Here is a 288358-nt window from a genome sequence, read left to right on the forward strand (position 1 = left end):
TGCCGCCATCTTTGTTGATGGCACACGTGCATGCTACACATGCACATCTCTGCCATCAACTAAGATGGCGGCAGCTGCTTAAGTACCTTAGGGAAACTGCGGCCGCCATCTTAATTAAGGGCAATGGTAAAGACTACTGTAGACAGGTAGGGGGGCCATGTGGGGGTGCGGGGGGTGCGTGGATTGTGGAAGTGGAGCGGAGGGCCCCTCAGGGGCTCCTGTAGCTCCGGGGCCCTCAGGCCAGTGCCCTGGCTGTCCTTTAAAACCAGCCTTGGTGGTGGGCACTGCCAGCAAAAGGAGAGCTAGGGGCGGCTCTGGGTGTCACCCCCCTCTCGGTGTCACCCGGGTGCAGTCCGCACCCCCCGCACCTGCGTAGTGATGCCCCTGCAAACACATTTTTTGAGCAACTGAAAAGACGACTGTACATGTAGACATTACCAAATGGTCAATATAGAAATCAAATTGATTATATAATTGATAGCAGAAGATGGAGAAGTTCCATACTTTCTGCAAAAACAAGACCAGGAGCAGATTGTGGTACAGATCATGAACTGGTCGTATCGAAAATCAGAGTAAAGCTAAAGAAGAGCAACAAAGCGATCAGAATGCCAAAATAGAATTTAAATAACATCCCAGAAGAATATAAAGATCAAATAAGGAACAAGTTTGAGGCTTTAAACTTAGTTGACAGAGAACCAAAAGAACTATGGAGTGAAGTCAGAGACATTATCAGAGAAGAATGCAAAAAGACAATACCTCTCGTTAAAAAGAGAGAAAGATCTCAATGGATCTGAAGAAACTCTTAAAATGCTTAAAGAGAGAAGGAAAGCAAAAGCAAAAGGAGATAGAAACACAGCCAGAACCCTAAATGTAACAATACAGCGACTAGTACGTAGGGACAAACAGAACTATTACAATAGTTATTGTCTAGAAATAGAAGAGGACAACAAAAAGGGAAGAACAAGAGCCCTATTCCAACAGATTAGAGAAATTAAAGGGAAATTTAAACCAAGTGTAAGGATGTTGAATAATCAACAGGGGAACACACTGACTGATCAAAATGAAATAAAAGGAAGATGGAAGCAATACACTGAAGAACTCTATAAAAGAGATGCCAGGATGACAGATTCATTCATGGAGGAACCGTATGATGAAGAACCGGAAATTTTAGAATGTGAAGTGAAAGCTGCTCTTAAAATACTTGGAAGAAACAAATCACCAGGAACAGATGGCATACCAATAGAGTTGCTACAAGCTACTGAGACTGAATCTATCCAAATTTTGAAAAAAACTGTCAAGAAATATGGAAAACTAAACAATGGCCCACAGACTGGAAGCGTTCCATATACATCCCAATTCCAAAGAAAGGGGATCCCAGGGAATACAGTAATTATTGAACCATTCCCTTAATATCCCATGCAAGTAAAGTAATGCTCAAGATTCTACAACAAAGGCTCTTACCATATATGGAGCAAGAAATGCCAGATGTCCAAGCTGGATTTAGAAAGGGAAGAGGTACCAGAGATCATATTGCAAACATACATTGGATAATGGAACGAACCAAGGAATTTCAGAAGAAAATCACCCTGTGCTTTTATAGATTACAGCAAAGCCTTTGACTGTGTAGATCATGAAAAACTATGGAATGCTTTAAAAGAAATGGGGGTGCCACAGCATCTGATTGTCCTTATGTGCAACCTATACTCTGCACAAGAGGCTACTGTAAGCACAGAATATGAAGAAACCAGTTGGTTCCCCATCAGAAAGGGTGTGTGACAGGGGTGTATTTTATCACCCTATTTGTTTAATCTATACGCTGAACATATATGGAAAGCGGAATTGGACCAAGATGAAGGAGGTGTGAATATTGGAGGGAGAAATATCAATAATTTAAGATATGCAGGCTATACCATACCACTAGCAGAAACCAGTAATGATTTGAAATGAATGCTGATGAAAGTTAAAGAGGAAAGCACAAAAGCAGGACTACAGCTGAATGTCAAAAAGACTAAAGTAATGACAACAGAAGATTTATGTAACTTTACAGTTGACAATGAGGACATTGAACTTGTCAATACCTTGGCACAGTCATTAACCAAAATGGAGACAATAGTCAAGAAATCAGAAGAAGGCTAGGACTGGGGAGGGCCGCTATGAGAGAACTAGAAAAGGTTCTCAAATGCAAATATGTAGCACTGAACACTAAAGTCAGGATCATTCCGACCATGGTATTCCCGATCTCTATGGATGTGAAAGCTGGACAGTGAAAAAGGCGGATAAGAGAAAAATCAACTCATTTGAAATGTGGTGTTGGAGGAGAGCTTTGTGCATATCATGGACTGTGAAAAAGAGAAATAATTGGGTGTTAGAACAAATTAAACCAGAACTGTCACTAGAAGCTAAAATGATGAAACTGAGGTTATCATACTTTGCACACATAATGAGAAGATGATTCACTAGAAAAGACAGTAATGCCGGGAAAAACAGAGGGGAGTAGAAAAAGAGGAAAGCCAAACAAGAGATGGATTGATTCCATAAAGGAAGCCACAGACCTGAACTTACAAGATCTGAACAGGGTGGTTCATGAGAGATGCTTTTGGAGGTCACTGATTCATAGGGTCGCCATAAGTTGTGATCAACTTGAAGACACATAACAACAACAATAATTCACATCATCGCTGACATTAGCTATGGTGGCTGGGGCTGATGAAAGTTCAATAAGCAAAGGGAAAAGGCAAGTTTCATGGTGGATGCACCATTTCAGTGGAAATAAAACATGCAACCAGGCTAACTTGTGAAAAAAAGTGTGCCCTGCTCTGCCTACTTGTCTGCATCTGAAAACATTCAGCCAGGGTTCAGTTGGGGGGGGGAATCAGTAGTTTCTGTGATTATTATTTTTTTCATACTTTATAGCAGGTGTGAGGAACCTTTGAACCTCCAGATGTTGCTGAACTACAACTCCCATTGGCCATGCTTGCTGGGGTTGATGGGAGTGGTAGTTCTGCAACACCTGGAGGGCCAAAGGTTCGCCACACCTATATAGGAACCAGTAGTAATAATAAGAGCTCCGTTTAGGGTCAAAGAACACTTATGCAGAAAGTCCATGGTTGGATTTCCAGGTGGTTTCATTTTAACTTCAATACAGTTGGAGGAGGAATCTGCATTTTATCAATGCAGCAATATAAGGGAGTAGATATTTAACTCTCTCCCCCCACTAATTTCCAGATCTAAATGGTTATTTTCACCAGAGGAGGAGGAAGATAGGCAGCTGTATCCTTACCTACACAATTAGCAGCAGCTCCTAAATGGTAATGCACAGAGCTAATAATCCCCCCACCACTGCTTGCATTGCTTTCAAAGGTCTCCTCCATGGCATATAAAAATAAAACCACTGACTTGATCCAGCAGGCTCGTCTTCTGTTCTTATGTTAACATTAAGATGAGCAGTTAATGGATCTCATGCCCAGAATGTAGTGTGGTTCTTGGGCTAGATTGCCTTGCTATTCACACTGGAGTGCTACAGGAGTATGAAAGTTAAACAGAGAATGTTCATGGGACAGGGTCTCCAAAACATTTTGGCTTGGGACCAGTATGCCAGAAGGACCATTTTTCCCCATATGAAACTGTCCAGCAGTTTAGATCAACATCAGGACCTTCTCCATGTTCCTCTGCCTTGAGAGGTGAGGTGAATTATATCCAGGGAAAGAGTTTTCTCAGTGGTGGCACCCACCTTATGGAATACCTGCCACACGGTCATTTGCATGGCACCCTCACTTTTTCAATTCTTTTTTTCAATTTTCTTTTTTATTGGTTTCATAGATGGTGTCCAGTTTTGTTCTTAATTGTTTTTCTCAATATGTTTTTAAGCATTGACCTTTATTCTGTTTTATTTTTATTTTTGCCAATCTTTTGCCTTGCTGTTTGTATGGGTTTTGCTTTAACTTCTTTTATATAATTTCCTTTTATTCTGATGTTGCCCACCCTGAAATCATGTTTTAAAGCTGAAACGTGGACTATAAAAAAAATTAACAAACTATGATCCCACTGACATTCTCCCAGATTTCATTTGTGCTTTATTTGAACACGAGCAGCAGGGATGCTTGCCTTCTTCTGAATCAACAACACACACACACATCAGGTTCTGAGGTGGGGTAAAGAAGTGAAAAACAATTGGATATAGGAATATTTGGGAGAGAGGAAGTGGACCTAGAGAAGTGAAGTGGGTGAGTCTTTGGCTAATTAATAGTAGAAATGAAGGGGACATGAAGGATAAGTGATTTTGCAAGTCTTGTTAAAAGAATGGCCTCACGGTTTCCCTTAACATTTCTCAGATTTCAGCAGCAAGTCCTGATCTTGAAAGGATCCATTTGAAGTGCATTGAGAGCTAGTTGTTAGAATGTTGGACTACGACCTGGGAGGCCAGGGTTCAAATCCCCACTCCGCCATGGAGTTCACTGGGTGACCTTGGGCAAAGAGGCTGCTCTGCTTGCGTAAGCTGCCCATGCAATCTAGAAACCTGGAAGGTCAGTGTTCTAAATTGTACAGGGAGTCTACAGCAGTAGCTCATGGCAGGGTGGGGCAGGGGCACTCACCTGACCTCCCTGCCACCTCACCCCTCACTCTGTCCATACTGGTATGCAGCAGCGACACGGGTGATCAGAGATCAGATGAACACCAACACCTTGCTGTGCCATCTTCTACTATTCTAGTGCCTGGGGACCCTATACTGTAGGGGTGAAGAACCTGTGGCCTCCAGATGCTGTTGGACTCCAGCTCCCATCAGTCCCAGCCAGCACTGCCAATGATCGAGGATGACAGCAGCATCTGAAAGGTCACAGGTTCTCCACCCCTGCTTTACTGCCTTGAGAGATACTGCACAGAAATCTATAGTCTTGGTGGCTTACCACATTGGGCCTGGGTCAGCTGTTTCTATTTTTGTCAGTTTCTGGAAGTCTGACATGCTTGTAGACACCACAGCCAGCCTAGCACATTTTTCTGCCTGAGGCGATACATTGGCAGTTCTCCAGCCCACCCAGATGGCATCTACAGATGCTGATCAGACTGGCAGCTGAACCTTACTGTCACACTGTAACTAGGACAACATCCTCGATCATATCAAAGTCTTGCAGACTAGCTTGGGGTGGGGGCGCAGGGTGCAACAGGGAAGGCTACATGGCATGCACAGCTCTGTCCTTCAGCAGTTCATCACTGCCCTCCACAGTACCCTCCACCTGAGGCAGCTGCTTCACTCTACCTAATGGTAGGGCCAGCCTTATACTGATGCATATGGCTGCATGTATGAATTGAGCCTTATCTTTGTAAAATGTCCATAAAGGAGGTAGAACATTACTCTGTAGTCATAACTAATTGAGGAAATGTTTTACATATATAATAATTCACACTGTTCCAGTGGGGCATGGGAGAGGAGACGACAATGACATATTTCAAAGGATCTCAGAGATCAATTCTTCCTTATTGTGCAGTCACACCTGACACTATGGTTTTATAACCTTTAAAAGTAAGCTACAAGTAAGAAGTTACATTTTGAGAGTAAAACAAAGTAGAACATAAAAAATGGCAAAGCTTATTGCTGGCTTAAAAGAAAAATAATAAAAAATGCCCAAGAGCCAAAAACTGCTGATGCAGTTTTTGTAAGTGCCAGGGAAGTATCTGCCTTGCAAGAATGCAGTTTCTATTATTCTAGTTCAGATCAATTTAAGTACTAAATTGTAACTCTGGACACATATGAGCAAAACAGGACAACCGAATCCTAGTCCTGAGATGACCAGGAACTGATGCATCAAGTTACTAAACACTACCTACTAATTATATCAAGTTTAAATTACTGCCCTATACACAGAATCTGCAGGGAAAGAAGATGGCAGAGTTCACCAGCTGGTGTCACTGGAAAATGCTGAAAGGAAATATTGGTGCCTTAAGTAATTTTGTTTGGATAAGGAGCTCAACCTTCAAAGTTTAGACTTGCCAGTTGAAACACTCAGCCTTACTCCAGTCAAGTGGTACAAGAGAAGATATGTTTTGTACACATGTTGGATTTTTGTAAAAAAAAAAAAAAAAGGAAATATATCTTGGTTTCTGCTTTCCAGGAGTCAGTTAACAATATGTGGAATCTTACAGTAACTGTAGGATGGGCTGGGATAGCTCTGATGCATATAGAAATGATTCATGCCATCTTTTGTTAAGTACTGGAATTATCTGCTTAAGATACTATATTTATAATTTCACTTGCATACAATTCTTGACATGATGGAGGACACTTTCAGATCCATGATTACTGCTCCTTGCCAGGAAGATCAGCATTCATTGCTGAAAATGTATTGGGACATGGGGGACTACAAGTACTGGTTATGAAATGTTTGAAGGAATTTCGTGATAGTTTTCACAGCACACCGGAATCAACATACTGCTTGAGCTTTGCACATTGGAGGAATAAGCGCTGAAGCCGTAAGCTCATTTCTCAGTGCTACCGTTACATCAAGTATTATTGCTGATATTCTATGCAGTACCAAAACAATGATAAATAAGTCTCATGGTAAATATAACACTATGAAAAATAGGACTGCACAGCTCATCAGTTATACCACTTTGCTATTTTTAAAGTTCAGTATGCTGCTATATAATGGGGAAGAAAACTACTACAGCTGATTTTTTTTAAGGTGAGGGTAGGTGAATTTATTTTCAATAAATGTCACATTGTATTCCACAGGAAACACATGAGGATGATCAAATCTTATGCTTTGGGGAGCAATTGAACCACTTGAAAAGTCAGAAATTAATTTATCCAAGCAGATGTTTCTTTGATTGTATTTGCATGAGGATCTAGTATTTACTCACCTATTCATTCATTTTAATTTTTTAACTGTGATACATAAAGGAATACGGTAAATAACAGTGACCAGGAGAAGAGATGTAAGGCCACATGTATTTGACTAGGGCCTGTTCATTAGAGCTCCTTGGAATATGGTGCTTTCCAGATGTTGTGGCCTACAATGCCCATCATTCCGGACCACTGACCATGCTGCCCAGGGCTGATGAGAATGAGTTCAACAACATCTGGAGGGCACCATGTTGGCTATCCCTGTCCTAAAGGATCTCAACATGTTTCTTGTTGAATCTATACACTTAGGATATGGTCCGTCCAAAGTTAGGGACTTGACTTTTATGTAGGAATGGATGAAACAAACCAGTTCTACTGAGGACCAAAGTAAATGTCATGCTGATTGTGTGAAATGCATTAGCATGCATATGGCTGTGTATGTGTGGGTTATGTTTATGCATGTACAATGCATCTGTTAATTTTTATTAAATATCAAAATCATGCATCCCCAAAGAAAATACAGGTGATGGCTCTTGTGGTTATTCCAGTACATAATAAATAGGATCCATATCAGTGGCTATTCATTACAGCTCTTACTGCCATTCCATCACCATAGTAGTCTGATGATTAATTTGTCAGTTTCAGCTACATAAAAGGCCTTCCTAAACCAGCCCATAGGAGAAGGGGGGCAAGCAGGATTGGGATTGCCGCAAATGGGGAAAGATTCTATTAGTTCTCCATTGCTGCTTGCCCTCCAAAGGCAACTTCAGAAGGACCAGATTTTCATCAGGACTGTGATATGGGTCCAAGAGTTAAATCCTGCGGCCTGCCTATCATACTCCTAATCCTGCCCAGCTCGCTTTACATTAGAAAAGACATACATCTTAACAATGAATGCCACATTTAGGCCACATTCACACCTTACCTTTATTCCATTGTTATTCCACTTTAAACTGTAATGTCTTCTCCTGAGGAATCATGGGAGATGTAGTTTTAGAAGGGTGCTGAGAGTTGTTAGGAGACCCTTATTCCCGTCATAGAACTATAATTCCCAGAGTTATCTAGGAAGAGGTACTGACTGTTAAGCACTCTGTCCATTGGAGCTCTGTAAGAGGAATAGAAGTCTCTTAATAGCTCTCAGCACCCTTCACAAACTACACTTCCCGGGATTTTGGGAGGGAGTGCTGATAGTTGTGAGGAGACCTCTATCCCCCTCACAGAGCTACAATTCCCAGATTGGCTTAACAGTCTGTCAGGATGCAGGATTGGGGCCCTGGCACTTCAGAGGATGAGGAGGAGATCATTTTCCCAGAGTTGTGTGAAGAGGGGGAGGGAGAACTCTCAGAGATAGTGTTGCCCAGCAGCCATGGCCTTGGAACTCCATCAGACATAGCTACAGACTCCTCTCAGGAATTTTTCACGCCAGCCCCCCTTCTCAAGTCAGAGCAGTTAGAACAAGAAGGAGGGGGGATTCCACTCCCTCAACAGCCAGAGAAAAGCCCGCCTGATGGGCATGACGTTCACCCCCCTCTGTCTCCAATACCAGAGGTAACATCATCAGAAGGGGAGGGGGCAGAGCCTCCACCTTCACCAAGAACCCGGAGAAAACAAAAACGAGCAAAGAGGAGGGGTGGGGAAGAGAGCACTCTAAGGCGGAGTGAGAGAATTTGTGCCAGAAAGTCCCCTTTATAAGGATGAGGGGGGCAGGAATTCCTTGTTCTGTCAACTCTCTTGCATGTCACTGGACATGTGTATTGTGTTCCTTCATGAGAAGGCGCAGCCTCTGTTTGGATATTACTCTAATAAAGACTGAATTGCTTTCACAACCTGGTCTGGTTACTGAGTCCAGTCCCGGACACGACAGATTGACAGAACCACTTACTTCACCCTCAACGCTCCCACCGCTTGAACGTGACAAGATGGAGAAGGGAGCAGGGGGAACAAATCCCACTTCTGAGACGGAAGAAGTGAGACGGCTGAGGACTAATGTGGCAGATCTACAAGCAGATGTTCAAACCTTGTTAGCGGCTGTCAGAACTCTGAAGACTGACAATCAGACCTTGAGAACCACGGTAGATCAGATGCAAGCAGCCCCTCCGGCCGCTGTGGTGAAGATTCCTATAGGATTGCCACCAAAATATGCGGGACAGAGTGAGCAGCTCTCTACTTTCATGGCTCAATGTGAATTGTATTTGGACATCAGAAAAGCAGAGATTCCTAGTGATGTGGCCAAAGTGGCCTTCATGATCAGCCTCTTAGAAGGAGAAGCTGCCAAATGGGTGACTCCATACCTGGTCAGAAAGGATGGCCTTCTGGGAAGATATAGAGAATTTATGCGAGCCATGACTGAGATGTTCCAGGACCCTCAAAGGGCAGAGATGGTGGCCAGGCAGTTGGGCGCCTTGAAACAAGGGAAAGGCTCTGTGTCTGAGTACACTAACGCCTTTAAAATTCTGTCCCAGGAAACTGGTTATAATGATGCAGCCTTGAAGTTCATGTATAGGAGTGGACTGAGTTCTGAAGTCCTGGATGACTTGGCTAGAATGACCCCCCCAAGTGACTTGCCTGGACTGATTCGGCTATGCCTGCAGATCGATCATCGGTTGGAGGGAAGGTGCCTGGAAAAGAAACAGGAGATCCAGAGATACTCAGTTTCAGCATCTCGCAGCAAGACCCCTTCAACCCTGGGAACATCAGGCAACGCGACCGAAGGACGGGGGGGGCTAGGCCGAAGCTGTCCGAAGAAGAAAAGGAGAGGCGTCGTAAAGAACGTTTATGCTTCTATTGTTCAAAGCCGGGCCACGTGGCTAGAGATTGTGGACTAAAAGGGGGAAAAACAGAGCCGGCAGGAATCTAACGAACCCAGTCCATGCACAGGCCGGTGGACTGGGGCTACGTTGTACAAAGGGCCTCCGCTGACCAATCCTCCTTCAAAAGGAGTCTTGGTATTACCAATTTGGATTACAACTTCCAAAGGAGTGATGTTTAATTCCACAGCCTTGATTGACAGTGGAGCAACCACAAATTTCATTGATGCAGAGTTAGCAAAGCGTTATGGAATTTCCCAATGGAAATTAGATACCCCCTTGCCGGTGAAGACCATAGACGGGAGGCCCCTGAAAGGAGGGGGGATAACGCGAGCCACAGAGGAATTGAAACTGCAAATCCTGGGGCACGAAGAGTTCATTTCGCTGTATGTAACAAACCTTTCGATCTTTGATGTGATCCTAGGAATGCCCTGGCTAGTCAAGCATGACCCAAAGATAAGGTGGAAAGACGCTGTGGTATGGTTCACTTCTCAGTATTGCCAGGAAAACTGTCAGGCAGAAGAAACCTCTGGCACGCTGGCAGGAGCAGTGCAGGAAGCCAAGCAAGTAACCCTTCCCTCGAAGTATGGGGAATTTAGAGATGTGTTCGATGAAAAAGAGGCAGAGCTGATACCCCCCCACCGTCCTTATGACTGTGCCATTGATTTAATACCGGGGGCCAGCATCTCATCGGGAAGAATCTACTCTCTCACAGAGAAAGAGAGAGAGGCCCTGAAAGGATTTCTGGAAAAAAACCTGAAGCGAGGATTTATACGTCCCTCGCAGTCCCCCGCTGGAGCGCCCTTGTTGTTCGTGAAGAAGAAGGGGGGGGGAGTTGAGGCCCTGTAATGACTACCGTGCTTTAAATCAAATCACTATTTCCAACAGCTATCCGCTGCCTCTGATTTCGGAATTGTTAGACCGACTGCGCTCTGCAAAGATCTTCACTAAACTGGACTTAAGAGGAGCATACAATTTGATCAGAATGAAGGAGGGACATGAATGGAAAACAGGGTTTTTGACCTCCTACGGTCAATTTGAATATCTGGTGATGCCATTCGGACTTTGTGGAAGTCCAGGAGTGTTTCAGAAGTTCATGAACGAAGTGTTTAGAGACCTCCTGGATAAGTATGTGATTTGTTACTTAGATGATATTTTGGTTTTTTCAAAGAACCAAGAAGACCATGATCAGCATGTGAAAACTGTGTTGGAAAGACTGAGAAAGAACCATTTGTATGCTAAGTTAGAGAAATGTGGGTTTGACCTATCGTCTTTGGACTTTCTTGGATATCGCATCTCAGCAGAAGGAGTGGAAATGGACCCAGAAAAAGTGAGTTGTATATTGGATTGGGGGCAACCCACCACTAAAAAGGATGTACAATGTTTTTTGGGATTTGCCAACTACTACAGAAAGTTCATTCCAGGCTTTTCCAAATTAACAGCCCCTCTCACTGACTGTTTAAGGGGAAAGGGGAAATTTCAATGGACAGAGGGAGCTGCAAGCACCTTCGAAGAGCTGAAGAGAAAGTTTTCATCGGAGCCCATCTTGCGTTTTGCCGACCCCACCCGTCCTTTTGTCGTGGAAGCGGATGCTTCGGATTTTGCCATCGGGGGGGTTCTCTTGCAGATGAATGAGGAAGGAATGGAGCTACACCCCTGTGCCTATTTTTCCAGAAAGCTGAGGGACGCTGAAAGGCACTACACAGTGTGGGAAAAGGAGCTACTAGCCATCAAGGATTCTTTTGAGAACTGGAGACAATACCTGGAGGGAGCTCAACACCAAATAGAAGTGCGTTCAAACCACAAGAACCTGGAGAGTCTACAGACGGCCAGGAAGCTGAATCAGAGACAGATACGCTGGTCACAGTTCTTTACCAGGTTTAACTTCAAGATTACTTACCATGCCCACGCAAAAAACCAGAGAGCAGATGCCTTATCCAGGCAACCGCAATACAAAGAAGGTGAAATTGACAACCAACCCCAGTATGTTGTTCCGCCAGAGAAGCTGATGTTGGGATCGTGTCAACCTTCTTGGGAAGAGGAGCTCAGAAAGGCACAAAAGGAGGATCCATGCATGCAACAGAATCTCCAGGAGATGGAACAGAGCCAGGGCCCAGAGGTAAACTTCCATTGGAAAAATGGGCTGTTGTGGTTTAAAGCCGCCAGATATGTGCCGAAGGGGGACCTAAGACTCAGGATCCTGCGTCAATGTCATGACTCTATCACAGCGGGGCACTTTGGCATCTTTAAGACCATACAGAATGTAGCCAAGGACTTTTGGTGGCCTCAAATGCGCAGAGACATTGAGAACTATGTAAAATCCTGTGCTGTTTGTATGCAGGCGAAGACAGACATGGGAAGACCCGCAGGACTATTGGAGCCCCTCCCTACTCCGAACGAACCCTGGCAGGATTTATCCATGGATTTTATAACTGATTTGCCGAAGTCACAAGGCATGATGGCCATATTGGTCATAGTGGATTCTCTTACCAAGATGGCACATTTCCTCCCTTGCCCAATGGCCTTAGAGGCTAAAGAAACAGCCAAGTTGTTCATAAAAGAAATTTACTGGTTACATGGATTGCCAAACAGCTTAGTCTCAGATCGGGGAACCCAGTTCACAGCTAAGTTTTGGAGAGCAGTTTGGAAGCAGTTGCAGACGGAGCTAAAACTTTCTTCTGCTCATCATCCCCAGACGGACGGGCAGACGGAGAGACTGAACGCCGTGTTAGAGAGGTATTTACGTTGTTATGTTTCTTATCAACAGAATGACTGGGTTTCCTATTTGCATTTTGCAGAGTTCGCCTATAATAATTCCGTGCATACCAGCACTGGGCAGACGCCCTTGTTTGCTAATTATGGGTTCCATCCCAAAGTCTTCCCTAGTAGTGCAGCAAGTGGTCTTGTGCCAGCAGCAGGGGAATTTCTGCAGGAATTACAGGCCGTGCAGCAGGTGCTTAAACAGCAACTAAACGATGCCAAACTGGGATACAAACGAATTGCTGATCAACACCAAAGGGAGGGGGCCTCCCTCCAACCAGGAGACCAGGTGTGGTTGTCCACTCGCTTCCTCCAGATGCCGGGCAAGTGTAGAAAGCTGCAGGATAAGAGATCGGGGCCTTTCCAAGTGGAGGCACAAATCAATCCCGTGGCTTATAGACTGAAGTTGCCAGCTACCTTCAAAATACAACCTGTGTTTCACCGCTCCTTGCTAACGAAAGCAGCCCCTCCCTGCGATTTACGACCAGTGGAAGTCCCGGGACCACCCATTCTAGTAAATGGGCAACCAGAATTTGAGGTGGAACAGATTCTTGATTCCAGAAGGAGGCACAATCGATTACAGTACTTAATTCACTGGAAGGGGTATGGGCCAGCTGACAGATCTTGGGAAAATGAGAGGGATGTGCATGTCCCAGATTTAGTGAAAGAATTCCATCAACGGTGTCCCCATCGCCCTAAGCCGACAAGTGGGGGGGCACAGCATGGGAGAGGGGATGGTGTCAGGATGCAGGATTGGGGCCCTGGCACTTCAGAGGATGAGGAGGAGATCATTTTCCCAGAGTTGTGTGAAGAGGGGGAGGGAGAACTCTCAGAGATAGTGTTGCCCAGCAGCTGTGGCCTTGGAACTCCATCAGACATAGCTACAGACTCCTCTCAGGAATTTCTCACGCCAGCCCCCCTTCTCAAGTCAGAGCAGTTAGAACAAGAAGGAGGGGGGATTCCACTCCCTCAACAGCCAGAGAAAAGCCTGCCCGATGGGCATGACGTTCACCCCCCTCTGTCTCCAATACCAGAGGTAACATCATCAGAAGGGGAGGGGGCAGAGCCTCCACCTTCACCAAGAACCCGGAGAAAACAAAAACGAGCAAAGAGGAGGGGTGGAGAAGAGAGCACTCTAAGGCGGAGTGAGAGAATTCGTGCCAGAAAGCCCCCTTTATAAGGAAGAGGGGGGCAGGAATCCCTTGTTCTGTCAACTCTCTTGCATGTCGCTGGACACGTGTATTGTGTTCCTTCATGAGAAGGCACAGCCTCTGTTTGGATATTACTCTAATAAAGACTGAATTGCTTTCACAACCTGGTCTGGTTACTGAGTCCAGTCCCGGACACGACACAGTCAGTCTCTCCATATATATATGGCTCTGTAAGGGGAACAGGGGGTTTCCTAACAACTCTCAGCACCCTTCACAAACTATACTTCCCAGGATTCTTTGAGGGAAGCCATGACTGTTTAAAGTGGAATAATAGTGGGATAAATGTATGGTGTGAATGTGGCCTTAGTTTGCCCCTTAGTTTTGGCAGTAGGAATTACTTCATTCATCCATGATTCACTCCACAACATCCCCCTGCCTGCATCTGAGGCCATCAGATGTGGAAGGTTAAGGTCTAGCACTGCTGGGAGGATGTTAGTAGAAACCTTCATCTAACAGTCTAGGGTTGTAGTCCTATACCCGGTTATCTTGGAGTAAGTCCTATTGAACTCCATGGACCTGAGTAATTGTTGGTTTATTTTATATATATATGGAGAGATTTATTAACCACCTTTCCTGATAAGTTGCCCTCACAAAGCAGTACGCAGAATAATTATAAACAACAAACTTAGCAATTTGTTTAGACTGTCAATTTAAAATCCACATTATACCCCTTAAAACAAGCAGTAACACTTCTTTAAGAAGTTATGCAGGTGTTACCAAAAGTGAAATGTAAATGTGTGAGGGGGGGCAGCATGAGTGCACTAGCTTTCCCCACCCTTACAACTTGTGCAAAGTGTCTGCCTGAAGCAGGGAGCCTGTGCATTTTAGAATCCTGATTCCCCAGGGAATCCATGGAGCCTCCATGGATACAAAAGGCTTCCCACTTCAGACAGAAACCTGACTTGTGGGAAGGCAACAAAAAAGTCAAACAGAGGCAGAGCTAGCCTGCCAATCCCCACTGGTTTACCTCATGGTGTTTCCTTATAAGTAACACCTACACAGGGCTTAATATAACACAGAGTGGAATAAAAGCATTGTAAAGAGTTAAAAAATCAACAGTGATGGGACACACATATTTTCCAGGTGAATGGGGAGGGCATTCCACAAGTGTGGGGCAACCACATGTACATATTGCATATATTGTACATATACAAGCACATGTATAGGACTTCACTGTAAGATGGAGGCAATGTGGTTTTTAAAAAAACAAAAACAAACTTTGCCCCTATTGGCTGTTTCTCTATGGTTGTTTCTCCTCAGAAACTTTTTCCAGTTCTGCTTAAAAAGTAAATAAATTCCTCAAATATTCCAAGGCAGGGAATCATTGACCAGACACCACTCCACTTCTTGCTGTGAAGATCTGCCTATGTCTAATTTGCCCAGCAGCCATCAGAAAGCAGCAGGCCTTGATTCCATTCTGAAATCGGTGGACTGTCTATAGAGTATCTGATGCTACACTGAAACAAAGTTAAGCATGTACTTCAGTATCTGTTACTTGAATCATTTGCACTTAAAAGTATTTCACTTTGGCAGAATGTTGTCCATTGTAATAGAAATTCCTGTAAAATCGTGATTATCCGTTTTTATGCTAATATCAAAATTAACTAAAGCAACATTCTCTTCTCCCATGGTGACCAATTAGCAATGATGCCACTAATCATCCATTTACCTAGGTTTACCCCTCACCTTCAGTCCCACATGGACTTAACACACACATCTTCATATATATTGTTTCCACTGCAGCATTAAATTTTTCTGCAATCTCTAACAGTGATATTATTATCCATCCTTGCAAATAGATATGGTATCCTGTGCCATGCTGGCCCAACTTGTTGCTCACCAAGTTGAATGCAGTCATCAGCTACATATTGTGACCTACATATTGTATCTATGACTAGGCATTTGACACTAGAGTTGGGGGAGAAATTCAGTTCTGTTTGCATTATAATGCCAGCCCACCTAACTCACATTTTCCGATGCCATACATAAACCGAAATTGCAGCATGCACAGTTTGCTACAGTTTCCCATTGTTTTAGTTCAGTTTCATCTGTTTAAACCTCTACATTACCAATGTTAACATATACATTGACAAAACACTAAAAGAATCAATCTTAATGAGATCACATACATTATTGCATAAAGTTTCTATTGATGCAATGTTTTACCAATGAACACTTCCACTCCTGTGCACCAATACCGCACTATACAAAAAGATACGATACATACACACTCATATCAACATTACTTTGTGGTGGTGGTTTTAACAATGGGCACAAATGCATATGAGCCTCAGTAAAGCACTGCCCCAAAAGACTCTTAATGCAATTGTAGATATAATTGCATCAATATTGCAGTTTTATCAGTGAGTGTGTTGGTAATACAGAGGCAGGAAGACACAAATAAACTGTAGCCTTCTGTGCAAAAGTCAGAAATAAAAGAAACAGCACCATGCTGAATTCCTAATGTATCTGTTTCATTCAGAAACAAACCTAATTCAGAACTCAAAAATCCAGTAGAATTTTGGAAACATTCCAAACACATCCATCTATCCATCCATCCTTACCTAAGAACATAAGAAGAGCCTGCTGGATCAGGCCAGTGGCCCATCTAATCCAGCATCCTGTTCTCACAGTGGCCAACCAGGTGCCTGGGGGACGCCCGCAAGCAGGACCCGAGTGCAAGAACACTCTCCCCTCCTGAGGCTTCCAGCAACTGGTGTTCAGAAGCATACTGCCTCTGACTAGGGTGGCACAGCACAGCCATCATGGCTAGTAGCCATTGATAGCCCTGTCCTCCATGAATCTGTCTAATCTTCTTTTAAAGCCACCCAAGCTGGTTGCCATTACTGCATCTTGTGGGAGCAAATTCCATAGTTTAACTATGCGCTGAGTAAAGAACAACTTCCTTTTGTCTGTCCTGAATCTTCCAACATTCAGCTTCTTTGAATGTCCACGAGTTCTAGTATTATGAGAGAGGGAGAAGAACTTTTCTCTATCCACTTTCTCAGTGCCATGCATAATTTTATACACTTCTATCATGTCTCCTCTGACCCGCCTTTTCTCTAAACTAAAAAGCCCCAAATGCTGCAACCTTTCCTCATAAGGGAGTCGCTCCATCCTACCTAATTACTTAGGATGGGTTGCATCCAACTGTATTGCTCAGCCAATGGTAATGCTACTGTCAGCAGAACAAGGAAAGCAATGTTTAAAGATTCCCTCTCCCTCTCCCCCTCCCCCTACAATGCTCCATGCTCCCCCTAAATCTGCTCTGGAGGGTCTTCCAACCATCTGGAACAGATTTAGGGTGGGTGGGTGAAGCTGCTGAAGGCAGGAGGAATTGCCCAGAATAGCTTCCCTACCCATTCCTCTTACAGGAGCCTTACTCTCAGCCAAGCAACACCATTGTATATAGCCCAATAGCTATATCTCACCTTTCACTCAAGGAGCACAGTGTGATATGCATTGTTCCCTTTGCCCTCTACTTTATCCTCACAACAGTCCTGTGAGGTGGTTTAGGATGAGAGACAGTGACTGGTCCAAAGTCACCCAGTGAATTTCATGGCTGAGTGGGGATTTCTACCTGGTATCCCAGATCTCATACCAGCTATAGAGATATACAGGTAGATATGCAGACAGTAATAGATATATAGATATATTGAAATATGGCAGTGCTACCCAAACATACACAGAGATGCAAGCTTTCAGAGAATAAAACTTTCAGAAAGGACATTGGGGAAGGAGGGGAACCCCAGATTTTCTGGATTTCAGAGTGTTCTGCTACTTGAAAATGCTGGCTCTTTGGATGCTGAACAGCCAGAACTAGCTAGACTTCGGGTGGTTCCAGGAAAAGACAAAGATGTATTATAATTAGGTTTTGAAATACCATGTCTTGGGAATGTGAGGGGATTAAAGATTGCCTACATTCTAACAGAGATAGAAAGATCTGTTCAGTCCTCTTTACTCTGCCTTTCTCATATTTCCAAACTTACAATGAGCCCTATTAGCATGGCCAATGCTAAGAGATGGTGTGAGTTGTAATCCAAAACATCTGGATTATACCAGGTTAGGGAAGGCTGCTCCAGAGTATCCAGAAGCAAAGTGAGAGACAGACAGAGCACTGGACTAGATAATCCTTATCCTGATCCAGCAGGCTCTTATGTTTTTATGTATGGACCCTGTGGACAACAAAGTAGGAAAATACAGACTTATGCAATATGTTTTATGTACGCTCTACTTCTTTTTCTTGGCCATTCTAATGTTAAATTATCTCTGAAAATGTACTTTACAAGTCTATTTTTCCCCCTCCAGTATATTACAATGAATGTTTTCTCTTGCTCACATAGGTGCTACCCATTACTTCAGTGGGAAGGTGAAGAAAGGAATGAACTACAAAATGCAGCACTGAGTTCTCCAAACAACTACGTTCATAAATTTGATGAACTAAATGCCATGAACACACATATACGCACACTAGGGATGGAGGATCTGTCAGTTTTGGTTCTCTCTGTTTCTCATTTTGTCAGTCTTAAATTCAGTTCTCTGCATTTCTGTGGAAATTTGTGAACTTTTTTTTAAAAAATCCTCATGAAACTTCTTCAGCATTTTAGCATGTCTCCTAATAAACACATTTTGTATGCAGTTTTCACTAATGCACACATTTCCGTAAGCAGTTTCTCCTAATATAATGCCTTTTTAATGTTATTTTCACTCATATATTGATTCTAAGCACATTTTCCCGGAATATATGTATTTTTGTAAACGTTGGTTGGAGAACTGCATCGCAAGATTCGGATAAGTGCAAATTTCGAAGTAGGTGTGTTTTGGTTCTCATGTTGTTTCAAAAAATATGAATTTGATAAATTTGACTTTAAATGTGAACTAAATCGAATTTCTCCCCATCCCTAACACACACACATTAACACACCTGTCCTGTAAACAAAGTGGAAACATGATTCTCTTCCTGTGTGATTCAAGTATGGATGCATTCATAAAGGTCTATTGAGGAGGGAAAGTGATCAACACCTACAAGGCTTTTGGAGCTCTGACTCCCTCTCCCCCTACCCCTGGCCCAGGACACTCCCAATCCAAATTTAGGGATGGAATACTGTACTTCTAGTGCTGCACCAGGATAACACAAATCTCACAGTAAGAATACCTATCTAGAAAAGGACAAAGTTTCCATTTGCTCACTATCTTCTAGTGGAAACTCATGACAATGGATTGTATTGGGATGCCGCAGCAGCAGCAACCTTCTGGAGATTCTTTCATAAGAATTGTATTTAACAATACTATCTTCAATATCTGTATAAGTCAAGGTGCCTGAAATACCTTTTAAGAAAAGAAAAGAAGCACGTTTATACATTCTGAAAAAGGAAACTTCTCAATGTAGTAAACCCTGAAAAGAAACCTCCCCTAAAATCAAATCGCTTCTTAAGAATCTTTATTCAATAATGCAAGTAATGCCTGAGCCAGCCCGGGGATGCAGTATCACTTTCAGCACTAATGGCGCTGAATGCAACTCAGATATACTCAAATGTAGCAAGGGCTTGCACTCACACTCACTGTGAGTATCCTGATTCCAAACAGACAGTGAGCACAGAGCCCAGTCAAGCAAGGTGCACTTATACCACAGATCTGAATCCAGTGTTTTCTCCAACAGAGCACCTTTTTGCATGTATTCACAGTACTGTTAAGGGTTTCGTCCCAGGTCTTTTGTGCCAAGTGCCAGATTTCCTGACCTTTTCTGACCTGTATTAAAGTTTTAAAAAATAAAAGGCTTTGCTTATAGCTTGGGGCAGCTATAATTTCCCAACTTAACATGCCCAGAAGCATCTGTACATATAAAATAGAATATGCAAATGTGCATACTTGTGTCATGGGCCTGTGCCTTGTCTTTTAAGCATCTAGCAATGCTTCTGGCATGTGCAGTTCCTAATCTGGAAATATGAAGTGCGATCTGAGTGCAAAAGACTGGGCCATCCTCCCTCTATAACGGCCACTATTCTCACAATCCAAGGCTACTATAGCAGTTTTTGAAGAAGAAATATTTGAAGTGATGATATAAATGCAAGCACATACCTTTAAAATGTTGTTGTCCATCGTGTTTAGAAGTCTACTCCTCTCATCCGGACCTCATGGTTTTTCAGCTATTGCTCAGCCTCTCCACTGGCAGGATCTGTCCCAGCACCTGTAGGAAGATTCTGGTATGCCTAACTCTGCACTTTGGTATGTTCTAGAGTTGGGGAAGGCCTGTAGCTCAGTGGCAGAGCATTTGCCTTGCATGCAGAAAGTTTTATGTTTAAACCCCAGTATCTCCAGGTAGGGAGAACCCTGTCTGAAACTCCTGGAGAGCCTCTGCCAGTCAGTGCAGACAATACCTACATAGATGGCCCAATAGTGTCATTGTATAAGGCACCTTCTTATGTTCTTATGTTGTTTATAGAGCCAGATTTTAGTTTGACCTGACCACATCTCTGCATATTGTTGCATATGAATGAAGTATTTTACATTGACAACTTGTAGATTCAATGCTTATTTATTAACATATTTAGATCACTAAATCACACATCCCAAGGGCATAGCGTGAATAACTGAACTGTGCAAATATAGCAACAGACAGTTCACTGTCACAAAGGCTAGCACTGTCACGAAGGCTAGCCATGTTTGGCATTGTTAAATAGGTTAATTTGGTCACCTTAGGTGAGTATGTGCAGCAGTTGCATATGTTAGGATTTTAGTGCGCACCCTTAGGTACCTTTAAGATGATAGGTGCCACCTTAGACTTGCCTTCTGGGTTTGTGGGACCTGTTAGTTAGTTAGCGTTCACCTTTTGGGGGCTAACCTGTGACACCCACTCAGAGTTGTGGAGCACTGGGAGGGTTTGAGTCAGGAAGGCCTACCTACCTACCCTTAGGTAAGGTGGGACTCACCTAAAGGTTTTAGCATGAGGGTTTTAGCATTTAGGCTCCCACACAGTAATACTGCAGATAATTTGCACAATTGGTATACATTTTAATAAAGTTTTAAAAGCTTAATAAAACATGGCCCAAGTTTATACCAAGCTTCACCTGTGTCATGCCTCTTTATTTCATGGTTGCAGTCACAATTAAAGAGATCATTAAAACTCCATGCACCTCAGGTGCTTCTGCATGCACATGGAGGAGTTGTTGACTTTTCCCTTCTATCATGTGTCATTGAATGATGCTGTTGATTTCCAGGACCAGCTTGTGTGGGTGGGTGGTTTACTCCAGAGAGAATAGGGGAAGGGGGAATCCCAGTACACATGTGATCCTTTGCATCCCAGATGAGGGTTATAACTAAGTAAATAATTTATGCACTATTTATTTAAATAGGGCAGTATTCGACTAATGTGTCCCATTAGTGCATGGATTTCCATTGGTGCAATGGGACTTCCCACCTCTTCTGTTCCTGCATGTACCCTGCGCCCTCACCAGAACTGCTTTGGAGGGTTGGGGGAACCCCTAGAACAGATTTAGGGGATGTGCAGGGGGAGAGAGGGAGAGAACATTTCATTGTTTGTTTTTTTTACAATAATTTTTATTCAAATTTTCATAAAACAAACAAAACAAAATCATAAAACATTCAAAGACAAAAAACAAAACAAAACAAAAATGATTAAACAAAAAAATAAAATGTTGACTTCCCATTTGTCGCAGATCAGTTATAGGTCTACAATATATAACAATCCTGTCTCTTAAATTATATTATAAAATCACTTTCCTCCAGTAGTTATCTTAATTAATCATCAAATCTCATAAACATTACTTTATTCTTTCCACAAAAAGTCAAAGAGAGGTTTCAATTCTTTAAGAAATATATCTATCAATTTTTCTCCAAATAAACATGTCGATTAACCCATCTCGTTAATAATAATAATAATAATCTTATTGTCATAACCATAGTCCAAATAAACATATCGATTAATCCATCTCATCAAAATCTGTTAGGTCCAATAATTTCAATAGCCATTATTCCATTATCCATATTAATTCCATCTTCCATCTTCAATAGTCCTGTTAAGTCCAGTAATTTCAGTGTCCAATCTTCCATTATCAGTATTCCATAATAATCTTGCTGTCATAGCCATAGTCATATAATAAGAGTCTGATGGGAATTTCCTCTATCCCAAATATTTTCTTGCCATCGATTCTGAATAAGTTGCTGAAATATTGTTGTAAAGTCATATCTGTGTTCTTCTTTTTTACAAAATGCACTGGCTCATCTCTTGAGAGTTTTTCCATTGTCACATGGCTGCAGTTAATTCCATAGATTTTCTCTATATCAAGCTCCATCACTTCATTCCAGTCCAGAAAATTATCCAAGCCATTGATAACTTTATCTCTAATATCTTCATTAATTTCTTCAGAGATAACGTTAAATTCCAAACAGTAGATTTTATTTCTAATATCCATAAACTCCAGATCTTTTTCCAATTCCACATTTGTTCCAATCTCCAGGGCTTGTATCTTCCCTTTATTTTTTCTTTTCTCATCTCTGATCTCATTCTCCTCTCTCACAGGATCCCCTATTTCTTTAAGCTCCTGCATCATTTTGCTCAGTTCAATTTTCAGCTCCTTACTGCCCTGTCGCAGGGTTTGTTTCATTATCTCAATCTCATCCATTATTTTCTGAAATATAATTACTTCCAGATTCTCAGCCACTTTCTTGATTGCCATTTTTAAAACCACGAAAACAAAACAAAACAAAAATAAAGAAGAACCACTTCTTATTTCAGCAACAATTGGGTTAATATTCCAGGCTTGATGACATCACAGTATAAACAGAGCAGCCTGCCTTATCTCTCTATGTTCAAGAATACAAAACAAATTTAGTTCCCAGCATCAAAACAGTTAGTGGCGTCGTGAAGAAGCAGATTCGTCAAAATAAAATAGACCAAAAAGAGAATAGTCCCAGACAATATAATGTTCCAAAGTTCATATTTTTTTATTTTTTTCTCCTCGGAATAGAAATCCCTCTTCTGTTTATATCTTTAGAATGCACTTCCAGGACAGCTTTTTGCAATAGAAGCAGAGATAAGCTGTTAATTTCGTGAATAACAGAGAAGAGTTATAGCTCACCCAGAAGTTCTTTAAAGCTGATTCATTTGACAAATCTCTTTTTGCTGCAACAATTTAAACCAAGTTAAAAAAAAAGATAGAAAGAAGGGTGCTTGCCTGTTAGTCCGTTTTCTCTTTGAAGAAAAGATAAACGTGTCGGATTAATCAGATAGAGCTTGTTCGGAAGTCCGTCCGGCATTGCTGGCTGGACCTTTTCTCATAAATTAATGAAATCCAGTCCTCTCAACAAAAACAGGCTTTTGAGGTTGATCTCTACGTTTCTCCCTGCCCGGGAGAAATTTCATCAGTCAAAAAAAAAAAATGTTCTGACTGATTTATATCTGAATAAGCTTCTTCTGAGGCGGGAGCCCGTCTCAAAAGCAAGCACAAGAGAAGTCACCCTTCCCGGAAGTCATTGTGCAAGCAGAAATCCTCGCACTAACAGAATGTTCAGGTAGTGCTACATTAGAAACAACCCATAATCATTTTTACACCATCCTTCTATTGCAATTGTATTACTCCAAGTGACTTACAATAGTTAAAATTACAATGTCAGAATAAAACAATATCAAACCAAACACAACAGAGGCAAGTACTGCAGATAAAACAAAGTTTTTAGTTAAAACATTATCTACTGGGCAAGTCAAAACCTTGCCATCATCATCACCATCACTAACTGGTGGAAGGCAATCAGAGGAGGGGCAAGCTTAATATGGCAAGGTCTTCCATAATATTGATGCAGCCAACAAGAAGGCCTTACCTCTTGTTTCAACTAACCATACTTTTTCCATAGATGGGACACAGAGAAGAGCCTTTCGACTTAATCTTAATGAGCAGGCAGACTGGTGCAGTGGGAGTAGGTCCCTCTGGGTAAATTATTGTTAATAATAAGTCATTTGTGTCTAAGGAATCATGTTCTAGAGATATTTCTTCCATGTTTCCATAATCTCATGTAATATTGGTGATTATCTAGTTCAGAGTTCTGTGCCGCTTACTGTTCCATTGCAATTCCATTGCTTTGGAATGCCCTCCCAATTCCAAAGGCCATCCATGGCCCTATTACAGTTAGTGTGTTGCTGCTATTATTGTTCAAAGAGACTTTTAGGATGGGCAACTGCTAATATACTATTATTTGTGCTGCTGCTGTTGCCGATTGCTGCTTTTGTGTAATCATATTTTAGGAATTGCTGTTTTAGGATTGTTTTTAATGTTTGCATTATAAGTAGTCATGACTTTTTATTTGTTTGTGTGAATGAAATGCAAGATATAAATATTTAAAAGAAAGAAGAAATTGCACTGAGTCTCAGAAATCAAGAGCGAGTTTCAGCCATCATGTTTTTCCTTGTGTAATTGGTGACTGTGACCTCTGAAATTTTTAAATACCATTGTCATATGTGTACATGCATCATCCTTCAAGGTAATAATAATAATAATAATAACTTTTATTTCTAAGTCGCCTATCTGGCCGAATCAACGGCCACTCTAGGCGACGTACAATTTCATCAATAAATACAATAAAACCACAAGAATCATAATAATAATTAATAATATCAGTATTAAAACTAAAACACCCCAGAGGTCCCGTAGGCCTGCCTGAACAGCCAAGTTTTCAAGGCCCGGTGGAAACCTATTAGGGAGGGGGCATGGCGAAGATCGAAAGGAAGGGAATTCCAGAGGGTGGGGGCCACAGTCGAAAATGCCCTCTCTCTGGTCCGCACCAGCGGTGGGACCGAGAGAAGGTCTTGCGCGGCTGATCTCGTCAGGTGGCATAATTGGTGATGCTGGAGGCGCTCCTTCAGATAAACTGGGCCGAAACCATATAGGGCTTTAAAGGTCAATACCAACACCTTGAATTGGGCCCGGTAAACAACTGGTAGCCAGTGTAGATCTATCAACACCGGAGTGATATGATCACGGCGGCGGCTGTTCTTAATCAAACGTGCCACTGCATTCTGTATCAGTTGCAATTTCCAGACTGTTTTCAAGGGTAACCCCACATAGAGCGCATTACAGTAGTCTAGGTGAGAGAAGACCAGGGCCTGTATTACCCCCGGGAGCAGATGGGCAGGCAGGTAGGGTTGCAACCTCCTAATCAGATGTAATTGATACCAAGCTGCCCGGCTCACTGCCTAGACCTGAGCCTCCATGGACAGCTGGGAGTCAAGAATGACCCCGAGGCTGCGGACCTGGTCTTTTAGGGGCAATCTTACCCCATTGAACACCAGGTCTATATTCCCCAGCCTGCCCCTGTCTCCCACAAGCAACACCTCGGTCTTGTCGGGATTTAGTTTCAGCCTATTCCTTCCCATCCATCCACTTACGGATTCCAGGCACCTGGAGATGGTATCCACAGCCAACTCTGGTGAGGACTTAAATGAGAGATAGAGCTGGGTGTCATCCGCATATTGGTGGCACCGCAGCCCAAATCTCCTGATGATGGCCCCCAGCGGCTTTACATAGTTGTTGAATAACATGGGGGAGAGGATAGAACCATGTGGCACTCCACAATTGAGAGGCCAAGGGTCTGAAACCTCCTTCCCCAATGCCACCCGTTGATGCCTGTCTGAGAGATACGAACGGAGCCACCGTAAAACAGTGCCCCCTATTCCTAATCCCTCCAGGTGTTCTAAAAGGATACCGTAGTCAACGGTATCAAAAGCCACTGAGAGATTCAGGAGGACGAGGAAGGTGGATTCTCCCCTATCCAACGCCCTCCTCATATCATCTACCAGAGCGACCAAGGCTGTTTCAGTTCCATGTCCAGTCCTGAAGCCCGATTGGAATGGATCCAGATAATCTGTTTCCTCCAAGTGTGTCTGTAACTGTTTGGCCACCACTCGCTCAATCACCTTGCCCAGAAATGGTAAATTAGAGACTGGGCAGAAGTTATTTAACTCTTGGGGATCCAAGGAGGACTTTTTTAAGATGGGTTTTATAACTGCCTCATTGAGGGCTAATGGTAGTGCACCCTCTTCCAAGGATGCATTTACTATAGCCTTGATCCCTTCACCCAGTCTCTCTTTGCAGCTCATAATGAGCCACGAGGGGCAAGGATCCAGTAGACAGGTGGTTGGCTTCACAGTAGAGAGCACCTGTCCACTTCCTCAGAGGGAAGAGGCTGAAACCGATCCCACCGGACCAGAATGCAACTGGCCGGCTCTGGCTCACTTCCTGTATCCATGGTGTACGGAATCAAGCTCTTCAGGCGCTCGATTTTATCGGCAAAGTGTTTAGCAAACGTGTCACAGGAGGCTTTAGACTGCTCCATGGGTTCCTGAACAACTGGACCGACCAGATTCCGGACCACTTGGAACAACCTCCTGGGACAGCACTCTGCGGACGCAATAGAGGCAGCAAAGAATTACTTCTTTGTTGCCTTTGTTGCCACCTGGTAGGCAGCTATAGCTGCTCTAACCAGTGTCCGATCGTCTTCAGAGCAAGATTACCGCCACCGGCGCTCTAGTCGTCTCACCTCCTGTTTCAGACCCCGGAGGTGTGGTGTATACCAGGGTGCTATCTGAGCTCTATTCAGGGGGAGAGGACGTTTCAGAGCCAACCGGTCTATTGCCCTAGCAATCTCCCTATTCCACTCTGTCACCAGGGTTTCGACCGGGTGGCCTTCAACCGGCTCCAAATCTCCCAGCGCATTCAGGAATCCTTTTGGATCCATCAGGCGTCTGGGGCGGACCATCTTAATAGGTCCTTGTCCCCTGCGGAGGGAGTGTGGCATTGAGAGGTCCATATTTACCAGGTAGTGATCTGACCATGACACGGGGTTAGAAGAAACAGCCCCCATTCTCAGAGCACTTCCCTCCCCTCCCGAGACAAACACAAGGTCAAGAGCATGACCGGCTACATGGGTGGGCCCTATATTACTAAGGTGCAGTTCCCAGGAAGTCATGGTTTCCATGAAATCCCGAGGGGCTCCAGTGAGGATGGTCTCGGCGTGCATGTTGAAGTCCCCCAGAACCAGCAGGTTGGGGGAGAGCACTCGTACACCCGAGACCACCTCAAGCACCTCGGTCAGGGAGTCTGCTGTGTTGCGGGGTGGGCGGTACACAAGTAGAATCCCTAAACTGCCCTTTGGGCCCAACCTCCAGTACATGCAGTCAACAAACTTGGTCTCATGGAGAGGGGGCCTGGCAAAAACCAAGGACCCTTGATAGATGACTGCCACCCCCCCTCCCCGCCTACCAACCCTTGGCTGCTGTGTGTATTGGAAACCGGCCAGGCACATGGCCTCCAGCGTAGGAGCTGAGGCCTCGTCCAGCCAGGTCTCCGTAATACACACCAGGTCTGCGTTCTCATCCAAGATCATATCGTGGATGAGCGTTGTTTTCTGCACCACAGACCTGGTGTTGCGCAACAGCAGTCTAAGGTTGGATGGAGTCCTGCGTCCCCCAGTCGTCTTCTGGTTATGTACAGGCCTGGAACAGGGGATGGATATTATGCATCTATCCCTTGTTCCCCTAAACTGGCATGGCCTGCCACTCGCACCTTTCCAGGATCTGCCGCCTAGCCTTTTAATATGATGGCTCTCCATCCCCCCCATGGTACCCCCCTCTGGTCTGCACATGCCCTCTCCTTATCCGCCAGTCAGGCAGGCCCCTTACTCCTAAAACTGCGATCCTCTGGGTGGAAGATGTGATGTTCAAAGGAGACCCACTAAAACAAGGCTCCCAGTCTGTCTTCTTAACCGTAGACCGCTTGCTCAGGGGCATAGGGCAAGCCACAACACAGTTCTCCCACAGTCAGACGGCAGCGCCGTAAGATCTTCTTCAAAAAGCCCTCCACAGAAGGGAGGCGGTGCTGCTTTCGCTAGAGTAAGCTCACTGGCATTAGGCCAGGATCACTGGGGGCGGCAGCTCTGTGCCTGGCTCAGTGGCCGTGCTAAGGCGATCGTAGCGTGTGGCCTCCGCCAGCTTCCTCCTCCTCCTCCAGCTTGGAGAGGCCCTGGCAGCGGTGGTGGCGAGGGTTTTCCCAGAGGCAACGCCAGCGAATGGAAGAAGAGACGCTCAGGCCTCATCGGCTGGCTGGCTGGGCTAGGCGGAGGGGTCGGCAGGCAGTATGACGGGCGCTGCAAGTTAGTTGGGGGTCCGCGGGGTAAAAGGAGGGCAGTAACGGCGGCGTCCCCTGGCCCAGTAAAAAGCAGCTGCCAAGGAGAGCACAGTACCGTTGCTCCTGCCGCCACTGCCCCAGCCTCCGCGCCCCACCCCCCGCCGACAAAACTCGACCGCCGCCCGAGAAAAACAGACCAATGCCTTCCAGCCGCCCCCACCACTCCTCGGGCATCCTGCAGACTCCTCTTTGCTCCTTGCCTCTTCTCTCTCCGCGCCGTCACAGGTCGCCCGGCTCATTGGCATTTCTTCGCTGGTAAGTCCACAGCAGAGCCCACAGTGGAGAGCGTTGAGAGCGTTTTTCTCTCCATACAGCTCCAAGGAAGGATGTTTAAGGAATTTGCTGCAGAGCTCCGAACGCTGCATCCTCGTACGTCGCCATCTTTCCCCGTGTGTACAAGCCATGGAAATCACACTGGAATGTGAGGTCATCAAACCTTTGCATATAGAAATATACGATAAAGAGGAAAATATACATGAGCCATGTTTAAAGGAGTCCAAAAGGAGTCTGGTCCAGATTAAGCTGTATCACATTTTTAAAAATTTAACTTTCTATTGAATGCTATAATCACATTTACAATGGCATATTACCTTTATGTTAGAGGTGGTGTAAAGTTAGAGGCTCCCTGCCTGGTGCATACATGGCGGGAATGTGAGCAAGCACACAAAAAATGGGCTGCAGTCTTCAGAGAAGTATCAGACACCATCCTGTAACATTTGGATCCATATTATCCTTGGCAGTATCATCTCTTTTTGATGGGTATGTACGTATCATTCATCTTCCACAAGGACTTGATAGTTCCGCTACTTGCTGTGGTGTAGATGGAACTGTCAAAGCACTGGAAGGCTAATGGGTTTACAATAAAAGGCTATGAGCACTAATATGGCTACTTGGGACTGACTCTACAAGATCAATTCAATGAAATTTGGTATCCATTTCTGGCCTTCTTTCACAATAAGGGGACTTCCATTATGCCACCCTTATCCCAGGCTTCCTTTTAGATTGGACTGCATTGCGTATCTGGATTAAAATTAATGGGGCAAGTAACAAAAGGAATGTAGTGCTTGGAGTCTACTACCGACCACCCAATCAAGGAGAAGATGAGAATGTAACTTTTGAAAAGCAAATTGTCAATGTTTCGAGGAGGCATGATGTAGTAGTAATGGGGGATTTCAATTATCCCGATATCTGTTGGGAGACAAATTCTGCCAAACACGGCCCCTCCGAGAAATTTCTGACTTGAGTTGCAGACATCTTCCTCCTACAGAAAGTGGAGGAAGCAACCAGAGGATCTGCTATCCTGGACTTGATTCTAATCAATAGAGATGATTTGGTGGATGAAGTGGCAGTTACGGGAACTCTGGGGGAAAGTGACCACACCATACTTGAATTCTTGCTTTTAACAGAAGCGAAAGCTGAGAGTAGCCATACGCGCACCCTGGACTTCAGGAAAGCTGATTTTAATGAACTCAGAACAATTGTAAGTACAGTTCCATGGCAAGCCACCCTAATGAGAAAAGGAGTCAAAGATGGGTGGGAGTTTCTAAAACAGGAAATTCTAAAAGTGCAATGGCAAGCAATTCCAACAAGGAAAAAAGGGGGGAAACAGCAGAAGAAGCCAATGTGGCTTCACAAAAAGCTTACAGATGACCTGAAAACAAAAAAGGACACATACAGGAAGTGGAAAAAAGGCCAGGCCACAAAGGAAGAGTACAGGCAGGTATCACGTAATTGCAGCAATGGCATCAGGAAGGCTAAAGCTGAGAATGAGCTGAGGTTAGTGCGGGATGCTAAAAGCAACAAAAAAAGCTTTCTTCAGGTATGTCCATAGTAAAAGACAGAGAAAAGAAATGGTGGCACAGCTACTCAATGAAGATGGCAAAATGATAACAGATGACAAAGAAAAGGCAGAAGTACTGAATTCCTATATTGGCTCAGTCTTCTCCCAAAAAAGGGCCTATGACCCTTCCGGAAAACATGAAGTAGAAGGAGCAGGATTGGAGCTTGAGATTGATAGACAAATGATCAAGGACTACCTAATCACTTTGAATGAATTCAAATCTCCAGGGCCCGATAAACTGCATGCTAGAGTATTGAAGGAACTGGCTGAAGAACTCTCAGAACGGCTGTCTATTATCTTTGCAAAATCATGGAGGACTGGTGAAGTGCCAGATGACTGGAGGAGAGCTAATGTTGTCCCTATCTCAAAAAGGGCAAGAAGGAGGAACCGGGGAACTACAGATCAGTTAGCCTAACATCAATCCCTGGAAAAATTCTGGAGCAGATTATAGTCAATCTGTAAGCACCTTGAAAGCAATGCAGTGATTACTAGGAGCCAACATGGATTTATGAAGAACAAATCCTGCTAAACTAATCTCATCTCATTTTTTGATCGGGTAATCTCCTTTGTAGACTGTGGGAATGCTGTGGAGATAATATATCTTGACTTCAGCAAAGCTTTTGACAAAGTGCCCCATGATATTCTGATTAGCAAACTAGCTAAATGTGGGCTGGATGGAACAACTATCAGGTGGATCCACAGTTGGCTCCAGAATCGTACTCAAAGAGTGCTTATCAATGGTTCCTTCTCAAACTGGGCAGAAGTAACGAGTGGGGTACCACAGGGCTCGGTCCTGGGCCCAGTCTCTTTAACATTTTTATTAACGACTTGGATGAGGAGGTACAAAGCACACTTATCAAATTTGCAGATGATACAAAATTGGGGGGCAGAGCTAATACCATGGAAGACAGAAACAAAATTCAAAGGGACCCTCTATTCAGCACTGGTTAGGCTTCATCTTGAATATTACGTCCAGTTCTGGTCTCCGCACTTCAAGAAGGATGCAGACAAACTGGAACGGGTTCAGAGTGTTACAAAAAGAACCAGGCCTGGATGGATGGCCTGACTTATGAAAGGCACTCAATTCCTTGAGATGCCAATAAGGAATGGAGACGAGACCAGCCAAAGTGCAAAAGCTTGCCTTTATTGAAACCTTTGCAAAGGGAGAGCATCGCATGGGTGGAGCTCTGCCTTCAGACTGACGACCATCATATTTATAGGCTATTAATGCATAGGCAATCGATACGTCACATACATACTCATTAAGGCATCACAAGATCAAAGTACATAGCTTAATCAAGAATACATCATGCGGTGCTTTCCTAAAATTGTTTAATGTCTAGCATTTGTTCCCCAAGGTCTACTTCCCTGTTCTTCCCAAGTTCCTCTATCCTTGACCTTTGGTCCTACAAGCTCGGAATAGCATCTTTAATTGCAAAATAAGCAGATAAGCCGAAATTCCCGTACTTTTGCACAAGGCAAGCATATGTTTCATTTTGTCTTAATTGATTGCATTTTATTTCAGTTTAACATTTCAATTTTAACTCATTGTAACATTTCCCCCTCAGATACTTTCTTAATTTTCAAAAAAGAAAGTATCTTTTTAGTCTTCAATACTGGCATAAACATTTTCCTCTCGGACAGGAATTACTTGGGGGCCTTGGGGGGCATAGACCGTCTGGTTCCATACTTCTTCACGAGATGGTGACATTTCAGTGTATTCTCCCTGCATTTCATTGCAACAAAAGGAGGGCAACAAAGATGACCAGGGGACTGGAAACAAAACCCTATGAGGAGAGACTGAAAGAACTGGGCAGGTTTAGCCTGGAGAAGAGAAGACTGAGGGGAGATATGATAGCACTCTTCAAGTACATGAAAGGTTGTCACACACAGGAGGGCCAGGATCTCTTCTCGATCGTCCCAGAGTGCAGGATACGGAATAATGGGCTCAAGTTGCAGGAAGCCAGATTTCGACTGGACATCAGGAAAAACGTCGTATGGCTCTAACAGTTAGGACAATGGAACCAATTACCTCTCTAGCAGAGCTTGGAAAAGTTACTTTTTTGAACTACAACTCCCATCAGCCCCAGCCAGCATGGCGCTGGCTGGGGCTGATGGGAGTTGTAGTTCAAAAAAGTAACTTTTCCAAGCTCTGCTAGAGAGGTAGTGGGCTCTCCAACACTGGAGGCATTCAAGAGGCAGCTGGACAGCCATCTGTCAGGAATGCTTTGATTTGGATTCCTGCATTGAGCAGGGGGTTGGACTCGATGGCCTTGTAGGCCCCTTCCAACTCTAATATTCTGTGATTCTATGATTATAGCATTGTGCATGGAGAAATGAGGTTGTAGCCAATGTTAGTCCTACTTAGACTAAACCCACTGGATTGCAATACTGAGCAAACCTCATTTGGCTACAAGCCATGGCATTATTTTGTTGTCAGATGTAATAAGCATTGTGATAGATGTGAGAAACTGCATACTGGTGGAGTTTGTTGTTTGTCATTTGGTTCACTGAAAAAATAAATATAGAAGAGAAGGAAAATACATCCATGATCACCCTATTGAAATCAATGAGGACTTCAGCACATGATTGATTGGCATATAGATTCTATTGATCTAAATATCTAGAACATTATCTGCGCTGTGCCCTCTATTTAATGACCTTGGATCTATGAGAGAAGCCTGAAAAGTTCAATTTCAAGCAACATTGTAGGGCTCAAGATTGTGCAATCATATTACGGGGGGGGATAAATTCTTACCTTTTCCTCTCTCTCCTCCTTCACCTTGCTTGCCAGATATCTACTGGATTCTCTCAACCAAGCCATTTCTTTCATAATGTCAGCATTGTTACACTTTATTTATTTATTTATTACATTTATATACCGTCCGTAGCCGAAGCTATTTACAGTTTACAGTTATTGTTCAAGCATTTCTATTTACTGCTTAATGCTTTTCAAATTAAATCTAAACTAATCCTAGTATATTAAAAAAAAGAGTAAACCTCTGGTTTACATAAAACTAAACATTTCTGAGTGCACTTTCCCCCCCTAGTGTTTTCCGTCTTTTTTCCTGACCCCTCTGTCTTTCTGAAATATTTTGGCAACTGAACAAGAGTAATGTAGGAAATGTCTTATTTGGGAAATTTGGGAGTAATCACTTTCTCTGGTACATAAATCATGGAAACTTAATTTTCAAGAGACCATCCTCAGATCTCAAATTCAGCAAGAAAAAAAGCTCCCAAATCGACCATATTAGAGTACCAGATCAATTAATAATTCAGTAACATTCTGTCACTTTCACATGTCACTTTCACTTTTAATGGGGGGCATTCCCCATTCCACAATGCTCAGAATAACAGAGAAGGGAATGGATTTTACTTTGATTCCTGAATGATTTCCAAGCCTTCCAGCTCCTTTGCTTTTATTATAGTATAGTGCATTTAATAGTTGATTCAATTGTATAATCAGTAACTACAACAGATACAATAGCAGAGTGTTGTTGGTTTTTCTTTTTCCCCATTGTTTAGTCTCATTGTCTTGATCTCAGGACAAGATTGTGATGTGCGACTCCCATTTCCCTTGAGCTCAGCATTAAGGTAATTGCATAATAAACTATAATCAATGAGAACCTTTAAATATTGCCACTTTATTTTCAGATGTTATTGTTTTTAAACACAGATCCTGACATTCAATTTTGGCTAATACATATAAAGTGGCATTCAGAGTGAAAAGCCCATTTGTCTGGAGGCCCGAAAAACCTAAAAGCTGGTTTATCTTGGTTATTAGATGTCTTATATGGGAAATATTTATGTTTTCTATAAACAGGAGGTGAACATTCCGGAGGTTCTGTTTTTAATTCCATAAAATAAGTAAACAATTTCTCATTAGCTCATATTTCAACATTTCAGTTCTTTTTATTTATTTTTGTATGTGACTATTTTCTCATCAGCTCGCTGAGGCTTGCTGGCAGAAAATATGCTGCATGGGTAAGCCAAACCACAGTAAATGATTCGGTCTAAACCAGAGAGGCTCCACCATTTCTTTTTAGAATTCATAATAAGATGTGACATGTCAATTTAAACAAAATACACAATATTTGCTGATGGCAGTGAAAACTTTATATTAAAATAATGTGTTTCTGTTAAGAACAGATAATTGAGCATACCAAACTGGTAGGTCCTGTCTAGGAAAGTAAATGCAGTAACAATAATGTCTCCTTTAAAAAGGATAACAATAATGCAGATAGAGCTTTGTATCTAGAAATGTGATACACTTTCCAAGTCTGAACACTTGGGAACAATTATCTGGGATAATATTTATTGTTTAAAGGTGAAAGACAACACATTTCAATTGAAATGGACATTTCATTTTCAAAAGAATGGGAAAATATTATCACCACCACCACCACCACCACCATCATCACTAGTAGATGCCAGTACTGAATATATTTTCTTTTAATCATCTTGTTTCTTGAGTTAGCAATTCTCCTCCCCCTGGCAGACAACTATCTTCCATCATCTTTTGTCACACAAATATACCCAAAGGATAAGACAAGCTGTAAGGCTTTTATATTGTCAGTTGTTTTTGACATTTTGTTTTCATGTTGCTGAGATTTACATGCTCATCTTCAAAACCACCTGCACTAGGAAAACCCCCATTGATTTTTTAGGATTAAAGCCTTAAAATGTCTCAAACTCTAGAGCAAGGGACCCCAAAGCTCCTATCTCTTTACAAACAGCAAAACCTTCATGTGCTTATGATCTATACGAAAACATCACTTTATATATACAGACTCTGATGATCTACTGGAGTGTCTGCAGAGCAGCTAGAGTATAGCTTTTTTTAAAAAAAAAAGTTGAAACCCTGCCAATCAGCTGTTTAATAGGAAAACTGGATTCAGTTCCCAACAGCTGCCCTTGAACAGCTAATTGGCAGAATTTCAGCTTTTTTAAAGGACTGTGCTCACAGAGCTTAGATCCGGCTAGGGAACTGTATACACTCTGACCTTTTATGTGTGTAATGCTCTAGCCAGCCAGAGATAGACATGTGAAAACCTGACTCCTCATATCTATAGCTCCTAGCTCAGGGGTGGGGGAAATCTATGGTTCTCCATATGTTATTGGACTCCAGCTCCAATCAGACCCAGCCAGCAGAGACAGGTATGACAAACACTGGAGTACAGCAATAACTGGAGGAGTCTGGGTTCTAACTGCAGTAGGGTGACATTGTCCTGCCTGAGTTTTTCAAAAAGAAATAGGAACCTGCAGGTTACCTGATATCAGGGCAAGAGTGGGGGGGGGAGGGGAATCTCATCTCCAAAACTGTGATCAGCACAAAATGCTTCTGTACTTACTGAAATTGAAACTTTATTTTTACCCCGCCCTTTTTCCAAACTGGAACTCAGGGCGGCTTACAAATAGAACTACATGTAGTTAAAAACATAGAAAAACATACAATTAAAATACAATTAAACTATGCACAACCTTAAAACCGTAAAAGGCACTTAAAAATCTAAAAACAATTTAAAATAATACAAATAATAATATAAAACAATAAAGCAAGCCTTGTAAAGCCCAATCCTAAACACCTTCTATCCCAAAAGCCTGTCGGAATAAAAAAGTCTTTACTTGCCGACGGAAAGATGGCAAGGAGGGGGGCATTCATGCCTCCCTAGGAAGGGAGTTCCAGAACCTAGAAGCAGCCACCTAGAAGGCCCTATCTCGCGTCCCCACCAATTGCACTTGCGAGGGTGTTGGGACTGAGAGAAGGGCCTCTCCTGAAGATCTCAGGGCCTGGGCAGGCTCGTATAGGGAGATCCGGTCTGACAAATAGCCTGGACCTGGGCCATATAGGGCTTTAAAGGTCAAAACCAGCACTTTGAATTGTGACCGGAAACAAACTGGCAGCCAGTGGAGCTGTTGTAACAAGGGAGTTGTATGGTCCCTGTAACCAGCCCCTGTTAATACTCTGGCTGCAGCCCTTTGTACCAATTTAAGTTTCCGAACAGTCTTCAAAGGCAGCCCCACATAGAGCGCATTACAGAGCTGGCTTATAAAGACAATCTGTATTTGTTTAACAGCCAGGATACTCAGCATGGGAAGCGTCCTATACAATTCATCCAGATTCATTCTGCTTTCACTGCCCCTCTTATTAATGGAGTTGTGGCAATCATATAGCTGAAACTACATCATATGGAAACATACTTGTTTTGCAAACATGTTCCATAAGGTACGTCATCCGTGCCATTATTACCCATTGTGAATAGCTGATTGTTCAGTCAGACCTGCTATATTACTATATTTGGCTGACCATATGTTTTCCATGTTTTCTCCTCAACAGTCAGGCTGTAAACGTCGTAAAAAGATAAAAACTGAGATACTGATGAGATTCTTAACATACACTGTTTCACAAGGAATTTTGGAAGACAAGAATAACCAAACAAAAGTGGAAATTGCATAAACCAATGGAAGTGATTAATGAAAGTTGAAATTAATATAGGCGATGTAAGAGCAAGGAATAGTACAAGGTTATCTACAGCACTGGGCTCTATGAATGGCATTTTTACAATGGGATTTAAACAGAGTGAACTGATTCTGAAGTACAGGAGCTTGAACAGAACAGAGAATCATTTTTAAAAAGTATACACTATAAGATGATGGGTAAAAAGGCTGTCTCAAAAAATTACATCTTTTCAAAAGCTCAAATCTCTGCAAGTTCTAAAGACACTCTTGTCAAATGGATCTTTGTGTTTCACTCAAAAGTTTCATTTCTGTTCTCCCGCTTGTCCCAAATAATCTGTTGGTATTAGATTAAATCAAGGATTATCAGATCTCTTCTCTTCTCTTCTCTTCCCCTCTATGTCTTTATGCAATACTTCTACGACTTGTTCTACCACAGTTTCCTGTTACATCCAAACTGGGGAGCTCTGATTTAAACTCTGGCTACAAACCATGATTGCAACCATATTTTATCAGACTGAGACATCAGCACATTTACTTGGAAATAAGCCCCATTGTGATTTGAGTAAACACGCCCATTTATTTATGGTGGTGTAAAAAATTCTATACCACCATTCTTTGAAACTTGATTCCGGAGCTATTTACAAAAATAAAATAAAAATGCAGTCACAATACAAACAACCTGCAAAGAAAGGGGTAGTCAACAGACATAAAATATAATATAAAGTAATCTTAAAATGCTTCAAAACAAGTTAAAATGCTTCAAAACAAGTTAAAATGCTTCAAAACAAGTTAAAATACTTAAAATGCTGTGGTCTGTCAAAATTTTGTCTCCACCTCAAGGATTCATATCCATTTGAGTGCCAATCTGGAGCATCTGTATCTTGTGTTGGAAGCTTTGGACAGATTAGGGATTCAGTTGGTGTTCCACAAAATCAGATGCCTTTCAGTCTCCCTGCCTGAGCAGATGGAGGCAATCTCATATTTGGTGTTGGGAATACTCATGATGATTGTTCTGGGAGATCTGAACATCCATGCTGAGGCTACCATATCTGGGGCAACTCTGGACTTCATGGCCCCCATAGGCGTGTCCCAACTTGTCATCAGCCCAACACAGGTAACAGGACACACTATTGAATTGGTTTTTCATTGACTGGGCAAAAGGGTGAGTGGGGAGTCACATTTACTCCCTTTATATGGTCAGATCATTTCCAGTTGATGTTTAGGCTTATGACAACTGTTCCTTTCTGTCATGCCTGAACTCGAAGAACTCAGACTCAGACTTGGCTGTTTTTTTCTTTTATTAAAGTAAGAGAAAGTTTCCATTCGGTGCACTTCATGAATCCACCTACAGCTTACTCGGAACTCAGCATCTCTCTAGGTCTAACTAGGCACAACTTTGCTGCGCTAAGACATTGACTCAGCAACTACTCCCCCTTCTCTCTTGGCTTAAGTAAGACTGGGCATGAACCCTACTTGCATGTGCTAACTGTCACTGTTGGGAGCACGTGCACAGGCGAAGACTCTGCCTCAACTGTGCCTATTGAATTTACCACCGCATTCGCCTCCTGGTGCAAGGTGAAGGTGGAGCCCCTGTCACCATCCTGTCTTCCCCCTCAGAAAGAGGAGGACTGCCTGCGCACGATGCAAGCACAAGGAGAGGGGAAGCATCAGGCTGGGAAACAACTGACTGGTCAGGTTAACTCTCCACAGGGGTATCTGGAGCTGCTGGGGTTGAGCTGTCAAAGTCTAGAGCTGGGGTGCCTTCTGACTCCAAATACCCACTCGGCCCCTCACCAGCTCGACCATCCCACTCTAAGTCCTTCTCCTCCTCCACTTCATTCTCATCAGTCCACCGCCCTCCAACAGGGTTCATAACACTTTCAGCAAGTGTGAGGGAATTATTAAAATGGTCTGTTCCATAAGGAAATGGATTCTGATTCTAGATTTTCTGACTGGTACGGTTGGTACTCCTGTTGGGTCTCTTCATGGAGAGTTTGGATGACCTGGGAGGTTAACAAAATCATTCCTGGTTATCTTCACCTACTGAGCAGAGTGTGTCTGATTTCTTAGTATACATCTGCGTATAGGGTAATATAACAGGTTGGGAGATGGCTTGAACACAACTTGAGAAATGTTTGTGATGAACATAGGTGAATTATTAAGTCTACGCTGTGGCAGCGATAGTAACAAAGACGTTTCCCCACCATCACCACCACCACCACCATTGTGTCCTCATTGTGTCCTGCAGAGATTCTCCAAATTGTTTGAGATCTTCTACAATCTGACCCAGTAGAAGATATGGTGGAACCTTCAGTAGCACACAGTGAAAGGTTTGTGAGACATTTTGAAGACAAAGATTGGATGGGGGAAGGAATAAAAGAAATAGCATTTCTCCTAATCTGTTCATTTGTATAAAGAAACAATAAACAAAAAAAGCAAATAAGCAGAAAAATCCAAAACACCATCAGGAACCTTAAATATCAGAATTGGCATTAACAGGGCAGTTTTGGGAATATCTGTTCTTTCCCCAAGAACCCTAAAGAAATTAATATTTGTAGAAGTTAAATAAGATTGGATGGAACAAGAATTTTGTATGCTGATTTACTTGTGAGTAGACCCTGTTTATTTCACTGGGATATACTTCCAATTCCAAGGAAATATGTTTTGGATTAGAATTGATACCTGCAACAAATAATGTGCACTCAGTGGATCCAGGTTGGGATGGAGGGGACAGGGGAGATAACTGGCTGCAGGTCCCTCCAGTCCTGTAATGAGTCTAGCACCTGTTAATCTGCAAAAATATCAGATGTTAAATGAGAAATTAACAGGACACTGACTGTAAAGTATTGATCTACTTCAGTTATTTTCTATGCTAGTCATTATATTCCAACTTAGCATCCAAATGCTGTCTGAAAGTAAAGGTGAAGTGAAGGTGTTTTTCACCCTTTAGACAATTTCAAATAGAATTCACTAACAAATCCTTTAGACAATTTGAATGGACTGGTAGGCAGTGAGGGTAGGAGGATATCCATTGTGTGGAATCCCTCAGTGACCATGGTAGCAGCCCCATTCCCTTGATGCTGAATAGTAAATGCAGCTGACACTAGGATTGGGGGAGAAATTTGATTGAGTTCATATTTAAAGTCAAATCAATTAAATTCACACTTTCCAAAACAATACAAGAACTGAAACACAACCATCCTTCAAAATTCACACTTCCCTGAATTTTGTGATTCAGTTCTCTAACCACACAGCATGCACCAAAATGTATATGTCAGGGGAAAGTGCATAAAAATGAATATATTCATGAAAGTAGCATACAAATTCATTGTAATAGGAGAAATTGCTTGCAAAAAGATGTAGCAAAACCTCCATACAAAATTGTGTTTATTAGGAGAAATGTGCACTACAAAATTGTCATGAGGGGGTTTTGTAAGTCACAAATTCCTGCAGAAATGTGGAAAACCTAATTTAAGATTGGAAAAATTAGAAATTGACTGATCTTTCTATCCCTAGAAGAATCAAGTCCTGTTCAGGTGTTATTCACATGAAGGGGCAAGACAAGTATAACGGGTCTGCAATGCCATGACTTTGACCCTGTCCCACTTTTGTGAAACTCCTTCCAACTTCCCACACATTCAGGGCAAACATCTGCTGCAGAAAAGCCTGTTGTAGTTCTACAGGCTCCCCACGGAATTTAGAACCCTGGTTTCTCAGGACTCTAGATTGCACAGGAAACTTGCACATTCAGAGGGCTCCCTGCTGCAGATGTAAGCCAGAAGGACCCATGCAACAATGGGGTCCCACAGACCCTTCGTAGTGTCATTGTGCAAGTAATGACTGAACAGAACTATGTGTGAAAAGCAAATGAGATGAATTGGACAGTTTCCACTCATTGCCCTGGTTGGAATGCTGCTTTAGCAGTCGTGATTCTATTGATCCATTTAGTTATTATGCTGCAACCAAAGAAATCACAATGAGTGATATCCCTTGGCTCAATTTACGATTATCTCAGTATTTATGAGTGTTCAGGAAAAAATAATAATTTGCTTTCTTAGTTTTCTCCTACTTCATAGTGCTCGTGCATCCACATTGATGGTGCCACACAAACACATGTACTTGTATTATCTTATACCCACTGTAGTTTGAGCTTACTTGTTCCTTCTTCCACCACATAGGATCAGCAACAGCAGAGAGTCATCTGGAAATTCAAGTAACCCTCTATCCTAATCACATACACTCAAGATCAAGAGGGTTTTGTTTTGTTTTTGTTTTAGATTTGGATAGTAGACAACAACTAAGAAACATTAAAGAGAATTAATCAACTGAGGATGAGAGCACAGCTTAGTGGCAGAGCATATGCTTTGCATGCAGAAGGTTCCAAGATCAGTCCCTGACATCTTTGGTTAAAGAGCATTCAGTAGCAGGTGATGTGAAAGACCTCTATCTAAGACCCTGGAGACTCTCAGAGTAGATAATATTGAGCTACAGATGAATGGTCTGATTTAGTATAAGACAGCAATTTAGTCAAGTCACTCAATTCAGAGCAAACTATACGACTTTAATCAAAAGTTAAGTGGTTAACTTTTTTAAAAAAGAGAACATGTAAAAAGAATGTTCTGTGCAGGCACCAACAAAGCAGCTGAGTTTGGGTGCCTGGTCTGCTGAACACACTTATGCAGAATCTTATGTAGCATTTTGAGCTGGAATATAATGTACTGGGGAAATGATACTCAAAATATAGCCAAACATTACAATCTGGACAAATGCATATAGCAAACCTGCTAATTGCAAATCTCAGCAAAATCAGTAGTAGGACCTTTAAAAGTGATATACGTTACCTGGATTGGATCCTAAATAACAATCTTTACTGCAAACATACAGTGCATGTTTAAGTAAGCTTTAGATTCTTTGTCAATTGGAGCAGGTATTATACATTAGTGACCTTATGGAAACAGGAAATATTTCACTTAATCATTCCTGTTAGTAATGGATATGATTTAAACACTCCCACTGATGCTTTTTGAATGATCACTAACAATTTTGACATTGCTGAAGCATTGGCAAAGATTAATGAGAGGCACTTTAGTGGCTCTATTCATTTTTGTCACAAAAGTCCCCCAAAAGTATCATTTTATGAAAATTGTTTTTGTCCCTATGGTGCTTATCTTTGTAACGTATATAAAAGCCTGAATATTTCCTCGTCAGTATTTTAAGGTATTTGAAAGATTCAAGAACAAGAACTGGTTCATATGTTATCCACATCATTACAGGCATTGTGGCCTTTCTTATACAATGCTGCTCCTGGTAATGTATGAAACAATGTTATAAGTGGTCAATGCCAAGTTTCTTCCAACCATCCTGGAGGCTGAAGGTTCTAGCACCAGAAGAAAGCACACCTCTGGCCCTGCCCCCATGAGTCAGCTCCTTCAAATGTATGAGAAGCATAAGATAGGGCCCAGTATGGTGATGTCACAGAATTCTATCTCAGCATTTAATCAGTAAATTAACTCACTTAGATGTATTTATTTTTTAGGTGTAGACAAGACTAAGAAATGGGTGAAAGTCCAGGCAGTGTTACTGTGAATTTTGATAATGCATCTGGGGTCAAACTCCTAAGTAGTAAGTAAATAACTACTTTACAGAATTGTTAAGAATTTTAATAAAGATATATTTGTCTGTCCTGAGACTGGGATATAAGTTGGGGGAGACTAAATATGAAAAATGCAATACTTTGTGTAACAATATGAAGAAATAATAATAATGCACTTATTGATAGGAGAACGTGGAGGACAGAGATGAACTGATACTCCTCCTCAAGCTAAGGTTTGCCTAGGGTTTTCAAATAAGTAGTACAGTTTTAAGTGTCTTTTTGAATACCTAGTTAGATGGAGTTGGTGAAATATCAGCAGCCACCCCCCTCTAGATCTAGTAATGAGACTGCAACCTTTCCTTTGGGATATAAACCTCACCACAGTCATCCCTTTGTCACTTCAAGATTGGATTACCGCTGTGTGCACTAATAGAAGCTTCAGTTTAACCTTCAACTAGCATGGAGTGCTTTCCAAATGATTTTTGAGAATTAGAAGTTGAAAGTGCCATGTCTGAGATCATTATAGTGAGGATTGCAGCAAGTTTGGAAATGCCCTCTTTCTCCCAATAACCTCCAAAAATTGGTACAACTCAAGCAGCTGAAGCTAACAGCCCTTGGATATGAACAAGAGGAACTTGTAAGGCAACTTTCTAATTTAAAGCAAGTTGCATCAACTGTTAACTTGAAACATCAAGTGAGGACTTTTCATAAGAGAAACAACCATCACAGACCAAATACCTCATTGATGCTTTTATATTTATGCTGCTTGACATAACTTTCATTGCAGTATGTTACAATGGAAGTAGTTCACATTTTTACAGGGCAAGATTAAGTACATTTATTTGGATAAAAATGCCACTGAGTTCAACAGCACTCACACTCTGGTCTTGGGGACTCCAATGTGGCACCCATGAGTATCATGGTACCCTCAAACACCTGCCAAGGCTTCTTCCATTTTTTAAAAATTGAGGGGGATTGTTACTTGGTTGGGATGGTTGCCTCTTTGGGGGGAGTTGTTGCCTTCTTTTTTGTCTGTCTTTTATTTGTTTTGGACATGTGTGCAGGTGTTCTGCCTTTTGGAAGGTGGTGGTTCTGGGCATTATCAGTTTTTGCTCTGTGAAATGTATATTTTGTAGTGCCCACAACAGTTTCTTAGATTTCTCAATGTGCCTTGGGCCCCCCAAAAAAGTTGAAGACTCTTGCCCTAGTACATAAGAACACAAGAAGTGCCCTGCTAGATCTCACCAAACAGCTATCTAGTCCAGGATCTTGTTTCCCACAGATGAGAAGTCCATAAGCAGAGCTTGAGCACAGAACCTATTCGCACTGCTGTTCTCCAGTAACTGGTATTGCTTGGTACTGGTAGTGCTTGGAAAGATGTCTGGATCTATGGATTAAAGAAAGATCTACATATCCTCTCTGAACCCAGAGGTAGCATATAGCTATCCAGAGCTTGGAAAAGTTACTTTTTTAAACTACAACTCCCATCAGCCCAAACTCCCATGGCCACTGTATTGGGCTGATGAGAGTTGTAGTTCAAAAAAGTAACTTTTCCAAGCTCTGTAGCTATCGTTGGAGAATTATGGATCTGTCCCATAGCGTTTCCACATGGAGATGGTTTAAAGCCTGTCCCATTCCATTCCTGTGCTTTTTTTTTTTTAAAGGATAATTCCAGGAAAATAATTTCTAGGAATACTTAAAAGGTAGTTCTAGGACTGCTTTCCATTTTTTTCTTTCTTTAACAGTGCAAAGCTGCTGGGAGCAGCTTCAACTTGTGGCACTTCATTGCACTGGGGAAAACTGCTTTAAAAAGGGGTGCAGTCAGTGGCTGAATGCCACTTCATGTGTAATTGTATATACAATGGTATATTCAGAGACCCACTGCATGGAGAACAAAAGATAACTATCTTCATGTATTGATGGGGTAGCCATATTTTTTCCTATAGAATGGTATGTATAATGTAAATGTACTGCCTTCAAGTCAATTCCGACTTATGGTGACCCTATGAATAGGGTTTTCATGAGGCTAAGAGGCATTAACTGTCCCAAGGTCACCCAATGCGCTTCATGGCTATGTGGGGATTTGAACCCTGGTCTCCCAGGTCATAGTCCAACACCTTAACCACTACACCACACTGGCTCTTCCAGAATGGTATGGTATGTACAAGGTCATTATATGAAAAAACATCAGCACATGGAGGCCCCCATCAGTACATTGAGGCATGTACCTCATACAATGGCCTTTTGGGTGTACCATTGTTTATTCAACCTGGAAATGACATCCAAGTACTTTCTGTATCCTTTTTAGATTTTTTTTTCCTGGCGTGGTGGAGGTGCCATGCTTTGATGTTGCTCCAAGCAGCTTTAGATTATTAAAGCTACCTCCACAGAGAGAGAGAGAGAACCCACAAGTTAAAGTGAAAAACAAGAGTAAAAAAATCAAGAAGTCTCTTGGACTTTTTTCTGCAGAAGGTCTCATAATTTTTTGAAATTCATTAAAAGTCGTAAATGATAGTAGAGTATCTCTAATCAAATCCCCAAGATTGCCCCAAACTCAGAGCTGAATCTTCAGGAGTTTTAAAGTAAAAAACCCTGCATCATTGATTTTTAATTTATGAAAAATAATATTAGAGTCTATGATAATGTCCCATATGCATAGATAAGAGAGTTCTTTTCCTTCCTCCTCCTCCTCCCCCTCTCATTAGCTGCTTTGATGCATTTGCAATGTTTTAACTTTTTTGCACCCCAAGAGAAAATGTTTGCTTGGGTGGTTATACCTTAGTTGGTGACAGGGCAGTGTCCAGGAGAAGGTTGAGTGAGAGAGTTAACACTTGCTGGCTGAGTGTGTGTGTGTGTGGGGGGGGTTGCACTAGGTTTGCCATGCAAAGCTCTGAGCAGTGGCCTCTGCCTCCCCCCCTCCTCCCTTACCAGTGGAGAAACCACCACTGCTAGTTAGGTATGTTTTTAATGTCGTTTTAGACTATTTAGGTGTATAGCAGCCAAGGACAACAATTAATAGACACTTTAGATTTATTTTCAAAGTAGCTTAAGTGTAATTGTACTGATTACATTTGAGAAAGGTAAAGAAATCAATTCCTTTCAGAACAATTGTAATTGTAATAGTAATTTATTTTCTTTTGGAGCCATGCAACAGTAATTGTAATTTATTCCTTTTGAAAAGTAATTTTGCAAGCCTGGGTCATGAGGAAGGTTGGGGGGAAAGCCAGCATATGTGTGGGCTACTATTCATTCTGTCTCCTGTACTGCATGTAGAGATTAAAGGAAAAGAAGATGAGTTGACTTTGATTAATGCCAAGGAATAGAGATGCCCATTTCTGCTGCAGAATTCATTACTGACTGAACAGCACTTTGCACAAGGAAGTTGTGTAACTAAATTTCTGCTTCATATGGACTGAGTGCCAAAAATATAACCAGTCTCTTTTCTTTAAAAGAACTAAAAATAAGGCAGTGGAAACCCTAGATCGGGAATTGCCTGTGGTTTCTGCCACGTAACACATCATACCATTTTCATGAGTCCTTGTATTGCAGATACAGCAGTTTCTACATTATCAGAGAAAAGGTCAGCAGGACAGAAGAACAGGTCTGCATATCATGTAAAAATGTTTTTGGCGAAATCTAAAGCTTCAATCCTAAGATTGCACTGTAGGAAATCCCACTGAACTCAATAACCACGCCAAGGATCACACATTCCATTCTCCGAAAACTTGCAAAGGAACCACCCTCCATTGTAAAAAGCAGAGAAGTTCACTAATAGCTAAAAACATTGCAGTTTAAGTATGTAGCTATATCCACAGATGTTTCTATCCAACTTTAAAAAGCAGAGAAATTGGGCGGCTATAGTGAATGCACCAGGGGAGTAGGAGACCTGATCTCCAACTAAGCCACTTTGTTAGGTTCTAATGTTATGAGAGAGTGAGAAAAACATTGCTGACACATTTTGTATACCAAGTATAATTATAGACTCAGCTCTAAGTATAATTTTAGACATAACCTTAGATTCCATTTATAGAGGTGATATTCACATAGTTGCAACAGAAAACTGATGGTTGGATCCAGTGTTAGTTTTACTCAGAGCATACCCACTGAAATTAATGGACATGACCACTTAGTCTGTTAATTTCAACAGGTCTACTTTAAGAAGAATTTAGCTGGATACAACCCTGAGAGGGTAATATTCAGGTCTTTCCCTAACATGCAACAGGGTGAACCGACCTGCTTCAAGGAGCACCGTGATGAAGGAAAGATAAGAACATAAGAAGAGCCTGCTAGATCAGCCCACTGGCCCATCTAGTACAGCATCCTGTTCTCACAGTGGCCAACCAGAAGGAAAGCATTGGAGTTTGAATGTATCAGGACTGGTCTGAAGTGAACCAGCAGCCAGGCAGTAGCAGTGGGTGGGGCAGCATGGGTGGGGCTGCATGGGTGGGGCTGCATTGCTCTCCCAGCTTCCCAACACCACACACCGCTGCCAGTTACAGAGAAGGAGAGGGGCAAGGCAATGGGAAGCTCAGGGTGGTGCAGGATTGGCTGCACTACTGTATAACACTGTCTGTGCCAAGCTTCCTGCTGTTTTTCTCCTTCCTCTCTCCTTCTCTGTAACCAGGAGGAACTCATGATGTTGGGAAGCCAAGAGATCAACAGAGCCCCATCCGTGCAGTCTCATGGCTGCTACTAGAACCAAGAGCTACAAGGCAAGTCAGTAGTGAGGACCTAAGAGAAAACCAGAAGTTGGGAACAAAGGATAAACCAGAAAGCAGGACCAAGGAGCAGACCAACAGACAGGACCAAAAATGCAGGGCCGCATCAGAGCTATGGAAAATCTTGTTGCTCAAGCAATGCTTAGCTGGAAGCCCCTTATACTCCTTCCCATACAGAAGGAACCAGTGGCCAGTCTAGGTGGGTGGAATCAGTCCAGAAGGTTCACACTGAGAAGGCTGCCAGCTACAGTTCAGTGTTTCACCACATGGGGAAGGTGCATACAGATCCCGACAGAATGGTACCACAAGTCTTTTTAAAAAGTCAGCTTAAGCAAGGGTGGGGGCACTATTTGGTCTCCTCTCCACTTGAGGAAGCAAATCTTTCAGGCCAGCATGTGCACCATTCTGGATGCCAAACCATTCATGTGATGTGATACCCATACAGTTCCAGGTAGATATTAATCATGCCAACTAATCTCCTATGGTTAGGGCACAAACTGTATAGGCCGCACATCACATAATGGCTTATCCAAATGACCTCATAGACATAGAACATAGACATAGGAAGCTGCCTTATATCAAATCAGACCATTGATCCATCTAGCCCAATACTGTCAACACTGACTGGTAGTGGCTCTCCAGGCTCTCTCTTCAGGCAGGGAAATGCTGGGAATTGAACCTGGGGCCTTTTGCATGCCAATTAGGTGCTCTACAACTGAGCTACAGACTTTTACCAACTATTAGGAACATGCCCTGCTTAGACAAAGTCACACCATTGGTCTATCTAGCTCAGCATTGTCTGCATTAATTCTCCAAGGTTTGAAACAGGGAGTCTTTTCCAGTTCTGCATGGAGATGCTGGGGATTCAACCTGCAACCTTCTGCATGCAAAGCAGATGCTCTACCACTGAGCTACATCAACTTCCATAAAATGTATATCTTCAGTGACAACCACATGGCTGCCAAACCATACTGCTACTATAAGTGTATGAACTGAGACTGAGCTGTGAGTCATCAAGAAGTGCTAAGATACCAATATCAAAATATCAAGAGGTGTGCAAGTAGGAATCAGTTCTTAAGGGGCCTCAGATGTGGAACTGTAAATATTTAGGCCACCAAACCACACAGGTTCTGTACTATTTTGGCATCAGCAAAGCACATGTGTCTTCAGAAATAGATGACACATGAATGACCATCAACCTTTTTAACATTTAATGTGGCTGCCTTTTGATTACAACCAGCAACCCATTGTTTTTATCATTTCTGCTACATCAGCTTACATAGCACTTTATAGAGTTACATAAGCAAACGAAAAAGAGCTGCTATTGCTTGCATATTAACAAAAAAGTCAGCCAAAAACAAAACTAGAAGATATAATTTTTCACTCTCTTAATGACTGTATTCTATTCAACTTTGGTTTAGTTAAATAAATCATTACTGTACAACTCAACCCTTGTACTTAAGGAGGGTGTAAGTAAGATGAAGGCCCCAAGAAATGTCTGTGTTTGTATCCTGCAAAGAACTGCTTTAAAGTGTAAACTTCCAGTTTGCCAATTAATTATACTTCCAAAATTCCCTTTCAAAAGATGTATAAAAATGAGCAGAAGCCCCAATTCAATGATAACATTGATTAATTTCATAGCTCAGTTAAAAGCTAGAGACATGTTTGAGTATTCTGTTCTGCCATCATTACTTGGAGAAATAATCCCTTGCAGCTGTGGCAATTCACGATAACACAATATATATACCCATCAAGATATCTCATGACAGGAATGAAATTTACTTGTGTCATCCTCGTGTCTAACCAACTTATGGTCACAGGGCCCCTCCCCCCTGCCACTGCCCTCATAGCATGCTGTTTCATATATGAATAAGCTGATATGCTGAGAAAATGCAACCATTAGAAACAACCTCATGTACCATCAAGAGATTTCATTTTCACTGTCCAGCTTTGATCATTCAAGTAAGCAGTAAATAGAAAAAGATCCTATTTGATACCCCTGCCTTCTAATTCCTCACTCTGTCTGAATATAAATGAAATATGTGCTTACTGCACGTTGAATGCTGTTGCTGTCTCTAACACAAGGTTATACCAAACCAGGACATTCACATGCACAAGTAATAGGCATTTTAAATGCATAACGCAGAACTGGAAGCTACCCTAATGCTCAGCAGCTCATCTTGTTCATCCACCAGTTTTTCCCTTGCTTTTTCCCAAAGCTTTTTCCCCCTGAACTTATCCTGTTCCTGAGAAGATTCAGCAGGCAAGACTTGGATCAGATGCAAACCATCTGTTTCTTTATTCATCTTTTGCTTCCTAACTGAACAACCAATACTGGACTCTGAAATTTAGGTACTTCAGAGCCCACACAATAAAGATTTGCTATTGATCTAATCACTAGACTCGACAGCCTCTGTCCCTTGCTGCTCCATACTTTTTTTTTATCATTAATTTTTATTCAAATTTTCAAAGACGAAAAAACAAAACAAAACAAAAACAATTAAACAATAAAATAAAATGTCGACTTCCGATTTGTCGCAGATCAGTTATAGGTCTAGAATATATAACAATCCTATCTCTAAAATTATATTATAAAATCACTTTCCTCCAGTAATTATCTTAATTAATCATCAAATCTCATAAACATTATTTTATTCTTTCCACAAAAAGTCAAAGAGAGGTTTCAATTTCTTGAAAGACATATCTTTCAATTTTTCTCCAAATAAACATGTCGCTTAATCCATCTAATTCAAATCTGTTAGGCCCAATAATTTCAATAGCCATTCTTCCATTATCTATATTAACTCCATCTTCCATCTTCAATAATCCTGTTAAGTCCAGTAATTTCAGTAGCCATTCTTCCGTTATCAATATCCCATAATAATCTTGTTGTCATAGCCATAGTCCAAGTAAACATATCAATTAATCCATCTCGTCAAATCTGTTAAGTCCAATAATTTCCATAACCGTTCTTCCATTATCAATATTAATTCCATCTTCCATCTTCAATAGTCCTGTTAAATCCAGTGGTTTCAGTATCCATTCATCCATTATCAGTATCCCATGATGATCTTGCTGTCATAGCCATAGTCATATAACAAGAGTCTGATGGGAATTTCCCCCATCACAAATACGTCTTTGCCATCAATTCTGAATATGTTGTTGAAATATTGTTGTAAAGTCACATCTCTGTTCTGGGTGCATCTCTGCTCTGTCACATATTTGTAGTTAATTCCATAATTTTTTTCCATGTCAGGCCCCATCACATCATTCCAGTCAAGAATTCTGAATATGTTACTGAAGTATTGCTGCAAAGTCATATCTCTGTTCTTCTTTTTTACAAAATGCACTGGCTCATCTCTTAAGAGTTTCTCCACTGTCACATATCTGTAGCCAACTCCATAGATTTTTTCTATGTCAAACTCCATCACATCATTCCAGTCCAGAAAATTATCCAAGACATTGATAACTTTACCACCAAAATCTTCATTAATTTCTTCAGAGACAACGTTGAATTCCAAACAGTCAACTTTATTTCTAACATCCATAAAATCCAAATCTTTTTCAAATTTCACATTTGTTCCAATTTCCAGGGCTTGTAGCTTCCCTATCCCATCCAACTCCTCTCTCACAGAATCCACTATTTCTTTAAGCTCCTGCGTCATTTTGTTAAGTTCAATTTTCATCTCCTGTCTACCCTGTCTCAGGGTTTGTTTCGTTATCTCAATCTCACCCATTATTTTCTGAAACATAATTTCTTCCATGGTCTCATTCACTTTCCTGGTTGTCATTCTTAAAACCACAGAGACAAAAATTATTTCAGCCACAATTGGGTTAATATTTCAGGCTTGCTTGTATCAGTGTAGACAATACAGCCTGCCTTATCTCTATGTGTTCAGGAATACAAAACAAACTTAGTTCCCAACATCAAAACAATTAGTGGCGTCGTGAACAACCAGATTCGTCAAAATGAAATAGACCAAAAAGAATTCCCCCCCCCTCCTCGAAATAGAAATCCCTCTTCCGTTGATATCTTTAGAATGCACCTCCAGGACAGCTTTTTGCGATAAAAACAAAGATAAGCTTTTTCGATTTCTTTCCTCCTTAATTTCGTTAGTGAAAGAGAAAAGCCAAAACTCACCTAAGAGTTCTTCACAGCTGATTCATTGACAAATCTCTTTTTTGCTGCACCAATTTAAGCCAAATAAAAAAGAAGATAGAAAGAAGGATGCTTATCTGCCTGTTAGAGTCTGTTTTCTTTAAAGAAAAGATAAACGTGTCGCTATAATCAGCTAGAGCTTGATGAAAGTCCGTCCGGCATTGCAGTTTGAACTTTCTCTCATAAATAAATGAAATCCAGTCCTCCCCACAAAAACAGGCTTTGGGGTTGATCTCTACGTTTCTCCCTGCCCAGGAGAAAGTCTTTATCAGTCAAAAAGAACGTTGTGACTGATTTTAGAGCTGAAAAAGCTTCTTCTGAGACGAGAGCTCGCTCAGAGGCAGCACAGGCAAAGCAACCCTTCCCGGAAGTCACCATACTTTGGATTTTGCTAAGTACAACACCTGATCCAGTAGATTCCAGTCTACTCCACTGTGGCCCTGCCAGGTGGGGATTTTTTAAAAAATCAACACTTGCCAACTTGCTTTATATTGTATGCGTCTTTTCCAGACAAAGCCCATTTGAAGCAGCTTACAAACAATACAAGTTTGTGTATATTAGAGGCTGCTGTCCCTGCATGCTTCATGTACTAGCCCCACCACCTAACCCCAGGAATGGCACACCCAGGTAACTCCACCCCCTTGTCAAACCCACCAGTGCCACCAGGCATTTACGTGCAGCCATCGCCATCACCTTGCTTGCCTGATGCCTGGACACTCACGCTGGTTTGTTGGTCACATGCACACACACCAGCCTGCCTGCCTCACTTGCCTCATGCTGGCCTCTCTCACTTGCTCAGCACCTTGCCAGACCAACACCATCAAGTCTCATCATGCTGTAGTTCACAGCACCACCACCTGTTTGTGGCCAAGCAAACTACAGCTTCATGACTTTTTACATTTTTATGTATATAGGAAGAAAAAAATCAATATTCCTAAAACCAAGGATAAAACAGATTCACAAAGTTGAAAACAAACTCAGAACTCCAATAACATAAAAATATTCAGACTCCATCCAATGACCAGGAGAGTGAAGGCTAATCATCATCATCATCAACAACAACAATAATGCATTTCATTTGTGGTCACCTCATACCCAACAGACCCTAGTCAACTTACAACAGATTTCAAAATATACAATATAAAACAGATTTTAAAACATACAATATAACACAAATTTAAAAACATACAAAAACATACAATGTATGTTATTTCATTAAAACCCAAATGAAAGAAACTAAGGGTACAATCTAACTTGTGTATAGGCTGGGCTGAGGGGACAGCCACCTGTCAGGTATGCTTTAATATGGATTCCTACACTGAGCAGGGGGTTGGAGTCAGGGGCCTTATATGCGGCAGATGCAGCAGATCTCCAGCTGAGCCAGCTGGGTCCTGGCTCAGCCAGGCTACACTAGCGTAAGTCCCTCAGCCCGGCTGAGCCGAGACCCAGCCAACTCAGCTGAGACCGGCACAAGTAGAGCTGGTGTAAGGCCTGAAAAAGGGGCATGTCAGGATATGTCTGGGGAAGGGCCAAGGGGAGGGGACTTAGGCCACATCCAACTCATGTTTGGAGTGTTCCTGCAGGTCCAAATCCAGGCAAAAGTTACACCAGGGAAAAGGTCAGTCTAAGAAAATAATTGCAATAGAATCAATGGAGAGGGCTTACTCCCTAGTAGGGGTATTTGGGAGAACAGGCTTTTACTTTCTTGTCCATATGTGCAGCTCCCAGCTGAGCTGGCATTCAGCCAACCTAGAGGCTCTTGAATGGCAACCGCAGGATGCCTCGAGTATGTGTCTTGGAAGCCCTCATTGTGTCCTTTATTTGTTTCCCCTCCTCTTTTGTTGTCCTCATTGTATTAGATTGTATGCCTTTTGGGGCAGAGACTTGTTTTTATACTATTTTTATAAATGATATAAAAAACCATTTATATGACACTATATAAATGAATGATAATAATAGCAACAACAATAACAATTGGCTGCGGTGGAACTTTACGCCTGCTTCTCTTGGTCCAGCATGACTTGTGCCAGCTTCCCTTGAGTTGGATTGCTCAGTAAGACAGCACACCTCCAGGACCAAGGGCCTGAATAAAAGGGAAGGTCTTTGCCTGGTGCCAATTGAAACAACGGAGTCTTCAAGGCCTTCCATACAGCCTGATGTGTTGCCCACTGCAGCTCTACTGGGATGGAGATCCAAAGGTGTGGAGTCAACACAATAAAGTCTTCTCTGATGGTTGCCCACCTCACAGACCAAAGAGGTGGACACAGCCTCACACATCAAGGACCAAGGTGGCCTTTGAGATTTGCTCAACATTAAACAGTAACAAACCAGTTGAAACTAGCTCATCAGTTCAGTTGGATCTCAAGCACAGCTAGCACCAAATAGATTAATTTGTTCAACACTTACAGTGCAGTCCTATGCATCTGTAGTTAGAAGTTCAATATGACTTACTCCCAGGTAAATGTGTATAGACTGCAGCCTTTAAGAGGCTTGATTAACATGATAAAGTTTACGTTAATCAAACTTTCTGCCTCTGTTAATATAATATTTTCTCTATTCTTCTAGTGTTGCGGTGCACAGACCACAAAAATGTGCAGCACAACTTTTGACTAGAAGTCTCCCTCTAAATGCATGTCACTTTAGAAAAAATTGATTTATGATAGAACTGAAAAAGCTACTCTGTGTGTGTGTGTGTGTGTGAGAGAGAGAGAGAGAGAGAGAGAGAGAGAGAGAGAGGATCCTTGTTGCTTCTCTCCAAGCCCATGTACACATTCAAAATGCTTCTTTAGATAATAACTTTAGCATCCATTATTAAAGTTCTTCTTCAGTTGGAATGAACTATTTGGTTTTATTATGATTTTATTGTTTTATTGTTTATTTTATGTATGGCTTGTTTTTATGTACACCACATAGAAATGCAAATGATTAAGCAGTATTAAAATGTTTTAAATAAATAAATAAAAATAAATTCTGTAGACAGCAATTTGGAGTGCCATCGCAGAAACGAATCATTATTTGATGATAATATAATTTCCCTACTTGCTACTAGACAAAAAAAAAGGCAGGGATATAACAATTGGATAACTTTCATAACTGTTATTTTCTACAAACAGGGCAAGAATCTTGATATTATTTCTGTCTTAAAGGGGAAAGATAAATCAGAGAGGTGCTAATCAATCTGTTTTTGGTCCATGTCACTTTTGCATTTGTCATAACTCTGTTCCTTCCTGTTTCTGCATTAGTCTCTGATTTAAAAAAAAAAGTCTGCATGAAAATTTGTGTTTAAATGTGTATTTTTACAGTGCAATCCTATGGGCTAGCATTCTCAGCTCTCTGGATTTTACTGGTTTTGGGGGTCCTCCCATGGTCTCCAGGAGATTCACCCCAATCTCCAGGCAAGTGAGGGGTCACAAGAGGTCATGCAACCTCTCACAATTTCACTACCTTGACCCCTTGCTTGCCTGTCTCAATAGCAGCAGAAACAAGTGAACCCAGGCCTCCCCAAAGGTTGAGCAGGAGGGAGGCCTGTAAGAGCCCAACACAGGGTGCTGATGAAAAGTGGTGAGAGGGGGTAGAAAGGAAAGTGCCTGGGGAAAGATGGAGGGAGGGGGGTGCATGGGTGGGTGAGTCAGTGAGTGAGTGGGGTGGAGATGGGGTGGGTCGGTGGGTGGGTGAGTGAGGGGACGGGTGGGGTGGGGTGGATAGGAAGGTACCAGGGGGAATGAGTGGAGTGGGTGTGGATAGGAAGGTGCCAGGGGGAGTGCCATCACTGGGGTCCCACCCCATGATATCACTGAGACCCCACCCCTGAAATCTCAGGGTTTGGAATGCTCATGACCTGGCAACCCTGCTATGGGCCCTAGGAGGCTGTTCCATGGACACTTCCCATGGAAATATTTGCACTTCCTCACTGATTCAGGAAGAGAGGGTTTTGTCCTGTGAAGTCATTCCATTAGTGCAAGAACCCACACACCCACCAAATCTGTTCTGGGGTTTCCCAGAGCAGATTTGGAGGGGCACAGCACAATCATAGGGAGGAGAGTGTCCATCAAATGACAAAGCAGCACTGGCATAGCTATTTTCCCAAACCATTAACCAAACATCACCAAACAATTCCTTCAAACTTACAAGATATTTCAATAACCCAAAACTTTTCAGATGGGCCTTTCATAGTTGTCTTATGGCCAAATAGAGATTGCAAAGTACGTTGGCCCATCATATTCATAAGCCACTTACCAATTGAATAGACTTGGCTATATGGAGAAATTCTATCAAGTATCCATCATGAAATGAGAATTGCTAATTGCTTTCCATGGAATCAGGCTGAGCCACAGGGTAAATTGGTTGCAAGTCTTATGATACTCATAATACCCTGCATGAGGAAAAAAATTAGAAGCATTTCAAGCAGCCTCTGACATAGGCTATAATATAAGACGGGATCCTTATACTCCAAACTAGTCCTTATGCACTCTGGCAATGGAGTACAGTATATAGAACAGGTGTGGGGAACCTTCTCCAGATGTTGCTGAACTATAACTCCCATCAGCCCCATCAAGCATGTCCAATGGCAGGGATGATGGGAACTGTAGTTCAGCTACATTGGGGGGGGCAAAGGTTCCCCACACCTGATATAGAACTATTAAGTGTATTCAGCATAGTGGAACTTTCTCCCAATTGAGATTAGACAGGAACCCTCCTTGCTGAACTTCAGATGCATGACTAAGTCTTTCTTGTTCCAGCAGGCATTTTAAGGTAGCTTGATCTTATGATGATGTTATTGTTTCATTTTATGTATGATTTGTTTTAATGGACACTGCTTAAAAATGTAATTGATCAAGCAATATATAAATGCCTTAAATGAATAAAAAAATCCTAGTATGATTCTAAAAGAACTAGCTCATATATCATATTAGGACTGGGAGGACCTCCTCCCCTGCCCCCCCTCCCCCGGTATGAAGCTTACTGTGTGATCTTGGGCCACTCGCTATTGTAACCTCACAGGGCTGTTGTGAGGATAAAATGGAGAAGGGGAAAACATGCATGCTGTTTTGAGCTCCTTGGAGGAAAGACAGGGTAAATAATAACTGTTAACAATGGCGGAATTTAAAAGAATAAAAATAAAGGAATCTTTCAAGTAGCTTTTAAAAGATTGTTTTGTTTCAAATATGAATACTTCAAAATAGGAAACGAGTGAATAGGTATCTTGGGTTTAGATCGATACCTGTTCACAGACAACTCACACACCAGCCCGTCTCCCATATGCACATGTAAGCACAGATGACACTTCCCCTCTCTCCAGTGAGGAGTGTTTGGACCTCTGAATCTGTTTTGATAATGAAAGGCTTCTCATTCACGCTGCCAACATTTTGCCCAATACTTTGTAGTCCCAGCACAGTAGGAGGTTGTGGCTCGGTGCTGATTTCAGAGCATCTTTCCCCATGAATAGACCACTTCTGACTTTCAATCAAAACTGGAGTCATGAAATACTCTCAATTTAGTCCCTTAAAAATGGTAAAGTTAAAAGCATCTGAATCACAAGGGGGAAGAGGAACTGAAAGCTAAACCTCAGCCATCAGCATTATTGAAATAAAAGCTGCCTTTAAAATAGAGGCTACGGCCTTCGCTACTGCTGCTTTGAAGCTTCCCCTGTGGCAGGGCTGCTTTTAACTTTAAGATTTTATTTAAAAAGGCCAAATCAGACACTGGTTTTGGACACTTGTAGCTTGTCAAAGCCAAGGTCAACAAGTATAAAGATGTATTGTTGAATAAACAAAGTATTTCATAAGTAAAAATTAAAGGTACATTGAAGCAGCATTTCGCAATGCAATCCATTTTCAGCCGTTTCCAAACCGGTGCCTCGGGTCTGTGTGTGTGTGTAGATTTCTTACAATGTTCAGACATTTTCATGTGTGTTCACCAGGTATCAAATTCCACACCACCTGGAGCTAGCTGCTATTATGTAATGACACCTAGAAACATATCCAGGGCTAGGAAATACTGGCACTATTTCTTCATGCTGTAATTTAGATAAGCATTTCCCTAATCTCCTAATGTGAACCTCCTGTTTCAGTTGCTGTTTTAACTCTTGTAATTACTGTGCTGTTTTAATGGGCTTGTTTTATTGTACATTTTAACTGAAGATGTTTATTTTAATGTTTTGATGAAACTGTTTTATTGTGTATTCTAAATAATGTGAGGCTTTTTGTTGTTTTTGTTTGTTTGTAAACCACTTAGAAGCCATCTTGGCAACTGAACTATAGACTGTGTGAGAGAAAACAAACGGAGGCAGCAATTGACCCAATGCTAGTGACAGTCACTGCCGGTATTCTGAATCTACTTCATTTCAGAATCTCAGCCCCACCTATTCTCTGCTGAGCACTGTAGCCTGATTGGCTGCTGGGACTATTTAGGAAGCCTCCTGGGAAATCCAGGCAGGCTTTGGGTCGGAAGGCAAAGGTAGTTCAGTGAGAATAACTGTATAGCTCAACTAGTGTACCCAGGTACACAGACTGTAACATTGCTGAATGTAACATGCGAACAGGGCCATAGTGAGAGGCAAAGGCTTAGGGAAAAAACCAGTTTGGGAAAACGATTGAGCTATCTATGACTACACAACAACACCCTTTTGAGGCTTCTTACACAGCTCTCAGCAATTAGCACTTTATAACACATAAGAAGAACCCTGCTGGATCAGACCAACATTGTTATCTTTTCGGTGCCAGGTCAAGACTTCCTCTTCTCCCAGGCATTTTAGCATGTTTTTTAAATTGTTTTTATATTGTTTTGAATTTTAAAATTGTGTTTTAAATTGTTTTTAAAATATGTTTTTAAATTGTGTATTTGTTTTAATGTTTTTCATTGCTGTAAACCGCCCAGAGAGCTTCGGCTATGGGGTGGTATACAAGTGCAATAAATAAATAAATAAAGGCCTATCTACTCTAGCTTTCTATTTGTTTGTTTGTTTGTTTATTACATTTATATCCCACTTTTCTTCCAAGGACTCAAAGTGGTCTGCATTGTTCTCCCCTCCCCATTTTATCCTCACAACAACCCTGTAAGGTAGGTTATGCTGAGAGACATTGACTGGCCCAATGGATCGGTATTGGGACCTGTACTTTTCCACTTGTTCATTAATGACCTAGAATTAGGAGTGAGCAGTGAAGTGGCCAAGTTTGCTGACGACACTAAATTGTTCAGGGTTGTTAAAACAAAAAGGGATTGTGAAGAGCTCCAGAAAGACCTCTCCAAACTGAGTGAATGGGCGGAAAAATGGCAAATGCAATTCAATATAAACAAGTGTAAAATTAGGCATATTGGAGCAAAAAATCTTAGTTTCACATATACGCTCATGGGGTCTGAACCGGCGGTGACCAACCAGGAGAGAGACCTCGGGGTTGTAGTGGACAGCACGATGAAAATGTCGACCCAGTGTGCGGCAGCTGTGAAAAAGGCAAATTCCATGCTAGCGATAATTAGGAAAGGTATTGAAAATAAAACAGCCAATATCATGCCATTGTATAAATCTATGGTGCGACCGCATTTGGAATACTGTGTACAGTTCTGGTCGCCTCATCTCAAAAAGGATATTATAGAGTTGGAAAAGGTTCAGAAGAGGGCAACCAGAATGATCAAGGGGATGGAGCGACTCCCTTATGAGGAAAGGTTGCAGCATTTGGGGCTTTTTAGTTTAGAGAAAAGGCGGGTCAGAGGAGACATGATAGAAGTGTATAAAATTATGCATGGCATTGAGAAAGTGGATAGAGAAAAGTTCTTCTCCCTCTCTCATAATACTAGAACTCATGGACATTCAAAGAAGCTGAATGTTGGAAGATTCAGGACAGACAAAAGGAAGTTCTTTACTCAGCGCATAGTTAAACTATGGAATTAGCTCCCACAAAATGCAGTAATGGCCACCAGCTTGGATGGCTTTAAAGGAAGATTAGACAAATTCATGGAGGACAGGGCTATCAATGGCTACTAGCCGTGATGGCTGTGCTGTGCCACCCTAGTCAGAGGCAGCATGCTTCTGAAGACCAGTTGCCGGAAACCTCAGGAGGGACGTGTGTTCTTGCACTCGGGTCCTGCTTGCGGGCTTCCCCCAGGCACCTGGTTGGCCACTGTGAGAACAGGATGCTGGACTAGATGGGCCACTGGCCTGATCCAGCAGGCTGTTCTTATGTTCTTATGTCACCCAATGAACTTCATGACTGAGGGGAGATTTGAACCCTAGTCTTCCGGGTCATAGTCCAGCTCCCTAACCATTACAATCATATGCTTATGAGAAGTGCACAAGTAGGTCATGAGCAAAACAGCACTCTTCCCACTTTTAATTCCCAGTAGCTATTATTCTAAGGCATATCATCTCTGACATTAGAGGCAGTATATAGCTTTCATGGCTAGCAGCCAGCTTGAGCCTTATTCTCCATTTAAAGCCTAAACATTTAAAGGCATCCAAGTTGTGGACATGACTGTGGTAGGTAACAGTGTAAACTGTTTTACTTGTTTTTATGATTGTATGATTATATTGTTGTAGCCTGTAAAGGGTGGGTAAGAAATCTTATAGATGGATAAACAGTGAATTCCATAGTTCGACTATGTGCTATGTGAAGAAGCAGGCCTGGTGCCAAATGGCAGCCAGGTTGGGCCCTGGTTGAGGGCCCCTGAAGAGCCCCTCCTTAGGGTGGGAGGGTGACACTTCCATTCTATGGTTCACAGCAGCATCAGGTCCTACAATCCAATGCTGCTACAAATTGGGGAGAGGGAGCTGTCAGGCATCCCTAGAGGCAGCACGGGCTTCAGTAAACCTGCCACACACCCCACCTACCTCTCTGTGCTGCATGTGCATGCCTAGCATCACCCAAGATGGTGGTGGTGGGGTTTCCCTAAAGGGCTGACTCCCCTGCCACCAACTTAGTTGATGGCAGGCATGTGTACAATATGTGCACGTCATTCACAAACACAAGAGATAGGTGGGGACACAGGCAGGCTTATTAGCCCTGTGCCACTTGTATCAGGAGGGTGTATTGGCCTATGGTGCTGCGGGCCTGGGGCAGGCTGGTGCCCAAGGGCCCAGTCATGCCTGGCGCCATCCCTGTGAAGGAGTATTTTCTTTTGTCTGTACTGAATCTTCCAATGTTCAGTTTCACTGAATAACCGCAAATTCTAGTATTATGTTATAGCATTATAAGAGAGAGAGAGTTATATTCAGGAACTAGATAAAAAGAGAACTAAAAGATTTGATTTGCATACCTGTTCAGTGAAAAAAAAATTCCCTCTGTCATATATGCAAAACAGAAAACTGTGTCTCAGTTTTAATTCATTGGGCAGTTGGCAAAGAAACCCTTTCATGCTATGAAATGTTGGTCCATTTTGCCTAGTAGCAGCTTTTTTGCTTGGACAACATGTAGAAGATTGAAATGAGTAAAGTTACATTAATGTTCATAGTAATGAAAATGTCATTGTGAGTTGTGTTTTTAAAACACACTTAAGCTGAATGCAATGGTCATTTGTGAAAACAAGTGTGGTTCTTACAAGAAGAATTCTGTATTTGAGTCTTCAAAGTGGTGTGTGTGCTTTTCAGCTGCACGTCTCCTGAGTGGCAAAAATCTGTTACAACACTTTGAAAGTGTAGGGATAAATGTTTAACAGCCTCAGGTCACTAAGGTAAAGGTATGTTAGCTTGAGTGCTTGGTGCAGTAAGAGTTTTCATTACACAGCCTTGGGATTACTTTCTGGATCTTGCCTTCAGAACCTCCAGGTACCTCGGCCCTCCTAGACACTGAACATCTTAACCAACACAATGATTTAACGTGGCTCAAAGACCTCAGCCGGGATGTCTGGACCTCTCTACAAAAAGGCAAGTTGAGTAAATATACTTGCTGCATGAAAACAGCTCCCTCCTATATATATATTTTTGCCTCACTTTCTCTCTTCCTATCTTGGCTAAGGTATGTCTGTCAATCAATTCCCTTGCCTGACTCCCTCTCTAGTACCCCTGCACCTAGAGGAAAGATTTTGATATCTGTGCAGGATAAATGCACTCCTCTTGTAGCTAAAATGTCTTGACACATAAGGACCAAACTAACTTGCTGATCTTTTGCAGGCTCCTCTGCTCTGTTGTACTGTGCTTTGGTGTGTTGTTGTTCACTTCCTTCCACAGCTTATTCTGCGGCTTTTCTGGGCATGCTTTTGTGTTGGTTTGTCGGTATATTTATTTATTTGATGTTTGAGAAGAAATACAGCAAGAAAGCAATTTACAGGCATTTATTTAAATATATATATTTAAAACATTTCTATACCACTTAGTCATTTGCATTTCTAAGCACTTCTACAGCATGTTGAAATACATGCACTAAAACAGGTGTGAGGAACCTTTGACCCTCCAGATGTTGCTGAACTACATCATTCCTGGGCATTGGCCATGCTTGTTGGGGCTGATGAGAGTTGTAGTTCAACAACATTTGGAGGGCCACAGGTGCACTAAAACAACATAAAAGCGGTGTGTGGCCTGCTCAAGATGGGGTCACACTCCCTCTGAAGGAGTGGGTTCATAGTTTAGGGGCTCTCCTGGATCTATTGCTGTCACTTGAGGCACAGGTGGACTCAGCGGCACGGCGTGCCTTCCATCATTTATACTGGTGGCCCAGCTGCAACCCTATGTGAACAGGGATAACCTGGCTACAATATGTTCTGGTAACCTCAAGACTGGATTATTGCAATGCAGTTGAGGTTGGGCTGCCTTTGAAAGCAATTCAGAGGCTTCAGTTAGCACAGAATGCAGCTGCCCAATTGTTGCCAGGTGCATGGCAAATAGATCATAAAACACCAATTCTGTTCCAATTACACTGGCTGCCTGTGTGTTTCTGATCCCAATTTAAAATGCTGGTTTTGACCTATGAAGTTCTTTATGGCTCAGAACCCCAATATCTTCAGGAACACCTCTCTCGATATGAACCTACTGGGAAACTTAGATCTTCTACTGAGGCCCTTCACCAGGTCCCCCCTCTGAGGGAGGCTTGAAGGGAGAGGGCCTTTTCAGTTGTGGCTCCCCATCTGTCGAATATACTCGGCAGTGAGGTTTGCCTGGTGCCTTCATTGACACCTTATCATTGCCAGATAAAGACTTATGTTTTTTCCCAGGGATTTGATAGACTGAGATGATGCTGTTTGTATTGATGTGCTGCCAAAGCTTCTGTGGCTACATGAGGTTGGTTATTGTTTTATTATTATTATTTATGGAATGGTACATTTAGTTTTGTTTTTAACAATGTTGTAAGTTGCTTGGAGACCTTCAAGTAACATGTGACTAATAAATCTAATATACAGTAACAACAACATAAAAAACAAATAACCAAAACAACAAATAAGAGTTACCAGAAGGTTTCGGCTATTAGCTCAACCCCTTTACCTGCTGTAGTATAGAGATTGTCACATGACCCACCCAGCCCAACCTGCATTCCATGGCCCTACTTATATGCCAGATTTAAACAGAAAAGCTAACATCCACACTGCAAGGTTCTGTTTATAATCATCTTCTATCTTGGGTAAGAAAACTAAGTGGAGAGATTTAGGATCTATGGATAATTAAGAAAAGTAACCAGTAGCAGCTTGCTCATATTTCTCTGAGCACAATCAGAACTCAGTAGATCAGGGATGGAGAACCTGTAGTCCTATAAATGTTCTTGGGCTACAGTTCCCATCATCCCTGACCTCTGGCTATGCTGGCTGGGTCTGATCAGAGCTGGAGCTGTTGGAGAATTCCACTGAAAATGATATGGGAGCAGAAAATGACAATGTTTACTTATTCATCCCATGTCTGGAATGTAAATTCCAGTTCAGCAAATATGATTGGTATTCACTGTTGTTGCTTTCAGTCTGCAAGCGTACATAAGTGATTTCCCCCCCCCATCTGCATTGTGTTTCTTTTGCATTGAGATGAATGGGGTGGAATAATGTAACGTCTTTTTAATTACATAATGAATTATGTAAATTGCACTATAGCAGACAACAACATTATTATTTATTAAATGTCTGTCCCACCCTTCCTTCCAAAAGGAGGTTTTGGGGAAATGAACTACAGCAGAAGGGAAACAGTGCTGCATGTGACAAATACGTTTGATTAAGAACAGCCGCCGCTGTGATCATATCACTCTGGTGTTGATAGATCTACACTGGCTACCAGTTGTTTACCGGGCCCAATTCAAGGTGTTGGTACTGACCTTTAAAGCCCTATACGGTTTCGGCCCAGTTTATCTGAAGGAGCGCCTCCAGCATCACCAATTATGCCACCTGACGTGATCAGCCGCGCAAGACCTTCTCTCGGTCCCACCAGTTAGGACAGTGAGGCTGGTGCGGACCAGAGAGAGGGCATTTTCAACTGTGGCCCCCACCCTCTGGAATTCCCTTCCTTTCGATCTTCGCCATGCCCCTTCCCTGATAGGTTTCCGCTGGGCCTTGAAAACTTGGCTGTTCAGGCAGGCCTACGGGACCTCTGGGGTGGTTTAGTTTTAATACTGATATTATTAATTATTATTATGATTTTTGTGGTTTTATTGTATTTATTGATGAAATTGTACGTCGCCTAGAGTGGCCATTGATTCGGCCAGATAGGCGACTTAGAAATAAAATTTATTATTATTATTATTTATTATTATTATTATTATTATTAAATACAGGACAATGGAAAACGATGCATTCTTACATCCCTGATCAAAGTCCAACAACATCTAGAGAGACACGGGTTCCCCATCCCTGCAGTACAGGATCTTGCCTCCATCCTAAAGTGGGCAAATGTCTTACATGATATAAAACATATCAATCCCCAGAAAGAAAGAAAGAAAGAAAGAAAGAAAGAAAGAAAGAAAGAACATGTGTGATAACAGCCTGTAGCCCTTGTTTGCATTGCTGTCTCTCAAGAGAGGTGAAGTCCCTAGTAAGTGCTGCAAGGACTGGGGCCCCCTGCCTGACCCTGTCTCCCGGGAGAGGCTGCAGTTAATCTTGCAACCTCTTGCATCAGCTGCTGGCTGGGTCAGGAGGTATAAAAGCCTAGTTTATTTATTTTATTTATTTTATTTATTTATTTTATTTCATTTTTAAACCGCCCATAGCGAATAGCTCTCTGGGCGGTGTACAAAAGATTAAAAGTACAGAAATACAAAATATCACAATAAATAAACTGAAACAAAGAGATTTAAAATTGTAACATTAAACGCTTTAAAATGCCTGGGAGCATAGCCAGGTCTTAACCTGGCGCCGAAAAGATAGAAGCGTCGGCGCCAGGCGTATTTCTTCGGGGAGGCTATTCCACAATTCGGGGGCCACTACAGAAAAGGCCCTAGATCGAGTAACTGTCCTCCGGGCTTCCCGATGGGTTGGTACCCGGAGGAGGGCCTTAGATGCTGAGTGAAGTGACCGGGTCGGTTCATAGCGGGAGAGGCGTTCCACAAGATACCGGTCCCACGCCGTGTAAGGCTTTATAGGTCAAAACCAGCACCCTGAATCTGGCTCGGAAGCAAATAGGTAGCCAGTGCAAACGGGCCAGAACAGGTGTTATATGCGCTGACCGGCTGGTCCTCGTCAGCAGTCTGGCTGCTGCGTTTTGCACTAGCTGAAGCTTCCGAACTGTCTTCAAGGGCAGCCCTACGTAGAGCGCATTACAGTAATCCAACCTAGAAGTTACCAGAGCATAAACAACTGAGGCGAGGTCATCCCTGTCCAGATAGGGGCATAGCTGGGCTACCAACCGAAGGTGGTAGAATGCATTCCTTGCCACCGTGGCCACTTGTGCCTCCAGAGACAAGGAAGGATCGAAAAGAACCCCAAGACTACGAACCTGTTCCTTCAAGGGGAGTGTAACCCCATCTAGAACAGGGTAAGCATCCACCATCTGGGCAGAGAAGGCATTCACCAACAGTGTCTCAGTCTTGTCTGGATTGAGTCTCAGTTTATTAGCTCTCATCCAGTCCATTATCGCGGTCAGGCAGTGATTCAGCACATCCACAGACTCACCTGTAGAAGATGAAAAGGAGAAATAGAGCTGCGTGTCATCAGCGTACTGGTGGCAACGCACTCCAAAACTCCTGATGACGGCACCCAGAGGCTGCATGTAGATGTTAAAAAGCATGGGGGACAAAACCGACCCCTGAGGGACTCCACAATGGAGAGTCCAAGGAGTCGAACAATGTTCCCCAAGTACTACCTTCTGGTGACGATCCGCCAAGTAGGAGCAGAACCACTGCCAAGCAGTGCCTCCAACTCCCAACTCCGCGAGTCTCCCCAGAAGGATACCATGGTCGATGGTATCAAACGCCGCTGAGAGATCAAGGAGAATCAACAGAGTCACACTGCCTCTGTCCCTCTCCCGACAAAGGTCATCATACAGGGCGACCAAGGCTGTTTCAGTGCCAAGACCAGGCCTAAAACCGGATTGAAACGGATCCAGATAATCGGTCTCATCCAAGAGCACCTGGAGCTGACCGGCAACCACCCGCTCCAGAACCTTGCCCAAAAAGGGGACATCTGCCACAGGTCTATAGTTGTTCAGGTCATCTGGGTCTAAGGAAGGTTTCTTTAAGAGAGGTCTTACTACTGCCTCCTTGAGGCTACTAGGGACTACTCCCTCACTCAAGGAGGCATTTATCACTTCCTTGGCCCAGCCGGTGGTAGTAGTCCTGCTAGCCTTCACTAGCCAAGATGGACAAGGATCTAGAGCAGACGTGGTCGCCCGCACCAATCCAAGTACCTTGTCCACTTCCTCAAGCTGCACCAACTGAAACTCATCCAATAATGAAAGACAAGACCGTGTTCTGGACACTTCAATGGATTCGTCTGTCATAACATCGGAGTCTAGGTCCCTATGGATGCATGCGATTTTATTTTGGAAGTGCCCTGCGATGTCATTACAGCGAGCTTCAGATGTTTCAATAGTATCTCGAGGATCAGAATGTAAGAGTCCTCGTACAACCCTAAAAAGCTCTGCAGGGCGGCAGAGAGATGTCCTGATAGAGGCAGCGAAGTGAAACTTCTTCACCGCCCTTACCGCTTTTATATACGACTTAGTAGAGGCACTTACCAAAGCATAACTGCATCCGTCTGGAGTTCGTCTCCATCTGCACTCCAGCCTCCTTCTCTCTTGCTTCATCACTCTCAGCTCCGGGGTATACCATGGAGCTGTATGAGCTCTGCATCGAAGAGGGCGCACGGGAGCAATCGTGTCAATAGCCCGGGCCATCTCCGTATTCCACAGTTCGACCAAGGCCTCGACAGGAGCGCCAGTACTATCAGCTGGAAAAACTCCCAGAGCTGTCTGAAAACCAATAGGATCCATAAGCCTCCGAGAGCGGACCAACTTAATAGGTCCCCCACCCTTGCAGAGGGAAAGAGTCGTCGTAAGTCTAAAACTCAGCAGGCGGTGATCTGTCCATGACAATGGAGTAGATGAAAAACACCCCACCTCCAGATCACCATTTCCATGACCAGTGGCGAAGATCAAATCAAGAGTGTGACCCGATACATGCGTTGGGCCAGTAACAAATTGAGACAGCCCCATGGTTGTCATGGAGGCCATGAAGTCCTGAGCCGCCCCAGATAAAACAGTCTCGGCATGAATGTTGATGTCCCCCAACACCACAAGTTTGGGGGACCTCAGCAATACCTCTGAGACTCTCTCTGTCAGCTCAGCTAGGGAAGCTGTTGGGCAGCAAGGTGGGCGGTACACCAACAGGATTCCCAGTCTGTCTCCTTGACCCAGCACAAGGTGGAGGCACTCTAGACCAGTCGCCATCTGGACAGGATGCCTGGTGAGAGAGAAAGTACTCCTATAGACCACAGCGACCCCGCCTCCCCGACCCTCAGGTCTACCATAGTGCTGCACCGTATACCCAGGTGGACAAAGCTGAGAGAGAGCAACTCCTCCCTGCTCACCCACCCAGGTCTCGGTTAGACATGCCAGGTCGGCACCCTCATCCACAATTAAGTCGTGGACAAGGGAGGTTTTATTATATACCGACCTGGCATTCAAAAGCAGCACCTGGAGATCTAAGGGCTGGCTGATAGAACAACCAGCAGTTCTGCGGCCTTGAGGAGAACCGGAACAAGGCACAGACACAACTTGTCTGGGGCGAGTTCCCCTTACCTGGCACGTTCTCCTCCTAGCGCCATACCTCCCATAACCCGTCACTACGCTAATTGGGGCCCCCGAAAGCCTCCCCGTTAAATGCAAAATATGCTCTCCCAGGCACATATTTAAAAATACTAAAACACAACAGGCACATTCACACAACAACACATAAAATACACATAAACGCACACAAACACATCCACACAATCTCATTCACACGCACAAACAAACAAACTAACTAACAAGTTAAAATACACCCAAACATCAACACTAGCAGCCGGTATTAAGAATACTCCTCCGCATCAAACTTCGTCCATAAATAATATCTGCAAATAAAGTTGTAAAATATCTGCCCACGACCCAATAAACAAACAAACAAGTAAGCAAGCCAAAAGGGTAAAACACGCCCCAAGCAGCGAACTTGAATGGAGTGGCGGCAAGCAGGCAGAAAGCCATGATGAAACAAAGACATGGGAGCAGGCAGAAGCAACGGAGCCCAGCAGCAACGATCCAGCGATGAAACAACAACAAGGAGCAGGCAGAAGCAGCCGAAAGAATGTCCGAGCAACAGCGGCACGAAGGCCCCGGCAGCAGTGGAAAAGCAATGGGCCCGGCTGCTACGATGATGTTCCAGCCCTTGGGGTTGCCACTGAAGGGGAAACACCAAAGGGGGTTGCCCCTTGGGGAGTCCTGAGGGTGAGGGCACTACCCCCCTTCTATTACCTTTTCTATTACTTTCTGTTAAACCAATCTAGGGGAGATTGGTGGTGGGGAGAGCATGTGGTGCATGTGTAGTTCCTGCACAGGGTGAGAGCCTGTGCAGTGAACTGAATGGTAGGAGAAAGTTGCCAGATGCCTTCAGAGTGAGAGTCTGTAACAGGCAGAAGGCTGGCCCTTCCTGGGTGTGAGACAGGAGTGGGAGTGAAAAAGTTTGAATGGGTATGACTGTTCTCAATTCTCGCAGAGGCCTTCTGGGATAATTGGCTCCGGCAGGCTTTGTTGGTGAGCTCGTGCTGGGTCCATAGCAGGTGTTTAGGAGGAGTTTGGTATGGAGAAACATGGGTGATGCCACCCCAATTTCAGTGATCATGGGTAGAGGGAAATATAGCCATGGGGATGTGGTGAATTACCATAGAAGACGAGAGCAAGACTATCTGCGCCTTGTTCCTTGCTGCCACTCCTCTCATGGATGGGCTCCTCGTTGCTCATCTGCTGTACCCACTGGCCTGTGTTTAACGCCAGATCAGTACACAATACGACCACTCTCATCCATAATTTGATTGTGGATGAAGGTGCCGATTTGGTGGGCATTCCTGAGACCTGGGTGGGTGAGCTGGGAGGGGTTGATCTGACCCAGCTTTACCCACCTGGATACTCGGTGCAACACCAGCACATGCTGCAGGGACTGAGGGGAGGAGTTGTTGTGGTCTACAGAACCTCCATCTCTGTCACTAGGAAACCACTCTGTCTTGGAGCTGGTTGTGAGGGCCTGTACCTGGTGTTGGGCTGAGGAGACAGTAAACTAGGGTTGCTGGTGGTGTACGGTCCACCCTGCTGCCTGGCAGCTTCTCTGACTGAGCTGGCAGAGGCCGTCTCAGATGTGGTGTTGGAGAAGCCCAGAATGATAGTGCTGGGTGATTTCAATGTCCATGCTGAGGCTGTCTCTAGTGCTGAGGCCTCCATAACGACGATAGGGTTGTCTCAAGTTGTCACTGGCCTGACGCATAGGGCAGGGCATGCCCTCAACTTGGTTTTTGCTCCAGATGGAGGAAGGGGTGGTCTGGAGATGGGGGGTGGATGTCACCCCATTGTCATGGTCAGACCACTTCCTAATGAAGTTTAGACTTATGGCTCTGATCCTTCCCTGCAGAGGCGGTGGACAGATTAAGATGGTCTGCCCCTGGAGCCCAGTGCAATCCACTGGATTCCTGAATGCTCTGGGGGAGTTCCCAGTAGATAGAGCAGGTGACCCTGTTGAAGCCCTTGTCACACTGTGGAACAGCAAGGCACATCAGGCTCTTGACACGGTTGCCCATGAGCACCCTCTCCAGCATTGTGGAGCCCGGTTTGCACCTTGGTACACCAGTGAGCTAAGGGCAGTGAAACAGGCTGGACGACGGCTAGAGCGCAAGTGGCGAAAGACATGCTATGAGGCTGATCAGGCACAAGTAAAACATCATAACTGTGCCTACTGTGTAGTGGTGAGGGCGGCGAAGAAGGCCCACTTCTCTGCCTCCATCGCATCCTCAAGTCCAGTGGAGATTTTCCTTTTTGTCAGGAGTCTGTTGACATCAACTCCAGGAAATGGAGTTTTAGACCCTTCAGAGGCCCACTGTGAATTGTTTGCAAGACACTTTGAGGGTAAAGTTGCTCGCCTTCATAGCAGTCTTGATGCCCCCTCGACATCTACTGTAATCCCCAATGAGGTGTCCAGTGCAACATCTGCTGCAACTTCTTGGGAATGATTTCAGTTGATGAGGCCTGATGACGTAGACAAGGTGCTTGCAATGATGTGGCCAGCAACATGTCCTTTTGACCCTTGCCCTTCTTAGCTTATTAAAGCTTGCTGAGGGGGTTTTACTAAGTGGATCCAGAGTGTGGACAACGCATCATTATGGGAGGGAGTGGTTCCAGCTGCCTTGAAAGAGGTGGTGATCCTACAACTCCTGAAAAAGCCCACCCTGGACCCATTGGTTTGTGACACCTACGGACTGGTTGCAAATACCCTCGTTTTAAGGAAGGTGATTGAGAAGGTTGTGGCGCAGCAATTGCAAGTACTCTTGGATGAAACAGATTATCTTGACCCATCCCAGTCTGGGTTCAGGCCTGGTTATGGGACTGAATTGGCCTAGGTTGCCCTGATGGATGGCCTTTATTGAGAGAAGGACAGGGGGAATGCGACCCTGTTATTCTTACTTGATCTCTCAGCAGCTTTTGATACCATTGACCATGGTATCCTTCTGGGCTGACTTGTTGAGATGGGTATTGGAGGAATTGTTTTACAGTGGTTCCGATCCTATCTCCAAGGTCACTCGCAGAGAATAGCATTGGGTGACTGTCTTTCGGCCTCCTGGCAGTCGTGCTGTGGAGTGCCACAGGGTATCATCTTGTCCTCCATGCTGTTTAACATCTATATGAAGCCCTTCGGAGCGGACATCAGGAGCTTTGGGGTGAGGTGTCAGCAGTATGCTGACGATACCCAGCTCTATTTCTCCATAACATCTGAATCGGGAGAGGCCGTGCAAGCCGTGGACCGGTGCCTGGATTCGGTGGTGGGCTGGATGAGGGCCAATAAACTGAGTCTGAATCCTAGCAAGACGGAGGCACTGTGGGTTGGTGGTTCACGAGTTCGGATGATTGGTCGGTTGCCTGCTTTGGATGGCAAGTTCGTAGTCTGGGGGTGCTCCTGGATCCATCTTTGTTGCTAGAGGCCAAGGTGACCTCTGTGGCTAGGAGTGCCTTTTACCAGCTTTGGCTGGTAAGACAGCTGCGGCCATTTCTGGACTGGGATAGCCTGACCACTGTTGTCCATGCACTGGTAACCTCCAGGCTGGATTACTGTAATGCACTCTATGTGGGGCTGCCCTTGAGGTTCGTCCGGAAGTTGCAGGTGGTGCAAAATGTGACGGCAAGACTGCTCACTGGGGCAGGGCATCGCCAACATGTCACCCCACTGCTGAAAGAATTGCACTGGCTGCCCATTTGCTACCGAGCCAAGTTCAAGGTTCTAGTGCTGGTGTACAAAGCCCTATACAGCTTGGGACCAGGATACTGCTGCTGCAGGGGTGAGACTGTGCTGGGACCATCAAGGGGCAAGCTTTTCCACCTGTCTTGCCCCGCCTGCTCTTAGTGACATTTTTCTGGGGACTGCCCCCAGGAAGATGAATGCTTTTGGTTTGCTGTTCTTGTTTTTTTAGAAATGTTATAATTTTGTTAGTTTGATTTTTTCTTTTTGTAAATTGTATTGTCTTTATTTTTATTTTGTATTTGTATTTTTATTTGTGTGTAAGCCGCCTTGGGGGCCTATTTGGCCGAAAGGCGACCTAGAAATAAAACGTAACATAACATACCTTAAAGACCGTCTTACCCCTTATATACCCAATTGATCACTGCGCTCTGCGGGTGAGGGCCTCCTGCAGATACCATCTTATCAGGAGGTTCATTCTGCACAATATAGGAAGCAGACCTTTAGTGTGGCGGCACCTACCCTGTGGAATTTCCTTCACTTGAATATTAGGCAGGCGCCATCTCTGCTACCTTTTCGGCACCTTTTGAAGACTTTCCTCTTTCAACAAGCCCTTTAAGTTGAGACCTATCCCAGTCTGCGTCTGTGTTAGAATTGCTTTTAATGTTTTTTAAAATGTTTTTTAAACAATATGTTTTTAACCCTTTTTATGTAAGATGTTTTTAAAGCTTTTTTAAAGAATGTTTTTAAAGTTGTTTTGTTTTATTGTATTTTAAGGTCTGTTTTTATGATGTTTTAAAGTGTTTTTACTGCTTTTGTTTGCCGCCCTCGGCTCCTGTTGGGAGGAAGGGCGGGATATAAATTAAATAATAAATAAATCAATAAATAAACCAGAGTAGTAGCAGAGCTTACTGCTTTTCACTTTTCCTTCTGGCATGTGCTTTAGTACATGGAAATCAGTTCATGGTGTTGTCTCAAGCAATTGTGGCACCCACTTTTCTTTCTTTTTTTTATGAATATGCACAGACTACAGAACTATCTCAGCAAAATGACATGCTGATTCCTCCCTTTCCGTCTTGACACAGCCTTAAACCACATGTTGTTTTCCCCTAGCCCCCATCCATTGTGTAGTTTTATTCCCACACTGACCTTTGAATGACCCTGCTGGCTCATTCAGAACTTGTGTTGATCTGGTTAACACCATACAATTAATTTCATTTGAAGCTATTTTTCCTGGGATCTATTCTAATGTATTATTTTGAATGACTTTTTTTCTCCCTCCATGTACACTAATCTCCATGCTAGCGTTTATTCATGTCTTCAAGCAAGCACAAAACTTGCACCTTTTCTTTCACTTTCCCCTTTTCTTTCTTTGTGACTGGTCTTTTCCAGTGTTCTCCCACCAAAACTTTGCTGCACTCTTATTTTTATGGTATTGTGTTACATGTTGCCAAAGAATCCACAAAATCAGGTACATAGTTCTTAAATACATTTCACAAATAGAGCATCATCCACATTTTCTCCAATGTTTCACAGACAGAAATAGTACTACTCTTGTGCAGTTGCATATTCTGACATCAATAATCCCTGCCTGAGGTTCCCCTACCCTTTTATTCTCTAGCCTCTGCCACTGGCCAAAGACACTGGATCAAAGACACTGGGAGACTGCACTCTCTGCCTCCCAGGAAGAATACCATGGCAAGGAAGTGACCAACTTGGCCTCTTCCATCTACCCAGACTGGGGAATCTGAGGCCTGGGGGTCAAATGCAGCCCTCTAGGACTTTCTTGATGGCCCTCAGAACTCTCCACAGGTCAAGCCCCTCACACGCCTTTTTGTGTGGCTGGATGGGTTATTGCATTCTGATCATATGTCTGGCTTGTCTGAATGGAGGATAGAGAAGGGCATGTGTGTGCAGAAAGTAGCCTACTGTAGAAAGATAAATCATTTGCATTCTTGGCTCCGCCCACTTTTGTCTCTGCTGCCACCCACCATTGGCATGTTGCCCAGAAGGAAATGTGATCCAAGCCCTACATCAGCCGGAGAAGGAGCAGCTGAAGATATTTGCTCTCCCCTCCCTCCTTTCCTTGCCAGAAGAAACACTTGGCTGTAATTTCCAGTTGCCCTACAACTGCAGAAGGGAGTCAAAGGGCAGGGGACTGGTATAAATCTTTAAAACGCTTGAAGCTGTTAATATTATTGCTATCATTGATTATTATTATTTTATTTTTGTTTATTTATTATTTGATTTATATCTCGCCCTTCCTTCCAGAGGGAGCATTATGATGATATAGGCTGCCTTTTGGGGTATAACCCACATAAGGTGGCTTATTGCATGATAATAAAATATAAAATACAATAAAACAAAAAATAAAGTCAGTTATAACACAGCAGCACAAACATTTGCGGGGGTTTGTTCTGGCTGCCAATCTCAAGGTGTTGGTAGTAACGTACAGTAGGGCCCCGCTTTACGGCGCTTTGTTTTACAGCGCTTCGCTAATGCAGCGGTCTCAATTAGACACAATTAGACTAAAGCCCCACTCATACGGCACTTGCTCCACTTTTACGCTCGTTTTCGGGAATCACGCACCATCCTATTCAATGAGTTCTTCTTTTCGGTGGTTTTTGCTTTTTAGCAGGGGTCTGGAATGTAACCCGCTATATGAGTGGGGCCCTACTGTATAAGGCCCAACACAGCTCAGCACCAGCTCTTACTTGAGAGACTGCCTTATATACCCAGTAGGTCAGAAGTCTACTCTGCAATACACAAAGCCCCCACTACCTGCCCTGAGGGAATGGGTCTCTGCCATGGATGTCTATTTTGTGTTTTTAACTGTTTTCAGTTGTTTTTATTGTAACTTGAGACATGTGGAAGATGATTGATAAATAAATAAACTGCAACTAGGCCAGTTGAACTACAACATTAATAAAAACAGAGACTTAGATTGCAGTAACTAAGACCTACTACTAAACCATTTTTGAAGGCAGCTCAATCGGTAAAAGCAGCAGTAACATACTTTAAGAAAAGGCTGCCCTGCCCCCAAACAGATGTCTTTAATGCCCATTTAAAGACCAATAATAGTGGGGACAGTTTCAATACCCACTTGTAAAAGCTTTTGCCTATTTGCTGAATACAGTATTCATTTTCTCGTCAGTGGCCTGACTCATACTTGCTTCCAAAACATGGCATGTTGGTATTGAATTTTTTTAACAGTTTTGTAACTCAAGAACATTTAATGGAAGGCTCTGTGCTCCAGTGTGAGAGTCAGTGTGGCATAGTGGTTAAAGTGTTGGATTACAACCTGGGAGACCAGGGTTCGAATCCCCACACAGCCATGAAGCTCACTGGGTGACCTTGGGCCAGTCACTGCCTCTCAGCCTCATGAAAACCCTATTCATAGGGTTGCCATAAGTCGGATTCGACATGAAGACAGTACACATACATACATATTGTGCTCCAGTGAAGGTTTCCATGTATTGAAGGGAGAGGAGACAATTTTTCCAAATTCTTCCTTTTTACTGCAGCCCCCACACCACTTCCCATGCTATTCCAAAGGGCCCTTCAATCCCCTGGAGCAGAGAGAGAGAATGTAGAGGGTTGCAAAGAGAAGGTAAGGATCTGCTTAAATCACTTGACATTCATGGAAGCTTCTGCTAGACTGAAGATTCTTCCATGAGTGGAGAACACAATTTGATACAACCCAATGTTTCTGGTGCTGTTCCCTGAGGTGGCCATAGTATTTTGTTCAGTTTTTAGTATTGCCTGTTTAAATACTTTAATTCTGGAGACCATCCTAAGAACATAAGAACATAAGAAGAGCCTGCTGGATCAGGCCAGTGGCCCATCTAGTCCAGCATCCTGTTCTCACAGTGGCCAACCAGGTGCCTGGGGGAAGCCCGCAAGCAGGACCCGAGTGCAAGAACACTCTCCCCTCCTGAGGCTTCCGGCAACTTCCTAAAAGTCTACTGGCTCATCCACTCCCCCCATCCCCCCCATTTGCCCTTCCTTATGGAATAATTACTGATGGGTATCCCATCATAAAAGTATGTTTTTATTACAGAATGAGGACTGAACAGGTAAAAATTCTAGACTTACTCATCTTAAATTAAAAATCCTCCGGCTTGTGATTCTATTGGCAAGCATAGCTGTTGATCTAGTGACTGGATTACTAACAATCACACCCTTTGCTAAGAAGCATGATACTTCAGATCTTTCCAAATGAATGAGATTAATCCAGTTACACCAGAATGATTCAACCATTGTTATTACAGTTAAGTAGTTCCCTAACATTAGGAGTGTACAGCTTTTTTCAGAAAAATCAGATACAAAGGATAGAAAGTCCTGTGTCATTAATACTTATTGCTGCAGCACATGAGATTTGGACAGGTACAGCCAGGAGCAGCTTGCAAGGTGCGGTGGAGTTGCTAAGCTAGCTTCCTGAGAGGTGAGTTGCTGTTGCTCACCAGGAGGGGTGAGGCAGCTAGGAGGTCAAAATGGTGCAAATGCACTGGTGGAGCCAATCTGGTGTTCTTGTAGTGCATTTGCACCGTGTCAACCTCCCAGCTTCCTCGCCCCCTCCCAGTAAGCATCAGCAACCCACCTGCCAGGAAGCTCGTTTAGCAGCTCTGTCCCATCCAATGAGCTGCTTCTGGGTGCAATTTGCCACACTGGGGTAAGAAAAGCTGCATATGTTAGCATTTTCTGCTCTATACAAGAATTAAAGGTATAGGAGCCCTGTTACTAGAAGCTGCTTCAATCAGTCAGAGCTTTGCTCTGTTTGGCTCAGACTATCCTAATTTGCAGCAGTTCTCAAGACAAAGGTCTTTCCCAGTCCAATCTGGAAATCCCAGCCTCACACTCATAAGCATGGGGCACCGTTGTGGAGCAGCAGGGGGATTTACCTCATGCCAGCTGTCACAGGACCACTTGTCATCCTGGGCAATCCCATGAGAGTGCTATGAGGGGCAGGCCCAGGCCCTTACAAAGCCTCAGCCCTGCTGCAGCCGGTCTCTTTCTTCACATGCTGGATTCTCCACCTACTCACCCTCCTTTATCTCTAGGGCTTCACTGAGCTTTTCTTAAAAGGGTCACTGGTTGACTGGGCTAGATAGGAATTTCCCTCTCAATCATGCTGGCTCTTGGTTGCGTAAGTTGCTTATACCTCAGTGGTTGCTTTCAATTGTTAGGTGTACATATGCTTCTGTAACAACTTAAGACAGAAATGCCATTGGGCAGGATTAAGCATAAGGGAGACCCCATAAGAGGTCTAGGGGAGATACAGATTGGGCCACACCAGTAGCTTGGGAGGGGCTGGGCCTCATCCAGTTAGCACCCCTATTAGTTTACCAATGGGATCACAAGTGCATTGGCTTGTGACCCACTTGGAGTCTAATGTTTCTTCCTCATTTGACCGGATTAGGATTTGCCTCCAAGAAAAACACATATACATAGCCTTCGGTTGTACAGCTTCAACCCTATTCATGCTGACTTGGGAGTAAGCTCGTTCGGGCTTACTTAGGACTCCCTTCCAAGTAAGAATGCAAAAGACCGGGCTGTTTATGAGGGATAAAACGTGTAAAGTACCTGATGAGGTACACCTGGCGCCAACGTTACTATCTTTTTGACGCCAGGTAAAAACCTTCCTCTTCTCCCAGGCATTTTAACATTTTAACATTTAATATATAATTATTTTAATATTTAACATCTTAACCAGTTTAATACTTTTTTAACAGTTAATATTTTAGTATTGAGTTTTGTACTCGTCTATGTGTTTAATTATGTTTTGGTTTTTGGTATAATTTTTCTGCATTTTTAGTTGTTTAATAATGTTTTAATTGTATTGGATGTTTATATGTTGTGAACCACCCAGAGAGCTTTGGCTATGGGGCGGTATAAAAATCTAATAAATAAATAAATAAAGCACTTTGTACCCTGAAATGGAAATCCTAAATGTACAGATTAGAATATTAATTTGTATTCTATCATCATCATCATCCCCTCTTTCCTTGAAAGAGCTCAAGGCAGCAAGCATGCTTCTCCTCTTCCCCCATTTTATCCTCACAACAACCCTGTGAGGTAGGTGAGGCTGAGAGATAGTGACTGGCCCAAGGACACCCAGTGAGCTTCATGGTTGAGTGAGGATTTGAACCCTGGTCTCCTACATCCTAGCCCAACACTCTAACCACTACACTACACTGGCTGTCCAAGTGTGGCTCTTCAATTAGCCACACAATTCAATTATTCTGCTGTATCAGTTTCTTTTCCAATCTGTTTATGTTCAAGGAAAGCAAAAGAAAGAAAACCTATCAAAGGGTGCTCATCCTTTGTCATTCGTTTGTATTCTACAAGACTTTCCAGGGCTTTTCTGAATTTGATCTCTCCATGTTCACTGTTTTAACAAAAAATCCAGCTGCTGTTGCTTTACCTTGAGGGTTTCAGGAGGAAAAATGGGAAATCTTTTAAACCTAATTCTTCAGGCTGCCCCTAGATGAGCCCTTTCCCTTCAGATATCTTCTGTTGCTACGCTAACACTTCAGGAACCCCTTGAACATGACCCAAAATTGCTGTCCTCTAGCATGGAGCCATGCTATGTTTTGTGCAGGGAGAATAAGTCTTTGAAACTCATGCAGCACTGCTAAGCAGGCAAAGGGAAGGCAACTTGCTGGGATACACAACTAATTTACTTAAACTTTACTGGATTTTTCACTGTTTAGTTAGGTAGGTAGGTGTGGACATGCGTCGAAGCATCACTGTATTCCAAGAGACTGTGTAGCCAGAGAGATCAGTTTCAAGGGCTTGCTCTCTCTATGCTAAGCTGCTGCAACAGCAGCCTTTTGAGTGGACAAAAAAAGAACTGGTAAAAGAAACCAGTGGGATGGCTTGGCAGCTCAAGGCATGTTTATGTAGCCACACAATGCTGGGAAGGGGCAGAAGACTTCTAAAGATGGGCTGGAAAGAGAACTAAACGTCAAGACTTGCTGAAAATAGTGGTCTAATTAAAAGAAGATCACCCCATTTTTTTTTGCAGCCCGGTACACAAGTCTCGTGAATCCCAACTTGCCTGAATATCTCTACTTTTTTAGGCATTAAGTTAACATCAAAACAACTCTTCCACCCCAATTCTATGAATGTCTATTTGTCTATGAGACTCATTGAGTTCAGTTGAGGTTACCCCAGGTAAGCAGGCATAGGTTTGCATCCTTAATGGGATATTCTGGGCATTGTATCTTATATGACAATTGTAGCCCATTGAGCAAGATGAGAAAAACAGCTTGAGGCTGTGATGGCCTTTTGGATAGATTGCATCTTTAGAATCCACATGCATCTATGAGCATCATGCTCAGATATGTTATGATTTACCAAGCTGAACTCAACAGCACAACAATCTATGACTGCAAGCTGGTGCCTTGTGTTCCAGAAACAGGGCCAGAAAGGCAACTCCCTCCGACACACACACTTAAAAAAAAAATCAATTTCAAATGGTGGTTCTGGTTACATTGTAAAAGGGGGAATCTAACAGCTGTTTCACTGTTCTTGCTCTTTTAAGTGCAATTAAGTCAGATTAGAAACTAATTAGAAACAGCTCAGCATACTGAAGCAGAAAGCTGCTCCCAATTTAGGATCAGCTGGATGGGAAAAGTGCATCAAGGCATAACTAGATATCCTTTTAGACATCTAAAGACTGATTGGTAGTTTTTCAACTTTGCAACCGACTCCAACTGCAATTCAAAAATATTTAGTACTAATGAAGAGTATCAGATGCATTCCAGTTAATTTGTATTCATCCTTCTTCCTTCAGCAATTTCCACTATCCTGTTTCATTCAGCATTAAACCTGAAAGCCTATTATTAGGAATTAAATTGAGACTCAGCTAAGCTATATTCTCGAAGAGTGCCAGTAGCTGAACAGCATCTCTCCACTTTTACTTGTTGACAGGAGCGAAGTATCCACTTTACAGGGTCATGTACAATATATAGACTGCTTCCTGGTTGGAATAATGATTCCTTAAATTCAGAGTGAAGTTTCTAGTGGGTATAGCCAACATAGGAGGCAAAAGCTGCCTACAAATGAAATAGTTGGTACCCTTTATAACAACTGAACTAACAATAGGGGTAATTTGGCATTCCTTGCAGACAAATTCCATTTACAGTTCCTGCCTATTTGTAATATGTTGATTAACTTATGTAGAATACCTAAGACAATTCATTTTAAACATGTCTGTGAGTAATTGGACTGTGTGTAGGTAGACACTTGGCATCAATCAAAACAGAAATAAGTTCCACATGAATGACAAAAAGCACACACAAAAGAGCCTTGTGATCCGCCATATCTTTGTCACAGAAAACATGGAATGCCTCTGAGACTTGAGAGTATATTCCTCTAGGAATCTCTCCATCACAAGGACCTTCTTTGGGATAAAAGAGGGGGTTTCAGTGAGTTGTAGAATTATTAGCATTATTGTACAATTATGAGAATTATTGCTATTGCACTTTTACATATCAATAGTATGCACCTTTATTCAGATGTGTCCCAATGACTTCAAGTACTATGCAGAAGATATTTGCCCCCAAAGTACTGTCTTTATTTTGCCTTCAAAATAAAAGTAGCAGTGCTAAGCTCACTTCTTTTTTAAAAAAGCATAATTAATATAACATGTGACTTGACTACTCTCCTCCAAGGAATATTCACTAATAGGCAAAAAACCTTGCAGTTTAAGAATGTACCTATAGCCAACAGATATTTTTTATCAAACTTTAAAAGCAGGAAAATTGAGCAGCTATAGTGAATGAACCAGGGGAGCAGGAGACCTGACCTCCTCTCTGAGATATTGTACTGCCCTACAAATTTGTCAAAATACAAACACAATTTGGGTTGGTCGTTCAACAAATAACAAATAAAGAAATCTTTGAGGTCTCTTGAGCAGAGAAGTGGCCTATAAATGTAAAAATAACAATTAAATAAATAAATCTTTTGTGATAGTGAAATTATGAGCCAAAACAGGCATGATATGGCTAGGGATGGATGGATCTGTCAGTTTAGATTATCTTGTTTTCTTATTTTCCTAATCTTAAATTCAGTTCTCCACAGTTCTATATCAATTTGTGACTGCAAATTTCTCCTAATAGTCACATTTTATATGCAATTTTGCCTAACGTACATTTTTGCAAAGCAAATTACCCCTTATACATTTTTGTATGTCATTTTCACCAATACATGCATTTTTATGCAAATTTTACCTGAGTATATGCATATATATATATATATATATATATATATATGTTACATGGCTGGAGAACTGCATTACAAGATTTGGAGTAGTGTGAATTTCAAAGGATGGCTGTGTTTCAGTTTGCATATTGATTTGGAAAGTATCTGGTAGGTTCACCTTTAAATGTGAAGTTTTTTTAAAAAAACTTATTTTTTTATTTCTAATTCAGACAATACAAACTAAAAATACTCTTGAATATATAACAATCTTACTAACATCCAGTATAAAATTTAGGAATGATTAGTTAGAGTTATGGACTGCCTTCAAGTCAATCCCAATTTATGGTGACCCTATGAATAGGGTTTTCAAGGTGAGTGGTATTCAGAAGATGAGAGGCAGTGACTGGCCCAAGGTCACCCAGTGAGCTTCATGGCTGTGTGGGGATTTGAACCCTGGTCTCACAGGTTATAGTCCCAGGATAGGTAAAACTTTGCTTTGATTTGGATTCCTGCATTGAGCAGGGGGTTGAACTCGATGGCCTTGTAGGCCCCTTCCAACTCTACTATTCTATGATTCTATGAACTGATCATGGGGGAGGGGGGAAGGCAGAGGTGAGGAGAAGGAGGAGGAGAGGGAAGGAGGGGATTGGAAGAGGATGGGGGAGGGTAAGGGAGGGGTGAAGGAGGTGAGAGAGGGGGGAGGGGAGGAGATAGGGTGGGTGGGCACTGGGCAGAAGGGAAGCCCCTTTCCTTACCAAAAAGAAAATATTGTGAACAGTATCATTCTTTTTCAGGGTTTCCCCCATCTTTTTATTCTACAGCAGGCACATGTAGCCCCCCACCCAATTTAAATCAAAGCTGTCCCTGGCCACCAGACCTTTATTTCACTTTAGGCAGTCATGGCTTCTCCCAAAGAATCCTGGGAAATGTAGTTAGTGAAGGGTGCTGAGAGTTGCTAGGAGATGCCCTGTGCCACTCACAGACCTTCAATCAGAGCGTCTGACTGTTAAACCACTCTGGCCACTGGAGCTCTATCAGAGGAATTTGAATCTCTTCTCAGCACCCTTCACAAACTACACTTCCCAGGATTCTCTGGGGGAAGCCATGTCTGTCTCACGTGAAATCAAAGTCTGGTGTGGGTATAGCCCCCTGATTAGGCAAGCCCAGCAGCTGGGAGATAGGCTTTTAGAACACTGTTGGTTCTTACTGAGCATGCCTGACATTATCATTGAGTTCAAGCCAACATTTCTTAAATTAATTAAAAATCAGCGAGGCATTTTTTTAACCTTTAAACTGCAGAAGATGAAGGTCAGAGTATGGGGCAAGGTCAGTAATAGGATTACAGGTACTCTGTGAACATGGCTGATTTTTAATGAATTTCAACAGATTATGAGAACTCTGACAGAAAAATGTCCAAAAGGAGTCTGGTTTCTCTCTCTCTCTTTTTACTTTGAACTCTCTATTCTCTCTGACTGTTTTGTGTATCACCATGAAAACTGAGAGGGTTGTTAAGCAAGCGTTTCTGAGTTCAGGACTATAAGTTTTGTAAGGTTTTGTTTTGAAATGAGCTTATGGGAAGGATCAGAATGGCATGGGGGTATTTTCAATTTAACAGTGCGGAATGCAAAAAAGCCATGCTGACTATAGTATACAGCCACTCTCGTGGCTATGTAATTTCTAGTAGGATGACTATGGAATCTTTACCCACTGCTTTCATTATATCTATGTTTTTAACATCCTAATTGCAAAATGGCACAATTTTATCAGACAGCATTGGGCCTGGGCAAAGGATGAGTGTTTAAGGGCAAAAATGGGCTAGAATACTGGACAAGATCCAAATTATCACATTGTGGATACTTATGAACTCTGCCTTTTCAAGCAGCTCCACCCCTTGAAAAGATCCTCCAAAGCTGGAGAGCCTTCTAGAGTAGAATCCTATAAGATGCAATAGGTTACCATGAGGAGAAAAAGATGGCCATCTCATGCGTGTCTGTGGGAGCTCTTTCTATATGCAAGCAAGCTTTTCTGAATCCAAACCATTGGCAATTGGAGCAGGAGGACAGGAAGCTGAAGCAAGGATGAATAGGGAGATGGCATATATAGGATACAGATGTTCCAACCCCCAAAATCTGTAATTCCCCTATAGTACTTCTGTTTCTATACATTTGGGTGTGCACACAGTTCCAAAATATGAATACACTGACAATATCTAAAGTGGTGGTGTCTATTTATGGTATATATGGCACTGATTTGCTAATATATTTTCTCATTCAGGAAAATACCTTCTGTTTACATACATATGCTATTTATAAGCAACAGAAGCCGTTCTTAGAAAACCACATAACCACATACTAATACACCATATAAAACTTTGATTTTTTTTTAAATAAAAAATAGTGATTTCAGAAAACACATGTAATAGTCAAGGCACACCCTTTTCTAATTTACCAATTAGTTCTGTTATTGTTTAGATGTTGTAAAAACTGCATTTGATAAAGAGATGGAGCGGCAATAATCATGGAAGATTAGTCAGGCAGGTTTGATCTTTCCCATTTTTTAAATCTGTTGATGTTATTCTTGAAAGCCTAAAATAGTCTTTTAGATGCCTCTCCATTAAAAAAAACTTCTGGTAAACTGGATGGCTACTTTGTTTCAATTGTAAGCAGATATTAATTTCTGTAAGATCTTACTGGTTTCACCAAAAATATTGAGAGGTACATGCTTTGATAGTTTTCAGTGGGGGGCAGGGAGGAAGTGAGATGGTTCATTAAGCAAAACTATCAGGAGTCAAGATCAGAAACCACCAGGATCAAGAAAGGTCAGCGGGAAAGGATCAGGAAGGACCAAGAAGATAACAATGTGGTTGACAAGCAAAATAAAGGAAGCTATTTGAGGCAAGAAGGCTTCCTTCAGAAACTGGAAGTCTTCCCAAATGAGGAGAACAAAAAGGAGCTTAAACAATGGCCAAATAAATGTGAGCAGACAATGGAGGAAGTATTATTTATTTATTTACTTACTTGCTTACTTACTTACATAGGCAGTATTTAAAGTTTGTTTCATTGTTCTCAGTTTCATACTGGCTGGAGCTGATGGGAGTTGTAGTCCAAAACATCTGGAGGGCCCTGGGTTGGGGAAGGCTAGGAGAAAACTATGCCTCCCACGAGGGCTAGTTTTTTTTTTTAATGAATTGGTTGGCCTGTCTGGTTGCTGCGCTATATGCATAGCTGAATACAAAAAGTAACCAAAAATTAGCATTTCTGAGTAAATATATGTGGTATAAGGCTTCAAATGTGTACAGTAATTTTCAAGAGGAAAACACTATATGGAAGTCATGTATTGGAAATATCAAAACAATATGATCTTGTTGTGTAGACATTTTTTTTCTTTTGGCCTGCAAAATGCTTATTACTATTACGTTTAAGCTATGTGTACCATTTGCAGTAGCTGTTTGAGCTGACCCTCACTTGCCAGTGGTGACCAATAGCAGGACCGAAATCAATCTTTGTCAAGCTCGTAATTGAGCACTTCCCTAATTTATGGGACAGTTTTTCTATTAACAACAAAATCTCGAGAATTAAATAAAAACAGACCTTCACAAGTGCCGCTGCATAGGTGACTAAGGTAAAAACATTGATAAATGTACACCCCTTCTCCCAGGCTGACTTTGAAAAATTCCGTGTCACAGTTTCAGGTCACATTCTGACAAGAATTAGGAACACTGAAATAAATAGTTGCAATTCTTCTTTGCTATGACATGGCCTACAAAGGGGTGGTTTTTTTGTTTGCAACACACAGAAGATTTTTAGGAATATGAATTATAACATACATTCTCACAAGAGTCTAGAATCAAATGCACCTCCACTTAATCTATATTGAAAAGAGAGGCTGTATATCAAGGCCTATGTGTGAAATCGTAACTGGGCCTTTGAGCTCCAGTTTTGTTTAGATGTATCTGTGTTGGAAGCAGGATGAGCCTATTATAAGAAGATTTTACTTATGCAGATCAAATCCTACTTTTGTATTCTACTTTCCTGATACCCACCATGATGACTGGATGCTCAGCTTAATTATTTCAACCAAAAACTGGAGATTAAAATTCTCTCAACACATGCCTGGTTCATACTTTTGAAATGGAAGTCACCATAACTTTCCCCACTCTCTGTTCTTCTCAAAATGGTTCAAATTAATGATAACCCTTCCCCCTCCCCAACGGAAACTAGCTTGGTTTATTCTGAGTCAGTTCAAGTCAAATTCACATCTATCATGACAGATTCTAACCCTTTGACTGCCCCGCCCTGTGAGACTCCAAACCTACCCTTCCATAGCACACCTCCTTCTCATCTCCCTCACACACAATGATCCTCCAGTCACCATCTCCTCAGTCACCATTCCACCCCAGCATACATATGCCCACCCAATTATCTTGATATTGCTCTACTACCACTGGTGCTAAGGAAGTCTTTTTCTTCCTTTTGGACCTGACATTTGGCTAGATGTTAACAGTGCCAAGAAACTACATTTCTCACTTGTTGTAACAGCACACTAGGTGAAAGATATGCCCTCCTTGCCATCCACTAGTGAGGCAACAGCAAGGTAAGCAGTTTGGCATGTGGGAATGAGTCATTGAAGACTCACAAGTGAAAGAGTATGGTTGAAGGCTTACCTGTGTGAGGACCTAAGTTCTTCTGTAGCTTGGATTAAAATCCAGTCCAGAGAAGAACTCAGGAGATCTTAATGTTCACCTCATATTTGAGGTGAGCTTTATGAGCCACCAAGTAATATGATCTTCAGGTGACATGCCCATTTTTCCAGTTGGCCCTAGATCTGGGTTTTTGGGCCTCCTTTATGGACAGGAGCATATTAGCACAATTAAAATTGGTGTGCCAGTTGAATTCTCTTTCTGGAACCTCCTAAACTGGCTACTGTTGTCCATGCCTCCCTAATCTCTCATCTTGGTTATTGCAACATGCTATACATAGGGCTGTTTTTGAAGACTGTTCGGGAATTTCATTTGGTAGATTGCTGAAGCCAGGCTTCTTACAGGGGCTGGATACAGGGCTCATGTTACTCCCCTTTTGTACCAACTGCACTAGCTTCCAATTTGTTTTTGACCCCAATTAGCTTGAGACCAGTTTACCTGAATGTTTGCCTTCTTCCATATAATCCTGCCTGAGAAGACCTTGCACAGAGGACCTTTCAGGAATTCATGACAACAAGCAGCAAGAGGACCTTTTCTGTAGCAGCTCCCCTCCTCTGAAACTCTTCCCCAGGAAACTTGTTTGACACCTTCACTGCTTGAGTTTAGAAGGACAGATATTTTCAATCAGGAATTGAACCCTAGTAGATATTTTGGCTGCTATGATTTTGTTCATATTATTTTTACTGTTTTTAATATACACCACTCTGACCTTCTTAGGAAGGAAGAGTGGGATATACATGACTTTAAGCTGCAGTCTTTGTGGGACTAGGTTGCTCCATACCCAGAATGAAGATTCAACAACAGGATTTGGTGAAAGAAAAAGTTAAATTTATTAATATATAACAATAAAGAACTTGCAATGGTCAAAAATCACAAGCGTAGGCAGGTATAACATGCACCGATAGGTACAAAACCTGCTGCCTGTTGCTGAAGGCATCCCGGAGCAACTCCGCTAGCATGATGAGAGGAAAATAGCATCTTCCCATAATGGGAAGGAGTGAGAGTGTGACTGGTACCAGCCCCCAGCTGTTCAGTGTATAGCAAGAGTCACCTGCCAAGCTTCAAGAGCACCAAACCAAGCAGCCCCCCACAAAGCTGGGCAACAATAGGAGTGGTTAGAGAAGTGCCCTCCACCCAACATTTGCAGCATTTGGGGCTTTTTAGTTTAGAGAAAAGGCGGGTCAGAGGAGACATGATAGAAGTGTATAAAATTATGCATGGCATTGAGAAAGTGGAGAGAGAAAAGTTCTTCTCCCTCTCTCATAATACTAGAACTCGTGGACATTCAAAGAAGCTGAATGTTGGAAGATTCAGGACAGACAAAAGGAAGTACTTCTTTACTCAGTGCATAGTTAAACTATGGAATTTGCTCCCACAAGATGCAGTAATGGCCACCAGCTTGGATGGCTTTCAAAGAAGATTAGACAAATTCATGGAGGACAGGGCTATCAATGGCTACTAGCCATGATGGCTGTGCTCTGCCACCCTAGTCAGAGGCAGCATGCTTCTGAAAACCAGTTGCCAGAAGCCTCAGGAGGGGAGAGTGTTCTTGCACTCGGGTCCTGCTTGCGGGCTTCCCCCAGGCACCTGGTTGGCCACTGTGAGAACAGGATGCTGGACTAGATGGGCCACTGGCCTGATCCAGCAGGCTCTTCTTATGTTCTTATGTTTAGGATCCTAACTATACTCTAAGTTACTTACCTGCCCAGCCAAATGAACCAAACAGCCAAATCAAACCCAAGCCCACCATAAGCCAATCAAATTAAGAGCAGTGTGAAGTAGGCAAAATAAGTGCACTCAAAGGCCAATCAGGCCTACACTGCTCAAAAGGTAGGAGGACAGGATGCTGCAAGAGAAAAGAAGGAAGCAGTAACCCAAGCCCATTGGTCATTACAGACACCTCTTCCCATTGGGAGAAAGCAAGGTGAGGCTTCCTCCTTCATTGGAACAAACCCACCTCTAACTAAAGTTTGGGTGTGATATTATCTGAAGCACCAGATGTATGATTGTCAACTAGGATTAGAAAAGAGCTTTCAGATCCACTAGTTCTGACGGCCTAACAAATGTTGAATTTTCTCTGCCTTTCCTCTGCTGGTTCAAGAATTTCCCAGGGTAGCTCAGAATACTGAAGGTTACATCTTGTGGGTTGCAACCTTGGAAATGAACATTTTAATTTGTATATCATGATATGGTACAGTAAAATGTTGTAGTTATATTTAGGCTGTACTAATACACAAATGCCTCCCAATTTTCCCAGTGTCTTTTCCATGTAAATGGGCAGCTGTCATTGCTTTTGTAACAGCGAGACTGCATGAATGTGTTTAGAACTTCAGCCTTTTCTTGAAACATTCAATTTTTAAAACAAGAAAGAAAAGAAATATGGTTATAAAAACTACCTTGAAAGAATAGAAAAAATTCACAGGCTAAAAAATTCAGGCTAAAAAAAAGAGAGAAATTAAATAAATGTGCAGTTTTGCATTCTTAAAAAGGTCTAAGACTAGTGATTTAAATATGTGTTAATAATAAAGACGTATTAAATCCAGGCAGACAATGACTCTGCCAAGTTTTAGTTTGATAGAAATTAAAATAGCTAAGGTACAAACCTCTGAAAAATGGGGTTTCTAATGGAAATGGCAACTGACCCTTAACTATAGCACAGCCACCGGATGCTGTTATAATAAGCTTCCCTAGATGCCATGGTGTAAATGTATTAGCTGTACTAAGAGACCCACTCCTGCTATAATTATGTTAGGAACCAATAAGACAGCTCAGAAATCAATATGCTAAGACAGATAGAGTAAAGGACCATGGCCAGCAAACTGGGAATAGATTAGTCTGGCAGGTCCCTAGCTGAGCCATGAAGAAGGGGGATATCTCTGCTGTTGTAAGAAAGCTATTAATTGTAAATTTTCTCAAACAAGGAACTTGAAGGGAGAGCTTATGTGGTTGTTCATAGCACTCAGTACAGGCAGCACCTAATATTGATCAACAGTTAAGCATTATATTCTTATTTCAAAATCCTGCTATGATAAAAAAAAACTTTTTTTCAAAAAGAAAAAAAACACTCCTTTTTGCAAAGTGCCAACTTCCCTTTTTAATTAGATTTAATACTTCTGAAGTTAATGGGCCATTGTAAAAGCTCACTAAGCCATCTTCCCCCAAACTAGCTCCTACTGTAGTGACATGCCAATTATCTAGTCAATAAATTCTACAAGTGTGATATGATGTGATGAAATAGGGAGCAGTTCTTAACTTCATTTTTTTCACGAAGTGTCCCAGCGAATTAACCTGTACTATTAAATATTATCAGGTACTATAATAATTAAATCCACGACAAGGAGAAATTTTCAGTTGCTAATTTTAACTGGGGTGGACTGAGACCTCCCCCTCTCCCTCCCTCCCTCCTTCCCACCTCCAATGCTGTTAGCTTTAGAAGAATAATTTGCTTAATAAACAGAAACACAGTGTAATTTAGTGACAATCCTAGAAAAAAATAATAAAAGAAATAGATGGAAAACAAAGGCCAACCTTTTGTGGTTACAGTATGGCACATCTGCTCATGTCCAATCAAGCTTTCAAAAGCATAGGAGGTAAACAAAAGCAGCCATCAAACCGCGACAAAGTCAGAGACATAAGTGGTTTGAATGAGTGTGCAATTTCTGCACATATGACCATCCTGACACAATTGCTCTAATTTTCTTTCCAGAAATGACTGATAAAAGATTTAGGTAATTGCTATGGAGACAGACTTCCTTCCATCATGGAAGTATCTTGAATAATACAGCCTCGGGGTCATAAGATGGAGTGTCAGTTTCTTCAGAGTCCTCAATTAATACTTGTCCCTGTTTCAGCTATACTGCCTCTACATCTAATGAAGTGAATGTCATTTATTTTGATAATGTATTGAAAAATCACTTGATCAAATGACTATTCCATAATGAACACAAAAAATGCCACAGAGCGTTGAAAATGACGCCTAAAAATAGAAAGGGACAAATGCAACTCTCTTGCTGAAAGCACATACTCCTTTCTTCCTATGTTTGGCAAGAGATAAAAAAAGAGAAACTAGTTCCTAAAACCAGAGAGAGAGAGAGAGAGAGAGAGAGAGAGAGAGAGAGTTTTAAAAAGCAAACACTTGCAGTGATGTCTCTAGTTCGACCTGTGACCATTCAGCTCATGACCTTGTTCCCTATAATCAAACTTAATTTATTGAGGTGATCTCTGTATTCCCAAGTATTGAGCAGCACTCAGGATAACATTCAGAGAGCCAGCAACAAGCTAATGATTAGTAGAGAGCTCTACAATCACACTAGATTGGCAGTGACACACATTAGGGGCTTTGCATGTGAACAGTCCATCTGTTTATAGGAAATCTTAAACTCCCCCCACTACAAAAAAAAACCCTCCTAATTTCAGGCAGACTGCTGTCCTACTGCCTCTGGAATGCCATATAAATGCGGTTACATTCTGATGGGCTGAACAATGAAATCAACATGGCACTACAGTCAAAAGCTGTGACAGTCAAAATATTTATTATTATTATTATTATTAAAGGTATCAGAATCACCTGAATTTGTAGTGCATCTAATTAAGCAATATTCATTTAAAAAAATTAGACATCAATGTGAATACATTTGGACACCAATAGAAGGAAGAATGAATTTTGCTAGTGATTTCCTTGTGCCTTTTAATAGGCATCTGTGGTGTTGTCCAGTATCAAGGTTCTATCTGAAATCTACCATGAGCGACTCAAGATATTCTGAAAGCCAAAAACCTGTGGGGAACTTGGCAAGTCTGCCAAAGTCAAAGCGAACAGCTGTGCAAATGGCAGCATGAAAGGCAGTGTGTTGTGTTTAAATACAGTCAGGCAAAAGCCAGTGGATAATGCTCAGTAATGGGTTAATCAATACTTATTATGGTTTTATTGGTTCACTAAAGAGAGAACAGAACCCAGTGAGCACAGAGTCGGGGGAAAAATCACTGCATCTGATCTAGATAACATCTACTCTCCCTTAGGGATTTCCCTATTCAAGAATCCAATTTACCATGCCTGATTGACAAGGATTGGATCCTAGGGAATCACATAACTCTTTTTAGGACCCAATAAAATCCTAATGTATTTGTCTGACTGGTCAGGAGGCTTCAAGTTTTACTAAACTGAGGTGGTGGTTTGTTGTAATTAGCTTGTATTCCACTCTCAGCTGAAAACAAAAGCTATTAGGAATCATTCCTCTCAATAAATGCTGGAGACATACTGAGATGGACTGCCAGAGAGAGTTAGCCATAGTTTACAAAATCGACCATAATAGATAGATAGATGTAGATGTATATATAGATACTGAAACATAATTTAATTAATGAGAAACATTTTAGGAAGCCAGGAACCATCAAGTCCAACACAAGATTTCTGCCTTTGCATCCTTGTCTTCTTTAAAAGGTGCACTTTCAAGAAGATCAGCCCATCTGGTCTGAGTTGGTGAACTACATATAAGAGGGATGGATCCAGAGCTTGGAAGATTACTTTTAAAAAGTAATAAATTACAGTTACAATTACTTGGCCCAAAAAAGTAGTAATTACCATTACAATTACAATTGCTCTGAAAGTAACTGATTACTTTACTTTTTCTCAAAAGTAATCACTACAATTACATTTCAGTTACTTTTTAAAAAAACTCCTACAAGGTGCTGGCCTTGGCTGCTGCACATCTAGGAAGCCTAAAATAATATTAAAAATAAACACACACACACAGGGGGTAGTAGAATAAAAAAAATTATCCATAAGATTAACATAATGGCATAACAGAATCTCACATCCCCCCAAGCAATGAAGATACCCCAACTCTTGAAATCAAATTTTACACTTGAAATGCTTTTATAATATGTTTCTGTTATGTCTCAAAAGAACAAGATGCTCAAAGAGCATGTCAGACAAGGAATGTCTTTTTACAGTCATTACGTTGCCACCAGTACTGAACAGGCGTTCTACTGCGGCGCTTGAAGGCATGCCTGTGTTGTGCTGCAAAAAACACCGCAGCACACGTGGAAAGCCATGGAGTGATGACACTTCCCTGCTGGGAGACCTCAGGTACCTCACCAGTTCCTCCTCAGCAGTGTCCACTGCTGACTTCTTGCCCTGGGGCAGAAAGTTAAAGAAGTCATCTTCTAAGTCATCTCTTTCCTGGTCTTTATCTGAAGACTGATCACTGTCCTCATTAAGTACACCCATCTTTATTTCAGCTTTCAACAAGGCTTCCATTGTGTATCTAAGAAAGAGAGAGGATATGTTAACACATATATGTTAGGAAACCATCATCTGCTCTTCATTTCCTGATGCTTGTCATGTCCCCTGGTTCAGGGTCCAGCCTGAGCCTGTGGATGATGACATGGAAGGTAGGAAGGTGACCAAGTCACCACACTCATGGGGCAGCACAGCAGACCCTTAAGGATTACCTGCAGCAACCCAAGGTTGTGATGAGGAGCCCCAGAAAGAAAAGGCCCAGTCCCTGCCTACCACCTTAAGCCCTCTGATGCCTCCCTTGAGACAACATTTCCCTTGGAGTAATCCACCCAAAGGGCTTCCCTAATGTTCTTACTTGTTGGTATGGGTGGCGGCCTGACACGATTCCAGCCAATCTAGGTTGAAGCGAGGGTGTAGGCAGGCTGCCAGAAGAAGCCTCTTGTCCTCCCAGATAGCTGCAAACCACTTTCTTAGGGCTTCGCGCACACCTCTCAGCAGCTGAAAACAGTATGTGTACCTCTCAGGTTTGTTTTCCAGTCCTTCTAACTTGCGGTCCAGATTGCAGAGCGTTGGTAGCAAATACCCCATGAACATGCCGTTCTCCCGTTGCAGGATATCTAGGGACTGGGCTAGTGGCTCCATAATCTCTGTGTATTCCTGTACCACTTCAATCTCAGCAGCTGTGATCCTGGACAAGGAGCAGCAGTCCATTATGGCATGCATTTTTAGTGGCACAGTTGACAGGAGCTCATGTAGTTGCTTCAACGCATCAAAGGTGGAATTCCACCTGGTCTTATTCGGTACCTTCAGATACACACCACATTGCGCATGGATATACTCAGCAATCTGTGCTGACTGGTTCTGCTTGGACCACAACTTGCTGCACTTTCCCATCAAGGAACGAAACTGTTTCTTGAAAGGACCAAGAAGACTACTTTTGGAGGAGACAGAAAGCATGGCCTCTATGTCTTGTGTTGCCACAAGGTTGAGGGTGTGGCTAGCACATCTCTGGTGTGGTGGTAAAACAAAATCCTCTCCTGAGTCTGCAGCTTCTTCCTCTGCCTCAGGTCCTGTGTCCAGGATCTCACAGATAGGCACAAACTCCACCTCAGCCTCCTCCTCCTCCTGGTTATCACCATCATCGTCACTGGTGCCTGCAGCTTCCACTGGTTCTTTGGCCATGAAAACTCTGAACGCTTTCACAAAGTTGGAGCCATTGTCTGTAGTAGTGCACATAACTTTGTTGTGGAGCCTGTACTGCACATGTACATCATGCAGTGCTTTTGAAAGGACATTGTATGTATGGCGCCCCTTCAGACGCTTACAAGCCAAGGCCCCGACCTCACGTTTCAGGGTAGTTGGGTTGATCCAGTGGACTGTTACCCCAAAGTAACTCTTCTTGCCATTGGTCCAACAATCTGCAGTGGTTGCTATATATGCCACAGCACCCATTCGGTTTGCAAGAGTTTCTCTCATGTGGCATGCTCTCTTCTCAATTCTGTCTCTCAGAGTCTTGGCACATATGATGGTGAGATCTTTGGGGAGTCCAATGCGAACCAGATTAATGAATGATGGTTTGTCCACAGTCTGAAGTGGTAATGTCTCCTCTACAATGAAATCAATGATTCTCCTGTCGAGATTGCTCTGGGTGACAGGCTCCCTGCCAGATCCCCACCTCTCAAGGGTTGTCTGCTGCTGCTTCAGCATTTTGGGAGGAGGGGTGTCATGCATTGGTTCAGGAAGGCCACGTCTCCTTGCCTTTATTGCTTCTTCAATTGCTCTCAACTTCTCAGGGTGTGCCCTCTGAGGAAGAAGAACAAAGCATGAATCCAAGAAAAAATGGAAGAGGAACTTCACAATTTAAACATAAATAGACAATGGACACTCTTTGAGGACCAGCATGACAAAGGCTTACCTCAAAATGTTTCTTCACATTGGATGAGGAGGAAACAGCTGATCTCAGATTTTTGATCCTTGGAAGGCAGTAATTGCATTGTACAACAACATTTTCCCCACTGTGGCTCACAAATGTACAAGCTTTCTCAAAGCCAAACCATGGTACTTGCTGTTCTGCAGATGTGGCTGTGGGCAACTGGCACTGCTTCATGCCCTCCTCCTCCTCGTGCACAGGGCCTCCTTTCTGAACCTCACTTTCTAGTTTTGCCTCCTCAGGATCAACAAGCTGTGACTCAAGTGGCCGCACTAACTGACTGCTGCTGTCAGCAGCAAAACCTGCAACAGGCGTCTCTGTAATAAACAAGAGATAATGCTCCTATATGGGTGAACTTCAGCTGTGATGTGCCCCCATCTCTTCCCCATGCTGCAAGATGCCCCAGTCAGAGTGGAAGTAAGCAGGTCGATAGCACAATTAAAAGAGATCCTATTTGCATCATTTTTGCTCACTAAATAACCCTGCCTGGGCCAGTCTAACCTACTATCTCACAGGGTTGTTGTGAGAACAAAATGAGACTAGGGTTCAAATCCCCACATAGCCATGAAGCTCACTGGGTGACCTTGGGCCAGTCACTGCCTCTCAGCCTCATGAAAACCCTATTCATAGGGTCACCATAAGTTGGAATCAACTTGAAGGCGGTACATATATTTTTTATTTTGAATATGATGATTATGATAATAAATATGCAGCATTTCAAATTAATTCTGTATGAGAAGCATTCCATGCCAAGCTTGGAAAACCAAGGATGAGGTATAAAATGTAGACAAAAATACTTTTGACAAAATGCCGTTTATCTTTTATATCTATATCTATAATTAGCAATACAGCTGAATGATGTATGTAAAGTATTTTTTTCTTTCCCTTTTCTTTTTTATTAATATTTTAGTACTACTGCTAAAGTTCTGATGAAAGAATAAAGCATTCATTAGCCAAATTCAAATGATTAGAACACATCACATCAATTCCACTGAAGTTGGAGTTTTTGCCATAGAAAATGAAAAAAACATATAACCTATGATAGCCCAATAGACAATCAGAACTAATATAAAACCCTATTGCTTCTCATTTGCAAATCTTGCAAGATCTAAGGTAACTCTAGATCATGTGAGTTCAGGTGATGCATGTTATGTACATTTGTATAGATATTAGCAGAGATTGTCAACAGTCTATCTCTCTCTGGGACTGGGAATCTCTCTCTTTCTCACAGAACATGAGTTTGAGAGCTGGGGGACTGAGAGGAGGAGCTGCAAGGACCCTACTTCTCACCTCATCTCTGCCAAGAACAAAAAAATCAGCCTTAGGCCATTTATTATACGCCTAATGATTTTATTATTATTATTATTATTATTATTATTATTATTATTATTATTACTGAGACAGTTTTTGTCCCACATACAATTCAGTCTTGTGATTAAACAGGACAAAAGTACAAATAAAAAGAAAGATGGAGTTCAAATAAATATACAATAAAAAGCTAGCCGGCATTTTAAAAGGCAGGAGTGCTCTGTCTGGATAAATACAGCACACAGGTATGTATGCATGGGAACAAGGGGGAGAGTTCAAAAAGGGGAGGAAGGAAGAGAAGTAGGCCAGAGCTTGGAAAAGTTACTTTTTTGAACTACAGCTCCCATCAGCCTAATCCAGTGGCCATGTTGCCTAGGGCTGATGGGAGTTGTAGTTCAAAAAAAGTAACTTTTCCAAGCTCTGAGTAGGCTGAAGTTTCGGAAGTGCCTTGTGATTGATGGAGGGGCGGCAGAGGCAAGGAGAGGCAGGGGGGCAGAACAGTGCCGTGGGGGGCGGGGGGGCAGAACTGTGCCGCGGGGAGCACACACACACACACACACACACACACAAATCATCATCACTCACCTCCACAGCTCTTTGCCATTCTGCTGCTGCCTTTTCTCCTCCGTTGTCCTTGCCCTGGCTTTTTCCTCCAGCGTCCATTTTGTCCTCTCAGATGCTAGCAGGCCCTACCTATTCACCTCTTCCCTAATGCATCCTAACACAGATCACGAGGGAAGAGAGAGTCTGCGCAGAGGTCCAGTCAGTGTGAGGCACATGTCTTGTGTTAACCAATCACAGCCAGGAGCTGTCTTCCCCTTGTTCCCGCCCCCAAGTAACATGCAACCTAACGTGGAAACGTTAAAGTTGCAGCTGAAAAGTAGGGAAATTACTAGTCGTCCTGTTACTTGCCAAATGTAATGGAATTACCCACTCGTTATTTAAAATTGTAACGAATTACAAGTAACTCGTTAAAAATAACGAGTTACTTCCAAGCTCTGGATGGATCTGTTCAAAATAACATTTTGGTATGTAGTATTCATGATTCAGTAATTTACAATTTGGGGTGGGGGGATTCATTTCACTTTGCATTGAAAGGCAAAGTTAATTCACACTTTCCAAAACAATATGCGAACCAAAACATACCCATCCTTCAAAATTCACACTTCTCTGAATTTTGCAATGTAGTCCTCAAGCCAAGTAATGTGTGCAAAAATACATATGCTAGTGTAACGTTTGCATTAAAATCCATATATTAGTGAAAATAGCATACAAAATGCATTAAATTAGGGGAAATTGCTTTGTAAATGCGTATATTAGGCAAAAATATGTAAAATGTGTGTATTAGGAGAAAGAAAATGCTGATGAATTTTCATGGACTTTTTAAAAACAATTTGCAGACTGATATGGAAATGTGGAGAGGTGAACTTAAGACTGGACAAATGAGAAACTGAAACGAACAGATTCACCCCATCCCTAGTTTCAATATGATCCTGAGTGTGGCTATGTAGAAGCAGAGCTTGGAAAATTTACTTTTTTTGAACTGCAACTCCCATCAGCCCCAGCCAGCATGGCCATTGGATTGGGCTGATGGGAGTTGTAGTTCAAAAAAGTAACTTTTCCAAGCTCTGTAAGTAGAAGTTAGTCCCTCTGCATTTAATGGGACTTCGGCATTCACACCATACATTTATTCCTCCATAAGTCCACTTTAAACAGTCATAGTTTCCTCCAAAGAATCCTGGGAAGTGTAGTTTGTGAAGGGTGCTGAGAGTTGTTGGAAGATTCCTATTCCTCTCACACAGCTACAATTCCCCGAGTGGCTGAACAGTCAGTCCATCTCCCCAGAGAACTCTGGGAATTGTAAGTCTCTGAGGTAAATAAAAGTCTTCTAACAACCCTCAGCAACTCTTCACAAACTACACTTTCCAGGACACTTCGGAGGAAGCCATGGCTGCTTAAAGTGGAATAATAGTGGAATAAATGTACAGTGTGAATGTACCCTTCCTCTCTAGGAAGAATGTTCAGGATTGCAGCTTTATGACCCCAGTTTTGTAGAAAGAACATCCTTGCTATAGGGCCTGAATGCATGAAAAAGACAGCCATCACATATGTGTGCAAACCCTACCATTGCCAGAGACCTTTGCACATTGAGCAGGGAGGTCTGAATCAAGACAACCCTCTTCAGACCTTCTAAATCATCATGTAAGATTGGGAATGGAGCAGGCTTGGATTCGTATGTTGCAGAATAGCACTTGCAGTCCTGAACCACCAGCACATATTTGTATTTCCTTGTTTAGGCATAATGCATAATGGTCTCCTTGTGACTATTATGCATTATGCATCTTTTTCTGATAGGGATCCCATATGCATGACATGCAGAAATTCATAAGGTGAAGATTTTTCTAAACAGGGAGATTTTCATACGGAAAACATCACATCTTGAACTTCTGCCAAAGAGATGTTTAAAAGACAGAAGAGCCAGAAAAAAGTGGCAATTCTGATATACAAGACTATATACACATACATTCACACCTTCTTCACTTCCTCTGTATTTATAAAACTGTAAGCTTAATCACATGCAATGAATAACATAATTGACACTCACTGTTTCCCCGAAATACACACATGCTCGCACACATACACACACACACACCCTATGGTCTGCCAAAAGGAGGCAAGAAAAGCTACAGACAATGGACTGAAACACTTTATAAGCTTTTTTTTCAGAATGTGCTTCACAAAAAACCAGAAAATGCTAACAGAAACTGGATAAATGCACCTGATATTATACATCATGAAGTCATTTGCTGTTTTACTGCATGGACAATTCACTTATTTTTCTTTGACTCCTTCACTGGCTATATTGAATGAAGTCAAACCATTTCAAAACTATTTTTCTGCAGTTTATAGCTTGTAATGTTTATGACTATATTGCTATGGAAACATTTAAGAGTCCTTGCCTCTCAAAAATAAAGGGCGATGCTTGATCAGAACTTGAGGGTCAAACTTGATATAACATTAAACACATTATTTTCAGACTTTTTATTTCTTTTTAAATGGCACTGATTAGTGCTATTTAGGCCTAAACAGGGAGTACCATGCCTTTTCCTAACAAAATGCCCCTCCAAGCGACTATATACTTCCAATAGGGCAAATAGCAACTCTGAGGACAATTTTTGGTGAGGAAATGGCTACTCACTCACACAATGTGATCCTGATCTGAATTCTCTCTCTCTCTCTCTCTCTCTCTCTCTCTCTCTCTCTCACACACACACACACACACACACACACACACACACAAAGAGCTGCTATTGTAAATGTAAATCACAAGAGAGATGAGGGGAAGAGCTGTAGCTTAGTGGAAGAGCATCTGCTTTGCCTGCAGAAAGTTCCAGGTTTAATTCCCAGCATTTCCAGGTTAGGGCTGTCTGAAATCCTGGAGATCTGCTGCCAGTCAGTGTTGACACTAAGCTAGATGGACCAATGGCATACTTTGGACACATCATGAGAAGACATGATTCACTAGAAAAGACAATAATGCTGGGAAAAACAGAAGGGAGTAGTTAAAGAGGAAGACCAAACAAGAGATGGATTGATTCCATAAAGGAAGCCACAGACCTGAACTTACAAGATCTGAACAGGGTGGTTTATAACAGATGCTATTGGAGGTTGCTGATTCATAGGGTCACCATAAGTCGTAATCGACCTGAAGGCACATAACAACAACAGGAATATGTTATAATATTTTAAAATCACATCTGTGTTTACTCAGTATGGCCTAAATTTGGTGTGGCATGAAGCCTGAGTTTATGTATGTTTACTAAAAAGCAAGTTCCATGAAATTCAGCGTACTACTAAGTCCCAAGTTAGTAGGCATGAGATTGTCTTCCTTAGATTGATTTTGTCCTTTTTTATAGAATTCAGTTGTATGACTATCTTCTCTGTCTTCTGTTATTTTCTATTTTCAAAGGAAAATGGCCACAACTAATTGTCATTGCCCCACCTTACCCTCCACCCAGTGTGGATGATATTGAGTAAAAAAAACCCACATACCAATAGACAAGAGAGAAAAGTTCAATTTGCAGATATTTTTCCCCACTGTGAAGGAACAGGTGCCTTAGATACATCTAATTACAGAAGTAATTAAAGTGATTACCTTACCTGTTTATTCAAGGGCACAAGGACTTCTAATGGGAACAAATCAAGATACAAAGACTTGCTGTCAATTAGCCTTGAAGGCTTGAGGAGATAATGAAGGAAGGCAGGAGTTGAGTTACCGTTCTGTACAATAACAAAAAAAATAGTAATTCAGCACCTCTTACTTTTCCTGGAACAAACCCAGCCAGCTCAGGAGAAGAAAGACAAGAAGATTACCTGAGTAATATGATCTGAAGAGTACCAGAGAATAATGGCATCCTCTGCCAACATTGTCTATGGTAGGCCCAACAAAAGATGGGACTGCTACAAATATAAGCCTATCAAACTGAGGACAACAAAATGGTTCAGCTTCCCATCACAGATCCTGTCCATGCGATGGGGGCCAAAGAAGGACATTTGAAATGTGACTCTACCATAGGCAGTGTCTTTCTCTCTCTGCCTCTTGTCTTAGTAAAATGGCATGACATGACTAACGCTGGTCTCACAGGAATGTAATTTAGGACCGACAGTACAGTGAAAATATCATTTTTTCTTAGACGGTGTGCTTCTTTTAAAGTAAGAAAGAAGAACTATGGCAACTGCAGGGCAGTATAAGTGCTTCACTCAGGAGCATCTGAGCTTCTTTGATCATTAATGCATTCCTAATGGATTCAAATAGGCTGTGGCCTATACACTTAAAACATTCCCTTTGGATTTACTTTTGATCATAAAACTATTATAGCATCCATACTTATGTTTGGGGATAAAATAATGTCTAGACCATTTGTATGTTTCTGCCTAACTGGCGATTCAAAATGCATACCATTGAGTAAGAGTAATAATTTGCACATTTTTAAACTTAGATGGAAGGTTTCTCTCTCTCTCTGTTTTCATTCACTTAAAATATGTAAAAAATGCATTAAAGTGCCAAACAGACTTTTTTAAATATAGCCCAAAGGCCATGGGTTTTGTTTATGATCACCATATGTTTCATTATTTCATTTTTAATAGTTCCACCTCAATGCCAAAAATAGAAATACAAAACACAACCTTTTTTAAAAAAGAAAAGAAAGCAACTATTAACCAAAGTATGCCAAAGTTCAATATATTTTCCCCTTTATTTCTTTTTAGTGGCAAGAAAATACTATGTAGGCATGCCTTGTATTTTATTTTAATTACACATTAAGGGCACAACCCAGAAGAGTTTGAAATCAATGGAATTTAAGTGCACTTAACTTTCTCTAGATTCAGCTCTAATTGTAAATAATAACGTCTCAAGGGTGTTTGGTATAGTAGATTTTAGCTCAACACTAGGAGTGAAATAAGATAACTTTCCTGCTAGTCCTACAGTTTCATGATTTTCTGCTTCTAAAAGCAGGGTCACCAATTGGCAGCCCCTAAGCTAAGCCTACCTTTGAGGGCTTTACCTAGCTCTCTAGCTGCCAAGCAAAGTCCTTCCTTTTCCTCCTACTGCAACAAAGAAAGGTTTGAAGAAGCCAGAAGATATGAACAGAAAATGTGACAAATGGGTAATTCAGGTCTGGTCTTTTTCTCCTGCTGTGGATACAATTAGCATATGAGGGTCCATGCAGTCCTGTTTTTTCATTCACCATATTCATTGCTATTCTGCTGCTTGCCATCCACACCACTGGGTGGAGCTTGGCAGAAAACATCCTGGGTATGTGTATATGTGTTTTTTTCTTCCTTCCTTCAATCACTCCCCCTCCCTCCCGCATTTAGTGTGCTGGATTAAACTGTAGTTTGTTCTTTTAAATACGTTGTACATTTTCTTTTTGCATACTTCTGATTGAATAGAATTGTGCAAGATCCCTAATAATAAAAACTAATTACTAAAATAATAAAAAACTGATATGAAAAGAGCTTAGTGCTCCAAGGGGGGGAGTGATAGAAATGTAAGGAGGCAGCAATTTCCGTCCCCTCCTGCGTTTGTCACAATCAGCACTGCTTCTGTTCCACTACAGTTCAGCTAAAACCTACGTTAATTGTCTCACCATCTGTGAAGGCCAAAACTAACATAATTATGTAATTAATTTCAATGCATATCAGTGGAAGGGAAACATCAAAAGCACTGCAGAAAGTAATGTAACTATTTATGTTACGTTTGTGGACTAAAGAAACAATGATAGCAAATACTACTCATATTCATTTGTGCGATTTCTATTCATGACCTCTGACGAACATGTGAATTGTGGCAATTTCTGCTCCCATTTCTGTTTCCAATAGAATTCTCCAACATCCCTCATGTGTGCTGAGCTTTCTGTAAATTAAAATAATTCCTCTCTCCCATCCTTCTCTGATGTCCAACTTCAGCTTAAAGCACCTTGGGATCCGATTGTGGGAGGGGAATCAATCAGTCCTGAACCTCTTCTCTTTTTCTTTTTCAAGCCTCTCCAAGAGTCTCCTACAGCATTAGAGAGCTTTTGGGGAGGGGGGGGCAAGAGGCAGCAAGGGAGTTTCCTGCTACATGGAAATACTTGCCTCCTCCTGCTATGTTTTAAAAATCTATCCAATAGTTCCATACTCCAGGGCTTCCTACTGCTGCAGGAGACTTGGAGAAGTTAGAAAAAACAGTGTGAAGAGCCTCAGGGCTGGTTAGATTTCCCTCCCTCATCAACTACATGATCCCGAGGTCCTTTAACCTGTCTTGAGACAGTTGAAGAAGGCTTGGAGAGAGGAATTACTTTAGTTTACCAAAAATTTTGCACATCCTCCCCCTACCCCCATTCAGACCACTAAGCTCCTCCAAACATTTATTTCTATTATTACAGGTCTTGAGCAGATCTGCTCATGAAAACAGGAGTTGGGGTGTGACGATACAGGCCATTGCAGCATATGGTGGAGGAGTGGTTTATCCTATCTACCAGGCACAATTAGGGATGAGGGAAAAAATTGATTTGGTTTGCATTTAAAGATGAATTTATCGAAAACAATATGAGAACCAAAACACAGCCATCCTTCAAAATTCACACTTACCTGAATTTTGTAACGCAGTTCTCCAATCAAGCAACGTTTACAAAAATGCATATATTAACAGGAAATGTGCATAAAAATGATATATTAATAATAACATACAAAATGCATTATATTAGGAGGAATTGCTTGCAAAATGTGTACATTAGTCAAAACTGCATACAAAAACATGTTTATTAGAAGAAATGTGCACAAAATGCTGAATTTTCATGATTTTTTTAAAAACGCAAATTGCTGCAGAAATGTGACCTGAATTTAAAACTGAAAAAAATGATAAACTGAGAGAACTAGAATTGGCAGATCTTTGCATCCCTTTCCACAATCAAAAGTTTTTTTAAGCCCCCATTAGGTCCAGTGGGATTTTTTCCCCTAAGCTTCAGGTCTGTGTGTGTGTGGGGGTGGGAGGTGATTTTCATTCCAGTCGTGGTGGGGGCAAGAGGAAAAAAATCTCCCTGTATGCAGTGATCCAAATGACAATCAAGGGCCCCTCACATCTGTATTTGATTAAATTAAAAAGATAGACATAGCTGCATGCTACACATTAAGCATAAAATGTGATTCAACCGTAGGAGTCTTTCCACCAGGCCCTGGGTTTATTGTTGTGCCGCCCCACCTTTATTTATTTATTTATTTATTTATTATTTAATTTAATTTATATACCGCCCTAAGCCCGAAGGCTCTCTGGGCTGTGTACAAAAAGATAAAAACAAGCAATGTATAAATACAATAAATACAATAAATCAAAAAACAAAACAAACAAATAATAAGAAACCAAACAACATCCAGGATACAAAATAATAATGAAAATGCTATTAAAACACACTTTAAAATGCCTGGGAGTATAAAAAGGTTTTCACCTGGCGCCGAAAAGATAGTAGCGTCGGCGCCAGGCACACCTCATCAGGGAGGCTGTTCCACAGTTCGGGGGCCACCACAGAAAAGGCCCTGGTTCTAGTCACCACCCTCCGAGCTTCTCGATGGGATGGCACCTGGAGGAGGGCCTTAGATGTTGAGCGCAGTGTCTGGGTAGGTTCATATTGGGAGAGGCGTTCCACCAGGTATTGCGGTCCCATGCCGTATAGGGCTTTATAGGTCAAAACCAGCACTTTGAAACTAGCCCGGAAACAAATAGGAAGCCCGTGCAGATGGGCCAGAACAGGTGTTATATGAGCGGACCTTCTGGTCCGCGTCAGCAGTCTGGCCGCTGCATTCTGGACTAGCTGTAGTTTCCGAACAGTCTTCAAGGGCAGCCCAACGTAGAGCGCATTGCAGTAGTCCAATCTAGAAGTTACCAGAGCATGAACAACTGAGGCGAGGTCGTCACTGTCCAGATAGGGACGTAGCTGGGCTACCAAGCGAAGATGGTAAAAAGCATTCCGTGCCACCGAGGCCACCTGGGCCTCAAGTGACAAGGAAGGATCAAAAAGAACTCCCAAGCTACGCACCTGTTCCTTCAAGGGGAGTGTAACCCCATCAAGAACAGGATGAACATCCTCCATCTGGGCAGAGAAGGCACTCACCAACAGCGTCTCGGTCTTGTCTGGATTGAGCTTCAGTCTGTTAGCTCCCATCCAGTCCATTATCGTGGCCAGGCAACAGTTTAGCACGTTAACAGCCTCACCTGAAGAGGATGAAAAGGAGAAATAGAGCTGCGTGTCATCAGCGTACTGATGACAACGCACCCCAAAACTCCTGATGACCGCACCCAGCGGCTTCATGTAGATGTTGAAAAGCATGGGGGACAGTACCGATCCCTGCGGGACTCCACAATGGAGAGTCCAGGGCATCGAGCAATGTTCCCCAAGCACTACCTCCTGGTGGCGACCCACCAAGTAGGAGCGGAGCCACTGCCAAGCAGTACCCCCAACTCCCAACTCCGTGAGTCTTCCCAGAAGGATACCATGGTCGATGGTATCAAAAGCAGCTGAGAGATCAAGGAGAATCAACAGAGTCACACTCCCCCTGTCCCTCTCCCGACAAAGGTCATCATACAGGGCGACCAAGGCTGTTTCGGTGCCAAAACCGGGCCTAAAACCGGATTGAAATGGATCAAGATAATCAGTATCATCCAAGAGCCCCTGGAGCTGGCCGGCAACCACCCGTTCCAGCACCTTGCCCAGGAACGGAACATTCACCACAGGTCTATAATTGTTCAGGTTATCTGGGTCCAAAGAGGGTTTCTTCAGGAGCGGTCTCACAACCGCCTCTTTTAGGCAGTCAGGGACCACTCCCTCTCTCAAAGAGGCATTTATTATCTCCTTGGCCCAGCCAGCGGTTCCGGTCCTGCCAGCTTTCACCAGCCAAGAGGGGCAAGGGTCCAGCACAGATGTGGTCGCCCGCACCAGTCCAAGGATCTTGTCAACATCCTCAAGCTGTACAGACTGAAACTCATCCAATAAACAAGGACAAGACCGTGTTCTGGATGCTTCATTAGATCCCACTGCCATAATATTGGAGTCTAAGTCCCGGCGAATGCAACCGATCTTATCCTGGAAGTGCCTCGCGAACTCATCACAGCGGGCTACAGATGAATCTATGATGTCCCAAGGGCCAGAATGTAAAAGCCCTCGTACGATTTTAAAAAGCTCTGCTGGGCGGGAGAGAGATGCCTTAATTGTGGCAGCAAAATATCTCTTTTTTGCTGCCCTCACCGCTACTATATACCACTTAGAAGAGGCACTCACCAAGGCATAATTGCATTCGTCAGGAGTTCGCCTCCATCTGCACTCAAGCCTCCTCCTCTCTTGCTTCATCACTCTCAGCTCCACGGTATACCATGGAGCTATATGAGCTCTACATAGGAAGGGGCGCATGGGAGCGATCGTGTCAACCGCCCTGGTCATGTCCGTATTCCACAATCCGACCAGGGCTTTGACAGGAGCGCCAGTCTTCTCAGTCGGAAAATCCCCCAGAGCCCTTTGGAAACCCTCAGGATCCATTAGTCTCCGGGGGCGGACCAATTTAATAGGTCCCCCACCCTTGCAGAGGGAAAGGGTCGCTGTGAGCCTAAACTTCAGCAAGCGGTGATCTGTCCATGACAATGGGGTAGATGAAAAACCCCCAACCACCAGATCACCATCTCCATGTCCAGTGGTGAAGATCAAATCAAGAGTATGTCCCGACACATGCGTTGGGCCAGTAACAACCTGAGACAGCCCCATGGTTGTCATGGAGGCCATGAAGTCCTGAGCCGCCCCAGATAAAGCAGTCTCGGCATGGATGTTGAAGTCCCCCAGCACCAATAGTCTAGGGGACCGCAACAATACCTCCGAGACTACCTCTGTCAGCTCAGTTAGGGAATTTGTTGGGCAGCAGTGTGGGCGGTACACCAACAAAATTCCCAGTCTGTCTCTCTGGCCCAGCACAAGGTGGAGACACTCCAAACCAGTCAACACCTGGACAGGGTGCTTGGTGAGTGAGAAAGAACTCCTATAGACCACAGCAACCCCACCTCCCTGTCCTTCGGTTCTACCATGATGCTGAACCGTATACCCAGGTGGGCAGAGCTGGGAAAGAGCAACTCCTCCCTGATCGCCCACCCAGGTTTCAGTTATACACGCCAGGTCGGCAGCCTCCTCCACAATTAAATCATGAAGAAGGGAGATCTTATGGTGAACCGACCTGGCGTTTAACAACAGCACATGGAGATCCGAAGGCTGACTGATAGGACAACCAGCAGTCCTGGGGATTTGAGGAGAACCGGAACAGGTCACAGACACTACTTGTCTGGGACGAGTTCCCCTTATCTGGCACGTTCTCCTCACAGCGCCATACCTCCCATTACCCGTCACTATGCTAATTGGGGCCCCCGAAAGTCTCCCCGGTCGATGTATAATACTCTCTCCCAGGCACATATTAAAACCAATAAAACACACATATACGCACTGACCAAATCAGAGTCACCCACACAATGCACATTCACACCAATACACACTACAATTCACACACAGACACACACGCACTTAATCAAACACACACTACAATAGACATACATATAATACAACCAAACAATATTAAGATAACTACAAAACTTCCAGATAAAACTCATATACATCACAACTCAATCATTCACACATAATACACATGCAACCCTATTAATTGCCTCCAGATGGCAGCAATGAGACGAGATGTTACAGTCTCAGAGGCTAAGCTATATTAACAACAGAGCCGCACTTAAAGGAGCCGCAGCAATGATGGCCAAACGACGATGAAACAAAGGGACAGAGTCACACAGCATCCCAAAGCAGCAAATGCAGCATTCACGCCCCCAAAGACAGACGACGACCCGCTCCACCTCCGATAACGATAATGGCGAAAATGGCGAAGACAGCGATGGCAAAAGCAACATCCACACAACCAGCGAGAACAGCGATGGCCGACAACGCAGCAAGGCGGGGAGCAGAACGAGCAGGGCAGCGACAGGGCAAGACCCAAGCGGCAACAGCACCTTCACTTCCTTCTATGGCCCTTCAGCAATCCTTGCTGCTCAGCAATGTTCAAAGCCAATGAATACTTTCTTAGTGATGACAGTAGCTGAAATTGTGTTTTTTGCTTTGTTGTTTATATGTCATAGTGGAGAGATTGTTGTTTTTGTTATATTCATGTTATTGCTTTATTTATTTGTTCTAGTTTAACATTGAATGTTATTATTAACTAGTTTGGGAGCATGTGGAACAATCCAAAACCCCAATATGCTGTGTTGGAGGGGGTTTGGATGGGACAGATATGTCCCTTCACACAGTCCTACCCAGCTCTATAGGCCTGCACCAGCAGAGAGGAGCACCCAATATACTCTCCCAAATGGGAAGCCTCCAAATTTGAATGTAGCTGAATATTGGTGGCACTTACATATTATTCCTGTTTTACAGATGGCCAGGTAAAGACAAAAGCCAATGATGTAGCTAATGTCTTATAGCAGAGATGATGAAACTGTGGGTCCTCCAGATGGTGTTGGACTCCAACTCCATTCAGCCCCAATTAGCATGGCCAATGGACAGAGATGATGGGAGCTGTAGTCCAACAACATCTGGAGGGCCACAGATTTCCCGTCCCCACTTATGTGTAAGGTTATGGACTTGAACATCAGTCAACATTCAACATTCTAACCACTGGTTCATGAGACACCTTTTTGTATTCCCAAATGAGCATATGTTCCATGTGCTGGAGGCATCAAACTGCAACTTTGGTTGTGTTCACTATCTGAATATGGCATATTATAATATCAGTTACCGGCTATATGAGTCACTGGGTATAGAGTATTCTGCTTAACAGTTGGATTTTTGGAAGACTCCTGCAATGCTACTGTTCTATGATTTTACAGATACCTTCAGAAATTCCCTGGATCTCTTTTTTTTTTACTTGCAGGAGCCATCTTTTTATATAAGCACTGGTGTAAGATCTAATGTGTGAACTGTTCCAAGCGTACTTTATTTCCAGCCATCCTATATACTAGTAACAAACTAGGGATGAATCCAACACCCCAGCTCCGCTTGTGCAACAGTCTTCTGCATGTGCAAGGAAACATCCTTTTCATCTCCTGTCTCTTCCAGGTTTGGGGGACCCTATGGAGCAGATTTTGGTGGCTCATCTGGGGATGAAATGGAAGTACTATTTTATGAGTGTGGATCCTTGTATAAATAATGTAGCACCAGCTTTGCACAAGAAGGATGGAGGTAATAGTAGGCTCAAGGTATCCCCACAGTTTGCAAATGTATGAAAACTTAAGGGAAAAAATTAAGGGATAGAAAAACCCCAAAACAGCCCAGTAAAGGCTCAACATGCTTAGTGGGTACAGAATGGTAACTGACTGTTGAGAGGGAGGAGGGAAAATGAAATGGAATATCCTGGATAATGGCCTGGCTGGCTGGCTAGAACTCTGAACAGAAGCACTCCACAGGTTCTATGGTTATCTTTCTGACAAGGTTCAATGAGAGTTCTCTGGTATCAGTGAATTGCAGGTCTCAAGCAGGCACATTGCACTTTATCTGAGTACCAGCCATAATTCTGTCAGGGTTCATTAAGATCTTACTCTCTCACACATGGCAGCCATGGAAACATCACCAGTTAATATTCACAACATGGCATTCCAGGCTTAGATTCTAATTTGCTACTAATGCAATATTAAAGCAATATATGTGTAAAATATTGATGCAATATTTGTTCTGAATTTATTTTATTTAATTTTTTAAACACATGGATATGGCCTTAAACAACATGTCTCATTTTGAAGGGTGCCCTCAGGGGGGCATACAGATGTGCAATATACACACATCTTGGAGACCTGAACAATAGTGTGGTTTTGGCACTCTGTTGAAAGATATAACCTTTCATGAGCGGTAAGGGTTTACTGATAAAAATAAAAAATGTCACCTTATCTGCTGACCAGATGATATAATACAGTTTCTTATATTACCCTTTGAACTCCTCCATTGGGGGAAAAAGGCTTCAGGAAAACTTAAAGATAAGGCTTCCCTTGTCTATTCTTTCTGCATCCTGCATCATGTATAAATCTCAAAAAGAGAATCAAAAAGAGAATTAAGCTTGCCCAGCTTAAGATGTCTGTTTATATTCTCCTTGCATGCAGATTCTCCTGGTCAGGAGACCAAGAGGATTGTTGTATGTATCTTTTTTATATTTACTGCCTTTGGGAGGTTAGAATTAAGAATAATTCAGTTCTTTAAATTTGGACAGAAACATGGTTAATCAACAACTAATCGAGCATTTTAATGTATTTTTATTGTTTAATGCATTTTTATTGTATTTTATGACATATTGATTTTAAATTGTTGTGAACCACCATAGGTACTAGAAGGGTAGGACAGAAGTCTCAGTATATATACATGATATAAACCAATCACCCATATGAAGGACAGGAGATCTGCACCCACAGCTGATGTAAATCCAGATTGCAATGCTCATTTGGTCCTCACAAGACTTGAGGGATGCATATGTTGTATGATGTAGTCATAAGCCACAAAGTGCAACTAGAACTGGATTGGGGCCTCTGTCTTTTGACCCAGTTGTAAAGCCATAACCTATAATGCCAGGATGGGGCAAAGGAATAAAGTGCTTTTTTGACATATCTTCACAAAACATAGGAACATAGGAAGCTGCCCTATACCGAGTCAAACCATCTAGCTTTGTATTGTCAATGCTGACTGGAAATGGCACTACAGGATTTTAGGCAGGAGTATTTCACAGCCTTCCCTGGAGACACCAGGGATTGAACCTGGAAGCTTTTGTAAAGCATGACTCTACAAGTGCACAATGATCCTACCCCAGTCATGAATGATGTTCAGTTAGCATTACAAATATATTAGCTGCCCAGCTGCATGTATATACTATCCTAGTCCAAAAGAGTTAGGGTTGAAGCACAGTCAGAATACACAAACCACTCCTTCATTTTTAAATACTTCTGCTGTTATTAATATATCAGTACGGTGGGAGAATGTTCTGAGCTAAATTTGATGATGTAAATATGGAGTGTTTAATGTGCCAATTTCCAGTTCTTTGTAAACAAAGAGGGATAGGATACAAGTATGCATGGAAACCATACTTTCTGTCTACTATGTTGTATTGCTTTATTTTGTCAAAAACTGTCCTGTGGCTATTTTTGGTGAAGGGCAGTGCAGAAATCTCTCAATAAATACTATAGCATAGGCAGAATTTACCCTCCAAGGATGTAAAGGAAATGCAAAACAGAGTAGAAGTATTACTGTCTGAAAAAGAGGCTGGCACAGATTGGGATATTGTCCGTATTTAGCAGGGAATATCAAACCATATCATTATGAGCCAACATTGCATAGCTACCAGATGCCGAGGGCTGAGCTTTGATGAATCCTGAGAATGATCAGGACCCAATTTGAGCCAGGATTCACCAAAGCTCAAAGAATAGGTATTCAAGCTCATAAAATTTAGTTTGTATAGTTGGCTGGTACCTAATGAAATTTAGCATTTCAAAAGGCTTTCCACTTTTGATCATGGTGACTGTTATTCTTTAATGACACCCTGTAATTAGTTGTTGGTGTCATGCCATGAATATACATAGCACATTACATGGCATAAGAAAAAGAAAAGCTTTTTGCAACACTAATGAATGTGACATATCAGAACAGACCATCAGTCAAGATTAATTTTGATCACGAATGTCTTGCTTTAACAATGCTTTTATGTTGTGCAATTAGGGCACTCATTTTGTAGCATTTCATCTTTTTAAAATAGATTTACTGTACCCTATTTTAACTTGTACTGTAGATAACTAATCTGTCTGCAACAAACTCTTTCTTCCCCTCTAAGCATATTTCCAAACAATTTTTAAATGATTTTTTTTAAAAAAAAAAATCCAGCATTATCCAAACCAGTCATTTAGGGAGAACTTGCATCACCAGACTTCCATGCATGCAAGTCAACATGAGTTGACATTTTAGGGCATAATCCTATGGTCCCCAAGAGAGTGTCCCAGGGGGCATAGAATTTTCTGGCTTCCCTCTCCACAGCTCCTGCCCCCAACCCCCTTGTTATGCAAGACTGTCAGTGCAAGATCTGTAGGGCTTGAGATCTGACCCTTATTGAATAGCTATGCTCATTTTGAATCTCGATTTATAAAACCAGTTTTCTGAATGGTTCAGCGTATATCCAAGTCACAGCTTAACATCCTCTGGTTCAACCCACCCTATAGCAGAGACATAATCTTATGTATTAGACACAAGACTATCTTGAGGGTGAGGGGATAGGGCAACCACCCCAGGTCCTGTGCTTTGTGAGCCCTGCCACCTCTTGCCCACCTGATGAGACTTCCTAGAGCAGGGCAAGAAGAGAGGAAATGGAGGCAGAAAGTCTCAGCGCCCCTGCCAGCACTGGAGCAGTGACAAAAGAAAAAATGTAAGAGAAGAGGAAAAGAGAGCCTTCCACCACTAAAACGGTGTCAAAACCAACAAAGTCAACTGGGAGGAGGAGGAGGAGGAGAGGCCATCACCAACATTGCCATGAAGAGAAGAGTGGCAGTAAAGGAGTGGCAGAAGCAAATGGTGGAGATGAAGGCGACAGGGGACTCACATAGTGTGATGTGCCTGGGACCTACATGTCCCTAGGGACAGCCCTCATTGGGCCATTCACAATACCAGTATAACACATATAAATCCACAGCAAAACATGCATTTGCATCAATGTGCAAAATCTGTAAAAAAACAAACAAACACCAAAATGAAATCCTCATGTGTCTTCACATACATGCCTGGTTTTATAGAGAAGGCTTGGGCTTTCTTGACCTACGTGCAAAATATTGTTCTATATTTGAATTTGTTTGCGCTAAAATAAAATGTAGAATTAATTAGGTAAATAATATTTGGAAAGTCATTGGATCTCAATACGATGCTTATTTTCTTCTTTTTCAAAAGGTTCCAATCATTTCCTACTTACCATGACTAAACATACCTTTAAAAAGATTGCTCATGGTCAGTGATTCTGCAGGAATTAGAACAGAGAGTCACTTTACTTCTTCATTTATTCTAGACACAGATATGCCTTCCTTGATGTCTTTCCTCTGCAGAAGCCATCAAGGATGCTGCTTCTGCCATTTGACTTAAGCAGTTTCCTTCTTGACTCCCTTGGAAATAGTCTTGCATCCTGTACTGCTGATTCAATCTATCTTTTACAGCACAATCCTAACCATGTCAACTCAGAAGTAAGTCCAATTGATTTCAATGGGGCTTACTCCTAAGTAAGTGGGGTTAGGATTGCAGCCTCATTTTGCTTTCTCAGCTGAGGGCCATGGGTAAACTTGTGATCTGTATGCCTTTGTCCATTAATAAAATCAAAATGCAAACATTCATTGGGGGGTTTGTTGTCAAAATTGGATTTTTACTTTCAGCTCCATTCCTAAGAACGTAAGGAGAGCCTGCTGGATCAGGCCAGCAGCCCATCTAGTCCAGCATCCTGTTCTCACACTGGCCACCCAGATGTCCATGAGAAGCCATCAACCAGGACTTGAGCACAAGAGCACTCCCCCCCATGGTTCTCACCAACTGGTATTCAGAAACATACTACCTCTGACTGTGGAAGCAGAGCATAGCCATTATGGCTAGTAGCCTTGGATACCATTATCCTCCATGAATATGTCTAATCCTCTTTTAAAGCCATCCAAGTTGGTGGCCATCACTGCCTCATCTGGGAGCGAGTTCCATAGTTTAACTATGTGCTGTATGAAGAAGTACTTTCATTTATCTGTACTGAAGCTTCCAGCATTCAGTTTAATTGGACATCCACAGGTTCTAGTGTTATGAAAGAGAGAGAAAAGCTTTTCTCTGTCCATTCTCTCCATGTCATACATAATTTAATAAACTTCTATCATGTCACCTCTTATTCTCCTTTTCTCTAAACTAAAAAGCCCCAAATGCAAACTTTCCTCATAGGGAGTTGCTCTATCCCCTTGATCATCTTGGTTGCCCTTTTTTGAACCTTTTCTAATTCTACAATATCCTTTTTGTGAGGTGTCCAGAACTGTCCACAGTATTCCAAGTGAAGCTGAACTATAGATTTGTATAAAGGCATTGTGACAGCAGCAGTTTTGTTTTCGGTACCTTTCCTAATGATCCCTAGCATGGAATTTGCTGTACACTGGGTCAACATTTTCATCGAACTGTCCACTATGACCCCAAGGTCTCATTCCTTGTCAGTGTCGTCTCCCGGACTGGACTCAGAAACCAGACCAGGTTGTGAAAGCAATTCAGTCTTTATTAGAGTAATATCCAAACAAAGGCTGCGCCTTCTCATGAAGAAACACAATAACATGTGTCCAGCGACATGCAAGAGAGTTGACAGAACAAGGAATCCCAGCCCCCCCCTTTCCTTATAAAGGGGCTTTCTGGTGCGAATTCTCTCACTCCGCCTTAGGGTGCTCTCTTCCCCGCCCCTCCTCTCTCTCCCCTTTGCTCGGTTTTGGTTTTCTCCAGGTTCGTGGTGAAGGGGGAAGTTCTGCCCCCTCCCCTTCTGAAGATTCTACCTCTGGTATTGGAGACAGAGGGGGGTGAACGTCATGCCCATCAGGTGGGCTTTTCTCTGCCTGATGAGGGAGTTGAAGTCCCCCTCCTTCTTGTTCTAACTGCTCTGGCTCGGGAAGGGTGGTGAGCATGGGAAATTCCTGAGCAGAGTCTATATCTGTGTCTGCTGGAGTTTCAAGGCCTCCCTCCCCCTCTTCACACAACTCTGGGAAAATGATCTCCTCCTCATCGTCTGAAGTGCCAGGGTCCAAATCCGGCATCCTGACACGATCCCCTCTCCCATGCTGTGCCCCCCCACTTGTCGGCTTAGGGCGATGGGGAAACCGTTGATGGAATTCTTCCACTAATTCTGGGGCATGCACATCCCTCTCATTTTCCCAAGATCTGTCAGCTGGCCCATAACCCTTCCAGTGAATTAAGTACTGTAATTGATTACGCCTCCTTCTGGAATCAAGAATCTGTTCCACTTCAAACTCTGGTTGTCCATCTACTAAAATGGGTGCCCCCGGGACCTCCATTGGTCGTAAATCGCTGGGAGGGGCTGCTTTCATTAGCAAGGAGCGATGAAACACAGGATGTATTTTGAAAGTAGCTGGCAACTTCAGTCTATAAGCCACGGGATTGATTTGTGCCTCCACTTCGAAAGGCCCCAGTCTCTTATCCTGTAGCTTTGTACACTTGCCCGGCATCTGAAGGAAGCAAGTGGACAACCACACCTGGTCTCCTGGTTGGAGGGAGGCCCCCTCTCTTCAGTGTTGATCAGCAATTCGTTTATACTCCAGTTTGGCATCGTTTAATTGCTGTTTAAGTACCTGCTGCACGGCCTGTAATTCCTGCAGAAATTCCCCTGCTGCAGGCACAAGCACACTTGCTGCACTACTAGGGAAGGCTTTGGGATGGAACCCATAATTAGCAAAGAAGGGTGTCTGTCCAGTGCTGGTATGCAAGGAATTATTATAGGCAAACTCTGCGAAATGCAAATAGGAAAGCCAGTCATTCTGTTGATAAGAAACATAACAACGCAAATACCTCTCTAACATGGCGTTCAGTCTCTCCGTCTGCCCGTCCATCTGGGGATGATGAGCGGAAGAAAGTTTTAGCTCCATCTGTAACTGCTTCCAAACTGCTGTCCAAAACTTAGCTGTGAGCTGGGTTCCCCGATCTGAGACTAAGCTGTTTGGCAAACCATGTAACCGGTAAAAATCCTTTATGAACAGCTTGGCTGTTTCTTTAGCCTCTAAGGCCCCTGGGCAAGGGAGGAAATGTGCCATCTTGGTAAGGGAATCCACGATGACTATTATGGCCGTCATTCCTTGGGACTTCAGCAAATCAGTTATAAAATCCATGGATAGATCCTTCCAGGGTTCGTTTGGAGTAGGGAGGGGCTCCAACAGTCCTTGAGGTTTTCACGTGTATGTTTTCACCTGCATACAGATGGCACAGGATTTTACATAGTTCTCAATGTCTCTGCGCATTTGAGGCCACCAAAAGTCCTTGGCTACATTCTGTATGGTCTCAAAGATGCCAAAGTGCCCAGCTGTGATGGAGTCATGACATTGACGCAGGATCCTGAGTCTTAGATCCCCCTTCGGCACATATCTGGCAGCTTTAAACCACAACAGCCCATCTTTCCAATGGAAGTTTACTTCTGGGACCTGGCTCTGTTCCATCTCCTGAATATACTGTTGCATGCAAGGATCCTCCTTTTGTGCCTTTCTGAGCTCCTCTTCCCAAGAAGGTTGACATGATCCCAACACCAGCTTCTCTGGTGGAACTATGTACTGGGGTTGGCTGTCAATCTCCCCTCCTTTGTATTGTGGCTGCCTGGACAGGGCATCTGCTCTCTGGTTTTTTGCATGGGCATGGTAAGTAATCTTGAAGTTAAACCTGGTAAAAAACTGCGACCAACGTATCTGCCTCTGGTTCAGCTTCCGGGCCGTCTGTAGACTCTCCAGGTTCTTGTGGTCTGAACGTACTTCTATTTGATGTTGAGCCCCCTCTAAGTATTGTCTCCAATTCTGAAACGAATCCTTAATGGCTAGTAACTCTTTTCCCCACCCTGTATAATTCCTCTCAGCATCCCTGAGTTTTCTGGAGAAGTACGCGCAGGGGTGTAGCTCTGTTCCTTCCCCATTCATCTGCAAGAGAACCCCCCCCGATGGCAAAATCCGAAGCATCTGCTTCCACAACGAAAGGGCGGGTAGGGTCAGCAAAACGCAAGATGGGCTCAGAGGAAAACTTTCCCTTCAGCTCTTTGAAGGCGCTTGCAGCGTCCTCTGTCCATTGAAATTTCCTTTTCCCCCTTAAGCAGTCAGTGAGAGGGGCTGTTAACCTGGAAAAGCCTGGAATGAACTTTCTGTAGTAGTTGGCAAATCCCAAAAAACGTTGTACATCCTTTTTAGTAGTCGGTTGCCCCCAATCCAGTATACAACTCACTTTTTCTGGGTCCATTTCCACTCCTTTTGCTGAGATGCAATATCCAAGAAAGTCCAAAGACGTTAGGTCAAACCCACATTTCTCTAGCTTAGCATACAAATGGTTCTCTCTCAGTCTTCCCAACACAGTTTTCACATGTTGATCATGGTCTTCTTGGTTCTTTGAAAACACCAAAATATCATCTAAATAACAGATTACATACTTATCCAAAAGGTCTCTAAACACGTCGTTCATGAACTTTTGAAACACGCCAGGACTTCCACAAAGCCCAAATGGCATCACCAGATATTCCAACTGTCCATAAGAGGTCAAAAAACCTGTTTTCCATTCATCTCCCTCCTTCATCCTGATCAGATTGTATGCTCCTCTTAAGTCCAGTTTAGTGAAGATTTTTGCAGAGCGCAGTCGGTCTAACAGCTCTGAGATCAGGGGCAGCGGATAGCTGTTAGGAATAGTGATTTGATTTAATGCACGATAATCATTGCAAGGCCTGAGCTCCCCCCCTTCTTCTTCACGAACAACAGGGGCGCTCCAGTGGGGGACTGCGAGGGACGTATAAATCCTCGCTTCAGGTTTTTCTCCAGAAATTCCCTCAGGGCCTCTCTCTCTTTCTCTGTGAGGGAGTAAATTCTTCCCGATGGGATGCTGGCTCCTGGCACTAAATCAATGGCACAATCATAAGGGCGGTGGGGGGGTAACGTCTCTGCCTCTTTTTCATCAAACACATCTCTAAATTCCCCATACTTTGAGGGAAGGGTTACTTGCTTGGCTTCCTGCATTGCTCCTGCCAACTTGTCGGTGGTTTCTTCTGCCTGACAGTTTTCCTGGCAATACTGAGAAGTGAACCATACCACAGCATCCTTCCACATTGTCTTTGGGTTGTGCTTGACTAACCAGGGCATTCCTAGGATCACATCAAAGGTCAAAAGGTCTGTTACATACAGCGAAATGAACTCTTCGTGCCCCGGGATTTGCAGTTTCAATTCCTCCGTTGCTCGCGCTACCCCCCCTCCTTTCAGGGGCCTCCCGTCTATGGTCTCCACCGGCAATGGGGTGTCCAATTTCCATTGGGAAATTCCGTAACGCTTTACTAACTCTGCATCAATGAAATTTGTGGTTGCTCCACTGTCAATTAACGCTGTGGAGTTAAACATTACTCCTTTGGAAGTTATAATCCGAATTGGCAGTACAAAGACTCCTTTTGAAGGAGGTTTTGCCACCGGAGGCCCTTTACACAACGTAGCCCCCAGTCCACCAGCCTGTATGTGGACTGGGTTCATTAGTTTCCCGCCGGCACGGTTTTCCCCCCTTTCAGTCCACAATCTCTAGCCACGTGTCCCGGCTTTGAACAATAGAAGCATAAACATTCTCTACGACGCCTCTCCTTTTCTTCTTCGGACAGCTTCGGCCTAGCCCCCCCTGTCCTTCGGTCGCGTTGCCTGATGTTCCTGGGGTTGAGAGGGTCTTGCTGCGAGACGCTGAAACTGAGTATCTCTGGATCTCCTGTTTCTTTTCCAGGCGTCTTCCTTCCAACCGGTGATCGATCTGCAGGCATAGCCTAATCAGTCCAGGCAGATTATTTGGGGGGGGTAGTTCTAGCCAAGTCATCCAAGACTTCAGAACTCAGTCCACTCCTATACATGAACCTCAAGGCTGCATCATTATAACCAGTTTCCTGGGACAGAATTTTAAAAGCGTTGGTGTAATCTGACACCGTTCCTTTTCCTTGCTTCAAGGTGCCCAGCTGCCTAGCCACCGTCTCAGCCCTTTGAGGGTCCTGGAACATCTCAGTCATGGCTCGCATAAATTCTCTGTATCTTCCCAGAAGGCCATCCTTTCTGACCAGGTACGGAGTCACCCATTTGGCAGCTTCTCCTTCCAAGAGACTGATCACAAAGGCCACTGTGGCCACATCACTAGGAAACTCTGCATTCCTGATGTCCAAATACAATTCACATTGAGCCACGAAAGTAGAGAGCTGCTCACTCTGTCCCGCATATTTTGGTGGTAATCCTACAGGAACCTTCACCACAGCGGCCGGAGGGGCTGCTCGCATCTGATCGATCGTGGTTTTTAAGGCCTGATTGTCAGTCTTCAGAGTCCTGACAGCCGCTAACAATGTTTGAACATCTGCCTGTAAATCCGCCACATTAGTTCTCAGTCGTCTCACTTCCTCCGTCTCAGAAGTGGGATTTGTTCCCTCTGCTCCATCTTGTCACGGCCAAGCGGAGGGAACGTTGAGGGTGAAGTAGGTGGTTCTGTCAATCTGTCATGTCCCGGACTGGACTCAGAAACAAGACCAGGTTGTGAAAGCAATTCAGTCTTTATTAGAGTAATATCCAAACAGAGGCTGCGCCTTCTCATGAAGAAACACAATAACACGTGTCCAGCGACATGCAAGAGAGTTGACAGAACAAGGAATCCCAGCCCCCCCCTTTCCTTATAAAGGGGCTTTCTGGCACGAATTCTCTCACTCCGCCTTAGGGTGCTCTCTTCCCCACCCCTCCTCTCTCTCCCCTTTGCTCATTTTTGTTTTCTCCGGGTTTGTGGTGAAGGGGGAAGTTTTGCCCCCTCCCCTTCTGAAGATTCTACCTCTGGTATTGGGGAAAGAGGGGGGTGAACATCATGCCCATCAGGTGGGCTTTTCTCTGCCTGATGAGGGAGTTGAAGTCCCCCTCCTTCTTGTTCTAACTGCTCTGGCTCGGGAAGGGTGGTGAGCGTGGGAAATTCCTGAGCAGAGTCTGTATCTGTGTCTGCTGGAGTTTCAAGGCCTCCCTCCCCCTCTTCACACAACTCTGGGGAAATGATCTCCTTCTCATTGTCTGAAGTGCCAGGGTCCCAATCCTGTATCCTGACAGTCAGTCACAGCCAGTTCAGAAATTAAGATGTTTTGCCCTGACATGCATTACTTTACACTTGCTCACATTAAATTGCAGTTGCCATGTAAAGCCCATTCACTCAGTTTGTAGAGGTCCTTTTGGAGTTCTTCACAATTTCTTTTTCTTTTTTAATGGCCCTGAACAATTTAACAAATGTTGCCACTTCACTACTCACCCCTAACTCTAGATTGTTTATGAACAAGTTAAAAAGCACAAATCCCAATTCCTATCCTTGGGGACTCCACTTTCTAAAGCCTTCCATCAGGAGAACTGTCCATTTATCCCTACTCTCTGCTTTCTGTTTCCTAGCCAGTTCCTGATCCACAAGAGGACCTCTTATTCTATGACTGCTTAGCTTACTCAGACATCTTTGGTGAGGTACCAAAAACTTTTTGGAAGTCCAAACACACTATGTCAATATAGTATAATCCCTAGCATAGAATTTCTCCTTTTCTCTACCACCATGGATAAAGGGGATGATTTCACTTAGCTATATACAATGGCCCCAAAACCAGGAAAGAAGAGGTTTGGGATTGGAGTAACTTCATGAAAACACCAACTCAGTGTGCAATGGTGCAAATGGAGGAGGAAGGATGATTAGCAAAGGGATTGCAAATACATTTATTTACATTTATATGCCACCTTTCCTCCAAGAAGCTCAAGGTGGTGTATATGGTTCTCCCTGCAATCTATTTTATCCTCATGCCATGTTTGGAATACTGTACAGACTTCAGAGCTCTGGTCACTCTATCTCCAGAGAGTATCATAAACTGGAAAAGATGCAGAATAGGAAATCTAAGTGACTAAAAGGTTGCAGCACCTTCCCTACAAGGTTATTATATGTGTCTTCATTAATATAAATGAAGCTGCAATCCTGTATCCATTTATTTGGAAGTAAGCCCCATTGAATTGAGCAGAACATTCTTCAAAGCAGACATATACAGGATTGTGCTCCATACTGTGGAGCATTATAACAAGAAGAATGTTTCAAATATAGCCATGGCTCAAATCATCACAACCTTAGAGCTATAAAATGACATATTGCCCCTGATTCAGAGAAAGCTATACTTATGCCTCACTAAATTCCATGGGACTAGTTGCAATTCACTGTGAAGCACATACAGTATATGTGCAGGTTCTGAGGTTGATTCCTCTACACCCCTTATGAAAAGGATCTCAAGAAAAAAGCTAGGGAAAACTTCTGTGTAAGATCTCAGAGAGCAGCAGCTAATCAGAATAGATGGGCCAATAGTCTCATTCAGTATAGCTCCATTGTTTTCAATGTAAATTAACTGTGATTGACTTTTTATGGACTGGGACTATACTTAAAGTACAATAAGTATGCCAGTGCAATAACATGTCACTTTAATACAATGAATGTGGGGATGTAGAAAGAAACTTACCGAAAGTATACTGAAAAAAGTTGCTGTTCAGAACAGGACAAAGTGGGCTGGGAACCCAAGCTGATAAAAAGAGAACAGAGATCAATCTTATCAGTGTTTTTTTAATCTTATGTTCTTCCCTGTATTAGTGTAACTGTGGGTATTCAATTTGTATTTGAATGCTCTGGAAGCCTGTCCATTGGCTATGAAAAAGGTCAATAAATCAATAACAATTTTTATGATAACAAGATGTGGGACACAGTGGTGACGGTAGTTGCTGCAGCATTATGCTGGAGAATTGGCATGACTCGTTTGGGTCTATTAAGCCAGTATTTATCTATGATTACATAGGGAATTTAGTAATACAGATAGAAGCTAGCAGTGATGATCCAATAATCAACTTACCTGACTAATAATGACATTATAAAGTTAAGAGGGAATCAATCTGCATCTTTGCACAAGGCCAGATGCTTCAATTGTAAGAAGTAATTGTATTTTTCTCTCCTACACATGAATGAAAATAGTGGCTGTATTTTTATAGGCATCCAAATTGTGAACTTTATATCAGCATGTGCCACTATTGGGGATGGGGGAGAAATGTGAGCAGTTTGCATTTAAAGCCAAATTTCTCAAATGCACACTTTCTGAAACAATATGAGAACTGAAACACAGCAATCATTCAGAATTCGCACTTACCCAAATTTTGCAGTGCAGTTCTCCAACCGAGCAAAAATGAACATATTAGGAGAAAATATGCATAAGAATGAATATATTAGTGAAAATAGCATACAATAATGCATTATATTAGGCTAAATTGCTAGCAAAATGTGTACATAAGTCAAAACTGCATACAAAATGTGTTTATTAGGAGAAATTTGCACTAAGAATTTTCACGAGGGTTTTTTTTTAAAAAAAATGCAAATTGCTGCAGAAATGTGGAGAACTGAATTTAAGATTGAAAAAAATGAGAAGTTGAAAGAAAGGAATCTGACAAATCCTTCCATCCCTAGCCACTAAGTGGTATTGCCTAGGGATATCACTTCACCCCAGTGCTTTTTCATGAACATCTGAAGTTCCCTTATATTAACCCCAGTGCAACCTTTTTTTATTTATTTCTAAGTGTCTGTATCCCAGTCTTCTTTGAATATTTCAATCCCAAGGAAAGCAACAATGAATAATAATAAAAATGCAGAAAATGTTAACAATATACAAAAAGTACAGAATTCATAAAAACAACTCCAGTGCATAACATGAACAAATTAACAGCTCCATCATATTACATCATAGTACCATCAAAGCTAAACTGCAGTGAGGATAACAATTAGACTTTCCAATTTAACCAAAAACTTGGGTAATGAAAAGCAACTGAAACAACCAAATGTCCTTTGCAACACCCATACCCCATCTCTCACTTGGGGCACCCCACTCACCCCCCATCTTTCTCACAAAGAGAGCCCCACTCGGTGCCTCTCATGGTGTGCCCTTTGAGCAACACCTTTCACCCTGACTCTCCAACCCACCCAGGTTCTCATCCACAGCAAAAAACTCCCACTCCTTTTCCACAATAGCAGCAGAGAGCAAAAAACAAACATTTTTTTCATTCATTTCAGTGGGGGTAAATCAGACCTCTGATAGAAAGTTGCATTTTTTTTAAAAAAAACTGATTAAATATATCTTTTAAAAAATTGAAATGGGGAGGAAGGCAACTGATCCCATAATTACCAGAGTATGAAGTGCCTCAGGTATGCTAGAAAAGTTTTATAGATATTTCAAATAGTTGTTGGGTTCCATAGCAACCTCTTTATATTCAGTTCCATTTCAGAAAACAATTAGTTACAGTTAATTTCCTTTGAAAACAATAGGATTATACTCAATAAGAGTGTTGATTTATCTAGCCCCTGTTTTCTTCTCTGACTGGCAGAGGCTAGAGTGGCCATGTGTCCTACTTTACAGAGAACAGTCCTCTGTTTTGAAGGGTTATCAGAGGACAATTCTCTGTGTGAAGGTGCCCTCTGTTTGAAGGCTTGTCCAATCCAAGTCCAGTTTAAAGATAAGGAAGCATCAGAAAAAGGGAGAGTAGGCACTTTGAAGTTGCCCATCCACAGCAGCTCCTGGTGAGCACATGTCACCTAGGGTCTTCCCCACTATTGTGAGATTTATTGTATTTCTGTTTAAATTGCAGTAATTATTTCTACATTTGTGCATATGCATGTAAATTACCCTATATCCTCTTCTTTTTTGGTGACACAAATTCTCTTTTTTAGCAATCCATAACTGGCCACCCTAGCAGTCCCTCATACAACGGTTCCTCTCCACCCCCCGCCATCTGAGATCCTTTTAATTGGAAATGCCAGAAACAGAGCCTGACACCTTGTGCATGCAGTACATATGGGACTGTGCTCAGTTTACTGGTACTAGCAGAAGCCAGTGCAAGGATTCTTGCAAGGGCAATGGGACTTTCCCCCTCTCCCAGCTGCACACTTCCCATGCTCTCCCTGCTCTGGATGTTTGGGCAAGCAAAAATGCTTGTGCTGGTGGAATGATCTCCTTAGTACTACACTGAATACAACCTTTGCCCTACCACTGAGCAATAGACCTTTCCATAAGGTGTATTATCATTACAGGCCATACTGTGATTCACACAGATGTGTGTATCGTGGTGTCTTATGTACTAACACAGTCCCACACAAAAGCAGCTTCAGCACATCAAATCCACTTGTGAAGCTGTTTCTAAATATGTAGAAGTACAGATAATATTAAGACAGGAAGCCTTCTTGTATGAACAGAATGTTTGCCCTGCTAGGCCAGTATTGTTTACTCCGACTGGCAGTGGCTCCACAGAGTTGGAAGCAGAGACTTCCCCCATCATCTGCGGATGATCCTTTGTAAGTGGATATGTCAGGGATTGATCCTGGGACCTTGTTCTGCACCCAAAACAAGATCTATGTTCTTTCCCAAAGATCAGTATTCTAGAATAAGATATCACTGATCAGGCCACATAATGAAGACATCTTTGCGAGGGGGGAAGAAGCTTCTAGAGCATTGGTGGGGAAGCTGTGGCCCTCCATGTGTTGTTCAACTCCCATCAGCCTTAGCCAGCATTGGCCAATGATCAGGGATGATGGGAGTTGTAGTTCAGCAACATCTGGAAAGCCACAAGTTCCCCATCCCTTTTCTAGAGAAATCAGCTGTTTTGGGGGCTTATTCTCTCTTGCTACTGTTACAACCCTCTTTATTGAAAGCTGTCTACAGCTTTCATGGAGGATAAGGCTATAAATGGCTACTAGTAGTCATGATGGCTATTTATCACCTTCAGTATCAAAGGCAATATACCTCTGAATACCAGCTGTTAGAGAATACAAGTGGGAGAATACTGTGTGCTCATGTCCTGTTTGTGGGCTTCCCATAGGCATCTCACTGTCCACTGCTGGATGACATTAGCCTTTTGTCTGATCCAGTAGTACTCTTCTTATATCCTTATGTTCATGACAAAGCATTCATAAGCAGGATGTACCCATTGATGTATTTTGAGTAGTTTCTCAAGTGCATTATCAACCAAATCTACTGTACACCTCTTATCTTACTAATGTTTGCAGTAGTTCTCTTCTGATGGAATCCTGGCTAGCATTGAAAAAGTTACTTCTTGGTCTCTTAGATGAGACTCCTGTGGTCATGGTGACAGTACTTGATTGAAGTATCTCTTTCTTATGAAGTAGATTGTGAGTATCAAGTCCTTTCACATAGGCTGCCAAATATATGACTGACATATGGAAATACCTTGGCTCATTTTGGCAGGTTGAGCACAGCCAAGTGTCTGATATGCATGGGGAACACAGCAAAAGAGAAAAAAGCAGTAGATTTCTCACTGGCTTGCTGGCAGAATAAAATTAAGAGACCTCAAATTATCAGATAGAAACACTAAAATATTCTGGGCTCAATAATATCTAGTCACTAATATGACCAACAGTTGCCTAACCATATTTGGAACTAGCAATAGCAAAGGACAGTGAACCGAAGAAATTCTGGTCAAATGACTAGCAAGTGCCTGAAACAGCTTGGCTCTCTTATTACCCATGCTTAATGTCATGGGTAAGACAGTTGATGAGGTAAAGATACAAAAAGCAGCTTTATAAAAATGGCTGCTAGCAATCCATATATTTCTGGCTTGTGTCACTTTCACATGTACTTCATCCCATTTCCAGATTAATCTATAATGTGTGTGTGTGTTACATCTGCACAAACATTCAGATGAAATTTTAAATAGTATTAAAATACATTTTATAATATTGTATCTCAAATTGTGCAATTCTACAGGCATTCACCAATGCAATACTAAATATAGTTCAAAATGACGCAGTTCTAAATGCACTTCAAAAACAATGCAATTCAAAATTGTGTGCATGTGCTTAATCTGTACAACCATTTAGTATTAAATTATTTTTTATAATATTGTATCTCAAATGATGCAATTCTAAATGTATTTTTTCTGACAAATACACATTTTAAAATGTATTTTGGCACATTCTTTGAGCCACTGGAACATTTGAACGTATGAAAGCTGATGAATAACTAATTTGTAATCTGCATGTCCAAATGGTGTGGGTGAGGTCAGTTCATATTGGAATTCAGAAAGGTTGAATTCTTTGAGCATTTGTAGCCTGGGAGAGTGATTTTATGGTAGAAGAAGCTGACAGTGATTTAAGAGAAGTTAATTGTCTCCTTAACAAGAACCTGTTCCTATGTAAAGATGCCTCTCTAATTCTCATGTAACTGTCATGGTGTCTAGGTTACTAGTTTCTTTCTTCACTATTTAGTTTTGTTGATCAGTTTGGAATCTACACTTCTTTCAGTATTAAATATTTAAAGAACATTGCTTGGAGAGGTTTGGCTTTAGTACTTGGAAGATGCATGACTAATTTGCTGCATGGCACAATTCACCACTAGTGGTTACACATGGAAATTGCCAGATCCCAGTCTGGAGAGAGTATCTGCCAACTCAATACCTCCATATAGCAGGGATAGGGAACTTATGGCCCTCCCATCTTTGCCAGCTAGCATAGCCAATGGTCAGGGATGATGGGAGTTGTAGTCCAACAACATCTGCAGGGCCACAAGTGCCCCCCTTCCAAATATGATACAAGCTGGTATTAATATGACCACTATGTATCTAAATTGCTCCTTTATGTATGCCTTGTCATAGACACTGATTTGCAAGCACAGCGAACCTTAAAATCAGGATGCCTATTTGTAAACAACACTAATAAAAGAATGATTATTTCAAATTAAAATGACATGTTATATAGCTGACAATACTTGCAAACTAAAGTCATTAAAACAATAGCACCTCAACATGAACATGAAATTGGACAAGTTCAGCAACATTTTAATGATAGATGCATTGGTTTGTTTTCCATTTTCCGTTATTTTCTTCTACCTCAAGATCAGCACACTGGTTGGATTTTGGTATGTCGATGCATGACACAATTTAACCTCCTAGGTACTGTTCTTTATTCCTCAAAGGTTCCCTTAATGAGTTCCCCATTTTATGGGTCCTCAAGTTATGGAAGAGTGAGTCCATCTATCCACAAGTGCACTACATAACGAATAAGGGGGTGCTTTAAATGGTAATATATGCAATGTATACTTTAGAAATGCATCCTCTGATAAAAGAGAGATTTTTTGAGTGGATGGTGATTAGACTTTGTAGCCTAGTTTATTTATATTTTAGAGGAAATCATTAAAATATCAGCATGTATTGCGTGCCGTATACAGATCTAAGTTAAATGCATTCTAGTGGGTTCTTCAGTCTTTTTCATTATTTTTGTGGCATTGAGGTTTATCTAATCTTCAGATGAAGGGAATCTATGCTCAGCATCTCTCTTCTCAGTTTTCATTTTCAAAATGAAGCTTGAAGGTGGTGGTGCATTAATAAGAAAGTACTTTTTCCCTAGGATTTTTTTTAAGTATCAGAATTTCCAGAAAGAAAGAAAAAACAGTTTTACCAGTTGAAAATAATATGTGAAGAGTAACAAGCTTCCAGTTAAATAAGGAATCACCTTTTGACCTTGGCAGTTCGTATCTAAGGTAACACTATTGAACAGCAAGGGCAATCTATGGATATTTAAAACAGTGTGTGTGTTTGCATATCTTGCTCTCTGTCTAACTATTTGTCCTCTAAAAGAAAATCAGACTATTAATGTTGTCTTTGTCATACAATGGCCCCTTACAAAGGTCCATTGATGTCTCTGAAATACCAGCTTGTTTTCATCTCATCCAGGTCCTGTAGTTTTGCACCTCAATCCAGCTTAAGGTTATAAGCACACTGAAGTATGCTTCTGAGTGCATATCCCTGCCATATGAATAGGCTCGCAGGTTCACATGTATACGTATTTTTAATATATATATTTTGTTTGATGTATAGGTCTTTTTAAAAATCTAGAACCCTGCTTATCAGTTGTTTAGAGAGGAAGACCGGGCAAGATTAAAGGTGCAATCCAACTCGTATTTACGCTAGACTGAGGGGAGTTGGATATGGTGGATCACCAGCAGAGCCGGCATAGTCCCAGCTCAGCCAGGCTCCACTGGGGTCTGCCAAAAAAAGCCCCTCATCTGCAGCAGAGCCAGGACCCTGCTGGCTTAGCCAGGGTCTGCTGGGGAAGTCTAGCCTGGTGGAATAGGATGCCAGAAGAAGCCAGTTTAAGGCCTGAAAAAGGGGCATTCCAGGGGCATGCTGAGGGGTGGGACTTATGCAACACTCAACTCCCATTTGGAGCACTCCTGCAGGTCCCAATCCAGGGCAAACTTAGGCCGAGAAGGAGAGTGCTTGCTCCCCAACAGGGGTATTTGTGAGAGCTGGCTTTTACTTTCTGGTCCCTGTGTGCAGCTCCTGGCTGAGCCACTGTTCAGCCAGCCCAGAACCTTCTGAATGCAAAATGGATGCCACAGACCTTCCTGCCAGCTCCTTCTCTGCCAGCCCCTTTCCATTGGCTACCCAAGAGTTGGATTGCTCTGCCTACCACTATCACCATTACTTCACCTTGCTCACTAAACAACTTTTTGGCAGGTTTTTAACTTTAAAAATGTGCTACATCATCATCATCATTATATCATTTAATGCAAAATTGGCTTCTAAGTGGTTTACAACATATAAAACCACTTACACAAACATCCATAATTAAAATACACAATAAAACATTTGCATTAAAACAACACAGCAATTAAAATTCCATGCTTCCTCTTGGTTTGGAGCCATATCATCCCATTCCCCCATTCCCACTGTGTTGTCCTATTGCTTGATGATGAATTTTGAAGGGTTTGTTTAGGGAAAAAATCTCTTACATTTGGAAGGAAATTAGAACAATTTACATAGAGTTAGCAAAACTACTTCTTAACAGAGATTAGCAGATGAAGACCATTGTTGATCTGAGGAATATAACGTTTATTTAGTGCCACTAATTCTGGCTTGCTATATATGTCAGCTTAGAACTGAAAAGGCATTTTCTTTCAGACACCTTTTCAAACCATTTATTGTCCAAGTCCCTTGTTTTTTCTCTCTTACCATTTAGGTAGTCTCAAGTGGAATGCTTCCTGTGAATATTGGCCACCATGGTCCAGTGCTTATAAAAGCATGACGTTATTCCCAGGACATGACTTTTGATGCTTGTTTATTTGGCATTGTGTTATTGAAAATAACCTTGGCATTCTTCCATGGCAGAAATCTTTGGAAATGGTGTAATGTTGTTTCTATTAAAAGAACCATTTATTAATGTGTGGGAAACTTTTAAATGTAAGTCCATTTTTGTTGCATTGCATATTTTCTATGTATTAATAGATATATCAGTAGATTTTAAATATACATCAGAATTGTGAGTCGGATGGAAATTCAGTCAGGGATGTGGCTCTTTTAATTTTTCATCTGTGTGTGTGTGTGTGTGTGTGTTAATTTTTAAAACTGTTTAGAGAAGATTTCTGATTACATCCTTAGTAAAAACACTGTCATGAGAATTCCTGCAAGTGAAGAAGATGAATAAAAGAAATGACATTCATTCATTTGTGGAGATACCATATAAAATATATCTGCAGACATCTGGGGAATTCTGTGTCTAGATATTGAGAGTGCCTGTGAAGAAAGTTATGGAGTTTAAGTTATAATGGAGATAAAGAAATGAATCACTCTGGTGTGAGGATTCTGATTACATTATGTACCAGGAGGTAGTTGGTTTGTGGAGATGTATGATGGGGCTGCTGTTTCATGAATAGTTATGAAAAAAGAGAGGATTTTTGGCAGGTATAGGTTATCATGAAGTTGTGCAAAATATCACCCCTGCTGAAATTTCCTGTTCCATGCAACTATTAAAGGTAAAGAAGCCCTGTCCTCCTTTGCATCTGTTCACCCTAATTAGACACTTATAATCACGTTTCAAAACATAGAGGGGGAAATAGCTCTAATGTCATGTGACAAAATTCTATGAATGTCATTTACAGTCAGCTGAACCTTATTTTTTTGTACATCAAAATTTAAACAAATCCTTCTGGTTGTCTCAGGGATAGACTATTAAACAGGCAGAAGCAATGATTCCCATTTAGGGTGCGAGGAAGTTCTTAATCATGTGAAGACACCCAGGTTTCTTAAAACCCGCCCATGAACTGATTGCAGTTTCTCTTGGCTGCAGAATTTCTTCCGTGTTGGCTGTTATAAACTTGGCAGAAGAGCTGTTGTTGGGCTTCCTGCTCTAGAGAGTAATTCTTCAGTGAACTGACAATCAAGGGAGAGAAGTTCCAGGCATGTAGACTGTCAGCTCATTGGAAAAGCAATTCGGCTGAACTGCATAACCATTAGAGCCCCCATGTGCACTGAGGATAGCTGGTGGTAATGGACCATTGGTATTCCTGATCTGGAATACCTTATAATTACCATGCTGAGACAAAGCAAGACTAGCATAATTATAAGATACTCTACTTCATAGTCTGGATAAAAATAAAATATGCTGTACACTCACACAGAAGGCAAGTTTCTGAGTTTTTCAGAATATTTCTACAGGTTTGTAGATTGTAACAAATATTTCACCTGATCTTTTTTTTAAAAAAAATCATTTTTTCCTGGGTTCTCGATCAGTGTATCATTTTGTGCATGGTTAATTCATATTTTTGATGACCAAAACTGTACATTTTATTCCTCAATTGCTTTTTTCAGGGGCATATAAAATATTAGCACAATGAAGACACCATTTCCACCACACCTCAAAGAAATAGCTTTCCACTTCATCCAGGATCAGGCAATGTGTGCTGTACAGGCCACATCCGGGCAATTTTAGGCTCGCCACTGAAATTTATAAAACTGCAAATTTAAGGTTAGCCTTGGGTCTCTCATTGCATGGCTATGAACATTCAAACAGTACCTAGATGGATTTATACTACAAGTGTGCCCAGAAGATAAGAATCCAACCACATTTGATATGGAAAGGATAGGGAGACAGAATGTGGTTTAAAAAGCAATTCCCCATCCAACCCCTGTATATCCAAAAGAAAATAAGGCGGGAAATTAGCTTAGAAATCATCAGCTGTACTTTGTTGCTAAAGCATACCAGATTATTTTTTGAGGACCAAAGAATAGAAAGAACCTGGCACCAAGGATGAAGAAACTCAACTCCCAATTTCCTTCTGTATCACTGCATTATGGATACAGTATAGTGGGCTGTATTCAACTCAATCTTACTTAAACAGACTGAAATTAATGACCCTAAATCAGTCATGTCAACTTCAATGGGTCTTCTCTGTGTAGGACTAGTATTGAATGCCACCCACTATAATCAAACCTACAAGACACAAAATATCTTTATTTAATCAGCTCATTCTGTCTTCACTTCTTTGTTCAGCTCCTCCTTTCCATTCTTTAGGCATGCCCTTGAACCAACATGCCACTACTTTATCATATTTTACTATGACTGAGATCCAAAGAAGTACTTTGGGCATGGTCATAAGCAGGTGGCTAACCTTTGCCCCTATTGCTGTTGGGCTACAACTCCCATCCTTTCTGACCATTGGCCATGCTGACTTGAGCTGATGGAGTCCAACAACATTTAGACTCAAAAGGGTGTCCAGTGGAATTTTTGTGGTTTTTTTAAAACAGCCTGTTTTTGTTGAAGAACAGAACACTCATCTGCTATCATATCACAAAGTGTTTCTGAAAGTCCCATCCATTCAAAAGTAATTTATTGTGTGGCATGGGAAAAGGTTCTTCTGCAAAGGCACCTTAGGTGTGCCAAGCTAGCATGCAGAATAGCATAAACAGTTCTTTGGATCCCATCCTATAATTTTAAACCAATTTTCCTTATAAGCTCAAAGTAGTAAAAAAGAAAAAAAGAAAGCACCAAAATCAATAATAAAACAATACTAAAGCATCACAAAACATTTATATAAATGGGAAACACAATAAATATTAAAAGTAATCTTAGCCTATCTGCGGTTTTGACCACAATACCCCACTAGCAAAAAAAGTCTAAAAAATATTGATGTCAAGAATTATAATGTTACTGATATATCCTTTCATTTATTGATATATCCTTTAAAATATAGGTATTTCCTTTGAAATTATTGATATTTTCATTAAAAATATCAATTATATTGGGTGAAGTTCTGTTTGTTGCTTTCAAAACTCTCTCTCTCTCTCTCTCTCTCTCCATATATATATGCTGCAAAGGAAAAAAGGAACAGTAAAAGCAGCAGCTAGCAAAGAATAAATAGATACCGGCCTGTTAGGTTGATGGAATACTTTCAAACTGGTACTGACCAATGGATCCCATCCCTACCTGAGACCTTGGAGAGCTGCTTCCAGATATTGTAAATTATCTGTCCCTGATGGTCAGATGGTCTAATCCAGTACAAGACAGCTTCATCTGTAATATAAGAATTATTATTTATTATTAAATTTATACACCACCCTCTCAGGAGCCCAGGACGGAAAACACACGACAAAAAACTAAAAACAACTATAAAATATATTCTAAACAAAACATCTTTAAAAAATCTTAAAGCAAAACATCTTTTTAAAAAATCCTTTAAAAATCTTTATAAAATCTTAAAACAATTTCAACACAGAGGCAGACTGGCCTCTACTTTAAAGTCTTGTTGAAAGAGGAAGGTCTTCAGCAGGCTCCAAAACAATGCCTGTTTTATATTTAAAGGGAGGGGACTCCAAAGGGTAGGTGCCATAACACTAAAAGCCCATTTCTTGTGTTGTGTGAAACGGACCTCCTGTTGACTTTTAACTGCAGGAGACTCTCACCAGCAGAGCGCAGTGATCGACTGGGCATATAAGGAGTAAGATGTTCTTAACTTTGTAGGAATAGGAATGTTTATATACATCAGTCTGCATGTACAGTAATCCACTGGGCACTTCTGGTCAAAATTCATCAAATGGTAAGGCAGAGCTTCCAGGTTTTTTTTAATTGGGCTGGCACAGGAGGTGATTGAGCTCTTTTGAGTACGAAAAAGCAAGCAAAAAAAATCTCACTCCTTTGATGCTGCATTAAACATGCCAAGCTCAGGGCACATTGCCAAAACAGGACTTTTTTTTTAACAACAGAAAAAACCCTTGTCATTGCTTCTTTTTCTGGCATCTCATAACCTTTTGATTTCTTGCTACTGACATAGGAGTGATATAACTCAATTTCACATTGATCAGCCTCGCTAAGTATAAGTAATGTGCACTAAATAAGCACAGAAAAGCTGTTTGGACTTTCTGCCGGTGAAAAGGCATTCTTAAAAATTGGATTGGAGATTGCTTGCTTTTTTTGTTATCCACTGCTTAAAATTCCCTTATACTTTTTATTTGGGGGGGGGGGAACTGACCTGTTCTGTTTCATATATAAAAGCTCCACGTTAAAAGAATATGAAGTAGCAAATATCTTTACTGAAGCACTGTTGGCAGCTGAGATCACTGACAACTTCCTGGCTGTGATTCATAATCTATACTGGTGCCTTTGAGACAGCAGGCTATTGATTTTTCCCAGTCTATAATCCAAGACCATATACGCAGCTTGTTAGACATCTGTGGGAATATAAACTGAGTTTTGATACAATTTAGGGAGCTTCTGGTAGCGGGGCACTTAGTTTTTGTCTTTGGGAAAATCTTTACACATCTGTGTAATCTTGCAGAGATTTTTAACATATAATTCAATACAGCTTGTTTTTCTGGTGAGAAGGAGTTCTGGATGGAAGTAACACAAAGTAAATTTGAGAATGCCGATAACAACAGCAACAACAAAAACCTCAGCAACTTATGGACTTGGTTAAAAATAGGCTTTGTTTTGGCTTTCCTTCTAACTTTTAAAAAAAACTTTATTGTCTTTTCTAATCTTTGACAGTAATATCACTTAAATATATTGCCAAGGAACCAAATTATGTACTAAACCAAGAGTGAGCAACTATTTTGTCCCTGAGTACCACATGCAGTGGTGGATGGTGGGTCAGAGGCCTCATGCCAGTGATAGTCGGGGCCAGAGCTGGTGGTGGGCAGTGCCTGGACTACCATTCCCTCCCTCTTTCACATACCAACAACTTTTCTCAGCTGTTTCTAGCACCATTAAGCTGGGCAGTGGGAAGGCATGCAATGAGATCTCAATGATCCCATCAACTGCCTCCCTCCAGGAGGTTGGCACTCAGAATAGATGAAAGGGGTGCCAGTTGGTGCTGGGCAGAGACCAGGAAGGAGACAGACTAACTGGGGACCAGGGAGGTAGCCTTTGGGCATCATGGAAGTTACCAAAGGGCCACATCTGGCCCATAGGCCCATATTTTTATTTATTTTATTTTCACAATTTATATGCCGCTTGATTACATTGGTCTCTAAGCAGTGTACAAAAAACTCAATACAATGAAGATAAAAATCAATTCAAACTATACAATCGGAATTCAGTTAAAATGTCTGCTGGAATAAAGATGTCTTCATGAGGCACTGGCGGGGACTATCTCACCTCAACAGGAAGGGAGTTCCATAAAATTGGATACTAGCTGTGCACCTGAGGTGGGGGACCAACAGTGAGTCACCCAAAGACCTCAGTTATCAGACAGGGATATAAGGGATCAGGTGGTCCCTTAGGTATCCTGGACCCAAGTTGTTAAAGGCCTTCTAAATTAATACAAGGACCTGGCCTGGTAGCACATGGGCAACCAGTGCAAGCAATAGCTCACAAGAGTTATTGGCTGGTCTGTCCCCATCAACAGTCTAGCTGCTGCATTTTGCATCAGCTGGAACCTCTGGACCAGGTCCAAGGGTAGCCCCCCATAGTGGGGGTAGTGCAGTGCGCAAGTCTTGAGGTTATATGTGCATTTGCTGCCCTGGGCTCCTGCTGGGAGGAAGGGTGGGGTATAAATTAATTAATTAATTAATTAATTAAACTATACTCTTCAGAGGCAGCAAAATATGAAACTGCATGAAACAATTCACACATGAACTGGTTCTTTGGCTGCAGCTTGATTTTCTGTGCAGAAATGAAATCTCCATCTTCAGAAGCAGTAAACGTCTGATTTCCAAATGCTGGAACAAAGAAAAAGGGTTGGTTATCATTCAGGAAACATAGGAAGCTGCCTCGTACTGAGTCAGACCATTGTTCCAGCTAGATCAGTACTGTCTACACTGACTGGCAGTGGCTCCCCCGGGTTTCAGGCAGGATGCTTAGAGATGCCAGGGATTGAAACTGGGACCTTCTGCATGCCAAGCAGATGCTCCACGAGTGAGCATCCCTTTCCTAACCACCTTGGGAGGTTCTCCGAGGCACTGTCAGAGGTACAGTACTGAAGTAAAATGGCAATTCTTTTGTGCTAATCATTCCTTTGTCACACAATTTATATAGCTGCCCCCACTTCCACCAGCATCAGTATTTTATTCACGGGTATATGCATTAATGAAAAAGAGGGATTCTGATATATGAAAGATAAGACATTAGAATGATAAAAATCTACCAAAAATTTACTAAGAATCAGAATAGGAGTTTGTTTTATACACTGCATAGTGATCTTTTAATGTGTCTAATATTGCATAGAAGCCACTCTTTCATGATTGCTCATGGTTCAAATTCTGGCTCCATCGAAGTCAGGGAGTTTCATACAGAGGGATATGGAAGTAAAATCTGTTTCATACTATAGGGGAAGGTACAGATGCACCTGATGAAATGTTGACAATGACCTTTTTAAATATTTTAAAAGAGGCACAGGTTTTTGATTGTAGCAGGAAGATTTTTTTGACCTTTTTATTTATTTATTATTTAATCAGAATCTGTGAAAAATCCTGTTATGGCTTCTGGGTGATCATCCTTTGTTAATCTGATTGCTTGCTAATAACCAAAAGGATGATCATGAGATGTTTTCCTGAATGTGCAATTTATGTACAAAGATGGGGTCCAACAGCAATGCTCTACAAGAGAGGGTGTTAGAACGAGAAAACAGTTTGAATTTGGAATCAAAGTTGGAGGAAGAGGCAGCAAGAGGAGTTAGCTGCATTATCTGGACTGAGAGAATCACACATTGTTGCAGGGGTCCATGCTGCTCCTTTGAGGAATCCAGAGTTGGATCAGCAGTTTTGCTGATTGTTTTAAGAGTCTATTTGCTTCCAAGTGCAAATATATTTGCAATTAAAACAAATATTACCCTAATCCTCCCATGTCTCTTATTCAAAGGAGACAAAACTCTAGTGCTACCTCTGGACATCTCTCAATTTGGGGAAGATAGCAGTACTTTACACTGATGTCAGAGTGAGACATTGTTTCCTTAATGAGGCAATGTGAGCTGTTGTGCAAGTCCAGGAGGAGAAATCTTAAAATCAAAACTTCTTTAAAAACATCTTAAAAACATATTTAAAAATAAATCTTTAAAACATCTTTTGAAAAATCCTAAAAACAATTCCAACATAGATGCAGACTGTGATAAGGTCTCTACTTAAAAGGCTTGTTGAAAGAGGAAAGTGCTGAAAAGACAGTAGAACTGGTACCTGTCTAATATTTAAGGGGAGTAAATTCCAAAGGGTAGGTGTCACAACACTAAAGGTCCATTTCCTGTGTTGTGTGGAACAGACTTCCTGATAAGATGGTATTTGCAGGAGCCCCTCATCCGCAGAGCACAATGATCAACTAGGTATATAAGGGGTAAGACTATCTTTCAGGTATCCTGGTCCCAAGCTGTATAGGTCTTCGTACACCAAAACCAGCACCTAGAACCTACCCAGTAGCTAATGGGCAGTCAGTATAATTCTTTCAGCAGCGACATAACATGTTAGCGGTTGCCTACCCCAGTAAGTAGATGTACTTCTGTATTTTGTACCAGATGTAGCTTCCAGACCAACCTCAAGGGCAGCGCCACATAGAGCACATTACAGTAATCTAGCCTGGAGGTTACCAGCTCATGGAGAGCAGTGGTCAAGCTATCCCTGCCCAGAAACAGCCAGAGCTGGGCCAAAACTGGTACAAGGCATTCCTAGTCACTGAGGTCACCTTGGTCTCTAGTGACAAAAATGGATCCAGGAGTACCCACAGACTATGAACCTGCTCTTTCAGAGGGAGAATGACCCCAACCAAAGCAGGCAATTGACCAATTATCCAGACTTGGGAACCACCTACCCAAAGTCCCTCCATCTTGCTAGGTTTCAGACTCAGTTTAATGGCCCTCATCCGGCCCACCACAGAGTCCAGAAACCAGTCCAGGGCTTGCACAGCCTCTCGCACTTCAGATGTTACAAAGAAATAGAGCTGGGTATCATCAGTGTGCTGCTGACACCTTGCCTCAAATCTCCTGATGACTGCTCCCAATGGCTTCATATAGATATTAAACAGCATTGGAGGCAAGATGGAACCCTGTGGCACCCCACAGCACAACTGCAAGGGGGCTGAAAGACAATCACTCAATGCTATGCTTTGAAACTGACCCTGAAGATAGGATTGGAACCAGTGTAAAACAGTGCTTCTGATACCATCGGCGCAGAAGGATACCATGGTCAATGGTAACAAAAGCTTTTGAGAGATCAAGTAAGATTAATAGGGTCAAACTCCTCTTGTCCTTCTCCTGATAAAGGTCATCCATCAGGACTATCAAGACCAATTGAGTCCCATAACCAGGCCTGAACCCAGACTGGAATGGGCCAAGGTAATAAAGATAGATGAGTCACCATGGCTTGCATCTCACTGTCTTTGAAATAAGTGGAGCCATTTCCCTCAAAATCTGGAAATGGCTCAACTAATTTCCAAGAAATGGGTGTTAGGATCAGCAGTGGAAGCCCTATTGGCAGTGCCACCACTCTCTGTAGTTTGAGAGGTGTGTGAGAGGGTCTTCTCTGTGGTGGCCCCTAGGTTTTGGCATAATCTGTCCTCTGAGGTGTGTCTTGAGTCATCACTGTATTCTTTTCAACAGTTGGTCAAAACACAAGTCTTGACCCAGTTCTTTTGTTGACTGGATGTCTTCCCTCCTTCTCATTGCTGTACATTGCTGTATACTACTGTTCTGTGCTGCTGTTTTGTTGTTCTGATAGTGGGGTTTTTTTTGGTGGGTTTTTATGTTATGATTTTAATTGTACATTAAACTTATTTTAATTGTGATATTTTTGTAGGCCAACCTAGACATGCAAATAATAAATAAATAAATAAAATATGGGGGCTGTTCTTCCTCCAGCCTGAACCCACTTGACAGTCAGTGATTGTTTGCAAGTCTTCCAGTTCCCTAGTTTCTAAATGACAATTTCCTGAAAGCAAGAAAGCTGTCTCCTATCTGCATGATTATGGTTATAGATGGTGGAGAAAGACTCTCAGGAAAATTAGTAAGAGGTGTTAAAAATTAATATTTAGGAAATCTATGCCATATAGTGTTTGCAGTGACCTTTTTGCCAATGCAACAGCACAATGCAGGCATTACAAGCACATATATTGGAGGAAGTCAGCTTTTGGAAATCACTGCCACATGAATTTGTGACCCAAGTGGATTTTAAAGAGGGTAAATGATATGGGGAACTCCTCTATCAGTGTCTACTAGCAACAATATCCCCATACACAGCTTCATCCATACTGTTTCCAAATACCAGATACTGGACTTTAACACCCGAGAAGAATTATCTCTCATGCCTAGCTGGGGAGCCTGCATAAGGCATTAGTCTGGACACTGCAAGTATAAAACTTATTGAACCAAAGTAATTGCTGCATTGACCCTGCACAGCAAATCCAGTGTTAAATGGGATTTGGATAATAATTATTATTCAAATATAATCATTAATATATATTAAAAACTGAAGGGTTTTTTTCTCTTTGCATACATGGCAAAATATGTTGTGTTGAAACTGACATTCTGAAACTTCAACTGCACATACCTAGGTGGATTAACATAGTTTATCCAAGCTGCTAAAATCCTTTTTATAGCAACCCAACAGAAATTGCTGGGAAATTCCTGATAATGAATTAGAAAGATACACAGTCATGACAACTGACAGCTGATACATCGCTTGCTTCTTCAGTCAAACAGTCAGAGAAGGAAGACAGCAGTAGAAAATGAAACAAACACGCAGATCAGCTCCTAAAAAAAAGATCTACACAGAGACATACACAATATCTTTTATTTAAAAAATATTCACTGCTTTTTTGAAAAACCCAAAGTGCCATAAAATTAAAATTAAAATTCAGCAATGATGAAAATATAAATTCAGCAATGATGAAAATATAAAAAAAGAAAAGCACAAAGCACAAAAACAGTTAAGCCAAAAACAGCAGCAACACATAATTCAGGAAGTACAGAATTAATCCAAATGAAACTGAACAAGATCATTTTCCTTCACCTACAAATGGTTCAATAGGAAGGAGCTGGATAAGCATAACTAAGGAAGCCCTATTTTATGCTACAATCCTAACCATGTCTACTCAGAAGAATTCAATTCAGTTCACTTTTTCAAGGCAAACTTATCAAATTTGCATTTTCCAAAAAAGAAGTGAACTGAAATATAGCTATCCTTTGAAATTCACACCTTCCCAAAAGTTGCAATGCAGTTCTCCATCAAAGCAATGCATTAGGCTAAAGTGTGCATATAAATGAAATGTAAACAATGTACAGAATACATTATATTGGGAGAAATTGCTTTGTAAAAATGTGCATATATATATATAAGTCAAAAACTATACAAAAATGTTTGCTAGGGAAAAATCACATTAAAATGCTGAAATATTTTCAAAAGGAGTTTTTAAAAAATCACAGATTCAGTATATATATAAATGGACAGTTGCCAAGAAAATCAAACACTGTCACATTTGACTTTAAAGGAGGAAATCGGGGGAGACTGGTAAAAAGAAAGCTCTGCTGGTTGCAGCTGACAGGAGTTGTAGTCAGGAGGTCACCAGCTTGGCAAAGGCTGCCCTAAAAGATTTCACTATCAAGAGTATAACTGCTGCCTCTAAGTCACTGTTCTTCAACCTTTGGGTCCCCAGATGTTGTTGGGCTACAACTCCCATCATCCTCAGACAGCATGGTCAGTGGTCAGGGATAATAGGAGTTGTAGTCCATCAATATTTGGGGACCCAAGGTTGAACAGCACTGCTCTGAGTTATGTTTGCTCGCATACAGAGTCTCTATAGAACAACCTCTATCCCCTTTGGCTATATTTTCCCCCAGATGGAATGCTACTTATTTAGGTATATACAAAATGGTAGAATGACCGATGGCACTTCACTATCTCTAAAATTCAGCACTGGACTAAAGACAATTTGCTCAAAGTAAAAGTAGCCGTGGCCTTGTGCCACTGACAATCTTCATTCCGAGCCCCTCATCCTGCTGTGTGGCTTTGACCTCTGAGCTAGACAAAACTTCATTTGTCTCTTGTCTCCTATCTTCTTCTTAACTGCATTGTTATTAGCAACAGCCAAGGACAACTTTGATTTCACAAGGCACAATGAAAAGTTAAACGAAGTCCTTTAAAATATATATCTGTATTGCTATTTCATAGAAGGGATTGCTCTAATCCCTTCTGTTATATTGCCCATCACGCAGCTGTAAACAAACTAAGCTAGGTTCCACAACAGATATAGCTGTAGGCTGAGCAGGTTCCATACAAGAACGCTATGGAACAATACAGCTATGTTTTACCAAAATTCTTTTTTCCAAACTATGTTTAACAAAGATCCTTTTTGCTTGTCCAATAAGGACCTCTTACTCTCAGAATCAATAGGGCCCCTGTCTAACACAACAATTATTCCATTAGCTCATAAGGTCCTTTCCAGGTGACAGGTTAAACTTTATAGTGTGACACACCTGCACAGTTATTTGTTTCTAGGATCCAGCATTTAGGATCCAGCCATTTTTTCCCAGAAATACCATATTTACCCATGGAAAATAAACCATTTGTGGACATTGGGTGTAAATTTTAGTCCTGCCCCAATGTCCCAGCATGTTCTGGTCCCACTCACTCTTTCCTCAACCTTCCTCCTTTGAACAGCAAGGTCTGAATAAAATTATGCATGGTGTGGAGAAAGTGGACAGAGAAATGTTATTCTCTCTCAAAACACTAGAATTTGGGGGCATTCAATGAAGCTGAATGTTGTAGATTCAGGACAGACAAAAGAAAGTTCATGCTTGCCCAAGAAACTGTACACATAATAATAAGAACAGCCAACCCACAGCAGGACAGTTAGCTATGGTCCTTATTTAAGTCCTACCCAGCTCTAATTAAAATCATAAGAAAGTACTTATTCGCACAGCACATAGCTTGCACTATGGAGTTTTTCCCACAGGAGGCAGTGATGGCCACTTACTTGAATGGCTTTTAAAGTGGAAAAAGTTCTGTTGCACTCAGGTCCTGCTTGTGGGCTTCCCATAAGCATCTAGTTGGCCATTGTGAAAACAGGTTGTTGGACTAGATGGGCCACTGGCCCTGATCCAACAGGCTCCTCTTGTGTTCTTATGAAGGACATTCTAAGCACATTCAGCTGAATGTATTCAGAAACCTTCTTGTGACTGGGGACCCTGATCACAGAACCCTGATAACAGAATTTGGGCAGCTGATATTAAAGGGGTTTTCTGTTTTTGGGTGAGGGGATGTTATGGTTGCAGAAAATTATCAGCTTTGATGTGGGAAAATATCTACATGTTACATAGTTTCAAAATTTTGCATTGGTCTTTCTTTATACGTCATGTTCCTATTACACATTCACAAGAAAGAATATCTATGTAAAAATAGATGGTACAAGAAGTTGGATCCAGTATACCTGTGGATGGGAATCCTCCACAGGACTATCCTAATGAAGGGGTGGCAGTTTTCACCAATTGCTCCTGCAGTCCTCCTGTCTCCCCCCCACAAAAAACAACTTATTCCAGGAGACCATCCAGAACAGCTTTGAATGCAGTACCTGGAGGCTGCATAGGAAAGGAAGAATCAGTAAAAGCTGCCTTCTCTCCTTCCTCTGGTGGGACCCTCCTCTGGATATCAACCCCTTCCATTCACAGAAGGGCAAGTGTGGATCAAATACAGGTGTTGAACAAAGATTAATTTTAAGTAGGTAAAAACTAAGAATAGGAAGAAGTATAGCAATCTCTTGAAAGCCTACATAAATAAGAGCTGGATTTTGAGGATATGTATTTATAGATAATTAATCAAGTCCTGTCAAGGAGCTAATTCATTTAGGAGCATCTCTGATGTGTGTGTTTTTAACAAGGGTCATTGTGTTTAACCTTTACAATGTGACAAAAAAGAACCCTAAATCACAGTTTTACTGGCTCTGAAGTAAAAAACAACAAATGGCATTGTAAACAGGGGTATTCAAACATAGCTCGCCTTAAGACAAAAGCTGCAAGGGTAGATTTTTTAGCAGGCTGTTCCAAAATAGTCTGATATTTTCAAGATTTTATGAGGCTAATCTAACATACTGGTCAGACAAGGTTAAGAATAATAATGCCCTTGCTGTCTCCCCTGATACGAAGACGGCATTTGATAAGAAAGAACAGACTTTCAGTGTGTAGGCTATAGTATGCAGCTCTTTGGAGGAATGGGTGTGAACTATGCATTGTTCCCTGAAGACAATCTTTTGTGTGTGTGTGTGCAAGAAAAGCTATTCTGTAGTCAAATCATTTTTTCCTCCCACTTAGCAGAGCACAGGGTTGTTCACTTCCATTATTGACTTTACAATTAGCTTACAAAATACTTTATTAAGAGTTTATGGAATGTCTAAACTCTTCTGTTAATAGTTCATGTCCATAACCAAAAGCATAAATTAGTACTGTAGAGGATATTTTTCTTTTTACTGCCCATCCTGATATTTCAGTCCCAGCTATTACTCTACCCATAAATCAGTTTTGGATCCTCTCTAGCTTTAAAAGTAATTATAATAAATCCAAAGATATGTTTATGTATAGGAAGCCAATGGAATCCTGTGCTATTCAAGTTCCTTTTAAATTGGTCTCCAGGGGTCTTGCCTCAGGTTATTTATTCTTTCGTCCTTAGATCTGCAGTACAGATTTAATCTTTCTCCTCTTTCCTGTAAAATTCAGTAGGAGCAAAACAGGTGGTTTTGCTTTTGCTTTTGCTTTGCCTTTTTTAAGTAGAATGATTCTATATTTGCTATAGATTCTATGGAGTAAATTCTTGCATTCATATGCATTTGTCCTTATTAACAGCCTTACTGAAAAATTGTATAGTACTTGTTTGTTGAACATTTCCATGCACAGTTGCTTATATACTCCATCAGATGCATACATCAGTTTGTGAATAAGTTACACAACTCTATGAAGGCCCAATACAGGCACAGCACCCCCAACTTCCTAACCATGATTAGGAGATTAGAAACTCTTCTTTTTCCCCCTCAGTTACAGGTAGATTCCCATTGCCTTCCATGGTTTGTTATTAAATTATCCCTGTCTAGATGACATATTTGTTTAGTAGAATAAATGGATGGAGAAGTCATGGGGGGGAGAGATCATGTCTCCTGTCCCTTCTCCACCCATACATTCAAGCAGAAATGTTGATGAACAGGGTTAGGCTGTTGTATTTAGACTGGTGTGGAGAACCTTTGGCCCTCCGGATGTTGTTGACCTACAACTCCCATCGTCTCTGGCCATTAACCATGCTTGCTGGGGACTGGAACTGATGGGAGTTGTAGTTCAGCTACATCTGGAGGGCCAAAGATCCCCCACCCCTGCATTAAGAGCTACCATGTCACAAGGCTGAGGAATTAACGTATGTCTGTATGATCCTGTTCTCTATGTTTCTAACCAAGATCTGCCTTACTTGATTTCCTGCAAAGTGGCTAACGCTTTGCAGGAAAATTTGGCAGATTTAGAGAGAGTTTATTGTAAGACTTTCAAGGAGCTCTGCTTTGATCCAGCAGCTCAGGTTTTGCCGGGCTTGTTTTAATTAGCTCACAAAGTTCAGTCTTAATATGTGCTTTTTTGTTGAATTGCTGGCCTTAATTGCTAATGTCATTGTTGAAGGAACTTCAGAGGCGAAAGGACTATTTTGTAGTATTTTAGATGGAACTGGTCAGAAGAAAAGCCAAGACAGGAGTTTGGATGCCAAAGTAGTCAAGGCAATAAATCAAAAGTGTCAGCCTACCACTCAAAGTTTGAGAGTTGGTAAGTCTCTGGATTTTTGTTTACTGACATATTCTCTCTAAAATATTAATCTCAACCATATTCACCATGGTACATTAAGAATGTTCTTGAAATAATAAATGTAGAAGCCTACTTTCAATGAAATGTAAGGGAAATAGATTGTATGTTTAGTGATGAAGATTTCTTCCTGATCAAAGGCTTGTGCTATCCCAGAAGATGCATTTTTCCCCTGAAGTGAACAGTTCTCTCTGTAAAGCTTAGTAGATGCAAAAGAGCACCCATGATAGATAATATTTCACTTTGGATGCCTTGATTCCCCCCCTCCCTTGATCTGGAAGAGAAATTGAAAAGTTGGGGAGAGAAAGAGAAAATGGTGGTAGGGGAAACAGATTGCGTGAAATGCACTGTCCACCAGAAATCATCCCTATGATGAGAATAGGGATGGGGGAGAAATTTGACTCAATTCACATTTAAAGTTGAATCTATCAAATATGCATTTTCCTAAACCATACGAGAAACAAAACACAGCCATATTTCAAAATTCACACCTATCCAAATTTTGTGCTGTAGTTCTTCAACAAACTGTTTCTTAAAAATGCATATATTAGGGGGAAACATGCACAAAAATGAATATATATGTGATAATAACATACAAATTGCATTATATTAGGAGAAACTGCTTGATAAAATGTGTACATCAGTCAAAACTGCATACAAAAATGTGTTTGTTGCGAGAAATTTGCACTAAAACTAGCTAATGAGTTTTCATGAGGGTTTGTAGTAAATATGGAGAACTGAATTGAAGACTGGGAAAATGAGAAACTGAGAGAACCAAAACTGACAGATCCTTTTATCTCTAGATGAGCACATGCATCTTCTGGTATTGTCTCCAAAATATTATCATGGGATCTCATCCTGATGATCTTACGACAAAAACAGACAGACTTTGTAAAATATATGTCATAAATTTGTTAGGTCTTATCAAAACTTTTCTCAACATTCTTCAGATATTTTGACTGAATGACAAGAGCCTCTATAGGTACCTCAGATATTTCTTTAGGCAACATCAGGAGGCAACTCATAGTATGAAAGTATACAAAATTGTATTCATTGGATGCATTAATACTTTGGCAACACTTCACTTGGAGTCTAAGGCTGGAATCCTATGCGCACTTGGGAATAAGTTTCACTTAGGAACATAGGGAGTTGCCTTATACTGAATCAGATTGTTGGCCCAGCTATCTCAGAATTGTCTACAGTGATTGGCAGTGGCTGTCTAGGGTTTCAGATGGAGACATTCCCAGACCTATCCGGAGATGCCAGGGATTGAACCTGGGACCTTCCTCATGCAAAGCAGATATTCCTAGACCTATCTGGAGATGCCAGGGATTGAACCTGGGACCTTCCTCATGCAAAGCAATAGCAAATTGGCTATTGGTGATTTATTTATTTCCAGATGGTTAAAATATGGGAAAGGGTTACACAATAATGAAAAAGTACAACTCAGGATCTAGTACTGTTCATTTGTACTGCACCGCGATCCCCTCTGCCTCATACCTTACTCTCCTCCCCCTCATAAACAGCAATGACTCACCTGCTAGGAGGTCAGATAAGCACCTCTGCCCCACCACAGCACCCCCTACTTCTGGCTCTAAAGTTTGTCTCTTCCTTAGGACCAGGGGTGTAGTCATGCAGGCTTTTGGGTTTTTTTAGACCCCTTACTTTTTTGGGAGCAGGATCCCAGAAGCATCCCTATGTCTCCAGCATCCAATGAGCATGAAAGGGGAGTGTGTGAGCCACTGAGAAGAGCCTTCTAACATGCTTCTATGTCCTTTTTTGCTGATTGGAGCCAATCAGAGTGAAAGGATGTAAGTCAGCCACTGAGAAGACTCTTCTCAGTAGCTAACACTCTCCTCTTTCATGCTGATTGGCTCCTAGAGATGTCTGTTGTTGTGGGAGAAAAGAAGCTGTTAACAAGGATCTCATATTCAACCCAGCAGTGTAAAAAGGTGGGAGGGGGTGTGGCTGTGGCTATCATGAAGGGACCCTGCACTTCTGAATTTGCCGCTACACTACTACTTAGGACCACCAAAGAAGAAAGCAATGGAATTCAACACAAAGCAAAAGGACATAGTAAAATACTGCAGTGATAGAATGGACTTCTGTTGGGGGGGGGATATCATTTTTCAATGTTATTTCAATTTTTTAAAAAATCCTGGATACTACAAAATTGATGCATCATGGATGCTAGTTTAACTTTTTCTCAGCTTTATTAGTTTTCTGGGTGCGGATTTGTTTTTGGTTGTGTTTTACACCTGGATGAGAACTACAAAATGTGAAGTGGTACATCATGTTGCTGAATGCTTAGTTTCTTCCAGTCTAAGTTGTTACAGGACTGGGGATAACCAGCCATTTTCATTGGAATACTTTTGCATAGGTGGATATAATCAAGAAATTTGGATATGGGTACAGTCTGAAGGTCCATGAGGCAACCACCTTGCTGAAGTTAAGCAGCTCTGGGTCTGGTCAGTGCTTGAATTAGAGATCACCTGCAAGCCACAGTGTGCCATGCATTGAACTAATTCTCATGTCATCACTCCAGCACAAAAGAAAGGCAAGATATAAATATGAGAAAATAAATGCATCTGGCCACCAATAGCTACCAGACTACAATGGAAGTAGGGCTGCTTAGGGAAAATCCACAGTAGGTTTGAAAATGTTAGAAGCTGCTGAAGAAGAGCTTGGTTCCCATGTGCTCCGTTGCTGAGTGAGGGAATTCCATGAAACATATGTAGATCCTTCTATGCATGGAGCTACTATAGATTGCAGTGGGAGGGGAGGAGCAGGCTGGAAACTTTGGGGACTGCCCAAGAGTGCACAAATTAATCCATATCAAAAATTAAGTAATCTCTCTCCTCATCCCCATTCCTCCCCTTTGTTATGCCCATTAAATCCACATTTTGAAGAACATCAGCAACTAGATTGGGGAATATTGGAAACTGTCTATTCTTTATTGAAAATGGGCTCTAGTTTTTGACTTTCGGGTAATTTTTCTCCATGTTTATAACGTCTTAACTTTCAAACAACACAGGAATATTTGGGTTAGTAGATGGATAATGTGGTTTGTTACATTTTAAAACCAACTAGAGCTCTCCATTATGTACAAACCCAAGGGGAATCTGGATTGTTTAAACTATGGTTTGTTAACAAACTAGGATCATAAACCATCATTTTATTTTCACTTCTTTGGGAAGGGGAATAATTTAAACTAGGGTAGTCCATAGTCTAACCTCCAGATGTTGAGGAATAAATCATTCTTGGCCATTGGCCTTGTTGGGTGGGGCTGCAATCCAAAGTATCTGGAGGACACCATGTTGGCCTGATTTAAACTAACCCTGAGTTCACCTAAATTCATGCTGGAGTGGTGACAACTTGAGAACTGGATCAATGCATTACCACCTAAAACTGCAATTAATGTACTCCAATAGTGAAATGGAAACGGACTGCCTTCAAGTCAATTCCGACTTATGGCGACCATATGAATAGGGTTTTCATGGTAAGCATGAATCTGGATGTGGGGAGTTTTACAACACTCCCTTTGTCATGGACAGACCACTGCTTGCTGAAGTTTAGACTTTCAGTAACCTCTTCCCTCTGCAAGGGTGGGCGACCTATTAAAATGGTCTGCCCCCGGAGACTAATGGATCCTGAAGGTTTTCAAAGGGCTCTGGGGGATTTTCCGGCTGATAGGACAGGCGCTCCTGCTGAAGCCCTGGTCGCTCTGTGGAATACGGAGATGACCCGGGCTGTAAACACGATCGCTCCTGCACGCCCTCTCCTATGTAGAGCTCATACAGCTCCATGGTATACTCCGGAGCTGAGACTGATGAAGCAAGATAGGAGGCGGCTTGAGCGGAAATGGAGACGAACTCCCGACGGATACAATTATGCGCTGGTTAGTGCTTCAACTAAGCTCTATGTAGGAGCAGTGAAGGCAGCTAAAAAACATCATTTTGCTGCCACTATTAAATCATCTCTTTGCCGCCCAGCGGAGCTCTTTCGAGTTGTCCAGGGGCTTCTCCATTCAAACCCTCCGGACACGGTGGAATCATCGGAGGCCCGCTGTAATCAGTTTGCCGATCACTTCCAGAATAAGATCTCATGTATCCGCCAGGACCTAGACTCTCAAGTTATAGCAGTAGATCCTAGTGAGATGTCCGGAGCACAGTCTTGTCCTGTTTTGTTGGATGAGCTTCAGTTGGTTCAACTCGAGGACGTGGACAAGGTGCTTGGACAGGTACGTGCAACCACTTCGGTACTGGATCCTTGCCTCTCCTGGCTGATAAAAACTAGCAGGAATGGAACAGGTAGCTGGGCCAAGGAAGTGATAAATGCCTCTTTACGAGAGGGAGTGGTCCCGGGCTGTCTGAAAGAGGCAGTGGTGAGACCACTCCTGAAAAAGCCTTCCTTGGACCCAGACAATTTTAACAGCTACAGGCCAGTGGCGAATGTTCCATTCCTGGGCAAGGTCATGGAACGGGTGGTTGCTGGCCAGCTCCAGGCACTATTGGATGAAACTGATTATCTAGATCCATTTCAATCGGGTTTTAGGCCCGGTTTTGGCACTGAGACAGCCTTGGTCGCCCTGTACGATGACCTATGTCGGGGAAGAGACAGAGGGAGTGTAACTCTGTTGATTCTCCTTGATATCTCAGCGGCTTTTGATACCATCGACCATGGTATCCTTCTGGAGAGGCTCGCGGAGTTGGGAGTTGGAGGTACTGCTTGGCAGTGGTTCCGCTTCTACTTGGCGGGTCGTCTCCAGAAGGTAGTGCTTGGGGAACATTGCTCGACACCGCGGGCTCTCCAATATGGGGTCCCGAAGGGGTCAGTTTTGTCCCCCCTGCTTTTTAATATCTACATGAAGCCGTTGGGAGAGGTCATCAGGAGTTTTGGAGTGCGTTGTCATCAGTATGCTGATGACACGCAGCTCTACTTCTCCTTTTCATCTTCTTCAGGTGAGGCTGTCGATTTGCTGAACCGTTGCCTGGCCGTGACAATGGACTGGATGAGAGTTAACAAACTGAAGCTCAATCCAGACAAGACTGAGATGCTGTTGGTGGACGGGTTCTCTGATCGGATGGTGGATATATACCCTGTCCTGGACAGGGTTACACTCCCCCTAAAGGACCGGGTTCGTAGTCTGGGAGTCTTTTTAGACTCTTCCCTCTCACTTGAGGCTCAAGTAGCCTCGGTGGTTAGGAATGCGTTTTACCAACTTCGGTTGGTAGCCCAGCTACGTCCCTATTTGAGTAAAGAGGACCTTACATCAGTGGTACATGCTCTGGTAACCTCACGTTTGGATTACTGTAATGCGCTTTACGTAGGGCTACCTTTGAAGACAGTTCGGAAGCTACAACTAGTGCAAAATGCGGCGGCCAGATTGCTGACAAGGACCAAGCGGTCCGAGCATATAACACCTGTTCTGGCCAGCTTGCACTGGTTGCCAATATGTTTCCGAGCTAGATTCAAAGTGTTGGTATTAACCTATAAAGCCTTATACGGTGCGGGACCACGATACCTTGCAGAACGCCTCTTCCGATATGAACCGGCCCGTGCACTACGTTCTGCTACGAAGGCCCTCCTCCGGGTTCCAACTCACAGGGAGGCCCGGAGGGTGATGACAAGATCTAGGGCCTTCTCAGTGGTGGCCCCTGAACTATGGAACAGTCTCCCTGAGGAAGTACGCCTGGCGCCGACTCTGCTCTCCTTCCGGCGCCAGGTCAAAACCTTCCTATTCTCTGAAGCATTTTAAGTTACACTGATTTACTTTTTAAAATGTTTATTGTATTGGATTGATGATTGTATTTTAGTATTATTTTGTTATTCATTGTATTTTTATGCTATTTTATGTTCACCGCCCAGAGAGCTATTGCTAGTCGGGCGGTATGTAAATTTAATAAATAAATAAATAAATAAATAAATAAATAAATAAGCAGTATTCAGAGGTGGTTTACCACTGCGTTCCTCTGAGGCTGAGAGGCAGTGACTGGCCCAAGGTCACCCATTGAGCTTCATGGCTGTGTGGGGATTTGAACCCTGGTCTCCCAGGTTGTAGTCCAACACTCTAACCACTACACCACACTGGGTCTACTCCAACAGTAGGTGGAGCTTAATCTATCATGCTAGTTGTTTGCTTGTTTCTCTTTCCCTGTCTGATTAAAGCAAATTATTCCCTAACTTCCTGATCCTGCTTTCTCCTGCTAAAGTCATGCTGTACAAGTGTACTTGCAGTCTGTTGTAAAGGATTTCTAAGAAGCAGTTCTGCTGTGTGTGAGGCTGACTGGCTTTCTCAGTAATACTAGCATTGTGTAAACAGTTTGGACATAACAGGAAACTCTGGTTAGTTTAAAAGTGGAAGCGGATGCTTCAGATTTCTTCCTTGGAGCTGTCAGAGCAGGGGTGTGGAGGAGTGCATGATCTGGAGGCTTGCCAAGACTCATTCCTGTTGTGCTAAACTATGTGAAAAACTGGTATACATATATATGTATAACATACACAAATGCATTATATTAGGAGAAATTGCTGTGTAAAAATGTGCATTTTTTGAGAAATTTGCACCAAAATGCTAATGAATTTTCATGAGGACATTTTTTACAAAACTATCACAAACTGATGTGAATATATGGGGAACTAATGTGAATATATGGAAAAAATGAGAAACTAAAGGTAATTGAAATGTTCAAATTTCCCTATCTCTATTCATGAGTGAGTTTCCAGTTGAAATAGAAAGTGATATAGTTTTGCCTTTATCATCCATTTTGTTCATATAACATTATCAGGATCCCTTAAGGCTAAGTGAGGGGAATTTGCCTTGACACAAGACAGTTGTATGCCCTTGTTCAGCTCTGTTTGCCATGCATAGGATGCTACTGTGTTTGACTGCAATAGATAGGCAGATCCACGGCATCAGATGACAGGGTACCTGAGAGATAGACTCAAGTGGTACCCTGGCAGACTCAATAACAGGAGTCATCCAGCATTTACCTCATTGGCTTAAGAGTGAAGGCTGCTGACAAGGCATTATATTGGAAGATCCTTTCTTTCCCTTAGTTTGAGAGGATTCAGATTTACTAACCTCCAGGGCTCTTTAATTTAAGGAACTGTTCTCTGTGAAGTGGAAACATTATGATGGATTACTGGATGAATTTGTCTATGCTTTGTGTTCAAGATTAAAAATCTCTCGGGTTTTTTTTAACATAATTGTTCATTGGTTGGGGGGTAGGAGGGATTAATTATCTGTGATACTAATCGTGCAATACAATTTTGAAACCACAAAACTATAGAAATAATGTGGAAAATATCTCAGAAGTAATGGATGTTTTGATAGTTTCAGATACTGTTTGTCTTTTTTCTTAACTTTGGTCTTTGGATTCTATGCAAATAGTTCCACATGCCCTTAAGTGAATTTTCACTTTGGCTGTATTTGGGGCTGCTGGAGTTGTCATGCATTAAGGAAAATTTCCCTTTCTCATTGTACTGTGATATGTTAATGTCTTAATGCATGTGAGGAGGCTGCCAGTCTGGCTGCTCAAAGAGGTTGGACAGGATTGTTCAATTCCTGCCAAAGGCAAAATGCACAAAAACATGCACAAATTTTGTAAGTAAGCCATACTCTTCAGCTGCTTTCAAAGTGCCCCTTTATAAACACATCCAGCAGAATGGAATTTCTTACCCATGGATAAATAAAAGTTCTGCATTTAGGTAGACAAAAATCAGATGCACAAATACAGAAATAGTGGCACCTGACTTGAAAGAGTACATGTGAAAGGGATCTGGGGTTTTTAGTAGACCACAAGCTAAACATGAGTCAACTGTGTGATGCTGTGGCTAAAAAGACTAATCCAATTCTAGGCTGCATCAGCACTAATATAGTGTCCAGATTATGAGAAGTAATGGTACCATTCTATTCTCTTTTCATCAGACCTCATCAAAGAGTACTGTGTCCAGTTCTGGGCAATGCAGTTTAATCAGGATATCAACAAAGCAGAATGTGTCTAGAGGAGGGCAACAAAGATGATGAGGGTCCTGCAGACCAAGTCTTCTCAGGAAAAGTTGAATGAGTTGGGTATGGACATAAATGTTTGAACGGCTGTCACACATAAGATGTAGCATATTTGTGTTCTGTTAACCCAGAGGGTACTAGCCTGAGTCAATGTGATCAAATTACAAGAAAGAGGATTTCAACTGAATGCCTAGAAAAACATCCTGCAGGTATGAGTTTTCCAAAAATGGAAGAGTACCTCAGAAAGTGGCAAGATCTTCTTTGTTAAAGGTTCTAAGCTAAAGCTTGATAATCGTGCAGTAGTGAATTTCCTGTATTGGCAAGAGGTTAGAGTAGATGACCTTTGAGGTAACTTCCAATTCAATTATGCTGTGATTTGACTCTGCACCACTGGAAAATCTGTATGGATGTCACAACCACTTGGATGGGGCTGATCAGGGAAGTCTTTCCATTGGATTGACACTCTCTTTCCCAATGGAATGATTACATGGGGAACATTCATGTGATCTTCCCTGCCCATATTGCTGCAATATGCATACATGTTTCCCAGCAGCATAGGATCATGCTATGGGAAAGCGGATTCCACATCACTGACTATCCATAAAAAACAGGGGCCATGACTCAGTGTTAGAAGAGGAAAGGGAAGAAGATCAGAATGTTTTGAAAGGTTTCAAATGAATAAAACGTACGTATATGTAAAGATCAGAACAGTATCCTAGAGTATGTGTTTTCTTGTATATTATATGAAAATGCAGAAGCTCTCAATGGAATAAGCAGATATGCTGCATCATATCCATGGCAACGTGCAGTTCAACTTTCCTATACATAAATGGTAATTATAATTTTTTTTCTTTACATGTTCCTTGCTCAAAACAGTAGCAATAACCTCAAGGTTGGGCATTTTCTCTTGGATGATGGTAATCTCACTTATAAGAGCTCTTGTTGCCATTTCATCTGGTCATTAATGGCCTTAAAAATACTGCTTATATTTGTCCTTATTTTAAAAATATGCATGTTTCTATATAAGCATCACTATATTTTTGAACCTTTTAAATAAAGGAACCCTAGTCTATGTAAATTGACAAGTCACCAAAAGCTTCTCTGGGCCAACCTTGACATCTTACAGTTTGCACATCTCTTGCATTCTTAAGAAAGAGGTCATATATAAACAGAGGTGAAAGGGAAGAATAAGAGCTTAAATCATCCAATTTTACACTAGAAAGCAGTGGGAATGGCTTGGTTGAGCAAGCTGTGTATCTTTTGACTAAGTCTATGAAGCATATTCAGGAATGCTGGGGAATTTATTTTTAGATCAGGCATTTAGATGTACAGTGTATGCCACCATGTTAGAAAGGAAACCATGAGCATTAATAGTAAAGGTGACCTCTAAGTTATCCCTACTGACTATTGGATCTTTGGACAAAATGGTTAGTAATTTCTCTGGGATTAATTTGCCAGTATTTTTCAGTGCCTTATCTTATTTTCTGGAACTCATAGAGGGATCAGAATCCACATGATATATTTCTCTTATCTGTCACTGCAGCAGCATAAGATAAAAGGAGATTCTTATTGAATGGATATATTTCTCACTGTCCTTGGTGCCACAGATTAAACAAACATGTCCTGTATGACTTTTTTCCCCTGACACAGTATATCAAATTTCTGCATAAACAAGTTCTGTATAATTCGGAAAAGGAAAATTGTTTGGAATTCTTGCATATATCACAAGCATTTTCCCCATCCCCAAACTAGTGGATAACACACTCATTTCTACTGAATTATAGATGCCCTGTTCTGTGTGTTGCATGGGTGGAATTAGGAAAAACTAGGGCCAAAATCATACCAAAATAGTGTTTTAAAAGTATGGTGTATATGCAGCCTAAGAGAAAACAGTAGCTTTACAGACAGATAAAAAATTTCCCATTAGAAAGTGCTTTGGGTTACTCAAGCACAAATGGGATTCCATGCAAATACGTACTGCACTGTGAATTCATTGTTAGGCAAACTATGCATGTAGTTATATACCCCCGCTCCGCACCCGGGACTTACCAGGTCGCGGGGCGTAGTTTGCGGCCCGGGTGAATCCCGAGCCTCAATGCCGGAGGAGGGCAAGCGCGCCAGACTGGCATGATGTCGTCATGGTGCGCTGCCTGAGGGGGCGGGGCAACTGAGCCTATTTAGGTTCACGCCAGCTGCCCCCTCTCCCTCTTCATAATTGGTGGCTGCAAAGTGCCTGCGCTCCCAGCGTCGTGCTCGACGCCATTTTTGGAGAGCATGAGGCAGCGGCACCATTTTGAGGTGCACGAGGTCCCGGCGGCGGCCTGGTTCAGCCACGTAGCTACGGATTGAAGGGCCTTATTCAGCCACGCTCGCGCCGCCAATAGGCTCCATGGCACAACAGGCCTTCTCTTGCGGGGCTCTGTCGGCTCCGTGACAGCGACAACACCAGCGGACGGCAGCGCGGCGGAACTTCCTTCGGCGGGCCTTACCTTCGGCGGGCCTTCTCTGTCGGACTCTCTGGCTCCGCGGCAGCAGTAGCGACAGCGGGCGGCGGCACGGCGGTGCCCTGCCTCAGGCACAGAAGCACCAGTCAAGCGCTCTTCCCCTGACACCGGGAGGGAGGAGGCAGGCACACACATTTACCTAAATTTTTCAGGGCAGGCCTTTCAGCCTTGGACGGCTGGTGGTTGGGCCCGATTCTGGGAGGGAGGGAGTGGGTGCATCCCCCCCCATATAAGGCATTCAGTTTTAAATAGGCTTCACAGGTGCTCGGGCCCTTAAGCGGGAGGAAGCAGGAGTATATTTCTCCCAACTCCCATATATAATTTGGGCATAAATAAATCTATTATAATTTAATATAAAAAATAAATAAAATTTAAAAAAATAAAAATAAATAAATAAATAAATAAATAAATAAATAAATAAATAAAAATAAAAAAAAATAAACAGAACCCAGGATTTACTAAGGGTCGTCTAGTCAACCCCTGGTCTATACAGGATTGCATCTTGATCTCGGTCATGGCACCAAAAAAGGGCCAGGGTGGGCCTAAAGGAAAGGGGAGGGCACCCAGATTGGGCCGGGGGTCTTTTCCTCCTGGGATCTCTGGGGCGGGGGATGATGAGCCACCATGGACGGCCGTCCTGGCTCATCTTGCGGCCCTAGAAGGATCTTCTTCCTCACAATCCCCACCTGCCCAGTCAGCTGCCGCTGTGGCGGGCACGCCCCCGATGAAGCGCACCAGAGGGCGGGCGCGAAGGGCGCCTAGTATAGCGCCAGCCTCATCCTGCGTCAGTCAGTCCAATGCGGTTACAGGTCTGCCTTTATCTGTTTCTAACCAGTCAACATTGGACCTAATTTTAGCTCGTCTGGATGCCCTTGAGGCGGGTCCCAGCAGATCAAGCAGGGAGACTCTCACCCAGGACCGGTGCGCCACTACTACCACACAGTCATCTCTGGATACTGTATCAGAGGGGAAGTCAGGTGAGTACACAGTGACTGGCTCACCTGGGCCCGGCCCGGTGTGGGGCTGGCCCCCATGGGGGTACCCATATTGGGGGCCTGGGCAGGTTTGGCCTTTCTCTCTCCCACATGGCACTGAGACTGACAACCAGGCAACACTTCCAGCTGCCGTGGCGGGTGACACACCTATATTACAACCATCATCCCTTGAGGTCTGCGAACATGTTTGGGCATCTTCCCAAACAGGACCTATGGTGGAGGCAGCCATTGCCTCCCAGCCCTCTGCTTCGGGGGTTTCGGCGGTTCCTCAGGGCGTTAGTGACCCCCTAGGGCATATTAGAGAGGGTGCCATCCCTTTTGGAGAGACTTCTGCTCCTTTAGGTTTTCATTTGCTTCCAGCAACTAAAGAGAAAATCTGGAACGGGGAATACCTTGACTTTTTTTTCCTGTTATACAGGGAGCTGTTTAAGAGGGACAAGGAAAAAGGGGAGGAGAGGGATGTGGAGAGGCCCAAGAGGCGCCGGATCGAGCGCTCTTGGGCTAACTGGCTCCCCGCCTACTTCATGTACATAGGTGTGATCATGCAGAAGCAGCCACAACGCGGTTTGGTCCTAATTAAGTACCTGGATATTATCTACAGGGGCTGTACAGAGTTCATGGGGTCGGCGTGGCTCTCTTACGATGAGGCTTTTCGTATGAGAGCAGCCTATGACACCTCCTTGCCGTGGGACAGGAAGGAGGCTGAACTGTGGTTACAGTTCATGTCTCATTCAAGGCCGGTGGCTGGGGACAGGACTGATAGTGGCCAGCTCCTGGCTAGGCAATTGGCACCAGCTCCCTCCCACGGGCCAGCGGGGCAGGGGGTTCAACCCCGCCTGCTCTGCTGGGAGTTTAGCTCCCGTGGCTTCTGTAGCAGGAACCCTTGCCGGTATAGGCATGAGTGTATGCTCTGCGGTGGTCAACACACGCCCACTACCTGCCCTAGGAACCGGCCTTCTCGAGGTGGCAATAGGGACTTCCACGGACAATGGAAACAAGGACCCCCTGGCGCACCTCAAGGAAAAGGGCCCCAGCCCAATTAAGTTGCTAGAATTACGTTTATTAAGTTGTTATCCTTTAGTTCATGAAGCCCAGTGCCTTTTGGAGGGTTTTTTAAATGGTTTCCGGATCCCTTATTCAGGCCCGCAGACTGCCTTCCGTTCTAGGAACCTGAGGTCTGTCTTGGGCATGGAACAGGTCGTTCTAGACAAGATTAATAAAGAAAGGGAAGCGGGCCGAGTTTTGGGTCCCTTTGCTTCCCCTCCCGTCCTGTCTCTTAGGGTTTCGCCACTGGGCGTTGTGCCTAAGAAGACACCTGGAGAGTTCCGCCTCATTCACCACCTCTCCTATCCGCATGGGCAGTCAGTCAATGATTTTATTCCACCTCACTTATGTTCGGTACGCTATACCTCTTTTGACTGTGCAGTGCGCATGGTTAGAAATTGCGGTGTGGGTGCCCTCATGGGGAAGTATGACATAAAATCTGCATTCCACCTCCTCCCCGTCCATCCTGGAGATTTTGATCTATTGGGTTTTGCCTTCGCGGATCAATATTATGTGGATCGGGCACTGCCCATTGGCAGCTCTATTTCATGTGCAGTTTTTGAGCTTTTTAGCTCTTTCCTGGAGTGGGTGGTGAGGAGGCGGTCTGGCTCATGTTCTGTTGTCCACTATTTGGACGATTTTTTATTTGCTGGACGGGCACACACGAGTGAGTGTAAGGATCTCATGGCTCACTTTATGGAGCTATCCAGGGAACTTGGAGTCCCACTGGCGGAGGAAAAAATGGAAGGCCCGTCCCCTATTATTCAGGAGCTGGCGGGTTCACTGAACTTCGCCTGCAGAGTGGTTGCGCCGGGATGTGCCTTCTTGAGACGAGTATATGACGCTATGTCAGGTTTATCCCGTCCTCATCATCATATCAAGCTTTCTGGTGTGCTCAAAGACGATCTGTTGGTCTGGGCTAAGTTCCTACAGGAATTCAATGGGATTTCTTTTTGGAGGCGGGATCGCCTCCTGGAGGCTGAATTGCAGGTGCACACCGACGCCTCTGGGGCATTTGGTTTCGGTGTCATTTTTAATGAATCTTGGAGCCATGGCAGCTGGCCGCAGACCTGGGTTTGGGAAGGCTGGACTAGAGATTTGACTCTCCTGGAATTTTTTCCAATAGTGGCAGCAGTGCATCTTTGGCCAGACAGGTTGCGCGATTCTACAGTCCACTTTTGGTGTGACAACCTGTCCACGGTGCACGTTATTAACTCCCTGTCATCAAAGAACCTCAGAGTAATGCACCTAGTGCGGGCCTTTGTTCTGCAATGTCTCCAGTTTAACATTCTGCTTCTGGCACGCCACGTCCCGGGTATTGATAACAGTATCGCTGATGCTCTGTCACGGAACCAGATGGAGAGATTTCGCCACCTGGTGCCGTGGGCCAAGGCTCAGCCAGACGTGGTCCCAGCAGATCTATGGGAGATTGGCGGCTTGAATCAGAGAGAGCGATAGGCCTGTCCATTGCGCCCAGTACTATGGCCAGCTACCAGAGAGCAGGTAGGGAGCTATTGGCTTTCAGGGCAGAAAGGGGATACACACAACAGTGGCCCATTCCAGTCGAGCACCTCAGAGAGTTTTGTGTGGAGGGCAAGAGGAAGGGCCTTGCCGTCAAGACTATTAGAGGTAAGCTTTCTGGCCTTTCCTTTTTAGCTAAGTCACGCGGTTTGCAGGATTTTTCCAATGACTTCTGACTTCGTAAGATGTTGGAGGGCTGGGCACGGGAACACCCCGCCGATCCAGATTCTCGCTCCCCTATGCACCCAGAACTTTTATTAGGGCTCCTGAGGCAATTGGAGCATTTATGTTCCTCATCTTTTGAGGTATTGCTTTTCCATGCGGCCGCACTTACACTATTCTTTGGAGCTTTTAGGATTAGTGAGGTGCTGGCAGGGTCTAAGACTGACATCTCTTCCCGTGCCTTTTTGCTGTCTGATTTTAGTTGGAAGGGGGGACAAGCGGCCCTACAGTTGCGATGGTCAAAGACCGATCAGCACAGGAGGGGACGTCTGGTTCTGCTTTCCCCCTCACAGCTCCGTGAGATTTGCCCTGTAGCCGCATTAAATAGTTTCCTGACAGTCTGGGGACAACAGCCGGGCTACTTGTTTACGCATAAGGATGGCCAACCCCTTTCTAGATTTCAGTTTTGGGTGGTTACCAGGACAGCCCTTGGTAATATGGACTGGACCCCAATTTTTTCGGGACACACTCTTTCCGCATTGGCGCGGCGTCTACAGCTGCCTGTTTGGGTTTTTCCCAACAGAGGTTACAGTCCCTGGGCAGATGGCGTTCTTCGGCCTACAGGTCTTATATTCGACCTTTTAGAGGGGTTCAAAAAACCAGTTTGTGACTTGTTCTTTGTCACTGTTATAAGTTTCCATTGTTTGTTTTGACAGGCCGCTGGAAGGGAGACGAAAGAGTGTGCATCCTCCTCTGCGGCCATAGTATGGTCTTTTGGGCAGGCCGCAGGGCGCCGAGGTCGCATTTTGGCATACAGCTTGGGCTTAGCCAGTGGGCTAACGTGCAATGGTTGGGCCGCCGTGGGATGCGTTGGGACGGGCTCCTTCCTGCGCTTTTCCAGTCGGCAGTGGTCCGGGATGAGCCACAATTTTTGGTCATTCACCTGGGGGGGAATGACCTTGGTATGTTGAAGGGCAGAGCCCTTATTGAGCAGGCGTGTGCTGACTTCCGGGCCATCAAGCAGAGGTGGCTGGGGGTGCACTTGATTTGGTCCGATATTTTACCCCGTAGACATTGGAATTGTATGGGTGACCCTAGGGGGATAAATAGGACCCGCAAAAAAGTGAATAGGCAGCTCCATCTTGCTCTATTGGACTCTGGTGGTTTTGCCATTCACCACCCGGAGATAAGGCGCAGTAGGGTTGAACTATTTTTATTTATTTATTTATTTATTTAGTTGCATTTATATACCGCCCATAGCAAGTAGCTCTCAGGGCAGTAAACATAATAGGATAAAATACATACATCATAATAGTAAAATCACAAAACATATAAGACACAATGAAAACAAAATACAATTAAACAAAATATAAGATGATAAAAGGATTAGTATTACAAGATTAAAAAAATAAAAAGATTAAAATGATTAAAATGCCTGGGAGCATAAGAAGGTCTTTACCTGGCGCCGGAAAGATAATAATGTAGGCACCAGGCGTACCTCTTTGGGGAGGCTATTCCACAACTCGGGGGCCACCACAGAAAAGGCCCTAGATCTAGTAACCACCCTCCGGGCTTCACGATGGGTTGGTACCCGGAGGAGGGCCTTAGATGCTGAACGAAGTGAGCGGGTAGGTTCATAGCGGGAGAGGCGTTCCACCAGGTATTGCGGTCCCACGCCATGTAAGGCTTTATAGGTCATAACCAGCACCTTGAATCTCGCCCGGAAGCAAATAGGTAGCCAGTGCAGGCGAGCCAGAACAGGAGTTATGTGCGAAGACCGACTGGTCCTCATCAATAGTCTAGCTGCCGCATTCTGCACTAGCTGAAGCTTCCGAACTGTCTTCAAGGGCAGCCCTATGTAGAGCACATTACAGTAATCCAATCTCGAAGTTACTAGAGCATGAACAACTGAGGCGAGGTCGTCGCCATCCAGATAGGGGCGTAGTTGGGCTACGAAACGGAGATGGTAAAACGCATTCCGTGCCACCGAGGCCACTTGAGCCTCAAGAGACAAGGAAGGGTCAAAAAGGACCCCCAAACTACAGACCGGTTCTTTCAGGGGGAGTGTAACCCCATCCAGAACAGGATGCACATCCACCATCTGGGCAGGTAAAGAGCTCACCAACAGTGTCTCAGTCTTGTCTGGATTGAGTCTCAGTTTATTAGCTCTCATCCAGTCCATTATCGCGGTCAGGCAACGGTTCAGCACATCAACAGACTCACCTGAAGAAGATGAAAAGGAGAAATAGAGTTGCGTGTCATCAGCATACTGATGACAACGCACTCCAAAACTCCTGATGACCGCACCCAGAGGATTCATGTAGATGTTAAAAAGCATGGGCGACAAAACTGACCCCTGAGGGACTCCACAATGGAGAGTCCAGGGTGTCGAGTAATGTTCCCCAAGCACTACCTTCTGGCGATGATCTGCGAAGTAGGAGCAGAACCACTGCCAAGCAGTACCCCCAACTCCCAACTCCGCGAGTCTCCCCAGAAGGATACCATGGTCGATGGTATCAAACGCCGCTGAGAGATCAAGGAGAATCAACAAAGTCACACTCCCCCTGTCCCTCTCCCGACAAAGGTCATCATACAGGGCGACCAAGGCTGTTTCAGTGCCGAAACCGGGCCTAAAACCGGATTGAAACGGATCCAGATAATCGGTTTCATCCAAGAGCACCTGGAGCTGGTTAGCAACCACCCGCTCCAAAACCTTGCCCAAAAAGGGGACATTCGCCACCGGTCTGTAGTTGTTCAAATTATCTGGGTCCAGGGAAGGTTTCTTTAAAAGAGGTCTCACTATTGCCTCCTTGAGGCTACTAGGGACTACTCCCTCTCTCAAGGAGGCATTAACCACTTCCTTGGCCCAGCCGGTGGTTCCAACCCTGCTAGCTTTCACTAACCAAGATGGGCAAGGATCCAGAACAGACGTGGTTGCCCGGACCATTCCAAGCACCTTGTCCACTTCCTCAAGCTGCACCAACTGAAACTCATCCAATAATAAAGGACAAGGCCGTGCTCCGGACACTTCACTGGATTCATCTGTCACAACGTCGGAGTCTAAGTCCCTACGGATGCAAGCAATCTTATTTTGAAAGTGTCCAGCAATTTTGTTGCAGCGGGCTTCAGATGTTTCTATAATATCATGAGGGCCAGAGTGTAAAAGCCCCCGCACAACTTTAAAAAGCTCCGCTGGGCGGCATAAGGATGACCTAATAGAGGCAGCGAAATAAAGTTTTTTCGCTGTCCTTACCGCTTTCATATACAACTTATTGGTGGCACTTACCAAAGCATGGTTACATTCATTGGGAGTTCGCCTCCATCTGCACTCCAGCCTCCTCCTCTCTTGTTTCATCACTCTCAGCTCCGGGGTATACCACGGAGCTGTATGAGCTCTACATCGGAGGGGGCACGCAGGAGCAATCGTGTCAATAGCCCGAGTCATCTCCGTATTCCACAGTGTGACCAGGGCCTCGACAGGAGCACCAGTCTTATCAGCCGGAAAATCTCCCAGGGCCCTCTGAAAACCAAGAGGATCCATCAGACTCCGGGAGCGGACCAACCTAATAGGTCCTCCACCTTTGCAGAGGGGAAGAGCTACTGTAAGTCTAAATCTCAACAAGCGGTGATCTGTCCATGACAATGGGGTAGATGAAAAACATCCCACCTCCAGATCACCATCTCCATGACCAGTGGCGAAGATCAAATCAAGAGTGTGTCCCGACACATGCGTTGGGCCAGTAGAAAATTGAGACAGCCCCATTGTTGTCATGGAGGCAATCAAGTCCTGAGCTGCACCAGATAAGACAGCCTCGGCGTGGACATTGAAATCCCCCAGTACCAAAAGTCTAGGGGATCTCAATAGTACCTCCGAGACTATCTCCGTCAGCTCAGCTAAGGAAGCTGTTGGGCAGCAAGGTGGACGGTACACCAACAGTATTCCTAGTCTGTCTCCCTGGCCCAATACAAGGTGGAGACACTCCAGACCAGTCACCCCCTGGACAGGGTGCTGTGTGAGAGGGAAAGTACTCCTATAGACCACAGCAACTCCCCCTCCACGACCCTCAGATCTACCACAGTGCTGAACCACATACCCGGGTGGGCAAAGCTGGGAAAGAGCAACTCCTCCCTGATCACCCACCCAGGTCTCGGTTATGCATGCCAGATCGGCACCCTCCTCCAGAATTAAATCATGGACAAGGGAGGTTTTATTATGTACCAACCTGGCATTCAAGAGCAGCACGTGGAGATCCGAGAGCTGGCTGATAGGACAACCAACAATCCTGTGGATATGAGGAGAACCGGAACAAGGCACAGACACAATTTGTCTGGGACGAGTTCCCCTTACCTGGCCAGTTCTCCTCCTAACACCATACCTTCCATTACCCGTCACTATGTTAATTGGGGCCCCCGAGAGTCCCCCCACAAAGGATGGAATCCTTTCTCCCAGGCACATAATAAAAATACACAAATACACATACACAAAACAATCATACAAATCATGCACACCACACTAATCCACACACACAGAACACACAGAACAACAACCACACAAATACAATTAATAAAAAAAAGCAGTAGCACAGTAGCAACAGCAGCAGCCTCTCCTTCCCTTGGGCAATGGTCTCTTCCTCCTGCAGGCACTGGGTCTCCCAGGCCACCTCAGCCAGCCGGCTTATGTATCCCTCCAAAGAGGGACAGGTGGTGAGAATCAGTCCTAGCTGGCTGGGTACCTGGGGCCTGGTCCTGCCAGGCAGAAGTCCCACAGGGAAGGGTGGTGGAGGTGGTGGTCCCGCAGCAGCAGCAGCAGCAGCAGCACAGTAGGAGCAGCAGCACAGTAGGAGCAGCAGCACAGTAGGAGCAGCAGCACAGTAGGAGCAGCAGCAGCCTCTCCTTCCCTTGGGCGATGGTCTCTTCCTCCTGCAGGCACTGGATGGAGTTCATATGTCCGATATAGGTAATGACATCCTGTTAGAAGACCTGCAGAGGGGTGTGAAGGACATCTTGTTTGGATGTGGGGTAAAGGGTGACTAAACAGAGGTTTGTCCCCTTTCTGTGGTGAGGAAGTGCGGGAAAGGTAAAAGGTGAAGGGCAGCTAGGTGACACCTTTAGGCACCTTTGGAGGTGATAGGCGATTCCGGAGGCCTGCAGCTCCGGGTTATACGGCCCAAGGGCAGGATACGGGTCGCCTCTGGGGCCAACAAGTCTCATGCACTCGGAGTTTCAGGGCACCGGGGGCGGTGACGCAGGTTGGCCTCTCTACGCACAATTGGAGTGTGGTCGGGGCAAGGGGTTGGCAAATTGGCACCTCCTTGCCCGGCAGGGGTTTGGGTCGCCCAATAGCTGCAAGCAGGCTTTGCCTGACTCATCAGTTGAATCACTTATGTTCCCCCTTTGCAGGTTCATTATCATAATATGAATTTGGTTTAATAAAGTGGCCCGTTGTTTAACCCATCATATTGTGTCTGTGACTTATTTCACCCCTGGGCCGCAAAGGCATACCCCGCTTTAACGTACGCAATGGAACTGGAGAGTGTACTTTAAGTGAAAATGTACTTAAAGTGAAGCAATTATCTTCACTTGTACTGCACGCAATCACCACTAGATGGCAGCGGCATCATGCCAATAATATTGCGAAGAGAGCGTACTTTAAGGGGGTATGGTGGAGTATGGAGCATGTACTTTATAGCGAGGCTACTTTAAGTGAAGCTACTTTAAGCTGGGTATGCCTGTAATCATATGTGAATCTTCTTTGTACTGAGTCAGATCATTGGTCCATCTAGTTCAAAACCATCTACTCTGTCTAGAAGTTTGAGTAGGGCTGCATTCAGATGGCACTTTATTCCATCTTCCCAGCATTTTCTTACCTCTTAATTTTCATGTTTTATGTGATCTTTCACATAATGGAAAAGCCACTCCTGGAAATCTAGTGGAATCTAATGGAAGTTGAGCCTTCATTTCCATGTTAATTGTTTCCAGAAAAAAATCCACGTGCAATCCTAGAAACTTGGGATATTATGGGAGTTTTGCATTGTAACTTTCCCATGGTTGAGCGGGTGGTGGCGAAGCAGTTGCAAGCGCACTTGGAGGAAGCGGATTATCTGGATCCATTTCAGTCGAGCTTCAGGCCTGGACATAGGACTGAAACAGCCTTGGTCGCCTTGGTAGATGATATGAGGAGAGCGTTGGATAGGGGTGAATGCACCTTCCTCCTCCTCCTGGATCTCTCAGCGGCTTTTAATACCGTTGACCATGGTATCCTTTTGGACCGATTGGAGGGGTTAGGAATAGGGGGCACTGTTTTGCAGTGGTTCCGTTCCTTCCTTTCTGATAGGTACCAAAGAGTAGCACTGGGTACCAAAGAGTAGCACTGGCTTCTCACTTGTGGGGTGCCGCAGGGCTCCATCCTCTCCCCAATGCTATTTAACATCTATACAAAGCCTCTGGGGGCTATCATCAGGAGATTTGGGCTGCAGTGTCATCAATATGCGGATGACACGCAGCTCTATCTCTCATTTAAATCTTCACCGAGGTTGGCTGTAGAAACCCTATCCAACTGCCTGGCGTTGGTGAGTGGCTGGATGGGAAGGAATAAGCTGAAACTGAACCCTGACAAAACCGAGGTACTGTTTGTAGGAGACAAGGGGAGGTTAGTGGACTTGGGCCTGGTGCTCAATGGGGTACAACTGCCCCTAAAAGACCAGGTCAGCAGCCTCGGGGTCATTCCTAACTCCCAACTGTCCATGGAAGCTCAGGTTTCGGCTGTGAGCCAGGCAGCACTGTATCAACTCCATCTGATAGGGAGGCTATGCCCCTACCTTCCCAATCATCTGCTCCCATCGGTGGTACATGCCCTAGTCTCCTCTCGCCTTGACTACTGTAATGCGCTCTACGTAGGGCTACCCTTGAAAAAGGTCCGGAAGCTGCAACTGGTACAGAATGCGGTGGCGTGCCTGATTAAAGGCAGCCACCGGCGAGATCACGTAACTCCAGTGCTCAAAGAGTTGCACTGGCTACCAGTTGCTTGCCAGGCCCAATTCAAGGTGTTGGTTTTGACCTTTAAATCCCTACACGGTTTCAGCCCAGCCTATCTGAAGGAGTGCCTCCATCATCATCAGCTATGCCACCTAACAAGATCAGCCTCAAAACACCTTCTCTCTATCCCACCAGTCAAAACAGTTAGACTGGTGAGGACTAGAGAAAGGGCTTTTTCAATTGTGGCCCCCACCCTATGGAACTCCCTTCCAAATGATCTCCGCCAGGCCCCCTCTACAATGAGTTTCCACCGGGCCGTGAAGACCTGGCTCTTCAGGCAGGCCTTTGGGGTGGGCTAGATTTTAATATTGCTTTTAGATTTTAATGTTATTGTATTGATGTGTCATTTTGTGCTGTTTTGCTTATTTTGTATGTCGCCCAGAGTGATTGGTTAGCCAGCCAGATGGGCGACTAAGAAATCCAATAAATAAATAAATAAATAAATAAAATATTTCATGGATGATACCCCTGCCATGCAAATAATACAATTCTAGGTAGCATTTTGGTATACCACATAGCAAATTATGGGGAAAGAGAAGCACGTATGTATGGAAAGAATGGGGAAGTGATGACACATCCAGTGTCATCTGTTGTGTCACACTACACCCACTGGGGCAAATTTAGTTTGAAATTTAGAGAACTGAAATTGACCGATCTTTCCATCCCTAGTGCAAAGCACCTGCTTTACTGCTGCGCTATGGTACTTCCTAATCCACAGCATCCTAAGATAAGGGATACTTAAAAATCCTTCCCATTTAAACTTCATCCCAAATTTTCACATCCAAAATTACTGCATTGTGTTTATCTCATGTTGCTTACAGAGCAGCACAGTGTGTTAGCCATACATCATTCTTCTGTTTCTGATTCCTGGGTTTTTTTTAGCTTACAACAGTTTTCCAGTCCTTTGCGTAGTGTCTGATCAGTCCATACATGCACATGAGCACTCATTCAATCACTATGTAAAAAGGAATCCTGATACAATTGACAGCAGCCTCAAACAATTCGCAGGCCAGCAACACACCATTGTAATTAACTAAAACAAACTGAAACAGCTTCAGACTGGCAGCACTATAAATATTTTGAGAAAGGGCAATCCAAACTATGTGGTTTTTATTAAGGCCCATTAAAAAACCTGTACTGATGGGGCCATATGTAAATCACTTTGGAGCAAGTTCAACAAATGTGGGGAGAAATTGTCAAAAGTGGTCTTGGGGCCTAACATAAGTTAAGAAGGGATTTCTCAGAAGCTTAATTTTTCAACAAAAACAAATACCCTTCCAGCAGCCACATGTGCCCCATCCCACATTGTTCGGAATAGTCCCTGACCCTCTATAGATGTTTTTTAAATAGGGGTGGACATATCTGTCAGTTTCAGTTTCTTTCATTTCTCACTTTTCCTTTCTTAACTTCCCCACATTTGTGCATCAGCATTTTTTAAAAACATCCTCACAAAAATTTGACAGCATTTTAATGTCAATATACACATTTTTGCAAACATTCTTCCTGAATATAATGCTTCTTGTGTGTTATTTTCACCCATATATGTGTTTTATACACACTTTCCTCTAACATAACATTTTATACACATTTTTTGGTTGGAGAACTGCACTGCAAAATTTGGGGAAGTGCAAATTTCAAAGGATAGTTGTGTTTCAGTTTGCATATTGTTTGTACAAATGGCAAATTAGGTTCACATAAAAATGTGAATTGAGCTGCATCTCTCCCCCATCCCTATTTTTTTGGTGGAGGCGACAAGAAGCTGCGGGGGGAGGAGGAAATGGGAAATTTCCCTTCCATGAACTTCCTTGCATTAACTCATCCTAAGGTCCAAGTTATTATGCATAGTGTGTGTCTGAAGGAAGATTTCATATAATGTTGTTTTATGTAATAGTTTCAATTTTATGTTATTACTATCTATGGTTATTGGCGCAGAGTGGTAAGCGGCGGTAACGCAGCCGAAGCTCTGCTCACGGCCGGAGTTCGATTCCAACGGAAGGAGGAAGTCGAATCTCCGGTAAAAGGGGTCGAGGTCCACTCAGCCTTCCATCCATCCATGGTTGGTAAAATGAGTACCCGGCATATGCTGGGGGGTAAAGAAAGGCTGGGGATGGAACTGGCCATCCCACCCCATATATACGGTCTGCCTAGTAAACATCGCAAGACATCACCCTAAGAGTCAGAAACGACTCGCACTACAAGTGCAGGGACACCTTTACCTTTACTATTAATGTTGAGGTCTCTACCACTGATGGACTCTTTGTTGTTGCTATTTTTTATTTACATTTTATAGGGTTTTTATGTCTTTGATAGTTTTGCTGTCATAAGGTGGTATCCAATTTAGTTATACTCCACTTGGACCCACAGATTGCAATGATTCTGCTTTGAGCATGACTTAGCTGGATATCATCCCATATTGTTTTTATGTCGGTTTGTTAAGCTCATGTTAAAGTTCCTTTGTGATGAAAAGACAAGGTTAAAAAATATTGCAAATACATAAAAGATTACTCTACATACATTTTTTAATCAATGCACATGCGAGTTCTTGCACGTCAGAAAGCCTATGCGGGGGGGGACTTGTGTACTGAAAGCTGGCAAACTGCACATGCCAATTCTGAATTTGATTTTAGAATTCTCCACGTTAAACCTAAAGGCAGGGAGCATGGAATGTGGGGCAGAGTCAAAACAAAAAACAATAATGAAATGAAATAGGGGACATATCTCCATTCTTACTTAGGTCTTCTAGTTCCATTTTCAGTCACATACACAGTACAAAGTTAGCAAGCTGCGTGAATGGTTGTGTGCATGTGTTTTGATGGGAGGCTGTACAGGAATTTCTTCACAGCTGCTTTTACTGGCTTTAAACACCTGAAACCTTTGAATAACAGGTCTGACATACCTTCATCTCCTCCCCAATTTCATACAAGGTTCACTTTTTAATACAGAGCCTCATCCATCACATTATCCTAAATTTGGGAATTATGCAAGGGGATAAATAGCAGAGAAAGATAAGTGTGTCAAATGGATGTAAAAAAAATAGTAAACTCTGCAAATCTTTCCCAAATGCAACTTTTCCAGTAAGTGACAATGCAGGTGAAATATTTCTCTTTTAAACTTTTTTTCCCCATTAGTTTTTTGACAGGAGTACACTAGTTCAGTTTAATGAGATTCTAGTGTAAAAACTTTGGGGCTAAATAAAAGAAACAAATCAAAAGGACTAGATGATTGCCATTTAATGTGAAAGAATGAAAGTGCAAACAATCACGGTGTGACATCTCGCTGTGCTAGTCACTGTGGAATGACAGGTAGAACAATTCAAAGTTACTGATCTAAAGATGGAATAACAGCTCATATGTTTGAAGTGCTCAGAAGATGAAGAAATAAAACAGACTTTGAGATAAGACATGGTTAAGCCTTTTAAATTCTGTGCCTTATTGTCAGCATCATTTCAACGCTTTTGTACACATATCCCTCTTCTCCCCTTTGCCCCCAAACTATTTTATCGAAGGAATGTCTTTAAAGAACTATGCTCAGAGCTGATTTTGAATGCCTTCTTTTCCAACAAGTTTTTTTTTTAAAGTATACTGGGGAAAAAACACTGGTTTGCTCAGTGTAGATGTGGCATCATTATACAGAATTTGGCAAGTCATTGTTATATTTTCTAATCATGCATTTTCCAAAAGGGGGAGTCGTGGATTTGGGGCATATAAACTATATAGATGATTGATTTAAATAAGCAAACAACATAAGGTGCAGTGCATCCTTTCTGAATTTCATTTATTTTTTATTTGGTGGAATATTGTTTTAAAACTAAGGACCACCACCACTTTTTTCAACAATCCTTTTCATCAGTGAAATAACCTATTCTACTTACTGTTGGAAACAATAATCTGTAATTGCTGCTTTCATTCCTAATTTGGCCTGTCCCTAGTTTTTTCATCTCAATCTAATCTAAACCTATTTGAGCAAATAAAATGTTATTTACCCCATCCTCTGTTACAAGCTTTCAAGATTACAGGCTTCAGGAAAAATCAATACAAAATATCAGCTTAGCAGCAAGTTGGTGCTCAGAAAGAATGCTAACTTTTCTTTCCTGTGTTTTCTGAATCTCTCGTCCCCTGGAGTGAAAGCAGAGCTTAGACTATAAAACGCGCACACACACTTCAGTGCTTTGTTTGGTTCATGGTTAGTAGCCACTTTTGAGCTTACAAGCCAAACTGTAGAGCATGGTCGCGCTCCTAACCTTTCGCTTGTGTTTCTGCACTTCACATCTTACTGAGTTTACAAAAAAAGTAGGCAGGAGGAGAGATCTTGACCTCTCAGATGATTTTTTTCCAGACTCAAATGCCATCCTTGTTTATTATTTATTTGTTTCAAGCAATGGGGACTCGAGGAATCATCATACCTGCCTGACTGCTTTAAGGAAGTGGCCACCTCTCTGTGGGGTGCGATCTCAAGAGAATAAAATCCTATTACTTCCCACAAAGATTACTTCACGTAGTGCCTAGGACAAGGTTTTAATGAAAACATTTGAATGCCGAGTGTGTAAACAACTGAGAATTCTCAGTAGGACTACCCTTTTTCTTTCCTGTTAGCAAGGAATCTTTGTAAAACTTGGAAAACCTCTGGAAAAGACAAGATAGTTCTTTATCATGATAATAGTAAACTGATTTAGAGTCCAGACTGGTTTTGGAGTAGAATGGCAGGTAGGTATTACATTGTCAGCAGGTTGTGAGGGAGACTTGGCTACAACTTCATTAATCACCAGGGTTGATTGGGCTCCTTTGATGGGCTAGATGGATCTCCCCTTGCTCCTTTACCATTCCATGTATGCCCCTCCCAAAGCTCCATGCGGATTTTTGCACAAATATCCAATGTACTTTTTTTGGGTGGGGTCTCAGTTTCCATGTTAAAAATGGCTAGCATACTTTCCCCCCTTTGCATGACAACCACTACTGTACTTCCTGTCTTCAAGAGAATCCTACCTGAGAATGCAGTTTATATATAGGTGTGCACAGGTGTATTTTGTTCCCCCTGTGTCCCATTGAAGATGTGCTATAAAAATAAGTGTGGAGGGGGGGACATTGTAAAATGATTGTCATAGGAGATGCTGCAATTGCTATTGCTTGTGAAGTCACCAAGGCATCAATGGTTTCCATAGTTTGTTGCTGATCTGTAAGCAGCTTTGAAGGAATTTGGGGCAGAAAGCCGCCTATAAAAATAAATAAATAAATAAATAAATAACTATAAAGCAAATAAATAAATAGTATTCAGCGAGTAAGATTGCTTGCTAGAAATGTCGCTGTGACATTGCATATTGATGTTCTGAGTGGTAAACATAACCATGGATTGTATCCACCATAGTGCTATGTGAATCTTCCATCAGTGCAAGGTGCCAACCTTCCCTCCCAATTGATGGCATTTATTTATTTATTTATTTCAAAAGTGTTTACCACACCTTTCCTCATAAAAGCTTGAGCCAGCTAAGAACACAATAGAACCATAAATTAACAATTTGAAAAACGGCCAAGACAAAAAAAAATAGCTAACACACTATAACAGCAGTAGAAAAACAACATTCCAACAGCAGCAGTCCTGAAAGCACTGCACGGGCTGCTAGTGAGCTACCAAGCCCAGTTCAAGATGTTAGTACAGTAGTACTTCAGTTAACAAAGTAGATGAGTTCCTGGACATTACTTCTTCACCAGAAACTTTGGTAGCAGAGGTAGGAATAATATGTAAAGAATAGGAATAGGTTCCTATACCCACTCATAGATGGTGGGGGCACAACAAAGGCTTTAAAGGGTGCCTATCTGGCACCCACCCATTCCCCCTCCTTTCCCTTCCTCTGAATGTATTGGATGCTACCCTCCCCAGCCCTGGGAGAAAGCAAGAGATCTCTTTAATGCAAAGCAAACACACAGGCCTATCAGTTTCACCCTAGGAAAGCAAAGGCACAGTCTTGAAAGGTTGTCCCTAGCAAAGCAAAGATATGCTTTAAAGGAAAGGCACAGGCTTGAAAGTTTAACCATAGCAATACAGACACATCCTGATCAGTTTCACGTTAAAGCAAAGGCATAAGGTTTGTCAGTTTATTGATAGCAAAGCAATGACACAGGCTGGTCAGTTTCACCTTAAAGCACAGGCAGAGGCTTGAAAGCTTATCCATAGCAAAGCAAAGCTGGTCAGTTTCATCTTTAAAAAGGTCTTTGTTAAAAGGAGCTTTGTTCCTAGAGAGGATTCATTAATTAAGGTATTACTGTAGTAGCATGTAAGTCTCTTGAGAGCCAAGGTCCTAAAAGAGAGCCTTCCCCAGTGTCAACCATGTCAGACCCTTTGATTGGTAGGAGAGACCTTGCTGGTTAAGCTGCCAGGTTGGTGTTGACATGTGACAGTTCCTTTTCAGTGGTGGTTCCCCATTTGTTAAAGGCCTTCCCTGGTAAGTCATGACTGACTTTCAGGGGGAATTTGAAAACATTCCTGTTTACCCAGGCATTTGATGGCTGAAGGATACTGTTCCTGGCAACCCAGAGATCACTGAATGAGATAATGTTTTTACCTATAAATGTTTATAATGTTTTAACAGTTTTTAAAATGTTTTTATTGTTTTGTTATGAATGTGTTTGCCACCCTGAGCTCCTCCAGGAGGAAGGGCGGTGTATAAATTCAATAAAAAGAAACTTGCCATGGTATCTTGCTGGATTGGCTCTGCAGTGGAGTGGTGATATGGTGGTTCCACTCCCACCTGCTTGGCCATTTACAGAGAGTGACATGGGGGAGGATTATAATGGCACTTGTGCTGCTGGGTTCTGCAGGGTTCCATCTTCTCCCCATGCTATTTAATATCTATATGAAGCTGCTGGAAGTGACCATAAGGGGATTTGGAGTGAGATGTCATCAGTATGCTGATGACACGGCTCTGTTTCTCCATACTGTCTGAATCTGGTGAGGCTCTGTAGTTCATGGACCAATATTTGGGTGCAGTGGTGGGCTAGATGTGGGCCGCTAAGCTGAAATTGAATCCCAACAAGACAGAGGTAATTCTTGGGAATTAGGTAGGCAACCAGTTCTGTAAGGAGTTCCACTTCCTCTGAAAGAACTGGTGTGTACTCGGGTTGCTCTTAGATCTAGCAATGTTGCTGGAGACACAAGTGGCCTCTGCAGTGAGAAACGCCTTTTGCTAGCTCTGGATGGTTAGCCAGAATACAGTAAACCATGTGCTAGTAACCACAAGATTGGATTACTGAAATGTATTCTGTTTGGGGCTTCCCTTGAAAACAGTTCAGAAGCTTCAGCTAGGCTGTTAACTGGGGCAGCCTACTAGGAGCATATAACAACAATCCTTAAAGGGTTGCTCTGGCTGCCGATATGCTACTGAGCCGAATTCAAAGTGCCTGTCCTGACTTCCAAAGACCTATACAACTTGGGATCAGTAATGGCCCATGTATTGAGGTGGAGCCACAAACAGCCCACCTGACACTAGTGTCACTGCAGTTTACCTGGATAGGGCTCAAACAGGGCTGGGACAAGGTTGGGGCTATGCAGGTGCACTGGGGGAGCTCTGAATTAGCTCTACTAGTACACAGCCCCAACCTTGCCACTGCCCTGCCCCACTGCATTCATGTAAACTGCAGCAATCCCATCCAGGGAAGTTGATGTCAGAAAGGCAGTTCCATCCCAGCACATGTGCTACTTCTGTGCAGGGCCTAGATGCTTGAAGGAGCATCTTCTCCTATATCAACCTTCTCATGTGTTGAGATCATTGAAGGAAGGAGGCCCTTGTGGTATGCAGCAATAAGAGAAAGGGCCTTCTTGGTGGTGGCACCCCATTTACGGAACATTCTCCCCTTCTGAGAAATGGCTGGTGTCAACTCTTATAAGTCTTTGGCACCAGCTAAAGACTTACTTGCTTTTCTAGGCTTTCGCTGATTATTAGTGCCTGGACCAGCTATTGCTATTGCTGCATTGCAGCCTGATATCTCTTATTCCATTGTTGCTCTTCAGTTTTTATTGTTCCCTGCCCCAGGATCACTCTGAGATGAAGGGTGGGCTAAAAATATGTTAAATAAATAAATAAACATGGTGTGGAGGAAATATACAAAAGAAGAATAATTATTAATGGGAGTGTGTGAAACAATATTTGGCTGGCTGTCAATTTGGGGTTTTGTGTGTGTGATAATATTTAGTCCATGTTCAAATGAGGGTTTTGCTTTTTTTTAACGATGTATTGTTGTCATTTTGCTTTCTCCTCCTCTTCATCTCCATGCATTCTTTTCTTTTCTTTTTTCCTTTTCACACTGCCAAAGAACTGGTCTTGATTAGAAAACCACTGAGGTCAGGTTACAAGTTTTTGTTTTTAATAGTCTTCATACAGAGGATGGACGCATTAAAGCCTGTGATCTGAAAAAATGTTAAGATTCAGAGAAAGATTTCCTAGTAAATCCAAACCCTAAATCTATTCTTATGTCAAAGGTGACTTGTAACTTGAAGAATTAGCACCTTTATAGAATACAGATATCTTTTTATGTTCATAATTTTTATGTTTATTAATTGTACACAATTTGGATGTCAGCAGAATCATCCAAACAATCACAAAAGTATTTTTAGCTATTTTGATTCTGTTAACTTTGGTGCTTTGGAACAGTCCACATAAGCTACTATGTTTGGTACTGATAGCATTATAAAATCACATTTTGGGTAAAGCTTCTTTTCTAATAAAAATTGCACACACACAACACACACACACTTTATATAGCTTTGTGCCTTAAAATAAATTAATGCAACAGTGTAACAAAATATAGATTTGCCACTCCAAGAAAACATGAATTTTAAAATGCAGTCTATTTAGTGTTCTAGAATATAATTTTGCTTTTTGTTGTATTTGAAGAAATGAAATTTTCTTTTATACACATCTATCCCAAGATGATTTCAAAGTACTTTCACTTAGAAAAGCGAGCTGCTATTACATATAAATTTTCAAAGCTTGCCAAGGCTTTGGAAGGAATGATGAAAATTACTATTGCACGACCTTCAGGTTTTCTTTGTTTCATAAAGGGCTAAGATAGCATTTTTGTCATTTTTCTTTCAGCTCAGGTCTTTCATCATAAATATCAAAGCATGCAATTATGCCTTCTCATATCCTACCATATTCTGCCTGTTTTCTTCCATGGCGATTGTATTCTTTTAGGATATCTGTTCATTTCTTTTTTATTTTTGGATTTAATAAATCTGAAAAGGCCTGATGTTTATATTGAGTGCTATAAATTGTTTGTGAAACATATGTGGCACTGATTAAAAAGAAAATGTGTTGATTAAAATGACTAATAATATTATATGAAGCAGAATTATGAACTGTCAAATCTATCAGCTTTTCATAATAACAGTGATTTGGCCTTCAGGTAGAATTTTATTATTAATATTTATCATAGGAAAGAGTTTGGTCTTAACCTTTGGTTTACTACAGAGCCTCTTTTTTGAGCTTCATTCTGAATTATTCCCCTTATTCTGTCATACTTTTCATAACCATTATATTATTTTACGCATTCTGGGTCTCCATGAGATCTGGGTTTCAGAACAATCAAAGCTCCCACTGAATTCTGCAGGAGATTTAAGTAATTAAGATGCAAGGAAACAGCAACGAGCATCCCTGAATTGGACTCTGAAAATGACAGTCCCATTTCCATTATGTCACATTTCAGTTTTCAGGTTCCAGGTTTTGAGAGCTATCTTTTTGTCTTAAATTAGGCTAAATGTCACCAACCTGGTGCCCTCCAGATGTTTTGGACTACAACTCCCATCAGACCCATTCAGCTCAGCCAGCGGTCTATATCTAGAGAGAACCAGGTTGGGGAAGGTGGGATTACACCCTTCCTCACCTGCTCAGGCCAAATCATGTGGGCACCAAACTGTGTGGTTAGGACTTAAGTGTATTCTACATGTTACAAACCACAACATGAAATGCTGTGTGGTTTGGCCAGCCCTAAGGTTGGGAAGTGTCATGGCCAGTCTTTTATTCACCCATGTGAATCAACTTACTGGTAGCAGACTCACAGTTGGAATAATGTACAAACTGGGCATCATCCACTTGACCCCACACTGCAAACTTGTTTTCACTATCACATAAAGGAGGAAGTGGACAGTGGGAGATCATGCAATGTTGGAAGAATGTCATCCTGGGCATCTGCTGAGTGACACTGGTGAACCTCTTCAAGCCCAGCACTAGCTGTCTGGTTCTGAAAGGGGCTGTAGTCCAAACATAGATCGGAACATACATAAACACATTGCCTCATCTTTCCCCCTTGCTCTAGTGTTTTGAAACTACCAGTATCAGAGAGGGTCCCACTGCTCAGTGCAAGGCAAGGAGTTGGTAGAGTGGAAGTGGAGAAGGAGATGGAGCCACCAATGAGGCCTTCTGCTACATCATATAGGATATTGCCATTGTGCCATCCCCTTCAAACCAATACAACTCACAGTTTATGGATTATGAGACTGATGAATAGGGAAAGATGGGGGAGAAACTATTCAGTTCACATTTAAAGTTCAAATTTGCCCTTTCTGAAACATTATGAGAACCAAAACACAAATTTGCACTTATCCAAATTTTGCAATGCAGTTCTCCAACCAAACAATGCTTACAAAAATGCATATATTAGGGAGTAATGTACATAAAAATGAATATATTCGTAAAACTAACTTACAAAAATGCATTAATTAGGAGAAATTGTTTGCAGAAATGTGTGCATTAGTCAAAGCTGCATACTAAAAAGTGTTTAGTAGGAGAAATTCACATTAAAATCTGAAAAATTTTCATGAGGATTTTTTAAAAGAAATTGCCAATTGTTGCAGAAATGTAGAGAATTGAATTTAAGATTGGAAAAATGAGAAACTGAGACAACCGAAACTGATAGATCCTTCAGTCCCTATTTATGAACTTCTTTTATTTATTTAATAGATTTTTAACCTGCCTTTCAGAGTATCTACCCTTACAAGGCTGTTTACAAGCTTCTGTCCTTTTTAAATTGAAGTTGACATGGAATGCACCATAAGCAACAAGAAGTAAATATTTTTAATTTGCATAATTTAATTGCTACACAGTATGTCAATTTCTGCAGCATTGGATTTGGATTTTGTGCATTAAAATCACTGTTTCAGGGATCAAATCAGCCTATTCGCTATGGAGCGAATGTTCACTATCCCTTCTGCACAAACCAGGGATTAAGGAGAACAAATCAATGGCCATTTTAGAGGGTTCTCTAGGGCCTATGAATGGGAAAGGATGTTTGGCATTTTAATGTAACCAAATTCACACTTCCTGAACCAGTACAAAAACTGATACACAGCCCTTCTTCAAAATTCACACTTCTCCAAAATGTGTGATGTAGTTGTCCAATCGATGAGTGTTTATAAAAATGCATATATTAGTGCAAAGTGTACACAGAATGTGTACATCAGTGAAATAACATGCAAAAATATACTCTGTTAGGGCAAAACATGCTTGTACAAATGTATAAACTAGGCAAAACTGCATACAGAGTATGTATATTAGGTGAACTGCCTGTAAAAATGTGTAAGAATTTGCATTTAGACCCTTTTAAAAAACAAACAAACTGTGTTTCCAGAAATGGAGTGAACGGAACTTCAGACTGGAAAAACAAGAAATCAAAATGAGCAGACTTTGTAAAAGCTCGAAGTGAATGAGTGGTGTTTCAGTGTGTGTGTATCTCAGCAGTACAGGTGCACCCTTTGGTTCCATGGCTTTATTTGTTTATTTCATATCCTCCGGCAAACAAGCTCTGTATCTAGAAAAACACATTCCTTACCTCTTTATAGTTTTGTTTTGTTTTGTGGACTTCTTTTGTGAACTATTTGAAAATGGAAAAACTAATGACACCTATTAACAGCAACTTAAATAGAACCCTGTCTCACTTACTGATGAAAATATAGATTTCCCACGCACACACATACACACAAATCCTGACTTACCTGTTAAGTCCCACAAAACAACACTTAAAAGAACTGTCATTCAGGCTTCCACAGCTCCTTTTGTTTTTGTTTATTACACTCAAAAGTTTTATTAAATTTGCACTGACACAAGGAATGAATTGTTTACATCAATGTGAACTGTGCTGTCACATGAATGTGAACTTATTGCCTATGTCTTAAGCTAAAATGTCAAGAGATGTACATTTTCCTCAGAGATAAAATTGATTTCTAGTTCCTTTAACAGTGACAGAGTAATAGTTATATTATTTTCTATATTTTCTACACCAAATAGTCATGTTAACAAAAATGAATCTGCCTAACAGATTTTTTAAAAACAAGTATAATTGGTTAAAATAGCCAGTTGTCATAGTTTTATGTGTAACATATGTGGACACACAAAGGTTCAAAACAGAGATAATGTTTAATGACCACTGTTTGTTGCCCTAACTCTGAATAAGACAGCATAAACCCATGGGCTGGGAAGATAGGCTGGCACTATCTATCGCATCGCCCTTTCTTGGTGCTCTGTCCAACAATTTAGTGGGCTTCCATTGTTATAGACAGTATATTGCCCAGTTCAGTTTAGAATTTTGACAATTGCCAAACTCTGTAGAGATGACCCTATTAAGTTGGCCACCCTCAGAGACTGATGGATCCAGATGGATTCTTGATGGCTCTGGAAGATTTTCTAGCTGTTAAGGTTGACAGTTCTGCCGACACCTGGTCCATCTGTGGAATGCAGATATGACACAGGTGATTGATATAATTGCTCCTAAGTGTGCAGTTCCATCTCTGGTGGAACTTGGTTTACTAGGAAGCTGGGAGCAATGAAGCAGAAAGACAGCTAGAACAACAGTGAAGGAAAACTCAAAGAGAGTCTGATTGAACACAGCTTAGAGCTTATTATCGAGTCTATTCTGTGGCAATAATGGAGGCAAAGAAATCTTACTTTGTCACCACATTGCATCTGCTCAATGCCATCCAGTGAAACTGGTGAAAGACCTATGGGTCTCAGACGGAAATAGATGATTATTCAGAAGCTCACTGTGATTCGTTTGTAAGGCATTTTGCAGGTAAAATCATTCAGATTCACTTGGACTTGTTTGCTAGTAGCATTTTGGGGATGATAAGGGGCTCTATTGTTCCATTTTATTGGATATCTTTCACCTTGTTGGTGCTGAGGATATAAACAGAATCCTTGGAGAAGTGTGCCAACCACTTGCATACGTGACCCCGTTCATCTTGGTTGGTGAAATCAGTACATACATGCAGGGCCGGTTCTAAAGGGCGGCCAGGTTGGGCACTTGCCCAAGGGCCCTGGAGCTACAGGAGCCCCTGAGGGGCCCCTGAGGGGCCCTCCACTCCCCTTCCTCGATCCGCACCCCCCCACCCACCCCACTTACCTGTCAGCTGGCTTTTTAGCATTGCCCTTAATGAAGATGGCAGCCGCAGCTTCCCTACGGTACTGAAGCTGCTGCCGCCATCTTAGTTGATGGCAGAGATGTGCACGCATAGCACGCATGTGTGCCATCAACAAAGATGGTGGCAGAGGCTTCATTCCCCTTAGGGAAACTGTGGCCGCCATCTTCATTAAGGGCAATGGTAAAGACTAGACAGGTAGGGGGGCCGCGGGGGCCCCCGTGGGGCCCCCGCAAGCACACATGTGTGCGTATGTGCACACACCCACATACCCACCAGGGGACCAGGGCAAGCTGATGCCCAAGGGCCCCTGCATGCCTGGAGCCGGGCCTGCATACCTGAGCCAACAAAGTAAATATTTCTCTTAGAAAGGATGGTATGCCCATAATATTGGAAGAGGAAGTGGTTTGGTCCCTGTTGATAAAGTCAACTTTGACCGCTTGGACTTGAGTAATTGCTGCCTAGTTTCTGGGTAAACCATGTGAGTGAGTGGTGGTGATGATGTGGCACCTTGAGTTTCTGGATGAAACCAATTAACTAGACCTCTTCTAGTCTGGTTCTTAACTGGGCTTTGAGATGGAAACAGCTTTGCTTGTATTAGTAGGTGGTGTGCATTTGGGAGATGGACAGTGGGGCTGCAGCCCTGTTAGTTCTGCAGGTGTTTGATACCATTGACCATGCTATCCTTCTGGGTCATCTCAAGGGGACAGGGATTGGGAGACACTGTGTTGAGATGGCTGTGCTTGCTCCTGGGAGACAGGATCCAGAAGGAGGTGCTGGGAGTGTACTGCTCCTCTCCTTGGAAAGTTCCCTATAGGGTTCCACAGGGTTCTCTCTTCTCACCCATAGTGTTAACTGCTACTTGACATTGCTAGGTTAGGTCATCCAAAAATCTGGGCTGTGGATTCACCAGTATGAAGGCCAGTATCTCTCATTTTCATCAGGGGAGGGGTGCAGTAGAAATATTGAACTGCTGTTATGGATGGCATGAGAAGCTGAAACTTAATACAGAAAAAATGGAAGTACTGTGGTCATCTGACTTGGGTTTAGGTGCACACCCTGCCTTGGATGGAGTTGCACTCCCCACAAAAGAACCTTCCACGGTCATTCATGCCCTGATTTCCTCCAAACCCACTTCAACCTTGGTTTCATATCATGATGTCAATAGAGCATATCCTCCCAGTGTAAAGAGTAGCTTCAAAAGAGTAGTTTTCTTTACGAGTGCATGGGGAAGCTTAAACTACCCCTCTCTGCTGCTCAGATCCCAATAATTATTAGTGTCCCCTGGTGGCTGCTATTTGTATTTTTGAAAATATATACATTAATGTCACATTCAGTTCCACCTAGATTTCATAAAATTTATGACATAATAACCAATTAATGGGGGAGAGGATAAGATAACATTTTTATTAGTAGTTTGCCTTTATTTGTTTTATTTAAACTATTTATTTATCCATATATTTTATTTATGTGTTTATCTTATCCTACCTTTCAATAATAAAAAACTCATTAAGGTCTTAAAACAGCTAACAACAATTTGAACATGAAATCAACTGATAAATAAACAGAATATAAACTCACTATAAATGAAATAAATAGAAACAGGAAAGCACATCAATAAGAGAAGGAACAGCAAGAAGATGCATCAGTCATTGAAAGCTCAGGCTTTATTCAATGGAACAGGTTACTTAGGAGTGATCATGTCCGTTCTGCCTAGGTTCCCTATCAAAGATCGACCAGAATCCTATTCAGGCATTACCTTTTAGAGTTCAGCAAAGACATGAGAAGAGGCAGTGGGGATGAGTGAACTAGTTTCACCCTGTCCTCATCATTTCCATTGCCCTCCAACTTGTGGACAGTGACCTTGTGAAGCAGGAAGCATCTTGTACTCATGAGGACTATCTGTGTGTTTTAGAACCCTGCTTTTCTGGATTCTAAAATGTTCAAGGACGACCTACAAGTACAGGAGGCTCCCCTCTCTAAACAGTCACCCTCCACAAGTTAGAGGACAATGGAAATGGTGGCAAGGGGATAGAGCTAGCACATTAATTAATTAATGATGTCCCTCCTGATGTGTTTGCTCAACTATAAAAGGTAGCTCTGAAATATGTCCCAGGACTTTGATAGGGAAACCAGCCATGTCAACAGGAAATTCCCAAGAAAAATCAAGAAACCATTTGGATCCATCAGCATCTGGGTCCAAACTGGTGCCCTGTCCCTGCAGAGTGTTGTGCTCTTGGTAAGTCCAAGGGATCTATCCATGACAATGCAACTGTTGAAAGTTCCCCCACCCAGACATCAGTATCAAAATTCTTAGCAGAGAAAACCAAACTTAGAGTATGGCCTAGGGTTGCCAGGTCAGAAGCATCCCAAACCCTGAGATTTTTGGGGCAGGCCCAAGTGATGTCATGGGGTGGATCCAAGTGATGTCATGGGCCGGGCCTGAGTGATGTCATTAAGCATGATACATTAAGCAGCAACCACAGTTGCTTGGCTCACAGAATTCATACAAAAATATTCTCTGATTCGAAATTAAGAGAGAACTAAAAGATGAAGCCTGCATAGGGAACAATTAATCTTGCCAACTCACTTCTTGCAAAAAGGGTTTAAGTGCCCTCAGGCCAGGCCAGTCACCAGAAGGCCATTGTAGGAAGAAAGGAGCCTAGTGTTGTGGAGATGTTAGATGGGAGCACTCAGGAGTAAATATGGATGCCCCTGAAGGCTGAAATTACATACTTACTAAGGCACTAAGCCCCATAGAACTCAATAGGAATTACTTTCCAGTAGATGTGGTTTGGATTGTGTTGTTGGTAAAGCTTGACTAGAGATCCTCTGCTAAGATATCCATATCCAAGTAGGGTTGGCAACCACCTGCCTGGAATGCCCTGCCCCTACCTTTTAACATCCAAACTTCTTTACAGATTTGACCCTTCACTTCAGAAACAGGTCTGAGAAATGAGTAAAGATTCTCTACCCTTTTCTGTCTCCCCTGTAGGCTGCTATAAACTCACTTCGTCAGCCAACCAATTCCAGTAAATATGACTGACAGAAAGCACACATGATTTGGCAACAGCTTGGGAACAACAATCACAGCCACGCTGCCCAGTATACGAACTCTCGTTTACCACTATTGGGCAAGAAACAAACAACAAGGTACATCACCAGTGGGTTTAAGAAGGTTGAGCGGAATGCATGGAACCACTGTTGTTGCTTCTATGGATGAAAGGGAGTGAGGATAAAGGTAAATGCAATGCAAATAGAAAAAGAAAAACAAGAGACAGTGATGATTGCGTAAATGCAGTACCATACCAACCACAACAAGATTCCTATGAGTAAGGCAGAAAACTAAACATCCCACAACTAGTCAGGATTCCTAACCAAAACCAAAACTAAAAAAATCCTGGTAGCCAGTCAGCTAAGGTCACAGAAATCCCCATGCAGCACAACCTGACCTGTGGGCTGCAGTTAGTGCAGAATGCTGTGACACAATTGCTCTATTGAAAATAAAACAGCCGATATCATAATGCCATTGTATAAATCTATGGTGCGGCCGCATTTGGAATACTGTGTACAGTTCTGGTCGCCTCATCTCAAAAATGGTATTATAGAGTTGGAAAAGGTTCAGAAGAGGGCAACCAGAATGATCAAGGGGATGGAGCGACTCCCTTACGAGGAAAGGTTGCAGCATTTGGGGCTTTTTAGTTTAGAGAAAAGGCGGGTCAGAGGAGACATGATAGAAGTGTATAAAATTATGCATGGCATTGAGAAAGTGGAGAGAGAAAAGTTCTTCTCCCTCTCTCATAATACTAGAACTCGTGGACATTCAAAGAAGCTGAATGTTGGAAGATTCAGGACAGACAAAATCAAGTACTTCTTTACTCAGCGCATAGTTAAACTATGGAATTTGCTCCCACAAGATGCAGTAATGGCCACCAGCTTGGATGGCTTTAAAAGAAGATTAGACAAATTCATGGAGGACAGGGCTATCAATGGCTACTAGCTGTGATGGCTGTGCTCTGCCACCCTAGTCAGAGGCAGCATGCTTCTGAAAACCAGTTGCTGGAAGCCTCAGGAGGGGAGAGTGTTCTTGCACTCGGGTCCTGCTTGTGGGCTTCCCCCAGGCACCTGGTTGGCCACTGTGAGAACAGGATGCTGGACTAGATGGGCCACTGGCCTGATCCAGCAGGCTCTTCTTATGTTCTTATGTTCTTATGTTCTTATGACATGAGTGAGATCCTATCAGCACATAATACCTCTGCTCTGAAATCTGTACTGGTTGCTGATTTGCTACCAGGCCAAGTTCAAGGTGTGCTTTCCATGTTACTGGTGCCACATAGTACTTGTTCTGCTCTTTTTTAGGTACTTGAGTCCCAAACCATTTAGGGCTTGTATGATAGCACTTACACCTTCAATTGGGCTCATTAGCTCGCTGGCAGCCAGCGCAGCACTTTCATTCTATTAGGCTACTTACCAGCCTAGCAATCACATTCTGCACTAGCTGCAGCCTCCATACCCCCAAGTAGGGTTACCATCATTTTGTCATTTCAAAAAGAGTACATTTGGCTTCGATAAGTGAAAAGTAAGAGTATGCTGTTGCACCATCTCAAAAAGAGTCCACATGCAACATATTACAGTAGTCTAGGCAAGAGGTCACCAGAGCATGGACAACTGATGCCAGGCTATTCCAGTGCAGGAATGGCCACAGCTGGTGAATCAATGTAAGCTGTGCATAAGTACTCCTAGCCACAGAAACCACTTGAGACTCCAGTGACAAGTTGGAATCCAGGAATACTCCCAGGCTATAAACCTGTTCCTTCAGGAGGAGTGCACTCCTTCAGAACAGGTTGTACACCTAATTCCCAGACACATAAACCATCTGCCCACAGCAATTCCTCTTGTCAGGAATTGGCCCTCATCCAGTCCATCATGGTCTCCAGACTCCAATCCAACACATTCACAGCCTTTTCTGATTCTAGTCATATGGGCAGAGAGAGAGCTGTGTGTCATCAGCATACTCCAAATCCCTGAATGACAGCTCCCAATTGTTTCATATAGATGTTTAATAGCATAGGAGACAGAATGGACCCTTGCAAGGCCCCATAGCCCAAATGTCATGGAGCTGAGCAGCAATCTAGGGACCCTGCAGATAGGAACTGAACCACTGTAATATAGTACCTCCAACTCCTACCCCTTTAAGTCGTTCCAGTAGGTCAGTAGTGTAAAAAGCTGCTCAGAAGTCAAGGAGAACCAACAGGGTTGCACTCCCCCATCTCTCTCCCAATAAAGGGCATCAACCAGGATGACCAAGGCTGTTTCAGTGCCAGCACATGGCCTGAAACCAGACTGGAATGGATCTAGATAATCTGCTTCCTCCAGATATACCTGCAGCTGATTGGGCAACACCCTCTTGATCACCTTGCCCAGGAAGGGAATATTAGAGACTGCACAGTAGTTTTCTAAAACCTCTGGATCCAGGGAGGACCTCTTTAAGAGGGGCCACACCACCACCTCCAAGGCAGTGGGTATAACTCCCCCTCCCTACAGTGAGGTGTTGACCACTCCCTGGACCCAACATAAACCATATTGGGCTAGTGATATTCCTGTACAGTTTCATGGTGGCCATGACATGTTGAACCAACTCCTGATAAGGCCTGAAGATCCTCAACACTGCATCTGAGACCATCTCAGGCAGCTCAGGCAGGGAAACTATTAGATAATAGGGTATGCAAGCTGGATCACTAATCTACTGTACATAACCAACACCCAGAGCTTGGAAAAGTTACTTTTTTGAACTACAACTCCCATCAGCCCAATCCAGTGGCCATGCTGGCTGGGGCTGATGGGAGATGTAGTTTACAAAAGTAACTTCTCCAAGCTCTGCCAACACCGAGTACAAGAATGCGCAGTTGGTGCTCTGCTGGGCATTGACCTTAGGGAGAGAGATGAAATAGTGATAACCACAGCTCCCTCTCCCTCACTATCGAGTCAAACTTGGTGCTGCATCAAGATCTGGGTGGACACAACTGGGACATGCTAATTCTGCTCACTCGTTCTCATAAGTTTCGGAGATGTTAGCCAGTTGGCACTCTTATCCAGGACAAAATTCTTGATGATTAATGTTTTGTCATGTATTGACTTGGCACTAAGAAACATTGGAACAAGGCTCAGAAGGAGGTTAACAAGACACATTGGCAGAGAGAAGGACTGAAATGATTTTAGAATAGTCCCTGGCATCTTCAGTTAGGTCTGGAAAAGGTCTTGGACCTTAGAGAGCTATTGCTGGTCAGAGATCCACCGTTAGTTCATCCACACCAGGCAACTGGCCTTTCTTCTGGACATGGGGACTACATACCCACAGAGCCTCCACCTTTTCAGGATTCAGCACAGTTTATTGGCCATCATCCAGGTACAGGTCCAGAGCTTGCATAGCCTATCCTGATGCAGATGTTATGGAACAATATTTATTTATTAGATTTATAACCCACTCTTCGTCCCAATAGGAGCCCAGGGCGGCCAAGTAAAAATAGAGCAATATGAGCTATGAAACTATTTTCTCTTTATTATAAACATTTGATAATACAGCTGGTATAGCACAGTGGGGAGGAGAACCTGGTTAGGAGTCCAGAGTCTGTGAGTTCAAATCCCCCTCGTGTCTCCTGGGTGTAAAGGGCCAGCTAAAGATCACCCCACAGTGAGTGGCTTGGGGGTTACATGCCCTGCCACCTGTGCATCCGTGGGCAAGCTGCATCATCCCAAGGAGCCCAGTTGCCCCCCAGCTGGCAGTTGTGGACAAGGAAGGGGTTGGCTTGTGCAGCTGTGGCAAGCTGAGCAGGCCCTAGCCAGCTGGGGAGGACTAGCCTCAGAGGGAGGCAATGGTAAACCCCCTCTGAATACCACTTACCATGAACACCCTATTCATAGGGTCACCATAAGTCAGGATCAACTTGAAGGCAGTCCATTTCCATTTTTTCATAAATATTTGGTATACTTAATTTTAGGTTTATCTCTTTCTTCTCTTCTTAATTATTAATTCTGGAAATAAAATTTAAAAATGTATGTCAAGAGGCGTACGAACAAGGATTCTTTTTACATTTTTGTTTGCCTTTTCTGTTCATCCTGAAACAATAAATGCAAATATGAAGCCTATCTTATTGTTTCTTTACAAATAGTCTCAGCACTCCCTGCCCCCAGGCAGATAAATGCATTCAAAAAGTACTGAACATAAAAATAACATGTGATATTAAAATGTCTGAAAGCTGAACCAGGTTGCTTCATGAAAAAGTTTTCAGGTTTCTAGTAACTCATGGAAGGATTTTGGCCTCTGTCTATCTGAAAACCATTAGAAGCCACTTGGCTCCTACAATGTTCTCTCACATCAGCCAAAACTGCATTTAAAATGTTAAACCTCGATAATAAAGGCATCCTATATTGAATAGCATTTGAAAATGCATTGTGTTTTCCATCCATAATGCTTAGACTGCGGATCATTTTAAAGGACGCCCACAAGAATGGCCCATGGTAAATCTCTCTTTAGTTGGAAAGAACACTTCAATCCATTATAGCATTCTTTATGCTTATCAGAGAATGGCAATAAATTGTTTTCTTTTACAAAATACAAGTCTAGATTTGGCAAATCATCCAGACCTACAGCTGAAATTAGGTCTCTAAATAACTAACTTTACCTTCACTTTGAAAATGTTAAAAGTAGATGTTAAAATGCTGGAAATAAAGCTACAGTCTACAAGCTTTCTCTTTTAGCATCAGCCAGGATTTTACTCTTCGTTCTAGTGAAGTATGAGAGGCATTGAGAAGTATAAAAAGAAATCTAAATTTTAAATGCCTTGATTGTAAGAGATACACATTCCTAAGTAGATGGCATATCCATATGGGAATGAACATGAAGCATGGCTGTAGATCAATAATCAGATGTAATGTTCCTACCTGCAGGTTGTTCATCGCATGTAGCATAGTCATATATCATATATATATAATATACTTTCTATAAAAATTCCCAGGTGAAGGTGCCCACCCTTTGATTATGATCTTTGCCCACCAATAGCAGACAATGTGGTGGGGCAACAGCAGTCATCTGACCTCCTGAGAGCTGAGTTGCTGCTGCTTACCGGGAGGGAGAGAGGGGAGGTGGCTGGGAGGTTGGTGTGGCACAAATGCACCAGCAGTGCCAATCGGGTTCTCCTGCTGGTGGATTTGAACCTCATATGAACATAGGAAGCTGCCTTATACTGCGTCAGACCATTGTTCAGTAGTGTCTATACTGACTGGCAGCATTTCTCTGGGGTTTCAGAAAGTCTCTCCCAGCCCTATCTGAAGATGCTGGGGATTGAACCTGGGACTTTTTGCATTCAAGGCAGATGCTCTGCCACTGAGTATGGGAATTTACATAAAATGTCAGGGTTGGACTCAGTGGCCTTATAGGCCCCTTCCAGTTCTATCATCCCATAATTCTATGGTAAATGCTGCAACCCCACTACATCGCCCACTACTCAAATGCTAATGCCACTTGTGACAAATTAGATTTAGGCCCATGTGCACTGTAACATTTAAAACAGTATTAAACAGTCAGGGCTTCCTCCAAAGAATCCTTGGAACTGTAGTTTGTTAAAAGCTAATCTCCTCGAAGGAGAAGCTTCTCCCATAGCCACAGCAGGTCCCTTTCCAGAGATAGAAGGCGAGAGAGATCACTGTGAAGGGACAGAAATCATAAGCCTTCCCGTTCATTTTCCAGATCTCGTAGCCGCTCCAGGTCAAATGACAGGAAATAGAACTTCAGGAAGACCAATGTATAGGAAGCTCGCCTAGCACAAAGTCTGATGTCTGTTTGACGTTGTATGAAGACCCTTTAATTTCCCAAGATTTTTAAATCTTTCTTGACCTCTTTGTTTTAAACTCCATTTTAACATGGAACATGTTGCTTCTTTACTTTTATTGCATTAATTTGCTATATTGTACTGTTTTGTTAAAATGGCTTACAAAAAAATTATACAACCATTCTTCCAGATTGTTGAGTGGGATATTAAATATTTCAAGCAAAATAAATATATCTAAACTGGAACAATGTTGTAATGTATTTTAAAAAATAGTTTTATATTGTTTTAAATTTTTAAATTGTGTTTTAAATTGTTTTTAAAAATATGTGTTTTAAATTGTATTTGTTTTAATGTTTTTAATTACTGTAAACTGCCCAGAGAGCTTTGGCTATGGGGCGGTATATAAGTACAATAAATAAATAAAAATAGATAAATTAAGAGTGCTAAGAGCTATGAGGAGACCCCTATTCTCAAAGAGCTACAGTTCTCACATTCCCTGCGAAGAGGGATTTATTATTAAAAAATGGAAATGGACTGCCTTCAAGTTGATCCCAACTTATGGCGACCCCATGAATAGGGTGTTCACAGTAAGAGGTATTCAGAGGAGGTTTACCATTGCCTCCCTCTGAGGCTAGTCCTCCCCTGCTGGCTAAGGCCTGCTTAGCTTGCCACAGCTGCACAAGCCAGACCCTTCCTTGTCCACAACTGCCAGCTGGGGGGGCCACTGGGCTCCTTGGGACTATGCAGCTTGCCCACGGCTGCACAGGTGGCAGGCCATGTAACCCCTGAGCCACTCACTGTGGGGTGATCTTTAGCTGGCTCTTGACACCCAGGAGACACGAGCAGGGATTTGAACTTACAGACTCTGGACTCCCAGCCAGGCTCTCCTCCCCACTGTATCATACAGGTTTACGGCCAGAGCAGCTGCCTTCAATCTGACACCTCTGTTCTTCACACAAAGGAAGGGAAATATTGAACTACTTGCTCTGCAAGTAATCAAACTGAGGACTGATGAAAGATATAATGGACACTGAATATGCCAATGCAATTTCCCCCTCTCCTCCCTTTGTGTGTGCCCCATGCAATGCAATGGACTGCCTTCAAGTTGATCCTGACCTATGGCTACCCTATGAATAGGTTTTTCATGGTAAGTGGTATTCAGAGGGGGTTTACCATTGCCTCCCTCTGAGGCTAGTCCTCCCCAGCTGGCTAGGGCCTGCTTAGCTTGCCACAGCTGCACAAGCCAGCCCCTTCCTTGTCCACAACTGCCAGCTGGGGGGCAACTGGGCTCCTTGGGACTCTGCAGCTTGCCCACAGCTACCATTCTGGAAATGGTAACCATTGTAACCCTATTGTTAGCAGCAGTAACATATTTTGGGGGGGAAATGAAATGAAAATTATATGCAAAATGTGGTAAGAGAAATATCACTTGAAATTATTGCAGTATATATACATGATGTGATTTTTTTTAAAATCCAAAATAATATTCCCAAACATTTGCCCATCTTTGTTGGATCTGATATAAACTCTCTTTTGCATCTTAGTCATATTCATGTTTACTCAGACTTGTTCCCAAATAGGTATGTATAAGAAAGCAGCCCGGTTATTATTACCTAGACTGCAAAGACATTCTTAACCATCAAAGTGATGGTATATTGATTGAGTTCATCTTGAAAAAAATAATCAAGTGCATGTTTTTATGATTGGTTGATATTGCCTTATAATATTGCCAGCTGTTTAAAGAACACTTGGTTCCCAAAGGTCACCTATCCCCTATAGATAGCCTACATAGCTAATAAAAATGTTAATGCTAACTGGACTATCCATATTATACATGTCTTACTCTGAAATAATATTTTGCTTAAAGAAATAAAACCTTCAACCTCAGCTGAATATCATGTTTTGCTGTCTATTTAGCTACATGATGATGCCTCTTCTTCCAGTTCAAAGCTTAGTAATGACTACTGCCATTAGGTTATTCTTCTATAGATGTCTATGAAAAAGACTGTCCTCAAGTGAGAGCTCTTCCGTGCAGCAATATGTTCCTTTAACAATAGACTGTGCATAATTTTAACAATAAATTGCCATGCTTCCAAGTGATATTTGGATGCATGTATTCAAGACAAATTTAACATTTGGTGCAAAGGACAATGATGACAGGAAATGCTGCATTCAAAATGGATGGGGCAGAGCCAGTGACAGTCCCCAGAATTTTGAGAACAGTTGTTGCGAACCATGCAGCCCTACAGGGTCCACTGGTGCTGTGGCCCTTGCTGTATCCATCCAATCCTGCAGTGCCTAGCACCAAGTGGAGCCCCTTCATGGTACTTTAGCCAATTGTGTTCCTTCAATTTTGCCAAGCGGCTGATGATGATCAGCCCCCACCCCATCCCATCACAATTTTACTCAGCACCTGCTGCACAATTATTTCAAGTGTTGGGTTTCTAATTTTTAATGATGCAATGTGATGGAGCACCCGATATAGCATCTCTTTATTGGAAGCTCTGTGGCATTGCATAAAGGGATACTGAAGATGGAGGCCTCCACAAGCTGATTGGAGCCATGCAGGGGTTTGGATTCTGAGGAAAACTGAAACTTGATCCATGATCCAAGCAAAATGGAAGTTCTGGTAGTGGGGGACCATCTGATTTGGATTTAGGAGTGCAGCTTGTCTTTGATGGAGTTGCACTCCCCCTAAAAGATCAGGTCTGTGTTTTGGGAGTGCTCCTTGGCCTAAAACTTCTGTTGAGTGCACATATGGTATCAGTGATAAGCTTTGGCTGGTATCCCAGTTACAACCTTTGTAGATCAAAGAGGACCTCTCCATTATTCACATCCTAGTCCAGGTTAGACTATTATAAAATGCACTTTACATGGGGCTGTCTCACAAGTGTTTGCAAAGTGCAAGTGCTACAAAATGCTACTGCCAAGGTACTGATTGTATCACGACAATCCAAACATATTATATCCATTTTGTTTGATCTATACTTGTTGCTAGTTTGGTTCTGGGTCCAGCTCTCCGGGTTTTAATTTAACATTTAAAGGTTTATAAATATTAAGCCCTGGGAAAACTTACTGACCATCTTCTTTCTTATGTACCTCTCCATGCTCTCCAGCATCATCTGGGGTGCTGCTCTGAATTCTTCTGCCATCTGAGGCTTGGAGTAGTAACAAGGAGTAGGGCCTTTTCACTGGTGGCACTTACCTGGTGGAATGTCCACCCAGTTGAAATTTGCCAATCCCAATGCTTTATGGTTTTAGGCATTGGCTAAAGCCTGGTTGTTTAGGAAGAACTTCAGCTGAAACACTTTTCTCTCACTGTTGTTTTAAGGCTGTTTTCCTTTCTCTGTGTTGTCATTTGGGTTTGTCAGGGGTTTGAGTTGCGATTCTTGTTGATTTTGGCATCTGTTGCTTTGTTTTATGATGTTGGTATTTTCTGATAGTTGATTAATGTATGTCGTGGATTTGGTTTTATTGAATTTTATTCTTGTAAGCAGCCTTGAATTTCTCATTTTTTGGTGATAGTGGCGATATACGGTTTTTAAATAAATTAAAATAAGCCCATGGTTGTAGAAGGGACATCGCTGAGTGGTTGAGCACATGTGCTGCATGCAAAAGTTCCTGGGTTCAGTTCCTGATGTCTCCAGGTAGATTTTTGAAACCCTGGAAATCTGTGTTGTTGTTATGTACCTTCAAGTTGATTTTGACTTATGACGACCCTATGAATCAGTGACCTCCAAGAGCATCTGTCGTGAACCCCCCTGTTCAGATCTGTAAGTTAAGGTCTATGGCTTCCTTTATGAAATCAATCCATCTCTTGTTTGGCCTTCCTCTTTTTCTACTCCCTTCTGTGTTTCCCAGCATTATTGTCTTATCTAGTGAATCATGTCTTCCCATGATGTGTCCAAAGTATGATAACCTCAGTTTCATCATTTTAGCTTCTAGTGATAGTACTGGTTTAATTTGTTCTAATACCCAATTATTTGTCTTTTTCAGGTCCATGGTACCCGCAAAGCTCCTCCAACACCACATTTCACATGAGTTGATTTTTCTCTTATCCACTTTTTTCACTCTCCAATTTTCACATCCATACATAGAGACAGGGAATACCATGGTCTAAATGATCCTGACTTTAGTGTTCAGTGATACATCTTTGCATTTGAGGTCTTTTTCTAGTTCTCTCATAGCTGCCCTCCCCAGGCCTAGCCTTCTTCTGATTTCTTGACTATTGTCTCCATTTTGGTTAATGACTATGCCGAGGTATTGATGATCCTTGCCAAGTTAGGTGTCCTCGTTGTCAACTTTAAAATTACATAAATCTTCTGTTGTCATTATTTTAGTCTTCTTCACATCCAGCTGTAGTCCTGCTTTTGTGCTTTCCTCTTTAACTTTCAATAGCATTTGTTTCAAATCATTTCTGGTTTTTGTTAGTAGTATGGTATCATCTGCATATCTTAAATTATTGATATTTTTCACACCTCCTTCATCTTGGTCCAATTTCGCTTTCCGTATGATATGTTCTGTATATAGATTAAACAAATAGGATGATAAAATACACCAATCAGTTTCTCCATATTCTGTCCTTACAGTAGCCTCTTGTCCATAGTATAGTTTGCGCATCAGGACAATCAGACGCTGTGGCACCCCTATTTCTTTTAAGCATTCCATAGTTTTTCATGATCTACACAGTCAAAGGCTTTGCTGTAATCTATAAAGCACAGAGTGATTTCCTTCTGAAATTCCATGGTCCGTTCCATTATCCAACATATGTTTGTGATATGATCTCTTGTACATCTTCCCTTTCTAAATCCAGCTTGGACATCTGGCATTTCTCGCTCCATGATGTTGAGCCTCAGCTCTCCCAGAAGAGACAGGAAGGGGGGAGGCATGAGTTTCAGACGCCTCCACTGCCAGAAGACATAGAAGGCTTGGGGGTTGTTGAGTCTGAGCGGGACCTGGGGGGGGGGAAGCGAGCCTGAATTCCAGCCAGTTCCCACAGATGGCGCGATCTCCAAGGAGGAGAGTGCGCCGCCCCCAGTTGTTGCTGAGGACCTGTTGGGGGAACTCCAGCTAAAGTGCCAACTCCTCCCTTACCAAGCAGTTCCCAGGATGCCACCAGCGTGACGCAGCCCCCTGACCTCGAACCCATTACTCAGGAGCAGGTGTCTTCCGATGAGCCATTAGAGACATGCCTCCCGCCACCTCGCTCCCGCCACCGCGAGAAACGGACAGGGCAGAGACAGGACTTGCGAAGGAGTCAGAGATTACGATCAAACACATTCCCTACTTAAGCTTGCCACTCACAGTGGGGAGCTGCTGAGTCAACTTCCTTCATACGCCGCAAAGCATGTCTAGAGTGTAGTTAGGGATTTTAGTGAGTTAATGCAGGTTTTTCTATGAAGCGCAATGCCTTTGATGTATCCATTACTTTAATAAAACGAGATTTAATTGCACCCACGCTTCAGCCTCATCCTTCCGGCTCTGGACGGGACACATATATAGTAAGAGCCTTTGTTGTAGAATCGTGAGCATTACTTCACTTGCATGAGATATTCAGGCAATAGTTCGATAATTACTGCATTCCCTGGGATCCCCTTTCTTTGGAACTGGGATGTACATGGAACGCTTCCAGTCTGTGGGCCATTGTTTAGTTTTCCATATTTCTTGGCAGATTTTTGTCAAAATTTGGACAGATTCAGTCTCAGTAGCTTATAGCAACTCTATTGGTATGCCATCTGTTCCTGGTGATTTCTTTCTTCCAAGTATTTTAAGAGCAGTTTTCACCTCACATTCTAAAATTTCTGCCTCTTCATCATATGGTTCCTCCGTGAATGAATCTGTCATCCTTGCATTTCTTTTATAGAGTTCTTCAGTGCTTGCTTCTATCTTCCTTTTATTTTATCTCTGTCAGTTAGTGTGTTCCCCTGTTGATTATTCAACATCCCTATTCTTGGTTTACACATCCCCTTAATTTCTCTAATCTTTTGGAATAAGACTCTTGTTCTGCCTTTTTTGTTGTCCTCTTCTATTTCTATACAATAACTATTGTAATAGTTCTCTTTGTCCCTACGTACTAGTTGCTGTATTGTTGTATTTAGGGTTCTAACCGTGTTTCTATCTCCTTTTGCTTTCCTTCTCTCTTTAACCATTTTAAGAGTTTTGTCAGTCATCCACTGAGGTCTTTCTTTCTTTTTAATTAGAGGTACAGGCATACCCCGCTTAACGTCGCTTCACTTAACGTCGCCTCGCTATAATGTACATGCTCCATATGCCACCATATCCCGCTTAACGTACACGTGCTTCGCAATTATGGACACTTAATAGCATGACGCCTCTGCCATCTAGTGGTGATTGCAGTGCAGTACATGCATAGATAATTGCTTCACTTTAAGTACATTTTCACTTTACATACACGCTCCGGCCCCATTGTGTATGTTAAAGCGGGGTATGCCTGTATTGCATTTTTGCATTCTTCCCTGATAATGTCTCTGACTTCACGCCATAGTTCTTCTGGTTCTCTGTCAACTAAGTTGAAAGCCTCAAACCTGTTCCTTATTTGATCTTTATACTCTTCTGGTATGTTATTTAAATTGTATTTTGGCATTATGATTGCTTTGTTGGTCTTCTTTAGCTTCACTCTGATTTTCGATATTACCAGTTCATGATCTGTACCGCAGTCTGTTCCTGGTCTTTTTTCACAGAAAGTATGAAACTTCTCCATCTTCTGCTACCAATTACATAATTGATTTCATTCCCATGTTGACCATTTGGTGATGTCCATGTGTACAGTCGTCTTTTGGGTTGCTCAAAAAATGTGTTTGCAAGAAACAAATTATTGCCTTCACAGAATTCAATAAGTCTTTCTCCTGCTTCATTTCTATCTCCTCAGCCCCATTTTCCCACAATTTCTAGTTCTTCTTTGCTACCTACTTTTGCATTCCAGTCCCCCATGATTATCAGAACATTTTGTTTTGGTGTATGACCAATTTCTGTAGTTCTGAATAAAATCTCTCTAATTCCTCTTCTTCTGTGTTTGCCATTGGAGCATAGACTTGGATGATGGTTATGTTAATAGGTGTCCCGTTAAATCTCATTGATATCACTCGTGCAGACCTTGCATTATAGCTCCTAATTGCTGTTGCTACATCACTTCTCACTATTAAAGAACCCCATTTCTTCTTAATTTCTCATTTCCTGCATAAAATATTTTGTAGTTCCCTGATTGAGTGTCCCATTCCCATCCATTTTAATTCACTCATGCCAAGTATTGTAATGTTGATGCTTTCCATTTCTTGCTTGACAATTTCTAACTTTCGTGGTTCATGGTTCTCACATTCCATGTTCCTATTGTGTACATTGTACAACTCTGGACTCTCCTTTCACATCTGTACACATCAGCCTCTCTGGACTTCCTTTCAGCTTTGACCTAATGGCATCTTTAGTCACAGAGCTACTCATACTTGTCTGTTGTTCTTCCCCAGTAGCTCATTGAGTGCCTTCTGACCTGGAGGTCTCATCTTCCAGCACTATATTGAGTTGCATTTGGATACTCTGTTCATAGGGTTTTCATAGTAAGAGGTATTCAGAGGTGGCTTACCATTGCGTTCCTCTGAGTCTGGATGCATCTTAGTCTGGTGTCTCAGCTTTGACCATTTCGCCTTGGGTGACCCTGCTAGGAGTCTAGCCTCTTGGTCTTCCACAACACTCTCAAACCCCCTCACCATGTTAAGCTATGCAACCTACAGGAGGGGAGATCTGTCTGGACAACATTAAGCATAAAGGTTTGATGGACTGACTCAGTGTAAGGCAGCTTCTGAACATCTTAACAGGATGGGCCCTGCCAGCCTTGGTTCATTTCAGCCTAGTGCCAGCAAATCAGGCAAGGGCAAGACCTTTGCAACAAATGGCATTGTAAGCGTGAATACCCCAAGTACATGGGCAGGACACCCATACTACAACCATGACCATGTTGGTATTCCAATATAATGGAAGGGATGTACATGCAGCACTACCCATTATAGCTCAATGATGGAGCAGGTGTTTTACATTCATAAGGTCCCAGCATCTCCTTTAAGACAGCCACACAACAAGTAACGAAACAGATGTCTGCAGGCGGCCCTGGAGAGCATCTGCAGTAGGAATAGACCAGGGGTCCTCAACCTTTGGGGGCTCATGGAAACATTTGGATTTTTTAAAAAGTGTTGTGGGTACAACTACAAATGGCTGCCATTGGGGACATGGGCAGTCACAAAATAGTTGCCATGGGGAGAGGGCTATCTAGACACAAATGGTTGGAAGCAACCCCTCCCTCTGCTTTTTCTGTGTGTATTCTGTGCCTGGAGGGGGGTTCCCTGCGGCTGTGTGTTCTCTTACACAGGGAGAAAGCACACAAGAGAGAGACAGAGAGAGAAAAGAGAGAAAGGCTGTGTACACGCCATACATGTGAAGCACATTCCCCCCACCGCAATGGAAAATCTTGGGAACTGTCGTTTGTTAAGGGTGCTGGGAGGGGTAAATTAAAGTTTTCACAGATCTTTGGGGGAAGCTATGTGCTTTAAGTGTGCTTTAAATGTGTGGCATGTGTGCAGCGAAAGAGAGAGCACAGAGGGAGGGGGGAAGCAGGGAAAAAGAGAGAGACAGAAACAGAACATAAGATCCTGCTAGATCAGGCCAACGGCCCTTCTAGTCCAGCATCCTGTCCAGTAGCCAGCCAAATGCCTATGGGAAGCTTGCAAACAGGACCTGAGCACAAGAGCACTTTCCTGTCCTGCAGTTTCCAGCAACAGATATTCAGAAGCATACTGCCATAGACCAGAAAAAAACAGTAGCTGGTTGTGCAGTGCTGGCTGGAGGTAACCCTAGCTCTTCCAACCACTGTTGCATCATACAAATACAGACGCTGTTGTTTAAAAAAACAAAATAGCAGGAACATAGCCAACCCTCTGCCAAGGACTCTTGGAACACCAGGCTCCTCAGCAGGGAATACCCCACCATACCAGAGCTTGGAAAAGTTACTTTTTTGAACTACAACTCCCATCAGCCCCAGCCAGCATGGCCACTGGATTGGGCTGATGGGAGTTGTAGTTCAAAAAAGTAACTTTTCCAAGCTCTGAATAACCATCTGGTTTTCTAGGCAGCATTCCCTACCCCCATATTCAAGTAAATGTAGGATGCCTGGGGAGAGGGGGAGTAACAGACCAGCAAAACACAGCTTCATGGGCATTCTCAACATAACAACATAAGAAGATCCCTGTTGGATCAGACTAAAGGCCCATCTAGTTCAGCATCCCTTTCTCATAGTTACCAGCCATCATGACATCTGCAGGTACTGCACTGTGGACAGCAGCAGAACATAGGGTTCCCAGAAGCCTTGGACTGGCTCAGAGTCTCAGGGCCTAGCAGTTCCTCTCCAGGATGACAGGCCTGGGGCTGGATCCCCGGGCAGATGAGAGACTCAGGCTCAGGCTTCTGTTGTCCACTGGTGAGGTTTCAAAGGAACCATTATCTACAGGCCCACAGCAAGGAAGGAAAGAGTTCAACTCCTCCTCGCCATCTGCTGCAATCCCAATAAATGAGCGGGGTAAATGTTTTGCCAAACACTGAGACAGACCCCAGCTCTTTACATCCCAACAAACAGAGGATCATAGTTACGAGCTCAGTGCCAATATTCACCTCAGCACTAATATTTGTTGGAAGCCACTGCTTCAGAGCAGATGTTAGTCTGTATTTATATGCAGAGTGCCAAATCTAAGCAGGTCTGACTACCCAAGCACATTTTCAGCATTTATCAATGAATATAACATGAATATTTACTACTGAACAGTGAGCATCCAATGGTGCTGAGCTATTTGATTTGATTTGATTTTTTACAAAAGCATTTGATTTGATTGACTATAGGATGCTGATTAGCACAGATAAAAATATGATGCTCTTGAGGATAAGTGACATCTTAGAAGCATAACTGTTTAAAAAGAACTCAAAAATTTGTACTGGACAAGAAATCTGGCTTGGCTGAAATGGACAGGGGTGTCCGCCAAGGTTCAATATTCAGACCATGTTTATTGGATTTATTTGTCAATGATTTATTTCTGGCTTCTGTTAAATCTATTTTACAACTATATAGATGATGCAATGTTACAGCTTAGTTCTAATTCACTGGCCATTGCCTATAAGTATTCTGATAATTTATAGTGATGGCTTTAGAAAGACTCTGGATGGGGGGAAAGAACAGGAAAAAACAGCCAGCTATCCATTTTTCAATTAACTCCAAGTGAACAGATCATTCTTGCATTCCTCACTTAGGCAAACATTCCTGTTTTAATTCAAGATATTGGTATGATGGTACGGTAACTTCTTGCCCTCCACAAACTTCCCCTCCTCAAACTGCCCCTCAAACTGGAACACAAAACAGTTCCAGCTTTTCACTAGTAGACAAACAATTTTGAGAATATTTAGTTTTAAACCTATAGAAACCCAGCAGGCTTCATAAAATAATGAAAAGCCTCACACAAAAAATAAACCTATGCTGATTTATTTTACCTCTCTCTAAAGTTCAAGAAGAATAGGTGCAGAACAAGTTTTGATATCAGTGCAAGTAAATTTAAGCTTACATTTCTACTATGAGTATACAGAGAAATATGTCTTTGGGTAAATAGATATACACCTTTGCAATTCAACATTATTTTGAAACAATGAAGCAATGAGCCACATTTCAAATACACTCTTGATTCTAACTATTCTTAATTATTTTGTTGTACATCCCTTACGTCCCACAAATTACTTTTGCCATGTTCACACAAGCAAACCCACAAAACTCCCATCATAATTTACATCTATAAAAAATGCTGCAAATGTTTTTGGTGGAAGGTGGCATGGGAGTATATATCTGATCAACAGACTGTTTATAAGCATTCCATGGCATCCAGAAGCTCAGCTAATGACTGTGAAGCAGGTTCATTAATTGAATGCTTAAGTCCTCTTGAGGTATTCAGCCTGGATATACAAGGATAAATACTTGTAGCAGCTCCAACATCTCTGGGCACACCAGCACCACCCTCTCCACTCCCAACTTTTGGGTGTTTAGCTGAACCTGGAGAGAAGCCTCCTGCAATCAGAGACCTCAGCCAAACATGGAAATAGGAATGGGAAGATCGGTCAGTTTTGGTTCTCTCCGTTTCTCATTTTCTAATCTTAAAACCAGTTCTCCACATTTCTGCAGCAATTTGCAGATTTTTATTTTTTCACAAAAACCCTCATGAAAATGTGTCAGCATTTTAGTGTGAATTTCTCCTACTAAACACATTTTTGTATGCGGTTTTGACTAATGTACACATTTTTGCAAGCAATTTCTGCTAATATAATGCATTTTTGTATGTTATGCTCACTAATATGTGCACATTTTCCCCTAATATACTCATTTTTTGTAAACATTAATTGGCTGGAGAGCTGCATTGCAATATTCGGATAAGAGTAAATTTTGAAGGAAGGCTGTGCTTCGGTTCTCATATTTTTCAGAAAGTGCAAATTTGATAAATTCAGCTTTAAATGTGAACTGAACTGAATTTCTCCCCCATCCCTATATGGAAGCAGGGCAGGCAATCATGGGGACATTGGGGTCAAGGTCCCTAGCCCTCTCCACATTTTTGCCATTGCATGTTCAAACAGGAGGACTATAGCTTTAGTCATAATCATGGTGAGTTTACAGTGATATTAGAAACCTAGTAGAAAATGAATTGCCTTATCTAAGAGATCTGGAAAATATCTATAATTCATCCCACAAAGCCATGAATCCAGAGTACCTGGACTTTGCGCAGTTTGTATTGAAATTAATGAAAATAAGACTCACTGATTTAAAAACAAGTCCCACTGAAAATTGAAGGCACCTACTTGCAAGATAGGTGTCAATGGGCTTGAATGCTCGTCCTTTGGTTCTCATCAAGCCACACTCTGGCTTACATTTTGAACTTAAAAAAAAAAATCTCTGGAACGAAAGCTGGCTTCCAAACTCCTTTAAATATTTGTATTATAGTTTTAAATTTGTATTGTGCTACAGCATTACTCGAATGAATTACTCGAGCTGGAGAAAAGAAAAATCCAATTGTATATGGTAGGCTCATTTGAGATCACCACATTTGGAAGATGATAGTATGAAACCTGCAACCTCAAATCTAAGTGTTCCATTTTTCTTTGGTAAGATAAGCTTCTGTCGTAAAATGGCCTTATGCAGCTAAATGGAAAGGGATGCTTTTCCTTCCAGAGGAACTAGGCATTTGCTACATTTTAAAACTTTAAATCTATAGACAGTTTGGTTTTCTCTAATTTGTTAGGTGCTTTATTGACATTTTGGTTACCTTGCTGGGAACCTTGAAGATCTCCCAAAAGGATCCATCTTAAAGTGACAATGAAGATAAAGGCACAGAAAAGGAGATAAGCTTCTATTTAGCCATTCTGCACACTGAACATTTTCACTGCTGAGGATTAGCTGCCACAAAGAAAATTCACTGTAAACTGAGGACAAATTTCTGTTAGATTCCTATGATGTTAATAGTTGGTTATATTCTATCCATACAGTTTCAATGGGAATTTTGCACGTCTTAGGGCAGAGAATATTATATTATTCTTTTTTTTCATTTTCATCTTGTTCGTAGTACTACTGCTACAACAACAACATATTGACTTAACACCAGACATTTCACAGGTTGAAATACAGATATAGTATGATCTCAGAACTGTGCAAGAGAGAAATTCATGGAAAAGAATAATGAAATGAAAAATATATTCATTGATTAATATATCATCTATGATAGCTATACAGAACCTCCATATATTGAAGTAATGTACTTGAAACACCAGATGTGTTCAAATAATTGTTTTTAAATTGTTTTTTAATTGTTTTTTAAATTGTTTAAAAAATTTTAAATTGAGTTTTAAATTGTTTTTAAAAGATGTGTTTTAAATTTGTATATTTGTTTTAATGTTTTTAGTTACTGTAAACTGCCCAGAGAGCTTCGGCTATGGGGTGGTATACAAATACAATAAATAAATAAATAAATAAATAAATAAATAGGAACAGATCAGTCTGTTCCTCATCTATGTCAATTTCACATGTATTCTTTCATAAATCTATTCCATTCTGTTTCCACATTAACTGGGCTTCTACTAGGAGGAAGGGCGGGATATAAATGAAATAATAAATTAAATAAATAAATAATTGATAAATGTATTAAAACTCCATATGAAAATCCATATTTAAATACAAAATAGGGGTGACATCCAATGATATCCACCCACTTGTACTATGGAAATGTACTTGTATAATTGGAATTCTGGTTTCTTTTCTTTCCCTGAAGCCCCAACCTTTGAGATGAGAATTGTATTACATAATTTGAAGACATGAGAAATCTTAAGGATAATGACACTCTAAGTCTTGGAAGCATGAATTAGGTCTACTCACTTACAAATTTAAGAAGGGTTTTTTTTTTTTTATCACTTGTGGTTTGCCACCCTGGGCTTCTTTTGGTAGAAAGAGCGAGTGAAGTGGAAGTGAACTGCCTTCAAGTCTATTCCGACTTATGGCGACCCTATGGATAGGGTTTTCATGGTAAGCAGTAGAAATATTGTAAATTTAATAATTAATACAGTTAAAATAATAACTATAGCAATGAAATTATCCTCCAGCCTTAGTGACAAATCTCCCCCCTTGTGACAAATCAGAGTGAGTGGCTGTCACTACCATGCCCTGCTTTTGGGCTTTCAGAAACATCTGGCAGGGATGCTACTAGTATTAAACTATAAGGGTGTGTTCGAAATTCTCCTTCTATTATTATTATTATCATTATCATTATCATTATTATTATTATTATTATTATTATTCCCAAATTATGTACAAAACATTAGATGGAGCTGATCTATCTAGTTCAGTTTTGTCTACATTGACTGGCAACAGCTCTCTGAAGTTTCAGACCAGGATCCTTACTGAGACTGCTGGGGATTGAACCTGGGATCTTTTGCATGCAAAGCATGTTCTCAGCCACTGAGTTCCAGCACTTTCCTCATTGTGCATGCTCAGTTTGCACAGGGCTTTTTTGTTTTATGTTTCTTCAGTTTATTTCCCCCTCTAGATCACAAATGAGCATATGTGCATTGATCTAACATACAACAAGCTGGGCTGAGCCAAATGTTCCAAGCAGAAGACATCTGGCTCAGATTGGAGGGAAGGATTAGGACCTATGAACCTGGAGGCTGTTTTGCCCATTTGGAGTAGAGCATGAAATATGCCCAAGAGGTTTTGGAGGCTCACCTTTAAGCAGCAGGGGTGACTTTGTATTTTGTCTTTACTTACTAAATGTGAAATGCTTTTTGTCCCACTGATTTCAATAGGAAAGATTCATGGCATGAGCTTAGCTTCCCTATTGAAATCAATGTGAGACCAAACTTTGGATGAGACCCACTCTTAGACATACTCAGAGCAGACCCACTAAAGTAAAATCTGAGGTCTAATCTGAGATCAACTAACACTGGATATCACTCTATAACAACAAAACCATTAAAAACATTACCCCTCAATAAAATGTAATAAAAATAGCAACAACAAAGCTGCCTAGAGTTTCTTAAAACTGAAATGTCTGCATAGCAAACTTTTATTTATATATCTATGTAAATTAATTCTTAACTACCCTTCATCCAAAATATTCCAAGGTAGTGTACAAAGGTGTGAAAGAAAGTATCATACAACAAAGAAACACAACATTATCACTCTTCTGTGATGTGGCCCTGGTGAATCAACAGGCACATCTCATGCTAAGAATATATTTTGTTAGGGAAGCAATTCAGGAGAACATTAGATATTAAATAACAACAACAGCAGCACCTATGGCACTGTTCTTTCCTTGGTTCCAAAAGCTGCATCTGAAGGTATGTTTATTGATCTTCCAGTCTCCCGATTCTAGTTTTAAGGAAATTAAAAATAGGATGTAGCTTTAGCTGATGTAGTGCACCCCATTACTACTGTAAGAGTATCCAAACCTGATTCAGACCTGAGCAGGCTGTTAGATTAGCTTGGAAAGCTTGACATACCTGTTCAATACCAAACCGTGTCACAAAAAAGTTAATGGTAAGGATATGTGTAACATAAGTAATTGTTTAGGGTGCAACCCACTGGGAAGTTATCTTGTGGAAGTCCTGTGGTGCTTTTGCACAGCACCCATTCTTTTTCTGGTGACTGCTCAGTAGAATGGGTTCTAAATTGCTATCTGTCCTAAATTAATATCATATAGAATCATAGAATCATAGAGTTGGAAGGGGCCTTGTAGGCCTCAATACTAATGCACAAAAATCAAGACATAAACACTACTGAGAGGAGAAAAAACTTATGCCAACAGCTGTAAGCTATCTATCTAACTATATACATGTACGTGCGCACGCACACACACACACTAATTTACCTGAGACTGCAGCGCTTATGGGAAGCATACTCTGGCCATTCCCACTGTTGAGTAGAGCACCTGCTTTGCATGAAGAAGACCTCAGATTTAATCCCTGGCATCTCCTGTTAGGGCTGGCAGAAACCCTACCTGAAACCCTGGATATCTGCTGCCAGTCAGTGCAAACAATATTGAGCTAAATGGATGAATGGTCTAACTCAGTATAAGGCAGCTTCCTATGTTCCACAGCATCCCCTGCATCCCAGAAAGGGCATCCTGGCAAGGGGGAGGGGAGGGTTACCTCATCCATCAGCCAAAAAAGGAGCAACTGCAGGGAACTTCCTTCAGGAATGCAACTCTGAAGGGAAGCATACTAGGATGCCCATGTATCCTACTTTCAGAAAACAGTCCACTGTTTAAAGGGATGTCTAATTTAGGCACGGTGAAAAGACAAAGAACCATCAGTTGCTCATCAACAGATCAACAGTCAGCCTTGAAATTGCCCATCAACAGCTGACAGCAGACTGAGCTGGCAGGAAGAATGACTAGATCTGTCAGTTTCAGTTCTCTTAGATTCTCATTTTCCTAATCTTACATTCAGTTTTCAACATTTCTGCAGTAATTTACATTAAAAAAAGCTCATGAAAGGTGATTTAGTGTGAATTTGTCCTACTAAAGACATTTTTGTATGCAATTTGCCCAATATGCACATTTTTGCAAAGCAATGTTCCTTGATATATTGCATTTTTGTATGTTATTTTTACTCTTACATGAAATTTTGTGCAAATTGCTTGGGTGAAGAACTGTATTGTAAAACTTGATGATGTGCAAATTTCAAAGGATGGCTGTGTTTCAGTTCCCATATTGTTTTGGAAACAGCTAATTTGGTAAGTTTGCCTTTAAATGTGAATGTAATTGAATTTCTCCCTCATCCCTACCTGGCACACAGATCACTCGATGACAGTATGGTGAAAGGTACTGGATTTCTATTCATAGCATTTAGTTCTAGTTTGCAGCTATAAATTGCAGATGTAAATTTTATACAAATCACTGCCCTCTTTTGTTTTCTTTTTTGCAGTGTATAAGTGGCCACCCTAAAGTACACTTTGGCTCCATCCATCAGTCAGGGGACTATGTTGTATATTTAGGTTTGTGCTTATATACATTATGACTATTGTAAGCTGCTTTGAGGAACATATGATTGCCATGTGTTGTTATTAATCTAAATAAATAAATAAATAAATAAATAAATAATCATTGCTCTAATAATAATAAAAGCAGGATCCTTTAAATAAATACCACGTACCGAGTTTTTTGGGAAAATATCACCTTCATCAGGGAAACAGTACTATCAGACAATTCTTCTTCTGGATATACAGAAGAATGGTAAAGGGAACCTTTTGTGTCTCTCTTAATATACCACCTACTTGCCAAAATGGCAAGCAATCCCTATGGCAACATTGAAAGCAACAGATCATAGGACCAAGCCACAAAACCTCTTTGTAACAATTCACTGATTGTAGATGTGTATTGATAATGGGGCAGGGGAGGAATGGAAAAAGGAATTTTGATATTTTAATGAACAGTATTTGATAATATATGTGTGTATTTTTGTTTAAATCAATGTAACCTAATTAATAAAATAAAAATTTGCTGTCTCTGTAGCACTTCAGAACATTCCCATTAATCAGAATAAAAATCAACTAAAATGATGGCACTGTTTTTAAAAATGTCATTCTCATAACGTCACAATGTGATTTTCAAAATGGAAACATTGTAGTATGTTCCTATGTCCTGTTCAATGTGCATAAAAAGATAGCAAAATTAATTCCTTCCCCTGATGACTCTAGAAATGAAAACCCATTATAGCAATAATATTTGTGCTTAGGCCTTGATGTTTTTGTGTAGAATCTGAATGCCTTGAAATGATTGCATAGAGTGGCTGATGAGGACACATGGACAGATAGTTATGGAAACAATCCTCTTTATAGAGGTGCAAGGTGACTTTTTTGATCTTATTTGGAAACTAGTTGAAACCTAATCAAATTTATAATCATTCTTTTTACTACTAAGCCTGTTGTGGTGGTGGTTCTTGTTATGGTTAATAATAATAATAATAATAATAATAATAATAATAATAATAATAATAATAATAATAATAATAATAAAGTCTTTTAGGAATATTTCCACTGTGGACAGAAAATATACCTGGAGACATTGAATAATATTCTTGTTGGCAAAACTAATTCAGCACTGATATTTCTGATTAATGTCATAATCTCAATATTACCACACTCCCACCCAGCCAGCAAATGTATTCCTAGGATGTGGACACCAAATGCTACCCTACTACCCAACAATATTGCCAAATATGACATTATGCTAGCATAGTCTGTAGAATGCCATATTATGTATCAGAGTTGCTAGGGCAGTCAATTCAGGGCCATAGTCAACCAACTCATTGTGCTAGTGGAAGCCACCACAAGGATTTCTGCTAGCACAACAGGACTTCCCCTCCTCTCCTTCCCTCATGTGCCCCCCATGCCCTCCTCAAATCTGCTCCAGAGGAACCTTTGCTTTGGAATAACCCTCAGCACAGTGCACGGGGGGGGGAGAGGGGAGATCATTCAGAAATGCTTGTGCTGACAGAATGATCTCCTTAGCACTACGTTGAATACAACCCTTTGTATGTAATATACAGAGTAAGTAATGATGGGAGTTTGATGTCCTAGTAAAGTCATAAGAATTCTTCAGACAGATGCACTAGCACAGGGCTTATCAAATGCAACTACAGTGGATCATAATGGACCACTAAACCAATCTAATGACTTGCATGGATTCTGATAGCATAGTGGCCCTGCCTGTGGCTACTGGACATGTTTTGTGGCTGACATTAAACACCAGATTGCATTAGTACTAACAGTACTTTCTTTGTGATGGTGCTCACTGGTACAGAGTACTGGCACCTCCTTTTTTGTTGCCCATAGCAGCTATTTTGTGCTGGCACCTGTGATGTTCCTGTATTAATGTATATATGGTAAGTGCTGTTTGTATAGAAGATACATGGTAAGTGGAATGAAAGAGGAGGGGGGAGTAAATGAGCAGTAGAATGCTGGATGATTGGCTGAGTGTTTGGATGGCTGAGAGTATAAATGGAAGGATGACAGTTGAATCTGGGTGGACGTTAGTGGGTTGTTTGAGAGGTGTTTGGTGGACGTGAGTGGGTTGTTTTGGTGGAGTTTGGAGGTGGGTGTGAGTTGGTGTATGTCAGGAGAGTGTGGAGAAAGAGGGAGGTGGAGTTCGGATTAGCAATAACTCAAATATCACAGTAACAGATGAAACCATAAGCTTGTAGATCATTATCAAAGTTATCTTGTTATTAATGTTATTTAATAAATACTATTTTGGTTTACCGAAGGCCTGATCCTTGGCTGGGGTTTCACAGACCAGAAGGGAGGGTAAGGTAATAACCAAGGCTGAAGGGAAACAGTAACAAATGGTGGCAGCGGTGAAGAGGAGAAGATAACATTATAAGTATCCAGAGCAACCCCGAGTTATGAGTTATCTGCATTGATACAAGGGGGTTGGGAACAGCATAGGCACGCAGTCACGAATGTAACCGGATAGAGAGACTCAGGCAAGGTCTCTGGGAACATTGGTTGTAGAACATGACTGGTGGTGCTGCCTAGCAGGGGGATCTATTGAGATCTGTGCTAGAGCGGAGAGACAAACTATAAAAAAGGACAGTCTGGACTGGTGGAGTCCCTGGTGGTGCCTAGTGAAAGGCAGTAGCCACGAGCAGGTAGGAACCTGACAGGGAGAGCCAGGGAAGGGCGTCACAGATGTTGGCTGTAGCGGTGGGATACGAACAACAGAGAATCCAGATTCGAATACTAGAGAATCCCTAAAAGTGGTGTGGCAAACAGAAATAACAAATAAAGATTACTTGTGAGAGTGACTGGCAAAGAGTGTGTGGAAAAGAGTGAGTGAACTCCAACACCATGGCTGAATATATAAAAATGAAAAGAGAGGAACTGGTGGAGAAGTGCATAACATTCAATTTACCTCACGGGGGTAAAGGGGTAGATGAACTGAGGGTAGCACTAATAGCTTTTACAACTGTCCAGCAAAAACAACCTGTCAGGGAAGAGACCCCAGAAGGGTATTCAAGCAATCCCGCTTATATAGAGTACTTGAGAGAGAAGTTAAGATGGGAACGTGAGTTGGAAACTGAGAGATTGAGGAGGGAGGCTGAGGAAAAAGACAAGCAGAGGGTCTTTGAAATGGAAGAGAAGGAAAAACAGCGGGAGTTGGAAACTGAGAGATTGAGGAGGGAGGCTGAGGAAAAAGACAAGCAGAGGGTCTTTGAAACGGAAGGGAAGGAAAAACAGCGGGAGTTGGAAATTGAGAGAATGAGAATGGGGTTTGAGGAGAGGGAGAAGCAACGAGCATTGGATGCTGAATTACAGGTGGAAAAGTTAAAGTCTGAAAGAGAGAAGTTTCATTCTGATGAAACAAGAAAGGACAGAAATGAAACTAAAATAAAGGTGACACCGAAAGATTATGCAGTGTTTGAGCCTGGACAAGATCCACGAATTTACCTCAACACTTTTGAAAAAGCGGCTCAAATGTGGGGGCTACCGGAGAATAAATATATGCAATATTTATCGAACTTGATCAAGGGGGAGTTGGCAGAGGTATACCAATATTTCCCCTCAGACAAGCCCGTCACATATGCCGAGTTTAAAGAGGCAGTATACAAAAGGTTCAGACTGGGACCTGACTATTTTAGAAAGTTATTCCGAAACTGTCAGATCCAAGCAGGGAGGTCTTTTGTTGAACTGGGAGCAAAGTTGATGGATATATTTGGAAAGTGGATGAGCAGTGCCAAAGCTCAGTCAGTGGAAGAGGTGAAAAGCCTCATGATACTGGATCAATTATTCCATCAGTTACCACCAGAAATAAGGCTCCTGGTCAAAGACCGTTCCCCTACATCGGTGCAGGAGGCCGCAGAGATGGCGGATCACTTTGCCTCCAATAGAACTGGCTGGGTGGGGAAAACATCAAGAGAGTTTAAACCCAGACCATATAATGACGGCAAAAAGGATGTGGTGCAACAGCGAGTGAGTCCTCCAGTAAAATCTGAAGGGCACAGGACACCCCAGAGTGGATCTGTGTACCCTAAAATGGAGGAGAAATTATGCTATAAATGTGGTAGACCGGGGCACCTACGTTTTCAATGTGAGGTTGCCAACCCCATTAGTAATCCTGCTCAGGCAAGGGCAGTAAAAACAGAACCAAAAGATCTAACAACGAAAAAGGTTCAGTTCTGCCAGATAAACTGGACAGAAGTAAAAGACCTTGATTCAAGTCTGAGAGAGGAAGTGAGTGTACAAGGGGCAAATTATTGGGCATTGCTTGATATTGGTGCCGCTCAGACGTTACTGAGGCCAGATTTAATAAAATCTGAGGAAATATTACCTCAGGAAACGGTGACTATCCAAGGAGTGAGGGGTCAACCAGAAAGCTTACCCATGGCCCTAGTGAAAATGCAGTGGAGAGGCCGAGAGGGAAAATATAAAGTGGGTATTAATGTCCAACAACAAGAGCCAGTGATACTGGGAAGAGATGTAATGGGGGCACAAGGAAAAATATATGTGGTAACCAGACAACAACTTGGCAGAGAAACAGAAGCCATGTTAAAAGGGGCTGAAGGAAACAGGGTGGAACCTGTTTTCGAGCCTACGGTCACCATAGCAACCCCTGGAAGACCTGCTGAAAGAAACAACTTGTATCAAATGGTCTCTAGTGAAGAGACAGAGCAGATCAGGGAAGAACTGAATAGGGATACAAGTTTGAAGCAAATAAAGGAGCAAGCCCTGACACAAAAGATTCCCTTTACTGACAAGCTGAAGAATCAAATTGTGTGTGAGAATGGGATTTTATATAGACTGTGGATGCCTGCTGAGAGAAAGGATGAATGTGAACCAGTGAAGCAATTGATAGTACCTAGCAAATACAGAACCAGATTGCTAGAGGTAGCCCACGATGTCCCATGTGCAGGACATCTGGGAATAAAAAAGGCCAAGAGGAGATTGGCTGCACACTATTATTGGTCAAATATCTCCAAAGATGTAAAACAACATTGTCTATCTTGTGGTATCTGCCAAAAGGTGGGAAAAAGTGGAGTAAAGACTAAGGCACCCTTAAATCCCCTTCCTATAATTGGACAACCCTTTTATAGAGTGGGAGTAGATTTGGTGGGCCCTTTTTCCAAACCCACAAGGCATGGCAAGAAATATCTATTGGTGGTGGTGGATTTTGCCACCAGGTACCCAGACACGGAAGCATTAAGATCCGTAGAAGCCCCTGTAGTGGCAGAGGCTTTGTTAAATATCTTTATGAGGCTGGGTTTCCCTCATGAAGTGCTGACGGATCAAGGCAGTGTATTCATGGGAGAAGTGATGCAATGTATGTGGAAGTGTTGTGGTCTAAAACATCTAAAGACCACTGTGACGCCCTTCCCTGGCTCTCCCTGTCAGGTTCCTACCTGCTCGTGGTTACTGCCTGTCTCTAGGCACCACCAGGGACTCCACCAGTCCGGACTGTCCTTTTATATGGTTTCTCTCCCAGCTCTAGCACAGATCTCAACAGATCCCCCTGCTAGGCAACCACCAGTCACGTCCTAATACTAGTATTCCCAGAGACTCTGAATACTGGTATTGTTATTCTCTTCACCGCTGCCACCATTTGTTACAGTTTCCCTTCAGCCTTGGTCATTATCTTACCCTCCCTTCTGGTCTGTGAAACCCCAGCCAAGGATCAGGCCTTTGGTAAACCAAATTAAGTATTTATTAAAGATAACAAAGCTAACAAGATTAACAAGATTTCTTCTTAAGGCACATAAGCATATGGTTTTACTCAATACTAATCCGAACTCCTCCCCCCTCCTTCTCCACTCTCTCCTGGCAAACAACTCTCTAAACCCCACCAAGCAACCCACTCAGTTCACCTCATCCACCACCACCACCTCTCAAATTCCACTGTCTCTCTTCCTTTTATACGTTCAGCCATTTTAAACACTCAGCCAATCATCTAGCATTCTACTGCCCATTCACTCCCCCTCCTCTTACACTTACACTTACACTTACCATGTATCTTCTAAACAACCAACACTTACCATATATACATTAATATAGGAACATCACATTTCCCCCCCCCCTTAAAACAACGGCAGAGTATTATTCCTGTTCCAGGATTTATATGTCGCGTTAACAAATAAAAGTCTCTATGGGGAAAATGTCTTTTTTTTTTTTCCGTCTGGTCACGTCACTGCAGTCCTGGCCACTTACCTGGAAAGTCCATCGGCCAGTACATTCTCCTTGCCTTTGATGAACTGGAAGTCCACTTGATAGTCCTGTAGGGCCCAGGACCACCTCTGCAGCATAGTGTTATGGTTTTTCATAGTCTGCAACCATAACAAGGCCCAATGATCCGTAGTCACTGTGAATCTTCGTCCCCACACGTATGGGTGCAACTTGTTCAGTCCCCACACGACCGCTAGGCACTCCTTCTGGACCGACAAATAGTTTTTCTCCCTCGGCGTCAGCTTGTGACCCAGGTACACCACTGGATGTCTGGTGCCTTCTCTCTCCTGTAGCAAGACGACTCCCAGCGTGAGGTCTGACGCATCTGTAGCCACGATGAATGGTTGCTCATAGTCTGGTGCTATTAATATGGGTCCTTTGCACAAGGCTTGCTTCAGCAGATCAAAAGCCTTCTGACATTCATCCGTCCATACCACACGCTCAGAACACTTTTTCTTGGTCAATTCATGCAAGGGGATAGGCCACAATTGCACTGCCTCTACCTTGCTCCATAAGGGGGTGATTTTCCCACTCCCCACCTTATGTCCTAAATAGATTACTTCCTTTAGTCCAAACTGGCATTTCTTAGCTTTTATTGTGAGGCCTGCTTTTCTTAAGGCCTCCAATACTGTTGTCAGGTGTTGGACATGCTCAGGCACCGACTTGCTAAAAATGGCCACGTCATCGATATAGGCCACTGCAAAATCTGACATGCCTCGCAACACAGTATTGATTAGCCTCTGAAATGAACTTGGTGAGTTCCTTAGTCCCATGGGTAAGGTCACAAACTCATATAACCCATCTGGTGTACTGAAGGCAGTTTTGGCTCTGGATTGCTCGTCTAGTTCCATTTGCCAAAATCCTTTACAGAGATCTAGTGTAGAGATAATGGTTGTTGCCCCCAATAACTCTAACATTGCGTCTACCCTAGGCATAGGATATGCATCTGGGACCGTAATTTTATTGATTAGCCGATAATCAATGCAAAATCTTGTCGTTCCATCTTTTTTCGGAACCAGGACAATACTTGAGGCCCAGGGACTGATGGATTCCCTGATCACTCCTAATTCCAACATATCTTCCACCTCCTTTTTGATCTCATTCAAAACTTTCCCATTCACACGGTATGGAACAGATCTGATTGGGGCATGATCTCCAGTATCAATGGAATGTATAACTATACTGGTTCGGCCAGGTTTGTTGCTAAAGAGATTCCTATAGGTTTTCAAAACTCTCAGAATCTCTTCTTTTACTTCCTCCTTCACCTCCTCTGACCATTCCACTTGATCTAGCCCTCCTTTGTCTTTGCTTTCCTGTACCAAATCTGGAAGTTCAGGCCCGCTTCCCTCAGGGAATAAGGTAACTTGCAACACCTGTACATCCCTGGTATGGTAAGGCTTCAACATATTTACATGAACCACTTTGCTTTTGTTTAATTGGTCTGTGGTGATTACATACGTCACTGTGTCAAGCCTTTCTCTGATGGTATATGGTCCTTCCCAGTTAGCCTGCAATTTGTCATGTTTCCTGGGTATGAACGCCATAACCATATCTCCCACATCATACACACGTTCCCTGGCTGTTCTGTCATACCAGTAACTTTGCTTCTCCTGTGCTTGACTCAAATTCTTTTTCACCACCTCCATCATTGATGTTAATTTATTGCGGAATTCCAATACAAGATCTACTACAGATGTTTTGTACTCTCCCAGGGTTCCTTCCCATGAATTTTTTAATAGTTCCAAAGGTCCCCTCACTTTTCTAGTGAACATGAGTTCAAAGGGTGAGAAGCCTGTTGACTCTTGAGGGACTTCTCTGTATGCAAATAAGAAGCATCCCAAACGTTCATCCCAGTCTTGTGGGTGATCTTGAACATAGCTTCTTATCATGCCCTTCAAAATGCCATTGAATCTCTCTGTTAACCCATTAGTGGCGGGATGGTAAGTAGTGGTCTTTAGATGTTTTAGACCACAACATTTCCACATACATTGCATCACTTCTCCCATGAATACACTGCCTTGATCCGTCAGCACTTCATGAGGGAAACCCAGCCTCATAAAGATATTTAACAAAGCCTCTGCCACTACAGGGGCTTCTACGGATCTTAATGCTTCCGCGTCTGGGTACCTGGTGGCAAAATCCACCACCACCAATAGATATTTCTTGCCATGCCTTGTGGGTTTGGAAAAAGGGCCCACCAAATCTACTCCCACTCTATAAAAGGGTTGTCCAATTATAGGAAGGGGATTTAAGGGTGCCTTAGTCTTTACTCCACTTTTTCCCACCTTTTGGCAGATACCACAAGATAGACAATGTTGTTTTACATCTTTGGAGATATTTGACCAATAATAGTGTGCAGCCAATCTCCTCTTGGTCTTTTTTATTCCCAGATGTCCTGCACATGGGACATCGTGGGCTACCTCTAGCAATCTGGTTCTGTATTTGCTAGGTACTATCAATTGCTTCACTGGTTCACATTCATCCTTTCTCTCAGCAGGCATCCACAGTCTATATAAAATCTCATTTTCACACACAACTTGATTCCTCAGTTTGTCAGTGAAAGGAATCTTTTGTGTCAGGGCTTGTTCCTTTATCTGCTTCAAACTTATATCTTTATGCAGCTCTTCCCTGAATTGCTCTGCTTCTTTCTTATCAGAGACCACTTGATACAGTTTGTCTCCTTCATCAGGCCTGCTAGTGGTTGCTATGGTGACCTGAGGCTGGTTAACAGATTCCACCCTGTTTGTTTCAGCCCCCCTTAATATGGCTTCTTTTTCTCTGCCAATTTGCTGTCTGGTCACTACATATATCTTTCCTTGGGCTCCGATTACATCTCTTCCCAGTATTACTGGTTCTTGTTGCTGGGCATTAATGCCTACTTTATATCGGCCCTCTCGGCCTCTCCAAGTCATTTCCACCAGGGCCACAGGCAAACTTTCTGGTTGACCCCTCACTCCTTGGATAGTCACAGTTTCCTGAGGTAATATTACCTCAGATTTTATTAAATCTGGCCTCAGTAATGTCTGAGCGGCACCAGTATCAAGCAATGCCCAATAATTTGCCCCTTGTACACTCACTTCCTCTCTCAGACTTGAATCAAGGTCTGTTACTTCTGTCCAGTTTATCTGGCAGAACTGAACCTTTTTCGTTGTTAGATCTTTTGGTTCTGTTTTTACTGCCCTTGCCTGAGCAGGATTACTAATGGGGTTGGCAACCTCACATTGAAAACGTAGGTGCCCCGGTCTACCACATTTGTAGCATAATTTCTCCTCACTTTTAGGGTACACAGATCCACTCTGGGGTGTCCTGTGCCCTTCAGATTTTACTGGAGGACTCACCCTCTGTGGTACCACATCCCTTCTGCCAGCATTATATGGTCTGGGTTTAAACTCTCTTGATGTTTTCCCCACCCAGCCAGTTCTGTTGGAGGCGAAGTGATCCGCCATCTCTGCGGCCTCCTGCACCGATGTAGGGGAACGGTCTTTGACCAGGAGCCTTATTTCTGGTGGTAACTGATGGTATAATTGATCCAATATCATGAGGTTTTTCACCTCCTCCACAGACTGAGCTTTTGCACTTATCAGCCATTTCCCAAATATGTCCATCAGTTTTGCCCCCAGCTCCACGAAAGACCTCCCTGTCTGTATCTGGCAGTTTCTGAAAAGCTTTCTAAAATAATCAGGCCCCAGTCTGAATCTTTTAAACACTGCTTCTTTGAATTCAGCATAGGTGACGGGCCTGTCTGAGGGGAAATATTGGTATACCTCAGCCAATTTATTGTTTTTATTATGTTTGTAAGCTACCCTGAGCTCTCTTTTTAACAGTGAAAGGACAGGATATAAATCCTGTTAATAAACAAATATTCCATGGTGTTGGGCATTTAAGGTTGAAAATGTAAATTTTTTAAAAAAATCTTCACATTCTCCCCGTTTTTGGTGGTAATTACTAGGCACAAAAGCAAAACTGGACAATGCAACCTTTACTATGCTTAATGTCTATAATGTGCATAATATGCAAATTAGCCTGCTGGATTTGTGGAACTGGAATATGGCAACCCTAAGTATACCTGTTACATACCTCCTGGACTAATGTGCAATTGAAATGAATTGAGCCATCTTAACTGCCGTCTGGGAGACACCACATCCTGCCACACACACTGTTGAGGGTGGAAGGTGGTGACATTGTTACGCCATGTTTTGTTGAACCAGCTCTAGGCTGGCACAGCAAAGAAGACTTGATTAGGCCCATTGCTGGTAGCTGGACTGGCTTAGGTTCCAGCGTGTTCCTGGACAATCAGTCCCTTTCCGGCCACCTCTCTGCCCAGATATGCCCCATTTCAAGAGTTTTCACAATCTACTGCCGGCAGGGATACCACTGGTGATAGACTCCACCTGCCCGTGCTTTTGGCAGGTTCAAGGAAATAATTTAGTGCCCCCTCTGAGAGAGAAATTTGTCTGATTTCAGCTAATCTGACTGCTGACATCCTTCAAGCAGTCCCACAATCTAGGTTCTGGGCCTGGATATGGGAGCTGAAGTATTGACACAAATGCCAGTAAACCAGAAGTGAAATGAAGAAGAAAAAAATATTGAGATTGTAGTCCCTAGTACAGAAAAGAAGTCTAATGGTTAAAACAACAAAATATACTGACAAGCAACGAGTTAGCTACATTTTCCAGAAAATGGGAAATGGGATTCCACTGAGGAGAAAGACAAAATCAGTAGCTGTTGGTGACTCTATGTCAGAGTGGCAATGGAATCCTGTCCGGGTTTTAGTCCAAACTTTCAAGGAACTGTCCAAGATGCTGAACTTATGTTTCAGCACCTCAGACAGCTCCTTGAAAGTTCAGACTAAAACCTGGAGTGGATTCCACTTCCCCACTGACATGGAGCCACCAGCCACTACTGGACAAAATTCCTGGGCTTAGGTATCTAATTCTTATAGGTGTAGGACTGACCTCAGACCTAGCCCTAAAATTTGTCACCTATTTACCCTTTCCTCAGGTCCTAGCATGCCAATTCATTTCCATCTCACCACTATGCCACCTGTTGGTGGAGCTAAGTGAAGGGATACCTTCACTGCATCCAAATTCCCTCCTGCATGGCAGATTATTTATTTATTTGATTTATACCGTTCCTCCCAGCAGGAGCCCAGGGCAGCAAACAAAAGCACTAAAAACACTTTAAACATCATAAAAGCAGACTTTCAAATACATTAAAACAAAACATCTTTAAAAACATTTTTTTAAAAGCTTTCAAGACTTTTTTTTTAAAAAAAGGTTAAAAACCCTGGTGTTTTTTTAAAATAAAGTTTTAAAAACATATTAAAAAGATATTCCAACACAGAAGCAGACTGGGATAAGGTCTCAACTTAAAAGGCTTGTTGAAAGAGAAACGTCTTCAATGGACACCGTAAAGATAACAGAGATGGCGCCTGTCTAATATTTAAGGGGAGGAAATTCCACAGGGTAGGTGCCGCCACACTAAAGGTCCGTTAGGTATGTTGTGCAGAACAGACTTCCTGATAAGATGGTATCTGCAGGAGGCCCTCACCTGCAGAGTGCAGTGATCGACTGGGTATATAAGGGATAAGACAGCCAGTGCATTCTTTCAGCAGGGGGTGACATGTTGGTGATACCCTGCCCCAGTGAGCAGTCTCGCCACCGCAATTTGCACCAGCTGCAACTTCCAGACCAACCTCAAGGGCACCCCCCATATACAATGCATTACAGTAATGCAGCCTAGAGGTTACCAGGGCATGGACAACAGTGGTCAGGCTATCCCAGTCCAGAAATGGACGCAGCTGTCTTACCAGCTGAAGCTGGTAAAAGGCACTCCTAAGCCACTGAGGTTACCTGGGCCTCTAGCGACAAAGATGGATCCAGGAGCACCCCCAGATGAGTCAAAATAATCTGTGTCATCCAAGAGTGCTTGCAATTGCTGCACCACAACCCTCTCAATCACCTTCCCTAAAAAGGGAGTATTTGCGACCGGTCGGTAGTTGTCACAAGCCAATGGGTCCAGCGTGGGCTTTTTCAGGAGAGGTCAGATCACAGCCTATTTCAAGGTGGCTGGAACCACTCCGTCCCGCAATGATGCATTGACCACACCCTAGATCCACACTGTCAAACCCCCTAGGCAAGCTTTAATAAGCTAAGAAAGGCAAGGATCAAGATGACAAGTTGCTGGCAGCATCAACGCAAGCACCTTGTCTACGTCATCAGGCTGCATCAACTGAAACCATTCCCAAGAAGTTGCAGCAGATGTTGCACTGGAGATTAGAGTATTGGATTGTTCTGTTAAGTTATCCACTAGCTTTCACACTTCTCAAATGTTCTATTGCAATTCTCAGGGCACAGTTTTATGAAATACATTAAGAAATATGTATTTACTAGGGGCTCTGCACCTGCTCACATCACTCACCAAGCGTGCTTATTGTTGCCAGTGCGCCCTCTCGTGGATCACCAGTGCTCCCCCTCCCTCTCCCCATACACACATTGTCAGCACTCCCCCTCCCCGTCCCCCCACCACATGGGTCGCCAGTGCTCCTGTACCTCCCTCCCTCCCTCCATGGGTCACCAGCCCTCCATCCTCTGCCTGCACAGAAGCACTCATGGGTAGCGTGATGCTTAGAAAAATATTAGATAGTAAGAAATAAGTATTTAAATACCTATTTTTGTGCAGATGTTTTTCAAAAATTTACATTAAAATGCAAATACAACAGAACACATTTGTTAATGAACAGGTGCAAAAAAAACCCCTGACATGGCCAGGAATGACTCATTTGTCCTTTCTTATACAATGTATCATGATATATTGTAGCCGACAGGTGTTCTGTTGCCTTTGAGGTAGGCTCCACACAACACAGACCATGAATTAATATTGTATTGTAATGCAATGCAACCAAGATTTGTTTCGTGAATTTCATTTTTCATAAACTAGAAAAAACTCCATGTAGAGAAAAACTATGCCTACTATCACTTTTGTAAGTGTGATGTGTTCACTTATTCTGTCGTGAGTACATGGGCCAGAAATCTTGTTTGCAAGGCTGTCATGTGTGAAGTGGCCTTCTCAAGATTCATAACACAGTAATGCACAGGGAGAGATAGATATTGTGTATAACGTTGGCGACACAGTAGAACTAAGAACGGGGAAAGCAGTTTATTTAGAGTTCTATAAGATTGAATGTGAAACAAGGAATAGAAGAGTATTTAGTTTGATCCCCAATTTTAAGCAAGCTAACCTAATTCACACTTCTTGGACTAATACATGGGTCTGTGCTTAATTATCCTTCAGATTCTCCAAATTTTGTGAGTTAGCTCTCAGCTAAAAATGCACCAAAATGAATAAAAGGTTTATTTTAAGATAACATGCATTTAGAAATGTGTATATTGAGATTTATAATGGGTTGAACCAACGAAGTCATTGCATGAATGGAACAACTTCTGCTTGCCCAACAGGATTTCATCTCTTCTCTCTGTGCCACTGCATGTCCCCCAAATCTGCTTTGAAGGATTGGGGGCAGGGGTGTAGTCATCCAGGGTCATGGGGGGTTGTAGACCCATTACTTTTTTGGGAGCAGGGTCCTAGCCAGGTCCCTGTGTATGAGCCAATCAGCATGAAAAGAGAGCATGTTAGCTGCTGAGAAGAGTCCTTGTCATTCATGCCAATTGGAGCCAATCAGACTGAAAGGTGAGACAGCCACTGAGAAGACCCTTCTCAGTAGGTAACTCACAGCCTCCCCTTCCATGATGATTGGCTCCCAGAGAATCTATTGTAGTGGAGTGTAGATTTATGAGATGACAGGGACAGCATGGGAGATGAGGAAAAGTGGGAAAGGGGATGTGGCTGTGAGGAGGTGTGGCATGACTATCATGAAGGTACCCTGCACTTCTGAATTTGCCACTACACTGCTAGTTGGCGGACTGGGATGGGTAATTCTGTTGTACAACCAGAAGTTGTTGCATTCACACAATGACTTCACTGGATACAATCCTATGTATTTAAATGCTATGTTGTGATAAAATACGTATTTAGATATGTATTTTAATATGAATTTTCATAATGGATTTTTTAAAACAACAACATGCAGTTAACATGGAAAAATGAGAGAACAGACTTATAAATAAACACATGCAAAATTGACCCAGACCAGAAACAGACTGATTGATTCATCCTTAGACACATGGATGTTATGCATAAACAGAGAAATCAATTAAAATTATTCTTCTATGCTCCATTTCACTCCTGTAAACTTTGCAGAGTAATATATCAGTAAAGTATTAAATTTTGGGAACACAAGGAGGAGAGGTCATCTGGAAGGGACAATTCAGGGCTGCATATCTTTGAAAGGATATTTGTGTTTTTTCCTGAACTTGGTCATATATTCAGGCCAATTTGGTTGTGTGCAAACAATATGGCTTTCTATTTGTCTAAGTGGCAATAAATTCACATTGATCAAGACTTAGTGAAAATTAGAACACTCTCTATGAAACCCAACCAATGAGATTTTGATTCCAGCAGGCTCTAACTCACGTTAAAAGCCCACAGGAATGTTTCAGATTGTTTAGTGTGTTCTCTTAAACTGTATATTACTTTGCAGTGTCAATACCAGAAAGGCTATTGATTTGGATCACGTCCTTGAAAAAAAAATCAACATTTTAAAATATTAAAAATTGCCATTTCTTAATCGATTGCATTTTTAGGCCCCTTTCATTATTATTGTCCATGAATCTATGTGACAGATTTTAATATTTTCAGCACAGGATGCAAAATTCATATTATGGCCAACTGTCAGTACTATAATGTAATCATGTATGAGATTTCTATTTTACTGTGCTTTGTTCATTCATAATCTAAAGGGCTGCATCATATTTTAGCAAACAAACCCCTTGAATTTACATTTTTTTAAAAAAATGTATATGTTCTTTGCAGTGCTAATAGATAAATTTAATTTTGCGAAGTCTGATCCCAGAGATATACATGTGCACATGTACACAGGCACACACAGCTTCTTGATTTCTGGTAGACAGTATTGGCAGCAGAGCTGTGAACAGGTCAGTAGGGAGGCCTTTGTACAGATGCTTTTAGAGATGATTTTTGTGTGAGTTCCAGCTGACTGCTAAGAATAAGGGAGAAGTGAGGCCATGAGAGTAAAAAGGGACAGATGTGAAACAGCAGCTTGACATATGCTGTGTAACTATCTGTGCATATGAAAATGGTTTCTAATTAGTAAATTTCTAAATGAGGCTTAAATCCCTATTAGGAGGAATTAGATATCAGGGCTCATCTGTATGAAAAAAAAAAGGATTGCCAATAAAGGATTTTTTAAAAACACACTCACAAAATATAAAGAGGTCTAGTAATGCATCAAACAGCAGTTTGTCAGCCACATATCAAAGACTACCATATGTCACGGGAGTTCTCATCTCATTTGCCTCCCATCCATTCATTCTCAAGGGTTTGTGTCTCTTCCTTGTCTTAAGTAGTTCTCCAGCCCTTCTTCACAACTTTCAGTGCTTTGTATCAGAGGTGGCTAACATAAGAACATAAGAACATAAGAAAAGCCTGCTGGATCAGGCCAGTGGCCCATCTACTCCAGCATCCTGTTCTCACAGTGGCCAACCAGGTGCCTGGGGGAAGCCCACAAGCAGGACCCGAGTGCAAGAACACTCTCCCCTCCTGAGGCTTCTGGCAACTGGTTTTCAGAAGCACGCTGCCTCTGACTAGGGTGGCACAGCACAGCCATCATGGCTAGTAGCCACTGATAGCCCTGTCCTCCATGAATTTGTCTAATCTTCTTTTAAAGCCATCCAAGCTGGTGGCCATTACTGCATCTTGTGGGAGCAAATTCCATAGTTTAACTATGCGCTGAGTAAAGAAGAACTTCCTTTTGTCTGTCCTGAATCTTCCAACATTCAGCTTCTTTGAATGTCCACGAGTTCTAGTATTATGAGAGAGGGAGAAGAACTTTTCTCTCTCCACTTTCTCAATGCCATGCATAATTTTATACACTTCTATCATGTCTCCTCTGACCCGCCTTTTCTCTAAACTAAAAAGCCCCAAATGCTGCAACCTTTCCTCATAAGGGAGTCGCTCCATCCCCTTGATCATTCTGGTTGCCCTCTTCTGAACCTTTTCCAACTCTATAATATACTTTTTGAGATGAGGCGACCAGAACTGTACACAGTATTCCAAATGCGGCCGCACCATAGATTTATACAACGGCATGATGATATCGGCTGTTTTATTTTTAATACCTTTCCTAATTATCGCTAGCATGGAATTTGCCTTTTTCACAGCTGCCGCACACTGGGTTGACATTTTCATCATGCTGTCCTCTACAACCCCGAGGTCTCTCTCCTGGTCGGTCACCACCAGTTCAGACCCCATGAGCATATATGTGAAATTCAGAATTTTTGCTCCAATATGCATAATTTTACACTTGTTTTTCTTGAATTGCATTTGCCATTTTTCCACCCATTCACTCAGTTTGGAGAGGTCTTTTTGGAGCTCTTCGCAATCCCTTTTTGTTTTAACAACACTGAACAATTTAGTGTCGTCAGCAAAACCTGTACCTGTCCTGATGTTGTTGAATTCCAACGCTCATCAGCCCTACTCAATATAGCCAGTGGTCAGCAATATCTGGAGGGCCATCCATTCCTCATTCCAGCTTTATGCACTACCAGGTTATGGGGATGAGAAGCTGGAATAAGAGTCACCACAGTACATGGAAAATCTCTTTTAGGTCATCACCAGATTATACCATAGCTTCTGAAACTTGCAAATACCTGCACAAATTATATTAGTGATTTCCCCCCATTGGAGGGGTAGCTTTTCTATACCTTCTTAGGAGAATCACCTGTCTCAGTTACTTGATGTGTCTGATGGTCACTGCTGCTGCAATTTTGGCTGCCAGTCTGTGCAATATTGTAAGGAAATGTAGAGTACATGGCCACCAGCAGCAACAGAGAATTACTACTATAGTTTCCAAATCGCATGAAGCACTAGTTCCCCTATACATAGCACTGGTTAGGCCTCCTCTTGAGTACTGCATCCACACTGCACTTTAAGAAGGATGCAGGCAAACTGGAACAGGTTCAGAGGAAGGCAGCGAGGATAATCAGGGGACTGGAAACAAAGCCCTATGAGGAGAGACTTAAAGAACTGGGCATGTTCAGCCTTGAGAAGACTGAGGGAAGATGTGATGGCATTCTTCAAGTACTTGAAAGGTTGTCATACAGAGGAGGGGCACAATCTTTTCTCAATCATCCCAGAGTGCAGGACATGGAATAATGGGCTCCATTTACAGGAAGCTAGATTTCAACTAAACATCAGGAAAAACTTCCCTACTGTTAGAGCAGTACGACAATGGGAGCAATTACCTAGGGAGGTGGTGGGCTCTCCAACACTGAAGGCATTCAAGAGGTAGCTGGAAAGCCATCTGTCAGGTATGATTTAAGTCTGATTCCTGCATTGAGTAGGGGGTTGATTCGACGGCCTTACAGACCCCTTCCTACTCTACTATTCTATGATTCCATGATCCTATGAGGCTTGCAATATGGATCAGATAAGCAAAACAGCCTAATGAAGCTCATGGACTCTGCTGATCAAACTGGGATTTAGGACTTATCCTCACTGACTCTGGGTCACAAATTGAGGCTCTGATATCTGTTATCCTGGTGGTCTGGAAAATGGACCACTGTGAAAATAGAGCTGGAGAATTTATAGAAAGAGAAGGAATGCAGCATAGGCTACATTTCATGACCCACAAGAACCTTCTGATGGGAAGAAGCATGATTAAAAGGGAAATGAATGGACCATTTCTCCAGCCAAACAGGGAGAATTGGTTGAAGATCATGGGTCTTCATTAGAGCATACCTCCTAGACTTGGTTTAGAGGTATGGGTGCTGAAGGATTTCCTTTGCTCTGCATTTCTAAGTGCACCAAGCTGATCCACAATTCTCAGAGTAATACACGGAGTGAACTACAGTTATCCTTTCACCTTCACACTTCTCCAAATTTTGCTGTATGCTTCTCAGATTGAAAAAAGTGCAAAGAAATTGCATATTCTAGGATAAAATGCACTCAACAATGTGTATTTTGTTTTATTTAAAAATCAAAAGTAATGGGAATGTTCATGCTTTTGTAAAAAAATGTGCAGATTGTCACAAAAATTGAGTTGAATAGATTTATGAATGAACACAGGCAAACTGACATGGATCAGAAGAAACAGACTACTTGTAGAATGTATTTATTTATTTATTATATTTATATCCCACCTCGCCTGCATGGAGCTCAAGTGGTGTACAAACATGGTCCTTCCCTCCTCCTGATTATATCCTCACATCAACCCTGTGAAGTAGAGTTGCAGTGACTGGCCCAAGGTCACCCAGTGAGTTTCAAAACTGAGCGGGGATTTGAACTCTGATCTCCCAGGTTCCAGTCAGATACCATGAGGTGGTCTGATTTCCAGCTCTCCAGGAGGCCCCACCGTCTCCATGGCCTAGTCCACAAGTCTTACCAGACATGTACCCATTTCTGCTTCTCTGCACATTAGACTAAGGCAATCAAGTTGAAAGCACATAATAAATGCCTGTTTTTTGTCTTGCAATGCTTCAGCTTCTCTTCCAAGGTAACCGTTTGGAATAATGGGTTCAAGGGACGTGAAAAATAGTCTTGAGATAAATTATGGATTACACAGAACCAATCCATGTGTTAGTTTCCACTCTGTGCATAAAATTGCTGAATTAAATCTCTGTACATAAAATTTCTTCCATATTTTTGCAAACTTCACACACATCTGCATCCAGCTACACATGTCCAAAACCTGATTTAGTAAAAAATCAGTGATCCATCAGACTGAGGAACAGTCTCTGTATTGTTGGTGCCTTGAAATTTCTTGCATCAGTCACCAGATGATGATTTACTAATAGGGTTTCAGGGATTGCAAAAAAGCAGAACTCTAACTGCATATTAATATTTAATCTGGCATTTTAAGTGCACCTAACAATAGACCCTAGAGCTGCTGACAGAACCCTAATTTGCAAATTTCTGAAGGATTTGAATGTTTCCACTGTGATTTCCTGTGAAAAAAAGTGAATAAGAACACAAGTTAAACCATTTCCTTTCTGACAAATGCTGTAAACTAATGACTTTATTGCTTTCCCATTTTTCTATAACCTGGCTCTTTGCTCTGCTTTTAAAGCCCCAAATTCTGCGACAGAGTGGCAAAATACATTTCTATATTATATGGCATTAAAAAGCTTTTTCCCCCAAAAAAACTTGATTTGGTATTTCAAGAAGTGTCATTGCTTAACAACTGAGAAAGAGTTTGTTACTTAAAAATTCCAAAATGCGAAGAAATTAAATTATGCCTTCCACATTATGGTTGTAATCCATGAGGTTCTGAAGCACATACACACAGCACTGCACATGTAATGGGAAGGGCATTCTTTGACATTGTTTAGAAAGAAAGCCATTGGTTGTCCATACATCACCATCTCCACATGTGCAACAAGGCCAATGAATTCACATGAGTTTCTTGTTATTTTTAAGTAAGAAAGGAAAGCAGAATCATAAGATTTGTCTTTTTCTTGATTAAAACCCACCAACTTTTACAGTGGCTCTGAACTGCATGCTCTAACTTTCCAAAATATGTACAGTGTATGTCTAGAATGCGTTTTTCCCTTTTCTGGTCATTTTCATCTGCAGTAATTTATAAAAGATGTTCCTTACACCACCTGTAATAACAGAATGTTTATTAGTGTGTAAATGAGGGTTATAAATGATGTTGCTTATCTAAGTAGCCAAACACAAAAGGCAACTTATTAGCAAAAGACAAATTGCTCACCAAGTTTGCAGCAAGATGCTGTGTTTGTCATGAAACCCCAGCCCATTCCCACCCTCATTTATTTGCACAGACGACTGCTTTTATAATCCATTTAAAATAATATACTTGCCACTAGGTGGCTATTTCTGATCTGATCATTTTACCATTTTAATTACATTTTTAATATCCTGGCTGCATAAACAAGATAAATTACAAGTGTTGCACAATCTAGCCGCTAGCTCAGGCACAATCTGTAAAAATATTGGCTTTTGTTTGTGCCTCCTCTTAATTAGATTCTGAAATCTAGGCTTTTATCAATCAATAATTTTAATTTCAGAATTGCCTTTTGATCTTACATTTCATGTTTGTTTGCGGAAAATGATCAGCAGGACAAAGCTGATAATTTATGCAGAAACAATCTCTCGGCAGAGTTACAAGCACATTCCACGCCATCAACAGAAAAAAACCCACAGTCTAAGCTTGACACAGGTCTAATTAGCATGCAGATATGTCGCCTCATTGGCAATTCAAATACGTTTTTTTATATAATGTACCTCAAATTGTGCTACTCAAACACTGTATTTGATTTCTAAAGCCCCCTGGGCATCCCATAATGTTTCCCTTCTTCCCTGGTATGAAGCATTTATTGAAAAATCTGCTAAGACTCTGGCTATCTTTTTTTGAGGAAGGGGGGGAAACACAAACACACACACCTAAACCTTGTAACCCTGGGACCAGCTTTCCTTCATGTTAGACAGCAACTTGTTCTTCTGCGGGAGTCTGCGTGCCACATGCTTGGAGGTTTAGCAGTGATATGTTACCTTGTGAGTTGCCTGCTCCCACTGAGGCTGTTCTATAGAGGGCTTCATGCCTATGCCACTCATTTCAAAAAAAGGGGGGGAGGATGTCTACCGAGCACATATTAATATGCAGCACATAACCACGTCTCTGAATGCCAGCCTTCCATTCTTCATTAAACAAAATGGCTGGATTGCAGTGATTGTTTTCCCCCTTTATAGACACACACACACACATTTTCTCTCCACTCACACATGCACAGACACATGCACAGAGAGAGAGAGACCTTTTTTAAAAACTCTATTTTGGTATCATGCATACAAACATTCATGCTTGCCTTTAACAGAGCCTATCGTTGTTGTTCTTGTGAATTTTGTGTCCCAAGTTGCATGCAGATCGTATGGTGTGCAAGGAGAGAGTCCTGCCAACATCAGGGCCTTTTTTTTTTTTTTTTGCCAAGCAGCAACAAGTGGCAGAATCAATGGTGTACAGTTATTCAGCAATGTAATTCCTTTCACTGGCTTTGGCATCTAGCCAGATCCGCCATCTGTCTCTTGCTCTCTTGCTCTCTCTCTCTCACTCGAATTTGTCCTACATTTTGTAACGTTACGTGCTTGCCATCCTTATTCTGTGCCAGAGATATAGCACGGCTCTCACCCCCCATTCCGGTGTGGAGTTCTCAGAGTTCGGTGCCACTTTGGATACTCCAGTTCAGTGCCAAGAGAAGAAAAGGATAAGGAAGGAACAAAGGAATAACTGCAGGGGGAAAAATGGTGTTCCTGTATATCCAATTGCCACTGCCTTCTAGGATTGTTTTTATTTAAAGCATTGAGATGGATCCGTCTCACAAGGGAACTTTCCCGGCTTCGTTAGTGTATCTTCATTTCCTTCGTTGGATGCTGGCACTCCACGCCACTGCAGAGCTTTGTTGGATGCCTGCAGATCCCTGCCACCAAACAACCTCCTGCACTGGAAATTGGGTGACTACGCCAGGATCTTATGCGTGCTTGCTGTTTGAAGCTGCAGAAAAGTGAATAATCAATTAAGTATTGATTTCTTGTAAGATTTGGTAAATTTCAAAGGCAAGACAAAGAGGATGGCTTAAGGAAAGCACTGCAGGGACTTGGCGTAAATTAGACAACTAACAGCAGTGCAGAATAAAATAACACCTCAACTGAATATTTCCTTGGAAGAATTAGCACCAGCTATTGGAAGAGGATGGTGGATTTAATCAAGACAGCAGGCACGCTTGAGTTTTAAACCGTGAACCTGAAAGGGGAGCTAATTATAACCACCTTTTTCTATATGGAGCTAATTTGACTGAACGGATGCAAATGTGCTTTATTTATGGATGAAGAAGCAAGCCTTGCAGCATTGACTTTAGGATCGTTGCATATGCTAAGCAGTACAGCATCTCTTAAAATTAAAAGCTACAGTACATTTTTGTATGTTGAGAAGGTATTTATATGTAGAGCAAAAGGTAACGGTGCAGAAGATTCATGAGGACAATGTACTGTAGCATTAGAGGGGTCTAATGTTACAGCATCTTTATTTCCACAATTTAGTATTGTTCCACTTTTGCTTGCAATGGGCTACAGTAACCAATAAATGTGTCATTTAAATGCTCAGAATTTTCAGTGTAATTTGTTAATTGTCCTTCATTTGTCTTAATTATGTTTCTCAGTTATTCAGTGCTAATGTATAGTGAAAAGATGCAGTGGTGTATTTGGTTGCTGCTATTGTGTTGCTGTTATTAATTTGTAATGATTACAATGCTGACTAGAATTATTCTTCTGACTGATGAGCTCTACATTTGCAACAAGGAACCCAAAAGGTTCCGATACTTGGGCACTGACATTAGCGTGGGCACAATACTGTGTGATCAGTGAAAGGAGGACAGTTGTGTTTTGATTCTGAATAGTCTTCTTGGTTAGTTAACTCCTCTTCTGATGGTTGTAACGAGTATACTTTATATGCAAGAAAATGCTGCAACAGAGGTATCATTATTTCTGTACTCTCCTACTAAAGTCTAGTATTTGTTCCATTTTTATTGGTTTTCTTACTTTCTTTTTATCCCATTTAAGTCTCTCTCTTCTTTTCTTTTTCATATTTGTTGTCTTACAAGCTACATTCCCTGAGCAACCACAGGAACCAAGTTACATTAAGCTTCAACACAAAGACGATGTAAGAATAATGAATCCTCATTTGCATCGACATTTGTATTCAGATTTGCCAGGCTATAAACTTGGCAGATCAAGCGGAATATTAAGTAGAGCCTTCCATTGTAAATTGTGTGTCTTGAAATTGCAGAGCCAGTTCCCCATTTTTGTGTTATATGTGTGCCTGGGTGTATCTGGGGTGGCAGGTGGAGTATCATAACTACTTGATTTCTGAGTGTATTGGCCCTCTTACTCTTGCAGAATATGATGTCAGCATTTTAGCTCAAGAAATAGTATGACATGTGACTGGAGTATTAACTCTAGTGTCTGGGGACCATGTGAAAAAATTCTTTAAGCAAATAGATCAACATGCTTCTGAAAGCAAACTGATCCCGTATATCAACTGGATATTTTATTTCAGAGCTTGACTCAAAGAGAGGCCAAAGCAAAACATATATAACCACCCTTAAATACTATGTAACATGATATATTATTTTATTAAGATAATGTGACACTATTATTTTTGATGCCATTGTGAGTCCAGGACTGTGTCTCCATTAGGGGACTTAGGCCTTATTTTACTTTCAAATACTTATTGACTTAGACATATTCCATATTTACAGTCATGGTCTTGGAGCAGAGTGTGGCCCCTCATTAGGGAATCATCAGGAAACCTTTCCCTGAGGTGGAGTTTTATATGGAAAATCATAGCAGATCATTATTATTGCTAACAACAGTTTCCATCTGCTCATTGAGCATAGACATCTATTTTCCAGTTAACAAAGAGAAATGTTATTCTAATTGACTTTTAAAATCCCTACACTATATCAAATATTCTTTAAGTTGAACTTGATAAAATGGATTATCCAGTGTCCCTTTGTACAAACCCGCACAATCTCATTCATTCATTCATCTGGCCCGAAGACTGGAAGATACCTCACATATATTTCTGTCTCTGATAATGCAAGCTCTAATTATAAGGGATTTACACTGTAAGAAAAGTACAGCAGTTGACAGGGGGTGACCTTGAACAGCTAAGCAGTTTCAGTAACCCTAATTTTGAGTAACAGGAGCTCTAGTTATGAATATGGTGAAATCTGACTAATGTGGTCAAAATGTGGAAATATCTCACTTTGTTGTGAGTTCACAGAGTGAGTGACATTTGACAGAGAAGGGATGGGGTAGAAATTCATTTGATTCACATTTTAATGTTAACCTACTACATTTACACATCCTGAACCAATACATGAAACAAAACACAGCTATTCTTTGAAATCTGGACTCTCCAAAAGCTGTAAGGCAGTTCTCCAGCCAAAAAATGCACAGGCATAAAGCATAAATTAGGGAAATGTGTGCACAAAAACACTTCTATTGGTGAAAAAATGTACAAAAACGCATTTTATTGCTTGCAAAAATGTGTACATTATGCAAAATTGCATATAAAAATGTGCATATTAGATGAAACACGCACGAAACATTGTGTGGACTTTTTTTTATTCAAACTGATGTGGAAATGGAGAGACCTAAATTTAAGATTGGAAAAATGAGAAAAGGAGACACTGAAACTGAGCGATTCATCCATCCCATCAGTTTTGGGTGAGTAAGAAAGAAAGAAAAGAAAGAGATGGACAGCTAGGGATGTTCCCATCCTGAAGCCTTTGGCCTAGAAAATATCAGTTGCTGCAAACATCATTTGGTTTCCTCCCCATGCAATTTAAGAGCTATGTTTTGTATCCAAATATCCTGGACAGATTTTAATGCTCTGGTTATCTTATATATCTCCAATAACATTCTTTCACATCCACTTTATATTCATTCTGGGAGGAGGATCCCCCCTTGAACATATTTGCTAAGCTCAAGCTACCTGTGTATACAGAATCCCATCAGAAGGTAACAGGGTGAAAGAGAGTTGCTTTAAGTTCTAGTATATCCATCAAATTCTGTGAGAGAAAGATACAAAATATCTAGCAAAAGGGAAGGTGTTAAGCTAGGAGCACCTACAATTTTGTCTAATCTCTTATGTGAACAGTGATTTTGAATAAAGAGCTGAATTACTATTCACAATTAATGGTCCCTGTTTGATGGACATTCTTTACCATTGGGAAGGATGTATCACTGTAGACTTGTGGATAGAACACAGTAGCTTCTAATAGCCATAGTTTTGCAGCCTAGCCTATGGCATGTCCCAATGAAAGCTCCAACTATAAGACAGCTAGCTCACTATTTTGTACGGGTTCAGGGTCCACTGTTGTTTGTACAGAGGCATTGCTAACCTAATCAGTCCCGCCACAAGGTGCTTTTTCCCTAGTTCTATTATAAGGAGCATCTCAAATATCAGATAGTGCTTAATAATAGGCTAACTTCTGCTTCTGCACATAAATGATTCCTAAAATAATAAATTAGGAAAGCATTGTATAAACAATGTTTTTGATTATGACTATGTGTTCATTATTCACTGAAAATATCAGTTCATGCATGACAGCCCCCCCCCCATCATGGAATCAAGAATAGGTCTTTTTTGCCAAGAATCTAGAGAAACAAATGGGCTTAAGTGCATTTTAGTTTCTGTTGAACCATGGCCCATGAATCTCTCTCACACACACACACCTACCCACCTACACACACACACACACATCCTATACTTGCCTGTAGGAAACCTATTTAATCAAAGCCCTCACGAATGCAGACACCTCCTAGGACAGCCACCATTGGTGTAGAAACTGTTGGTGTCATCAGGAATTCACATATGAGAATTGGTGCTACAGGTGAATATCAGGGCATGAAACATTACCACATAGGGAGTCACTCACTGTATGGATAACGTATAGACAAGGGCATAGTATCATTGAATTCAATGTGTTTTTAGTACCACAGGTCATTTTGTATTCAGGTCATACAAGTCTATTTTTTTTCTCTCTATCACTAATTTAAACAATTCCAGAGCCACCTAGGTGAGTATATGCAACACAATCTTAAGCAACATTGCTCAAAAGTAAGTATATATAGGAATGAAATCTGCATTTATTAATATGTTGCTTGCTCCACCATGAGCTCTTACTGCCATTTTAGATGTGGAGAGCTGAGGTAGATGTGGCTTTCTTGAGGTTGTCTGCTGCTACCAAGGATTTTATGCAGATTGCACAAATCAAAATGCAGTGGCTGGCAACTGTTGTATAATTCCAACATTGCAAAACCATGCTGGCACTGAAAGGACACTGATGGATATGCCAGCTCTGGCATGCAAGATCTCATGCAGAAATGGGTTAAGGGTGATTATATTAGCCTAAGTTGTTGATTGATTGATTGATTCCATACTATATAGCACCATATCAGCATTAAGATACTACAAGGAACCCTTGCTTGTACAATTATAACAGTATGTTACTACTTTTATTTTGTACATATAAAAAGATATCTTCCTCTGGACATGTCTAGTACAGTAGTATACAGCATTATACAAAATCACCCTTGTTTGTGCAATTGTAGAAAGTTTGTTACTTTTTTTACATACAAAAGGGCATCTTCCTCTTTGTAGGACTTTCACATCAAACTCTGGAAATGTGTATTCAGTAGCATATGGTGGATATCAGCGATGCAAACTGCAGAAGACATTTCATCAGAAAGAAACTCACTGCCCCAAATCTTAGTTTTTTACTACTGTGGTAAAAACAAGGGGGAAATGGAAGCAAACATTCATTGAAATGGAAGAACAGGACTATTATGAAATGCGTAAGAGGTGATTATAACCATAAGCAGTAGTGATATTTAAAACAAAGAGGTAACCCAAGAATCTATAAGAATACATCTCTCACTCATAAAATATTATCATCTGCTGGGTATAAGCACAATTTCTCATGCATTCATAATTTATGGTTGATCTAGAGGTGATTCATACCATATGCAAGTGATCCTAGACTGCAGAAAATAAATCTAATAGCCTTTCAGCTATTACTAAATTAAGGCCTCTTCTGCTTTCAGTGAAGCAAACACAAGTCTGTTCACCCTCACTTAGGATGGCTTGCCCTTGATGCATCATACTATAAGAGAGGACTTCTCTTTACTGTAGTATAATCAGTTCTGAATAGTAGATGACTAAAACCTTCTTATTCTGTCACCCCAAAACACATTTTTTGGGAAGGTCAAAAGTAGAGAAAGATCCTGTGCACATGCACTCAAAATCGTTTCAGGTTATATATTCCTTAAAATGACTCAAAGGATACCATGAATATCCAAGGAAGTGAAGTGCATGTACAGGTTTTTTTTCTGTGTGTAGACAACATAGGAAGAGCTTACATATGTAGTCATAATCACATCTTTTTTACATTCAGTATAAGATGTTAAAGGAGTACATGTTGATGGTGAAGTCAGTTATCCTCTGAATAGATCATCACTTTGCAATCTTGCTGATGTTCTCAGTGTGAGACATTCTGGAGACAAAACAAGCCACCAGCTACTTAGGAGCAGGATTACTATCAATGATGTACATGCATATCCTATAACTTCTATATGGGAGAATGTACAAATAGCTGTGTTCATGAAAGAGAACAACACACACATAACTTTGATGCTGTAACATACATGTTCATTATCTGTGGACTGCAAAATCAAGTGTTAGCTTGTATGATCAATATGGGTGGGGAAGAAATTCAATTCTCTTTTAAAGGCAACCTTACCTAATTTGCACATTCCAAAGCAATATGTGAACTGAAACACAGCCATCCTTGTAAATCCACACTTCTCCAAATTTTGCTATGCAGTTCACCAGCCAAGTAACATGTACAAAAATGCATAAATAAAAGCATAAAAATTGTATCAGGAAAAATTGCTTTGCAAAAAGGTATATATTAGGCAGGAGTGCATGCAAACATATACATTAGGAGATATTCACACTAAAATGCTGATGAATTTTCATGAGGCACTTAAAAAAACCACTTGCAAATTGATGTGGAAATACAAAGAACTGAATTTAAGATTGGACAAATGAGAAACCGAAACTGACAGATTTGCCCAATCCCTAATGATAACCCCCCTACAGATCAAATAGCTCAGACAAAACATTTATGTTACTTCCTCTTCCCCCAAACAGTATTTTTCAGTGGAAGCAATTCATATCTTCAGCTGAGAGTGAAGTGATTTAAGATCAAAAGTAGTATATACATGCGCGAATTGGTTCTTGTTCTCTAACAAAGCCATTTTGAATTTTGGATTTCTTATGCTTTTTTATTATTTAAAACAATTAGTTACTACCCTTCATAATATATATCCTAGCGCAGTTTAAAATGTAAATAAAAAAACAAATAAAAAGGAACTAAAAATAACAGTGTGAACTACACAAGGAAACTATTGGTGTTCAAAATATATATTAAAAAGTATATGCAGAGATGTTTGTGTTTCCTTTCATTGTAGTCCATTTATTTATTGTTTGGTAACATTAATTAAAGTTATGATGTCAACATTGTGAGGTAACATGCAGTAAAATGAGTGGTGCAGCCCTCCCTCCCCACCTTTCCCTGGACCTTTCTTCATTTCTTGGTTTTTGCTGTGCATAATTTGCTGTGGTGTCTCTGTAGGGAGACCATGGTAAGTGCTTTGCTTATTATTTGAAACCATAGTTATAATTTTTCAAACTATTATTTGGTGGCAATGTTAACCATAGTTTTTTAACTCAGGTATTGTTACAAATAATGGTTAGAGAGAACAGGAAAGTGGATGAAGGATTCTGCACAAGTGAGGATAGAAAGGAGGGGAGGAATTGGGATGAGGGAACATGTGAATCCGTCTGTTATTCTTAATCCTCAAAAGCATGGTTTGGAGGACTGTCCATAGATGGAGGCAGTATGCTTCCAAATACCAATTGATGGAACCTGGAGGAGGGGAGGGTGCTCTTTGCACTCAGGTCCTGCTTGCGGATTTCCCATGTGCAACTGATTGGCCATTGTGAGAACAGAATGCTTGACTAAATGGTCAGCTGGCCTGATCAAGCAGGCTCTGCTCTTGTTCTTATGTCCGGACTGAGCCATCATGAATTGTTATTACGTCTTTGGTCACAATTTATCTTCATTCTACATGTGCTTGGTATTGTTCAGTAAATAAAAACCTCATTGCCTTACTTAACACTGTTCCAAGGTAAATTCTGTTCTACTAGATCCTGAGCATTTAGAGTTCTATCGACATCACTATCATTCGAGGCTAATTTTTATGTATTTGTTATCCATTGGGAATCACTTGCCATTTGCTTGGAGGCCTTGTACTGTATTGCTTGTACAATATAACTTTACATTTTGAGGGGATTTGCCTTACACAACGTTTGTGAGAGGTTCAAGTTTGCACTTGTGCTGCAGTTGGATAGTTTTACACTATGGACTGAATGGGCCCCACTTTAGATGGTAGTATGTATTACTTCACTTACTTCAAAATGTAGTATATATTACTTCACTTACTTCAAAATTACTTCACTTACTTCAAGCCAGTCCTACAGCATTTGGATGCCCTTCTGCTCAATCTGCAGAGTTGAAAGCGACTTCTGCCCCCAAAGGCTACATTAAAGCCAAAACTGAAAAGACAATTTTTGTCTTGGGATTCACAGCTTCTGATTTCTCAGCTTGAGACCTTTTTAAAGCGATTGGGAGATTTGTGTTAAAATAGGTTGTCTGAAAATGCTTCATCCTGGAAGTCCCAAATAAGTATTTAAAAAAAATACTTGGTTAGTGAGATCCCATTTCTCAAAAAGTGAATGTATTTCATAGACTGCTCAGTGTTTTTAAACTGGAATATGTTTCAAAAGCTGCCCTGAATTGTTCTTTTAAAAACCCACCAAAAAAATTTTCATGCCCAAATTGTGAGCAGTGCTAAAATGTGGAGAAGCAAGCCCCATTCATAGTTACATGCCCCATTACATCATTAGGTGGTTTTAATATTGGACAGAATATGGTGTGAAAAGCACACCGGTCCCACTTTGAGGGCAGTAAAGAAAGACCCTTCAGTTTCTATGGAAAGGGAAGGACTAGACAGAACTGGCTTGCGCACCATCCTGTTTAACAGGGAAAGAGGAGGGGTCTAGTACAAATAAAAGGAGAGAAAATATTCTCTTTTTATCACTCACTCGTTTAGAAAAGAAACCACAGGTGGGATTCATGAAAGCTTACAGAAGTCAAGAGAGGTCAAAAACCAATTTTCTCACTTGTTGAAAACACCCTACTGATTCTTTGAAGGGATCTTTTTTTGTATTCTTAGCCAGAGAGGCAGCTTAATAGATAGTCATGTGGCTGTATTGAGTATCTCCCCCCCCAAAAAAAAGACCCTATACCAACATAGTATTTTGTCTCTAGTAATATGGATCTATTATGGAATATTTATCAGTAATTTGGATGTTGGTCAGTGTGTGTGTCATGAATGAGAGTAACACAGGAAGCACAGTTTTGTGTAGGGCTTCAGATTGGCAATTTCCTTCTTCCTTATATAATATTATAATAATGAAATAACATATCTCATGAGTTTATCTGTATGCTGCTTTTCCATCTGACCCATGCTCTTTGCATAATAACATACGGCAATATTTCAGGATAACAATTACAAGATTTTTCAACAACATTTAAATAGTAATACAAATAATAGGACATTCAGAAAATTTCATATTTGGTAATATACACTAATGTTGAATGACAAGTCATACTAAAACTTACAACTGAAATACAAAACCAAAATCCAAATGGCAGCAAATACTTAACTGTGATTAACAAAACAGAGGTTTTTATTTTACTAGCAAAATGTTTTGGCTTCTGCCTTCATCAGTTGCTAACATGCAAATGCTACTACCAAGGTGACAGTTATGGAATTTTGAGGATGGAATGCTCAGAGGGGCTTCATTTGCAGAAGCTGAGTGATGCTTGTACTGTCCTCCAGGAGGCCATGTGGTGCCAATGTGTTCAGGATGTGTATCCAGTAGTTCTCCCTCTTAGTCAATGCTGATGGATCTGTTGGCATCTCTACAGCTGTTATAGATAAGTCCAACAGGCTGTGGCCCTCAGTGTTAAAATGTTTTGCAACTGATTGCTCCACTTTTTAAATCAAGATTGCCGATTTGTGGTTTCTGAAACATGTTCGTAGGTCAGTTGTAGTTTTTCCTGTATATTGGATATGACATCCTGGTTTTTTGCATTCAATGACATAAAATATATTGCAGGACCTGCAGGTGATGTTCTGTTTGGTGTCCTGTTTGACTGCCCATCCTAGTGCTTTTGAAAGCAGTTGTCTCCATGATACAGGTGATATATCATTTGGAGAGACAAGAATGAGATACAAGATTACTGATAAGCAGCTTAAGCATAGCTCTCACTAATAGTTTGCATAAATTAGGAGGCAGGTGAAATGCTACAACAGAGTTCAGAGTTTGCTAGCAATGGGTAACTCTCCCTGATTGCTTGGTGACAGTTAGCAGATGCTGGACAGAAATCTACCACAAATGGAATACGTTGTTCTTTGTTTTTTGAAACCTCCTTATGATGGAAGAGGTTTTCTCTGGACAGAATGGAGGCTCGGTGGATGTTGCAATCCATTACATCTGGAGAATATCCTCTCAGAAAAAGGTGTTCTTTAAGTTCACTGATCCTTCTTTGGAATTTGTCTTCATTTGTTGCAAGTACATTTGAGTCTGAGAGCTAAGCTGTAGACAATGTTTTTCTTTATATGCTTAGGTTGGCAGATTTCCCATTTAGATAGGTATGGGTATCAGCAGGTTTGTTTTAGAGATCAGTGGCTATTTTGTTGTCTTCAATGATGAGAAGGATATCAAGAAAAGGCATGTGTGGATTATCATTTGTATTACTGCATGTAAACTTAATGGATGGATGAACAGAGTTGATGTAATTTTTAAATTGTTCTAAGCTCTCTTTGCCATTTGTCCAGACTACAAAGATGTCATCAATGAGTCGCCACCATATAAGTGGTTTGTTAATGGCTTTTTTGAGGATCTCTTGTTCTAGTATACCCATAAATAGATTTGCATATGATGAAGCCATGTGAGTTCCCATAGCTGTGCCCTGTAGTTGCAGATAGTGTCACTCTCATACTCATATTTTATGCACACTTTCCCCTAATATATGCATTTTTGTGAACATTGGTTGGCAAACTGCACCACAAAATTCAAATAAGTGTGGATTTCGAAGGATGGCTATGTTTCAGAAAGTGCAAATTTCATAGATTCGGCTTGAAATGCAAACTGAATAAAAATTCTTCCCATCCCTAGCCATGGGTCACTAAGGCTGACTGAGAGGGGAAAGGGCGAGGGGCATGGAGCTCAGTGTGGTGCTGATTGTGGTGACAGGAGCACTGGATTGGCTCTGCCATCATGCCCAGTTGTGTGCAAACTCCCTGTGCCTCGCCCCTCCCACTCTTGGTCAGCAGCAGTGTTAGGAAGCAGCAGAGCAATGCAGCCCCACCTGCAGTGCCCCACCAGGCACTGATGTTTGAATTAATCCCTTTGCCAAAATCTCCTTGCATACGTAAACCTAATACACCAGGGAAAATAGTTCTAGCCCATTCTTCTAGTGACAACTTGTGTTGTGAATTATAGAGGCCAGGAAAGGCTGAACCTCATGCTTTTTAGAAAGCCAGGTAATCCAGACTTTCAATAGCATGCCCGTGTTCATTCAAATAATTATATCCTGCCATCATGTGCCAGAGCGACTCAAGGTGGCTTCTGAAAGGCAACAATAATACTAATAACATAATCCAAACAGCAGCAGCAGCAACAGAATCATAAACAGAAAAGAAAAACAAAACTAGGACCCTGAATATACTTATAAAGAGAAGGCTAGCAAGGAGTAAATTGTACTTTCAATAAGTAGAAGTTTCCAAAATGTTGGTGCTGGGGGGCCTACCACCCATGCACACCTAGGGATGGACAATGTCGATTGTGGTTTCTTTCAGTTTCTCTTAAGTTCATTTATCAACATTTCCAAATCAGTCTGTGATTTTTAAAAAAGGTTCTCATGAAAATCCATCAGCATGCAAATTTGTCCTATTATAAACATTTTTGTATGCAATATTGCCTATTATGCACATTTTTGCCAAAGCAATTTTCCTGAATATAATGCATTTTGCATGTTACTCTTACTAGTACATGCATATGAATGCACACTTTATTCTAGTATATGCATTTTGTACACATTACTTGGCTAGCAAATGGCATTGCAAAATTCAGAGATGTGTGCATTTCAAAGGAGTCTCCTTCTGGGAGGAAGGGTGGAATAGAAATTGAATAAATAAATAAATGAATAAATGAATAAATAAAGGATGGCTGTGTTTCAGTTCGTGTATTGCTTCAGAAACTGTGATTTAACTAGGTTTCTCTTTAAATATGAACTGAATTGACTTTCTCCCCCGTACCTTAAACAGTGAAAGAATCTGAATCTGAAATCTTCAGATCTTAAGGAACGGGTATGTTCCTGAAATATACAGGAGCACAGCATGCGTAACGTGGATCAAAGTTAGGGTAACTGAATAACTTTGTGAGGTACCTGGAAGAGCAGCAGAAATTAGAGCTTTTCCAGTGTTTATTGAGAAATTATAATAAAAGACTATTTAATGCTTAACTTTGAAGGCTGTCCTTTCAAAGGGAGAAGGGAGGAACAAAGGGATGGAGGAGTACCAAGAGGCTATCAGCTAGGGAGGCTGTGCAGTGATTGCTTCAGCTTTTGGAAAAGAGTTGGGAGTTGCAGTTGGAATTGGAAAGCTGGAGAGAGAGAGATTTCCTTCCTTAGGCACTGTCCGACGCACATAGAGCAAGATCCTTAGCATCAGGGTACATCCAAAAACAAGAGACTTCCTTGGTCACAGCAAGGCTATACCAAGTGGAGTCTACTGGGGAGGAAAAGAAATTCAAACTCTGAAATCCACACTAAGTCAGACTACATTTATCACAGTAAGACCTTTTGTAGAATCACCTGGAGTTCAGGGCTTTGCATGTGCAAAATGTCTGTCAGAAATACTCATGTGGACTATTCTTGAAGACCCTTTGACAACTTTTGGAGGACTTTCTGAAGGCTCACTGAATTCAGGCACTCTAAGACAGTTATAGGTTTGGATGACAAAAGACTCACAAAACAGTGGGGTGGTCATAGAATGGCAATGTCCAAGTGCACAAGAGAAAGACAATATTTATTTATGTGTTGCATTTGTATACCGCCCCATAGCCGAAGCTATAATCTTTTCCTACCTAACAAAGGAGGAAGGTCTAAGGAAGAGGCGAGCAAATGAACACTCAAATCAATTCCAGCACATGTAAAACAGTCAACCTCTCTTCATCCCAGATCAGCCAATGCGATTTCCCCTTCTCCTCCCTTTGTGCGTGCCCCATGCAATGCAATGGACTGCCTTCAAGTTGATCCTGACCTATGGCTACCCTATGAATAGGTTTTTCATGGTAAGCGGTATTCAGAGGGTGTTACCATTGCCTCCCTCTGAGGCTAGTCCTCCCCAGCTGGCTAGGGCCTGCTCAGCTTGCCACAGCTGCACAAGCCAGCCCCTTCCTTGTCCACAACTGCCAGCTGGGGGGCAACTGGGCTCCTTGGGACTCTGCAGATTGCCCATGGCTGCACAGGTGGCAGGGCACATAACCCCTGAGCCACTCACTGTGTGGGTGATCTTTAGCTAGCTTTTGACACCCAGGATACACGAGCAGGGATTTGAACTCACAATCTCTGGCCCCCAAATCTGCTCTGGAGGGTTGGGGGAATCTCCAGGACATATTTAGTGGGTACATGGGGGAGGAGAGGGGGAGACTGTTCCATTGCACAAGGAAAAATCCTTGTGCCGACAGAATAATCTGCTTAGCACTATGTTGAATACAACCCAAAATATGTAAAATTCCCCTGGGGAGCAATAGCATGTCATCAAAAAGACCTTTCACTCTTACTTGGGCTTCATCTACACTGACTTCAATTAAATAGCAGCAGGGAGCCCCTTTCACTAACAGTTCGTAGATGGGTTAAATTGCTTTTTAAAAATAAGAAGAGAATCACACACAGCCCCAACCTCACCGCCACCCTTCCCAGCTTGGTAGGCTGCAGTGGCACCACTGCCAGGAGGCCAAGGCACCAAGCAAGCTGTTCCTGAAAGCAGGCAGGCAGGCAGGCAGGCAGCCCTCAGATTAGTCTTGCTGTGAATGCACATGTGCACAAGATTACAAAGACACTCATAATCAGTCTCAGTTTGAATTACAAGAATATTACCGTTCTCTAGAAAGTATGCAAGGCTCTGTGCACATCCTGTCATTTTCAAACCCATCAAGTTTGATTTCTGAACTGAGCAATTATGTGTTTTGGAGCAACCACTGGAATCTAGCTTGCATTTTAACACTTTAAAGTCTAATTAAAAGTAGACATTTCACAGATTCAACATTTCACTGGCTCATTCTGAAGTATGTGCGTATACTATGTGTTTGCTTCAGCACTACTAACATATTCTGCATTTGTATTATAACATTAATGCTAAACAGTAGAAATGAACAAGCCTTGGTGGTGGTGTTTTTTAAATCCCTGTCTTTTGGTACATTTTCATTCCATTTTTCAACTGAAACTATACCGATAAAAATTTGGCAGCCATTGTAACTTATGTGTACAGTTGCAGTAGGGTTGCTCTGGGAATTACCACTGCGGATCCCTCATAGCTCTTCAGACCCAATATGGTGTTCATTGATGTAGAATTCAATGAGCATTCTGAAAGAGTCTTGCCAACAACGTGTTCCCCTGTGTGTATGTTAGAAACTAGAAGCAAGATGCTTAAAATCACACATTACCTCAGGATCTTGGGATTCAGGCCTGGCAAATGATCTGTAACTATTTCTTCTGGGTTGCCAAAATGAAAAGAGGTGAAGTTTAGTGTTTTGATCTCTGATTGATGCCTAATCAGGAAAAAAAAACCCAATAATCATTACAGAATAGATATAAAAATAGTGTATCAGTTATTATAGTAGTTTAAAAAAAGGATTTCACATAACACCCACTGCTGCACTACTAATGTCCTGAGACCCCTAGAATCATAACATACAGGACAATACTATATATGTTTACTCAGACGTAAATCCCACTGAGATCAAGGGGACTTACTCCTAGGTAAGCATGTATAGAACTGAAGTCTAAAATGTACAAGCATGCATGCAACATGGGTTGGATCCAGACTTGATCAGAATTATTGTTGTTGTTGTGTTGTTTTATACAACAAAAGATCTCAAAGTGACTTAATGAAATAAAATATATTTAAAACCAGAAAAACATTAAAACAATGACAACACAAAATCCATAAAATGCTCATACAGATATATATTCATAGGGACCATGTCCTACCTACCATACTAAAAGATGAGCACTAACATAGGAGACAACATTAATCAAAGGCCTAGGTGAACAGAAAGGTCTTAGCCTGGTGCCTAAATAATGCCAAGGATAGCACCAGGCATGTCCCCCAGGGGAGAGCATTCAACAGACGGGACCACCACTGAAAAGGCCTGTTCTCATGTGGCCATCCTCCCACCTCCCTTAGATGGGGCACACAGAGAAGGGCCTCTGATGAAGGGCTCTTTCCATTCATGGAGGCACCCAGGAGCCAGCAGAAATGCTCCATTGCTTCTTCTAGTGGAGAAACAATTTTTTGCCCTTTCCCCATGCAGTCCCCAGCATCACTTCCCATGTAAGCTGATGCTCCCCCATCTCTCTGGAGTGGCTTTTCAAGGGAAAAACATCAGCAAATATCACTTCCTCTCTCCTTCCTCCTGCATGAGCAGAACTCTGCTGAGCATAAATCCTATAAAGTTCTAAAAGTGGAAAAAGCTACATGAGTGGAGAGACCAATATCAGACAGCCCAGAGACACCTAATAAAGTAAATGCCTTCAAGAGCTTCTGGAGAACAGGTGAAATAACAAAGCTGGACAGCAGAGGCATACAGCCTGGTCTTCCCAGGATCAGCTACAAGGTAAATGCAACCATTTACTAGTAATATATTTCTTCTCGAGAGGCATCAAGTTTGCAATGTTCAGACTGCAGGAAATGCAGGTTGTCTCCTTGACATAGAGTATATTTGACCCTGTTTGAAAACCTTATCACCCAAGTTTCCAAATAAGCAAAGAACAAACAAACAAAACCACTACCGAGGTTTTGAGATGCTTAATTTCAGATATTTCATGAACTGCATATGCTCAGCTATCATCATTTGCAAGCTTAATTTACTTAGTGAACAAATGGAGGTAAGTTCCATGCTGGGGTGGGGTGGGATGAGACTCCTATTCAAATTCATATATTTAGAAGCTGAATGGCGGGAGATTCAGGACAAATGGAAGTACTTCTTCACACAACACATCGTTATTGAAATTTGCTGGCACAAGATGTAGTGATGGTTCTCTCCCTCCCTCTGTTGACATTCAACAGAGAACACAGCCTTCTCCGTTGCGGCCCCTAGACTCTGGAATGTCCTCCCATGTTAGGTAAGATCAGCCTCCTCTCTTCTCATTTTTAGATGGCTGCTGAAAACCCATCTTTTGATCCAAACATTTGGTTAAATTTTTACCCCTTAGTATTAATGTTTTTAAGGATTTTAAAGATTTTATGGATTTGTTTATCATGGTTCTTTGTATGCTTTTGTATTTTTAAATTTCTATATGGTTTTATGTATGCTTCGTATTTTTAAATCTATATAATCCACTTCAGGACCTGCAGTCCAGGTGAGAGGCAGACAACAAAAATAAATGTATTATTATTAACTTGGATTACTTTAAAAGGGGATTAGACAAATTCATGGATGATAAGACTATCAATGGCTACTAGGCATGATGTCTATGTTCTACCTCCACTGTTGGAGGCAGAAATTCTCTGAACACCAATTGCTAGGAAATATGAACAGAAGAGAGCTGTTGCATTCATGTCCTGCTTGTGAGCATCCCTTCAGCATCTGATTGGCCGCTGTGAGAACAGAATGTTGGACTACATAGGCCTTTGGGTTGATCCAGCAGAGCTTTTCTTATGTTTTTATAGGACTTTAGTCCCATCAACATCATTTTTTTATGAGCAAAGTAATAATTAATTGTGCAGTAAACTAAAAGCTGGGTTGTATGTTCTACTGATGTTGTTCTTGTTCTTGTTATCATCATCTCCACCATCATCATCATCTTTCCCACTAGCAATCCTTGGAGGCAAATATTCATTTGGAGGTAGTATGTTTCTGAATACCAGTTGCTGGAAACTGCAGGATGGGAGAGTGCTGTTGTGCTTGGGTCCTGCTTGTGGGCTTCCCCTAGGCATCTAGTTGGCCACTGTGAGAACATGATCTTGGAAGAGATGGACCACTGGCCTGATCCAGCAGGCTCTTCTTATGTTCTTATGTTATGTAAGAAAAGAAAGAGAAGTCTGAAATCACTTGTTCTTCCATACATTTCTCTGTGCTGCCCAAGGAAAGGCTGTCTCCCTCTCATGTTGAGCTAATCTTCTCTAGCAGTTAGGAGGAGGAAGGACTGGTAAGATTAGCTGCATGGGAGATAAAAATGGAAGGACTAAGCCCACTCCTACCCTGCAATCTGTCCATGCTTTTTGTTGCAAAAAGATTGTGTAAGTGGGGCCTACATGGGTACACATATAGCACTGGGAGGGGGAGAACATTTTACTGAGACCCAGAGATCCATGAGGATCATAATGTGAGGTGTGATAGATATGGGTATATGTCAGGCTGTTTGGATGGTTAACATTCATACAGTATTTATATTCATATTTCAACTATCCTATCCTCTATTCATTGAATAAATCTGACTTAACAGACTTGTGAACTAAAAAGTAGATGGATGAGTTTATAATGTTTCCACTTCCTTGTAAATCCATAATCAGATTTTGTGATTCCATTTTCCCCTATCTAATATTTTACTCCACTTATAATGGTGAAGCTCAATTGGATGTCATTTACTGCATAACGAAGCATTGTCTCATTATAAAAATGTCAAGATGAACCAGATAAACCACTGCTGTTTCTGAAGTTCTAAAAGAGAATCTCAGAACACCATTAAAAGTATATATTCCAGGTTAGTTCAGACTATTTCTTAACCAATGAACTTTGGGCAAGTTCTATTTTTTTTAACAGAAGGTTCATCCAACACCATCACAATGAGCTCTAGCAAAAAGAACTGTAGCATTTTTTTAAAAAAAAACTGGAAAAACCTTAACTGTTGAAACTTGTGATCCAACATATGTTGTCCACAAGCTTCCATTTAAAAAAAAAATCCAGTAGGGGAAATATATCCTTCGAGTCCCAGATAGAAATCTGGAAAAGAGGTTATCTGGAAAGTGTGGACTCATAAGAACAGGGACATTCAGGTCATTTCCCCACAATGTGATCTATTTTCAAAGTCTAGCACTCATTTTCTGGCTTCTGGGTTTTATATTCTTTGATAATTTTGAGGTAATTTATCTTCCATGTCATATTTTTAAAAGAGAATTCCTTGTCTTAAACAAATGAAAATATTACAAGATTCCACTCTTTCCCTGCACAATCCAATTGTTTCATATAGGAACAACACATGTAAAACATGAATTATGAAATCTAAAAGAATACATATTTTAAGCAGTAAAGGAACAGTAAAATATATTGTTTATTTGATCTAAATATCAACACTGAATTGTTTTCAAGTGTTCTTTTTTACTTAGTCTCCTTGTTTTCTTCTTCCATTTCTACTCATCATGACCCTTCATGAAACCTGGCTTGGGTAGACATTATAAATTCCATTATTTGTGAAATCAGCATTTGAGTTTTGGGAAAAAATGGATTTTTGTGGGACACAGACTGCTGGCTAAACCACTGTGCCATTTCCACAGGTATTTCTTGTCTCAGGTTGCAAATGAAATCCAGTTGGTTAACTACGTATAATGGAGAGGGGAGTTTTTCATTTGACTTTATGTCCCTCATCTTATGAATTGTCACTCATCTTTACATCCATCACTCCTCTGGCAGAGAACACATCAGGAGGATTATCTTGACCCATTACACTCTGGATTCAGGCCAAGTTATGGGACTGAATCGGCCTTGGACATCCTGATAGATCATCTTTACCAGGAGAAGGACAGGGGGAGTACAACCCTGTTATTCTTACTTGATCTCTTGGCAGCTTTTGATACTATTGACCATGGTATCCTTCTGAGCTGACTTGGAGGAAGCAGATTATCTTGATCCATTTCACTCCAGCTTCAGGCCTGGACATGGGACTGAAAAGGCCTTGGTCGCCTTGGTGGATGATATGAGGAGGGCGTTGGATAGGGGCGAATCCACCTTCCTTGTCCTCCTGGATTTCTCAGCGGCTTTTGATACCATTGACCACGGTATCCTCCTGGACCACTTGGAGAGGCTGGGCATAGGGGGCACTTTAATTCAGTAGTTCCAATCCTTCCTCTCTGATAGGTACCAGAGGGTGGCACTGGGGGACGAGGTCTCGGACCCATGGTCTCTCACTTGTGGGGTACTACAGGGTTCCATCCTCTCCCCAAAGCTATTTAACATCTATATAAAGCCGCAGGGAGCTATCATCAGGAGATGTGGGCTGCAATTCCATCAGTATGCGGATGACACACAGCTCTATCTCTCGTTCAAGTCTTCACCGGGGTTGGCTGTGGAAACCCTGTCCAAGTGCCTGGAGTCAGTGAGTGGCTGGATGGGAAGGAATAAGCTGAAGCTGAACCCTGACAAAACCAAGGTACTGTTCATGGGAGACAAGAGAAGGTTGGGGGGTGTTAACTTGGTGCTTAATGGGGTACAACTGCCCCTGAAAGACCAAGTCCGCAGCCTGGGGGTCATTCTTGACTCCCAGCTGTCCATGGAGGCTCAGGTCTCGGCTGTGAGCCAGACGGCATTGTATCAACTCCATTTGATACGAAGGCTCTGCCCCTACCTTCCAAACCATCTGCTCCCATTGGTGGTACATGCCCTGGTCTCCTCTCGCCTAGACTACTGTAATGCATTCTACGTGGGGTTACCCTTGAAAACGGTCTGGAAGCTGCAACTGATACAGAATGCGGTGGCTCGCCTGGTTAGGGGTAGCCACTGGCGAGACCATATTATTCCAGTGCTGAAGGAGTTGCACTGGTTACCAGTTGCTTTCCAAGCCCAATTCAAGGTGTTGGTTTTGACCTTTAAAACCCTGTACCGTTTCGGCCCAGTCTATCTGGAAGAGCGCCTCCAACATCATCAATGTTGCCGCCCAACAAGATCAGCCTCAAAAGCCCTTCTCTCTGTCCCACCAGTTAAAACAGCCAGACTTGTGAGAACTAGGGAGAGAGCTTTTTCAATCATGGCACCCACTCTATGGAATTCCCTCCCAAATGACATCCGCCATGCCCCCTCCATGATGAGCTTCCGCTGGACCCTGAAAACCTGGCTCTTCAGGCAGGCCTTTGGAGTGGGTTAGATTTTAATGTTATTGTTGGAATTTTAAGGCTCTAATGTGAATTGTATGTTTTATGTTGTGTGTCACCCAGAGTGGCTGGACAACCAGCCAGATGGGCGACTAATAAATTTAATAAATAAATAAACTGGTGAAATGGGTATTGGAGGCATTGTTTTACAGTGATTCTGATCCGACCTCTAGGGTCTTCTTCAGAGAATAGCTTTGGGTGATTGCCTTTCGGGCCCCTGGTAGTTGTGCTGTGGGATGTGCCACAGGGTACCATGTTGTCCCCAGTTCTGTTTAACATCTATATGAAGCCCTTGGGAGTGGTCGTCAGGAGATTTGGGACGAGGTGTCAGCAGTATACTGATGATACCCAGCTCTATTTTTCTGTAACATATGAATCAGGAAAGGCCATGCAATCCCTGGACTCGGTGGTGGGCTGGATGAGAGCCAGTAAACTGAGTCTGAATGCTAGCAAGATGGAGGTGCTATGGGTTGGTGATTCCCGAGTTTGGATAATTGGTCAATTGCCTGTTTTGGATGGGGCCGTACTCCTTCTGAAAGAGCAGGTTCATAGTCTTGGGGTGCTCCTGGATCCATTCTTGTTACTAGAGGCCCAGGAGATCTCAATGGCTAGGAGTGCCTTTTATCAGCTTCGGCTGGTGAGACAGCTGTGGCCATTTCTGGACTGGGATAGCCTGACCACTGTTGTCCATGCACGGGCAACCTCCAGGCTGGATTACTGTAATGCGCTCTATGTGGGGCTGCCCTTGAGGTTGGTACAGATGCTGCAGCTGGTGTAAAATGCAGAGGCACAACTTCTCACTGGGGCAGGGTATCGCTGCTGAAAGAATTGCAATGGCTGCCCATTAGCTAGCGGGCCAAGTTCAAGGTTCTGGTTTTGGTGTACAAAGCCCTATAGAGCTCAGGACCAGGATACCTGAAAGATCATCTTACCCCTTGTACTGTATACCCAATCGATCACTCCGCTCTGCAGATGAGGGCTTCCTGCAGATACCATCTTATCAGGAGGTCCATTCCATACAACATAGGAAGCGGACCTTTAGTGTAGTGGCACCTACCCTTTGGAATTCCCTCTCCTTAAATATGAGACAGGTGCCATCTCTGTTATATTTTTGGCATCTACTGAAGACCTTCCTCTTTCAACAAGCCTTTTGAGTAGTGACCTTATTCCAGTCTGCGTCTGTGTTGGAATTGCTTTTTAAGATGTTTTTAGTTTTTTTAAAAAAGACATTTTTTAAGATGTTTTGTTTTAATATATGCTAAAGTCTGTTTTTAAGATGTTTTAGAATGTTTTTAGTGTTTTGTTTGCTGCATTGAGCTCCTTCTGGTAGGAAGGGTGGGATATAAATTTATTTATTTATTTATTATACAATGACAAATGTACAAACAAATATTTTCCTTTTTTTAAAAAAAACTTAAAATGTCAGAAATTTTATAGAGTAATTTGATTTAGTGTCTCCATCTAGGCTTCTTTTACCCTGAAATGATATCTAACTAATGCTTGTCCTTACTTTCAAAGCCCTCTGTAACCTTTCCCACATCCCATCTTAAGGCTTTGCTCCCTTATTCTGATATAGCCCTGTTTGTGATTGGAAGATGCCAACAGCATCTACTAACCCTGGTAGCTATGCTTTACCTCCACTGTCAGGCAATGTGCTTCTGAATATCAGTTGCTGGAAACTGCAGGAGGGGAGAGTGCTGTTGCACTCAGATCCTTCTTGTGGGCTTCCCACAGGCATCTGGTTGGCCATTCTGAAATAGTTTGATGGGTTTGATCTTAGCATTTGTTCTGAGGAAACGGCCCCTCCAAGAAATTCCTGACTTTTGTTGCTGATAATTTTCTCCTACAGAAAGTGGAGGAAGGAACTAAAGGATCAGATCTTTAACTTGACTCTAACCAATAGAGATGACTTAGCAGGTGAAGAGGCAGTTACAGGAACTCTGGGGGAAAGTGACCATGTTATACTTGAATTCTTGATTTAAAACAAACAAAAGCTGAGTGTAGCCATACACATACTCTGGACTTCAGGAAAGTCAATTTCAATAAACTCAGAACAATAATAAGTAAAGTCCATGGCAAGGAAACATAATGAGAAAAGGAGTCGAAGAGAGGTGGGAGTTTCTAAAACAGGAAACTCTAAAGGCACAATTGCAAACAATTCCAACAAGGAAAAAAGGGGGAAGACAGCAGAAGAAGCCAATGTGGCTTCACAAAAAGCTTAGAGATGACCTAACAACCAAAAAGAACACATACAAGTGTCCTTGGAAGGAAGGAAGGAAGGAAGGAAGGAAGGAAGGAAGGAAGGAAGGAAGGAAGGAAGGAAGGAAGGAAGGAAGGAAGAGTACAGACAGGCAACACAAAATTGCAGGGATGGTGTCAGGAAGGCTAAAGCTGAAAATGAGTTGAGGTTAGAGAGGGATACTAAAAGTAACAAAAAAGCTTTATTCAGGTACATCCACAATAAAAGACAAAGAAAAGCAATTGTGGATCAGCTACTCAGTGAGGATGGCAAAATGATAGCAGATGACAAAGAAAAGGCAGAAATGCTCAATTTCTACTTTGGCTCAGTCGTTTGCCAAAAGAGGGTCTATGACCCTCCTGGAAAACATAAAATACAAGTTGAAGGGATAGGTTCACAGCTTGAGATTGACTGATAAATGGTGAAGGAATACCTAATTACGTTGGAGGAGTTCAAATCTCCAGGTCCCAATGAAGTGCAGCCAGGGTAATGAAGAAATTGGCTGAAGAACTCTCAGAACCACAGTCTATCTTCTTTGCAAAATCAGAGAGGATGGGTGAAGTGCCAGATGACTGGAGGAGAGCTAATGTTGTTCCTATCATCAAAAACAGCAAAAAGGAGGAAACTGGGAACTACAGGTCAATCAGTCTGACATCAATCCCTGGGAAAATTCTGGAGCAGATTATAAAGTGGTCATTCTGTATGCACTTTGAAAACACAGTGATTACTAGAAGCCAACATGGATTTGTCAAGACAAATCCTGCCAGACGAATGTTATCTCATTTTTTGGTTGGACAACCTTCCTGGTAGATTGTAGGAATGCTGTGGACATAATATATCTTGAGTTCAGCAAAGTTTTTGACAAAGCACCCCATGATATTCTGATTCGCAAGCTAGCTAAATGTAGGCTGGATGGAACAACTATCAGGTGGATCCACAGTTGGGTACAGAATCGTACTCAAAGAGTCCTTATCAATGGTTCCTTCTTAAACAGGGGGGAAATAAAGAGAGGGGTACCGCAGGCTCAGTCTTGGCCCCAGTGCTCTTCAATATTTCTATTAATGACTTGGATGAGGAGGTGCTGGGAATGCTTATCAAATTTGCAGATGATACAAAATTGGGAAGAACTGCTAATACCCTGCAAGACAGAATCAAAATTCAAAGTGATTTTGATAGGGTGGAGCATTGGGCTAAAACAACCAGAGGTGTAGTCATCCAGGCAGCCCTGTAGCCAGCCTTCCTTGTTAGGTGGGGCAGCCACATTTCTAGGTGGGGCATTTGAGAGGGAGAAGCGCATAGCGCCAACCAACCAACCCACACCCACACACTGGTGGAGTAGACGTGAGGGCCAGGCCAGGAGAACAGAAAGGCCTTCCCTGTCACTCTCAGAATCATAGAATCATAGAATAGTAGAGTTGGAAGGGGCCTATAAAGCCATCGAGTTCAACCCCCTGTTCAATGTAGGAATCCAAATCAAACCATTCCCGACAGATGGCTGTCCAGCTGCCTCTTGAATGCCTCCAGTGTCAAAGATCCCACTACTCTCTAGGTAATTGGTTCTATTGTCATATGGCTCTAACAGTTAGGCAGTTTTTCCTGATGTCCAGTCGAAATCTGGCTTCCTGCAACTTGAGCCCATTATTCCATGTCCTCCACTCTGGGACGATAGAGAAGAGATCCCGGCCCTCCTCTATGTGACAACCTTTCATGTACTTGAAGAGTGTTATCATATCTCCCCTCAGTCTTCTCTTCTCCAAGCTAAACATGCCCAGTTCTTTCAGTCTCTCCTCATAGGGCTTTGTTTCCAGTCCCCTGATCATCCTTGTTGCCCTCCTCTGAACCCGTTCCAGTTTGTCTGCATCCTTCTTGAAGTGCGGAGACCAGGACTGGACACAGTATTCAAGATGAAGCCTAACCAGTGCTGAACAGAGGGGAACTAGTACTTCACACGATTTGGAAACTATACTTCTGTTAATGCAGCATTTGCCTTTTTTGCAGCCACATCACACTGTTGGCTCATATTCAGCTTGTGATCAACAACAATTCCAAGATCCTTCTCATATGTCGTACTGCTGAGCCAAGTATCCCCCATCTTATAACTGTGCATTTGGTTTCTTTTTCCTAAGTGTAGAACTTTGCATTTATCCCTGTTGAATTTCATTCTGTTGTTTTCAGCCCAATGCTCCAGCCTATCAAGGTCCCTTTGAATTTTGTTTCTGTCTTCCATGGTATTAGCTATGCCCCCCAATTTTGTATCATCTCCAAATTTGATAAGCATGCTTTGTACCTCCTCATCCAAGTCATTAATAAAAATGTTAAAGAGACTGGGCCCAGGACCAAGCCCTGTGGTACCCCACTCGTTACTTCTGCCCAGTTTGAGAAGTAACCATTGATAAGCACTCTTTGAGTACGATTCTGGAGCCAACTGTGGATCCACCTGATAGTTGTTCCATCCAGCCCACATTTAGCTAGCTTGCTAATCAGAGTATCATGGGGCACTTTGTCAAAAGCTTTGCTGAAGTCGAGATATATTATGTCCACAGCATTCCCACAGTCTACAAGGGAGGTTACCCAATCAAAAAATGAGATGAGATTAGTTTGGCAGGATTTGTTCTTCATAAATCCATGTTGGATACTAGTAATCACTGCATTGCTTTCAAGGTGCTTACAGATTGATTATAATCTGCTCCAGAATTTTTCCAGGGATTGATGTTAGGCTGACTGGTCTGTAGTACCCTGGTTCCTCCTTCTTGCCCTTTTTGAAGATAGTGACAACATTAGCTGTCCTCCAGTCATCCGGCACTTCACCAGTCCTCCATGATTTCGCAAAGATAATAGACAGTGGTTCTCAGGGTTCTTCAGCCAGTTCCTTCAATACTCTAGGCTAGGATGCAGTTTATCCGGCCCTGGAGATTTGAACTCGTTCAAAGTGATTAGGTATTCCTTGACCATTTGTCTATCAATCTCAATGCTCCAATCCTGCCCCTTCTCTTCATGTTTCCCGGGAGGGTCATATACCCTGTTTTGGGAGAAGACTGAGCCAAAGTAGGAATTCAGCACTTCTAACTTTTCTTTGTCATCTGTTATCATTTTGCCATCCTCATTGAGTATGGACATACCTGAAGAAAGCTTTTTTTGTTGCTTTTAGCATCCCTCACTAGCGTCAGCTCATTCTCAGGTTTAGCCTTCCTGACACCATCTCGGCAATTCCGTTACCTGCCTGTACTCTTCCTTTGTGGCCTGGCCTTCTTTCCACTTCCTGTATGTGTCCTTTTTTGTTTTCAGGTCATCTCTAAGCTTTTTGTGAAGCCACATTGGCTTCTTCTGCTGTTTCTCCCCTTTTTTCCTTGTTGGAATTGCTTGCCATTGCGCTTTTAGAATTTCCTTTTTTAGAAACTTCCACCCATCTTGGACTCCTTTTCTCATTAGGGTGGCTTGCCATGGAATGGTACTTACAATTGTTGTGAGTTTATTAAAATCAGCTTTCCTGAAGTCCAGGGTGCACATATGGCTACTCTCAGCTTTTGCTTCTGTTTAAATCAAGAATTCAAGTATGGTGTGGTCACTTTCCCTCAGATTTCCTGTAACTGCCACTTCATCCACCAAATCATCTCTATTGGTTAGAATCAAGTCCAGGATAGCTGATCCTCTGGTTCCTTCCTCCACTTTCTGTAGAAGAAAGTTATCTCCAACACAAATCAGAAATTTCTTGGAGGGGCCGTGTTTGGCAGAATTTGTCTCCCAATAGATATCGGGATAATTGAAATCCCCCATTACTACTACATCCAAAGTGTGTGTTAACTTACATGAATGAAATTTAATGTTGAATTGTCTCACCTTTTTTTTAGAGATCCCTAAGAATATCAGACTCAAAGGCTTGATTTTGCCTACAGCTACAGCTCTCTTTCACCTTTGGCCTGTCCTTGTGAACATATGCTTCTTTAATAATGAAATTGAGCTACCACACTTGGCTTTGATACTGCATAAAGTACTTCAGTTTTAGATTCCACCCAAAAAACAAAGTTGTCCATACTACAAGTTTAGGGAAGGGCAGAGAGAAAACAAATACTTTAGGGTGTTTGTTAACTTCTTCTTGCGAGACCCTCCTTCTAGTCTTATTTCTCACCTTTGGATGTTCCTTTCTGTTGGGCAATCAAGGGAAAATGTTTTAAGTGGCTGCTGCATACAGGACTAACTAAACAATTGGAAACTAGTTGTGGAAAGCAATTGGGATTTTAAAAATGGTTAATGAGTTGATTTTTCTTTTCAGAAACCTGAAAACACCTCATGCTGAGCTGTACATGTTGGGAAAATCAGAAATTAGGCCTGAGTTACAACCTAGGTGGCTGGCCAGCCAGCTACCTAATTGTAGTGTATATAGCAATATTTCTGTCCCCCTAGAGTTGTTTTCATCCTTTGCCATCAAGTACTCAAGAAAAAGAAAAAAAAATAGCCACTATGATTGTGAGTACAGTGAGTGCTTTAAAAGAGTAAAGGGTAGGCATTTTTTCCACATCACTTTAAGTTATATCTGTATTTCACACTTTAGCAATAAGCACCCAATACTGTTCTACTCTATATAATAACTGCAGAATAAACAAGCTCTTACTTGTTACTGCAGGCAAACAAACATGTTTCTTTATTGCTGGCTTGGTAGAGAACACAACTGAAAGTGAAACTGAAAACCAGAGCAAAGGAAAGTCCAAGGGGTGGAGTCTAACTCTAGCCCATAATACAAAGTTCGCATATTTAATTCTTCAAGAGTCATACAGGCTGTTTTTTTCTGGATCACTTAAGTACAGGCGGGCCCCGCTTATACGGCGGGTTCCATTCTGGACCCCCGCCGTAAAGCGGAAATTGCCGTAAAGCGGAACCCCATTGACGATAATGGGGCGCGTCGCTCCAAAATGATGTCAAAATGGCGCGTGACGGGGAAAAAACCTCCGTAAAAGCGGAACAAGCTCCTTAATGCGGGGACTTTCCCTAATTGAAAGCTGCCGCATTAGCGAATCGCTGTAAAATGAATCGCTGTAAAGCGGGGCCCTACTGTAATTATAGAATGATTGTGCTAATGAAAACTCCACCCTTAGTCAGGGAAAGATTAAGCCCTTGCCTGCCTTATTCACTAATTTTTTCAGAATCCTATTCATAAGTCGCTCCTGTTCTTAAAACAAGCTATAATTCTTTAAATGTAGGTTGTCATTGTCTGCCATGTCACAAATTAAAAATACAATATCCCAAAAAATCCTGGAGGGGGGGAAGTACAGCTCTAGGGGGGCAGTGCCCCCATTTGCCCCCTCTTGGCTACACGCCTGCATCCAGGGTCTCAGGGGGTCTTAGACCCCTTACATTTTGGGGAGCAGGGTCCCAGCAGGGTCCCAATGTCTCCAGCATCCTACAAGCCAATCAGCATGAAATGGGAGTGGGTTAGTCACTGAGAAGAGTCTTCTCACATGCTTCTTTATTTTTTCCTACTGATTGGAGCCAATCAGAGTGAAAGGAGGTGAGTCAGCCACTGAGTGGCTAACAATCTCCTCGTTAATGCTTATTGGCTCATAGGGATGTCTGTTGTTGTGGGAGAAGGCATTAACAAGGTTCTTATTCTCAACCCTGTAGCAAAAAAGAGGGGGGGCATGGCTGTGACTAACATGCAGGGACCCTGCACTTCTGAATTTGCACCTACACTTCTAAAAACAACAGACTGAAATTTAACAGGGATAACTGCCAAGTTCTGAAAATGGGAATGGACTGCCTTCAAGTCGATCCTGACTTATGGCTACCCTGTGAATAGGGTTTTCATGGTAAGCAGTATTCAAAGTGGGGTTACCATTGCCTCCCTCTGAGGCTAGTCCTCCCCAGCTGGCTAGGGCCTGCTCAGCTTGCCACAGCTGCACAAGCCAGCCCCTTCCTTGTCCTCAACTGCCAGCTGGGGGTAACTGGGCTCCTTGGGACTATGCAGCTTGCCCACGGCTGCACAGGTGGCAGGGCACGTAACCCCTGAGCCACTCACTGTGGGGGTGATCTTTAGCTGGCCCTTTACACTCAGGAGACACGAGCAGGGATTTGAACTCACAGACTCTGGACTCCCAGCCAGGCTCTCCTCCCCACTGTGCTATACCAGCTACACCTAGGAAAAAGAAACCAAGTGCACAGATATAAGATAGGAAATGCTTGGTTCAGCAATACTACATACTACATAGAAGATTCTTGGAATTGTTGTTGATCACAAGCTGAATATGAGCCAAGAGTGCAATGTGGCTGGAAAAAAGGCAAATGCCATTTTAGGCTACATTAACAGAAGTATAGTTTCCACATTGCATGAAGTTCTAGTTCCCCTCTATTAGGCAATGTTTAGGCCTTATCTTGAGTACTGCATCCAGTTCTGGACACCTCACTTTAAGAAGGATGCAGACAAACTGGAACAGGTCCAGAGGAAGACAACAAGCAGGGCCTGTTCTAAAGGGCAGCCAGGTGGGGCACTGGCCCAAGGGCCGCTGGAGCTACAGGGGCCCCTGAGGGGCCCCTCCGCTCACCTTCCGTGATCCGCAACAGCAGCCGCAGATTGCAGGGCAGGAGTTTCCACCTGCCCGCCATTCCCTCGCCCCATCTACCTGTCTCCTGCCTTTTAGCATTGCCCTTAATGAAGATGGCGGCCGAGGTTTCCCTAAGGTGCTGAAGCCCCTGCCGCCATCTTGGTTGATGGCAGAGATGCACGCTCATAGCACGTACCCGTGCCATCAACAAAGATGGTGGTGGAGGCTTCATCCCCTTACAGAAACCGTGGCTGCCATCTTGGTTACTGGCAATGCTAAAGGACAGGCGACAGGTAGGTGGGGGGGCGTGCACGTGCATCCACACGTGCACACACACACACCAGGGCCTGGGGAAAGCTGATGCCCAAGGGCCCCGGAATGCCTGGGACTGGCCCTGGCAGCAAGGATGATCAGAGGACTGGAAACAAAGCCCTACGAGGATAGATTGAAAGAACTGGGCATGTTTAGCCTTGAGAAGAGAAGACTGAGGGGAGATATGATAGCACTCTTCAAGTACTTGAAACAGAGTAGGGCTAGGATCTCTTCTCAATCTTCCCAGAGTACAGGACACAGATTAATGGCTCCACTTACAGGAAGCCAGATTTTAGCTGAACATCAGGAAAAACTTATCTAGATCCATTTCAATCGGGTTTCAGGCCCGGTTTCGGCACTGAGACAGCCTTGGTCGCCCTGTATGATGACCTATGTCGGGAGAGGGACAGAGGGAGTGTAACTCTGCTGATTCTCCTTGATCTCTCAGCGGCTTTTGATACCATCGACCATGGTATCCTTCTGGAGAGGCTCGCGGAGTTGGGAGTTGGAGGCACTGCTTGGCAGTGGTTCCACTCCTACTTGGCGGGTCGTCTCCAGAGGGTAGTGCTTGGGGAACATTGCTCGACACCGTGGGACTTCCAATGTGGAGTCCCGCAGGGATCGGTTCTGTCCCCCATGCTCTTCAACATCTACATGAAGAGGTTGGGTGCGGTCATCAGGAGTTTTGGAGTGCGTTGTCATCAGTACGCTGATGACACGCAGCTCTACTTCTCCTTTTCATCTTCTTCAGGTGAGGCTGTCAATGTGCTGAACCGCTGCCTGGCCGCGATAATGGACTGGATGGGAGCTAACAAACTGAGGCTCAATCCAGACAAGACTGAGATGCTGCTCGTGGATGGTTTCTCTGACCAGGTGGTGGATATTTACCCTGTCCTGGATGGGGTTACACTCCCCCTAAAGGAGCGGGTTCGTAGTCTGGGAGTTTTCTTAGATCCTTCCCTGTCACTTGAGGCTCAAGTGGCCTCGGTGGCTCGGAACGCGTTCTACCAACTTCGGTTGGTAGCCCAGCTACGTCCCTACCTGAGCAGAGGGGACCTTACATCAGTTGTACATGCTCTGGTAACCTCGTGATTAGACTACTGCAATGCGCTCTACGTTGGGCTGCCTTTGAAGACTGTTCGGAAGCTACAGCTTGTCCAAAATGCGGCAGCCAGATTAATAACGAGGACCAAGCGGTCGGAACGCATAACACCTGTTCTGCCTCGCTTACATTGGCTGCCAATATGCTTCCAGGCCAGATTCAAAGTGTTGGTTTTAACCTATAAAGCCCTATACGACGCGGGACCACAATACCTGTCGGAACGCCTCTCCCGATATGAACCTGCCCGGACACTGCGCTCTACATCGAAGGCCCTCCTCCGAGTCCCGACTCATAGAGAGGCTCGGAGGGTGGTGACAAGAACTAGGGCCTTCTCAGTGGTGGCCTCCGAACTCTGGAATAGTCTCCCCATTGAGGTGCGTACGGCGCCGACGCTGCTGTCTTTTCGGCGCCAGCTTAAGACCTGCCTCTTTTCTATGGCGTTTTAATTTAAATTTAAAAAATTATGTAATCTGATTTTTGCACTTTATACGTTTTTGTAATGTTTATTATGCACTTTTTATGAGATGTATTTTGTATTTTCTGTTGTACACCGCCCAGAGAGCTATTGCTAGTCGGGCGGTATAAAAATCTAATAAATAAATAAAAATAAATAAACATCAGGAAAAACTTCCTGACTGTTAAAGTAGTATGGCAATGAAACCAATCACCAAGGGAGGTGGTGGGCTCTCTAACATCTCAAATGGCAGCTGGACAACCAACTGTTGGGTATGCTTTAACCTGGATTCCTGCATTGAGCAGGGTGTTGGACTCGATAGCCTTATAGACCCCTTCTAACTCTACTGTTCTATGATTCTGTGATAATTTCATTAAAACACGGCAGCATCTAGCTAATACAATCACACACTAGAGCTATGAGAGGATAGAGATCCTACACCTAGTCACACCCAAGATTGTGAGCACATAGACTCACACAAGAAAAAGGAAAAAAGACAAAGCAAGGGAAAGCATATTTCCTGAAGAAATGTTGTGACACAAAGTCAGGAACAAGACTCTTATGCCTAATGAGAGTTAGGCTCTCCCTTCTGAAACAAACAGCACTCAGGCAAAAAGATTGCACCCTTCTTTGGTCCAAAGTCCAGTGCAAGAAATTGATGTTCATAGAGAGCACTGTGGAGTGGTTAGGAAATTGTTGGAGTCACGAGTGTGCTGTTTTAGCTTAGCAAAACCTCCAGTTTTAATGCGTTTTCAAATCTCATTGAGGTGCATGTAATTGGGGAGGGAGAAGGTGTGCATGAGAGGAGGGAGAACAAAGGAATACTTTGAAATAAGGAGTTTGGGGTCTGTTTTTATCAGATGGATCCTAAGATAATCTTACTGTCCAGTGCGGTATAAATTCCTGTTTTTGAGAAAAATAACCCCTATCTTATTGACTCCAGGAGGGTGTGTAAATTTGTGTCAGGATGGCACCATTGTTTGTTTCAAAGGAGTATCTTCTGGAAATGTTAATTTTTAAAAAATTCTTGGCTTAACGATCTCAGTCAGGAACTCTATTCTGATTCTTCCAAGTTATAAACAGCTCAAAGTTCATCAAAGGGGCTGTTTCCCAGAGTGCACTGTAACCTGAGCTGCTATGCCCAGATCCATTAATATGAACCAAAGAATATGTGCATCCCTGTACAAGTAGACCAACTGAAATTAATGAACCTATGTTAGTGATCATGTCTATTAACTTCAATGGGTCTGCTCTAGCAATGGGCTCTGTTTCTGCAATAATCAGATTTGCTATTGGATTAATTATTATTTCTGATATTCTCTCTCTTTGCGGAGAGAATTTTGAGCAGCAATTCATGCCTGGTTTCTGATTCATTCTTCTTCTTCTTTTGAGATTCACTTTTTAAATTCGCTTTGAAATCTTCGGTAGAGTTAGTGATACTTTCATCAATCTACTTTCTACGTGAGCTCTTCAAATGTGTATACTCTTTCACTGATGTCAGTGAGGTGTTGATTGTAACTGACAGATAGAAAGCAGCAGGAGGGAATGAAGTGTTGATTATAAGCAGCAGGGGGAAGACACTTATTAACTGCCTTAATCTGCTCTGCAATGCACTTGAAAAGGAATGTAAGCAGGCAATAATTACAGGGTTCAGAATAAAGACTGATACCAGTGAAGACTTGTGAATAAATAGCAATGATGATGATGATGATTTATTAATTAAATTTATATCCTGCCCTTCCCCCTAGTAGAAGCCCAGGGCTTCTATTATTGGAAAAATGAAAAGATATCAGAAGAATTGGATCATTAACAATCACCAGGGACCACACTTAAAAACAGAACATAAAAAGGAGATGATTCTATCCCTAGTCTATTCTCAGTAAGACTAGTTTTGAATACCACTCAATATCTTTATTGCAATATTTCTCATCTCACCCATTTGCCCCACCTTTGGGCAGAACAGAATGGGCCAGAAACTACCAAGCACATGGAATGAGTCACAAGAGCCATCTGAAAAGAAACTATTGTAGATGAAATTACTATAACAAACAGTAATCACGACAGCAAATATAGAAGGGCTGTAGTTCAGTACTAGAAGATCAGAATGCAGAAGGTCTCAGGTTCAGTCCCCAGCATCTCCAGATAGGATTGGAAGAGATCCATGGCTGAAATCCTGAAGATCCGCTTAGTATAAATATTGAACTAGATGGACCAATGGTCTTTTTCAGTGTAAGGCAGTTTCCTATGTTTCTAAATTACTGTCCGGCGTATTTTTTTCCCCTGACATTGGTCACATACTACTCTCTTCCCCTGTTGCCTCCATCCCCTCAATGAATGACTGAGTGACTTGATATGAACCATGCTCAAGGCTGTTTTTGATCTAACTGCTCATGTGCACTTAGATCAGCTTATGGGACCACTTGAAGCTCAAAGAGAAACAAATATTTTCAAGAAAGAAAAACAAATGGGCTCCTGCTGGGAGGGAGGGCAGGATATAAATAAAAATAAATAAATAAATTCTTTTTAGAAAAGAGAAAATACTCATTCTTAGTTCTTAGAAAATAAGTTTTACCAGTTTAATTAGATTTTGGCTTTAACTCTCAAAATGATACAAAATTATAGCCATGTTATACCTCACTTCAGCTGACCATCAGGGAGAAGGGTATCCAGATTGTGTATACAGACTGGAAATGATAGGGTTAACCATTTCTTTAGCCTAGACTTTGACACCTGAGATACATATATTTCAGGATGTATGCTATCTCTTGATTGTAATCTGTTTTAACTGGTTTTAATATTGTATTTTTAAATGGTTGTAACCTGCACTAAGATCTCCTGTTGAAGGGCAGGTAAGAAATATAATTTCTTCAAAATGTATTAGCAATTAATGACAATATATGACATAAAACTAGGTATGATAGTCAGAGCAATCCAAACTATAGGAAGCCAGCATAATTTACACAGGAGTAAATTATGCCAGTGTAATTCACCTTTATTCCAGTCTCTGTTAAGAAGTGGAGCTATTGCTGGCCAAGCCTGAGTCTGACAGAGAGAAAATAAGCCTGTAAAATAGAATTTGGCTTATTCCATCCCTTTTGCCAGTGTAATTTCCACTAGGTTGCTAGGTGACATAACTGAGCTGATCAGTGTTTGGAACAGGAGTATGTCTCACCCCACTTGCTCCCTCACCCCTACCATGCCCCTTTTGGGGGACTCACCCTGGCTTTGACTCAGCCAGCTTTGGCTGAGCCCCAGGTGACCTGGGATGGTGGACTTACACTGGCATATCTGACTGAGCCAGCATGAGGGACTTCAGTCAGTTCAGTCAGAGATCCGCCTACTCAAACTCGACTCATCCTGGTAGATCTTGGGTTTGTATTGCTCCCTGTATTCCTTATTGCAGCTATAATTTTATACCCACTTATCTAGTCCCATTGAACTCATTGGGAATTGCTTCTGAGTAGGCACATATAAGATTGAGCTGTAAACAAATTTCTGTTTGACTGTGCTACCTCCTGAGTTTTCAAACACATCATCAGGCTAAACTGTACAATGTTAAAACTAAGTCCTCCTTTCCAAATTTATTTACTCAGAAATAAGTCAACAATCAACCTGACCATAAGTAAATACATTTTCCAAAGGTGAGTATAGGGAAGAACTTACTCTCACGTTAAATGAACTTACATATTTTCACAGCTTTGGAGCCAAATCCAAGGCATATGTTGATGCTGAGGAAAGTGCATTCTATCAGACCTTAGGTAGCTTCCACTGAACTCCATGAGATGCCAATATAATAGTGATAGTCCAAAGGCATGAGCACACATCAGGGATCGGTGTACTATTAAGCAGCTCCAAACTAGCTTTTCATATTAGACTACTCAGATCATTGGATCATGACAATGGGTGGTAGTCAATGCTAGTCCTACTCAGAGTAGACCTATTAAAGTTAATAGTCATGATTAATTCATTTCAATGGGTCTACTATGTGTAGAATTTACTTGAATTCAACCCAGTGTCTTTAGGATCAAAAAGAGGTCCTATCACAGATGTTGTCCCATAAATAGCCAATTAACAATACTCCAAACTCAACAATTTGAAAATATGGTCAGCTGATTGTTATGGAATGTCCATCCCAGTATTTTTATTTACCTATCTATTTATTTATTAACGAGTAAAACCCTCTCATTGTGGCTTCCAGAATAAAATACAACCACAGACACCAAATCATTAATAAAACCCTCATAATAAAATAAACGGCCAGCCCCAAAAAGCCAAGACATGATTACAACCAGAAAAATCAGCAATTCAGTAAAACAAAATTCAGGAAAAAGCAAGCAAAAATGGCTGGGTCTTCAGGGTCTTCCTGAATGCCTGAAGGGTCAGATCATTATTGCCTACCTACAATATCAAGTGATACAGTGCAGACACAGGTTTACCATCTCTGAGAGGTATAGACCATGGCTGGAGAACCTGTAGCCCTCCAGATGTTGCTGGACTACAACTCCCATCATCCCTGACTATTGGCCATGCTTGCTGGAGCTGATGGGAATTGTAGTCCAACAACATACAGAGCGCTATAGGCTCCTCATCCCTGCTCTTGACCATGCATACAAACCCCCAAATATGGAGCCACCACATGGGTTTGGAAGTGGTGCTCATACAAAGGGACCTCTCTCAGTGGTGCCACTAGGACTGGATCTCAAAGCAGAATTCAAATGCCCCAATGCCTAGTCCCCAGTGACTACCCAGACAGCAGCAGATTATGAAGGCTATTGCAAACAGGCTCCATATCACCCCAGGGCTAACATGGGCATGCCATAGCCCACCAGGGCTGATTCTGGTCACCAAATCATCCTTTCATCTTCTTCTTCAAAACAAATAAACGACACTCAGAGGGTACCTGGCTGAGCATGTACATGGTTACTGGTGCTCAATGTATTATTTTTATTTTTCAAAAACATGTCCTTTGCTATGACAAAATAGCACTTCTTCCCAAATCAATGTGTTTAGCATCAGGGCAGTATAAGCAACTCCATTTTATTCCTGTAGTCATGATGATGATATGATGTGAGTTTAAACATAAAACTGCATGTGCTCAGAGTATTTCTTTCCTTTTTTAAAAATCAGGGTTGGCAAACTGCTTTTTGTTTGTTGGTTTTTTTGCTCTCACATATCAGGAATGTAGAAGCTGTTGCAAAGCATGAAATGGCATGGAGTGGGGGCAAAGAGAAATGTTAATTGTGTACTTCACAACATAATATACAGGTTCATCTAAAGGAGGATCCCTTGTAAGATTATTAAGTCCAGGGTCTAAAATTAATTAACTGCACCACTGACACAAGTGCAGCTGCAACCCCATATTTCCACAAAGACTTCAGGGGAGCTTTTGGATGCATGAACCAGAAAATATTTCTGTTTAGGAAGCCAGTGTAAGTGCAGCTTCGTGTTATATGTGGTAAAAAAAATTCTATACTTCAGCAAAGAGCCATACAGTGCAATAAACTTCAAATTACCTGTAGGTAAAGATGACACTTCACAATGTCCACAATAAAAGTGTCCCTTTTTGGGGGGTGGGGGAATAAATAAGAATCCATTAACACTGAAGCTGGTCAATACAGTCAGTCCTCATTGGCAGAGGGTATTGAATATAGCTCTCCAGTATCTGTCAGGAAAAGATTTTTCGTAGCACAGTTACATGATACCACTACACTAAATATGCAATGAATCCACCAGTTACCAAATGAATACAAAACAATTAAACCCTTTACCCCAAATTAGCAGCAAAGTAGTTCCCTTCCCACACTGTAAAGGGCATAACATTTTTTTTCCTACTAAAGAGGCCATACTACACACTATATTGCTTTCATTTCTTTCTTCTGCTGACTAGCATGGTAAAGTGTGTTTTAATAGCATTTTCATCATTATTTGTATTTTGGATGTTGTTTGGTTCTTTTATTGTTTGTTTGTTTTGTTTTCTTGATTTATTGTATTTATTGTATTTATACATTGCTTGTTTTTTATCTTTTTGTACACCGCCCAGAGAGCCTTCGGGCTTAGGGCGGTATATACATTAAATTAAATTAAATAAATAAATAAATAAATAAATAGTGTTGGGCTATGACTAGGGAGACCCAGGTTCAAATCCTCACCTTACTACATAGTTCACTGGGGTGACCTTGGGCAGTCACCATCTCTCAGCTAACCTACCTCACAGAGTTTTTGTGAGGATAAAAGGTGGGGAAATAGCCATGTGTGCTGCCTTGAGCTCATTGGAGGATAAATGTGGAATCAATGTAATAAAATAAAACAATTAACCTAATGTTACAACAATATCAGGAAATGCTACAAAGAAAACAAGATTTTCTTTCCTAATGTGACTACCAGCTAATCAATTGTAACCTATATTTTAAAAACCTCACTTCAGCTGACAGACACTACACACAGCATTTTGCACTTAGTAGCATTCTGCTCAATTTGCTTTTGTTTTTAAACTTTAAAGGAACCCATGGGGTAAATGTCACAAGGGACATTGATACACTTGTGGGTGACAGAATGCAATCAGTTTCATAATGTTTCCAAGATTACTTTTTAACTTTTTGAGTCTTATGAAGACCAATCTCTCTCTTTCTCTCTCTCTCCTGAAAGAATTGCAGAGGGGGGAGAGGAAAAGTGATTCTTGCATTCCATCAGTATATGAAAAAAAAATCCAGGCCCACTTAATCAGATGGACAATTTACTTTAAATGTTAATTACATGGATTACAACTTTTGTGCATAGAGAAATTATAGATCCAATCATTCGAAAACACAAAGCCTTTCTTTCCTAAGCTAGGTACTAATGTCAAATCTTCCTGCACTTTAGCTAAAATCACCATTATTTAGGTAAGAATTAAATGCACTTATTGAGTTGGGAACAATCAGTGTGTCTTTGCTGTGCTTTGAGGCCCAAATCCAAGGCACACTGTACAAGCTTGAGATAAATTAGCTCTTTTTAAATTAAGGAATATTACAGCCAGTAATATGACATTCTTTTTTATGGCCATGGCTTGTGTTATAATGTGACAGGGAAAAAATGTAATGTTTCCAAAATGACAGTTTTTAGATTTGTGTTGCCTGAGGTAGTTCAGCCGAACAATAAACTATAATTTGATTGATGGAAAATTGAAGTGGTTCATCTAACTTGCCAGCCTGTCATACCCACAAGGCTTTAGTTTTGCATGTATGATGATGTATCACAGTTTTAGAGATAATGTTGTTTGTATTATACATGAAATTTTTTTAGGCACAAAAATGAAGACTTCATTACTCAGTAAGATCAAAATATGCTGCAGAGTAGCCAGAAATCAGATTTGTTTCAGGATGGATTTGTAGATATAAAATGTGCTCCCTTTGTGAAATCAAATGATAAATAACATATGGGCTGAGACTATTTTTATTTTCATGTGGAAATTGCCATATCACTGATTATGAAATTATTAACTTAATGGTAAGGGACATCTGCACCCAAGAGGCACAATCAGAGACCAGCACTTTTATCTCTCCACCAAATTAATGCTGCAGATTCCTGGAGTGGTCAGCAGAAATCCTTTTTAAAAAGGGCAATAATATTTTTATAGATTTATAAAGGCACTATTTAGGAGAAAGAAGATCTATGGGAAAATAATACAGTTGTGTGTGTGTTTACACTGAATCAGCTAGCTTTTGAAAACTGCATTGCAACAGAAGTTAAAATATATAATCAGAGCAAGTTTTATGTATGTGTATATTTTGCACACAATGCACAGGGAACTTCTGTTGCACAAATCTCATTGAAATAACTGGGAGTAGTGCCAGACCATGTTTACATAGAAATATGTTGTGCACTGCACAACATTTACTATTAAATGTCTTGCATTTACTATTGAAGTGAGGGCTCATCCAAACGGAGCGGGATAATCCACATTTTCCATATCCGGTTCGTCATCTGACAGTCCTCACTTTGCCTGTTTGTTCGCTCTTTCCCAATAAAAAAACCCGCTTTTTTTGCACCCACACACACAGCGAGAGGACCCATACTTCTTCTCGCTTTTTCCCAGCTCTGCCCATAACACTCCCCCCTATCAGCCAATTGGTCCGCAAAAATATGACGTATGCTCCTCTCCCCCTTTGCAACAAAGCACAACAAGGCGCTTGCGCTTGAACGTACGAGCGTGAAAGTTTGAATTTCCTGATGGTTTGGTAGTAGTGGCTGTAATGGAGTTCCTTGTTGCTCACCACTCTGGAGCAGCGCTGGCCGGGGGGTGTCTCCAGGTGCCCCTGCCCATCCAGGGGGATTGTGGGCAGTGCAAGGGATCAGCGCTTGTAATCGCCAGGCGAATCCCCCCGTAACCCTTGGACTCATTCACTGCAGGGTTCAGTCCCGGACCGTTATGCAGCTCGGCGGCAGGAATGCTGCCCCTGAGGGAAGCAAACAGCCCCCCCATGGGTGGCCGCTCTTGGCTCGGGCAGGGAATGCAGGCAAACAGCCCCGCATGCCGCTGTCTCAATCTGCACTGAAGCACAGGCTTTGCAGTGTTCCCTCTGATAAAAGAAACATGCAAACCACTTATATGCCTATAATTCCTGTATTTTTGTTTGTTTGTATTTGCGATATTTCGCAAAACCGACTGTATGCTTTTCTACCTTTAACGTTCCTGGAGATACACATAATTGCAATTCCACTTATTTCTCCAGAACAGCAAGTAACAATGTGACATGTCTAGGAAGGTAGACCACCAGTCTCTATGGTTGCGGGTGGCTGAGACGCTCTAGCAAACCACTTATATGCCAATAATTCCTGTGGGTTTTTTGCTTGTATTTGCGATATTTCGCAAAAGCGACTGTATGTTTTTCAGCTCAGCTGGGCTGCAGAGAACCTGCAGGCTGTGGTTGAAATTGACAAGACTCAAAGAGAGTAGCCTTGCAGGCAGGAAAGCGAAATTGACGAAGGGTGCGTGAGTGTCTGTAATCCAAGAGGAAAGCCTGTATTTCTCTTCTCCCCCCCCCCCTTGACTCTGGATGCCTGGAAGCAAAGACCAATATGTTCAGGAAGGGCAATTGATGCAGGGGGTGAGGGGTGGGAGGTTGTTACGAGGCAGGGCCATGGAGCCTGCTAAACTACAATTCCCACCCCACACCCCCACCTAATGGTATGGCTGGTTATGCTTTCCCACGAGGTTTTGTGCGAAGAGTAACAAGGGCAGAAATTAAGATACAAAACTAAAGCTACAGCATAAATGTTCTGCATAATTGTTATCTTGTCCTTTGGCAAATTTCCCTCACCCACAGTGAATCCCATTGTTTGTTAGGAGCTTAGTTTTCAGGGTCAGTTAGAGATACACACACACATACACAACATCACCAGACTTTCATACCCTCCTTGGCAGGAGGGGGAGAGAGGAAAAAAAGTATTTTAAAACAGAGGCTTGAAGGTAGAAAAAAAGGAAAAGGAGAGGAAGAAAGAGGAAGGGGGGCTGAGGAACATCAGAGCTACGACACATGTGTACTACGCTCTCAAGGAACGCATCAAGGACTGCAGGGACAGAACCGGGGAGACTCTGGGTCTCGGTGCAAAACCTTGAGACCAAGAGATTCCTTCCTGGTTTTGGATCAGAGCTCTTCCACATAGCTTCAGCTGTATTCAACCGCCCATTCCAGGCATAGGATAGGTAAACTCTCCTACCTTTCACCTCTTATAGTAATAGGGTCCTTTGATTTCTTTAGTTTAAAGTTATGAATGGGTTAGGATATTAATGATTAATGCTGCCATGCACCCAAGTAATTCTGTAATGCTTTCCTACTCTTTCTCTCAATAAAATCAAGCTTTGCTTTATTTTGGTTTGGACCTGCATTTCTTGGGTTAAATATATACCCCATTTAAGCACATTTCAGGGCAAAGCGCTTGTTTTTATCCCTAGCAAAAGATCCCCTCCTCTCAAGGAGGTGTGTTTCATGGGACATGAGGGTGGCAAATGCACACACTCAGGTTCCCAAGAGCACATGTCGTAACAAGATTAGGCAAAGATAAATATTTTCTCCTTTGAAAAAGTTTACAAACAACCACAATTGCAGATCTCAACCTGAGCGGCTGCCCAGTTTGCAGGCTGGCTAAAAATTAACCGCTGTTGCTGCTTCTGCGCAAATGCGCTTTTTTGCACCTGTGCAGTAGAAGTTGCAAGGGGGGCCCCCAACACCACACCATTGCTCTGATAAGTTCCTTTTTCCCAGGCTTTCCCCGGACATTCGCGCACATGCACAACAGTGGAAATACGTGATTGGCTGAGAATGAGGGAAGGGATATGGGGAACCGCCCAAGAACCGCCCATCAAACGCCCACAGCTGTAAAGTCTGCGGTATTGCATCCGAGTGCCTGAAGGTACATTGGATGATTCCCGGTTTAAAAAAGCAAATCGCATGATTTGTGGTATTGCAGGAGTGGATTTAACCGTGCGAAAATGCGCAAAAGCGCACAGCGTCATATGGACGACCGAAAAATAATGAAAACACAAAGCGATCATGTCACACATTTTATAGTCATCTGGATGAGCCCTGAGACTTTGACCTGTGACACTTGCCTATTAACAAAAAAAGGAATTTGCTCTGAATCAGCAAAGGCAATCTGAATGAAACACACATATGCAAATGTATCACACTTCCAGAATCTGTCACCAGAGGAAACTGTATGGGACAAACCACCAGCATCCATTATCTCTGGCTGGATCAGAAGATTTCTGGAGGAGGATCTCCCTGTCGAAATAAATGTTTGATCACCTTGCTGGTTTGAGTATGTGTATTGGGTGGGTGGGATTGATTACAGGTAAACTCTTCCTCCTGCAGCACTGTCAGAGGATGGCACTGTCTGGTCAAATAAATGGCAACCTTGGACAGGAGCCAAAGAACCCTGAAGTTCCAGCCAGCATGGCTAATAAAGGCCTTTGCATGAACCTAAGCAGCTTTTTGGATCCCAGACCATCAGTTTGGCTAAAAACATCCTTTCTCATGGCAGCATCCATGCAAGGATATGTGGCTTGTAGAGTCTTTTTAAGATAACGGGGACATTGATGTGGATCATGCCTTCTCACGAACAAAAAGGGCTTGCAAGAAATCAGGGCTTCGTATATTTTTATGATGTTATTAGTGAAGAGTTAAAAATGCTGTGAACAGCCATGGATAGATTTTCGGCTTGTGGGATCCTCTTTGTGGTGGTTGTTATATTAAAACTCCAAGGTCCATCAAGTGAAACCAGGTGCAAAATAGTGGCTTTGGGGCAGCTCATTTGCTTATGGCAACCCATGAGCCTTACACTAGAAAAATCTGCATATACAAATGCAACCCCACATCTCAGTTATATAGGTCAGAGATTTTATTTTAACAGCACAATATAGGGGATAGGGAGCTTTTATTTTGTTGTTGCTATTGTTAAGTTGGAAACTCTTCCAACTCTAATGCAAATCATCAAGGACTCTCCAGTAGATCCTGTTGTGTCTTCTGCTCACTCCTGGCTTAGGCTGCTGTCTACAAAAAATACTCTCCATATATCTTTTCCCTACCAAATCCCTAAGCTCCTGTTACCTACCACATTTTCAAATTCAATTCACTCCTACTCTCTCCTTGTGCTGCTGACTCACCCACAGCCCTTCACCTTTCCTCCCCTACTGTTTCTTCTGTTTAGAAATCCTGAGCTCCATCCATATCTGGATCTATCTCCTACTTTCTTACTTCTGAAGAAGTGCATAGAATGACAGCATTGCATCCAGTCAAAGACTGTCGAAGTGGGCAGATTCACTGGGAAAGAGGTGGCAGGGAAGCAGGAGGGTTGGCAAGAATGGGTTGATATTATTGCCAATGGATGTGTTGTCCATGTTTCTGCTGGATTAAATTATTTGTAGATTGTTTGTCTCTACATTGAAAATAATTACTTTCATTAATAGGAATGGTGAATTCTTGCATGGTACTCGTTAACCTAGATTTCTGTAACTTTTTCTTCTTCTAATCATGAGTTGGGGGAGGATGAGTTGGGGGAGGTGAGGGGAAGAGAAATCCTTGAATCTAGAAATGGAAGGTTCTGCATTTTTATTTCATTGGGAACCCATGATCAAAGACAGCCGTGGGGATATTTAAATGGTATGCAGCACTCCTGATTTTGTGTATTTGAAATTAGAGGCACTGAAGAGTTAGGATTTAATCGACACATTGAGCCTCTTATTATTGCACAGAATTGTATTTGAGACTACTCTTGAAGTAACAGAGGATCACTCTGTAATGAGATTTCTGAGATTACTGTTGGGAATTCTCTGTAGTGGAAGTGCTTCCTTCTTGAGTCATTACTTCGCCATAAGTCTTAATTTTCCAGACATTTTACTCTTTCTCCCACGGTGTCATTCTTTTTATCAAGGGCTCAGATCTGAAAGTAGCATTGTTCCCCCCCCCCCCATTTCAACTTAAAACTGAACAGCACACTCCAGAAGCCGGGAGAAATAATGCACTGAGAATAGAGGTAGCCATTTTACTAGTGGAAGAGGATCAGCGGGCGAGCTATTTCAGCTTTCAGTGTGCAGGGAGAGGAATTGTAACATTTGGCAACATACACTAAAGGGTAAATTGTGGGGGAAAGCAGTCTATTTTAGAGCCATTTGTTATGATTATGTTCTGTCTTTTAAAACATTTCTTAGGTATTCAGTCAGGAAGATGGGAATTCATTTTCAGCTTTACTGATATGATATTCAAACAGACACACAAAAATTTCTGTAACATGGAGGTTAAGCAGGTGACACTTCTTGCAAAGCACAAATGGGCTTCACTATCAGCCTACATACTCTCCAAACTGTCACTTGTGCTGCCATCTGTACATGAGCCACAGGATCTGTCTGTCACATCTGAGTTCCACCAGCAAAGGTGGTATCTAAGAGATCCTCATAACATTCCTCAGTTAGAATGAAAGATGGAGGCTGTCACAGCATTACCTGCTGACCTTCCCATCTTAGTGGGGACCTGAACTCAGGTGTCCCCAGTCTAAGTCTAATATTCTGTCTACTGCCACCCTGGCTCAAGGAAATCTTGTCCCCTGAGTATTGAGGTAAAGAAGAAGCAGAACAGGCAGGATGCTGGCTGGGGAGAGTGACAACTAAGAAAGGAAGAAGAACTGATGGAGCTGAACCTATCCAGAAGTTTAGAACTGAACCTGACCAGAAGTTCAGACTTCACTTGGAAAATGCTTGATTATGAGTTCTCATGGTTTTCATTTTTCTAATTAGTAGCCCCATGGGACTGGTCTGAAGATCAGAGACTTGATGAAAGGATTTTAACTCTTTTCTCCATGTGTTCCAGAGGGAGAGACAATGGCAGAAGCTGCATAATAGGATTGTGCAGATGTTACATTAGGTGACACTGAATATGCATATGTAGCGAATGGGATTGAACCTAATGGCTCCTGATGTGCACATTGCATCATCTTGAAGACTCCATGCATGTACAAACTATACAGGGCTGTGACTTAGTGGCAGAGCACATGCTATGCCATAGGTTGGAAGAAAAGTGGAGTGCCTACAAGGTGCTGGCCTTGGCTGCTACACATCTAAGTAGCCTAAAACAACATTAAAAATAAACACACTCACACAGAGGGTAGTCAAATAATTTTTTATCCATAAGATTAACAAAATGGCACAACAGAATCTCACATTCACCCCCACCCCAGCAATGGTGATACCCCAACTCGCATAGGCTTTTTCACTCAAAATCAAATTTTACACTTGAAATACTGCTTTTACAATACATTTCTGCTATGTCTCATCTTTGCTCAAAGAGCATGTCAGAAAAGGAATGGCTTTTTACACTCATTATGTTGCCACCAGTACTGAACAGGCTGCAAAAAACACTGCAGCACCCCTTTCAACTAAAACACATTTTTATCAGTATGGTAATCCCCTGTCATCAGGATCATCATCATCAAGAAGAATGCAAACTTTAGTATTTTACTAGTTGCCTTTGTAATTTTTTTGCCAACAGTATAACTTAGAGGTAACTTAATCCTGTACATACTTACCTGGGAGTAAGTCACATTGAATTCATTGAGTAAATATGTATGCACAATTGAACTGTCAGAGGTAGAACTTAAGAAACATATCATAGGTAAACAGAAAATGCACATATCAAAAGTAATACACCAGAATAAATGTTATCCCTTCTCCTGCAATTAAAAAAGTAGTCTTGCACAGCATATAGTGAAACTATGGAATTTGCTGCCACAAGAAGCAGTGGCGGGCACCAAATTGGATGGCTTTAAAAGAGGATTAGACAAATTCACGGAAGATAAAGCTATCAGCGTCACCTAGCAATGATGGCTATGTTCTGCTTCCTCTGTCAGAGACAGTATGCTTCTGAATATCAGTTGCTGGGAATACAAGTGAGGAGAGTGCTGCTCGTGCACTCAGGTCCTGCTTGTGGGCTTCCCTTTAGGTAGGGTTACCATCATTTTGTCATTTCAAAAAGAGTACATTTGGCTTCGATAAGTGAAAAGTAAGAGTATGCTGTTGCACCATCTCAAAAAGAGTACATGTACTCTTAAAAGAGTACGGTTGGTAACCCTACCTTTAGGGCATCTGATTGGCTGCTGTGAGAACAGGATGCTGTACTAGATGGGCCACTGGTTGGATCCAGCAGGCTCTTCTTCTGGTATGTATTGCAACAAACAACAAAAGTTACTTGTGGGGTCTTACAGACCAGGGATAGCCAACATGGTGCCCTCCAGATGTTGTTGGACTACAATTTCCATCATTCCTGAGGTTATGTTGACTGAGACTGATGGGAATTGTAGTCTGACAATATCTGGAGGGCACTATGTTGATGACCCAATTACATTAACACAACTCCCTTCACACCTGTTTCAAACATGTCCAGAAAAGTATGTCTCTATGTCTGACAGCGCATTCCTTTCAGAGGTAAAAATTAACCTGCAATCCTATATATTTCTCCATTTAACTCAATGAGGTTTAATTCAGAGTAGACATATATAGGACTGGACTCCACCAGAATACATTTCAGCATTTCAGGGGCTATACTTTATTAATGCTGTACCAACTACAACTACCAACTGCTGCTTATGTACATATATTGTCTCAGCTTAAGCTACCTCACAGGGTTGTTGCAAAGATAAATGGTCATGACGTTCACAAATCAAAAGTAAATCTAGGGAGGAGGGCACACACAAGTAAAAAGATGTCTGACAGACAGAATGTTAACAGGTGAGGCTTTCTCCATAATTGTATTTCCATAGTACAAAAGGCTTACGCCATTTAATTTCTACCTGCCCCACAGCTGTTAAATGCACAAGAGCCTGATCTCCTGCAATGCCAACCCTAAACCATGCAAAGAACTCAAGTTAAAAAAAAACACCACCACAGAATTTGGGCAATTTTTTTTTTTAAAAGAACATATGTAACTGTATGAAATATGACATTCTCAGGCAAAAATAAATTATGAGACAGCAAACATAAAAAACACACACAAAGCCGTGATAAACAGCAACAAAAATACTCTGAGCATGAGCATTTTCACATTTTAAATTTTTACTCATCATTGTGTTTGCTTATTTACTGCCTTGGGACAGTCCCTAACTCTCAGCCTAACGTACCTCACATGGCTATTGTGAAGGTACAGAAGGCAGAATTCAAATGGCTGCAAAAGGAAACTAAGGCTGCAATCCAATACATGTCTACTCAGAAGTAAGCTCTATTGGGTTCAATGGCACCTACTCCCAGGTAAAGGTGTACTCCAATACACACTTACCTGGGAGTAAGTCCCATTAAACCCAATGGAACTTACTTCTGAGTAGACATGTATTGGATTGCAGGTTATTCCTTGCATTATAGGCATCAAATTTTACTTGCCTTAACCAGATTGATGCATCTTTGTACTATAAAGTATCATATTTTTCTCTTCCTGCCCCCACCACAAATTAGTACCGTTTCAAGGCTTCAACCAGTCCCTAACTTGACTAATTAGTGCAATCCTACACCCAATTTGATTTACCTGGGAGAAAGCGCCATTAAATATAGAGACTTATTTCTGAGTAGACACATATATATTGTACTGTAAGTTAACTATACAATGATTTTTAACAAGTGCCTGGACAAGTGCTCAGTTGGAACTCTTTGCATTTGCCTTGGGGAGGGGGATTTTTTAATTTGCACAACAGAACTTCAAGGGAATACCTTCCTCAGACGATGAAGATGCATCCTGGTTGTTAAGAACAAAGGAAGGGCAGGAAAGAAAACTGGAAGCAGCAGCTGTTTAGGACCCTGGCCACTTGCTGCTGCAACTTCTGCCTGCCCCTCGCTCACCCCTAAGGCTATTGGCTCTGCTCTCATCTCTCTGCTGGTAAGAGAGGAGGGGTGGGGAGGGAGGAAGAGGCCACAGCTCAGAGCTTTGCATGCCAAACCATGTGCACACACACCCTCACACTCTCTCTCAGCCAGCAAGCATAGTTTCTCTCACTCAACCACCTCCCGGACCCTACCCTGCCATAAAGCAAACATTTTCCTTTGGGATGGAAAAAAGTTAAAACTGCAAATGCAGCAAAGTAGCCAGGGAGGGCTACACACTCGCACCAAGTACAAACACAGTATTCACACACACACATTGTCTCTCACCTCCGCAGTACTTCATGTCCATTCTGCCACTGTCTCCTTGTTCTCCAGCGCCTTGCTCCCTCCACTCCATTCTTCTCCACAGTCCATTTTTTCTCCACTCCACCCCTGTCTCACTCTCCACCTCCTCCCTCGTCGCCTTCTAAACACCCATAGAGCAGGAGGGAAGAGCGACACTATGGAGAAGCACGTGATTTTTATCCATGAATCAGAGGAGCAGAATGTTTCCCCTGCTCCCCCCCAAGTAATGCCCAAAAGTAACACTGGAAACATTACAATTACAGCTCAAAAATGATGAAATTACTCCTTGTTCTGTTACAATCAAAATGTAAAGAAATTACCCACTCGTTCCTCAAAAAAGTAATAAATTACAAGTAATTCATTTTTCTTAACAAATTACTTCCAGGCTCTGTGCTATGCATTGCAGAAGTGCTCATGTTCAGTCCCCAGCATCACCTGGTAGGTCTGGGAAACATTCCTGGAGGGAGAGAAAGAGAGAGAGAGAGAGAGGAGAGGGAGAGAGAGAGTGCAAAGCAGTGTAGATAATTTTGAGCTAGACAAACGAATGATGATCGGATTATCAGACTCAATATAAAGCAGATTCCTGAGTCCCTAGATGCTATCTGTGCAACTGGGATCCCTTCACAGTGTTCATTCATATGTTAGGGCTAGTCCCTTGGGTAAAAGGCCTAGATATGAAATCAAGAATAAAAAGTGATACTTTGAGAGAGAGGTGGTATTTCCTTTCCCATTGAGCTGGCAATGATTCGTCAAGTGGATCCAAAATAGTAACAGCAGCAGTGACAAGCAGAGTCAGAGACAAACCATGTATCCAGAAAGATTCTGTTCTACAGCCAGTAGTGGTTAGCACGGCAGGGCATCACTGCTTAGCTGACCTCCCATCACCACCATGGCTGTGGCATACAGGGAGGACAAAGAGGAGCGAGACAACAGTGAGGTTATCACAGTGCAAATGCAAGAGCAAGAATGCTGGATTGGCTCTGCCAGTGCATTTGAACTGTGCTGACCTTGCCACTGCCTCACCCCTCCACTGTCAATACACAATAACGGTGGGGACGGGAGGTCGGGTAAGTAGCATCGCCCCACCAACCGTTACTGTTTACAGCTCTTGGGGGACTGTACCCACTAAAATGTAGGTTAGGGGTCATAAGTTTGAATGTTTACACATATTATAAAAGCAAGAAAGAACCTTCCATTCATATAGAAACCTTGGAGTAGATTGCGGAAAAATCAGGGCATCTATAAAATGGTGTTATAAGCATACTAATTCTCCCACATGTAATTTAAGAATCCCCAACTTGTGGCAATGAGTTGTTCAAGGAAGAGGCACTGATTAATGGAAACAATTGAAGGTAATATACAGTAATGAGCATTTTAGTGAAGAACCTGCCAAATATTATTTTCTAGCCAGTCACTTGGGAAGTATGGGTTTCCTGAGCAAAAAAATGCTGGATGTGCAGGTGCAGCTTTCATCAACCTCAACCAGTGATGGGAGTTGTAGTCCATCAACATCTAGAGGGCACCACGTTGGCTACCCCTGCTCCAAACTCTACACCACACTTAGATAGGATCAAAGTATAACTATTATTAATAAATGATACAGGCTGCAGTTCTTATCTGGGAATAAGTGTCTCTTCTAAAGTCCCATGGGAATTCTTCAGTATCTATGGTCACCTGTGAGATGAGTACTGAAGAAATATGTTCATATCTAATTGTGCTCTGTTGAAAAGAAACATCAACATGCAAAAATAAGAAATCAATGATCAGAAGAAAATAGCAACCATTAAGATGGAAGAAGTGCTCCTGGTTTTGCAAATATTTCACATTCAGTCTTTTCCAGTGGCTATTTATTGTAGTTCATCTGTATGCTTATACGTTTGCAATAAAGTTTGTAGTGTAAGCACCCAAACATCTGATCCTTTAATGTACACAACTATTTTCATGGAGCTTTTTAAACATTAAAGAAGATCAACCAGCTGTGACTTTTTAATTGGTGCCAGTTGGCCATACCATTGTTGCTGCATGACATATGTTTTGGGACTGTTCCCTGCTGGAAGGAGGTGTACAAAAAGTGTCACTTTGCATTTCTCCCAACTAGCCACTTGCATGGGCTTTGCACTGTGTGTCATTAGTAATGGCATACAGCGTGACAATGTTTTGTGACCAAACTGAAATGCTGATACCTATATGAAGCATATTATTTTTTCTTAAGAAAGCAGCTCTTGAGATCATAATCTAATTTTTTTTCTGCACCAAAATAGGCTGGCAACCTGTCACAAAATCTTAAATTGGTGGGTTCTGCATAGGAATTCATTACAGTGCTTTGCATTATCAACACACTGAAAAGCTTCTTACTCTCACTTATTTTGGTGCAGGGAAGGGGTTAATGCTGGTAGATGGTTACTAAGCAAAGACTATGGAGTACGGCACTCAGTTATTTCAATATTTTTCCATGTGTTTTTTGGTAATGGCATATGAATGGATGTAATTCTCCTGAAATAGTTTCTCTGTCATTAGCTTTTAAGAGATCCAATGACAAAGCAGAAGAGACAAAACAGATTGGATAGCTGGCTGGCTGGCTGGCTGGATGGATGGATGGATGGATGGAGAAAGAGAGGTGTAGAGTTAAAGTGGTGAGCTAGGATGGGAGAAACCAAAGTTTAAGTCTCAGAAATCAACTGAGAAATCAAATGGGTTCTCTCAGCCTAATTTACCTCACAGGGTTGTTGTGAAGCTCTAATGGGGGGGGAGAACCATGTAATCTGTCCTCAGCCCCTTAGAATAATGGTATAATATAAATGCAATAAATAAATACATTTCTTTCCTAGATTAGGGTAAGGGTATCAAATTGGTTAAGAATCTTCCACAGCAAATAACCAAAATCTGATCCATTCACATTTCAATATCCCCAAGTGGTGTAGTGGTAAATTTTGAAGTGCAGGAACTCATCATGAAAGTCTTCAGAGCCACACCCTCAAGGAGAGCTCAAAATTGGAGAGAGCTGCGTGTTAAATGAATACATACACAGAAGCAGACATGTGGTGGGGAGATGAGGGGGAAAATATATACACACAACACGAAAGAACAGCAGTGCCTAGCATAACAACCAATTTATTAGGGTCAGAATGATTACAGTCCAGTGCATAGTCATCTGACAGCAAGCTCCATAATTGAACTAAGGTGCTTGCTTCTGACTGCTTAGGTTCAGCTTGTAAAACACACTGTGCAAAAGCCTTCAGTCTGCTGAAATGTAACTGGTCTTGCACTAAAGTGTTACCATTTAAACTGCTAGCATGAAGTAGGAACCCCATAAAAAAGAAAAGGCATGCCCAGACTCTTGTTGATTGCCTTCCTCATTCTTTTATTTTCTCTATGCAGATCTGTCACAAACTTGAAAGTGTCATTTATCATGGCAGAGCAAGAAGACTCTGTCAATTACCCTTGCACTCCAAAAAATGACATCATTACTTCAGGTCTTTAAAAACTCCAGGAGCTACACTACCCTGCATTCCCTCTCCACTATGCCACTGAAATGCCTTAATACAGACAGGATGGGAAATTTCCCCTTCGTACACTTAAACCAGCCTCAGAATGGCAGGACACCTACCAGTAGCAATCAAGAGTGTTGGTCTGAAAGTGGACAAGAACATTTGCATGGGATTCACATACTCCCCAGTTCTTAACTTGGGGAGAGTAATATTTAAACTGAAGGAACTTTGCATTTCTAATTAAAAGCTAAAGGTTGCATTTCAGCTAGCTGAAAATCTTTTTAGACAAGACAAAGGTTTGTTAGTGAATTATTTGTCTGTACTGGAAGGTGACATTTAGCCTTTTCCAGATGGATTTATACTACCACCACCATGCAAAGGTTAAGTTTGCAGCTTAAGGGTGCTCACAGTTCTGCCCTATTTCTGGAAGCCTAAGTGGCTTCCATGACTCATAACCTCTTCTGTCAGCTATGGTTTTTGCACTGGTCGCAATCCCCCCCCCATGTAGAAACAGCCTGGCCACAGTTATCTATACTCTGGTAACATCCCATTTGGCTTTACTGTGATGTGCTGTATGTGGAATTCCTCTTGAAGACTATTTAGAAACTTCAGTGAGTTCAAAATACAGAAGCAAGACTACTAACTGGGACCAGTCAAACAGAATATATAACCTGACAATCCTGAAACTGGCTGCCAATCCATATCCAGAGGTTGGATCCTTGCTCATCTTGGATCATTACATCAGATAGGGAGGGGATATCCAGCTGCATCCAGCTGCATCCAGGAGGTGGTAAATTAAATTTCTTTTTGAGCCTTTTTGAAAGAGACAGTCATTAATCTTCTCACAAAGAAACCAAGCCTAGACCTGGAAACGTTAACAACTATACGATGGTGGGAAACATTCCCTTCTTGTGCAAGTTGTTAACAAGCTGGCAGTGCATGACACTAAAGTATCACCTCCTCCCCTATATACCTGCTTCATTAGAGGTCCTTCTCCAGGTTCTTCCATTTAAAGATGTGAGACAGGGGAAAAGAGAGTGCCTTTTTGGTGGTGGCACCCTAATTATGGAATACTCTCCCCAGTTCCTAACAAAAGGACTGAAGGGCAAGGTTTATTCTGATGTGCAGCTAGACACATTTTCTGCAGTGTTAAAAAACTATATAGTGTAAACTAAGTTTTTGTGCAGTGGTCCAATGGCACATATAGGATTTAATAAGGAGCTAGGTAGTTTCTAAAAAAGAAAGATGAGGAAAGATAAAAAGAAATAGAAAATGAAGTTAAATACTGGTTCTTTTCAAATCTTCATAACCTGATACTACTAGTCAGTGGTTTTCCAGTAAAAAACAAGGTGCCAGTAGTCATAAAAAGTACTGTGGGTGCCAACACAAAATAGCTGGCATAGGCAGCAAAAAAAAAAAAAAGGTGCAGGTACCGGTGAGTGCTATAACAACAACAAAAAAACCCCTGCTAATAGTATATTATGGACAAATCCCTTGAATAGTTTGGGGGTGGGCAGTGTGGTGGCTGCTTGTACAGTAGGAAAGGAAGCGTAGAATAAATCCTGCTGATGGGTTATTGAAAGCTGGAAAGATCAGTGGGAGGAGGTTCATGGGGTAAAGGAGTTAAGAAGAATGGAGCCAAGAGGTGGGTTGTCAAGTTATAGCTCTGTTATGGTAGATTTTTTTTAAAAATAATGTGTAATACATAAAATTACTTCACCATGTGAAAATAGTGTGGTAGAGTTACTGCTTGAGGACTTTGCAAGACTTCACTTTACAAAATGGCATATGAATCCAACCTCAGGACTTTCATCTATGGCACCATAATGTTCCAAACATGCCTGTCTGCCATAACTTTGATTTTATGAATGTTTGGGTCCAGAAAACATTAGAAAACCAGGCACCAACCCTACTTATAGTAACATAGCAAAACAAAAATCTTGTTTATATTATATTACTTTTGCTTGGAATTTGCTTTGATTAATTGAGTGGTTTCATGTCTGCCTTAGACATTGGTGTCCCCTTCATAATGTTAGAAAAACATTAAATGAGCCTTCTGCAAACTATTTTTTTATTAGGAAACCAGGAAAAATAAATGTAAAAAGGAATTTGAAAAGGCTAGTTTTATATTGTTAATATACAAGAAACGAGAGGGCTTTTTTAAAAGTAGACAAGTTGGCAGAAGTTGGCTAGAAGAGGCAGTCATTATGTACCGCTCCTGGTGCTTTTGTGAATTCCAGACTTTAGGGATGATAGAATCTATACAAAATGGTGCTATTTATATGAAAATTGGATTTGATCTCTAAATCTTTCTCCTGTTCTGAGAGCCACTTGAAGCCAGGGGGTATTCAAGCCAGGGGATATTCAACTAGCTCTTCCTGAACTGATCAGGCACGCTGGAACTGTCCAGGGAATGGCAGAGGAGAAGAATCCTCTAGTCATGATAACTGTCTGGGGAAAATAGAGGGTCTGCCATTGCATTATTAGATAGATGTTATTTTTCCTTCAAAATACAAAAACCTGATCAATTATCAATTTGTACCTCCCCACTTTAGATCTGCCATGCAAAGCGAAGGCCTATAGTAGTGTTGTATGCTGTCCAGTGGTCTTTCTGTGATACAGATCAAACTTTTGACCAAAAGAAAGCTTTGTAAAATATTTGAATTCAGTCTGTTCTGCTGATTTTGGTCCCAATCACAGAAAAAACACCACTGACAGGAAAAAAGAGGAAAGAATCCCAGGTGCTTGAAGAAGGATTTCTTTCAGGCCCAACGCGTTTCAAAATCATCCTTCTTTGGGGAGACATTTTTCATCAAGTGTAGGAACCACTACAGTAACTTCTAGGAACATGAAACGCATTGGGCCTGAAATAAATCTTTCTTCAAGTACATGGATTTTTTTCTCTCCTTTTTTCCCCTGCTGGTTTTGGTGTTTAAGAAGCAATGATACAATTTCTCTCTCTCTCTCTCTCTCGCTCTCGCTCTCTTTCTCTCTCTGTGTGTGTGTGTGTGTGTGTGTGCATGTGTTTGGTCTGTTTAACATTTGGAAGGAAAGCCATACTAACAATTCAGATGCAGCAGAGGGAATATTGAACCATTATAGATAGCCTTTGAATTACTGGAAGTCTGTTTCTGTGAATTCATTTCTCTCTGTTTTAGTAAACTGTAATCAAAAGTAGGGAGCTGTTGCCTTCATCCATCTACTTGCAATTCTTAGGGCAGCTTTGCCTTATCATCTATGAAGTTACATGGGGGCCTTTCAGACAACCTCTTTACTGAGCATTTATCCAGATTTTGTTTCCACAAAGTTTGCAGGGAGGTTTTATGATGTCCACTGTTTACTGAACATTGTTCTGCTTTGTTTGCAGCAAGGTTATATGATGTTGTGTCAAGCAATTGTTATCCCACACATTCCAGTGGTTTTCCCCATCACTTTCCTTACCACTAAAAATCCGGGGGGGGGGGACAGTGTTAGCTGAACAAGAGCTCCAAATCCACTTTAATAGTGCAACCTGAAGTTGCCGGTATAAAATTCAATCCCACCGACAAATTGGGATAGACAAATCTGTCAATTTCAATTCTCTCAGTTTCTCATTGTTACAATCTTAAATTCAGTTCTCCATTGCTACATCAAATTGCCCCCCAAAATATTGAAACATTTTCATGAAAATTCAACAGCATTTTAGTGTGAATTTTTCCCAATATACTCATTGTCCATGTCGTTTTGATTAAAGTACACATTTTTGTAAGTATTTTCCCTAATATCATGCATTTTGTATGTTACTCTCACTAATATATGTATTTATATGCAAACATTACCTTAATATTTGTATGTTGTACACATTACTTGGATGGAGAACTGCATTAAGGGTTCAGGGAAATGCAAATTCTGAAGGATGTCTGTGTCAGTTTTCATATTGTTTCGGAAAGTAAGAATTATATAAGTTTACCTTTAAATGCGAACTGAATCTAATTTCTCCCTATCTGCAAAATAGCAACTGTCAAAGCAGCAAAAAGAGTTTTTCACTATAAAGTATATTGATAAAAATCAGTCATTTTTCTGCATGTCACTTATTTTATTTATTAAATTCCTATGCCACTCCATACCAAAGGTTTATAATACAAAACACAAAAATAAAAAGAATCAAGAAAACACCATACTGTATGCAGCATAGAAAATTAATAACAAGAATTAAAACAAGTCATGTTCTATCTATAATTTTATATGTACACTACTTGGAGATTATATTTTTGATCAAGTGGTTTATGCATTTTCTAAATGAAAAAAATTAAAACAAAAACTCAGGTTCATAGACTGGGTCACGTTAAACCCCCTTTGAAATTAAAAAAAGGAAAAGGAAAAGAAAGATTTTCATCTAAGCAGTCAGAAGCAACTGAATATTTTCTTAACAATTTATTATTATTACTACTTTTATATATTATCAGGAAGCTCACTGGGTGACTCTGAGCCAGCCACTGTCTCTCAGCCTAACTTACCCCACAGGTTTGTTGTGAGGATAAAATGTGGAGGGACAGAGCCATGTACATCACCTTGCACTCCTTGGAGGAAAAGTGGTATATATATACTTCCTTCAGAAATTCAGTGGGCGGTCTATGTATTAATATGTCCTTGCTTTTTTTAAAAAAAGTATTGTACAGCACATCACATACCAGTGGACTCTCCTGTTTACCCTGAAGGAGGACAGGACAAAGCACAGGTCATTCCAATACAAGTAGAAAGTAAGAAACAAAAAGGCAGTAGAGACTATGGACAGGAAGGACACTCCAGCGGTGGTGACCTGCAAGGTGTATGCAATGTTTGTTTTCTTGCCTGAGAGCAACATGGTGCACACGTGCAAGAAGTGCAAGTTGGTGGTACTGTTGGAAGAAAAAGTGAGGGGCCTGGAATGGGTGGCAGCCACACTAACGAGTATAAGAGAAGATGAGTTCTTAGACAGAACACTGGAACAGCAAAGAGAAGTACAGGAGGTGGAAGAACAACAGCATGTTGAAGTAGAAGAGGAGACTGTTGTGGAGAGCAACAAAGTAGAAGAAACTCCATGGAAAAGGGTGACAGTTAGGAGAATAAGAGCTAGAAGACACCCTTCACCGGTGGAACTATGGAACTGCTTCCAGGCACTTGAGGATGAGATTGGAGGACAGCATGCAGAGGAAGAATTATAGGAGACCCTACACAACAGTGAGCAAGATGCTGAAGCTCAGTCAAGCAGAGGCAATGAAACCACACCCTAAAACAAGAAGAAAAGAGTAGTAGTAGTGGGAGACTTTCTACTGCATGGGACTGAAACCCAAGTATGCCGAGAAGATCCATAGACTCGCCAGGTATGCTGTTTCCATGGAGGATGGATTAGAGATTTAACAAAAGAGTTGCCATCACTCATAAAGCCCACTGACAGATATCTCTTTCTTCTCATCCATGTGGGAATGAATGATACTGCCAAGCAGAGCGACAAAGAAATCACGTCAGACTTTGAAGCTCAGGGAAGGAAATTCAAGGACTTTGGGGGCTAGATCAGTTTTCTCATCCATCCTTCCGGTACTTAGAAGAGTAGAAAGGAAAAGGAAAATATTTCACGTGAATGACTGGCTATGAAGGTGGTGCCAACATGAGAGATTTGAATTCTGGGACCATGGGCTTGTTGGCGTGTGTGCGTTGTTGTGTGAAACAGCATACATTACGTTGGAGTTAAGTTGAGCAAGAAGACTTCTTCAAAGCATGTTAAGAGTCTTTATTGAAAGACATTAAGGCCAGAGGCTTAAGAGTAAATACATGCAGAGATTCTTCAGTCACCCCCCTTCTGGTACATCTCTCTCCATAGATAAACACAAAAGACAGCCTCTCAGCTCAGAGGCATAATTCAGAAGAAAAAACAACACACAGACTCTGTTAGAACTTTCCCAGTCGCTATCAGATGGCTACCATAGCAACGGCCCTGGCCGTCCGTTCCCAGACAGGGCATAGACATAACTCCCCCTTAACCACAGTTACGTCTTCACACTTGCAGGCTTCATGGAAAACTACTAGAGACAGTAATGCCTACTGGTCACCAGCCCAACAGTTCCCCTTTTTCCATTAAGACTGCAAAATACACATGAAATACATCTCCATAATACATAATCATACAGTCATACATTTCTACAATACCTCTTGCAATACATTTCAGTACAGTTCAGTACAGTTCAAACTTACATCTCAGTAAAGTTCAAAACCTTATTCACTCAAACTTTGGTTCAACACATGTCAAATAAAGTGTCTCAGGGTCCATGTCTACAACTTTATTCATTCCAGGACTTGTTATTAATCCCACAGTAAATCTGTCAGGCGGTTTGCCTAAATTCGCTCTTGTGGAGCGTCTTAAAGGAACCAGAGCTTCGGCTCTCTCTGCCCCCCCATTTGTGCTTGTGCTTGGCACAACCTGCGCAGGAGCTTCCATTTCCTCAGCTTTTCGTTTCTTCGATCTGCGTTTTCCACAAATGAGCTCATGCAAAGCATCTCTGAGAGGTATTTGTGTACCTTCCACTTTAATGTCAACATCTGGCTTAAATTTCTGTGATTGTGTTCGTGTTTGTGTTTGTGTATCATTTGTTCCTGTAAGAAGAACTGTCTCCCTTTGATCCCAAGGCTTTTCTGAGACTTTAATGCTTCTGCTCAGAATTAACTGCTGTGTTTCTGGACACCAAACTCTGTAATATGCATTTTGAAATCCCAAAACAAAACCTTGCTGTGCTCTGGGCGCAAGCTTGCCCCTCCTTTTTCCCTGTGGAATGTGGATCCAGCACCTTGCCCCGAATTTTTGAATGTGTTGTATTCTAGGCTTTCTGCCAGTAAGTTTCTCATAAGGAGACATTCCAATAGCACTGTGTAACACCCTGTTGTGAATGTAATTCGCATAAAGAATTGCTTCTGCCCAGAAAGAATTCCCTAAACTGCAATTCAGCAGCATGGCTCTCATTGCTTCCCCAAGCACCCTATTTTTTCTCTCAGCAGTTCCATTGGAAAACGGGCTGTGTGGAGCAGTGAAATTCTGGTTTATTCCCTTACTCTCCAGAAAGTCACTCAATGCTTTACTCATAAACTCCTCACCTTGGTCCGAGCGTATAGCCCCTACCGTGACCAAGTGTTGAGTTTCGATTCTCTTAATGAACAGTTTCAGCTTCTGTTCAGCTTCACTTTTATGCTTTAACAGAAAAACATGACAAAATCTTGAAAAATCATCTACCAGTACCATGTAGAATTTCGCACCTCCTCGTGAAGCATTTATTGGCCCTGCTAAATCAACATGTACTAGCTGGTAGGGAGCTGTTGTGGTTCTCTCAGCCTCCCGGTTTATTGGTGCAATAGTCATTTTAGCTTGATTACAAGAATCACAATCCATTAACTGTCCACAATCTTTTAAACGCATGTCTTCACTGTGCAAAGGGGTTTTCCTTATCGTGTCAAGGTTTGCATGCCCCAGCCTTTGATGCCATTCATTGACGCAGCCCTGATGTACCTGTGCCTCAGCGTTTAACACAGCACACACTGCTTGACTGCTCTTTATTACAAACTGTGAATCATTAAGGCTTCCCTGCATGCACACTTCATCTCTCCTCATTATAAAACATTGGTCTTTGTGGAACAAAATTGAATAATTACAACTTACCAGTTTGCTAACTGATAAAATATTATGAGCCAATTCCGGAACAAACAAACAGTCTGACATTAGTCCAAGTTTGTCAAATTTAACCAGACCTTTAGCTTTTACGGATTTCTATGATCCATCAGCAAGTAAAACAAAGTCTTTCACTTCTTCTGAAACGTAAAACAAACATCTGTCTTTAATTAATATATGGCTTGCTCCGCTGTCGACAATAAAGTTAATTTGTTCCAAGTCTTTAGACTTCTGTTTACAAACAAAGTTCACACGTCCCTGCTTCAAGCCTCCGTCCCTGGAGTTTCGCTTGACTGGACAACCCCGCTGGAGATGTCGTCGATCTCCGCAAACAAAACAAGCCTTCAGCCTCTGTTGCTGCTCCTGTTTATTATCCTTCGGCACGACAGTTTTCACCTCTTGCTTCCTGACAGCTTCCATCGACTCGGCTCGTTTCGCCTCCTGTCTCCACTGCCATTCTTGGGTCAGTTTTTCCTCAATAAACGCAACGTTCAAACCTCCATCAGGCATGGCTTCGAAAGCCATGACCATATTATTCCAAGTCCCATCAAGTGAAGCCAGAATCAGATAGATCTTCTGAAGTTCAGAGTGTTCGACGCCTCGGTCTGTCAACTCAGCAAACAGGCGTCTGAATTCCGTGAGATGCTCACTCATGTCGCACTCACCCGTGAAGCGCATTTGATAAAGCTTCCATGCCAAACACAATCTAGATCCCGCGGTCTGTTGCACATGAATGCCTTCCAACTGGTCCCACATCTCCTTGGCGTTTGTAACATCTCTCACGTGTAGCAGTTGAGAGTCAGATAGAGCCAGAAGTATAAAAGCCTGCGCCTTCTGATCTCTACGCGTCCAAGCCGCAGTCAGTACCGCCAGAGTGGGTCCATCTATTGTGTCCCATAAATCCTCTTTTATCAGCAAAGCCCTCATCCTCGGCTTCCAGCTGCCAAAATTCTTTTCATTAAGTCGTTCCATCGGCAAGCCTCCCCCAGACAGGTTTACAGCCATGTTGCTCACCTCCGTCTGGTTCAATCAATCAAGCTGCCCTCTCTGGAACTCCGTCTGCAGTTCAGACCAGCAACTTACTCCCGTGTAATGCGCTGTGGAGCGTAACCATCCTCTGCTACCACTGTTGGCTTGTTTTGTTGTTGTGTGAAACAGCATACATTACGTTGGAGTTAAGTTGAGCAAGAAGACTTCTTCAAAGCATGTTAAGAGTCTTTATTGAAAGACATTAAGGCCAGAGGCTTAAGAGTAAATACATGCAGAGATTCTTCAGTCACCCCCCTTCTGGTACATCTCTCTCCATAGATAAACACAAAAGACAGCCTCTCAGCTCAGAGGCATAATTCAGAAGAAAAAACAACACACAGACTCTGTTAGAACTTTCCCAGTCGCTATCAGATGGCTACCATAGCAACGGCCCTGGCCGTCCGTTCCCAGACAGGGCATAGACATAACTCCCCCTTAACCACAGTTACGTCTTCACACTTGCAGGCTTCATGGAAAACTACTAGAGACAGTAATGCCTACTGGTCACCAGCCCAACAGGGCTATGCTTCCTGAAAGATGGACTGCTGGCAAGTGATGGGTTGCATCTCACAAGGACTGGGAAGAATGTGTTTGGCCACAGCATGGATAACTTCATCAGGAGAACTTTAAACTGAATCCTAAGGGGGAGGGAGATATAAACTTGGTGGTAACAACTAATAAAGGCTTTGGCACAGTAAGAGGAAATGAGAGAGCAGCTCTAATGGGGCCCAGTAATAGTCTTCATAAAAATATAGGAAGGAAACCATTTAAATCACATGGTCTTCGATGTCTGTATATGAATGCCCAGAGTATAGGAAACAAAGAGGATGAACGTGAACTCTTAAATATGACTTTTAAGGTATAACTGAAACATGGTAGGATGACTCCCGTGACTGTAATACAGCAACTGAAGGATATAACTTGTTCAAAAAGAACAGAAGGAATAGAAAGGGAGGCGGAGTTTCACTATATGTTAAAAATTATATATCCCTGCACAGAAATACAGGAAGATGAGCTTGGTAGCCCCATATAGATCATCTGGATTAAAATAAATGGGGCAAGGAAGAAAAGGAACATGGTTTGGAGTCTACTACCAACCACCCAATCAAGGAGAAGGCGAGGATGAAACTTTTGAAAAGCAAATTGCCAATGTTTCGAAAAGGCATGGTGTAGTAGTAATACAGGACTTCAATTATCCCGATATCTGTTGGGAGACAAATTCTGCCAACCATGGTCCCTCCAAGAAATTCCTGACTTGTGTTGAAGATAACTTTCTCCTACAGAAAGTAGAGGAAGTAACTAAAGGATCAGCTATCCTTTACTTGATTCTAACCAACAGAGATGACTTGGTGGATGAAGTGGCAGTTACGGGAACCATGGGGGAAAGTGATCATGCTATACCTGAGTTCTTGATTTTAAAGGAAGCAAAAGTTGAGAGTAGCTATACGCATACCCTTGATTTCAGGAAAGCCAATTTTAATAACCTCAGAACTATGGTAAGTAAGGTTACATGGCAAGCAACCCTGATGAGAAAAGGAGTTCAAGATGGGTGGGAGTTTCTAAGAAAGGAAGTTCTGAAGCCACAATGGCAAATAATTCCATCAAGGAAAAAAGGGGGAAGACAGCAGAAGAAGACAATGTGGCTTCACAAAAAGCTTACAGATGATCTGAAAATGAAAAAGGACACGTGCAGGAAGTGGAAGGAAGGCCAGGCCACAAAGGAAGAGTAAAGAAAGGTAGCATGGAATTACAGGGATGGTGTCAGGAAGGCTATTGTATTTTAGTGTATTTTAGTGTATTAATGTACGTCGCCTAGAGTGGCCGTTAATTCGGCCAGATAGGCGACTCAGAAATAAAATTTTATTATTTTATTATTATTATTATAAAGCTGAGAATGAGTTGAGGTTAGCGCAGGATGCTAAAAGCAACAAAAAAGTTTTCTTCAGGTACATGCATAGTAAAAGACAGAGAAAAGAAATGGTGGTACAGCTACTCAATGAGGATGGCAAAATGATAACAGATGACAAAGAAAAGGCAGAAATGCTCCGTTCCTACTTTGGCTCAGTCTTCTCCCAAAAGAGGGTCTATGACCTTCCTGGCAAACATAAAATACAAGATGAAGGGGCAGGATTGCAGCTTGAGATTGACAGACAAATGGTGAAGTAATACCTATTTGGCAGTGGTTAGGCCTCATCTTGAGTACTGCGTTCTGGACACCACACTTTAAGAAGGATGGAGACAAACTGGAACAGGTTCAGAAGAGAGCAACAAGGATGATCAGGAGACTGGAAAAAAAGGCCTGTGAGGAGAGACTGAAATAACTGGGCATGTTTAGCCTTGCAAGAAAAGACTGAGGGGAGATATGATAGCACTCTTCAAGTACTTGAAAGATTGCCACACTGAGGAGGGCCGGGATCTCTTCTCAATCGTCCCAGAGTGCAGGACATGAAATAATGGGCTCAAGTTGCAGGAAGCCAGATTTTGACTAAACATCAGGGAAAAAATCCTAACAGAGCAGTATGATAATGGAATCAATTACCTAGGGAGATGGTGGGATCTCCAACACTGGAGGCATTCAAAAGATAGCAGGATAGCCACCTGTTGAGTATGCTTTAATTTGGATTCCTGTATTGAGGAGAGGGTTGGACTCAATGGTCTTATAGGTCCCTTCCAACTCTACAATTGTATGATTCTATGTCCCACCACAAATGAAGTTCAGTTGGTGGAAACACAAGACAGGGCCTTTTCTGTGGCAACACCTAAGTTGTGAAATTTGCTCTTGTGAAGTTCCCAAGGCATGGACGATGAAGACAAGGTCCTGCTCAAAGACAGGATTTAGATAGCACACAACTGCCAATTCAGATTCCAGTAGCAAATTAGGGTCCAGAAATACCATCCCTGTGAGAAAATTGCTCTTTCAGGGAGAGCAGAACCTCATCTAGAGTAGGCCATTTACTAGTTTCTTGGTTTCAGGACTGAACTACTGTCATCAGTTCTTTACATGGAGGGAGCATCACAGAAAGACAGCATCAGCACAAAGATAAATGTGGAAAGCAATTCTTAGTTTTGCAGTCTATCGTAGGGTTTGAAGAAGCAAAAATCTGGGCTCTGTAGAATGCCTCTAAGATCCTTGATGATAGTCCCTATTAAAATACAGAGAGCTGAGAAATGGTCAAATTTCTTTCATGAGAACGGTAGCAGGCATCTTATCTTGAAAAGCCTGTGTTAAGGATTCCTTTCTTGGGCCAAGTTATGTTAAAGCAGCAGCTTTTATAGTTGAAAATCCTAGAAAATCTAAACTAGGAGAAAGGATTACAGTACTTAGCTGCACTCTGGCTAAAGGATGAAGCCTTAGGAGCCCTTCCAAATTGGCTGAAATCAAGATTTTGAGTAAGCAGATAAGAACTCGGGAGCAAAAATGCTTAGGAAGAGAATGACAGATCTTATAACCATTCTAAGAGCCCTTGGGGCGATGCAGAGGCCAAAGACCATAGCCCTCTTCTGCTACAACACTCATTTCAAGAGAAAGATCGGGATTTTAGTACTGCTTAGATGGATGAGGATGGCTTTGCTTAAGATTTTTTTTCGTGCTAAAGGAAAATCAGCCATGTTTAGTCTAACTTGCCATACAAAAAAAGCAAGCCAATAATCAGGTTTTTAATTAGGTGTGGCTAGTAGCTATGAATGCTATAATTGAGAGACTTATCCATATTTCTATGCACAGGAGTATTTTCTAACAAACGATTTTGTCATACTTAGCTGTGTTAAACTATTATCCTAATAGTATGAGCAGACTTTTTTTTTTTAGTTATATGGGCATAGCACCTAAAGAGTCTCACACCTTGTCTAAACATTAAGCACAATGAGGTGATAGAACAGACTGAGCCAATTCAGGCTGCAGATGGAGGAATCTCCTCCATTAACAATTTCCTCCAATGATAACGCCAACATATCAAGCAAGGGCTGGGTTAGGACCTTCTTTTTGGTGTGCTGGTTTTCTATTTGAAGGGAGTGTGTGGTGGGGTACTAATGCAAGGGAATACTCAAAAGTGGTATCCCACACCTGTAGCCCAAAGTGGTGCAGTCCATTCTATCACCACAGCACTCTACTACCTCATTTTGCTACCTGGGTAGACCCAGCCTCAGATAATAAGCATGTTACTTGACAATTGTTGCCACAATTGATCATGTGCATTGGCACTTAGGAAATAGTCTGGACAGTTCACCAGGAAATGCCCAATTTCTCTGCCCAGTTGTCCATCGAGATCTTTTCAAATAGCTAACTACATTTTCTCTGAGTTCCAGCAAGAGCATGAGCTATTAAAACCTGATCTCATATAGTGTTTGGTGTGTGCCAAATTGGAACACTGAAGTCAGTATTAGATTTTAGCAGGTGGCTAGCCCCAAAACTAAATAAATACTGAAGACAGCAACTTGATGTAGTCCCTGCCTTGAAGGTTGGCTGTTTGTTTCAGGAGGAAAAGCTTGATGAAGAAAAGCCAAAGTAGGAGAATAGTGAAAGGCTAGCTAAGCTCCTGTCACTCCTGTGGACTGTCTCTCCAGGCTCCTGTAAGATCTTTTCTTCATTCCTTTTCTCTCTTGTTCAGTGGTGTTCTCTGCATGTCTTGATGCCAGTGGCTGATGGGCTCTCATATCACAGTAGGGCTTTACAAACATTTATTTATTTATTTATTTATTTATTTATTTATCATTTCATTTATACCCTGCCCTTCCTCCCAGCAGGAGCCCAGGGCAGCAAATAGAAACACTAAAAACAATTTAAAACATCATAAAAAGACCTTTAAAATACATTAAAACAAAACGTTAAAAACATTTTTAAAAAAGTATGCTACATGGCCCCCCTCCAAGCTTCATCAGTCAATTCTCAGGTAGCAGATCGGGGAGGGAGACTATCATAGATTTTTTTCAGGGGGAACATGGGGATTTGTCACAGGAATTCCCAGATGCTTATGTCATTACAGTGATCCATGATACTTTCTCTTAATTTTGTTGTTGATGATGAAAGTTCATTTTTGTTACTGCAGTGGAACTTTGCTTTCAGGCCTCAAGATGACAACTGTTAAAAAGCCCTCTGCTGTGGCACCTTCACGTACACACACACCCTCCAGGTTGTGACAAAAATATAGTTTAGACGGACAGACAGATGATAGATAGATAGATAGATAGATAGATAGATAGATAGATAGATAGATAGATAGATAGATAGATAGATAGATAGATAGATAGATAGATAGATAGATAGATAGATAGATATGTAAGCACTCCTCTGAAATATTTCAATAAATTTACACTCCAAATCTTCACCCCACCTCCCCAAGTCAGCTCCTCCCCAGTTTTAGGGCCCCAAAATTAACACTCACAAAAATAAAGCTAAGACAGTATAATATTGAACATTCTGTTCAGGCTTAATGTAAGCTGTAGGACTAGATGTGGGTAAAGAGAGTCATCTATTAATACTCATGATGCTAAAGTGAGAGCTAAGCTGAAGTTGTGAATTTTTTTGTGTATGTGGTATGTTGAAATTTGTGTTTCTCGATGAGGTAAAATCTCTGATAGAACAGCTAAGCAAGTTGCCCAAAAAATTAACTAACCACAGCTCAGGAAAAGCTATACAAAAGCCCAACAAAGACAGCCTCTTAGGTCTCCAAGAAAGTGGTCATTTGCTGGAGATCACCCACACTTTATAGTGCAAGTCAGTATCTTATACACTGGGACCACAAGCACTATACAAACGCTAAACTTGTCTGATTGAGCCCTGTAAGTTTCGAAACCAACAGAGCTCATGTTTAGGGAGTTATATACTCTCTGTAAGCCCTCCCCCAGCTCATGGGTACTGTAGTCAGGGCTGGGGTGGAGCTACAGCAGGCCTCTCACCAGTCACATGGAGTGAGGGTGGGCCAACAGTGAGTATATAAAAGGGTTCTGCCTGAACTTGAGCTTACTCAGGTCATATAGCTTCTCCAAATTTGGTTAGGCTGAGGAATAATTTTGGTCCCCAAGCTTGGAAACTGTGCGGGTCTGCAAATTTCCCTGCAGGAGCTTTCAAAACAGTTTTTGCAAATTTCCTTCTACCATCCAAAACTTAGAATCTAAGTCTCAGATGAAAGTTTGACAACA

The sequence above is a fragment of the Rhineura floridana genome, chromosome 1, assembly GCF_030035675.1.
Source record: "Rhineura floridana isolate rRhiFlo1 chromosome 1, rRhiFlo1.hap2, whole genome shotgun sequence".
NCBI classification, from domain to species: Eukaryota; Metazoa; Chordata; class Lepidosauria; order Squamata; family Rhineuridae; genus Rhineura; species Rhineura floridana.